We start from the raw sequence: 260,759 nt of genomic DNA on the forward strand, positions 1-260,759 counted from the left end.
AGGAGGACCTGAGGTCAAATCTGGCCTCAGACTCTGAACACTTCCTGGTTGTGTGACCCTGGTCAAGTCATTTAACCCCAATTGCCTCAGAAAAGAAAAAAAGTATATTCAAGTCTCAGGCCACCATCCCTGATTGCAAAAGTCATGCTCTGCCTCCAAGGAGGCATTATATTCTTTGGGGGGAAGATGAACTTCACCCTTGATTACTTCCTGATGTCCTTGTGGGTTTCTGGTTCCTAATTTAAGTTTCATTTCTCCAATTTAATTATCAGAACTTTGGAAATAAATTGAACATCCATCCATTTCTCACAGGGAATGAAAGGATGTTTGAATTATTTGGACCTTTTTACATTTGCGTTCAGTCTCTTTATGCTACTGCTTAATTTTTGCAGAAGTTCCATATGTTGCAAAGAAATGTCCATATTCCTATTGTCCCATTTAGAAGATGGCTGGAAGTCCTTTACCTCCAGTTTCTTTAAACATTTATTCATCTCTTCTGCTTTCATCTCATTCCACATTTCTTCATTCCCCCTTTTTCCTTTTCCTTCTCTTGCAGATTCCCCTTCATCTCTTGCCATTCAACTAGTCATCTTCATTAGTTTTTTTTTAATTTCATCCATTTTTCTTCCCCTTTCCAATGAGCGTTTCTCTCCTTCCCCTCACTGTCCCTCTTCTCCTTCTGTTTAGCCTAGATTTTCTTTCTCTGACCCATTGCCTTTCTCTTTTCCCTGTAAACTTCCTACAGAGAAAGCCCCCAAGGTGACCCTTCAGAGCTCTGCCCTGTAGGCGCTTCCTGCCATTCCCACAGATTAGCCCTCTCAGAATCCCATGGAGAACCGCAGGGGTCAGAGAGAACACTGCTCCACTGCAGGGAACACTGCCTCCTGAGACTGACCCTCTTGTTCTCTTTTCCAATGGGACTAGCTGAAACTTTCTCAAAAAGTCCATGAGACTAGACCTAAGTCACATGGTCCCTATTCCCAGAGGTCTGCAGAGCCAGAAGATCAGGCCTTGAGCCCCAGGTTACAGGAAGTCACATGATCTCTTCGCCTAGAAAACTCAAAGGGTCAGACCCTAAGTGAGTTACAAGAAGGGTTTCAGCACCCCGGTGACCACTGACCAACAGCTAAGTGTGTAGGATTATTCCAAGGCCAGGAGAATTTGAAATCATTGACACTGGGAAAGATAATGCAGAATGTTGGAGGGGATGTGGAAAAAAGGGACACTGATACATGGTTGGTGGAATTGTGAATACATCCAGACATTCTGGAGAGCAATTTGGAACTGTGCTCCAAAAGTTATCAAACTGTGCATACCCTTTGACCCAGCAGTGTTACTACTGGGCTTCTATCCCAAAGAGATCTTAAAGAAGGGAAAGGGACCTGTATGTGCAAGAATGTTTGTGGCAGCCCTTTTTGTAGTGGCCAGAAACTGGAAACTACGTGGATGCCCATCAATTGGAAAATAGCTGAATAAATTGTGGTATATGAATATTATGGAATATTCTTGTTCTGTAAGAAATGACCAACAGGATGATTTCAGAAAGTCCTGGAGAGAATTACATGAACTGATGCTGAGTGAAATGAGCAGTACCAGGAGATTTTTATATACTTCACAAAAACAATACTATATAATGATCAATTCTAATGGACGTGGCCCCTCTTCAACAATGACATGAACCAAATCAGTTTCAATAGAGAAGTAATGAACTGAACCAGCTACACCCAGCTGGTTTTCTATTTTTGTGCCTCACACATAGTAGGCATTTAATAAATGCTTGTTAACTGAGCCTCGTGAATGAAGGTGCCTGGAAATGAACACAATATTTCAGGTGTGGTCTGACCAACTCAGGCAAGGTTCAACTGGATTATCCCTTCTATATTCAAAGAGGGATTATCAGGAATTTCTCATTCCTCTTCTTTGACAATTTGACTTGTCTGCACAAGGGCTGTTGTGTGTCTGAGGGCAGAATATAATTTATACTTTAGTATCTTAAGAGGAAGGGAAAGTAGAATGGCATAAGTTAAGCCCCTAGTTACCTATTATTATCAATTTTTACAGAATAAAAATCTGACTGATTATTGCTTCTTTCTAGATAATGGCATCAAAATTCCTTAAAAGGTAGAATTGGCCAAAAGGATAAGGAGTTAAAAAAAAATCTAACGGAAGAAAATAGATCCAGGGGAGATCATTTAACAATTATTAAACTACCTGAAAACTATTATCCACAAAAAGAACCTAGACTACATCCTTTAAGGAATCATCAAGGAAAACTACCCGGATATCCTAGAACCAACTGAGTGTTCCTCTCAGTTTAAATGAACAATTTCAGTTTTCTTTTCAGCCATTTTTGAAAATTCTGAAACAAGTTTCAATGTGCAGTGCTCTCATAACATGTTTTAATGGAAAATGAATTGCTATCTCAGCACCATCTGCAAATCATTTTAAGTCAAGAAAATTGATTGGGCTCTATAATATTATCTGTCCTAATTCAATTCTAGGACATCTTATAGAATTTCTACCAGCCAGGATGATGCCATTTCTAGATATATTGTCTCCAGGTGTTTTTGTACAATTAAAGCAGATTTGTTTCTATCATTATTTATTTCTGCAAGGTCCAGGGAGAAAGCATCAATATATTCAAGAGGAAAAGAATAATTGTTACCAATTCCCATTTCGGATTTTGAATTGCAATGTTCCTACCCCATGATGCTAACATCCTTAACCATTTATATTGTTTACCCCCATGTACAGACTACCGTTCTTTGTTCTAGGCTTTAAAATAGGGAGGGGGAGGCAGATTGCCTTTCATTCCCAATGGCTTTAAGCTCCATAGGATAAACCAGTGGCTCTCTTTATCAGGAAATTCATGCTTATATAATAGACTACTAGTGTCCAGAGATTTGTACCTCTGTTGATTTGTTTTTACTTGTAAGAAGTAAGCTCAATCGTCTTCACACCACCAATGCAATGTCTCCTGAAGGAAAGTTTTAGCCTCTACAATCTATGTTCTCTAAGTATATAAGTATATATACCATCAGATGATAATCTGCAAAGAGAGATTGGAGTTTGGTTTCCTCATTACCTACTCTAATTCCTTTAATCTCTTTCTCAGCTCTTATTGCTGAGACTAGCATTTCGAATACAACATTGAATAGTAATGGTGATAGAAGGCAACCGTGTTTCACTCCTGATCTTACTGGAAAAGGTTCCAGTTTATCCCCATTACACCTGTGTATCCATTGTTTTTGAACAAAATTACCCAATACTAAAATGTGCCAAAAGCAGCCAAATGTATCCTTTGCTTTCAAAACAAATTAACCAAAACAATATTGTGCCAGAGGCACCCAAAAGTATCTGTTGCACAGGTACCCCAATGTATCCTTTGCTTTTAAACAAAATTACCAAAAAGAAAGCTGTTCCATAGGCAACCAAATATATCCCTTGCTTTTAAATCAAACTGGTGTGTGGAGTAAGATATGGTGAAGAACTGACAGATTAAGCACATATTGATCAGAGACTGCTAGCTAACGTAAACCAGACCTATAGGCCCCAGCCATGTGAAGGCCGAGGCCGCATTCCATTGTCCAAAGAAGAAGAGGCTGTAAATCACTTTGTCAGGTTGCACTCCACTGACCAAATTGGTGGGTGGGGATGGTGCCAATTTGTATGACCACTCACAACCTACGGAGGGTGAGATTTTGGAAGTTCTTTGTCTGAAATGTATAAAAGTTGTGAACATTTTCAAGGGAGTGGTTCTCTCCTACTGTGAATTTGGCTCACAGACCAGGATGGGGTCTGCTTCTCAAGATTCTAATAAATAATTCTGCTTTTCTATGAGTGATCTCTGAGTAGTCATTTTTGAATAGGATTTTTTACCCCTCACACTGGCACCCAAATGTGTCTTTTGTTTTGAAACAAAAATTATCAAAAATCATGTTTTGCCAGAAGCATCAACAAGTATCCTTCACTTTTAAACAAAATTACCCAAAACCAAGTTTTGCCACAGATACCAAAAGGTATCCCTTGCTTTTAATCTGAATTGCCAAATACCAAGTTGTACCACACATACCAAAATACATACATTTCTTTTAAAGCAAAATAAAAATTACCCAAAATGTATCATTAGCTTTAAAATCAAAATTACCTAAAGCCAAGTTTTGCCATGGCCACCAAATATACCCATTGTTTTAAACAACATTACCCAAAGCCAAGTTGTGCCACAGGCACCCAAAAGTATGTGTTAGTTTAAAAAAATACCCAAAATCAAGTTGTGATACAGGCACCCAAATGTATCTTTTGCTTTTAAACAAAATTAATCCAAAACCAAGATGTGCCTCATGCACCCAAATGTATCTGTGGGTTTTAAACAAAATTACTCAAAACCAAGTTGTGCCATAGGCACCCAAATGTATCTTTTGTTTTATACATATATCCCAAAACCAATTTGTGCTAGAGGCACTCAAATATATCTCTTGCTTTTAAACAAATATTATCAAAAGCCAAATTGTCCCCTGCTTTAAAACCACATTAAACAAAAATAAGTGTACCATAGTCACCCAAATGTATTTTTAGCTTTTAAACAAAAGTACCCAAAACCAAGTTGTGCCACAAGCACCCAAACGTATCCCCTGCTTTGAAACCACATTAAACAAAAACAAGTTGTGCCATAGGCACTCATATGTAGCTTTAACTTTACCCAAAATCAAGTTGTGCCACAGGGACCCAAATGTATCTTTAAAAAAAAAAAAAAAAACAAATTACCAAAAACCAAGTTCTGTCACAGGCACCCAAATGTATCCTTTGCTTTAAAACAAAATTACCCTTTAAAAAATTGTGAAGGAGGCACCAAAATGTATCTTTCACTTTAAGACAAAAATCACCTGAACCCAAGTTTTGCCCCAGGCCACCAAATGTATTTATTGCTTTTAAACAAAATTACCCAATACCAAATTGTACCACAGGTACCCAAATGTATCCCTCGCTTTTAAACAATAGTAACCAAAACCAACTTGTGCCATAGGCACCCAAATGATTCTGTTGCTTTTAAACAAAATTATCCAAAACCAAATTATGCTACAGGCACTCAAATGTTTCCCTGGCTATGAAATAAAAATTATCCAAACAAAGTTTTGCCTCAGGCACCCAAATGTATCTTTTGACTTTAAACCAAATTACTCAAATGTAAGGGCCCTTTAAATGGGCGGACACAGTGCATCGGGAGATTGAGGCCCAGAAGTAATTTCTGTGGATATTAGGACTGCCCTTGGGCGGGATCCTGGCCATATTGAGATAGTTTCGTAATGGGTGACTCTCTCGCTGATTGGCTGTGTGTGTGACCTCACAGGCCCTATGTAAGCCCACTGCAGGCAGCAACCGCCCTCTTTAACCTCGTGCTCTTGACCCTGGCTCCCCAGCCTGGGTGGCCAAGCCAAGATGGGTAGCCAAAAGAGGTAAGGGTTTTGGTAGTGAACACATGGGTCTTCTGACCAGGTGTTCACCAGGAAACCAACAAGTCAGGGCATCAGCTAGGGCATTATGTGAGTAGGTATAATAAAGGCTTTTAAGATTACACGTGGTTGTTCTTGAGTGCGCTACCGGTTATTAAGCTATAGATTCAAGAGATTGTGGCCAGAGACCTTAGAAGGCCTCAGAGGAGGCGAGCCGGGTAGAGCTCACACTGCAAAGGACAGTGGTCAAAGGTACTCTGGTGGGTCTAGGACAGACTTGTAATTGTAACTGCCAGGAGAGCACGCTACAAATGGCGCCCAACGTGGGGCATCAGGAATTATCAGGTTTTGAAAATATTTAATATTCAGAATTAAGATTCTGAAAGATCCGGTAGAAACGCCACTTAAGAGGGAAGACAGAGAAGCAATATGGACCCAGGTAACTCTGGGATCAGACTCAAGGACACAGCTGAACATAATGCTTATATCAAGAGGTTAAAGAGCCAGATGGAAGATCTTTTAACAAAGATCACCACTGAAGAACAGCAGGAAGCTTGTAATCAAGCTCCACAAAGGCTATCCCCATACCCAGTAAATATAGCTCGGAGAGGGAGCAACCTAGAGCTAATGCGTATGTATGACAGTATAGAGTACGAAATGCCACAGCAAGAGTTGCTGGAATTGCAGGTTAAACTACAGATTGAGCTAGAGAAAGAAGAAAAAGCTAGGTTACTACAGATAGAACAGGAAGAGTTCAAACCAGTGGCAGAAACTAAGGAAGGAAATAAACGAATCACATGGACTTCAGTTGTAGAAATTCTTCTTAGCGTTTTGTTGGTTTACCTTGTGCATTGTTGTTTTAAGGAATTTATCCATTACTCTTCCATTGAGAAGAAGTTTAGTTCTTTTTATGTGCAAAGCTCAGGTTGGATTTTAAATCAGCCTTTGGGGGATTTTCCAATTCTTCTTCCCTCTGCCTCACCTTCGTGGGCCAAGGGAGAAGGGGGAGGAGGAAAAGGAAGGGCGATAATATCATCAGCACTGCCCATTAATCCATTTAAAACTCCTGTGTCTTCATTTCAAAGGACAGGAGTAGGCTTTATGCCCCAAGGCAAAAAGGAATTGTGGGGTATTGAGTATAATCAGAAAAGTTTTAAAAATACAGTTCAGTTAATTTCTAAGAAACCTTACAGGGATAAGATCTTGCAGTTAGAGAGAGTGGAATTTTATACTTGTAAAACTGCTAGGATCGTCTTTGGAGAGTTGGAACTCCTCTTTTCTTACCTCGTGGATTTTCCACTTCCACAGGTGAGCTTGATTTCCCAACCCCCTACGGGTACTTATAAAACAGTGTTTATGTCTAGAATGGGTTGGAAAATTGCTGTTTTAATCACTAGAATAAATAGACAGTGTGTGATCTTTGACCCAGGAGGAAAAGTAATATCAGATTTATTGATTCACACTCCTGGAGTACAATTTGGTATCAGAAATTCAAACTTTGATTTTTAGGCAAAAGAATTCAGGGATATAGCCGAGTGTTCTAGTAAAGTCATTACTGCACAGACTATCCCCAAGATCTTCTCTTCTAAACAAGAGAAGGGAATTTTGGGATATGGGATTGCTTACAATTTTTAAATTTTGATTTTACATTTTTAAACATTTTTGATTTTACATTTTAAAGTTATTTTGGTTTTACACTTTTGAATTCTTTGCCTTTTACCTTAGCAATGCACTTCGGGCATACATAGAAAGTGCAGCTAAGTGACAAACTGACTGACTTTTGTCTGACTTTTGATCTTTTTGACAACAACTTTGTTTCCACTGTGATGTGGAAAGGCCTGGATGGCATTTGGAAAGGCCCAAGTTGGGCCCTGGGTACATTCCTTCCTAGGTGCAGATCCAGCAGTAGAGTTCATCCCCACCAGAGACATTTGTAACCTGGGGATCCAAGAGAAGGACCAGACAACAGTCCAGAGAGACCAGCCAGATGTCCGCAGCCCTTCAGACGCTGATGGCAGCAATGCCCCTCCTGACCGTGACACCAGAGACACCAGACACAGTTCCAGTGTTGCAGCTGAAATGGACTGTTTTGGGTGATACGCGATATAAAGACTGTAAATGGACAATGGGCCTGCTTGCTTCTCCCGTGGCCACTTGCCATATGGTGGCCTGGGAAGAGGCTTTGCCCTATGCTTTTAAATTAGTGGGTGAAAAACCAACACACCCACCTGCCATTGTTATTGAGACAATGTTACTGGACATGATTTTGCTTATGTGCACCTGTGAAACTAGAATTGTTCTAGACTTGTGAAAAGTGCAATAGAGAATTGTGATAAGCTAGAATTGCTCTAGAATTGTGAAAAGTGCAATAGAGAATTGTGATAAGCTAGAATTGTTCTAGAATTGTGAAAAATGCAATAGAGAATTGTGATAAACTAGAATTGTTCTAGGATTGTGACAAGTGCAATTGAGAATTGTGATAAGCTAGAATTGTTCTAAGAGTGTGAAAAGTGCAACAGAAAATTGTAAGAAACTAGAATTGGTCTAGAACTGTGATAAATGTAACTAGAATTGTGACAACCTACCTACTGATATTTGTTAACTAGAATTGTGATGTTTTACCTTGTTGACTTCCCACCTCAGTGTTGACATCCTACCTCATTGGCATCCAATCTCTTTGGCCTATTATCTCGAGTATGACTTTGATGAATGGGTTGAACATTTGGGCCACTGTTGAGCCTGGTTCTCATTGTCATACTTCTGTTTACTGATTTGCTGCTTTGTACCTCCTTGGGCATAACACTCTGTCATCTCATGGATCAAGTGAACTATAGCTGGTGCTAAAAGTTTAGCTTGATGAGATGTGCGGTTCCCGCAAAACAAGAGAAAGGGAATTGTAAGGGCCCTTTAAATGGGCGGACACAGTGCATCGGGAGATTGAGGCCCAGAAGTAATTTCTGTGGATATTAGGACTGCCCTTGGGCGGGATCCTGGCCATATTGAGATAGTTTCGTAATGGGTGACTCTCTCGCTGATTGGCTGTGTGTGTGACCTCACAGGCCCTATGTAAGCCCACTGCAGGCAGCAACCGCCCTCTTTAACCTCGTGCTCTTGACCCTGGCTCCCCAGCCTGGGTGGCCAAGCCAAGATGGGTAGCCAAAAGAGGTAAGGGTTTTGGTAGTGAACACATGGGTCTTCTGACCAGGTGTTCACCAGGAAACCAACAAGTCAGGGCATCAGCTAGGGCATTATGTGAGTAGGTATAATAAAGGCTTTTAAGATTACACGTGGTTGTTCTTGAGTGCACTACCGGTTATTAAGCTATAGATTCAAGAGATTGTGGCCAGAGACCTTAGAAGGCCTCAGAGGAGGCGAGCCGGGTAGAGCTCACACTGCAAAGGACAGTGGTCAAAGGTACTCTGGTGGGTCTAGGACAGACTTGTAATTGTAACTGCCAGGAGAGCACGCTACACTCAAAACCAAGTTTTCCACAGGCACTCAAATGTATTTTTTCTTTTCAACAAACATTATCAAAAAACAAAACAAAACAAAACAAAACAAAGCAACAACAACAAAAACAAGTTGTGCCAGAAGTACCCAAAAGTATCCTTTACTTTTAAACAAAATTACCCAAAATTAAGCTTTACACAGGCACCCAAATGTATTCTTTGCTTTTAAACCAAATTAACCAAAACCCAGTTTTGCCCTAGGCAACCAAATAGATCCCTTGCTTTTAAACAAAATTACCCAACACCAAGTTGTGCTACAGATACCCAAATTTATCCTTTGCAATTAAACAAGTTTACCCATTACAAAGTTGTGCCACAGGCACCAGAATGTATTCTTAGCTTTAAAACAAAACTTATCTAAAACCAACTTTTGCCACAGTTCAGCAAATGTATTCATTGCTTTTAAACAAAATTACCCAAAACCAATTTGTGCCACAAATACCATAATGTAGCCTTTCCATTTGAACAAAAATTACCCAAAACCAAATCCTACACAAGTACCGAAATGTATCCTTGGCTTTTAAACAAAATTACCCAATACCAAGTTGTGCCCCAGACAACCAAATGTATCCCTTGCTTTTAAACAAAAGTAACCAAAATCAAGTTGTGACATAGGCACCCAAATGTATCATTTGTTTTAAACCAAATTATGCAAAACAAAGTTGTGCCACAGGCACTCAAATGTATCTTTTGCTTTTAAAAAAAATGAGCAAAAACCAAGTTGTGCCAGAAGCACCAAAAAGTATCCTTTACTTTCAAACAAAAATACCCAAAATCAAGTTGTGTTACATGCACCCAAATGTATCCTTTGCTTATTTCAAAAAATGCCCAATATCAAGTTGTACCAAAGGTACCAAAAGTATCCTTTGCTTTTAAATAAATAATTATCAAAACCAAGTTTTGCACAGTCAGCCAAATATGTCCTTTGCTTTTAAACCAAATTAACCAAGACCAAGTTTTGCCACAGGCACCAAAATATATCTTTTTTTTTAAAATACAAATTACCCAACACTCTCTCTTTTTCTATCTGTCTGGTATTTCTCACAGGGTCCCTGTTCCTTTCTCTCTCTTAGTTTCACTGATGATTTCTCTCTCACTCTCTTCTTTCCCTCCCTCTATGCTTGTTTGTCTATATTTCTCTGGTACTTTCTCTCTCTCTCTCTGTCTCTGTCTCTCTCTCTGTCTCTGTCTCTCTCTCTCACACACACACACACACACACACACACACACACACACACACACACACACAGCCAAAGTGAGAGGAGTCAAAAAGGGACAGAGAGAGAAAGTCACAAAGAATGAGAAAGAAAAAGAGAAACAGAATGCTAGAGAAATACAGAGACAGAATGACAGATAGCTCTAGAGAGGGAAAAGAAAAAGTGAGAGAGAAAGAAAAATGGGGCTTGACATAGAGTGAAATATAGAGAGAAAGATGGAGTTATAGCCAGAGAGAATAAGCCAGAATGAGACAATGAGAGAGAGAGACAGAAAAGGCCAGAGGGAAAGAGAAAGAGCCAGAGAGTGAGATAGAAATTGAAAAAGAAAGAAAGAGAGAAAGCCACAGAGAAAGCCACAAAAACAGAGAAAAGGAGAGAGAAACAAAGGGACAGTGAGAAAAAAGCAAGAGAGATAGAAAGAGATACAAAGACAAAAAGACAGACAGATAAAGGGGGGAGAGAGAGAAAGAAAAAGGGTGATTCAGAGAGATAGAATGAAACAGAGACAAAGACAGAGCCATAGTGGAACAGAATGGGAGAGGAAAGAAAATGTCAGAGGAAGAGAGAGAAAGCCAGGGGAAGAGAGAGTAAAAAAGAGAGAAGGGAAGCCAAAGAGTGATAGAGAAAAAAATGAGTTTGAGAGAAACAGGTACACAAAGAGAGAAAGAACAAGAAACAGACAGAGAGAATGAGAGACAGAGAGAAAGAATGAAAGACAGAGACAGAAAAAACAAGAGACAGAGAGAGAAAGAACAAGAGACAGAGAGAGAAAGAACAAAAGACAGATAGAGAAAGAATGAAAGACAGAGAAAGAACAAAAGACACAGAGAGAAAGAACGAAAGACAGAGAAAGAATGAGAGACAGAGAAAAAGAACTAGAAACAGAGAAAGCAAGCCAGAGCAAGAAAGAATAGAAACTAAATGCCAGAGGGAGAAAGAGAAAGCCAAATAATAGGGAAGAGGCAATGCATAAGAAAAAAAGAAACAGGAATAAAGAATGAGAAGAGAAAGGGGGACAAATATTGGAAAAGATAGAGAGAAAGAGAAATAAAAAGAGTAAGAAAGGCAGAAAATGCACACACACACACACACACACACACACACACACACACACTCAGAAAGAGAGGGGGGGGGGAAGGAAAGCCAGAGAGTGAGAGTGAGAAAGAGAAAGAGAAAAGTAGGCATTAAGAGAGAAACTGACACAGAGAGAGCAAGCCAGAACAAGCTAGAGAGGAAAAAGTGAAAAAGAAAGTGTCAGGGGTTGGGGGAAGAGAGACAGACAGACAGACAGGACAGAGTGGGGAAGACAGAGTGAGTGAGTGAGAAAAAGAAGGAAAAAGAGATTAATAGGAACCCAAAGAAAGCCAGAGAGTGAAAGAGGGATGAAAAAGAGTAAAAGAAAGAATCAGAGAGAGACAGAAAAAGACACAAAAGATCCAGAGAGTGCAAGCCAGAGTGAGGCAAAGAGAGAAGTGCCAGGGGAAGAAGTGCCAGAGAATGAGAGAGTGAGAAAGACAGAAAAAAAAATAGTCATAAACAGAGAAAGAAAGAGAGAAAGAGCCAGAAAGAGAACTAAAAAAAGACAGAGACAGTAAGAGAAAATTTTTTAAAAAGTGATTCAGAGACACAGAAACTGAGACAGAGACACAGCTAGAGATAGAAAAGAGAGAACATGACAGGGAGAGAGGAAGAGACAAAACGTGACAGTGATAAAGATAAAACAAGAGAGTGAGAGACAGAAACAATGAAAGAGAAGTCAGAGAGATAGAGGCAGAGACAGTGAGAAAGTTGGAAAGAACGAGAGAGAGAGAGAGAGAGAGAGAGAGAGAGAGAGAGAGAGAGAGAGAGAGAGAGAGAGAGAGAGAGAGAGAGAGAGAGAGAGAGAGAGAGAGAGAGAGAGAGAGAGAGAGAAAGGGAGAAAATGAGACAGACAGACACAAAGACATGGAGCCAGTGAAAGAGAAAGAAAAACAGAGTCAGAGAGAAAGAGACAACTGGCCTCTTCTAGCCTCAGTGTGAGATCTCCATCTCCTCCTACCCACAAGAATCTTTGCCAATGGAGCAACTCTCCCGTCCCAGGTCAGGTCTCCTTTGCTCCACCTTCTCAGTCTTGTCCCCTACATGATCCTCTTTTTCTGAGACCAGGGAGCTCTCCTCAATGCTCATCTTTCTCAACCTTTCCCCAGCCTTTGACACAGATCACCCCTCTCTCCTTTCTGAGATTCTCTTCTCTACGGTTTTAGGACAAGATCCTCTCCAGGCTCTCCTCCACACTTTCTGACCCCTTACCTGTCTTCTGAACTGGCTCTTCCACCAGATCACATCCTCTAATCACAGGTGTCCCTCCTCCTGGCTCTTCCTCTTTTCTCCCTCTATATAATGGATCTCATCAGCTGCCATGCATTTAATCACCATCTCTGGGCTAACAATTTGCAAATTCTTCTTCCCTCTCCTGCCCTAATTTCTCTGCCGACTTTTAGTCCTGCATCCCTACTGACCTGCCTGGATACCTTTAAGTTATGTTTAAAAACTAAAAGCCATCTAAGGAAAGCCTTCTTTAATTCCTCTTCTTGTGCTTTCCCTCTTCTAATTATTTCCTATTTCATCCGTACAAAGTTGCCTATTTACATATTGTCTCCTCATTAGACTGTAAGCTCCTTGAGGGCAGAGATTGTAGTGTGTGTGTGTGTGTGTGTGTGTGTGTGTGTGTGTGTGTGTGTGTGTGTGTAATTGTGTATATGAACCAGTTTGTATCAGAATGCCCAACACATGGTGGGTCTTTTATAGATCTCTATAGAATGGAATTGAAAATTTCAGGCCTTTGATATCATCTTGGTTTATCACTCTCTTCTTCCAAATCCCTGCTTCTGCCTTTTTCATTTATCTTCTCAAGTTGTAATCTAGTTCCACAAAAGCAGCAGCCTTCTGAAGGCTAGATGACACAAGGTTCTGTTCAGAAAACTCCCTATCATTCTCTTCACTGTTACCTCCAGCAGATTTCCTCATTCTTCCCTGTTTATTTTGGTACTTTTAGAAAAAAAAATTTCTTTTCATAGTCTTTCTGTTGTTTCTCTCTTGCTATTGTTGTCTATGTTTATTCACTCTTCCTACATTTCTGTTGTGTGAGGCATTTAAGAAACAAATAACCCCTTTCTAGTGGTACTTCTAGAAATATTTACTATTTTACTATTTACTATTAGCTTTTTGTCCCCATATTATTGTTCCCATCTGCAGGATAAGTCACCCTGGAGTACATCCTCAGCTCTAACACTCCATCCCTTCCCGGTATCTACTTGGTTTGCATTAGTCTTGCCTTATTCCAGTCAATCAGGTCCATTGTATGTGAAGGCTTGTAGAATTTTGTGCTTCTGAACTGAAATGTTCAATGTACCTACTACCAGCCTTGGAGTTTGTGACCATGTTTTATTTTGTTTCTCTGCAGGTGAATTCTTTCCATTGGAATTTTATTTTCTCTGTTCAGAACTTCTGGCCAGTTCTCTTTGAATTTTTTCCTTCATAATTATGTCTATTCCGCCCCCCTCCAGATTCTTCTGTGATCCATAGACTGTCTGTGTGTTTGCTGTCTTGGAATTATGCACAATTTCCTTTGGCAAGAGGCAGATATTCTTTGAATTTGCTTATTTTTTTTTTAACTTCACTTCTAGGCTGTCCTTCCCTTTTTGAGTATTTGCATTCCCTATTCTCTCTTTTGGTTTCTTTGGGGTGAGTTGTCATGGAAAATTCTAGGATTTCTATTCCTTTATCTTGGCAGTTAACAAAAGAAAGAAAGAAACAAAGAAGGGTAAAAAGAGGTCAGGGTGGGAAGGAGGTACCCAGAATCATGGTGGACAACTCAGTCAGCTGGTCCCAAAAAAGGAGCACCAGATAAGAAATGAAGAGATGTGTAAAGTGAGCATTTTCCTAAAAAAAAGGATTTGGAATTGATATCCTCATCGTCCTCCTCCCCTGCCCTTCCATATTTGTAATGTTCTGTTGTCTCCAGAAACTGCCCATGGCTCTCTGGGAGGAGAACTGCTGTCTCAATTCAATCCCAGACTAGACTCTTCTTCCTCCAGAGAGCAGACCCAGCTCTGTCCTAGAGTAGACTAACTTCTTGCTCAATGTTGTCTTCTTTTATCCTCCCAGAGAATGGGCGTGTAAGCACTCAAGGGCTTGTGGGAAAATTACTTCAACAAATGAACTTGCTCCTTTTAAAGGTTGTGTAAACTACTTTTCATATGTAAACTCCTCCTCAGAAATTCAAAGGGGTGAACTCCCCTTAAAGGCTGGGACCAAAGGTGTGGACTAGAGAATTGTTAAGTACCACCTTAGCACTTAGTAAGAACTTAACAGTGTGTCTATTGTGTGCATACATTATTGTGTGTATTTGCATGCATACATGTAGGTTTGTGTAGAAATATACAATGTACATGTGTGTGGATACATTTTGTGCATGCTTGTCTACATGGATTCTGTGTATATGCGCATATTATGCATATGCATGTGTATGTAAATAAACCTGTGTCCACCTGCACATGCATGTATATGTGTGTAAGTACATGTGTGTATATAAGTGTGTGTATCATAGAGGTACAAGGTGTCCCAAAAGTCTCTGTGTAGTTTGAGTTGCAGAGGGTTTACAAAGCTATAATAATGATGATGATGATGATGATGATATTTACTGTAGCGAGCTGTCGTCTCCAGAAGCTGCTGGATCGCTCTCTGGGAAGAGATCTGCTGTGTCTCCTGAAATCTCTCAGACAGATTCTTCTTCCTCTAGTGAACCGTTGTCTCCAGGTAGTTGCTGTTAACTCTTGTCCAGAAAAGTGACTTCCCTTCCTTCAGAGAGCCGACTTCCCTTCCTGCAGAGAGCTGCGTCAAGCAAGATGTAATGCAGAGTCCTCTTCTTGAATCCTGGCTCTGAATCTCCTCCAGCTCTTATCCTTCTCCAGGCCGATCTGCTCTCTGAGCCCAGTGCTATCTCTTTTATCCTCCCAGAGAATGGGCGTGGGATAATGCAAGGGCTTCTGGGAAGAACCACCCCAGCCAATGAGCTTGCCCCCTCTATCAAGTCAACCTGAGTTCTCACCTTGTAATTGTCCAACCTGAATTCTCACCTCGTCACTATCCAGACAACCCGAGTTCTCACTTAGTAATCCTAACATCTCCCCCTTTCTTTTGATTTAGAACATAGGACAGTCATGACCTTGAAACATAAATCCATCAATATGGGAAGTATTACAGATAATTACATAAATGACCTTGAAACATAAATCCATCAATATGGGAAGTATTACAGATAATTACATAAATGACCTTGAAACATAAATCCATCAATATGGGAAGTATTACAGATAATTACATAAATTACATAAGCACATAGTAACATAGTAACGTAACACATGCTAGAAGTATATAACATAATCATAAATTGAAAATTTATAAATGTCCATAAGTCCATTGTCCATTAGTCTCATCTTGTGTGAGGAAGTCCAATGATTCCTGCTGGTTTTTAAAGTTCTTTAACAGTCTTCTTATTATCCATGCTCTTTCAGTGTCAGATGTTTCTTAGATCTTCTCCTTTATTTTGAGATCTTTCTCTTTTTCTGTCCCTCTCTGATGGACAAGGCGAATATGACTCGTTGGCACCCATCTGATTCCTTCTCCTGCTGAAGAAATACAAGCAAACCCTCTCCCCCAGGCAGTTAACCTATCTGGTCCCTTCCATTCACCACTTTCTGGATCTCTCCACATCACCTGGCGATTATCTAAGGACAGTGGAGATGCTCTCACTGGACACTGCCCTTCTGGTGGGTTATAAAACCTGTCTGCTGGAGCCAGTGCATCTTTGTCAAAAATTAGAAAATTAATGGTATAGAGAACTAAATTTAGAAGTTCCCTAGGGCTACCTGTGGCTCCCCCTTTCTTTTGTTTTTGGAGGAGTGTCTTAATATCTCTGTTTCTTCTCTCTACTATTGCCTGCCCTTGAGGATTAAAGGGTATGCCCGTGGTATGTAAAATCTTATACTGTGCACAAAAGTGTGTAAAATGTTTGGACGTATATGCAGGTCCATTGTCTGTTTTTATTGCTTGTGGCACACCCATAATTGCAAAAGCTTGTATAAGGAATTCAGTGACCACTCGGGCTGTCTCTTTTGCTGCTGGCATTGCAAATGTGAATCCTGAAAAGGTGTCTACCACGACATGAATAAAAGATAGACGACCAAAAGATTTATAATGGGTCACATCCATTTGCCAGATTTCATTGGGTCTCAAACCACGAGGATTCTTCCCTGGAGGGAGTGTAGGAGCATGGAAAGGAAGACAAGCTGTACAGCTTTTTACTATGCTCCTAGCTTCCTCTCTTGTGATTCCAAATTGTAAACGTAAAGCTCGAGCAGCCTGATGATATTTAGAATGAGATTCTTGTGCTTCCTGAAATAAAGGACTACTGGCTAACATGGTTAGAAGGCTATCTGCCTTTGAATTTCCATCAAAAATAGGACCTGGAAGTCCACTATGTGAGTGGACATGCAAGATATAAATCTTGCCTGGATGTTTTCTCACTTACTCTTGAAGTTCCTTAAAGAGCTGATAAATATTAGAGGCTGCAAATTTTATTTGGGCTGTGGCAATTCTTTGTACTACACCTACTGAATAGGCTGAATCTGTAATAATATTTACGTCTCCTGGATAATAAGTAAGAGCTAGCATGATAGCAAATAATTCATTCTGTTGAGTGGATTGAAAAGGAGTCCTGATTACTCTCTTTATGGTTAAATCATGAGAGTATATGGCACAAATATTTTCTTTGGAGGCATCTGTAAAGATTGTTGGTCCTTTAAGAGGAACCTTAGAAACCTTTTCTTCAAAAATCCATCGCCAATTATGTAGTAGCCGGGTAATCTTTAATGGAGATCCATGTGCAAAATTTGGAGCGGTGGCCAATAAAATTTGCCATTCTGGGATGGTCTCACAGCATACATTAATCTGTGCGTTAGTATAGAATATGTATATTTTTTCAGGACTTATCCCAGATAATTGTGTTACTCTCTTAATAGCCTTTAATAAAATCCTAGCCACAAGCACTGGGTAAGGTGTAAGGCTTTGTTCTGGTTGTGCTGGGAGGTTCACCCACTCAATCACTCTGTCTCCTTGATGAATGACTACTGTGGGTGCCTCTTTTGTAGCAAAAACTGATATTTCCAAGGGTTTTTGAGTGACTCTTTCAACCACATTGGATAAAGCCAGTTCAACTTCTCTCAAAGCCTTTTGTGCTTCTTTCGTAAGCTGGCGTGGTGAATTTAAAGCACTGTCTCCCCTTAAAATGTCATATAGAGGTTGTAGTTGATTGGTAGTTAAGCCTAACACTGGACGCATCCATTGGATATCTCCTATTAATTTTTGAAAGTCATTTAAGGTGTTCAACTTCTCTGTTCTTAAAGAAAGCTTTTGTACTGTGAGTGTCTTAGGATATACTTCATATCCTAAATATTGAAAAGGAGCATGTCTTTGAATTTTTTCTGTAGCTATATGCAGTTTGTAGTACTTTAATGTTTCCATGGTCCTTTGTAGACATGCCTCTAACATTTGTTCCTCAGGTGCACATCCCAAAATATCATCCATATAATGTAACAATATTACTTTTGGAAAGGCTTTTCTTACTGGAGCAAGAGCAGCTGCAACATACATTTGGCACATAGTAGGGCTGTTTTTCATTCCCTGTGGCAAAACTGTCCATTCATATCTTTTATAAGGCTCAGCCAAATTAACACTAGGCACTGAAAAAGCAAATCTTTTCATATCCTCCTTATCTAGAGGAATAGAATAGAAACAATCCTTAATGTCTATAACCCATAGAGGCCATTCTCTTGGCAACTGAGTAGGTCCCTGTTCGGGCGCCAAATTGCGAAGGTCTGGTCTAGCTCCTCTTGTCAGGATAAGCAAAAGTCCTTGCCCCACGTGTGGACGCCAAATGTAACGAGCTGTCGTCTCCAGAAGCTGCCGGATCGCTCTCTGGGAAGAGATCTGCTGTGTCTACTCAAATCTTTCAGACAGATTCTTCTTCCTGTAGTGAACCGTTGTCTCCAGGCAGTTGCTGTTAACTCTTGTCCTTAGAAGTGACTTCCCTTCCTGCAGAGAGCTGCGTCAAGCAAGATGTAATGCAGAGTCCTCTTCTTGAATCCTGGCTCTGAATCTCCTCCAGCTCTTATCCTTCTCCAGGCCGATCTGCTCTCTGAGCCCAGTGCTATCTCTTTTATCCTCCCAGAGAATGGGGGTGGGATAATGCAAGGGCTTCTGGGAAGAACCACCCCAGCCAATGAGCTTGCCCCCTCTATCAAGTCAACCTGAGTTCTCACCTTGTAATTGTCCAACCTGAATTCTCACCTCGTCACTATCCAGACAACCTCAGTTCTCACTTAGTAATCCTAACAATATTTACATTTGATTCTAGAGTCAATAAGGAGACATGAGCCTTGGGTGAGTGGGAAGCAACACAGTCAGATCCATGTCTGAGGAAGCTCTCCTTGACCCACCTGGAAGACAAACTGGTCTTATGAGGAGGGAGGAGTCTCTTGCTATAAAAGTGGCGGGATAGTATAAGCCCTGAACTCAGATACAGCTGGAGGTGTGGAGGAAAGGGCCAGACCCAAGAAATGTGCTGAGATTTGGTCATTGCTTCTTGGCCCTGCATGGGATAGATTTTCCCCTCACATTCCCTCTGGAACGTGTCTTGCCTTCTTTTTTCCAGAAAGTCATAATCACAAGGATTTTTGTTATGTTTTGTTTTTTGTTTTTAAGGAGTCAATTCAGCCAACCCATTCAAACATGCCCGATGTTCTATGCAACATTTACCACTCATAGGCCCTGAATTCTATGGAGAAGGGAAAATGGTGGGTTTTCTCAAGTCCTTTTCTAGGACCAAAATGGATCATTTTAATCACACAGATTTCAGATTTTGGTCCCTAAATGTACATTTCATTCCCCTCCTAGCTCCACTCCTGGCTTTTCAGACTTTGCCACGCAGCTTTCTCACTCTGGATATTCACTCAGCACTTGAAGCCTTTTTGGTCTTGGACTGTCCATTGTTCCCTGGGACCTTCTTAGCCTGGGACTTCCTTCCCCCAGGGTTAGGGTTTTCTAATTTGTTGCAAGGTTTGTTAGGTTTTTCTAATTTGTTGCAAGGTTCAGGCCATTCACCCATTCACTCTCTTCATGGCTGGTTCCAATATTTTGTACCTTATTATCAGCCCAACATGGGCCCTTCACCCTCTGCTTTTTGGGTAACATCTCCCCCACTAGAGTTTACTTTCTTTCTGCTTGTATCTGTATATTTCCTGCTTAGCACAGTGACAGTCACAAAACAAGTATGTGATAAGAGCTTGTTGTCTTATTATTGTCTTCTTCAGAGAACCATTTATCCTTTGAGAATTGATCCATTGGGTAACATTATTGAGTACCCTACCTGATAATGACTCATACACTTTGGATGCTACACCACTCTCAAATATTATTGATATCATTTTTCCCAATCAAGACCTTCACTTTTCACCCTCACTCCATTAATTTTGTCTATTCAGTGTTTCAATGGACTGAAACCAAAGTTCTGTTTCATTTTTTGCCTTTTCTCTGCCCCCTATTTTATTTTCAATAGTACTTTATTTTCTAAATACATGTAAAGAGAGTTTTCCATGTTCATTTTTGTAAGATTTTGTTGTCTGGATTTGTTTTCTCTTTCCTTCCCTTATACTCCTTCCCCAAACACCAAGCAATCTTACAAAAATTAATTATGAATAATTCTTTTAAACATATTTTCATATTTGTCATGTTGTACAAGAAAAATCAGACAATATAGAAAAACAATGAGGAAGAAAAGCAAACAAAGGTGAAAATACTAACCTTTGTTCCACATTCAGTTCTTTCTCTCTGGATGCAGATTAAACCCCATATTTTGAATAAAAGAATAATAGCCTTTCCAGACCTCAAATTAGAAAGCACAAAATTCTAAACTCTTTGCTACATTGTCTCAATTCCCTCCCTACCTAAATACATGTGCCTTCCTGATACTGTGGTTTCTGCCTCATGAAGAACTCCTATTAAGGAAAATGAGTGCCAGTAACGGTTTAAATTTTTAAAAAAATTAAAAGCAGAGCAATAAAAACTGAAATACTTAAAATCATTAATGGAATATTTGAGAAAACTGAGAATATCATATTAAATAATTAGAAAAAACACATTATATAATAAAAAAAATGCTGAAAATGGAAGAAAATGTTTGCTAAAAATTAGATTCTGATCAACATATTATACTATGTACCAATCCCAATTTGTATGGAAGTTGAATACATAAGTCCATACTATTGAAAGAAAAAAAAAAGAAAGGAAAGAAGGAAGGAAGGAAGGAAGGAAGGAAGGAAGGAAGGAAGGAAGGAAGGAAGGAAGGAAGGAAGGAAGGAAGGAGAGAGGGAGGGATGGAGGAGAGAGAGAGGGAGGCAGAGAGGAAAAAAAGAAAGAAGAAATTTAGGAGAATCATGTCCATTATTTTCCTCAAATATGGGTGAGAGGAAAATCATTAATAAATAAAGGATATAGAAGATAATAAAAGAAAAATTAATTTTTATTACATTATATTAAAAGCTTTCTTGGCCAAAACACACATACACGAGGGCAGATAGAAATGTACAAAATGTATATCTTTGAAAAACTTGCCCAACTCTTGTGAAAGAGAGAAATGTAAAATTACATGAAAATAGAAAACAACACCAGCAATATTTATACTTTATAAAATAATTAAAATAGCTCGTAGTGCAGGCAAGATGGAAAGAAAAGAGGCTTGGAAACTTAATGGTAGACTGAATAATTAGTGGGTTAAAGAATAAATTACATAAAGAATTAATGGCTAGGAAAGAGAAGGAAAACAACAAAGTAACATATCAAAATGTCTAGGATTCAGTTACAACGTGTATTAGAAGGGGAAAAAAATCTCTCTCTAAAAATACACATCTTTGGAGAAAGCAAAAAAATAAAGAATTAATGAACTGGTTATATAATCAAAAATAAACATGAAAATCAAGAAATAAACCCCAAGTGAGACAGGAGAAAAAAATAATCTCTCAATGTGGATAAATTAGAAAATACAAAGACATGGGCAGCTTTGTGGGTTAGTAGATGATTGCTAGGTCCTGAGTCAGGAAAATCTGAATACAAATATAGCCAGGAACACTGGCTATGTGTGCCCCTAGGCAAGTCACCTAAACAGTCTGCTTCCCTTTCTCTAGCTGTTAAATAAAGTTCATAATTACACCATCTTCCTACTTGTCTTGAGAGGGTCAAATGGGAAAGTGTAAAGCAGCACAATACCTTGTAGGCAGTAGGTCCTAAATCAATACTTGTTTCCTTCCTTCCCTAAAATGATAAATAATATCAAAGGTCTTCTTTGTAAAGACTTAAATGAATAGACCTTTAGAATATAAGACTTTTTAAAAGAGAAAAAAATCGATTTCTACTTCTAGTTCTAATCTTGCTCCAATTTCTTAGCGGGGTGACTCTAGGCAAGTCATTCTTTCAACCATCCTTTCCTTACCTGCAAAAATTAACAGGGATGGAGTATCACTAGATTTCTGGAAGGATGTAACAAATTAATTTACAACAAGTGTTTTGTAAACCTTTGGGGTTCATATGAATGTTAGTCATTATTATTTCATAGTTTTCTCCTTTCAATATTTTCTTCTGAAATAACGAAGGAACTATCCATTCAAAATTATATGATAACAAAACTAAAGATTCAAACAAATTGAACATAACTTACAAAAAGAATAAATTTTACATATGTAATTTAGATATTCTCTTTTTGTCTCAGAATTATATATAGTATAACTGTAGAATTTCCCTCGAGATTCTGGGAGTTTTGTTCTTATAAATGAATGTTGTTATTATTTGACTTAGTTTCATGAGTTATGCCCCTTTAGTTTCATTAGATAAAGAGTTCTTTTGTCAGTTAACTTATATGGAATCTATTTATATTACCTTGTTGTATCTTCAAAGCATATATAATTTTATAGTATTTAATTTAAAATGGTTTTCTTATTCAATTTCTTTAAGTGTTTAATATACCTTGTGTAAAGTCTGGCCTAGCTCCCCAGAGGCCTCAGGATCAGCCAGAGTCAGGATCAGTTAAAGTCCTTGGTCTTTAGTGGGGGGGAAGTGAAGCAAAAAGACAAACTGCCATGAGGATCCTGGATTCTCGATTTCAAAGTCACCAACTTCCTTCCTCCTAGTCAGGCAGCAAAGTGAGTCTCTGGCTTGTCCCTCTAATCCTTGCCTACAATTATCTTGCCATCATCTTCTTGAGGCAGAGTGACTCTGACCTCTCTCCCTCAGCCCTCCAATCCTTGTCTACCATTATCTCACCACCACACATCCAGCAAGCACCTATGGTGAGGAAAAGCATCACATCACCATCTCATCCAAATATATGTATATAGCACTATTATCTCACATCAAATGGGTAATTAGCCTTAAGTGCTCTGCTGTCTGATTCAAGTACACCTTTTCACAGTTTCACCCCTCTACACCTAATGGACATCATGATGGTAGGAAGAGGAAACCAAGCAGAGCAGTTACTGGCAAATGAAGAGAGGAAAGGAATTTGGAGCCCTCTAAAGAGGCAGGCTCTTGGAAGAGATTTTTGCTCTTCCAATCAGAAGTATTGAAATGAGCCCATCAAGATAAAACTGGTAACTCTGATTGTTTTAATTGAATTGGAATATTTCAGCACAGACAACATTCATGCAGGTAGCGTAAGAAGAGAAGTGCTTGAATGAGAGAAAACAATGAGTCAATTTCTATGATAAAGGCTTCGTACCAAAGATATGACATATATACTCATATATGTTTTGTCACTTATATGTATGGTTATCAATATTCACTCACATATAGGTTTATAGATTTATCTACATATAAATATAGGATTGATGACCATGCCCACTAAATAATTAGCCAAAAATATGAGCAAAGGGTTCTCCAAAGAACAGCAAAGAATTCATCATCATGTGAAAAAAAATTTCAAATCACAAATAAAAGACAAAATGAAGTTTTGCAAGAAAAAAGAAGGAAAAGGAAGGAGGAGGAGGAGATAGAGGGGGAAAGGAAATAGGAGAATGAGAAGGAAGAAAAAGTGCAAGAAGAAGAAAGAAGAGGAGGAGGAGAAAGAAGAGAAGTAAAAGGGGAAGAGCAGGAAGAGCGAAAGAAGAAGACAAAGAATAAAGTGTAGAGGGAGAGGAAAAGGAGAAGAAGGATAAAGAAGAAAACAAGGAGGAGGAGGAGGAAATGGAGGAAGAGGGGGAGAAGAAGGAGAGGAAGAGGAAGAAGAAGGAAGAAAAGGAGAACAAGAAGCAGGAGATGAAGAGGAAGGAGGAGGAGGAAGAAGTAGATGAGGAGGAGGAAAAGAAGGAATAGAAGGAGAAGGAAGAGGAGAAGAAGGAAGAAGGAGAAGGAGGAAGAGGAGAAGAAGAGGAAGAACAAGGAGAAGGAGGAGATTGAAGAAGAGAAGAAAAAAAGAAGAATTGCATTAAGAAGAAAAAGGAGAAGGAGAAAAAAAGTAGAAGGAGTGGATGCAGAATGAGAAGAAGGAGAAATAGGAGAAAGAGAAGAAGAATGTCAGGAAGAAGTAAAAGAAAAAGAATTGGAAGAAGGAGAAGGAAGAGCAGGAGGAAGGAGAGGAGAAGGTGAAAGAAGAGAAGGAGAGGAATGACAGGAAAAAGAATTGCAAGAAAAAGGAGGAGGAGAAAGACAAGGAAAAGGGAGGAGGACAAGAGATGTAGAAGGAGGAGAAGGAAGAGGAAGTGGAGGAGAAGGAGGAGGAACAAGAGAAGAAAAAGGAGAAGAAGAACTGCAAGAAGAATTGTTTCTATTCTTACAAGATGATACATGTAACTTATAATAACATGCTCATTATTATGGCAGTAAAAAGTAATACACAGAGAGAGAGAGACAGAGAGAGAGATACAGAGAGAGAAAGAGACAGAGAGAGAGAAAGAGAGAGAGAGAGAGAGATGACACAGTGTGAATTGATTATGAGAGGATGAAATCTAAAATATAAAATAAAATTGAGAAGTGGTTGAGGAAAGGACTGGGAGAAAGGGAAAGGGAGAGGTGGAATGGAGTAAATTATCTGCCACAAAAGAGACAAGAAAAAACCTCTACAATGTAGGGAAAGAGGAGAGGGGAATAGGAGTAGGGAACTTTAGTCTCATCGAAATTGGCTCAAAAGAGGAGAAGAAAGAGGCAGAGGAAAAGGAAGAGGATGAGGACCAAAGAAGGAGATGAAGAATAAAGAGGAGGAGGATAAAAAGGAGGAGGAAAAAGAGGAGGAGGAAGTAGAAAAAGAGGAGAAGAAGAAAGAGAGGAACAGAAAGAAGAAGTGGAATAAGAAGCAGAAAAGGAAGAGAAAGGAGGAGGAAGAGGAAAGGAACAAGGAATAGGAGGAGGAGGAAGAGAAAGAGGAGAAGGAGAAGAAAGAGAAGGAACAAGGAAAAGGAGGAGGAGGAGAAAGAAGGAGAAGAAGAAGAGAAAGAGGAAGAAGGAGGAGAAGGAAGAGGAAGTGGAGGAGAAGGAGGAGGAACAAGAGAAGAAAAAGAAGAAGAAGAACTGCAAGAAGAATTGGAGGAAGGAGGAGAAAGAGAAACAAGTAGAAAGAGAAGGAGATGCAGGAGGAGGAGGATGAGAAGGAGAAAGAATAGAAGGAGAAATAGAAGTAGAAAGAATAGAAGTAGACATAAGAAAAGAAAAGAAGAACTTCAAGAAGAAGAAAAAAGAAAAAGAATTACAAGAAGAAGGAGAAGGAGAAAGAAGAGAAGAAGAATTGCAAGAAGAACTGCAAGAAAAATAAGGAGAAAGAGAAGGAAAAAGAAGGAGGAGGAGGAGGAGATGGAGAAGGAAGAAAACAGAAATCATGAGGGACTTAACAAGGGTTATCTGTTTGCATTCCTACAAGATGGTACTTGTAACTTATAATAACGTGCTCATTATTATGGCAGTTAAAATTATATATATATATATATATATATATATATATATATATATATATATATATATATATATATATATATATATATATATATATATATATATATATATATATATATACATATATATATATATACATGTATATATGTGTGTATATATATATATATGTATATATATATATATGTATATATATATGAGAGAGAGGGAGGGAGGGAGATGGCAATGTGTGGATTGAATATGAGAGGATAAAATCTAAAATCCAGGGGTGATTAAGGAAAGAAGTGGGAGAAAGGGAAAGGGAGAGGTGGAAAGGAGTAGATTATCTGCCATAAAGATACAAGAAAAAGCTGCTCCAATGTAGAGAAAGAGGAGAGGGGAGAAGGAGACTAGTCAAAATTGACTCAAAAGGAAATAACTTACATCAATATGGCTACACAATTCTATCAGCAAGCAGGAAGAGACAAAGATATGAGAAGGGGAGTGTGATAAAAGAGAGGGCATATTAGGTAGCAAAACACATTTGAGAGGGACAGGATGAAGGGAAAGACAACAGAATAAACGGAGAGGTATAGAGTTAGCAAGAGTATTTATGAAAAGAATTGTGAAGCAAGTTTCTCGGATGAAAGCTTTACTTGGCAAATGAATAGGGAAGTGAGTCAAACTTGTTTAAAAAAAAATACGAGAGAGCCATTCCCCAATTAACTCATGGTGAAAAGACATGATCTATGCTCAAAGGGTCATAAGATCCTTTGACCTATAGAAATATTATTAGCAGCTCTTTTTTCAGGACAAAAAGTTGGAAATCGAGGGGATGATTTTTCATTGGGGAAAGACTGAATAAATTGTGGTATAGGATTATGAAGGAATATTCTTATTCTACAAGAGAAGAGAAAAATGCGGAAAGTCCTCCCTGAGTTCCAGCCCTGGGAAAGGTACTGTGTACCTAGTTAGAGCAAATTTCAAAGCTGTGGGATGATCAGTTGTGAAACACTTTGCTGTTCTCAGCAACAAAGTTATCCCAGACCGGTCTGAAGGACTGAAGACAAATGCTCTCTGTCCTAAGAGAAACTCCGATTGGGTCTGAACACAGACTGAAGACTTTTTCTTAAACTTCCTTTTTTCCTTGAGTGGATTGGGGTGGGGGGTGGGGAAGAGAAACACACGACATTTATACTATCTTTGGCAGCATCAATATTACCGAAATGTGTTGCCTCAATTCCCAGCAGCCTTCTAAAAAAAGGGTGGAGATGGGGAGAATGGGAGAGAATCTAGAAGTCAAAGTTTTAAAAATAAATGTAAAACATTGTTTTACACATATCGAAGTAAATAAGAATATTGCCCGCCCCTTCCCCAAATGGCAAACATTTGTGGAGTTTCTCTCCCTCCCTTCCTCTCCTTCCCACCCCAGCCCACCCCCCCCCAAGACAAGAAATTCTATACAGAACACACATGTCCATTCATGTATGTCCATACATCTACAGTCATACAAACATATTCATATCGCAGGGACTTGGCTTGGATGATCCTTAAAATGGAGCCTTAATGGCCCCCCTGCCCTGGATCGCTCCAACTGGGAGGGGACAAAGGACTGGCCCATCCTTTCAGAATGAAACCATCCTGCTGCCCCCCTGCAGGTGGTATGACCCTTCTCTGAAGATGTGGATTCCCTGACATCGCAGGTGCCTCATGGGAGTATCTATAAGGAGCTGGTGAGCCACTGAGGCTCACTCATTCTTGCTGGAGCTCTCCTGGTGGCGGCAGCAGCAGGAGCAGTAGAGGCAGCAGCAAGAGCAAAAGCAGGATCAAGAGCAGCAGCAGCAAGAGCAGCAGCAGCAGCAGCAGCAGCAGCAGCAGCAGCAGCAGCAGCAGCAGCAGCAGCAGCAGCAGCAGCGATTAGGAGATGAAGGCCAGACAGTCTCACTTGAAGATGTCTCTGGGGGGCACCCGCAAAGGCCCCGAAAAAAGGGACGGCGAAAACAGCGTCCAGAAGCAGGCAGAGGGCGGGAGCCGTGGCCAAGGCCAGGCGAGACAGGCAGCCAGGGCTGGGACAGTCCGGGAGTCAGAGCAGTCAGAGCTCAGGACACCCGGTTCCTGGTCCGAGTCCGCGAGGGAGTCGGAGTCGGAGTCAGAGTCGGGGACCCGGACCAGGTTGGAGTCCGGGTCGGCGAGGGAGTCCGAGTCCCGGGCCGAAACAGACTCTGGGTCCCAGTCGGAGTCCGAAGTAGAATCAGGGGGAAGAAATGAACCCCGGGAGAAAGAGGAGAACGGAAAGGAAAACGAGGAAGAAGAAGAGGAGGCGGAGGAGGCGGAGGAGGAGGCAGACGACGAGGAGGAGGAAGAAGATGAGGAGGAGGCAGAAGACGAGGAGGAGGAAGAAGACGAGGAAGAGGAAGAGCGGCCCAGGAAGAAGCCCAGACACCAGGGCTTCATTTTAGATGAGGCTGAGGAGGACGATGACGAAGGAGAAGAGGAGGAGGAGGAAGCCGAGTGGGAGGTGGGTGCGGAGGACCTCGCGGCCAGAGCGGGGCTCCCCGGCCCCGGCAGCCCTGAAGCCACCCCCCAGGAGGACTGCTCCGGGGCGCGGCGTCTCCAGAACGCCTGGAGGGCTGAGCGGGAGGAGGAGCTGGCCCAGTATTTCCTGCAGAAATACGCCAGGCCTGTGTGCAGGGAGGCCGGGCGCGGAGCCCCGCGGCAGCCGCCCGACCCCATCTGCCAGCAGCGGCTGCTCCCGGGCCTGCGGGACCCCAGGCTGTGGATGGTCAAGTGCAAGTCCGGGCAGGAAAAGGCCGCGGCCCTGACGCTCCTGCGCAAGTTCGCGGCCTCCCGCGGCAGCGCCAGCCCCCTGCAGATCCAGTCCGTGGTGGCTCCCCACTACCTCAAGGGCTACGTCTATGTGGAGGCCCACAAGCTGGGCCACGTACTGGACGCCATCCGGGGCGTGGCCAGCCTGCGCCAGGGCTCCCGGGCCCCGAAGCCGGTGCCCCTGGAGGAGATGCCCGACGTGCTGAGGGTGCTGCGCCGCCAGGCCCCCAGCCTGCAGCCCGGGAGCTGGGTGCGCGTCAGGGCGGGCCTCTACAAGGATGACCTCGCTCAGGTGACCCGCTCCGAGCCCGGCAACGCCTCGGTCTTCCTCAAGATGATCCCTCGCCTCGACTACAGCCTGCTCCCGGCCCGCGGGGCCCCGACCCCCGGCTCGGGCAAGAGGAAGAGGCGCCCCAGGCCGCCCCCGAAGCTCCTGGACGCCCAGAAGATCCGAGCCCTGGGAGGAAAGCTGGGCAGGGACGGAGACTTCCTCCTCTTCCGGGGGGACCGCTACAGCCCCGAGGGCTTCCTCTTCAAGACCTTCCCCCCTTCGGCCCTGGTGTGGGAGGGCGTCAGGCCGGCGCTGTCCGAGCTGCAGCACTTCCAGGAGCGCCCCGAAGCCCTGCAGGAGCTCGACCTGCGCGTGGACGACGAAGACGGGGCGGCGGAGCGCCGCTTCGGGGCCGGAGACAGGGTGCGGGTGAGCGCGGGCGAGCTCATCCAGCTGCGGGGCCGGGTGCTGGGCGTGAGCGGCTCCCGGGTCACCATCATGCCCGAGCACGAGCTGCTCCGGGAGCCGCTGCAGCTGGCCGCCGGGGAGCTGAGCAAGCACTTCGAGGAGGGGGAGCACGTCCAGGTGCTGGCGGGCCGCTACCGGGGCACCACCGGCTTCGTCCTCAGAGTGGAGCCCGACTTTGTCCTGCTCCTGTCCGACCTGGGCCGCGAGGAGCTCCACGTGCTGCCCGGGGACCTGCGGCTGTGCCCGGACACGGCGGCCCCGGAGGACGTGTGGGGCCGGCACCGCTGGGGGGAGCTGGTGCAGCTGAGCCCCAGCACGGTGGGCGTCATCGTGGGCCTGGACGCCTGCGCTCTGCGGGTCCTGGACATGCACGACCGGGTGGTCACCGTGAGCCGCCAAGCCGTCACCGCCAGGAGGGACACCCGCATGGCCGTGGCCCTGGACGCCCAGCACCACAGCGTGCGCGTCCGGGACTCGGTCAGGGTGGTGGAGGGCCCGCGCTCGGGGCTCGAGGCCACGGTCCTCCACCTCTTTCGGGGAATCGCCTTCCTCCGCTCCAGGACGCTCCCGGAGCACGGGGGCCTGTTCGCCTGCAAGTGCCGCCACCTCCTGCTGGCCGGCGCGGTCCGGTCCAGCCGGGGCCGCGGATTCCCGGCAGGGGGCCCGGCTGCCGGCCCGAGCCCTCCCCCCGCCAGTCCCAGACAGCCTGGCCCCGCGGGGCGGGGGCGCCCGGCCTTGGAGACAGCGGCCGCCCGGGGGCCGGACAGGGGCTGGCGGGGTCGGGGCTCCTGGGGCCGTGGGGAATATCAGCAATCTAAAAAGAAAACCTTCTATTTGCATTCTGCATATTCTCACAAAGTAACTATTAGTTGGAATCTTTTTGAAATAGAAATGTATGGACACATTGAGTAGGATGTCTCTTCTACCTGTTTAGCTATAGTTTTCTAATTAACATCTGTGCGGTTTTTTCCCTCACTGGAGTCACCAAAGTTAGAAAACAACAATCCTGTGCAAAGTAAAAGAAAAAAAAAACACAACTAAACAGAACATGGCACTCCAAAATCCTCTCATAACTAGTAGAGGCAAAAGTTCCTTGATAATATGGATAATAGAGAAGGGAAAAAAAAAACAAAAAACATGAGCTGATAGTTTTAGTATTCCCAAAGGAGTTCATCCTTTTTTTCTTCACCATGACACCCTGTAATGTGCTGTTGTCTCCAGAAGCTGCCAATCGCCCTCTGGGAGGAGATCTGCTGTGTCAACTCAAATCTCTGGGAGAGATTCTTCTTCCTATAGAGAGCCCTTGTCTCCAGACAGTTGCTGCCAATTCTGGTTCAAAGTAGTGACTTCTTCTTCCTCTGGAGAGCAGCCTCAGGTCTGGCCCAGACAAGACTCTCTCTCCTCCAGATAGACACTCCAACTCTGACCTAGAGCAGAGACTCTTTTCTATCTCTCCAGTGCCGCCCTCTTTTATCCTCCCAGAGAATGGGAGTTGGATAACACAAGGGCTTCTGGGAAAAATTACTTCAACCAATGAACTTGCTCCTCCTAAACATGTAAGCTCCTCCCCAGGAATTCACAGAAGTAAAACTCCCAGTAAAGGCCAGAACTAGAGAATCATTAAGTACTGACTTAGCACTTAGTAACAACTTAATATCTCATCTCATTAGCACTTAGTAAGAACCTAATAACATTCAACATATATTACAGTTTGTAGCTTCAGTTTTCATTGATGGAAAATTTGCTGCCAATGTTTAAAGCTAATTTTTACTCAATTTTGAATGAAGAGTCTGTCACTAAATTGCTTAAGGACATGAAGTTTAAGTGATCTAATTTACACATCTCATTCTGACAGAGCTATATATTATCATCCTATCTTTGGGGATTATGCTGGTGACACTTTTCTCACTTGAGTACACAAAATGGTATAATTGCATTTAGCATTTAGGTACGTGTTCCTGTACCACATGGGTAGATGAACACATAGATATGTAGATAAATGCCCATGAGACAAATACTAGCCATTAGCAAGTTCACAAGAATATTTCTATGTCTTTGTTCTCGTGCTCTTTCCCCTCCCCCTTATTGTTAAGAATAATGGAATATAAAAGTAATTCAAGTCATCATTCACCAACTCAGCTCCCAAGGGATCTTTCTAATGCTGTGTGGAGACAATAATCATTACTCTCTGACAAGGAGTGCAGATGAAGAGCTTCATATGAACAGAAAGTGAGCTAGACATCCTTGACCTCTATTGCAAACCTTGTTTGTTCCTATACTCCAGCCTGTATCGTCCACTTTTAGTGTATACAGAGCACATGTTCTGATTCTCTGTCATGAAGTTACTTGACTCCCACCACTGAGGATTTTTCCTTAAAATCATCTCTAAGATTTTGTAATATATCTATAAAATTGTTTACCAGTCAATCCATGTGTGAACATGGAGTTTTATAATATACATTCCAATTTGATTTTACTGAACAGACGTTTATTTGTTCTCCAGTGTGTGCAAGGTAGAGTATTAGGGGCAAATAATTTGAAGTGATACATAGACAAAAAAAAAAAAGAGAGAGAGAATGCCTCATCTTTTTTCACAGCAGTATTTTATTTTTCCAATTACATGTAAAATAGTTTTCAGCATTCATTTTTATAAGATTATGAGCTCCAAATTTTTTCTCCCTCTCTTCTTCTCCCCTCCTACAAAAATAAGATGCAATCTGATATGCTATATATGTGCAATTACTTTAAATATATTTCCATATTAGTCATGATATGAAAGAAAACTCAGAACAAAAGGGAAAACCCATGAGAAAAAAGCTCATCAAAATGTGAAAATAATATGCTTTGATCCACATTTAGTCTCCATAGTTCTCCCTGGTCTCTTGGAACTGTCATCACTGTATTGATGAAAAGAGCTAAATCTCTGGTAGTTGATCATCACATGATCTTGCTGCTATTGTAATGTTCTATAGGTTGGGCTTACTTCACTCAATATCAATTCATCTCAGTTTTTCCAGGCTTTTTCTGAAATCAGCCTGCTCTTCATTTGTTATAGAACAAATCATATTGCATTGCATTCATATACTGTAATTTAAGGAATCCTTCATCTTAAAAAGCTTAAATTCCATTGGAGGAAGAGCAGGGATGACATATATACAAAAACCTATTAGAAAATATACACAAGGCAATTTAGAAGGGGAGAGATAGAAATTGGTGACCACAATGGGCAGGGCCTGCAGCACTTAATCCCATTACTTAACTTCTCTTGGAAAGGTCATATTTGAAAGAATGCAGATTTTTAAATGTACAACTTTTGCCTTTTGAAGGACTGAATTTCTTCTTTCTATTTACCTCAAAACAGAGCTTTCTGCCTAGTTTTATCAGCCTAAATTATTAACAAGTAGTATTTCAGGGAGAGCACTAGACTAAGTGTCACCAAAGAGCTGAATTCAAATCAGTCTCTGACACTTATCAGCTGTGAGTCTGGGCAGTTCACTCACCTCCCTTAGAGATGGTCTATTTAAAATAGAGACAATTACACCTTTAGTATTTATCTTTTGGAGTGTTTTTAGGCTGAAGAGAGGCACTATATGGAAAGGTCTTTAAAAACACTGAAGTCAGCACTGTACATTGTATCCCAAAAGTCTTAGTGCAATTTTAATCTTCCATTAAAGCTTAAACCTTTACCAAGACTTTTGGATCACTCTATACAATCGTCTCATTTGGTCATTTCGTTTTTGGTAGATTTTGGAAAGAAACAATTCAGGTCCAGTCACTACCCTGCTATTGTTTATTATACTTAATGTTCTATTGATTACTGTACAGGTAGGTGAAATGGATTTAAACTTTTTAAAATAATTTTCTTAGAAACATATAGAATTCCTCTGTTTCATTGAATGACCATCTTCTTCCATGGAAAACGATGCTAAACTAGCTGGGTAGTTCATTCTTGGTTGCAGTCCTTGATCTTTTGCCTTACAGAATATCAGGTTCCAGGCCCTTCTATCTTTTAATGTGGAGGCATCCAGATCTTGAGTGACCCTTATTGTGGCCCCTTGGTATTTAAATTTTTTTTTTTCTAGCTGATTGCAGGATTTTCTCCTTTGTGTGGTAATTCTGCAGCTTAGCCACAATATTCCGTGGTGTTCTTTTTTTAGGGTCTATTTCAGAAGGAATTCGATGAATTCTTTCCACATCTACTTTCCCTTCTGTTTCTATTATCTCTGGACTGTTCTCTTTGATAATTTCCTGTAAAATAGAATCTAGGCTCTTTTTTTGGTCATAGTTTTTCTGGAAGTCCAATGATCCGCAGATTATCTCTCCTAGATCTATTTTCCAGGTCTATAGATTTTCCCAGTAAGTATTTGACGTTGTTCTCCAGCTTCTCATTTTTTTTTGTTTTGTTTGACTGATTCTTGGGTTCTCTGTGAGTCATTCATTTCTATTTGTTCCATCATGACTTTTAAGGAGTTATTTTCTTCTTTCACAGTTTTTAGTTCTTTTTGTAAATGCCCAATTTCGTTTTTAAATGAATTATTTTGCTCTATTGAATTTTTTTCCATTTCCCTAATTTTTTTTTGAGAATTATTTTCTTTTTCCAATTCAGAAATTCTATTTTCTTGAGACTTTTTTTATCTTTTCCAATTCAGAAATCCTACTTTCCTGTGATTTTTTAACATTTTCTAATTCATAAATTTTGTTTCCCTGTATCTCCTGTGAATTCTTTATTTTTTCCAACTCCAATTTCAGGACGTTGTTATTCTCTATCATAGCTTCCCTTTCCTTTCCCCATTTTTCTTCAAATTTTTCTTCAAACTCCCTTAATTTTTTAATAGTCTCTTCAAGGAGAGAGTTATGTGATGGGGGGCAGGAATCATTCCCCTTTAGGTTGTTATCTGCTGTCTCTCTGCTGTTAACTTCCTCGGGGTTGGATACCCGCTCTTTCTCTGTGTAGAAGGAATCTATGGTTTTTCTGGCTTTTTTGTTCATATTTTAAAAATCTTTTGGGGTCTGTCCCTGGGGTAGGAAATTATTTATTTATTTCTTTACCAGCTTCCTCCCAGACCTGGATGGATGCAGCGGCTCCTGCGCCTGAGCTAAGAGAGAGCTCTGGGAGAGAGTTCCCCACCCCCTCCCTGGAAGTGCCTCAGAGGTGACCAGCACTGCTGTGCCCCGAGGGCGCTGTGTTTTAGCGGCTTCCCTGAGATTGAGACTGAATAGCAAAGGCAGCACAAAGCCCAGCCTATGCTTCCCGGTGGGGCGTGGATGTCTGCAGCAGGTGACGTGAAAAGCCCCTGCGCTCAAACTGGAAGTGTCTGCCAGAAACCGAGGTCCCTAGTTCAAAGGTTCCGCTTCTCTGGGACTTCCTGGAGCTGAGTTCCACTCCCTCCAGCTAAACTAGGCAGTGTGTGTTGCCCTGGGCCGTATCCACCCGCTTGTCAATCTCTTAACTATTCTCAGGAGGTAGCTGAGGCCACACCCCCTGGTGCCAAGAGATCTGCTGAGTCACCCCCAGGATCCGGGGAAAATCTAATCTATCTGAATTTTTAAGGTATTTTAGCTTTCTCTTCTGAACTGCTATATAATAAGCAGAGAAGAGCTAACAGCCTCTGCCAAATTCCTTTATCTCAGTGGCTTCTCTGATCCCAGAGCCCTCCCCAGCGCGATCGGCAGAGTATGCTAGCACCCAGCCGTCTGTGCTGGCCTGTCTTCTTCCTCCCCTGGGGACTGACCTTTTCTGTTGAAACTCCAGATTCTCTTCAGCTGGTAAGTCGTGCTTCCAGTCCTTGTGGTATCTATCAGGCCTGGGCTTATTCTGAGGCTTAATTTATCTAATTGGTTGTGAGGGAGTGAGGACGTTCACAGAGTCGTGTGTTTCTTCTCCGCCATCTTGGCTCCGCCCCCTTTTTAAAATAATTTAATGAGCACTGAAATGCTCACTAATGAATGAATAAAAATTGAATTAATGTAATTAATGAAAATTAAAAGCTCATTTTCTGATGCATCTCCAAAGGCATCTTTGGGATAATTTCAGTTAGAGATAGACTAGCAGTTATGATATACACTGTGACTTCTTCCCAGGCTGTACTTTCTTCTCTTACGTCTCTATATTTGGGTGACATTTTCATTCCATGTTGTTTGGAGATTATAATTATTCAGTAAGGTGACAAATCTTAGATTCTTACGTTTTTTTGTTTGTTTGTTTTTTTGTTTGTTTTTTTCTGATTCAGTGTCTAAGCTGTTGTGGATAACATTTTGGTCTGCAGTGGTACAGACCCCAGTTGACTTCCTGAATTCTTAAGGGTTTGGGGGATCTGTATTTGCAGTGTACAGCTTTGTTATCTGGGAGATGATAAAGGACAGCAAGTTTCTGCTATAGATTTCTAGTCAGCTGATTCTGTCTTTCTACATACTTGGAAGGTATTATATTTTGCAGCCTGTGGCAATATTGTGCATAGTTCTAACCACTATGATGTAAATATGCATTTATCAATAAGCCTGGGATCCTTAAGGCTAAACTCTCTATAATTACTGGTGAAAATTAACTTATCAAGTCAAACCATTCTCCAATTGATAAATGGTCAAAGGATATGAACAGACAATACTCAGATGATGAAAGTGAAACTATATTCACTCATATGAAAGAGTGTTCCAAATCACTACTGATCAGAAATGCAAATTAAGACAACTCTGAGATACCACTACACACCTGTCAGATTGGCTAAGATGACAAGAACAAATAAAGATGAATGTTGGAGGGGATGTGGGAAAACTGGGACACTAATGCATTGTTGGTGGAGTTGGCCCAAAAGAATCCGGCCATTCTGGAGAGCAATTTGGAACTATGCCCAAAAAGTTACCAAACTGTCCATACCCTTTGATCCAACAGTGCTACTGGGCTTATATACCAAAGAAATACTAAAGAAGTGAAAGGGACCTGTATGTGCCAAAATGTTTGTGGCAGCCCTTTTTGTAGTGGCTAGAAACTGGAAAATGAATGGATGTGCATCAATTGGACAATGGTTGGGTAAATTATGGTATATGAAGGTTATGAAATATTACTGCTCTGTAAGAAGTGACCAGCAGGATGAATACAGAGAGGTTTGGAGAGACTTACATGAACTGATGCTGAGTGAAATGAGCAGAATCAGGAGATCATTATACACTTCAACAACAATGCTGTATGAAGATGTATTCTGATGGAAGTGGATATCTTCAACATAAAGAAGATCTAACTCACTTCCAGTTGATCAATGATGGACAGAAACAACTACACCCAGAGAAGGAACACGGGAATTGAATGTAAACTGTTAGCATTACTGTCTTTCTACCCAGCTTATTTATACCTTCGGAATCCAATTCTTAACGTGCAAAAAGAAAATTGGATTTATACACATATATTGTATCTAGGTTATACTATAACACATGTAACATGTATGGGATTGCCTGTCATCTAGGGGAGGGAGTAGAGGGAGGGAGGGGAAAATTTGGAAAAATGAATACAAGGGATAATGTTATAAAAAAAATTACTCATACATATGTACTGTCAAAAATATAACTATAAAATTAATAATAAAAAAAGAAAAAAACAAAATTAATACCCTGAATTTCTAGCAAAGACCCTTTTTGGATTGCACCCATAGATCACCTTTTTTTTTTCCCTGAGGCTGGGGTTAAAGTGACTTGCCCACAGTTACACAGCTAGGAAGTGTTAAGTGTCTGAGACCAAATTTGAACTCAGGTCCTCCTGAATTCAGGGCTGGTGCTCTATCCACTGAGCCACCTAGCTGCCCCCTATAGATCACCTTTCAAATCTAGTTACCTATTTCATAGACTTCATTCAAAGATAAGCCATATTAAGTTACATCTGTTGATTACATGGGTGGATACAAGCCCTGAGTAGTGAGGCTTCTCGGATCCAAAAGTATTTATGTAAAATTTTAATAAATATCACATGCTCTGAATACATCTAAGAATATTCTTCCTTCATTTTGATGAGGAAGTGCTTTTCTTCCAAAGCTGCCTTAGGGGTGATAAATCCTGAATGTAATTAACATTGGATGGATTTTTGTTTGGCTATCTTCCCAACTATTGTCCATTTTTACCATATCGAAAATATATATTCAAATTGGTATTTCATAGGTTTGATTTTCTCTAAATGTGGTTTTCTCATTTCAATTTTAGGATGCTAGTATATTATTCTAAACATAATCACGCTAAGCTTCATCTTTGTTGGCCTCATACTTGCTTTATCCATCGCAGAAAAGACTAAGATTTCTGTAAGTATTTCACCTACTGGTTTAATTTGAGGTCTAGATTCAAACTCTAAGTTTTTATTATTTCTTTAGTATATATTAAGAATTTATCAACATTTCATCTTCAGTTAATCTTAAGCCCCTCTTACGTGCAAAATTAGAAAAATAAATCTAGGCAATGAGTAAGCAAATGGGGGATACAGTCAGCAAGTGACATGTTATTAGAAATGATAAACTGGCAGGAAGGGCATCTAATGCACTGAGCCCACAGTTTGGGAAATATGGTTAGTCTGACGGGTGGCAAATCATTATCTATGGATCTGTTCTTTATAGTCCCAGAAAATCATGCTAAGAGTGATTTTCTCAGCAGCATTTACAATCTCAGGACTAGGAGCTTCAGGGAAATAAGTATTTGATGTTACTAGATAGTTAGCCATGGAGCTAAGGCTACCAATATACTTACCTTTCACTTGTAATGTTATGGACTGAAAAGTCCCTCTAGGTGTCATATATTGTTCTATCTATCATTTGTACACTGCTTTGTGGAAAATTGTTTTCAACCCACAAAGGGGCCTATCCCATAACTACAATGGCTACATAGTATCCAATCAATTGGGGGATTAGTTATCTCCATCCTAACTTCCAAAATGCCAAGAAGTTTCATAGAAAATTTAGTGTTCTGTACCTGTCCCACAATTTAGGAAAACTTCAAATAAAGCAAACCAAACTTACAAAGTCTATAAAATAGGTGAGGAGAATCATTGATCTGATGCTAGATGGAACTTGAGAGGTCATCTAGCATACCATTCTCATTTGACAGATGTGGAAACAGAGGCCAGAAAGAAGAGATTATTCCCAAAAGTAGGTGCTTTTAAATATATATATATACATACAAATACATAAAACAGAATTTATTTCATAGTTTCTACAGCTTCTATAATGAATTAAAAAGAATGGGAAAAGAATCTATATCCAAAGCAAAATTTTAAATAATTATTTATAAAAATAAACAAATCTTAAAATGAATGCTGTTACACAAAAGGCATAGTGGGAGCCTATGTGTAATGAAAAATAAGAATTAAGTATCATCCTTTCTTTGGTTCTTAGAACCATGACAGAGGCATATAGAGAACATTTATTATTCTATTACATTCATTACTATTAGGAAAAGCAACAGACAACCTTTAGGCAGAAAAGATTAGACTATTTAGAAGAAAGATCACTAAAAACATCTAGAACAAGGAGACTGTTATGATGTAAAAGGGGTTTGGTAATTCCATGTTTTAAAAAGCCCTTGGATCGAAAGTCCCTTTATAATTCTGCTTATTTCATGAAAGTTTTAGAATTTCATGGAAGTGTTTCATTCATTAAGTTGGCCAAACAAAATAGTTTCATGCTATGGAAAGGAAATTCAATTCAGATAATTCTTACAAGGCAAATCTCTATATGAACCTGATAGGTATGAAGGCCCATCTATACAAAAAAGCACACACACAAGAATCAGGTGATATCTAGTATACCTTAAAGGTAAATGATTCTTGCATTTTGAATATCTTCCCCAGCTAGTAAATGCTGGATATAAAATGATAAAAGCATATATTCCCTGACCTAAATGAGCTTTAAATTTATAAGAGGAGACAACATCAATAGAAGTAATTAAAAACAAAATAAATATGGGGAATGTGGGAGGAGTGAAAACACAATAAGTTGGAGAATTAAAAGAGTCCTTACACAGATGGTGACTCAAGAAAGTTTTCAAGGAAATCAGGGACTCCTTGAAGTACAGATGATGAAAAACTACATTACAGAAATGAGTGTGCAAAGACAAAAAAATCAAACATGAGGAGCCCTAGTTAAGTGTTTGCAGGCAGGAGGAGCCACAAAATAGAAAGAATTCAAAAGTTAAAGGGATAAGAAAGATGTGACAAAAGATTATTCTTCATATCTGCCAATAAGAATCTGTTAATAACTTAGAAAGTCATTTATTTTCTCTACCTATTGCTTATATAAGGCTACAATTACTCCATCCCTTTAATACTGATAATTTATCAGGCAAGAACAAATCTTGAGCCACTAAGTGTGATTTCCCAAATAAATCTACTTTATCCTTTGGCTGAAAATGAAATTTGAAACTTTCAGAGTGTTAGAAAGATTTATGATATTCTATCTTCCATCAGCATCTTAGTGGTTTCCATACAACAGCAGATAGTAATGATATATTAGTAACCAAGAATAGACTGGTCACAGATTTAAAGGTCTACAAACAGCCCAAGATAAAATCAAATTAACTTAAAAAATAAAAACAAATACTTAATATTAAAAAAAATACTTAATGAAAAAAACAAACAAAGAAACAAAAAAACTTTTGTATCTTGAGGATGCAAAAAAAGAACTTCCAGGGATGTAATCTCTTCACCAAATATACTCTCTATGTTTGAGGTCACAGTCCCCAGGAATCTGAATAGAGTAACAGGAAAGTACTACACAAAAAATATCTCACTATGCCATCTTGGAATATAGCCACCTTTCTAAATATTAATGAAGTCCACTAAATATCAACTGATAATCATGGTAGACAAAAATTACAACATTAGAAAAACAACTTTTCTAGCAGCAGCAGCAGCGACCAAGGCCAAACAAAGCCAGGCCACAGAATAGTTGATCTGAATCTCCTGAAGACTCACCAACTTTCCACTGCAGGGGATGAGGAAGAGGGGGAGGGTGCTAGGTTTGCTGACAATGACTATTTCTTAGTTGTGAATCAGTTCTAGCTTTCTTGGTGACAGACTTGGATGCTATTTAAGTCGAAGAATCTCTTCTTCCTGGGCCTGAAGAGGAGACCAAAGCATGGAGCTAAGTGTGAATGCATATAGATAAAAAGAAAAATATGATCAAGACAATACAGAGAAAATTATAACATCACCCACCAAAAGTCTATTTATACATAGCAAGATAGGTGTTCAGATGGTAATCTCATTAGAATGCAACTTTAATGCCTGCCTTAGCTCCAAACATTAGCCCAGGAGCCCTGGGCTAGCTCTGTTCATTAAATCAAATTGCATATCTGAAAATATTTATAATCACTATTGAATGAACTCTAAATCTCTCTCTCTCTCTCTCTCTCTCTCTCTCTCTCTCTCTTCTCTCTCTCTTCTCTCTCTCTTCTCTCTTCTCTCTCTCTCTCTCTCTCTCTCTCTCTCTCTCTCTCTCTCTCTCTCTCTCTCTCTCTCTCTCTTTCTCTCTCTCTCTGAACATAGCAAGTGTTGATTTACTATCAATCTCCATAGTTCTTTTTCTGGATGCAGATGGTGTTTTCTATCCAAGTTTATTGGGATTGCTTTGAATCATTGAATCACTGAGAAGAACCAAGTCTTTCATAGTTGATCATCACACAACCTTGCTGTTACTATGTACAATGTACTCCTGATACTGCTTGTGTTATTCAGCATTAGTTCCAGTAAATCTTTCCAGGCCTTTCTAAAATCAGCTTGTTAATAATTTTTAGGAGTTTACATTCTATCAAGGTCTATATTATAGTCTGTTCCGATCCTGCTGGTTCTTCCTATATCTCTCTTGCATGAAGTCACTCATCTAAATAACTTTTAAAGCATTCTCCAAACTCTTTTATATAAAAGTTCCTTTGGTCCACCGGAGGATGTTTTCATCCCAAGATAGAGGCCAGCTGCAAAAGTAGAGATTGGAAGCTCATGGAATTGTGGAGCTTCTGAGCACAAACAGAGACTCAGGAACTAGAGCGGGGCTCCTACAAATGTAGTAAGAACAGCAGTGACAAAGAAGGGAGAAGTAGCCCCAGTGAGAATGCAGGATCCTTTATGATCTAAGTCTCACACTTACAAAGGATGGAAGATCTTGGCTTTGTAAAAGATTCACTGAGAAACCTTTTCCTGTGTAGTACTATATGTAGTTTTCTGACTTACCACAGGATATGAACTCAAGCTCTAGAGAATCTGCAAATTAAAAAAAATGAATTTATTCATGCAGTTTGGGAGTCATTCAAACATGTAAAAAAGGCTACTCACTAACCTGAGATCTGGAAGACACTGTTCTTAGTACATACATATCTATTCTACCTTGAAAACGTAAAGGCAAATGCAAAAAAAGGGAGTTACTTTTTTAGAAGGAGAAAAAGCGTTGGATTCCTTTATTTTATCAAAAACAAAACCAATCCCCAAGTCCTTTTAAAGTCAGTACTTAACCATATCCTTTGACTGGACAGCTATGAATTATCGAAAAAAGGCAACCCACTGGTCACTGTAAAATCCATGTTGATCTATTCCAGGGAAAAAGATGAGCTCTATATCTCAGAGTAAAACAGAGAGAGAGTGCAAAATAGCATTTCCCAACACTTATCCAGAAGCCCGAGAAAATATAATGGCCAGGTCCTGGGACGTTGCTAGTCAGTGTGAGTGGTGATTAAAAGTTACTCTAAAGCATTTCTTTCCTTTGAATGAATGAGCCTCAGCTTTCTCCTTTATAAAAAGTATAAGTGAGACTTGGTGATTGTTAAGGTTTTCAGGTATGTAATTTCACATATAATATCTTCATTGTAGTTATTTGGAGGGCATTCTTCTAGTAAAGGGACAGCTGAATATTTGAACCTATGTAATGTGACAAAGGAGATTAGAAAGGAGGATGAGAGAGTTAAAGAACAAGCAAAACTATTTGATATTGGGGAAATTATTTCCTCTTCAAATATCATATCATCTACAAAATAGAGCAAGGAAAATAGAATTCAATGAGTTGAAGTATCCTAAATAATTTGTAAACACAAAGTGCCGTATGAACATAAACAATTATGAAGCAGATAAAAAAGACAAGTAAAAAGCAAATAAATTTCAAATAATACCAGCCCTAATTTTTTTTACTAAAATCATGGTATTCAGTTGTGCTTATGAAGGCCTCAATTTTAAGTAATTTTAACACATTTGCTTTCATAGACATAGACAACACAACTGACAATGGAGCATATATTCTTATATTTTTCCACATAGTAGTTATGAGTTGGTTCTAAGTTCTCTACTATTAGTACTTGAACTGGATTTTCTAATTCTTAAAAAAAAAAAAAAAAAAAAAAAGTTTGTCTAGTCAAACCATGTGACAGTGTCAGCTGATTCTTTTAAAAGTTTATCTAAGGCAATCCCAATAGACTTTGAACAGAAAATGCCATCTACACTCAGAAAAAGAACTAAGGAAACTGAAAGTAAATCAACACATGCTATGTTTACTTTTTTTCTGATTTTTTTCTCTCATGTTTTTTTTCCCTTTTGCTCTGATTTTTCTTTCTCAACCTGATTCATAAAGCAATGTATATCAAAATAAATAAATTTACAAGAAAAAAATGAAAGGTTTAGAAAGAAAAACTGAAAATATTAATTTATGACCAAAATGATAGCACACCAGGGAATTAATCCTCTCATGCATAAACTTTTATACAACATGGGTCAATTTCAGGTCTTACATCAGGGAGTTTTGTTACTAGACTACTAGAAGATCTTATTATAATAGAATTTTATAACAAGGGCCTGATGGTAGGTAAAATGGGATTTACTGGCACAAATATTATGGTTTACATTTTTTGCTGACCTCAAATGTGTCTAAGGAATATTGACACTGTAAAAGATGTGTGCAGGAACACAGATGGTGGCTAGAAAATCAAACTGGACAAAAATTGATGAAAATAATTCATCGTAATTGATATTTGACTTTAGGAGGAATATTTAATTTGATTTTCTGGGAAAACAAAGTACTACTATAGTTTTATAAAGAACAAGTCAGGTAAAGCTGATCTCATTTTATTTTTGTATAGGAAAATTGATTTTGACCATCAGGAAAATAATGTCTACAAAATCCAGATTTTACCATACATCTTACAAATTATTATTGTGAGAGGGGAATGGAGATATATATATATATATATATATATATATATATATATATATATATATATATATATATATATATATATATATATATATATATATATATATAGATTTATATAGGGAATATAACCTGAGTTGAGAGAAATGTTTCACAATTCATTGGGATATCAAATAATTATAATTTGAGGGACAGAGATAATCCTAAGCAGAAAATAAATGTGATGCAAAAGAAACAAGAAACTTTGAAACAAGAAGAAATAAGGACTCTTTTTCTGGCTATTATAAAGAATAAATAAGAATCAGATCCAATTCTTATTGCCATATGTTGCTGCTGAAAGAATCATAGCCTTAACTTTACAAAACTTTATCAGTAAAACAATGCCTCTGCTTTTCACTATGCTGTCCAGATTTGCTTCCTTCCAAGGAAAAGAATCTTTTAATTTCATGGCTGCAGTGGCTATCTGCAGTGATGTTTGAACTCAAAAATATAAAATCCAAAATTGCTTCCATGGCTTCCATTTCCTCTATTTGTCAGTAGGCAATGGGATTTCTTCCAAGATCTTAATGTTTTTATGTTAAGCTTCAAGCCAGATTTCATATTCTTCTCGTTTACCTAAATCAAGAAGCTTCGTGATTTCTCTTCACTTTCTGCCAACAGATTGTATGATCTGAAGTTGTTATTTCTTCCAACAACTTTAATTCCAGCTTTTGATTTATCCAGTCTGCATTTTCAGGATACACTATGCATTTAAGGTAAATGAATATGGTGATAATATTCAGCCTCCTTTTCCCATCTTAAACCAATCAATTGTTCTAACTGTTGCTTCTAGTCCTACATACAGGTTCCTCAGAAGACTAGTAAGATCATTTGATAGTACCATCTCTTGGAAGGACTTGCCACTTTTTGTTGTAATCCACATAGTCAAAGGCTTTAATGTGGTAATCAATGAAGATAAAGTCAATCTTCTGCCCCTTCAAAACTTGCTTTTGTGGTAATTCTCGGTTTGCATATTGCAGAAGCCTAGGGGGCAGAATCCTCAGCATGATCTTGCTGGGGTGTGAAATAAGTGGAATTGTTCAGTAATGTGAACATTCCTTGCCATTGACTTTCTTTAGGATTGGGATGTAAACTGATGTTTTCCAATCCAGTGTTCACTGTTGTGTTTTCCAAATTTGCTGCCATGTCGAATATAGAAACTTGAACATCATCATCTTTTAGATTAGTTATAAGTAACTCATCTGGAATTCCATCTCCTTTGCTAGCCTTATTGTTAGCATTGCTTCACTTGACTTCATGGCTGGCTATAGATTTTTATTCATTATCCAGTTTTTATTTCAGATTATAATATATTTTCTGGGTAAATTATTCTTAATTGTAAACCTTTTTTGTTTTAGATTTTAGAATATCTCATTCCTTAGAAAGACTGTCTGATGAAAAACCATGATTAACTCAGTTTTTCTCAGAAGCACAATGATCCAAGAAAAGGTCATAGGACTTACAAAAAGGAAAATGCTACACATAGCCAGATAAAGAGTTGAGTTGTGTTTTTTTTCCTTTTGATCTATTTTTTCTTTCACAATAATGATTACTATGAAAATATGTTTTACATAATAGCATATGTATAAACTATATCATACTGCCTAACAGCTTTGGAAGAAGGGAGAGGAGGTAAGAAAATTTAGAAAAACGAATGCTAAATTTTTTCTTAATGTGAAAGTGGGAAAAATACTATTTAAAAAGAATCTCATTTCATATCATTCACTGTTTTAAGTCGATAGTACAATCCTAATTGCTGTTCCTCATTATTTGATTTGCTTCTCATTTGCTGTTAGTATTATTTTTCTTTACTCTCAAATCTGTATTTTGTCAATGCTGTTACTGTGAGTTTATATTTTGAGACTTTTTTTTTAAAATAAAATGATTGGTGGATTCTTATTTTTATGTCTCTCTTAAACTAATTGTTCTGGACAATTTTACTTAATGATTTGTTGAAATGATATCCAGGACGGCCATCAGGGAATGCCTGAAAAATATTATGACAAATGAATGTAGTCAATCCATCAATTAACAAGTATTTATAGGTAGCCGTCTCGGTCTGACCCAGTCTCCTTCAGCTGTCTGACAATCTGACAGTCTCCACCAGCCTCAGTCTGAATCTAACTTTGTCCCCAGTTCTATAAGCCTTTAAATACCCTATTACAATTACATCATTACAGTATACTGAGTATAAGCCAATCTAGAATGATTACATCATTATATCAAACTACAGTGATTCTATCTATATCATAGTAGATATATGTGAACTAGAGAACCACTATCTCATCAATTCCATGTTTCAAGTATACTCCAGAATTCTGGCCCTCTACAACATTGTGTTGACACAATTTCCCCTAGTATTTTTAGAACATTTCTTTTTATTTTAGAGTCAACCAAAAAGGGGCTATGTTTCAATTCTATATTAGTCCCAAGAAGAAGAAAAAAAATTGTGGCCAAAGAATAAAGACAAGGGGAAGCTAGGTGGTGCAGGATAGAGCATGGGCTCTGGAGTCAGGAGGACCTGAGTTCAACTTTGGCCTCAGACACTTAATACTTTGTAGCTGTGTGACCCTGGGCAAATCACAACTCCCATTGTCTCACAAAACAAGCAAGAATAAAAAAATTGAGACATGAAAATGCCAGGAGATGTTTCCAGGATATGTCTCCCCAGACTTCAAAGATTTCTAAGAATCAATACCCACATCTTGGAATTCATATGAAGATATTAATGTAAGGAAATCAAATAAGTATCACTAGATATTTAAGAAATCCAGGGAAAGGAAATGGAGACTTTAGGGGAACAAATAGTGTTTCTGCCATTGCTCCTGATTGAAAGTGTTTTAGAAAAGAAAGACAAAGAAAATAACTTAATAAGATAGTTTAGATAAATGGAAATGTTTAACATGCAAACTCTTGGCAAAGGATAGAGTCTAAAAAGGAAATCTATTTGAAGATTTGCATATCTGGTCAACCAAGATTTAAATTTAAAAGTAGAGGGAAAGGAGAAAACAATCTATTGGAACTATAGCTAATATAGTCTACCATGTAATTTGCCATGCAAAACAATATAAGATACATTTTAATATAATCTTACCTTACATTGTATCGATCTCATTCTTACAGATTTCACATCCACAGATTAGTAAATTAGCCAAAGGCCTGTATCTACATGTTGTATATAGCACAGTGAATCATCTTACTTCATTTCTGATGTTGCCATACCATATATTTCTTTTTTTATCCCTGTATCTAATTTTTCCTGCAAGAAAAAAAGAAAAGTGATACATTCGCAATTATAATAGTATTAAATTGAAGTTAAAGAAAAGGTATAAAAATGTCAAGATATTCCTTTCCCTAAATCCCATTCCATTACTTAGTTTTAGTGTACAAATCAGAAATCTTGTAAAGCAGTGCCTTAAATTTATTTTTATTCATTTTAACTTTTGGTGAAAAGTACAAGTGCTGAAATGTTTAAAGAGCCACCCAAAAAATAAACAAAAGTAAAAATTATTGTGATTATATAAGTCTTCATGAAAATTTTATGTTTTACACAAAAATTATTTTATTTTACTCTTTTGTAACTTCCATAGCAATCTCAGAATTTCTTCTTTCCTACACCCAGTCAATATTCTGATCTATATCATACAAATTTCTGTTCTCACAATGCAATTCTCTATTAGGATTAAAACAATTCTTATTCAGAATCCTACTGCATCACATATTGATTCTAAAATAATCATACATATCACAGTACTTAGAAATGAGAACACAGAAATTACCAAAAACAAACAAACAAACAAACAAAACAAATCCCAAACACAAAATCAAAAGTATTCTTTCTCTAGACTTTTTCATACTCGTCTAGTTATTACATTTATTTTTGTACATGTTTAATTTCTTCCATTAAATTAGAGGAATTTTAAGGACAATGAATATAATATTTTTTCAGCTCTGGATTCCCAGAAATTAGTAGAATATTTCACACAGAATGAGTTTTCAATAAATATTAATGTTATATATAACAAGAAGTATATAAAAATAAGTATACATACCAAATATTTACTAATAATAAATCATAAATAAATCATGTTTACTATGAGTACTTAACAGTTTCCCCCATTTCTGAAGTTTACAGGATCAAAATTTTGTCTACCAATTCATATCATAGTAGCTGTTGAATACTAGGTCACCCTTCTTTCTTTCTCAAGAAGTACAGCACTTGACTCATTATCTTCGTCAAAAATTCTTATCCTAATATTATTGCTCTGTAAGAAATGACCAGCAGGATGAATCAAGAGAGGCTTGGAGAGGCTTACATGAACTAAAGTTAAGTGAAATGAGCAAAACCAGGAGATCATTATACACTTCAACAACAATACTATAGGAGGGTCAATTTTTTTTTACATTCTTTTTCTTTTTAATTTTATAATTATAACTTTTTTTTTTACTATGAGGGTTAATTCTGGTGGAAGTGGCTATCTGCAACAATGAGAGAATCCAAATCAGTTCCAACTGATCAGTGATGAACAGAACCAGCTACACCCAATGAAAGAACATTAGGAAATAAGTGTGGACCACAACATAGCATTTGTATTCTTTCTGTTGTTGTTTGATTGCATTTTTGTGTTTCTTCCCAGATTATTTTTACCTTTCTAAATGTGATTTTTCTTATGCAAGAAAACTGTATAAATATGTATGCATATATTGTATTTAACATATTCTTTAACATGTTTAACATATACAGCACTACCTGCCATCTAGGGGAGGGAGTGGAGGGAAGGAGGAGAAAAGTTGGAATAGAAGTGTTTGCAAGGGTCTATGTTGAAAAATTTCCCAGGCATATGTTTTCTCAATAAAAAACTATACTAATAAAAAATAATAAAATAAAAATTTTATCCTAGTTAGAGATCATTCAACATTCATAATAACGCTTTCTTAAATCACAAAAACCTAATTCTTTAGCTTTCTTTTCTAAAGTTAAAAATATTTTCATTATGAACATAACAAAAATAAATAAGATTTTCCAAATACAGAGAATAGAAAAAAAGACTTAATGAAACTTTAAGTCTCTACAATGTATAGATTGCTTTTCTTTCTTCCTTCCTTCTTTCCTTCCTTCCTTTCTCCCTCCTTCTCTCTCTCTCTCTCTCTCTCTCTCTCTCTCTCTCTCTCTCTCTCTCTCTCTCTCTCTCTCTCTCTCTCTCTCTCTCTCTCCCCTCCTTTCTTTCTTTCTTCCTTCCTTCCTTCCTTCCTTCCTTCCTTCATTTCCTCCTTCCTTCCTTCCTTCCTTCCTTCCTTCCTTCCTTCCTTCCTTCCTTCCTTCCTTCCTTCCTTCTTTTCTTTCCTTTCCTTCCTTTCTTTTTCCTTTTTCTTTTTCTTTCTTTTTTTTTTATTGCTAAGACAGTTGGGATTAAGTGACTTGCCTAAGGTCACACAACTAGGAAGAGTTAAGGTCTTCCTGATTTCATGGCAGGTGCTCTATCCACTGTGCCACCTAGCTGCCCTGATTGCTTTTCTTTTTAAAAATAACAAATTTAATATGAAACTTTCAAAGTTGCTTTGCTTCCATGTAATTATTGCTGGCTTTTATACTCTATTTTCTTTTATACATTAAAAAACTTTCAAAAAAATTTTCTTTGGAGAAAGCAAAAAAATAAAGAATTAATGAACTGGTTATATAATCAAAAATAAACATGAAAATCAAGAAATAAACCCCAAGTGAGACAGGAGAAAAAAAATAATCTATCAATGTGGATAAATTAGAAAATACAAAGACATGGGCAGCTTTGTGGGTTAGTAGATGATTGCTAGGTCCTGAGTCAGGAAAATCTGAATCCAAATATAGCCAGGAACACTGGCTATGTGTGCCCCTAGGCAAGTGACCTAAACAGTCTGCTTCCCTTTCTCTAGCTGTTAAATAAAGTTCATAATTACACCATCTTCCTACTTGTCTTGAGAGGGTCAAATGGGAAAGTGTAAAGCAGCACAATACCTTGCAGGCAGTAGGTCCTAAATCAATACTTGTTTCCTTCCTTCCCTAAAATGATAAATAATATCAAAGGTCTTCTTTGTAAAGACTTAAATGAATAGACCTTTAGAATATAAGACATTTTAAAGAGAAAAAAAATCGATTTCTACTTCTAGTTCTAATCTTGCTCCAATTTCTTAGCTGGGTGACTCTAGGCAAGTCATTCTTTCAACCATCCTTTCCTTACCTGCAAAAATTAACAGGGATGGAGTATCACTAGATTTCTGGAAGGATGTAACAAATTAATTTACAACAAGTGTTTTGTAAACCTTTGGGGTTCATATGAATGTTAGTCATTATTATTTTATAGTTTTCTCCTTTCAATATTTTCTTCTGAAATAACGAAGGAACTATCCATTCAAAATTATATGATAACAAAACTAAAGATTCAAACAAATTGAACATAACTTAAAAAAAGAATAAATTTTACATATGTAATTTAGATATTCTCTTTTTGTCTCAGAATTATATATAGTATAACTGTAGAATTTCCCTCGAGATTCTGGGAGTTTTGTTCTTATAAATGAATGTTGTTATTATTTGACTTAGTTTCATGAGTTATGCCCCTGTAGTTTCATTAGATAAAGAGTTCTTTTGTCAGTTAACTTATATGGAATCTATTTATATTACCTTGTTGTATCTTCAAAGCATATATAATTTTATAGTATTTAATTTAAAATGGTTTTCTTATTCAATTTCTTTAAGTGTTTAATATACCTTGTGTAAAGTCTGGCCTAGCTCCCCGGAGGCCTCGGGATCAGCCAGAGTCAGGATCAGTTAAAGTCCTTGGTCTTTAGTGGGGGGGAAGTGAAGCAAAAAGACAAACTGCCATGAGGATCCTGGATTCTCGATTTCAAAGTCACCAACTTCCTTCCTCCTAGTCAGGCAGCAAAGTGAGTCTCTGGCTTGTCCCTCTAATCCTTGCCTACAATTATCTTGCCATCATCCTCCTGAGGCAGAGTGACTCTGACCTCTCTCCCTCAGCCCTCCAATCCTTGTCTACCATTATGTCACCACCACACATCCAGCAAGCACCTATGGTGAGGAAAAGCATCACATCACCATCTCATCCAAATATATGTCTATAGCACTATTATCTCACATCAAATGGGGAATTAGCCTTAAGTGCTCTGCTGTCTGATTCAAGTACACCTTTTCACAGTTTCACCCCTCTACACCTAATGGACATCATGATGGTAGAGAAGAGGAAACCAAGCAGAGCAGCTAGTGGCAAATGAAGAGAGGAAAGGAATTTGGAGCCCTCTAAAGAGGCAGGCTCTTGAAAGAGATTTTTGCTCTTCCAATCAGAAGTATTGAAATAAGCCCATCAAGATAAAACTGGTAACTCTGATTGTTTTAATTGAATTGGAATATTTCAGCACAGACAACATTCATGCAGGTAGCGTAAGAAGAGAAGTGCTTGAATGAGAGAAAACAATGAGTCAATTTCTATGATAAAGGCTTCGTACCAAAGATATGACATATATACTCATATATGTTTTGTCACTTATATGTATGGTTATCAATATTCACTCACATATTGGTTTATAGATTTATCTACATATAAATATAGGATTGATGACCATGCCCACTAAATAATTAGCCAAAAATATGAGCAAAGGGTTCTCCAAAGAACAGCAAAGAATTCATCATCATGTGAAAAAAAATTTCAAATCACAAATAAAAGACAAAATGAAGTTTTGCAAGAAAAAAGAAGGAAAAGGAAAAAGGAGGAGGAGATAGAGGGGGAAAGGAAATAGGAGAATGAGAAGGAAGAAAAAGTGCAAGAAGAAGAAAGAAGAGGAGGAGGAGAAAGAAGAGAAGTAAAAGGGGAAGAGCAGGAAGAGCGAAAGAAGAAGACAAAGAATAAAGTGTAGAGGGAGAGGAAAAGGAGAAGAAGGATAAAGAAGAAAAGAAGGAGGAGGAGGAGGAAATGGAGGAAGAGGGGGAGAAGAAGGAGAGGAAGAGGAAGAAGAAGGAAGAAAAGGAGAACAAGAAGCAGGAGATGAAGAGGAAGGAGGAGGAAGAAGTAGATGAGGAGGAGGAAAAGAAGGAATAGAAGGAGAAGGAAGAGGAGAAGAAGGAAGAAGGAGGAGGAGGAAGAGGAGAAGAAGAGGAAGAACAAGGAGAAGGAGGAGATTGAAGAAGAGAAGAAAAAAAGAAGAATTCCATTAAGAAGAAAAAGGAGAAGGAGAAAAAAAGTAGAAGGAGTGGATGCAGAATGAGAAGAAGGAGAAATAGGAGAAAGAGAAGAAGAATGTCAGGAAGAAGTAAAAGAAAAAGAATTGGAAGAAGGAGAAGGAAGAGCAGGAGGAAGGAGAGGAGAAGGTGAAAGAAGAGAAGGAGAGGAATGACAGGAAAAAGAATTGCAAGAAAAAGGAGGAGGAGAAAGACAAGGAAAAGGGAGGAGGACAAGAGATGTAGAAGGAGGAGAAGGAAGAGGAAGTGGAGGAGAAGGAGGAGGAATAAGAGAAGAAAAAGGAGAAGAAGAACTGCAAGAAGAATTGTTTCTATTCTTACAAGATGATACATGTAACTTACAATAACATGCTCATTATTATGGCAGTAAAAAGTAATACACAGAGAGAGAGAGACAGAGAGAGAGACACAGAGAGAGAAAGAGACAGAGAGAGAGAAAGAGAGAGAGAGAGAGAGAGAGAGAGAGAGAGAGAGAGAGAGAGAGAGAGAGAGATGACACAGTGTGAATTGATTATGAGAGGATGAAATCTAAAATATAAAATACAATTGAGAAGTGGTTGAGGAAAGGACTGGGAGAAAGGGAAAGGGAGAGGTGGAATGGAGTAAATTATCTGCCACAAAAGACACAAGAAAAAGCCTCTACAATGTAGGGAAAGAGGAGAGGGGAATAGGAGTAGGGAACTTTAGTCTCATCAAAATTGGCTCAAAAGAGGAGAACAAAGAGGCAGAGGAAAAGGAAGAGGATGAGGAGCAAAGAAGGAGATGAAGAATAAAGAGGAGGAGGATAAAAAGGAGGAGGAAAAGGGGGAGGAGGAAGTAGAAAAAGAGGAGAAGAAGGAAGAGAGGAACAGAAAGAAGAAGTGGAATAAGAAGCAGAAAAGGAAGAGAAAGGAGGAGGAAGAGGAAAGGAACAAGGAATAGGAGGAGGAGGAAGAGAAAGAGGAGAAGGAGAAGAAAGAGAAGGAACAAGGAAAAGGAGGAGGAGGAGAAAGAAGGAGAAGAAGAAGAGAAAGAGGAAGAAGGAGGAGAAGGAAGAGGAAGTGGAGGAGAAGGAGGAGGAACAAGAGAAGAAAAAGAAAAAGAAGAACTGCAAGAAGAATTGGAGGAAGGAGGAGAAAGAGAAACAAGTAGAAAGAGAAGGAGATGCAGGAGGAGGAGGAGGAGAAGGTGAAAGAATAGAAGGAGAAATAGAAGTAGAAAGAATAGAAGGAGACATAAGAGAAGGGAAGAAGAACTTCAAAAAGAAGAAAAAAAGAAAAAGAATTACAAGAAGAAGGAGAAAGAAGAGAAGAAGAATTGCAAGAAGAATTGCAAGAAAAAGAAGGAGAAAGAGAAGGAAAAAGAAGGAGGCGGAGGAGGAGGAGATGGAGAAGGAAGAAAACAGAAATCATGAGGGACTTAACAAGGGTTATCTGTTTGCATTCCTACAAGATGGTACTTGTAACTTATAATAACGTGCTCATTATTATGGCAGTTAAAATTATATTTATATATATATATATACATATATATGTATATATATATGAGAGAGGGGGGGAAGATGGCAATGTGCGGATTGAATATGAGAGGATAAAATCTAAAATCCAGGGGTGATTGAGGAAAGAAGTGGGAGAAAGGGAAAGGGAGAGGTGGAAAGGAGTAGATTATCTGCCATAAAGATACAAGAAAAAGCTGCTCCAATGTAGAGAAAGAGGAGAGGGGAGAAGCGTCAAAATTGACTCAAAAGGAAATATCTTACATCAATATGGCTACACAATTCTATCAGCAAGCAGGAAGAGACAAAGATATGAGACGGGGAGTGTGATAAAAGAGAGGGCATATTAGGTAGCAAAACACTTTTGAGAGGGACAGGATGAAGGGAAAGACAACAGAATAAACGGAGAGGTATAGAGTTAGCAAGAGTAATTATGAAAAGAATTGTGAAGCAAGTTTCTCGGATGAAAGCTTTACTTGGCAAATGAATAGGGAAGTGAGTCAAACTTGTTTAAAAAAAATACGAGAGAGCCATTCCCCAATTAACTCATGGTGAAAAGACATGATCTATGCTCAAAGGGTCATAAGATCCTTTGACCTATAGAAATATTATTAGCAGCTCTTTCTTCAGGACAAAAAGTTGGAAATCGAGGGGATGACTTTTCTTTGGGGAAAGACTGAATAAATTGTGGTATAGGATTATGAAGGAATATTCTTATTCTACAAGAGAAGAGAAAAATGCGGAAAGTCCTCCCTGAGTTCCAGCCCTGGGAAAGGTACTGTGTACCTAGTTAGAGCAAATTTCAAAGCTGTGGGATGATCAGTTGTGAAACACTTTGCTGTTCTCAGCAACAAAGTTATCCCAGACCGGTCTGAAGGACTGAAGACAAATGCTCTCTGTCCTAAGAGAAACTCCGATTGGGTCTGAACGCAGACTGAAGACTTTTTCTTAAACTTCCTTTTTCCCTTGAGTGGAGGGGGGGGGGGGGCACACGACATTTATACCATCTTTGGCAGCATCAATATTACCGAAATGTGTTGAATCAATTCCCAGCAGCCTTCTAAAAAAAGGGTGGAGATGGGGAGAATGGGAGAGAATCTAGAAGTCAAAGTTTTAAAAATAAATGTAAACCATTGTTTTACACATATCTAATAAGAATATTGCCCGCCCCTCCCCCACAAGGCAAACATTTGTGGAGTTTCTCTCCCTCCCTTCCTCTCCTTCCCCCCCCAAGACAAGAAATTCTATACAGAACACACATGTCCATTCATGTATGTCCATACATCTACAGTCCTACAAACATATTCCTATCGCAGGGACTTGGCTTGGATGATCCTTAAAATGGAGCCTTAATGGTCCCCCTGCCCTGGATCGCTCCAACTGGGAGGGGACAAAGGACTGGCCAATCCTTTCAGAATGAATCCATCCTGCTGCCCCCTGCAGGTGGTATGACCCTTCTCTGAAAATGTGGATTCCCTGACATCGCAGGTGCCTCATGGGAGTATCTATAAGGAGCTGGTGAGCCACTGAGGCTCACTCATTCTTGCTGGAGCTCTCCTGGTGGCGGCAGCAGCAGGAGCAGTAGAGGCAGCAGCAGAGGCAGCAGCAGCAGCAGCAAGAGCAGCGGCAGCAGCAGCAAGAGCAGCGGCAGCAAGAGCAGCAGCAGCAAGAGCAGCAGCAGCAGCAAGATCAGCGGCAGCAGCAAGAGCAGCGGCAGCAAGAGCAGCAGCAGCAAGAGCAGCAGCAGCAGCAGCAGCAGCAGCAGCGATTAGGAGATGAAGGCCAGTCTCACTTAAAGATGTCTCCGGGGGGCACCCGCAAGGGTCCCGAAAAAAGGGACGGCGAAAACAGCGTCCAGAAGCAGGCAGAGGGAGGGAGCCGTGGCCAAGGCCAGGCGAGACAGGCAGCCAGGGCTGGGACAGTCCGGGAGTCGGAGCAGTCAGAGCTCAGGACACCCGGTTCCTGGTCCGAGTCCGCGAGGGAGTCGGAGTCGGAGTCAGAGTCGGGGACCCGGACCAGGTTGGAGTCCGGGTCGGCGAGGGAGTCCGAGTCCCGGGCCGAAAGAGACTCTGGGTCCCAGTCGGAGTCCGAAGTAGAATCAGGGGGAAGAAATGAACCCAAGGAGAAAGAGGAGAACGGAAAGGAAAACGAGGAAGAAGAAGAGGAGGCGGAGGAGGAGGCGGAGGAGGAGGAGGAGGAGGAGGAGGAGGAGGAGGAGGAGGAGGAGGCAGACGACGAGGAGGAGGAAGAAGACGAAGAGGAGGAAGAAGATGAGGAGGAGGCAGAAGACGAGGAGGAGGAAGAAGACGAGGAAGAGGAAGAGCGGCCCAGGAAGAAGCCCAGACACCAGGGCTTCATTTTAGATGAGGCTGAGGAGGACGATGACGAAGGAGAAGAGGAGGAGGAGGAAGCCGAGTGGGAGGTGGGCGCGGAGGACCTCGCGGCCAGAGCGGGGCTCCCCGGCCCCGGCAGCCCTGAAGCCACCCCCCAGGAGGACTGCTCCGGGGCGCGGCGCCTCCAGAACGCCTGGAGGGCTGAGCGGGAGGAGGAGCTGGCCCAGTATTTCCTGCAGAAATACGCCAGGCCTGCGTGCAGGGAGGCCGGGCGCGGAGCCCCGCGGCAGCCGCCCGACCCCATCTGCCAGCAGCGGCTGCTCCCGGGCCTGCGGGAGGCCAGGCTGTGGATGGTCAAGTGCAAGTCCGGGCAGGAAAAGGCCGCGGCCCTGACGCTCCTGCGCAAGTTCGCGGCCTCCCGCGGCAGCGCCAGCCCCCTGCAGATCCAGTCCGTGGTGGCTCCCCACTACCTCAAGGGCTACGTCTATGTGGAGGCCCACAAGCTCGGCCACGTACTGGACGCCATCCGGGGCGTGGCCAGCCTGCGCCAGGGCTCCCGGGCCCCGAAGCCGGTGCCCCTGGAGGAGATGCCCGACGTGCTGAGGGTGCTGCGCCGCCAGGCCCCCAGCCTGCAGCCCGGGAGCTGGGTGCGCGTCAGGGCGGGCCTCTACAAGGATGACCTCGCTCAGGTGACCCGCTCCGAGCCCGGCAACGCCTCGGTCTTCCTCAAGATGATCCCTCGCCTCGACTACAGCCTGCTCCCGGCCCGCGGGGCCCCGACCCCCGGCTCGGGCAAGAGGAAGAGGCGCCCCAGGCCGCCCCTGAAGCTCCTGGACGCCCAGAAGATCCGAGCCCTGGGAGGAAAGCTGGGCAGGGACGGAGACTTCCTCCTCTTCCGGGGGGACCGCTACAGCCCCGAGGGCTTCCTCTTCAAGACCTTCCCCCCTTCGGCCCTGGTCTGGGAGGGCGTCAGGCCGGCGCTGTCCGAGCTGCAGCACTTCCAGGAGCGCCCCGAAGCCCTGCAGGAGCTCGAGCTGCGCGTGGACGACGAAGACGGGGCGGCGGAGCGCCGCTTCGGGGCCGGAGACAGGGTGCGGGTGAGCGCGGGCGAGCTCATCCAGCTGCGGGGCCGGGTGCTGGGCGTGAGCGGCTCCCGGGTCACCATCATGCCCGAGCACGAGCTGCTCCGGGAGCCGCTGCAGCTGGCCGCCGGGGAGCTGAGCAAGCACTTCGAGGAGGGGGAGCACGTCCAGGTGCTGGCGGGCCGCTACCGGGGCACCACCGGCTTCGTCCTCAGAGTGGAGCCCGACTTTGTCCTGCTCCTGTCCGACCTGGGCCGCGAGGAGCTCCACGTGCTCCCCGGGGACCTGCGGCTGTGCCCGGACACGGCGGCCCCGGAGGACGTGTGGGGCCGGCACCGCTGGGGGGAGCTGGTGCAGCTGAGCCCCAGCACGGTGGGCGTCATCGTGGGCCTGGACGCCTGCGCTCTGCGGCTCCTGGACATGCACGACCGGTTGGTCACCGTGAGCCGCCAAGCCGTCACCGCCAGGAGGGACACCCGCATGGCCGTGGCCCTGGACGCCCAGCACCACAGCGTGCGCGTCCGGGACTCGGTCAGGGTGGTGGAGGGCCCGCGCTCGGGGCTCGAGGCCACGGTCCTCCACCTCTTTCGGGGAATCGCCTTCCTCCGCTCCAGGACGCTCCCGGAGCACGGGGGCCTGTTCGCCTGCAAGTGCCGCCACCTCCTGCTGACCGGCGCGGTCCGGTCCAGCCGGGGCCGCGGATTCCCGGCAGGGGGCCCGGCTGCCGGCCCGAGCCCTCCCCCCCGCCAGTCCCAGACAGCCTGGCCCCGCGGGGCGGGGGCGCCCGGCCTTGGAGACAGCGGCCGCCCGGGGGCCGGACAGGGGCTGGCGGGGTCGGGGCTCCCGGGGCCGTGGGGGTCGCCGTGGGCCTCCCCCACACAGGGGCCTCGTGGGCCAGTCGGTGCGCATCTGCCAGGGGGCCTACAAGGGCTACATCGGGCGCGTGAAGGACGTGAGGGAAAACTTGGCCCGCGTGGAGCTGCACTCCACCTGTCAGACCATTTCCGTGCATCCCCAGAGACTCGTCCCACTGGGCTCTGGGCGCCCCCCACTCTGGCCTGCCGCCTCGGACACTCCCCCCAGCTCCAGCTCCCAGACGCCCACCTACGACTCAGACTCCTCTGGCAGCTACAGTCCCATCCAGGCGGGGGGAGCTTGGGACCCCAGCATCGGGAACACCCCCTCCCGCCCATAGAACGAGCATCATCCATGATGGGGGTGGTGGAGGAGGAGGTGGTGATTGGGGGGTGAGGGTGCTGGTGGTAGTGGTGGTGGTGAGGGGGGAGGAAGAAGAGAAGAGGGGGAGGAGGAGGAAGAAGAAGAAGAAGAAGGTGGAAGAGGAGGAGGAAGGGGAGGAGGAGATGGAGCAGGAAGAGGAGGAGGAGGTGGAGGTGGTGGTGGTGGTAGTAGTGGTACTGGTAGTGGTGAAGGAGGAGGAAGAGGAGAAGAGGGGGAGGAGAAGGAAGAGGAGAAGAGGGGGAGGAGGAGGAAGAAGAAGAAAAAAAGGTGCAAGAGGAGGAGGAAAAAGAAGAAGAGAAGGTGGAAGAGGAGGAGGAGGAAAAAGAAGAAGAGAAGATGGAAGAGGAGGAGGAGAAGGAAGAGGAGGAGGAGGAAGAGGAGGAGCAGGAGGGGTAGTCCGAGGAGGAGGAGGAGGAGATAGAGCAGGAGGAGGAGAAGGAGGAAGAAAAAGAGAAGGAGGTGGAGGAAGTGTAGGTGGAAGAGGAGGAGGAGAACGAAGAAGAAGGAGGAGAAGGAGATGGAGAAGGAGAAGGAGAAGGGAAGGTGGAAGAGGAGGAGGAGAAAGAAGAAGAAGAGAAGGTGGAAGATGAAGATGAAGGGGAGGAGGAAAAGGAAGAGAAGGAGGAAGAAGAAGAAGAAGAGAAGATGGAAGAACAGTAGGAGGAGGAAGAAGAAGAGAAGGAGGAAGAGGAGGATGAGAAGGAAGATGAGGAGGAGCAGGAGGAGGAGGTGGTGGAGGTAGAGGAGGAGGAAGAGAAGGTGGGATATAAAGAGGAGGTGGGGAAGGTAGAGGTGGAGGTGGAAGAGGAGAAGATGGAAGAAGAGGAAGAGGAGGAGGAGGTGGAAGAGGAGGAGGATGAGGAGGAGGAGGAGGTGGAGGAGGAGGTGGAGGTGGAAGAGGAAGAGGAGAAGATGGAAGAACAGGAAGAGGAAGAAGAAGAGAAGATGGAAGAGGAGGAGGAGCAGGAGGAGGTGGAGGCAGACTAGGAGGAATAGTAAGAAGGACAGAAGGTGGTAGAGGAGGAGGAGGAGCAAAAAGAGAAGGAGGAAAAGGAGGAGGAGGAGTAAGTGGTGGAAGAGGAGAAGATGGAAGAACAGGAGGAGGAGGAGGAGGAGGAGGAGGAGGAGGAATTGGTGGAAGAAGATGAGGAGGAGGTGGTGGAGGTGATGATGGTGGTGCTGGAGGAGGAGGAGAAGGAAGAAGAGAAGGTGGAAAAAGAGGAGGAGGAGGTGGAGCAAGTAATAGTGATGGCGATGGTGGTGGTGGTGTTGGAGGAGGTGGAAGAAGAAAATGTGGAAGAGGAGGAGGAGGTGGAGGTGGATAAATATGAGGAGGAGAAGATGGAAGAGGAAGAGGAGGAGGAAGAGCAGGAGGAGGAGGTGAAGGAGAAAGTGTAGGTGGAGGAGTTGGAGGGAGACTAGGAGTAGGAAGAAGAATAGAAGGTGGTGGAGGAGGAGAAGGAGGTGGAGGTGGAGGTGGAAGTTCAGGTGGAAGAGGAGGAGGATGGGGAGGAGGAGGAGGTAGAAGAGGAGAAGATGGAAGAACCGGAGGAGGGGGAAGAAAAGAAGGTGGAAGAGGAGGAGGTGGTGGTGGTAAAAGATGAGGAGGAGAAGATGGAAGAAGAGGAAAAGTAGGAGGAGAAGAAGAAGGAGGTGGATATGGAGCTGCAAGAGGAGAAGATGGAAGAAGAGGAAGAGGAGGAGGAGGTGGAGGAGGAGGAGGAGGAAGAAGAAGAAGAGAAGGTGGATGAGGAGGAGGAGAAGGAAGAGAAGAAGGAGGTGGAGATGGAGCTGCAAGAGGAGAAGACAGAAGAACAGTAGGAGGAGGAAGAAGAAGAAGAGAAGGTGGAAGAGGAGGTGGAGGTAGAGGAGGAGGAGGAAGAAGGGAAGGTGGAATAAAAAGAGGAGGTGGGGAAGGTAGAGGTGGAGGGGGAAGAAGAGAAGATGGAAGAAGAGGAAGAGGAGGAGGAGGCGGAGGTGAAAGAGGAGGAGGATGGGGAGGAGGAGGTGGAGGTGGAAGAGGAGAAGATGAAAGAACAGGAGGAGGAGGAAGAAGAAGAAGAAGAGAAGGTGGCAGAAGAGGAGGAGGAGGTGGATGTGGAGGTGAAAGAGGAGGAGGATGGGGAGGAGGAGGAGGAGGTGAAGATAGACTAGGAGGAGTAGGAAGAAGAAGAAAAGAAGGTGGCAGAGGAGGAGTAGGACGAGGAAGAGGAGGAGGACGTAGAGGAGTAGGAAGAAGAGAAAGTGGAATAAAAAGAGAAGGTGGGGAAGGTAGAGGAGGTAGAAGAGGAGAAGATGGAAGAAGAGAACGTCGCAGAAAAGGACGATGTGGAGGTGGGAAAAATGAGGAGGAGGAGATGGAAGAAGAGAGGAGGAAGAAGAAGAGAAGGTGGAAGAGGAGGAGGAGGAATAGGAGGAGGAGGAGGTGGAGGTGGAAGAGGAGAAGGTGGCAGAGGAAGAGGAGAAGGAGGAACTGGAGGAGGAAGATGGAGGAGGTGGAGGTTGAGGAGTGTGAGGAGGTGGAGGTTGAGTGTGAGGAGGTGGAGGTTGAGGAGTCGGTGGAGGTGGAAGTAGTATTGGAGGAGGAGGAAGAGAAGGAGGAGGAGGTGGTGGTGGTGGAGGAAGAGGAGGAAAAGGAGAAGTAGGAGGAGGTAATGGTGATCATGGAAAAGGAGGAGGAGGAGGAGGTTGTTGGGGTGGAGGTGGAAGAAGAAAAGAAGGATGAGGGAGTGGAGGAGTATATGGTGGTGGTGGTGGTGGTAACAAGAGGAGGAGGAGGTGATTATGGTGGTGGTGGTAGAGGAAGAGAAGGAAGAGGAGGCAGCAGCACCAGGCACGGGGGCTCCTAGCATCCTGGGAGTGAACTGTGTTCCCTTTATTGAAACTTTTGTTCTTGCTTCTTTGTTCTATTGCTGGAGGGAATGTAGGAGCGAGGAAAGGAAGTCTTTTACCATGCTCCTAGCTTCCTCTTTTGTTATCCCAAATTGTAAACATAAATCTTGAGCAATCTGATGATATATAGAATGAAATTCTTGGGCTGGCTGAATTAGAAGAGTCTGGGCTAACATGCTTAGAATGTTATCTGCTTTTGAATTACCATCAAAAATACGACCTGGAAGTCCAGTAAGAGAGTGGATATGCAAGATATAAATCTTACCTAGATGCTTTCTCACTTGCTCTTCAAGTTCCTTAGAGAGCTGATATATATTAGAGGCTACAAATTTTATTTGGCTGTGGCAATTCTTTGCACCACACCTACTAGATAAGCGGAATCAGATAGTATATTTATATCTCCTGGATAATAAGTGAGAGCTAGAAGGATTGCATACAATTCAGTCTGCTGAGTGGACTTCTGAAAGGAAGTTCTGACTCCTGATTTAAAATTGTCAGTAGAGTATACAGAACAAATGATATGTTTGGATGCATCTGTAAAGATGTACAGATATAGAATATCATATGAAATAATTAGAAAAAATGCATCATTTAATAATAATTGCTGAAAAACTGAAAAAAGAGTTTGGCAAAAATTAGATTCTGATCAACACATTATATACTATGTACCACTCCAAATTTGTATGGAAGTCGAATATGTCAAGTCATACCATTAAAGAAAGAGAGAAATAAAATTAGGAAAGCTAAGTCAGTTATATTCCTCAAATATGTTGCTGGGTAAACATTTGATTCTGATAAACATATACTACATAACACTCCCCATTTTCTTCAAGAATCTATCGCCAATTAGGGAATAGCCAGATTATCTTTAATGGAAACCCGTGTGTAAAATTTGGAGCTGTGGCCAATAAAATTGGCCACTCTGGGATGGTTTCACAGCATACAGTCATTGGTGCATTTGTATGAAAGGTGTATATCTAATTAGGTCTTATCCCAGATAATTGTACTGCTCACTTAAAAGCCTTTAACAAAATTCTAAAGACAAGCACTGGGTAAGGAGTAAGGCTTTGTTCTGGTTGTGCTGGGAAGTTCACCCACTTTATCGCACTGTCTGCCTGATGAAGGACTGCTGTGGGTGCCTCTTTTGTAGCAAAAAGACTGATTTTCTAAGGGTTTTTAAATGACTCTTTGTCATTTGTCCATTCATATCTTTTATAAGGCTCAGCTAAGTTAACACTGGGCATTGAAAAGGCAAATCTTTTTTATATCCTCTTTATCTAGAGGGATAGAATAGAAACAAGTCTTAATGTCTATAACCCAAAGAGGCCATTCCCTAGGCAACTGAGTAGGAGATGGAAGTCCATACTGAAGAGTTCCCATAGTTTCCATTGTTGATTTACTTTTCTTAAATCATTCAACGTCCTCCATTTTCCAGATTTCTTTCTTACAAAAATACAGGGGAATTTCAAGGACTTAGAGAAGGTTATGTGTCCTTGGTCAAGTTGCTCCTGTACTGTATCTAATAAGGACTGAATTTAATTGCTAACTAAGGGCCACTGTTCTATCAGTTTTCCAATGAATGAATGAATAGCTTTTCTTTTTATATTATTTGCTCCAGATTTTATTTTTTCAAAGGGAATATTGGTGATTTTTGTGGCTATATTTCCTATCCTGCTATTTTTATGAAAATATTACTTATATTATTCACTAGCTTCTTTTCTAAATCTCTAAGATATTCTAAGTAAAATATCATCCTTTTATTCTATAGGGATAATTTTTCTTTTCTTTACCTTTCATTTCTTTCTCTTGTCATTGCTATTGCCAATATTTCTAGAACAACAAAGATTAACATTTGGGAGAAGAAGCTTCCTTGCTTTACCCCTGAAATCCTTGGAAATCCTTCTAGCATTTCCCTCTTGAATAAAAATAATCTTGGGATTTAGAGATGTCCTTTCATTTCAACTATGTTCAAATGGCCTATGACTTTGACCAATATAGGTTTAAGCATAAATAAGTGTTATATTTTTGTTATAAGATGATTTAGGGAATAAAATATCATTGGACTTGGAGATAGAAATTCTGGAGTTAACATCCTGCATGAGATCTTTAGTAGCTATGTGATTTTGAGCAAGCCATTTAATTTATCTTAACCTAGATTTTCTCATTTGTAAGATGAGAATAATGATAAACTTGTTTGCTCAGAGGAATACTTTTTGCACAGAAATCACTATTTCCATACAGGTATAATGATCGGCAAAGAGGTAGTTATTTGTAAAGAGGTACACATCTTTACACAGAAGTAGTTATAACCATACAGGTATGATTATTTGCACAGAGGTGCAAGTATTTGTACAGAGGTACTTATATTTACACAGAGATACTGTTATTTACACAGAGGTACAGTTATTTGTCCTGAAGTACAATTATTTACACAGAGGGACACCTATGTCCACAGAGGTACATGTATTTTAGCACAGATACACTTATTTGTGCAGAGTTATATTTTTTTCCACAGGTGTTACACAGTGGAAGTACTTTCAACAGAGGTACCCTTATTTGAAAAGAGATACCCTTATTTGCAGGAAGATGACCTTATTTGCAGAGAGATACACTTATGTGCAGGGAGATGCCCTTGTTTGCAGGGAAGATGCCCTTATTTGCAGGGAGATACCCTTATTTGCAGGGAGATGTCCTTATTTGCAGGGAGATGCCCTTATTTGCAGGGAGATGCCCTTATTTGCAGGGAGATGCCCTTATTTGCAGGGAGATGCCCTTATTTGCAGGGAGATGCCCTTATTTGCAGGGAGATGCCCTTATTTGCAGGGAGATACACTTATATGCAGAGAAGGACACTTATTTGCAACAAAGAACACATTTTAGCAGAGCGATGGTTATTTCCAGGCAGGTAAAATTATCTGAACAGAGGTAATTATTTGCACAGAGGTAGTTATTTCCATAGAGGCAGAGTTACTTTCACAGAGGAACACGTTTTTCCGCAGAAGTACACTTATTTGTACAGAATTAAATTTATGTCCACAGAGGTAGTTCTTTACATACATATGTGATTGTTTGCAGAGTAGTAATTTGTACAAGTGTACATTTATTTCAACAGAGGTAACCTTATTTGCACAGATGTAGTTTCTTTTGTTTTTTTTTTTGTTTTTGTTTTTGTTTTTGCACAGAGGTACACTTATTTGGCAAGAGATAAGCTTATTTGCACAGAGGTATACTTTTTGAACGGAGACGTTATTTCCATTCAGGTATAATTATCTGCACAGAGGTGCACTTATTTACACAGATGTGCAAGTATTTCCACAGAGGCACTGTTACTTACACAGAGGTACAGTTACTACACAGAGGTATATGAATTTTAGCACAGATACACTTATTTGTTCAGAGGTATACTTTTTCCACAGGTGTTACACAGTGGAAATAATTTGAACACAGGTACCCTTTTTGAACAGAGGTACCCTTATTTGCAGAGACATGCCCTTATTTGCAGGGAGAAGCCCTTATTTGCAGAGAGATATGCTTATTTGCATATAGTTACACTTATATGCAGAGAGGTACACTTATTTACACAGAGGTACACATATTTGCAAAGAGGAACACTTTTTTGCAGAGGGATCGTTATTTCCATGCAGGTATAATCATCTACACAGAGGTAATTATTTGCACAGATGTACACTTATTTCCTCAGGAGTATAATTACTTGCAGAGAGGCAGTTATTTCCATAGAGATATAGTAATTTGCACAGAGGTACACTTTGTTACACAAAGGTACACTTACTTGCAGGGAGATGCCCTTATTTGCAGGGAGATACACTTATATGAAGAGAAGGACACTTATTTGCAATAAGGAACACTTTTTAGCAGAGTGATGGTTATTTCCAAGCAGGTAAAATTATCTGAACAGAGATAATTATTTACACAGAGGTAGTTATTTCCAAAGAGGCAGAGTTCTGTAACAGAGGAACACGTTTTTCCGCAGAGGTACACTTATTTGTACAGAACTATATTTATGTCCACAGAGGTAGTTCTTTACATACATATGTAATTGTTTGCAGAGTGGTAATTTGTACAAGTGTACATTTATTACAACAGAGGTAACCTTATTTGCACAGATGTAGTTTTTTGTTGTTGTTGTTTTGGGGTTTTTTTTTGTTATTTTTTTGTTGTTGTTGTTGTTTTGCACAGAGGTACACTTATTTGCCGAGACATAAACTCATTTCCACAGAGCTATACTTTTTGCCCAGAGACGTTATTTCCATTCCGGTATAATATGCACAGAGATATTTATTTGTAAAGAGGTACAAATCTTTACACAGAAGTAGTTATATCCATACAAGTATAATTATTGGCACAGAGTTGCACTTATTTACACAGATGTGCAAATATTTCCACAGAGGTACAGTTATTACACAGAGGTATATGTATTTTAGCACAGATACATTTATTTGTTCAGAGCTATACCTTTTTCCACAGGTGTTACACAGTGGAAATAATTTGAACACAGGTACCCTTTTTGAGCAGAGTTATCCTTATTTGCAGAGACATGCCCTTATTTGTAGGGAGATGCACTTATTTGCAGAGAGATGCGCTTATTTGCATATAGTTACACTTATATACAGAGAGGTACACTTATTTACACAGAGGTACACTTATTTGCAAAGAGGAACACTTTTTTGCAGAGGGATCGTTATTTCCATGCAGGTATAATCATCTACACAGAGGTAATTATTTGCACAGATGTACACTTATTTCCTCAGGAGTATAATTACTTGCAGAGAGGCAGTTATTTCCATAGAGGTATAGTAATTGGCACAGAGGTACACTTTTTAAAACAGGGGTACACTTACTTGCAGGGAGATGCCCTTATTTGCAGGGAGATACACTTATAGGCAGAGAAGGACACATATTTGCAACAAGGAACACATTTTAGCAGAGCGATGGTTATTTCCATGCAGGTAAAATTATCTGAACAGAGGTGATTATTTGCACTGAGGTAGTTATTTCCATAGAGGCAGAGTTACTTTCACAGAGCAACACGTTTTTCCACGCAGATACACTTATTTGTACAGAACTATATTTATGTCCACAGAGGTAGTTCTTTACATACATATGCAATTGTTTACAGAGTGGTAATTTGTACAAGTGTACATTTATTTCAACAGAGGTAACCTTATTTGCACAGATGTAGTTTTTTTGTTTGGTTTTTGGTTTTTGGTTTTTTGTTGGCACAGAAGTACACTTATTTGCCGAGAAATAAACTTATTTGCACAGATGTATACTTTTTGCACAGAGACGTTATTTCCATGCAGATATAATTGTCTGCACAGATATAGTTATTTGTAAAGAGGTACAAATCTTTACACAGAAGAAGTTATATCCATACAGGTATAATTATTTGTACAGAGGTGCACTTATTTACACAGATGTGCAAGTATTTTTTTTTTTTTTAAGAAAGAAAAAGAACTTCCTATACAAAAATAGTGACAGCAGCTCATTTTGTGGTGGGAAAAAGCTGCAAACTGAGTGGAAGATTTGTGGAAGATAAATGCAAGGGAATATCACTGTGCTTTAAAAAATAATAAACAAGTTGATTTTTAAAATTAAGGGAAACATACAGGAACTAATGCTGAGGGAAGAGCAGAGCCAGGAGAATATTGGGGTACAGCAAAATTAGTGGAAGAGTAAACCTGAATGACTAAGCTCTTCTGAGTTACAGGAAATTTCAAATTAACTCTGAGGGACTTCTGAAAGAAAATGCTAACTACCTGCAGAGGGAAAATTGATATATGGAAGTATCTATTGTATGGTTTCACACATATATCTATAATAAATGTTGACCTTTTCTAATGTGGGTTGACAGGGAGAGGGAATGACAACTGGGAACTGAATATGCAAGCAAAAAATAATATTTAATTTTCACATTTAATGGAAATGGACCTGGAGCCTGGAAAGGGAATTGAAGGATCTTTTGTTCAAATGCCAGTCATACCTCTAACCCCATGGAAGCCCTTGGGAAAACCACACAATTTCTCAAGATTGCAACTTCCATCTATAAAATAGAATGGTAGACTAAATCAAAGCTGCTTGAACTTTTCCCTCTCACAGCCCTTTTTCTGAGAGATTTTTACATGACCCATTGTATATATTATCTAAAATAGAGATCCAAATGAAATATTTGCTGATAGTAAAGCATTAATAAATTTATTTAAAAACATATTTATATAACATATATATATAATATAAATAAATATCTATTTATATAATCATATAAATGTATATGTTTTCGATATTTATAATTTATCATTTATGTAAAAGAAATTATACATACAAATGTGCTGGATTTATTTTTACCTACAGAATTAAATATTAGTGAAATGTTAAATTTTCATGAGTTTATATTTAATTACCTTACCCCATTAGGATTTACAACCCACAGTTTAAGAAGCTTCAAAAGCTCTAATATCATCATCTGTCAAAGCATCAAAAGCCCTTCAAAGCTCTGATATGATCATCTGTCATAGAAAAGAGATGCTGGTGGCCCATTATCTCTGAAATACCTTTGAAATATGAATATGTGAAGTCAACTCAGTATTCATATTGGGGAGAATATTATCATTTCATTGTAACAGCAATGAGCTTTTCCTTCCCAATATGCACATGTCTAATATTTGTATTGCACTGATGCCCTGATGCACTGATGCACAATTTCAAAAGTAATTAAGGCTTCTTAGTTCCTCTTGTTTCTCTAGTATTGTGTTAGTGATCAGGCTGGGTGCAGAATTAAAGCTATTAGAAAAATGTCTTCATCATTAATCCTAAATTACATCCTTAGGGCCAAGGTGAGGGGGGAAAAGGAAGCCATGTCAAGTTTTCCCAAGATATTACAATTAATTTGGCATCAAGATTTCAGAATTCCAAGTTCACTCAGAACCCAAAACTTCTTTTCTTTTCTTTTATGTTGATAATGGATTTCAACAAGATTAACTGGGGGAAAAAGAGAAATTATACCCTCAAGTAGGTAATTTCTCACAGTGAGTGCCTTAGTATTACCTCTATTGGGAGTAACAGAGGACAGATAAGGAAGATAAGGAATATATGGTAGTCAGCTAAGGGCTGTAAGAAGATCACAGGCACCTCCCTTAGGTTCCCATTTGGGAATTAGATTCATTAATGTGGACATTAACCTGAATGGACAATGGATGCAGTCATTAATGTCAAGGTTCAGGTGTTTAAGAGATGCAAGTGTGAGATCAAAGCACAACATCCAAATGGAAATGGCAACACAATTACTTCTGGAACATGTCCTACTATTAAATGAGGGTGGGTTTTGAAGAAGGCCCAAAGAGTTAGCCCATGCTTTCTATCAAAATCAATCTGACAGTGGCTAGATATTATTGCTCTATTATGTTTTTGGGAGGAATTTTCATGTCCGCATAAGTTGACAAAGGAGATTTGTTTTCAAAATATTCTGAACAATTCAAAGTTCTAAAGAAGGAAAAATGAGCTAAGTTTTTGTACAAGGGGCTAAAATCCATGGGGGGCTTCCCCTCTAACATGATCCTGTCAGTTATCATCCTTGGGTACTTTGAGTCTCTGGTGATATTCTACCACATGCCTTGGGAATATGTGGAGGTTCCATCTTTCACCTCAAAGAAACTGCCAATTTTTGCCTTACCATATTGGAGGGCAAGAAAAGAGAAGAATGGTATGGTGCCTATTATGTACCATGTACTGTGCAAAGTGCTTTTTAAAAATTTCATCTCATTTGCTCTTCCCAACAATTTTTTGAGATAGGTAATATTATTTATTCCCATTTTACAGTTGAAAACTGAGGTAAACTGAGGTGGAATGAGTTGTCCAAGATCACATAGCCAGTAATTATTCTGATCTTCACTCTTCTTGCCTCCAGGTCACTTCAGTATGCTATCCAGCCACCTCTAGGAGAACAAGAGAGATCAGGAAGGACCACTTCAAGAAGCAGATACTTGTAATGAGCCTTGGAGGAAATCACTGATTCCAAGAAAAGAGGTGAGAATGCAAAGCACTCCTGGGATAGCAATTAACTTGTGAAGAGGCAGGAGATAGAGTGTAAATGGAACAGTTACAAGACGTGGAGACAGTGAAACAAGATGAAATCAATATGGAAAAGTAGGTCAGAGATGTATTGTGCTAAAGTTCAAATGACACAGCACCCTATATAGTGTGTCCCAGAGGCAAAAGGGAAACACTTGAAGCTTCCTGAGCATGAGGCTGATGATCTAACCTCTTATTCAAGGGTATCACTTTGGGAGCTGTGTGGAAGATAGTTTAGAGTTTGGGACAGAAAGGAGAGAGAGTTGATGATTATGGGGTCTTACAATAAATAGTAAAATAACTCTTCTTAACAATAAAGTGATCCAAGACAATGATGAAACATGCTGTCCATTCAAAGAAAGAACTGACAGTCTGAATGCAGACTGAAGTATACTATTTTTAAAACTTTCTTCATTTTTCTTGAACTTTTTCTGGGCGGGGGGTTTCTGTTACAACATGACTATTATGGAAATGTTTTACATAACTATATAGGTATACCTTCTATTAAAATGCTTCCATTCTCAATGCAGGGGAGGCTTTAGTCAGAGAGAAAGGAGAGAATCTGAAGCTCAGATTTAAAAAAAAAATGAATGCTAAAAATGTTTGTATATGTGACAATTGAAAATTTTAATCCTACATTTAAAATGATACTTAACAATACATAATATGGCTGAGACTATGTCCCTAGTACCTTAGAAGTTACTACTAATGTTTTCCCAAATGGGTCTTTGCTTCCCTTAGGGAAGTGTATATGTCCTGGGCCTCTCTGTCCCTTGGAAAAGTCCATTACCTAACTCAGCCCTTTTGATCTCTTCTACCACAGTTGGAAATATTCGTCCTCCCCCAACAAAAAAAAAAAAAAAGAAGAAGACCTTGTCCCAATTTTTCAATCCATGTGTGAACGTGGACTTTTGTAACACACATGCCAATTTGATTATATTGAACAGACATTTATTTGTTCTGCAATATGTGCAACACAGAGGATTAGGTGACTTTGTTACTTTTTACTCCAGGGTTAAGTTTTATCAGCCCAGATTATTACCATATAAGTCTGTCTCCCACTTTAGATTTCCTTCAGTTATATCATATCTTTTATAAGGCTCAGCTAAGTTAACACTAGGCATTGAAAAGTCAAATCTTTTTTTATATACTCATTATGTAACGGGATAGGATAGAAATAATCCTCAATGTCTATAAGCCCAAAGGCAATTGAGTAGGAGATGGAAATCCAAGCTGAAAAGTTCCCATAGTTTCCATCTGTTGATTTACTTTTCTTAAATCAGTCAACATCCTCCATTTTCCAGATTTCTTTCCTACAACAAATAGAGGGGAATTTCAAGGACTTGTAAGTGTCCTTGGTCAAGATGCTCCTGTACTATATCTAATAAGGCCTTAATTTTATCAGTAACTGAGAGCCACTGTTCTATCTACACTGGTATATCAGTTTTCCAATGAATGAATGAATAGCTTTTCTTTTATATTATTTGCTCCAGATTTTATTTTTTTCAAAGGGAATATTGATGATTTTTGTGGCTATATTTCCTATCCTGCTATTTTTATGAAAATATTACTTATATTATTCACTAGTTTCTTTTCTAATTCTCTAAGATTTTCTCAGGAAACTATCATGTTTTTATTCTATAAGGATAATTTTTCTTTTCTTTGCCTTTTCTTTCTTTCTCTCATCATTGCTATTCCTAACATTTCTATGACAAAGATTAACATTTGGGAGAAGAAGCTTCCTTGCTTTACTCCTGAAATCCTTGGAAAAGCTTCTAGCATTTCCCACTTGTATATAAAAATAATATTGGGATTTAGAGATGTCCTTTCATTTCAACCATGTTTAATTGGACTATGACTTTGACCAATATAGGTTTAAGCATAAATGAGTGTTATATTTGTGTTATAAGATGATTTGGGGAATAAAATATCATTTGACTTGGAGATAGAAATTCCTGAGTTAACATCCTGCATGAGATATTTAGTAGCTGTTTGACTGGGCAAGCCATTTAATCAATTGTAACCTAGATTTTCTCATTTATAAAATGAGAATAATGATAATATTTACCTTTCCGAGCTGTTCTGAGGACTAAATGACATAACCTCTGAACAGTATTTGGCAAATGTGCAAAGTGTTACATAAATGCATGTGATCTTACTTTTGTTATTTTAGTCTGATTATGTGTCACAGTCTTTTAGGACTTTATTTTTTAATATGATTATTGATGTAAACTTTTTGCTAGGATTTCATTTAAAATGCATGCATCAAAATCTCATAATGATATTGGTCATACTTAAAGGGTTTTTTCATAGTTATGGATTTAAGTTTTAGTAGTGTTTTAGATAATAAGTTTTAGATAATTTAGGAAGCCTAGGAATATATTTTCTAGAATTTGTACATGAAACCATCTAGAACAGTTTTTTTAATATATATGTGTAGATATATGTGTTTGTGTGTGTGTGTGTGTGTGTGTGTGTGTATGTCAGTCCCTTCCATAATTCCATTTTGTCACCTTCAACTTTCTTTTCCACAATTGGGCTTTGTAAAACTTCTATTGAATGCATTCACATTTAAAATTAGAATTAATTGGTGCCTGGTTTTGCTCCATTTATTATTTCTGTGTTGAATTTTAGCCTCTGACTTACGTCCCTAATTTGTCCATGTGATTACATTGGTAGGTACTGCTTAATACCACTGATCCATCTCTCCCTGATCTCCTGCTGTTTCTTTCTAGCCACCCTCTCTGAAAAGCCAGCCAATGCAGTCTAGGGGATGGATCATGAAGACCAGATTTCAGCCTCTGTCTCTCGTGTGAATGGTCCTCAAGAACCTGGGCAAGTACAATGCCTGGCACACAGAGAGCAATTCATAAATGCTTGGTAATTAAAGGACTGGAAGTTTCAATCTCTTACTGCACTGGGTTGTGGGTTGTGGGAAGATACTGACTTAAAACGGAAAGAATGCTGCTTTATCCCGCAGGTTCATTAAACCACAGAAATCCCAGGGCCAACCTTCATCCCAATTTGGTTGTTTCTCTCCTTTTTTTTTTTTGTTCTTTCCCAGCTCACAATGTGCTGCCTAAAACTTTTTTTTTTTATTTCCTACAGGAAATTTGTGCCATATATTTTGCTAAGCTGTTTTCCCTTCTTTGTTTTCAATTTGCTTGTTTCTGGTTTATTCTGATTTCTATTCTCTGAATCTTGAACTCTATTCTTGCTGATCCCTTCTGATTTCTCTCTCATATACACATAAAGGAGTAGGGGTTTTTAATAACCAAATCGGAACTCCTTTCTGCATCCCATTTATGTACTCCTGAATTTAGAGGCCTTGCCCATTCTCCCTATTTTCTTCTTTCCTTCACAATTAGAGACATCAATTCATGAGGAAACACAAATGGAATGGAAAGCTATGCTAAGGGATGGATGAGTGGCCACAGGAGGCCTTCAAAATTGAGGCCCTTCCCTATGCTTTGCCTTTACTTATGAACAGTGGTTCATCCTGAAACTAGCTCACCCTGCATCCCTTTCTAGGAACCTCTCATCACTGTGTACCCCCTCAGTTTCAGGACCTAGGAACCTCTACATCTTGGGTGGGAGACGTTCTCCCTGGCACAATCTTTCTCAGAGAAGGCAGTCTCACTATTTTTCTAATTTTGTGCAAGAAATATTTTTTAAAGAAATAAAAACCTCCAACCAAAAATTAAACTTGAAATACAAAATTTAAACGGAGAAATCAATAAAATTGAAAGTAAAAAAACTATTGAATTAATAAATAAAACCAAGAGTTGGTTTTATGAAAAAGCCAATAAAATAGATAAAACTTTGGTAAATCTGATCAGAAAAAAAAGAGGAAAATCAAATTGTTAGTCTTACAAATGAAAAGGGGGATCTTTCCACCAATGAAGAGGGAATTAGAGAAATAATAAGGAGTTACTTTGTCCAACTTTATGCCAATAAATTTGATAATTTAAGTGAAATGGATGACTTCCTCCAAAAATATAGGCTTCCTAGATTAACAGAGGAGGAAATAAATTGCTTAAATAGTCCCATTTCAGAAAAAGAAATAGAACAAGCTATTAATCAACTCCCCAGGAAAAAATCCCCAGGACCAGATGGATTTACATGTGAATTCTACCAAACATTTAAAGAACAATTAGCCCCAATGCTATATAAACTATTTGAAAAAATAGGGGATGAAGGAGTCCTACCAAACTCCTTTTATGACACAGACATGGTACTGATATCTAAACCAGGTCGATCGAAAACTGAGAAAGAAAATTATAGACCAATTTCCTTAATGAATATTGATGCTAAAATCTTAAATAAGATATTAGCAAAAAGACTTCAGAAAATCATCCCCAGGATAATACACTATGATCAAGTAGGATTCATACCAGGAATGCAGGGCTGGTTTAATATTAGGAAAACTATTAGTATAATTGACCATATTAATAATCAAATTAATAAAAACCATATGATCATCTCAATAGATGCAGAAAAAGCATTTGACAAAATCCAACATCCATTCCTACTAAAAATTCTTGAGAGTATAGGAATAAATGGACTATTCCTTAGAATAATCAGGAGCATATATTTAAGACCGTCAGTAAGCATAATATGCAATAGAAATAAACTGCAACCTTTCCCAGTAAGATCAGGAGTGAAACAAGGTTGCCCACTATCACCACTACTATTCAATATAGTACTAGAAACGCTAGCCTCGGCAATAAGAGCCGAGAAAGAGATTCAAAGAATTAGAGTAGGAAATGAGGAAATCAAACTATCACTCTTTGCAGATGACATGATGGTATACTTAGAGAACCCCAAAGACTCTGCTAAAAAGCTATTAGAAATAATTCAGAATTTTAGCAAAGTGGCAGGATACAAAATAAATCCACATAAATCCTCAGCATTCTTATATATCACCAACAAAATGCAACAGCAAGAGATACAAAGAGAAATTCCATTCCAAACAAATATTGAGAGTATAAAGTATTTGGGAATCCATCTACCAAAGAACAGTCAGGAATTATATGAAAAAAATTACAAAACACTTGCCACAAAAATAAAATCAGATTTAAATAATTGGAAAGACATTCAGTGCTCTTGGATAGGCCGAGCGAATATAATAAAGATGACAATACTCCCCAAACTAATCTATTTATTTAGTGCTATACCAATCAGACTCCCAAGAAACTATTTTAATGACCTAGAAAAAATAACAACAAAATTCATATGGAAGAATAAAAGGTCGAGAATTGCAAGGGAACTAATGAAAAAAAAGTCAGAGGAAGGTGGTCTAAGTGTACCTGATCTAAAGCTATATTATATAGTAGCAGTCACCAAAACCATTTGGTACTGGCTAAGAAATAGAACGGTAGATCAGTGAAACAGATTAGATACAAAGGACAAAAAAGGGTGCATCTATAGCAATCTAATCTTTGACAAACCCAAAGATAGCAACATTAGGGACAAAAATTCATTATTCGGAAAAAACTGTTGGGAAAACTGGAAATTAGTATGGCAGAAATTAGATATGGATCCACACTTAACACCATATACCAAGATAAGATCAAAATGGGTCCATGATTTAGGCATAAAGAATGAGATCATAAATAGATTAGAAGAACAGAGAATAGTCTACCTCTCAGACCTGTGGAGGAGGAAGGAATTTATGACCAGAGGAGAACTAGAGATCATTATTGATCACAAAATAGAAGATTTTGATTACATCAAACTAAAAAGTTTCTGTACAAACAATACTAATGCAAACAAGATTAGAAGGGAAGTAACAAATTGGGAAAATATTTTTAAAAGGAAAGGTTCTGACAAAGGTCTCATTTCCAAAATATATAGAGAACTGACCCTAATTAATAGGAAACCAAACCATTCTCCAATTGATAAATGGTCAAGGGATATGAACAGACAATTCTCAGATGATGAAATTGAAACTATTTCCACTCATATGAAAGAGTGTTCCAAATCAGTACTGATCAGAGAAATGCAAATTAAGACCACTCTGAGATACCACTACACACCTGTCAGATTGGCTAAAATGACAGGAACAAATAATGATGAATGTTGGAGGGGATGTGGGAAAACTGGGACACTGATGCATTGTTGGTGGAGTTGTGAAAGAATCCTGCCATTCTGGAGAGCAATTTGGAACTATGCCCAAAAAGTTATCAAACTGTGCATACCCTTTGACCCAGCATTGCTGTTATTAGGATTATACCCCAAAGAAATACTAAAGAGCGGAAAGGGACCTGTATGTGCCAAAATGTTTGTGGCAGCTCTTTTTGTTGTAGCTAGAAACTGGAAGTGAATGGATGTCCATCAATTGGAGAATGGTTGGGTAAATTATGGTATATGAAGGTTATGGAATATTATTGTTCTGTAAGAAATGACCAGCAGGAGGAATACAGAGAGGCTTGGAGAGACTTACATCAACTGTTGCTGAGTGCAATGAGCAGAACCAGAAGATCACTATACACTTCAACAACAATACTGTATGAGGATGTATTCTGATGGAAGTGGAAATCTTCAACATAAAGAAAAGCCAACTCACTTCCAGTTGATCAGTGATGGACAGAAACAACTACACCCAGAGAAGGAACACTGGGAAGTGAATGTAAATTGTTAGCACTACTGTCTATCTACCCAGGTTACTTATACCTTCGGAAGCTAATAATTAATGTGCAACAAGAAAATGGTATTTACACACATATATTGTATCTAGGTTATATTGTAACACCTGTAAAATGTATGGGATTACCTGTCATCGGGGGAAGGGAGTAGAGGGAGGGAAGGGATAATTTGGAAAAATGAATTAAAAAAAAAGAAAGAAAAAGACCTATATATACAGCAATAGTTGCAGGAACTCATTTCCTGGTGGCAAAGAGCTGCCACCTGAGGGGATGCCCATCCATTGGGCTAGGGGTGATTAAGTTGTGGAATATGAATGAAATGGAATATCATTGTGCCTGAACAAATAATGAACAAGTTAAAAATTTAATATGTGGAAAACTTAGAGGAATTCGTGCTGACTGAAGAGCAGAAGCAAGGGAATATATACGATTACAGCAAAATTAGTGGAAGATTAAACACGAATGGCTAAGTTCTTTGGAGTTACAGGAAATTTCAATTAACTGTGAAGGTCTTCTGAAGGAAAATGCTATCTACCTGCAGAGAAAAAAAATGATATATGGAAGTTTATATTGTATGGTTTCACATATATTTAACAAATGTTGACATTTTCTAATGTGGGTTTGAGAGAGACAAGGGGAGACAACTGGGAACTGAAAATGAAAAGAAATAATTAATATTCTTTAACGTTGTAACTTCCACATTATACTGGAAATGGAACTTGAGACTGGAATGTGAAGTGAAGGCTTTTTCCTTCAAAGGCCAGTCATATCACGAACCCCATGTAAGCCCTTGGGAAAACCACCCAAATTCTCAAGATCACAATTTCCATCTATAAAACAGAATAGTAGACTAAATCAAGTCTTCTTAAACTTTGCCCCCAGATATCCCTTTTTTGCTGAGGAATTTTTCCATGACCCAAGGTATAGAAAGATCTAAAATAGATATACAAATCAAGTATTGGGTGATAGTAAATTATAAAGTAAAGTATTTTTTTAAAAAGTGTATATTTTTATCACATATATATCCTATAAATATATATATATGTATATATATACAGCATGTAAATATATGTGTGTATATATATATATATATATATATATATAGTTGTTATATGTATCATTTTATCATTTATGGAAAAAGAAAATGTTCATACATATGAGATGAATTCCTTTTTATCTACAGAATTAAATACTAGTAGAATATTAATTTTAATGAATCATATATTCAGTTACCTGACCCCATGAGAGGTCAACCAGCAGTTTAAGAAGCTTTGTACTAGATGATACCCAGGGTCGCTTTCTGTTCAGTGAACTGCAAACTCAATGTAACGCTGCACAGAACAAACCCAGTTCTTACAGACAACATTAAGAATTCCTACAAGGAGAGGGTTGGAAGTTGTGTTCACTCATCTCTACCACATGGGGGTTGATTTTATAAAGCTACAATATGTGGTCTACTAAGAATCAAAGACTTACCCACTTTTCAGCAGATTCTTTACTGCTGCTGTAGAAAAGTTCTCCAGGGTTGCGTGCCCCAGCACTGCTGCTAATTAGCTGTGAGATCTCAGGAAAAAATTCACATTTCTTTGCATTAATATCCTCACTGAAATGAAGGGCTCACTCCAGGCTATTGGTAAAGACACTTCTGGTTTTAGCATTCCTGCTTCTGGGATTTTCATGGTTCATTAAACAAACCCAGAATCTGAGGGGAAAAAGAAAAGGGGGAGAAGGCAGGTGACACCCTCCCAAGACCTGCCGCAAAATTCCCTCCAAGCAATGAAAAAATTCTCTCCCAAAATGAATTGGGGAGGGGAAACCCAATAAAAGTAAAGAATGAAACAACATTGACCCCCCAGATAATTTAGAAAATCCTCAGGTAAAGTCTGCTTCATTGGCATGAGGGACCAGAAGAATCCTGAACAATCCAGGCTCCCGAAACTGAAATCCCGCCCTCCCTAACCAAGGCAGCCCATAGGTGACCACATCCAGCACAAACCTGCAGCCATCCTTTGGGTAATAGGAGCAGGAGGAGGGGGGCTTCAGGATCTCTCAGCCTTCCCTCAATGGGAGTGTCCAAACACCAGGGAGATTTTTTTAAAGAGAGAAATAGACCTATATATACAACAATAGTTGCAGCAACTTATTTCCTCATGGCAAAGAGCTGCCACCTGGAGGGGGATCCCCATCCATTGGGCTAGGGGTGAGTAAGGTGTGGAATATGAATGTAATGGAATATCATTGTGCCTGAACAAATAATGAACAAGTTAATTTTTTACAATGTGGAAAACATACATGAACTCATGCAGACTGAAGAGCAGAACCAAGGGAATATATACGGCTACAGCAAAATTAGTGGAAAAGTAAACATGAATGAGTAAGTTCTTTGGAGTTACACGAAATTTCAATTAACTTTGAAGGTCTTCTGAATGAAAATGCTAAATACCTGCAGAGCAAAAATTGATATATGGAAGAATATATTGTGTGGTTTCACATGTTTAACAAATGTTGCCATTTTCTAATGTGGGGTTGGGAGAGACGGGGGGAGACAACTGGGAACTGAAAATGCAAGGAAATAATTAATATCCTTTAATGTTGTAACTTCCACATTATACTGGAAATGGAACTTGAGACTGGGATGTGAAGGGAAAGATTTTTCCTTCAAAGGCCAATCATACCACGGACCCCATGTAAGGCCTTGGGAAAACCACCCAATTTCTCAAGATCACAACTTCCATCTATAAAACAGAATGGTAGACTAAATCGAAGCTTCTTAAAGGTTTCCCTCTCACAACCCTTTTTGCTAAGGAATTTTTCCACGACCCAAGGTATAAAAGGATCTAATATAGATATCCAAATCAAGTATTTGTTGATAGTAAATCATAAAGTAATGTATTTGAAAACATATTTATATATTTTATCCCATATATATCCTATAAATACACACATATATATGTTTATACATTATATAAACATGTATATATACATATATATACATATTTGCTATATTTATAATTTTATCATTTATGGAAAAGAAAATATTCATACACAGGAGATAGATTTATTTTTAATTCCAGAATTAAATGCTGGTGGAATATTAATTTTCCTGAACCCCATATTCAGTTACCTGACCCCATGAGGAGTTACAAGCTACAGTTTAAGATGCTTTGGACTAGATGATACCCAGGGTCCCTTTCTGCTAAGGGGTTTCAGCAAATAACTAACTCAATGTAGAGCTGCACAGAACAAACCAAGTTCTTACATCTAACACTAAGAATTACTAGAAGGAGAGTTTGGGAAGTTATATTCAGACATTAGAAAGTTGCAATATCTGGTCTACTGGGGATAAAAGACTTACCCTCTTTTCAGCAAATTCTTTACTGCTGGAGTAGAAGAATTCTCCAGGGTTGCCTGCCCCAGCACTGCTGCTCATTAGCTGGGAGACTTCAGGAAACAAATTCACGTTTCTTTGCATTAATATCCTCACTGAAATAAAGGGCTCACTCCAGGACATTGGTAAAGATACCTTTGTTTTAGCATTTGTGCTTCTGGGATTTTCTTTCTTTCTTTTTTTGAAGCTGGGGTTAGGTGACTTGCCCAGGGTCACACAGCTAAAAAGTTTTAAGTGTCTGAGGCCAAATTTGAACTCAGGGCCTCCTGAATTCAAAGCTGGTGCTCTATCCACTGCACCACCTAGCTGCCCCCTCATGCTTCTGGGATTTTAATGAACCATTAATGAACCAAACAAAGCCAGAATCTGAGGGGAAAATGGGGAGGGGGGAAGGCAGGTGACACCCTCCCAAGACCAGCAGCAAATTTCCCTCCAAGCAATGAAAAAATTATCTCCCAAAATGAATTGGAGAGGGGAAAGCCAATAAAAGTAAGGAGTGAAACAACATTGACCTCCAAGATAATTTAGAAAATCCTCATGGAAAGTCTGCTTCACTGGAATGAGGGACCAGAACAATCCTGAACAATCTAGACTCCCGGAACAGAAACCCCACCCTCCTTCACCAAAGCAGCCAATACATGAACACATCCAGCACAAACCTGCAGCAGCCCTGTTGGTAACAGAAGCAGGAGGAGGGGGGCTTCAGGATCTCTCAGCCTTCTCTTGATGGGAGTGTCCAAACAGCAGAGAGATTTTTTTTAAAGAAAGAAAAAGACCTATATATATACAAGAACATTTGCATTAACTCATTTTGTGGGTTTAGAGTTGGCGTTTAAGGTTAATGTGTTTGGACACCTTTGTGCAAACACGTGTACCAGTGTGTAAATAAGTGTACCTCTGTGCAAATAATTATACCAGTATGGAAATAACTACCTCTGTGTAAAGATGTGTACCTCTTTAAAAATAAGTACTTCTGTGCAGATAATAATACCTGCGTGGAAATAATCTCTGTGCAAAAAAAGTGTACCTCCGTGCAAATAAGTGTATCTCTCTGCAAATAAGTGTACCTCTGGGGAAATAACTACATCTGTACATAGAAGAGTACCTTAACAACTAACTCTAATCCATCCATTTTCTCAAGATTACAACTTCCAGCCGTTTTTGCTGAAGAATTTTTCCATGAACCAAGGTATAAAAGGATCTAAAATAGATATCCAAATCTAGTATTTGCTGATAGTTAATCATAATAAAATACATTTAAAACATATATGTTTATATCACCTATATATCCTATAGATAATTAATGTGTATACATCACATAAATATACATTATTTCCACAGAGGTATAGTTAATTGCACACAGGTAGTTATTTGCATAAAGTTGTAATTATTTGGACAGGGGTAGTTAATTGCTCGAGGTACACTTATTTAAATAGAGGTACATTTATTTGCAAAGAGGTACAACTATTTACACAGAGGTACACTTATTTGCATAGACGTGGTTATTTCCATAGAGGTGTAGTTATTTGCACAGAGGTACACTTTTTTACACAGAGGTACACTTATTTGCACAGACATAGTTATTTTCCATGCAAGTATAATAATTTGCACAGAGGTATCCTTATTTGCCTTGAGGTACAATTATTTAGACAGAGGCACACTTATTTCCACAGAGATACACGTATTTGTGCACAGACACACTCATCTGTACAGAGCTATATTTATTTCTACAGATGTTATTTACATGCATGTATAATTATTTTCACAGTGGTAGTTATTTGTACAAGGAACAGAGATACCCTTATTTGCACAGAGGTAATTATTTGCACACAGGTACACTTATTTGCAGAGAGACAGACTTATTTGCACAAAGGTACACACCTTTACACACAGATCATTACTTCCATTCATGTATAATTATCTGCACAGAGGTAGTTATTTGCACACAGGTACACTTATTTGCAGAGAGATAGACTTATTTGCACAAAGGTACACACCTTTACACACAGATCATTACTTCCATTCATGTATGATTATCTGCACAGAGGTAGTTATTTGCACAGAGGTACAATTATTTGCCATAGGTAATTATTTGCACAGAGGTACATTCATTTTCTAAAGGTAATTATATGCACAAAAGTACACTTATTTAAACAGAGGTACACTTATTTACACAGATGTGCAATTATTTGCATAGAGGTCTACTTATTTACATACATCTACATGTATTTGCCCAAAGGTACACGTATTTGCACAGAGTAAGTTGTTTCCATACAAGTATAATTATTTGCACAGAGGTAGTTATTTGCACAGAGGTACAGTTATTTACACAGAGGTACAGTTATTTGCAGGGAGGTACAGTTATTTGCCCTGAGGTACAATTATATACACAGAGGGACACTTATTTCCACAGAGCCACATGTATTTTCACACAAATACATTTATTTGTACCGAGCTATATTTATTTGCACAGATTTTGTTATTTACATACATGTATAATTATTTGCACAGTGGTAGTTATTTGTACAGGAGTACATATATTTGAACAGAGGTACCCTTATTTGCAAAGAAGTAGTTATTTGCACAGAGGTACACGTATTTGGAAACATACACTTATTTTCACAGAGGTACACTTATTTGCTGCATTATTTCTATTCAGGTGTAATTATCTGCACAGATATAGTAATTTGCCCAAACGTACAATTATTTTCACAGAGGCAGTTATTTCAATAGAGGTATAGTTTTGCACTGAGGTACACTTATTTACACACAGTTAGATGTATTTGCACAAAGGTACACTTATTTGCACAGAGATAGTTATTGCCATACAGGTATATTTATTTGCACAGTTGGAGTTATTTGCAGAGGTACACTTATTTGTACAGATACATATGTATATATATATATATATGTATATATATATATATATATATATTTCCACAGATGTTGTTCTTTACATACATGTATAATTATTTGCACAGAGGTACACTTAGGAAATGCAGGCAACACCATCCCCCGACTTGCAGCAAATTTTCCTCCAAGCAATTTAAAAACTTTTTCAAATTAAATTGAAGAGTGGAAAACCCAATAAAAGTAAAAGAGGAGAGTGAAACAACATTGCCCCCCAAGATAATTTAGAAAGCCCTCAGGTACAGTCTGCTTCATTGCAATGAGGGACCAGAACAATCCAGACTCCTACACCAGATGTTCCCCTCTCCCTGAACAAGGCGGCCAACAGTTGACCACATCCAGCACAGACCCACACCAGGCCTTAGGGTAAAAAAAGCAGAGGGAGGGGGGCTTCAGGAGTTCTCAGCCTACCCTGGATGGGAGTGTCCAAACCCCAGAGATTTTTTTAAAAGAAAGAAAAAGACCTATACATCATATATATAATTTTATCATTTATGAAAAAGGAAATGTTCATACACATGAGATGGATTTATTTTACCTACAGAATTAAATACTAGTGGAATATTAATTTTTCTTGACCCCTTTATTCAGTTACCTGACCCCATTAGGAATTACAAACCGCAGTTTAAGAAGCTTTGTACTAGATGATATCCAGTGTCCCTTTCTGCTAAGGGTTTCAATGAACTGCAAATTCATTGTAACGCTGCACAGAATAAACCAAGTTGTTACATCCAACATTGAGAATTTCTAGAACGAAGGGGTTGAAAGTAGGGTTCAGTCATCTCTGCCACATGGAGGTTCATTTGATAAAGTAGCCATATATGGTCTACTGAGAACAAAAGACTTATCCATTTTTCAGCAAATTCTTTGGGAGTTGGGGTTGGGAGAGACAACTGGGAATTGAAAATGCAAGGAAACAAAATTCTTTAACGTTGTAACTTCCACATTAAACTGGAAATGGAACTGGAGATTCAAATGGGAAGTGAAAGATTTTTCTTTCAAAGGCCAGTCATACCACGAACCCCATGTAAGCCCCTGGGAAAAACCACCCAATTTCTCAAGATGACAACTTCCATCTATAAAATAATATAGAAGACTAAATCAAAGATTCTTAAACTTTTCCTTCTTACAGTCCTTTCTCCTGAGGAATTTGTCCATGCCCCGAGGTATAAAAGAATCTAAAATAGATATCCAAATCAAGTATTTGTTGATAGCAAATCATAAAATAATGTATTTGAAAACATTTATACATTTTTGTCCCATATATATCCTATCAATGAATAAATATATACATAGATATATTTACACATCATATAAACATGTATATATATATATTTGCTATATTTATAATTATATCATTTATGGAAAAGAAAATATTCATACATGGGAGATGGATTTATTTTTCCTTACAAAATTAGATACTGGTGGAATATTAATTTTCCTGACCCCTATATTCAGTTACCTGACCCCATGAGAGGTTACAGCCCACAGTTTAAGATGCTTTGGACTAGATGATACCCAGGGTCCCTTTCTGCTAAGGGGTTTCAGTGAATAAAAAACTAATATAGAGCTGCACAGAACAGACCAAGTTGCTACATCTAACATTAAGAATTCTAGAAGGAGAGTTTTGGAAGTTGGGTTCAGACATTATAAAGTTGCAAGATGTGGTCTACTGGGGATCAAAACTTACCCACTTTTCAGCACATTCTTTACTGCTGCTGTAGAAGAGTTCTCCAGGGTTGCCTGCCACAGCACTGCTGCTCATTAGCTGTGAGACTGCAGGAAATAAATTTACAATTTTTTCCATTAATGTTCTCACTGAAATAAAGGGCTCACTCTAGGATACTGGTAAAGACACTTCTGGTTTTAGCATTCCTGCTTCTGGGATTTTAATGGTTCATTTAACAAACCCAGAATCTGAGGGGAAAATTGGGGGGGGGTGAGGAAGGAAGGTGACACCCTCCAAAGACCTGCAGTAAAATTCCCTCCAAGGAATGAAAAAATTCTCTCCCAAAATGCATTGGGGAGGGGAAAACCAAGAAAATTAAAGAGTAAAACAACAATTACACCCTAGATAATTGAGAAAATCCTCATGTACAGTCTGCTTCATTGGAATGAGGGACCAGAACAATCCTGAACGAACCAGACTCCCACAACAGAAATCCCACCCTCCCTAACCAAGGCAGGCATTAAGTGAACACATCCAGCACAAACCTGCAGCAGTCCTGTTGCTAACAGAAGCAGAAGGAGGGGGTTTCAGGATAAAACGGCCTTCCCATGAAAGGAGTGTCCAAACACCAGCCAGATTTTTTTTTAAATAAAGAAAAAGACCTATATAAACAACAACATTTGCATTAACTCATTTTGTGCGTTTAAGTTTAGGGTTAATATTGTGTTTGGACACCTTTGTGCAAATACGTGTACCTGTGTCTAAATAAGTATACCTCTGTGCAAATACTTGCACATCTGTGTAAATAAGTGTACCTCTGTTCAAATAAGTGAACTTCTGTGCAAATATCTACCTCTGGCATCTACGTGTACCTCTTTGCAAATAATTATACCTGAATGGAAATAATGATATCTGTGCAAAAAAAGTGTACCTCCGTGCAAATAAGTATCTCTCTGCAAATAAATGTACCTCAGTGCAAATAGCTACATCTGTGCAAATAAGGGTACCTTAACAACTAAAAGTAAACCACCCATTTTCTCAAGATTACAACTTCCAGCTATAAAATAGAATGTTAGACTAAATCAAAGCTTTTTAAACTTTTCCCTCTCACAGCCCTTTTTGCTGAGGTATGTTTCCATGAACTAAGGTATAAAACTGTCTAAAATAGATATCCAAATCAAGTATTTGCTGATAGTTAATCAAAAAATAATGTTTTTAAAACATATTTATATATTTATATCACATATATATTCTATAAATAAATAAATTTATTTATTTATATTTATCTATATCTATATCTAAATTTATTTATACATCATATAAATATACATTATTTCCACAGAGGTACAGTTAATTACACACAGGTAGTTATTTGCCCAGAGGTATATTTATGTCCACAGAGGTAGTTATTTGCATACATATATAATTGTTTACACAGTGCTAATTTCCACAAGTGTACATTTATTTTAACAGAGGTACCCTCCTTTGCACAGATGTAATTATTTGCACAGAGGTACACTTATTTACAGAGAAATGCACTTATTTGCACACAGGACAGAAATCGTTATTTCCATGCAGGTATAATTATCTGTACAGAGGTAGTTATTTGTAAAGAGGTACACATCTTTTCAAAGAAGTAGTTATATCCATACAGGTATAATTATTTGCACAGAGGTACACTTATTTACACAAAGGAATACTTATTTGCCAGAGGTAGTTATTTGCACAGAGATACACTTATTTGAACAGAGGTACACTTATTTACACAGATGTGCAAGTATTTGCAGAGAGGTATACTTATTTACTCACAGGTATATGCATTTGCAGAGAGTTAGTTATTTCCAGACAAGAATAATTATTTGCACAGAGGTAGTTTTTTTACACAGAGGTACTGTTCTTAATCAGAGGTCCTGTTATTTACACAGAGCTACAGTTATTACACAGAGGTACAGTTATTTGCAGAGAGGTACAGTTATTTGCCCTGATGTACAATTATTTACACACAGGGACACTTATTTCCACAGAGGTACATGTATTTTAGCGCAGATATACTTATTTGTACGGAGCTATAATTTTTTCCACAGATATTGTTATTTACATACATGTATTAATATTTACACAGTGGTAGTTATTTCTACAAGGGTAAATTTTTTGAACAGAGGTACACTGATTTGCACGCAGGTACACTTATTTGCAGAGAGATACACTTATTTGCAAAAAGATACACTTATTTGCACAGAGGTACAGTTATTTTGAACAGAGGTACACTTTTTTGCAGAGGGATCGTTATTTCCATGCAGGTATAATTACTTGCACAGAGGTACACTTATTTACACAGAGGTAAACGTATTTGCACAAAGCTACACTTATTGGCACAGAGATAGTTATTTCCATAAAGGTATAATTATTTGCACAGAGAGAGTTATTTGCACAAAGATACAGTTATTTCCACAGAGACACAGTTAATTCCACAGAGGGACACGTATTTGTACCAAACTATATATGTTTCAACAGATGTGGTTATTTTCATACATATATGATTATTTGCACAGGGGTACATTTATTTAAACAGAGGTACCCTTATTGCACAGATGTAATTATTGGCACAGAGGTACACTTAGGAAAGGCAGGCAACACCATCCCCCGACTTGCAGCAAATTTTCCGCCAAGCAATTTTAAAACTTCTCAAAATGAATTGAAGAGTGAAAAACACAATAAAAGGGAAAAGTGAAACAACATTGCCCCCAAGACAATTAAGAAAGCCCTCAGGTAAAGTCTACTTTATGACAATGAGGGACCAGAACAGTCCAGACTCCTACACCAGTTCTGCCCTCCCTGAACAAGGCGGCCAACAGTTGACCACATCCAGCACAGACCCACACCACACCTTAGGGTAAAAAAAAAGCAGGAGGAGGGGGGCTTCAAGAGCTCTCAGCCTACCCTGGATGGGAGTGTCCAAACCCCAGAGAGATTTTATTAAATGAAACAAAAAGACTGATACATCATATATATATATGTATGTATAATTTTGTCATTTATGAAAAAGGAAATATTCATATATATGAAACTGATCTTTTTTACCTGCAGAATTAAATACTGGTGGAATATTAATTTTTCCTGACCCCTATATTCAGTTACCTGAAACATTAGGGGTTACAACCCGCTGTTTAAGAAGCGTTGGACTAGATGATACTCAGTGTCCCTTTTTGCTAAGGGGTTTCAGTGAACAGCAAACTCAATGTAACGCTGCACAAAACAAGCCAAAAGTTGCAACATGTGGTCAGCTGAAGATAAAAGACTTACCCACTTTTCAGCAGATTCTTTACTGCTGCTGTAGAAGAGTTCTCCATGTTTGCCCGCCACAGCACTCCTGTTAATTAGCTGTGAGACTTCAGGAAACAAATTCACGTTTCTTTGCAATAATGTCTTCACCAAAATGTAGGGCTCACTCCAGGCTATTGGTAAAGAAACTTCTGGTTTTGGCATTCCTGCTTCTGGGATTTTCATGGTTCATTAAACAAAAGCAGAGTCTTAGAGGAAAAGGCAGATGGCACCCTCCCTAGACCTGCAGCAAAATTCCTTCCAAGCAAATTTAAAATTCTCTCCCAAAATGAATTGGGGAGTGGAAAGTCAATAAAAGCAAAGCGTGGAACAACATTGACCCCCAAGATAATTTAGAAATCCCTCAGATAAAGTCTGCTTCATTGGAATGAGGGACCAGAAAAATTCTGAACAATCCAGGCTCCCGAAACTGAAATCCCGCCCTCCCTAACCAAGGCAGCCAACAGGTGACCACATCCAGCACAAACCTGCAGCCGTCCTGTTGGTAACAGAAGCAGGAAGACAGGGGCTTCAGGATCTCTCAGCCTTCCCTTGATGGGAGTGTCCAGGCAACAGGGAGCTTTTTATTAAAAGAAAGAAAAAGACCTATATATACAACAATAGTTGCAGCAACTCATTTCCTGGTGGCAAACAGCTGCCACCTGGGGGGATCTCCTTCCATTGGGCTAGGGGTGATTAAGTTCTGGAATATAAAGGTAATGGAATATCATTGTGCCTGAACAAATAATGAATAATTTTTAATATGTGGAAAACTGACATGAACTCATGCTGACTGAAGAGCAGAACCAAGGGAATATATACGGCTACAGCAAAATTACTGGAAGAGTAAACATGAATGGCAAAGTTCTTTGGAGTTACAGGAAAGTCTTCTGAAGGAAAATGGTATCTACCTGCAGGGAAAAAAACTGATATATGGAAGTATGTATTGTATTGTTGCACCTATGTTTAACAAATGTTGACATTTTCTAATGTGGGGTTGGGAGAGACAGGGGCAGACCACTGGGAACTGAAAATGCAAGGAAATAATTAATATTTTTTTAACATTGTAACTTCCACATTATACTGCAAATGGAACTGGAGACTGGAATGTGAAGTGAAAGATTTTTCCTTCAAAGGCCAGTCATACCACGGACCCCATGTAAGCCCTCGGGAAAACCACCCATTTTCTCAAGATTACAATTTCCATCTATAAAATAGAATGGTAGAATAAATCAAGGCTTCTTAAACGTTTCCGTTTCACAGCCCTTTTTGCTGAAGAATTTTTCCATGTCCCGAGGTATAAAAGGATCTAAAATAGAAATCCAAATCATGTATTTGTTGATAGTAAAGCATAAAGTAATGTATTTAAAAAGCATATTTATATATTTTATCATATATATCCTATAAATATACATACATATATATGCTTGCCTTATTTGTAATTTTATCATTTATGCAGAAGAAAATATTCATACCTGGGAAATAGTTTTATTTTTACTTACAGAATTAAATGCTGGTGGAATATTAATTTTCTTGAACTCTATATTCAGTTACCTGACCCCATGAGGAGTTACAAGCTGCAGTTTAAGATGCTTTGAAATAGATGATACGCAGGGTCCCTTTCTGGTAAGTGCTTTCAGTGAACTTCAAACTGAATGTAACTCTGCACAGAACAAACCCAGTTGATACAGCCAACATTAAGAATTCCTACAAGGAGAGGGTTGGAAGCTGGGTTCAGTCTTCTCTACCACATGGGGGTTGATTTTATAAAGCTACAATGTGTGGTCTACTGAGGATGAAACACTTACCCACTTTTCAGCACATTCTTTACTGCTGCTGTAGAAGAGTTCTCCAGGGTCGCCTGCCCCAGCACTGCTTCTCATTAGCTGGGAGACTTCAGGAAACAAATTCACGTTTCTTTGCATTCATGTCCTCAGTGAAATGAAGGGTTCACTCTAGGTTATTGGTAAAGACACTTCTGGTTTTAGCATTCCTGCTTCTGGGATTTTAATGGTTCATTGAACAAACCCAGAATCTGAGGGGAAAATTGGGGGGGTGGGGGGAAGGAAGGTGACACCCTCACTAGACCTGCAGCAAAATTCCCTGTAAGCAATAAAAAAATTCTCTCCCAAAATGAATTGGGGAAGGGAAACCCATGAAAATCAAAGAGTAAAACAACAAAGACCTCCAAGATAATTGAGAAAATCCCCAGGTAAAGTCTGCATCATTGGAATGAGGGACCAGAACAATCATGATCAATCCAGGCCTCCCACAACAGAAATCCCACCCTCCTTCACCAAAGCAGCCAATCACATGAACACATCCAGCACAAACCTGCAGCAGTCCTGTTGCTAACAGAAGCAGGAGGAGGGGGTTTCAGGATCTCACAGCCTTCCCTTGATGGGAGTGTCCTAACAGCAGAGAGATTTTTTTTAAATAAAGAAACACACACACACACACACACACACACACACACACACACACACACACACACACACACACACACATATATATATATATATATATATATATATATATATATATATATATATATATATATATATATATATATATATATATATATACATATATATACATATATACAACACACAAGAACACTTGCATTAACTCATTTTGTGCATTTACGATTTAAGGTTAATGTTGTGTTTGGACACCTTTGTGCAAATACGTGTACCTGTGTCTAAATAAGTATACCTCTGTGCAAATACTTGCACATCTGTGTAAATAAGTGTACCTCTGTTCAAATAAATGTACTTCTGTGCAAATATCTACCTCTTGCATCTAAGTGAACCTCTTTGTAAATAAGTGTGCCTCTGTGCAAATAATTACACCTATATGGAAATAACTACTTCTGTCTAAAGATGTATACCTCTTTAAAAATAAGTACTTCTGTGCAGATAATTATACCTGCAAGTAAATAATCTCTGTGCAAAAAATGTACCTCCGTGAAAATAAGTATATCTCTCTGCAGAAAAACGTGTACCTCTGTGCAAATAACTATATCCGTGCAAATAAGGGTACCTTAACAACTAAAAGTAAACCACCCATTTTCTCAAGATTACAACTTCCAGCTATAAAACAGAATGGAAGACTAAGTCAAAGCTTTTTAAAATTTTCCTTCTCACAGCCCTTTTTGCTGAGGTATGTTTCCATGAACTAAGGTATAAAAGTGTCTAAAATAGATATCCAAATCAACTATTTGCTGATACTTAGTCATAAAATAATATATTTAAAACATATTTATATATTTATATTTCAAAGAGGTAAACTGATCTGTACAGAGGTAGGGTTATTTGCAGGGAGGTAGAGTTATTTGTCCTGAGGTACAAATATTTGCACAGAGATAGTTATTTTCATAGAGGTATAGTTACTTTCACAGAGGTACACTTATTTGCACAGAGCTATATTTATGTCCACAGAGGTAGTTTTTTACATACATATAGAATTGTTTGCACAGGGGTAATCTGTATAAGTGTACATTTATTTCAACAGAGGTACCCTTATTTGCACAGATGTAGTTATTTGCACAGAGGTACACTTATTTACAGAGAGATACATTATTTGCCCAGAGGTACACTTTTTCTCAGAGATCATCATTTCCATGCAGGTATAATTATCACGTCTCACAGGTATATGTATTTGCACAGAGTTAGTTATTTCCAGACAAGAATAATTATTGACACCAAGGTACTGTTATTAATCAGAGGTACTGTTATTTAAACAGAGGTACTGTTATTTACAGGGAGGTACAGTTATTTGCCCTGATGTACAATTATTTACACAGAGGGACATGTATTTTAGCACAAATACACTTATTTACACAGAGCTATACTTTTTTTCCACATGTATAAATATTTACACAGTGGTAGTTATTTGTACAGAAGTACATTTATTTAAACAGAGGTATCCTTATTTGCACATAGATACACTTATTTGCAGAGAGATACACTTATTTGCAGAGAGATACACTTTTTTGCAGAGAGATACACTTTTTTGCAGAGAGATACAGTTATTCGCACAGATATACCCTTTTTTGCAGAGGGATCATTATTTCCATGCAGGTATAATCATCTACACAGAGGTAAATATTTGCACAGAGGTACACTTATTTCCCCAGTGGTACACTTACTTGCACAGAGGCAGTTATTTCCATAGAGGTATACTTACTTGCATAAAGGTACTCTTATTTACACACAGGTAAACATATTTGCACAAAGCTCTACTTATTGGCACAGAGATAGTTATTTCCATGCAGTTATAGTTATTTGCACAGAGCGAGTTATTTGCAGAGAGATACAGTTAGTTCCACAGAGGTATACGTATTACTGCAGAGATACATGTCTTTGTACAGAGCTATATATGTTTCAACAGATGTTGTTATTTTCATACATATATAATTATTTGCACAGGGGTAAACTGTATAAGTGTACATTTATTTCAACAGAGGTACCCTTATTTGCACAGATGTAGTTATTTGCACAGAGGTACACTTATTTACAGAGAGATACATTTATTTGCACAGAGGTACACTTTTTTCTCAGAGATCATCATTTCCATGCAGGTATAATTATCACATATCACAGGTATATGTATTTGCACAGAGTTAGTTATTTCCAGACAAGAATAATTATTGACACCAAGGTACTGTTATTAATCAGAGGTACTGTTATTTAAACAGAGGTACTGTTATTTACAGGGAGGTACAGTTATTTGCCCTGATGTACAATTATTTACACAGAGGGACATGTATTTTAGCACAAATACACTTATTTACACAGAGCTATACTTTTTTCCCACATGTATAAATATTTACACAGTGGTACTTATTTGTACAGAAGTACATTTATTTAAACAGAGGTATCCTTATTTGCACATAGGTACACTTATTTGCAGAGAGATACACTTATTTGCAGAGAGATACACTTTTTTGCAGAGAGATACAGTTATTCGCACAGATATACACTTTTTTGCAGAGGGATCATTATTTCCATGCAGGTATAATTATCTACACAGAGGTAAATATTTGCACAGAGGTACACTTATTTCCCCAGTGGTACACTTACTTGCACAGAGGCAGTTATTTCCATAGACGTATACTTACTTGCATAAAGGTACTCTTATTTACACACAGGTAAACATTTTTGCACAAAGCTCTACTTATTGGCACAGAGATAGTTATTTCCATGCAGTTATAGTTATTTGCACAGAGCGAGTTATTTGCAGAGAGATACAGTTAGTTCCACAGAGGTATATGTATTACTGCAGAGATACATGTCTTTGTACAGAGCTATATATGTTTCAACAGATGTTGTTATTTTCATACATATATAACTATTTGCACAGTGGTAGTTATTTGTACAGGGGTACATTTACTTGAACAGAGGTACCCTTATTGCACAGATGTAGTTATTTGCACAGAGGTACATTTAGGAAAGGCAGGCAATACCATCCCCCGACTTGCAGCAAATTTTCCTCCAAGAAATTTTAAAACTTTCTCAAAATGAATTGAAGAGTGAAAAACCCAATAAAAGGGAAGAGTGAAACAACATTGCCCCCCAAAACAATTTAGAAAGCCTTCAGGTACATACTGCTTCACTGCAATGAGGGACCAGAACAATCCAGACTCCTACACCAGAAGTTCTGCCCTCCCTAAACAAGTTGGCCAATAGTTGACCACATCCAGCACAGACCCACACCAGGCCTTAGGGTAAAAAAAGCAGGAGAAGGGGCGCTTCAGGAAATCTCAGCCTACCCTGGATGGGAGTGTCCAAACACCAGAGAGATTTTTTTAAAAGAAAGAAAAAGACCTATACATCATATAAACATACATACATACATACATATATATATATAATTTTGTCATTTATGAAAATGGAAATGTTCATACACATGAGACAGATATTTTTACCTACAGAATTAAATACTGTTGGAATATTAATTTTTCATGACCCCTATATTCAGTTACCTGACGCCATTAGAGGTTACAACCCGCAGTTTAAGAAGCTTTGGACTAGAAGATACACAAGGACCCTTTCTGCGAAGGAGTTTCATTGAACTGCAAACTCAATGTAACGCTGTACAGGACAAACCAAGTTGTTACATCTAACATTAAGAATTTCTAGGAGAATTTTGGAAGTTGGGTTCAGACATTAGAAAGTTACAATATGTGGTCTACTGGGGATAAAAGACTTACCCACTTTTCAGTAGATTCTTTACTGCTGGAGTAGAAGACTTCTCCAGGGTTGCCTGCCCCAGCACTGCTGCTCATTAGCTGGGAGACTTCAGGAAACAAATTCACATTTCTTTGCATTCATGTCCTCACTGAAATGAAGGGTTCACTCTAGGCTATGGGTAAAGACACTTCTGGTTTTAGCATTCCTGCTTCTGGGATTTTAATTGCTCATTAAACAAAAAGGCAGGGGACACCCTCCCAAGACCTGCAGCAAAATTCCCACCAAGCAATTTAAAAATTCTCTCCCAAAATGAATTGGGGAGGGGAAAACCCGAAAAAAGTAAAGAGTGAAACAACATTGACCCCCCAGATAATTTAGAAAATCCTCAGGTGAAGTCTGCTTCATTGGAGTGAGGGACCAGAACAACCCAGAACAATGCAGACTCCCACACCGAAAATTCCCTCCTCCCTAACCAAGGCCCCCAATATGTGGCCATATCAAGCACAAGCCAGGAGCACGCCTAGGGGCAACAAAAGCAGAGGGAGGGCCTTCAGGAACTTTCAGCCTACACTTGATGGGATCGTCCAAATCCCAGAGAGTTGTTGTTTTTTGTTTTTTTTTTTAAAGAAATAACAAGACTTTTTATATACACAAAAATAGTTATACAAGCTCATTTTGTGGTGGCAAAGAGCAACAAACTGAAGAGTGCCAATCCATAGGGCTACAGATGATTAATTTATAAAATATGAATATAATGGAATATCATTTTGCTTTAAAAAATAATGAACAAGTTGATTTTTTTAAAATATGCCAAATTTACATGAACTAATGCTGAGGGAAGAGCAGAACCAAGAGAATATTAGGGTACAGCAGAATTAGTGGAAGAGTAACCATGAACGGCTAAGCTCTTTAAAGTTACAGGAAATTTCAATTAACTGTGAAGGTCTTCTGAAGGAAAATGCTATCCACCTGCAGAGAATAAATAGATATATGGAAATATCTATTATATAGTGTGATGTATACATATATATATAGGGGTGTGTGTGTGTGTGTGTGTGTGTGTGTGTGTGTGTGTGTGTGTGTGTATGTATATATATAAAATGTTGACCTTTTCTAATGTGGGCTTGGGAGAGAGAGGGAAAGGCAGCTGGGAACTGAAGATGCAAAAAAGTTAATATTTCTAATGGTAGAACTTTCATCTTTCATGGAAATGGAACGGGAGGCTGGAATGTGAGTTTAAAAAATCTTTTGTTCCAATGCCACTCATACCATTAACCCCATGTGAGCCCGTGGGAAAACCTCCCAATTCCTCAAGATTTCAGTTTCCCATCTGTAAAAGAGAATGGTACATTCAATCAAAGCTTCTTAAACTTTTCCCACTCACAGCTCTTTTTCTGAGGAACTTTGACAGCATATAAGTTTCTAAAATTGATACCGAGATCAAGTATTTGCTGATAGTAAATAATAAAGTAAAATATGTAAAAACATATGTATATATTTATAAACATATATATTATATAAACATAAATATTTATATGTCATCTAAATATATATTTGCTATATTTATAAGTTTATCCTTTATGGAAAAGAAAATGTGTCTACAAATGAGATGGACTGCTTTTACCTACAGAATTAAATACTGGTGGAATATTAATTTTTCCTGACCCCTATATTCAGTGACCTGACCCATGAGGGGTTACACCCACACTTTAAGAAGCTTTGGGCTAGATGATACCCAGGTCCCTTTCTGCTGTGGGGTTTCAGGGACCTGCTAATTCCATGTAATGATTCACAGCAGAAACCAAGTTGTCACAGCCAACATTACCACTTTCTAGAAGGAGCGGGTTGGATGAAGCATTCAGACCTCTCTACCACATGGGACTTCGTTTATAAAGGAGGAATGAGAGGTGTGTGGAGGATAAAAGGCTTCCCCACTTTTCAGCAGATTCTATGGAGCTGGTGCAGAGGACTTCTCCAAACGTGTGGGCCACAACCCTCCTGCTATTTACCTGTGTGAACTCAATCCAAACTCCTTCTTCTCTACCTTAATCTCCTCACTGAAATAAAAGGCTCCCTCTAGGCTATTGGGGGAAAAAAACAAACCTTCTGGTTTGACCATTTGTGCTTCCCGGATTTTAATGGCTCCTTCAACAAAGCCCGGATCCGAGGGGAAAATGGCGGGAAAACCACAGACTTCCCAGACCTGCAGCAAATTCCTCTCCGAGCAATTTAAAAACTCTCTCTAAAGTGAATTGGAAAGAGGAAAGCCAGAAAAAAGGAAAGAGGGAAACTACAGGGCAGCCAACGCAGTTTAGAAAGTCCTAGGCTTTTAATGGTTCATTCCACATAGCCAGAACCTGAGGGGAAAGAGGCGGGAAAACGGCAGGAGACACGCTCCCAGACCCGCAGCAGTTTCCTCCAAGCTATTTAAAAATTCCCTCACCAAATGAATTGGGGAGGGGAAAACCCGAAAAAAGTAAAGAGTGGAACAAAATCCCCCCCCCAGACAATTTAGAAAGCCCTCAGCATTTAATGGTTCATTCCACATAGCCAGCACCTGAGGTAAAAATGGCGGGAAAACGGCAGGAGACACCCTTCCCAGACAGGCAGCAAACTTCTCTCCAAGCAATTTAAAAATTCCCTCAACAAATGAGTTGGGCAGGGGAAAACCCAAAAAAAGTAAAGAGTGAATTAACATTACCTCTCCAGTACAATTTAGAAAGCTCTCAGCATTTAAAGCTTCATTCCACATAGCCAGCACCTGAGGTAAAAATGGCAGGAAAACGGCAGGAGACCCCCTTCCCAGACCAGCAGCAAACTTCTCTCCAAGCAATTTAAAAATTCTCTCACAAAATGAATGGGGAGGGGAAAACCCGAAAAAAGTAAAGAGTGAAGCTCCATTCCCCCTCCAGGACAATTTAGACAGCCCTCAGGTAAAGTCTTCTTCATTGCGGAGAAGGAGCAGAACAATCCAGACTCCTACCACAGAAACCCCGCCTTCCTTGAGGAAGACAGCCAATCGTTGACCACGTCCCCTACAAGCCCCGAGCAGACCTTGGCAACAAAAGCAGGGGGAGGGGGACTTCGGGAGCTTTCAGGCTGCCCTTGATGGGAGTGTCCAAACCTCAGAGTGATTTTTTTTTTTTTAATAGAAAGAAAAAGTACGACCTACACAAAAATAGTGACAGCAGCTCATTTTGTGGTGGGAAAAAGCTGCAAACTGAGGGGATGCCCATCCACTGGGCTAGGGGTGATTAATTTGTGGAAGATAAATGCAAGGGAATATCACTGTGCTTTAAAAAATAATAAACAAGTTGATTTTTAAAATTAAGGGAAACATACAGGAACTAATGCTGAGGGAAGAGCAGAGCTAGGAGAATATTGGGGTACAGCAAAATTAGTGGAAGAGTAAATCTGAATGACTAAGCTCTTCTGAGTTACAGGAAATTTCAAATTAACTCTGAGGGACTTCTGAAAGAAAATGCTAACTACCTGCAGAGGGAAAATTGATATATGGAAGTATCTATTGTATGGTTTCACACATATATCTATAATAAATGTTGACCTTTTCTAATGTGGGGTTGACAGGGAGAGGGAATGACAACTGGGAACTGAATATGCAAGCAAAAAATAATATTTAATTTTCCCATTTAATGGAAATGGATCTGGAGCCTGGAAAGGGAATTGAAGGATCTTTTGTTCAAATGCCAATCATCCCTCTAACCGCATGCAAGCCCTTGGGAAAACCACACAATTTCTCAAGATTGCAACTTCCATCTATAAAATAGAATGGTAGACTAAATCAAAGCTGCTTGAACTTTGCCCTCTCACAGCCCTTTTTCTGAGAGATTTTTACATGACCCATTGTATATATTATCTAAAATAGAGATCCAAATGAAATATTTGCTGATAGTAAATCATTAAGAAATTTATTTAAAAACATATTTATATAACATATATATAATATAAATAAATATCTATTTATATAATCATATAAATGTATATGTTTTCGATATTTATAATTTATCATTTATGTAAAAGAAATTATACATACAAATGTGCTGGATTTATTTTTACCTACAGAATTAAATATTAGTGAAATGTTAAATTTTCATGAGTTTATATTTAATTACCTTACCCCATTAGGATTTACAACCCACAGTTTAAGAAGCTTCAAAAGCTCTGATATCATCATCTGTCAAAGCATCAAAAGCCCTTCAAAGCTCTGATATGATCATCTGTCATAGAAAAGAGATGCTGGTGGCCCATTATCTCTGAAATACCTTTGAAATATGAATATGTGAAGTCAACTCAGTATTCATATTGGGGAGAATATTATCATTTCATTGTAACAGCAATGAGCTTTTCCTTCCCAATATGCACATGTCTAATATTTGTATTGCACTGATGCCCTGATGCCCTGATGCACAATTTCAAAAGTAATTAAGGCTTCTTAGTCCCTCTTGTTTCTCTAGTATTGTGTTAGTGATCAGGCTGGATGCAGAATTAAAGCTATTAGAAAAATGTCTTCATCATGAATCCTAAATTACATCCTTAGGGCAAGGTGAGGGGGGAAAAGGAAGCCATGTCAAGTTTTCCCAAGATATTACAATTAATTTGGCATCAAGATTTCAGAATTCCAAGTTCACTCAGAACCCAAAACTTCTTTTCTTTTCTTTTCTGTTGCTAATGGATTTCAACCAGATTAATTGGGGGAAAAAGAGACATTATACCCTCAAGTAGGTAATTTCTCATAGTGAGTGCCTTAGTATTACCTCTATTGGGAGTAACAGAGGACAGAGAAGGAAGATAAGGAATATATGGTAGTCAGCTAAGGGCTGTAAGAAGATCACAGGCACCTCCCTTAGGTTCCCATTTGGGAATTAGATTCATTAATGTGGACATTAACATGAATGCACAATGGATGCAGTCATTAATGTCAAGGTTCAGGTGTTTAAGAGATGCAAGTGTAAGAACAAAGCACAACATCCAAATGGAAATGGCAACACAATTACTTCTGGAACATGTCCTACTATTAAATGAGGGTGGGTTTTGAAGAAGGCCCAAAATGTTAGCCCATGCTTTCTATCAAAATCAATCTGACAGTGACTAGATATTATTGCTCTATTATGTTTTTGGGAGGAATTTTCATGTCCGCATAAGTTGACAAAGGAGATTTGTTTTCAAAATATTCTGAACAATTCAAAGTTCTAAAGAAGGAAAAATGAGCTAAGTTTTTGTACAAGGGGCTAAAATCCATGGGGGGCTTCCCCTCTAGCATGATCCTGTCAGTTATCATCCTTGGGTACTTTGAGTCTCTGGTGATATTCTACCACATGCCTTGGGAATATGTGGAGGTTCCATCTTTCACCTCAAAGGAACTGCCAATTTTTTGCCTTACCATATTGGAGGGCAAGAAAAGAGAAGGATGGTATGGTGCCTATTATGTACCATGTACTGTGCAAAGTGCTTTTTTAAAATTTCGTCTCATTTGCTCTTCCCAACAATTTTTTGAGATAGGTAATATTATTTATTCCCATTTTACAGTTGAAAAGTGAGGTAAACTGAGGTGGAATTAGTTGTCCAAGATCACATAGCCAGTAATTATTCTGATCTTCACTCTTCTTGCCTCCAGGTCACTTCAGTATGCTATCCAGCCACCTCTAGGAGAACAAGAGAGATCAGGAAGGACCACTTCAAGAAGCAGATACTTGTAATGAGCCTTGGAGGAAATCACTGATTCCAAGAAAAGAGGTGAGAATGCAAAGCACTCCTGGGATAGCAATTAACTTGTGAAGAGGCAGGAGATAGAGTGTAAATGGAACAGTTACAAGAAGTGGAGACAGTGAAACAAGATGAAATCAATATGGAAAAGTAGGTCAGAGATACATTGTGCTAAAGTTCAAATGACACAGCTCCCAATATAGTGTATCCCAGAGGCAAAAGGGAAACACTTGAAGCTTCCTGAGCATGAGGCTGACAATCTAACCTCTTATTCAAGGGTATCACTTTGGGAGCTGTGTGGAAGATAGTTTAGAGTTTGGGACAGAAAGGAGAGAGAGTGAATGATTAGGGGACTCTTAAAATAAATAGTAAAATAACTCTTCTTAGCAATATCGAGATCCAAGACAATGATGAAACATGCTGTCCATTCAAAGAAAGAACTGACAGTCTGAATGCAGACTGAAGTATACTGTTTTTAAAACTTTCTTCATTTTTCTTGAGCTTTTTCTGGGCAAGGGGAGCTGTGTTTTCTGTTACAACATGACTATTATGGAAATGTTTTACATAACTATATAGGTATACCTTGTATTAAAATGCTTCCATTCCCAATGCAGGGGAGGTTTTAGGCAAAGAGAAAGGAGAGAATCTGAAGCTCAGATTTAAAAAAAAAATGAATATTAAAAATGTTTGTATATGTGACAATTGAAAATTTTAATCCTACATTTAAAAAGATACTTAACAATACATAATATGGCTGAGACTATGTCCCTAGTACTTTAGAAGTTACTACTAATGTTTTCCCAAATGGGTCTTTGCTTCCCTTAGGGAAGTGTATATGTCCTGGGCCTCTCTGTCCCTTGGAAAAGTCCATTACCTAACTCAGCCCCTTTGATCTCTTCTACCACAGTTGGAAATATTCGTCCTCCCCCAGCAAAAAAAAAAGACCTTGTCCCAGTTTGTCAATCCATGCGTGATCGTGGACTTTTGTAACATACATGCCAATTTGATTATATTGAACAGACATTTATTTGTTCTGCAGTGTGTGCAACATAGAGGATTAGGTGACTTTGTTACTTTTTACTCCAGGGTTAAGTTTTATCAGCCCAGATTATTACCATATAAGTCTGTCTCCCACTTTAGATTTCCTTCAGTTACATCAGCAATCTAAAAAGAAAACCTTCTATTTGCATTCTGCATATTCTCACAAAGTAACTATTAGTTGGAATCTTTTTGAAATAGAAATATATGGACACATTGAGTAGGATGTCTCTTCTACCTATTTAGCTATCGTTTTCTAATTAACATCTGTGAGGTTTTTTCCCTCACTGGGGTCACCAGAGTTAGAAAACAACAATCCTGTGCAAAGTAAAAGAAAAAAAAAACACAACTAAACAGAACATGGCACTCCAAAATCCTCTCATAACTAGTAGAGGCAAAAGTTCCTTGATAATATGGATATCAGAGGAAAAAAAACAAAAAACAAAAAACAAAAAACAAAAAACAAAAAAAAAAAAAAAAAAAAAAAAAAAAAAAAAAACATGAGCTGATAGTTTTAGTACTCCCAAAAGATTTTCACAGGACTTGATCCTTTTATCTTCACCATAACACCCTGTAATGTGCTGTTGTCTCCAGAAACTGCTGATAGCTCTCTGGGAGGAGATCTGCTGTGTCAACTCAAATCTCTCAGACAGATTCTTCTTCCTATAGAGACCCCTTGTCTTCAGACATTTGCTGCCAACTCTGGTTCAAAGTAGTGACTTCTTCTTCCTCTGGAGAGCCGCCTCAGGTCTGACCCAGACAAGACTCTCTCTCCTCCAGAGAGCCACTCCAACTCTGACCTAGATCAGAGACTCTTCTCTATGTGTGGGATAATGCAAAGGTTTCTGGGAAAAATTACTTCAACCAGGAGTTCACAGAAGTAAAACTCCCAGTAAAGGCCCAAACTAGAGAAGTGTTAAGTACCGACTTAGCACTTAGTAACAACTTAATATCTCATTATCTCATTAGCTTAGTAAGAACCTAACAACACCCAACATATATTACAGTTTGTAGCTTCAGTTTTCATTGATGGAAAATTTGCTGCCAATGTTTAAAGCTAAGTTTTACTCAATTTCATATGAAGACTCTGTCACTAAATTGCTTAAGGACATGAAGTTTAAGTGATCTAATTTACACATCTCATTCTGACAGTTACATATTATCATCCTATCTTTCGGGATTATGCTGGTGACACTTTTCTCACTTGAGTACACAAAATGGCATAATTGCATTTAGCAGGTAGGTAAGTGTTCCTGTACCACACGGGTGGATGAACACATGGATATGTAAATAAATGCCCACGAGAGAGAAATACCAGCCATTAGCAAGTTGACAAGAATACTAAGTATTTCTATGTCTCTGTTCTCGTGTTCTTTCCCCTCCCCCTTATTGTTAAGAATAATGGAATATAAAAGTAATTCAAGTCATCATTCACCAACAGTACTCAGCTCCCAAGGGATCTTTCTAATGCTGTGTGAAGAGACAATTTAATAATCATTACTCTCTGACAAGGAGTGCAAATGAAGAGCTTCATATGAACAGAAAGTGAGCTAGACATCCTTGGCCTCTATTGCAAACCTTGTTTGTTCCTGTACTCCAGCCTGTATCGTCCACTTTTAGTGTATACAGAGCACATGTTCTGATTCTCTGTCATGAAGTCACTTGACTCCCACCACTGAGGATTTTTCCTTAAAATCATCTCTAAGATTTTGTAATTTATCTATAAAATTGTTTACCAGTCAATCCATGTGTGAACATGGAGTTTTATAACATACATGCCAATTTGATTTTACTGAACAGACATTTATTTGTTCTCCAGTGTGTGCAAGGTAGAGTATTAGGTGCAAAGGATTTGAAGTGATACATAGACAAAAAAGAGAGAGAGAGAGAGAGAGAGAGAGAGAGAGAGAGAGAGAATCCCTCACCTTTTTTCTCAGCAGTATTTTATTTTTCCAATTACATGTAAAATAGTTTTCAGCATTCATTTTTGTAAGATTATGAGCTCCAAATTTTTTCTCCCTCTCTTCTTCTCCCCTCCTACAAAAGTAAGATGCAATCTGATATGCTATATATGTGCAATTACTTTAAACATATTTCCATATTAGTCATGATAGGAAAGAAAACTCAGAACAAAAGGGAAAACCCATGAAAAAAAAGCTCACCAAAATGTGAAAATAATATGCTTTGATCCACATTCAATCTCCATAGTTCTCCCTGGTCTCTTGGAACTGTCATCACTGTATTGATGAAAAGAGCTAAATCTCTGGTAGTTGATCATCACATGATCTTGCTGCTATTGTAATGTTCTATTGGTTGGGCTTACTTCACTCAATATCAATTCATCTCAGTTTTTCCAGACTTTTTCTGAAATCAGCCTGCTCGTCATTTCTTATAGAACAGATCATACTGCTTCACGTACCATAATTTAAGGAATCCTTCATCTTAAAAAGCTTATATTCCATTGGAGGAAGAGCAGGGATGACATATATACAAAAACCTATTAGAAAATATACACAAGGCAATTTAGAAGGGGAGAGATAGAAATTGGTGACCACAATGGGCAGGGCCTGCAGCACTTAATCCCATTACTTAACATCTCTTAGAAAGGTCATATTTGAAAGAATGAAGATTTTTAAATGTAGAACTTTTGCCTTTTGAAGGACTGAATGTCTTCCTCCTATTTACCTCAAAACAGAGCTTTCTGCCTAGTTTTATCAGGCTAAATTATTAACAAGTAGCATTTCAGGGAGAACACTAGACTAAGTGTCACCAGAGAGCTGAATTCAAATCAGTCTCTGACACTTATCAACTGTGAGTCTGGGCAGTTCACTCACCTATCTTTTGGGGTGTTTTGAGGCTGAGAAGAGGCACCTTATGGAAAGGTCTTTAAAAACACTGAAGTCAGAACTGTACATTGTATCCCAAAAGTCTTAGTGCAATTTTAATCTTCCATTAAAGCTTAAACCTTTACCAAGACTTTTGGATCACTCTATACAGTTGTCTCATTTGGTCATTTGGTTTTTTTCCCCTACTCTCTTCGTAGATTTTGAAAAGAAACAATTCAGGTCCAGTCACTAGCCTGCTATTATACTTAATCTTCTATTGCTTACTGTCCAGGTAGATGAAATGGATTTAAACTTTTTAAATTAATTTAATGAGCACTGAAATGCTCACTAATGAATGAATAAAAATTGAATTAATGAAATTAATGAAAATTAAAAGCTCATTTTCCGATGCATCTCCAAAGGCATCTTTGGGATAATTTTAGTTAGAGACAGTCTAGCAATTATGACACACACTGTGATTTCTTCCCAGGCTGTACTTTCTTCCCTTATGTCTCTATATTTGGGTGACATTTTCATCCCATGTGGTTTGGAGATTATAATTATTCAGTAAGGTGACATATCTTACATTCCTACGTTTTTTTTCTGATTCAGTGTCTAGGCTGTTGTGGATAACAGTTTGGTCTGCAGTGGTACAGCCCCCAGTTGACTTCCTGAATTCTTAAGGATTTGGGGGATTTGTATTTGCAGTGTACAGCTTTGTTATCTGGGAGTTGATAAAGGACAGCAAGTTTCTGGTATAGAATTCTAGTCACCTGATTCTGTCTTTTTACATCTTGGAAGAATAGACTGGTCACAGATTTAAAGTTCTACAAACAGCCCAAGATAAAATCAAATTAACGTTAAAAAATACTTAATGAAAAAACAAAACAAACAAAAAAAAAAATGAAGAACATAAAAAATTTTAAGAAATTTTAAGAAAAATATACTAAGGAAATTTAGGTACTTTGCTAGCTAAACCTTATTCATATAGCACTACTTGACTAAAGTTCTAAAATCTCAATACTTCTTTTGGAATCAGGAGCCAGTGTTAGCACATGAATTACTGCTCGGTAGTAATATGTCCCTATAATATGTCTATTAAATGTTTGTGTGACTCACTGAGGGCAGGTTAATTTCTTAAATATTTGGTTTATTCACAACAAAGACATAGTAGCCTCAGCAAAAGTTTCCCAGGACTTATGTTTACTTGTGTAACATTAGGCACTGCTGCTTTTAATTACTCTGAGGGTATTCTCACCTTACTCTTCCTTAGATATATCACTTGTGGAGTACTGATGGTTTATCACATTTCCAAAAGGAAAAAAATATACTGGAAAGCACAAAGAAAGGGTAATCAGGATGGTGAGATGGTCACGTAGTGCAATATCATTTCAAAGAATTAGGGGAATTTAACTTGGAAAAGACAGAGGTAAAAGGAAAAGATGATAGCTATCTTCAAGTATTTGAGGGACTGTTACATGGAGGAGAATAGTCTTATTCTGCTTAAGCTCAGAAAGCAGAACTACTATGAAAGGATAGAAGGTTACAGAGAGGCAAATTGAAATTTGGTGTAAGGAAGAGATCCAGACAATTAAAACTACTCCAAGGTAGAATGGGCAGCCATGGGAGGAGATGAGTTCAGCCTCCCTGAAGATGCTAACAATAATAGGACTTTAAAGTGTACAAAGCTGTTTACATATTTTGTCTCATTTAATCTTCTTAACAACTTTGTGCGATTAGCCCTGTTTGGCATATGAGAAACCTGAAGCTGCGAAAAGATTCAATGATTTGACCAGAGTCACAAAGCTAACATCTGAGACAACATTTGAACTTAGATCTTTCTGATTCTAATGCCAGATTTTTTTTTCATATGCTGGGTCTAATAAACACACATTCATCCATATGTAGAGAGATAGCAAGACACTGTAGACAGAATAGTGGCCTCAGAGTTAGGAAAAACAGGTTCAATTTTCTCTTTAAAAATAAAGGTTTGTTGTCTTGTTTTTACATTGCAAACATTTACAGATTACAACCATCTCCTTAGAAATCTCTTGTAATAAAGTAAAACATTTAAGCTAAACAATACTATAATGTCCTCATTTGAAAGTATACACAACATTTCACATCTATCACATTTCTCACCTCTCCATTATTCAAAATTGAAAACCAATTATTTTTTCTCCCTCCCCATTGAAAAGAAAAATAAATTTCTCCCAACAAATATGCATAGTCAAGCGACTTCTTTCAATGGCTATTTGTCTTTGTGTATTGTTAGGATTACTAGGTGAGAACTCAGGTTGTCTGGACAATGACAAGGTGAGAACTCAGGTTGTCTGGACAATGACAAGGTGAGAACTCAGGTTGACTTGATAAGGGGAGCAAGCTCATTGGTTGGAGTACTTCTTCCCAGAAGCCCTTGCATTATCCCACGCCCATTCTCTGGGAGGATAAAAGAGGACACCACTCCAGAGATAGAAGAAGTCTCTGCATTACATCAGGCCTGACGGGGCTCTCTGCAGGAAGGGAAGTCACTTCTCTAGACAAGAGTTAACGGCAACTGCCTGGAGACAATGGTTCTCTACAGGAAGAAGAATCTGTCTGAGAGATTTGAGTAGACACAACAGATCTCTTCCCAGAGAGCGATCTGGCAGCTTCTGGAGACGACAGCTCGCTACAGTGTACATATATTAACATACACACAAACACATCCACGTTGGGTTATATGTTTGTGGGGCACACACATTCTTCATCCTACTCTATTGCTGCTCTTTACTGGAAAGCATGATTTGCTATCAATTCTCTGGGATCATGAATGGTCACTATTCTTAAATGTTGATCATCCTTACAATTTTGTTATAGAAATTGTTCTCTTAGTTCTACTCCTTTCATTCTTCGTCAGTTAGGGACAGTCTTCAAATGTTTTGTAATATTGATGTTATGGTATAACTTGTTCTAGTTCTTCCTTGTTTCACTATGTATCAGTTCACATAAATTTTTATGACATTTTGAAATCACATCTTAAAGCACCAATAATCATATAATATTAGAATATAATATTAACAATACTATAGTAATAGCTCAAAGCTCACTTCAAACACTACATTTCTCTTTGATTTGGGGACAAAGTCTCTAAACTCCTATTTTCTCCTCTATAATAAGAATATATCCGGCATCAGTTGTGTTTTCAGTATAAGTAATTCCCTGTGTCAAGACAAATTGGAGCACTTAATAACTAAGTGCAAGAAGATTTCCCATGTCACACAGAAAGTCACTTCTAAGATTTGGCCTGGACTACAAACTTAGTATGGGATTCTTTTTTATTCCTTCTCAGATAAACTTCTTGATTGAGACAACTGCAACTCAGAACATTTAAGGGACTTACATCATGTAGGAAGTTAAACAGCAGCATCTTAATGAAAGATTCCTCAAACCCAATTATAATATTATTTTACTAAATCAAATCAAGATCCCTTGTAAATAATTGATATGAGTTAATTGTTATCTAAACTTAGGAAGAGAATTTTGTTAATCACTATGTAGCCCATTGCAACATTATTTTATATATAAAATCACCGTACTATTTTGTACTTCCCAAGTATCTGACTAAAATTAGGTCATCTCCAACTCGTACTTTTTCTCCTTCTGACTGCTGTTTGGTAGCACGATATATGGTCCAGCAAAAGGCTTCAACTACAAGAATATTCCATTCAACTAAAAACATTTAGTGAAATAGACCTTGCCTATAAGAAAATAATTAATTGAGGAAGATATATACTTGTATAGATATTTTGCATCAGATACAAAATAGATACAGGATTATTTGTAGAAAAAAAGAGAAAAGAGCCACTAGCAGCTGCTGAAATCAGAAAAGGTTCCATTCAGAATTTAACAATTAAGATTAAACTAAAGAACTCTAAGAATTCTAAGAAGTAGAGAAGAGGAAAAATGAATTCTGTTTATGAGCAACATCTAGTGTGATGTCAAGGAGAAAGGAAATGGACTGCTATATGGGAATAGCAAAGAAGGACTATTTCCCCTGTTCATAACAGGGTCATAAAAGGTCATAAATGGGAATAAAGCTACTGTAGCTAACTAATTATAGGGGAATGACAGAGTCGGACCTTTTAAGGAAAATCAATGGTTGGAGATGGGAGTGATAAGAGAGGAACTAAAGCAAGAGAAAAAAAAAACAAGGAGGCTATCGTAGTGATAGGCATATGTGACAAAGGCCTGAAGTGAGAAGGGAGTCATTTAAGCTAAAGAAAGGGATGATGTAAGAGATATTGAAGAGGTAAAAATGATAAGATTTTGTAAATGAATGGACACATGGGTTAAGAGTAAATGATATGCGTTAGGTGATATTAATGTCACAAATCTGGGCAACTGGAAGACTGGTGGTACTACCCTTAAGAGAAATAGAAAAAGTCTAAAGAGAAACACTGAGAATTAGCTCTTTTTAAGTTTTTGCAAATTTCATTAATTTAAGACATAAAATGTATTTATTGTTTGTTTGAGGCAATTGGGTTAAGTGACTTGCCCAGGTTCACATAGCTAGGAAATGTTAAGTGTCTGAGGTCAAATTTGAACTGAGGTCCTCTTGATTTCAGGGCTGGTGCTCTATCCAGTGCACCACCTAACTACCCCACATATAAATTTTCAAACTCAATCCAATAATGCTTCCTCACTAACATATTTAAGAGAGTACAAAGTAACATTTCATGTAAAAAAATAACATTTACTTTAATCAGCATAATTAAAATAATTTTTGCAAATGAGTTGTGTATGAGGACTGGACGAAATGCTATTTTCCCCGTAAGCTCTTTTTTAGACAAGCCACAATATCCATTAAGTTTTACCTATTAAAATTCTCTGTCATTGAGCCAAATGGAAATGAAATTTTAAAAATACAAGAAATATAGAGGTAAATATAGTTCTTTATACTTCTTTAAGCAATGCAAATAAATCAGTTGGATAGCAGAATTTTTTTGTTTTAAATAATCTATGCTTTTATATTAATCTCTCTCATCAGCTTTTATACTAATATATTTATATTAAACTGAAATAAGAATTTGGGGATGTAATGAGAGGTAGAAATAAACCTGAGATTCAATAAAATAAATGAGAATTCTCATATTTTTTCCTTAAATCATCATAAATCATTGGATATTCTGGATACCTCAAAAATGAAGAATATCAATACCTAGTTCTTTATTGCATTAGTGAAATGAATGGTGAAATGATGCAGCTTTCTCAATTTTCCAAAATATTTTTACATTGCCTATTTAATCTATGTTCACATTTTATAATCTATAGAAAAGAAGCCAGAAATAGAACACAGGAGTTTTCCTTTTACAATCTTCATGCATTCCTTTTCCTAAGAGCCTGCCAAATTATGCAATTCAGAGAACTTTCTTATCAGACATTAGTGTACATCAGGATCACTAACTGTGCAGCCAATATGTATTCTTTAAAGAGTAATTAAAAAAAAATTCTTGATAGCGACTGAACAGATAAAACATGATTGTTTTTACTCATCAGAGAAGATAAATTAAAGGGCCAAAATAAAAGAAATTCTGGATACCATATAATTAAAGTCTCCTGAACAAAAATGAAAAATGTGGTAAGACAGGCTGATGGTCTCATCATTTAGAGAGGACTAGAAAATGGGAAAACAAAGCCATAAAGTCACCATGTATTCAATGGATCCACAGTTTCATTATATTTAGGGATGATGGGACCAAATAGATGACTGAGTGGATGAATAATTGAATGAATTTTAAAAAGGAAAGGTAATAGAAGGAGAAGAAAAAGCATTTATGAAGTACCTACTATTTGTCTTAAGTGTTTTACAAATATTATCTTATTTGAATGGCAGTAAAAATAAATGAAAGACTAAATGTAATTTCACACGCTATTATAAAAATTGACTATGATCAGTCCTTTGGGGAAGCAATGCAGAATGATATTTCATTCTCAGACATAAGAAAAAGCAGGTTTGAATACATAAAAGGGAAAGGAATGATGATAGCTGTGAATTAATTCTAAATCCTCTACTTTTGCTAAAAGCAATCCATGACTAAAAGGACTATCACATATAAATGACACATATTCATCTAATGTATCATATCATGTCCCATAATTTATTCTAATCTAATCCCAGAAAGCATCTTGTTAAAAATTGACCCAATACACAGCTCACCTGTTGTGTCTTCTTGTAACCTAACATCAAACGCCAGTTTATCTTTTGAAGATCAGGAGGTGAAAAGACAGCAGAGATACTAGCAATAAAGAAGTAGGTCTTTGTTCATCATTACATGTTCTTCTTCATGACCAATTTCTATGATGAAAAGGAATATGCCATTGAACTGCCTCCGTTATACCATACAATAGACTTTTTCCATAAACAGGCTCTTTCTTTTCTAACCATGGGGTTTCAATTGCCTATAGTTTAGAACTGTGTTTAAGTTGCACTGGTCAAATTTAATGTCCCAAAGTGAATGGTCAGTCCCTATTTGTTTCAATTTCCTACAAAAGATGGGAGACATATTGGCAATCAAAGAATTGCTCCTTGGGAAATAAATAAGTGAGGACCAAATTAGATCCTCAGACATGTTGTATACATCTTGTTCAGGAATTCCATGAAGATAAACAGAGTAGACTATGATTCTGAAGAATACAATTCAGATGAGGTTAGAAAGAATATGGCCTTTAACAGAGAGCAGGGAATATTCTTTGGCTAAAAGGAGAATAAACACAGAGAAAATGAAAATCCTCATAAAGGAGGAAAAAAAGCATCAAGGCAGCATTGACAAGTGCACATCAGCTGGGACATGGCTTTTTAAAACTCTGGGTTAGCACACATTGGACTCATTACTCCTTTGAACTGATTTTTAAAAACAATGCAAGAACAATAATACTACTTGACATTTTGAACAGTGGTTGAAATTGCAAATCATTTTCTAGTTCAGATTAACTAAGTACTCACTACCAAAGAAAAAGCAGACATTTTGAAAAAGAAAAACCTAGCAACATCCCTATAAGTTGCTATACTTTCCAAACATTCTATTACAATTTAAAATATCAGAGAGCTTTACTATAAAATATATTTTCTGATCCTTCCAGATACTTTCTAAATATTATATTATTTACATGTTAGGCTCATGAAAGATCTCCAAAAACTAGAATTACATATTTTAAGAAATTTGAATTATACATAACAGTGGAAATAAAGATTGATAGAAAGGGGTTAATTTAATTTTAAAAATCCTGTATTCCTATATAAGCAAAATTGTCTATAAGAATGCTATATTCTAGAAAACATTGACTACAATAGAAAAGTTATTAACTACAACATAAAACATTTCACCAATTTTTATTTCTTAAATATCAATCCAAGTAATAACTTTTCCTTGACTTATTTAGATCTGTTAACTTCAATGGATCATTATACTTTAACATCAGACTTAAAATTTACAAGAAACTAAAACTAAGATTAACTTAACTGATAGTTGTTTGACTCCCAGAAATCTAAACACATGATTAAAAAGCAAAGAGGAAAAGTTCTGAACCATTAATACCTCTAACTAGAAAGATACTATTTATTTAAAATGTTTGAAATTTTCTTCTCAATTTTCTGAAGTGTGCTCAATCTCCTTTCTGAATTTCCTTTGATTGATACATTCATATTTTTCTAACTATTTAAATATTGGATTTTGTTTTTCATTGTTTCAAATGTAAATTTTTGGCAGTCTGAATTAAGCTAACAGAATTCACAATTCTGCAAATAAATCTCATTTGAGTCAATTTAAAATAAATTGTTAAAATTAAAAATAAATTGTTAAATATGTAATAGTATTGCAAGGTATATAATACTCTTTGAATCAGGCACTATGAAAACCTTATAATTAGACTTCCAGGTTTGAGGCAGTGAGAGGGGCTCAGTTTAGATTTTTGACAGATTACTTAATCTCTAATTTCTCCTCACCTTTGAAAAAGAAATCCGTTAATCCTGGTGTCCTTTTAGCTTCTCCAAACATTTATAATTCAATATTCTAATATATATTTGAACACAGAGACATGCGTTAAAATTCTATCTCAGATAATGCCTATTGATGCAACCTTGAGGAATTCTCTGTAGTTTTCTGGAGTTTTGTAATCAACCTGATTTTACTTACAAACAGGAAATAGTTACTCATATCAACCTCAACCAAAAAATAAGAATCTGTCCATAAAAACTATTATGATGACAGGGAAGATCAATTCACAAATTGAGAAAAGAACAATGTTAAAACACCCATGAACAAAACCCCAAAGGAAAATAGGAAGTGGTCTTGAAGCCAGAAAGATTTCATGGAAGAACTCAAAAAGAAGCTTAAAAAAAATCATACAAGAGAAATAGGAGTAAAATTCGGTAAAGAAATGAGAAGGATGCAAGAGAATTATGAAAAAAAAAAGAGTAAACATCTTAGAAAGAAACAATTGCTTGAAAAGCAGAATTGGTCAAATGGAAAGAGAGTCTCAAGAATTGATGGAAAAAACATCCTTAAAAATGAAAAAGGAGCTACAAAAGGTCATTGAAGTTAGAATTTAACAAGTGAAGACTAATGACTCTCTGAGAGAGATATCGAGAAAAAAGAAAGAAGGATGTTCACATATTTTCTAAACCTATGCAGCAAATGTATGGGAAGACATGGACAGTAATTACATAAGCATAACAACAAGCAACGATTGGGGCCATATCCTCATGAATGAAAGAACAAGTCTATCTGAATTTGTCAGTAAAAATGTTTGTCTATCTCATATATATATATAATTTTCAATTTCACAACTAGAATAACTATACTTTTTTGCTTAAGCCATGTGCTACAACATTTATTTCAAAACCTGTTTAACTGTGAGTTTAATGAATAGTCACAAATAGGTAATTTTGTGATAATAATAATAATTACATAACATCAAATGAAAATTTTACCCTGTTCACAGCAAACAGCATCACCTATAATATCTCACTTGAGTCTTACAATAACCCTATTGGATAAGTCTTATTATCTCATTTACAGATGAAAAAACTCAGTCTGAGAATGATGACATGACAGGTTCTCAAAGTCAATGTTTAAGGCAGTATTTGAACACAGATCTTCCTGATTCTAAATTTCATATTCAGTCTCCTCTACCATTTACATAATTAGGAAAAAATCTAGAAAAAGTTAAGGGAAGATATGATCGTTGTCACTAAACAGCCCAGTTTTAAGAAGAATAATTAAAGGAATATCTGCTTGCAAAACTACAACAGAGCTTCGGCTTTTATATTATCTCCACTACCTGTACATTCCAAATAATATATATGATTGTACTATGCAATTTTATTACAAAACTAAAAATAACTCGGAATAAAATAAATGATAATGAAATGTGATCACAGAGCAGTTAGCAACACATATAAACTGTTGCTAACAGTGTGGTTTTTTTTTAAACACTAAAAATATGTATAACGTTAAATCACAATAAAAATGCTGGTATCAATCATTAGAATATATTTCAATGACAAAGAATTTCCCAATGAATCAATGTAATATTGAAGTTTTTATAGCTCTGAAATATATCACAGAAATAATTTAGCTAAAGAATATTTAAAATACATTTGAAGAAATGACCAAAGACATTGCCTTAATATATTAAAAGAAAATTCTTGAATGTGGTTATACCTGTAAAATAAATAGATTAGTTGATTATAGGGTGGCTAAGTTCATTTTATGTTAAAATTTTACATGGATTTGAGTACTTGCCCCTTCTGCTTTCTCCATCGTGTTGGACAGAATTTCCTGGAGATCTCGGACATATAAGGATTGTTCCAACAAAGTACATATTGATAGGACTGGAGAGGCATTCTGTTTAAAAAAGGGAAAAATGAAATTATTAATTTTGTCATTGTCAATTAACCAGGAATAACCCCATTTTTTTTTTTTTGGATAGACTTTACAGACAAAGTAAACACTTTATCATTGTCTGATTATTTCAGGCTATGCCAGATGCAAACTAAGATTGAAAAGCATAAAGCACATAAACATATAGCTTTTGATAATTTAAAAAAATTATTAATAATCATAATGTGGCTTGTCCTCCTCCAGGTATAAGCCAAAATTCCTTACAAAATATTTTTCTTATATTAACCAAAATATCCTTAATTTAGATTTTTCATTGATTCCTTTTATATTCTTGACTTTTTTCTTCTAAATAAATTTTCTTATTTTTTTCTAATTCAGAAAAATATTTTTGATAGTTTAATTCATATGGTTTGACTATGTATACATACATGTATATATATATGTGTGTATATATATATATATATATGTATGTGTGTACATATATATGATCAGTGCTTTGTTTAGTCAGACACTGTAGTGCTTCTAGAAATTTTGCTGATAACCATGGAAGTTACTTTGGTGTAAATACTAACTAACGGTGGTGGAAACTTCACCAGTGGTTTTGATAGCAGTCATGATGTTGGAGGATATGAATGGATTTGCAATGATAATGATAGGAAGGAAATGGCTCTGGTTACTATGAAAGAAACAGAGACTTTGGACATGGTGAACAAGGTGACATAAAACAGGACAGAGTTTTTGGTAGCAAGTATGATAACTAGGCAATGGAGGATGTAGCAGCAACTTTAGACGTAGGAAAAGCTACAGCACTTTGCCAACTGTAGTGATTGGTCCTCCATCTTTGGTACCAACAAAGGAAGAAACTTTGGAAGCAAGAATTCCTGCCCTTGTGGTAGGGACCAATGTTTTGCCAAACCACATCACCAAAAGGGCTAAAGTGATTCACATATTAAAAGCACTAGCAGAAAAATTAATTACTGTTAGGAAACAAAGTTCAGCAGAAGAAAGTTAGAAAAGTGACAAGGACAAATCACTATTGATCAGAGAAATGCAAATTAAGACAACTCTGAGATATCATTACACACCTGTCAGATTGACTAAGATGACACGAACAAACAATGATGAATGTTGGAGGGGCTGTGGGAAAACTGGGACACTGATGGTGGAGTTGTGAAAGAATCCAACCATTCTGGAGAGCAATCTGGAATTATGCCCAAAAAGTTATCAAAACGTACATGCCCTTTGACCCAGCAGTGCTACTACTGGGCTTATATCCCAAAGAAATACTAAAGAGTGGAAAGGGACCTGTATGTGCCAAAATGTTTGTGGCAGCCCTTTTCATAGTGGCTAGAAACTGGAAAATGAATGGATGTCCATGAATTGGAGAATGGTTGGATAAATTATGGTATATGAATGGTTTGGAATATTATTGTTCTGTAAGAAATGACCAACAGGAGAAATACAGAGAGGCTTGGAGGGACTTAAATCAACTGATGCTGAGTGAAACGAGCAGAACTAGGGGATGATTATACACTTCAACAATGATACTGTATGAGGATGTATTCTGATGGAAGTGGATATCTTCAACATAGAGAAGAGCTAATCCAATTCCAATTGATCAATGATGGACAGAATCAGCTACATCCAAAAAAGGAACACTGGGAAATGAGTGTAAACTGTGAGCATTGTTTTTTTGTTTGTTTGTTTTGTTTTTGTTTCTCTTCCCAGATTATTTTTATCTTCCCAATACAATCCTTCCTTTGCAACAACAACAACAACAAAATTCGGTTCTGCACATATATATTGTACCTAGGATATACTATCAGATATTTAATATGTATGGGAATGCCTGCCATCCAGGGAAGGGGGTGGAAGGAAGGAGGAGAAAAATTCAGAACAGAAGAGAATACAAGGGATAATGTTGTAAAAAAAAATATATATATATACCTATGCTCATGTTCTGTCAAAGAAAATGTTATAATTTAAAAATTTTTTTTAAAATAATAATAAATTTAAAAAAAAAGAAAAGTGACAAGGAACTATAGGTTACAACACATTGGTGAACTCAGCCAAGTACAGTGACCAGGAATTCTAGCATTTCAAGAAGACATATTCTAGTCAGAATGTTTTTTTTTTTTTGGGGGGGGGGAAACACAGTTATTTTCATTTCAGTTCTGTGATAGTTTTAAAACATCACAACAAAAAAGTACTAAACTTCTGTTTGTCTCAAATGCCTCAACTGGTATGGACTGAACTCTATGACCTTTAAGACTTCCCAACTCTGTAATTTTAAGAGATTGCAAATGCTTCAATAACAACTGGATCTCAAGTCCTATTATACTGAAATTATCCCACAGGTGAGCGGTATCCAGGATTTTCACTAATTAAGTAACTAAAAAAGTAACTTAAAAGTAAGAAAAAAGTCTAACTAAAGAAATACATCTTATTGAATAGGCCGACTTCAGGAAACTGGGTAGTGGCATTAACAAGATGAAAGTCAGGAAAACAAATATTACAGCAAACATTTACAAATGCAATAAAATTCACAAAGGCCTTGCTACTTCATCCGATCCTTAAAACAACCTTAGAAGGTAGGAGCTATTATCCTTATTTTACAGATGAGGAAACTGAGGGCAGAGATTAAGTAACTTGAGTCACAGAACTAAATGGAAAGCGGTATTTGAACTCAATGATGTCTTCTTGGCATAAGATCTAAGCTGACATCTTTCCCCACCCTGGAAATCCTTCTCTGCTCATGCTCCAGTTTCCTAAATTATTAATACTTAAAAAAAAAAAAAAAAAAAAAAAAAAAAGGAACTAAGATTTGTGGGACGAAAAGCCCAGCATTTTAAGATTTGCAAAGGGCTTGACATCTATTATCCCACTGTCCTCACAAAAACCGGGCCAGGTGGACGCTAGGACTATGCCCATTTTACAAATGAACAAAAAACAAACAAACAAACAAACAAACAAAGACAAAGACACCGATGGAGGCCGGAGAGAGGGAGCTGTCCAGCATCACCGGATTATCAGAAGCACGATTAGAAAATGGCCCTTCCGAAGTCCGAGCACAGACCTCCACCCATTCAGGCCCGCCCTTGGAGGCAAAGGCCTTTCAGAACAATTCAAGGACCCTTCATTGGGAGGCTCCCCCGCGGCGGCCCCGGGGATGAGCCTCCGCCCGGCCACAGTCTGGGATCCGAGGAGGCGGACGCGGTCCGATGTTCAATCACCAACATCCTCGTTTTCTGGCCACTTTTGAAAGTTGCCGCGCACTTTGGAGACACGGGAGCGGGGGGAGGGGCGGGTCCCCGGGCTCATTGCTCCAGGCCCGAGAGAGAGCGAGGAAGCCCCGGAGCTGAGGCCGCGGGAGATGCCCGGGCTCCGCGCGGGGAGGCGCCATTTCTCCCAGGCTGCAGTGAGGGAACGGGGGGGGGAGGGGAGGGGAAGGTCCTGAGGAGGAGCCTCATTTATCTTCCATCTCAGAGGCGGCGCCCCCCACCCTGCTCCCAGCTTTGCGGCCCGAGCCCCCAGCAGCGGTCGGCAGGAGGGGGCCTGAGCTAGAACCCAGGAAAAGTACTCCCGAGGAAGACCCCCCCACTCCTGCCGATAAAGGAATGGGGACCGGAGGGATGCGCTGCAGCGGCCTGAGCTCTGGGCATGCGCAAAGTGCTGCCTGGGCATTTGACGGGCCTTTCCTCCTGTTCCCCCCCCCCCGCCCCCCCATCTCCCGTCCCTGCTCGGAGCAACCGCGCCCTGCGCTAAAATCGGGAAGGGCAAAAAGCCTCCAGCCAAGCCCGGCCTCCGACCCTTCCCCCCCGGGACACAGCCAGGCTCCAAATGGCGCGGGGAGGCTGCAGATCAGGAAGAAAGAGAAGGAATAACGAGAAAAGGGGGGCTTCTTCCTCTGAAGTCAATGAATAGAGAGAAAGTAAGGAGTGACAGAGACAGAGAGACAGAGAGAGAGAAAGACATAGAGAGATACACAGAGAGAGAGACAGAGACACACACAGAGAGAGAGAGAGAGAGAGAGAGAGAGAGAGAGAGAGAGAGAGAGAGAGAATGAGAATCAGAGAGGTTAAGAAAGGCTAGAGAGTAAAAATAGAGTCTGAGAAAAAGTGAAAAAAAAAAAGAAACAGAAATGGACAGAAAGAGAGAAAAAGAGAGAGAAGCATAGAAATAAAGCAAGCCAGAGAATGAAAAGGAGATTGAGAAAAAGGAGTAAGTCAGAGAGGCAGCATGGAGAAAAGAAGATAAGGGAGTTCGAGAGAGACAGACATACAGACAGGAGGACCTGAGGTCAAATCTGGCCTCAGACTCTGAACACTTCCTGGTTGTGTGACCCTGGTCAAGTCACTTAACCCCAATTGCCTCAGGGGAAAAAAGAGAGATAGTAAAGGAAATTAGATGAACAGTGATAGTTTCCCTCTCAGATCTGTAGAAACGGAAGCCCCTGTGAGGACTAGATGTAACTGCACAAAAGGGCAGGGGGCGCAGGTCCATTAGGGGACACTGGGAGATCCCTGGATTCTGATTCCAAAGTCCCCCCTGGTTCCCTGAGGAAGGCTGCCATAACTGTGAGAGTGGGATGGGCTTCAGTCACAGCTCACCCATGACCATGAGCAATGCCCAGGAGAAATACAAACAAGCCATTTTACTGTCTATAACCTCATTAAACCAAGCCTGAAACCAGAACCAGAAGAAGAGGTCAGGGAGTTTACATTGAGGGCAAACAGGCCCATCTCTGAGCAGCAGAGGCCCCTCTCCTGAGCCAGAGGAGGAAATGCTGAACGGCCTCGCCCTCCCCCCCTCCCCCACCCCTGCCCTGTGAGGCTCTTGTGGGGGCTCTCCCAACACAAAGCCCAAACAAAATGAAAGAAGAAATGAGGAAATGCGGAATTTGAAACCCAAAACACAGACAAGGGCGACATCTAGCGGAAGAAAAGCGAAAGGCACCAATGATACTCCCTCTTCCCTTCACAAAGTTGTGCTCCCGGCTAGAGATCAAGGAGACAGGGAGGGAGGGAAGGAGGGTGTCCTGTTAGAGAGGAGGATGAGACCCTTTGACCCCGGGCAGAGAAGAGGCAGGCAGGACGGCTCCCATTGGCCACTTACTCTGATCACAGAAATTTGCTTGAAGAGGAGAAAGCAGGGGCCTGACTGGGACACTAACAATCCCCCCTTCAGCCTGCTGGGAAACCTGTGCCAGGAAGTTCTGGGGATTTCTCTCCAATGGCGGGTAACTAACGTCGTTCAGAGAACCATTCCCAAAGTCAGAACCCAGAACAGGCAGGGAGGATCCCGAGGGATTTCACCTCCATAGCAAGTTTCACTAAGCAGAGTTTTTACATCCCAAACTCTGTCCCCCGGGCCTGCAGAGCACAGCCCACGGCACAGGCAGGCTTGTCAGGCTGAAATCCTGCTCTGGGGACTTCTAAAAGGTACAGATCCCATTTACTGTCATACTCCTTACCCATGAGACCCTGAGGCACTTCTTAAATACAGGATAACAGACAGTTTTCAGAGAATTTACAATTACCCAGAAATCAAGTTTCCTAGGAGTTCCTTGCATTGCTCAACAGTAGAACCTCAGATACAGAGTCCCAAGAAGAAGAAAGAGAAGGAACAAGGAAAAGGAGGAGGAGGAGAAAGAAGGAGAAGAAGAAAAGAAAAAGGAAGAAGGAAAAGAAGGAAGAGTAGGTGGAGAAGGAAGAAAATGGAAATCATGAGGGACTTAACAAGGGTTATCTGTTTGCATTCCTACAAGATGGTACGTGTAACTTCTAATAACATGCTCATTATTATGGCAGTTAAAATTATATATATATATATATATATCTCATATATATATATATATATATATATATGAGAGAGAGAGACAGAGAGACAGAGAGACAGAGATGGCAATGTGTGGATTGAATATGAGAGGATAAAATCTAAAAAATAAAATGAAATCCAGGGGTGATTGAGGAAAGAACTAGGAGAAAGGGAAAGGGAAAGGTGGAAAGGAGATGATTATCTGCCATAAAGATACAAGAAAAAGCTCCTACAATGTAGAGAAAGAGGAGAGGGGAGAAGGAGTAATGAACTTTAGACTCGCCAAAATTGACTCAAAAGGAAATAACTGACACCAATATGGCTACACAATTCTATCAGAGAGCAGGAAGAGGCAAAGATATGGGAAGGGGAGTGTGATAAAAGAGAGGGAATATTAGGTAGTAAAACACTTTTGAGAGGGACAGGATGAAGGGAAAGACAACAGAATATAGGGGGAGGGATAGAATTAGCAAGAGTAATTATGAAGAGAATTGTGAAGCAAGTTTCTCTGATGAAAATTTACTTGGCAAATGAATAGGGAAGTGAGTCAAACTTGTTAAAAAAAAAAAGCCATTCCACAATTGACTAATGATGAAAATGTATGATCTGTGCTCAAAGGGTCATAAGATCCTTTGACCTATGGAAATATTTATAGCAGCTCTTTTTTCAGGGCCAGAAGTTGGAAATCGAGGGGATGACTTTTCATTGGGGAAAGACTGAATAAATTATGGTACAGAATGATGAAGGAATATTCTTATTCTACAAGAGAAGAGAAAAATGCGGAAAGTCCTGCCTGAGTTCCAGCCCTGGGAAAGGTACTGTGTACCTAGTTAGAGCAAATTTCAAAGCTGTGGGATGATCAGTTGTGAAACACTTTGCTGTTCTCAGCAACAAAGTTATCCCAGACCGGTCTGAAGGACTGAAGACAAATGCTCTCTGTCCTAAGAGAAACTCCGATTGGGTCTGAACGCAGACTGAAGACTTTTTCTTAAACTTCCTTTTTCCCTTGAGTGGAGGGGGGGGGCACACGACATTTATACCATCTTTGGCAGCATCAATATTACCGAAATGTGTTGCATCAATTCCCAGCAGCCTTCTGAAAAGAGGGCGGAGATGGGGAGAATGGGAGAGAATCTGGAACTCAAAATTTTAAAAATACATGTAAACCATTGTTTTACACATATCTAATAAGAATATTGCCCGCCCCTCCCCCACAAGGCAAACATTTGTGGAGTTTCTCTCCCTCCCTTCCTCTCCTTCCCTCCCCCAACCGTGAGAAGACAAGAAATTCTATACAGAACACACATGTCCATTCATGTATGTCCATACATCTACAGTCCTACAAACATATTCCTATCGCAGGGACTTGGCTTGGATGATCCTTAAAATGGAGCCTTAATGGTCCCCCTGCCCTGGATCGCTCCAACTGGGAGGGGACAAAGGACTGGCCCATCCTTTCAGAATGAATCCATCCTGCTGCCCCCCTGCAGGTGGTATGACCCTTCTCTGAAGATGTGGATTCCCTGACATCGCAGGTGCCTCATGGGAGTATCTATAAGGAGCTGGTGAGCCACTGAGGCTCACTCATTCTTGCTGGAGCTCTCCTGGTGGCGGCAGCAGCAGGAGCAGTAGAGGCAGCAGCAGCAGCAGCAGCAGCAAGAGCAGCGGCAGGAAGAGCAGCAGCAACAAAAGCAGGATCAAGAGCAGCAGCAGCAGCAAAAGCAGGATCAAGAGCAGCAGCAGCAGCAAGAGCAGCAGCAGCAGCAGCAGCGATTAGGAGATGAAGGCCAGACAGTCTCACTTGAAGATGTCTCCGGGGGGCACCCGCAAGGGCCCCGAAAAAAGGCACGGCGAAAACAGCGTCCAGAAGCAGGCAGAGGGCGGGAGCCGTGGCCAAGGCCAGGCGAGACAGGCAGCCAGGGCTGGGACAGTCCGGGAGTCGGAGCAGTCAGAGCTCAGGACACCCGGTTCCTGGTCCGAGTCCGCGAGGGAGTCGGAGTCGGAGTCAGAGTCGGGGACCCGGACCAGGTTGGAGTCCGGGTCGGCGAGGGAGTCCGAGTCCCGGGCCGAAACAGACTCTGGGTCCCAGTCGGAGTCCGAAGTAGAATCAGGGGGAAGAAATGAACCCAAGGAGAAAGAGGAGAACGGAAAGGAAAACGAGGAAGAAGAGGAGGAGGCAGAGGAAGCGGAGGAGGCAGAGGAGGCGGAGGAGGAGGAGGAGGAGGAGGAGGAGGAGGCAGACGACGAGGAGGAGGAAGAAGACGAAGAGGAGGCAGAAGACGAGGAGGAGGCAGAAGACGAGGAGGAGGAAGAAGACGAGGAAGAGGAAGAGCGGCCCAGGAAGAAGCCCAGACACCAGGGCTTCATTTTAGATGAGGCTGAGGAGGACGATGACGAAGGAGAAGAGGAGGAGGAGGAAGCCGAGTGGGAGGTGGGCGCGGAGGACCTCGCGGCCAGAGCGGGGCTCTCCGGCCCCGGCAGCCCTGAAGCCACCCCCCAGGAGGACTGCTCCGGGGCGCGGCGCCTCCAGAACGCCTGGAGGGCTGAGCGGGAGGAGGAGCTGGCCCAGTATTTCCTGCAGAAATACGCCAGGCCTGCGTGCAGGGAGGCCGGGCGCGGAGCCCCGCGGCAGCCGCCCGACCCCATCTGCCAGCAGCGGCTGCTCCCGGGCCTGCGGGAGCCCAGGCTGTGGATGGTCAAGTGCAAGTCCGGGCAGGAAAAGGCCGCGGCCCTGACGCTCCTGCGCAAGTTCGCGGCCTCCCGCGGCAGCGCCAGCCCCCTGCAGATCCAGTCCGTGGTGGCTCCCCACTACCTCAAGGGCTACGTCTATGTGGAGGCCCACAAGCTCGGCCACGTACTGGACGCCATCCGGGGCGTGGCCAGCCTGCGCCAGGGCTCCCGGGCCCCGAAGCCGGTGCCCCTGGAGGAGATGCCCGACGTGCTGAGGGTGCTGCGCCGCCAGGCCCCCAGCCTGCAGCCCGGGAGCTGGGTGCGCGTCAGGGCGGGCCTCTACAAGGATGACCTCGCTCAGGTGACCCGCTCCGAGCCCGGCAACGCCTCGGTCTTCCTCAAGATGATCCCTCGCCTCGACTACAGCCTGCTCCCGGCCCGCGGGGCCCCGACCCCCGGCTCGGGCAAGAGGAAGAGGCGCCCCAGGCCGCCCCCAAAGCTCCTGGACGCCCAGAAGATCCGAGCCCTGGGAGGAAAGCTGGGCAGGGACGGAGACTTCCTCCTCTTCCGGGGGGACCGCTACAGCCCCGAGGGCTTCCTCTTCAAGACCTTCCCCCCTTCGGCCCTGGTCTGGGAGGGCGTCAGGCCGGCGCTGTCCGAGCTGCAGCACTTCCAGGAGCGCCCCGAGGCCCTGCAGGAGCTCGAGCTGCGCGTGGACGACGAAGACGGGGCGGCGGAGCGCCGCTTCGGCGCCGGAGACAGGGTGCGGGTGAGCGCGGGCGAGCTCATCCAGCTGCGGGGCCGGGTGCTGGGCGTGAGCGGCTCCCGGGTCACCATCATGCCCGAGCACGAGCTGCTCCGGGAGCCGCTGCAGCTGGCCGCCGGGGAGCTGAGCAAGCACTTCGAGGCGGGGGAGCACGTCCAGGTGCTGGCGGGCCGCTACCGGGGCACCACCGGCTTCGTCCTCAGAGTGGAGCCCGACTTTGTCCTGCTCCTGTCCGACCTGGGCCGCGAGGAGCTCCACGTGCTCCCCGAGGACCTGCGGCTGTGCCCGGACACGGCGGCCCCGGAGGACGTGTGGGGCCGGCACCGCTGGGGGGAGCTGGTGCAGCTGAGCCCCAGCACGGTGGGCGTCATCGTGGACCTGGACGCCTGCGCTCTGCGGGTCCTGGACATGCACGACCGGGTGGTCACCATGAGCCGCCAAGCCGTCACCGCCAGGAGGGACACCCGCATGGCCGTGGCCCTGGACGCCCAGCACCACAGCGTGCGCGTCCGGGACTCGGTCAGGGTGGTGGAGGGCCCGCGCTCGGGGCTCGAGGCCACGGTCCTCCACCTCTTTCGGGGAATCGCCTTCCTCCGCTCCAGGACGCTCCAGGAGCACGGGGGCCTGTTCGCCTGCAAGTGCCGCCACCTCCTGCTGGCCGGCGCGGTCCGGTCCAGCCGGGGCCGCGGATTCCCGGCAGGGGGCCCGGCTGCCGGCCCGAGCCCTCCCCCCGCCAGTCCCAGACAGCCTGGCCCCGCGGGCCGGGGGCGCCCGGCCTTGGAGACAGCGGCCGCCCGGGGGCCGGACAGGGGCTGGCGGGGTCGGGGCTCCCGGGGCCGTGGGGGTCGCCGTGGACGTCCCCCACACAGGGGCCTCGTGGGCCAGTCGGTGCGCATCTGCCAGGGGGCCTACAAGGGCTACATCGGGCGCGTGAAGGACGTGAGGGAAAACTTGGCCCGCGTGGAGCTGCACTCCACCTGTCAGACCATTTCCGTGCATCCCCAGAGACTCGTCCCACTGGGCTCCGGGCACCCCCCACTCTGGCCTGCCGCCTCGGACACTCCCCCCAGCTCCAGCTCCCAGACGCCCACCTACGACTCAGACTCCTCTGGCAGCTACAGTCCCATCCAGGCTGGGGGAGCTTGGGACCCCAGCATCGGGAACACCCCCTCCCGCCCATAGAACGAGCATCATCCATGATGGGGGTGGTGGAGGAGGAGGTGGTGATTGGGGGGTGAGGGTGCTGGTGGTGGTGGTGGTAGTGGTGGTGGTGGTGAGGGAGGAGGAAGAAGAGAAGAGGGGGAGGAGGAGGAAGAAGAAGAAGAAGAAAAGGTGGAAGAGGAGGAGGAACAGGAGGGAGGAGGAGGGAGGAGGGAGGAGGAGGAGGAGAAGAAGAAGAAGAAGAAGAATTAGAAGAAGAATTAGAATTAGAATTAGAAGAAGAATTAGAATTAGAATTAGAAGAAGATTTAGAATTAGAATTAGAAGAAGAAGAAGAATTAGAATTAGAAGAAGAATTAGAATTAGAAGAAGAAGAGGAGGAGGAGGAGGAGGAGGAGATGGAAGAACAGGAAGAGGAAGAAGAAGAGAAGGTGAAGAGGAGGAGGAGCAGGAGGAGGAAGAGGAAGAGGAAGAGGAAGAGGAAAAAGAAGAAGAAGAAGAAGAAGAAGAAGAAGAAGAAGAAGAAGAAGAAGAAGAAGAAAAGAAGAAGAAGAAGAAGAAGAAGAAGAAGAATTAGAATTAGAAGAAGAATTAGAATTAGAAGAAGAATTAGAAGAAGAAGAGAAGAAGAATTAGAAGAGGAAGAAGAATTAGAAGAAGAAGAAGAAGAAGAATTAGAATTAGAAGAAGAATTAGAAGAAGAAGAAGAAGAAGAAGAAGAGGAGGAGCAGGAGGAGGAAGAGGAGATGGAAGAACAGGAAGAGGAAGAAGAAGAGAAGGTGGAAGAGGAGGAGGAGCAGGAGGAGGTGGAGGTAGACTAGGAGGAATAGTAAGAAGAACAGAAGGTGGTAGAGGAGGAGGAGGAGCAAAAAGAGGAGGAAAAGGAGGAGGAGGAGTAAGTGGTGGAAGAAGAGAAGATGGAAGAACAGGAGGAGGAGGAATTGGTGGAAGAAGATGAGGAGGAGGTGGTGGAGGTGATGGTGGTGGTGCTGGAGGAGGAGGAGAAGGAAGAAGAGAAGGTGGAAAAAGAGGGGGAGGAGGTGGAGCAAGTAATAGTGATGGCGATGGTGGTGGTGGTGTTGGAGGAGGTGGAAGAAGAAAATGTGGAAGAGGAGGAGGAGGTGGAGGTGGATAAAGATGAGGAGGACAAGATGGAAGAGGAAGAGGAGGAGGAGGAAGAGCAGGAGGAGGAGGTGGAGGAGAAAGTGTAGGTGGAGGAGTTGGAGGGAGACTAGGAGTAGGAAGAAGAATAGAAGGTGGCGGAGGAGGAGAAGGAGGTGGAGGAGGTGGAGGTAGAGGAGGAGGAGGAAGAAGGGAAGGTGGAATAAAAAGAGGAGGTGGGGAAGGTAGAGGTGGAGGTGGAAGAAGAGAAGATGGAAGAAGAGGAAGAGGAGGAGGAGGTGGAGGTGAAAGAGGAGGAGGATGGGGAGGAGGAGGTGGAGGTGGAAGAGGAGAAGATGAAAGAACAGGAGGAGGAGGAGGAAGAAGAAGAAGAAGAAGAGAAGGTGGAAGAAGAGGAGGAGGAGGTGGATGTGGAGGTGAAAGAGGAGGAGGATGGGGAGGAGGAGGAGGAGTTGAAGATAGACTAGGAGGAGTAGGAAGAAGAAGAAAAGAAGGTGGCAGAGGAGGAGTAGGACGAGGAAGAGGAGGAGGACGTAGAAGAGTAGGAAGAAGAGAAAGTGGAATAAAAAGAGAAGGTGGGGAAGGTCGAGGAGGTAGAAGAGGAGAAGATGGAAGAAGAGAACGTCGCAGAGGAGGACGATGTGGAGGTGGGGAAAATGAGGAGGAGGAGATGGAAGAAGAGAGGAGGAAGAAGAAGAGAAGGTGGAAGAGGAGGAGGAGGAATAGGAGGAGGAGGAGGAGGAGGTGGAGGTGGAAGAGGAGAAGGTGGCAGAGGAAGAGGAGAAGGAGGAACTGGAGGAGGAGGATGGAGGAGGTGGAGGAGGTGGAGGTTGAGGAGTTGGAGGAGGTGGAGGTGGAGGTGGAAGTAGTATTGGAGGAGGGGGAAGAGAAGGAGGAGGAGGTGGTGGTGGAGGAGGAAGAGGAAGAAAAGGAGAAGTAGGAGGAGGTAATGGTGATCATGGAAAAGGAGGAGGAGGAGGAGGTTGTTGGGGTGGAGGTGGAAGAAGAAAAGAAGGATGAGGGATTGGAGGAGTTTATGGTGGTGGTAACAAGAGAAGGAGGTGATTATGGTGGTGGTGGTAGAGGAAGAGAAGGAAGAGGAGGCAGCAGCACCAGGCACTGGGGCTCCTAGCATCCTGGGAGTGAACTGTGTTCCCTTTGTTGAAACTTTTGTTCTTGCTTCTTTGTTCTATTGCTGGAGGGAATGTAGGAGCGAGGAAAGGAAGTCTTTTACCATGCTCCTAGCTTCCTCTTTTGTTATCCCAAATTGTAAACATAAATCTTGAGCAATCTGATGATATATAGAATGAAATTCTTGGGCTGGCTGAATTAGAAGAGTCTTGGCTAACATGCTTAGAATGTTATCTGCTTTTGAATTACCATCAAAAATACGACCTGGAAGTCCAGTAAGAGAGTGGATATGCAAGATATAAATCTTACCTAGATGCTTTCTCACTTGCTCTTCAAGTTCCTTAGAGGGCTGATATATATTAGAGGCTACAAATTTTATTTGGCTGTGGCAATTCTTTGCACCACACCTACTAGATAAGCGGAATCAGATAGTATATTTATATCTCCTGGATAATGAGTGAGAGCTAGAAGGATTGCATACAATTCAGTCTGCTGAGTGGACTTCTGAAAGGAAGTTCTGACTCCTGATTTAAAATTGTCAGTAGAGTATACAGAACAAATGATATGTTTGGATGCATCTGTAAAGATGTACAGATATAGAATATCATATGAAATAATTAGAAAAAATGCATCATTTAATAATAATTGCTGAAAAACTGAAAAAAGAGTTTGGCAAAAATTAGATTCTGATCAACACATTATATACTATGTACCACTCCAAATTTGTATGGAAGTCGAATATGTCAAGTCATACCATTAAAGAAAGAGAGAAATAAAATTAGGAAAGCTAAGTCAGTTATATTCCTCAAATATGTTGCTGGGTAAACATTTGATTCTGATAAACATATACTACATAACACTCCCCATTTTCTTCAAGAATCTATCGCCAATTAGGGAATAGCCAGATTATCTTTAATGGAAACCCGTGTGTAAAATTTGGAGCTGTGGCCAATAAAATTGGCCACTCTGGGATGGTTTCACAGCATACAGTCATTGGTGCATTTGTATGAAAGGTGTATATCTAGTTAGGTCTTATCCCAGATAATTGTACTGCTCACTTAAAAGCCTTTAACAAAATTCTAAAGACAAGCACTGGGTAAGGAGTAAGGCTTTGTTCTGGTTGTGCTGGGAAGTTCACCCACTTTATCGCACTGTCTGCCTGATGAAGGACTGCTGTGGGTGCCTCTTTTGTAGCAAAAAGACTGATTTTCTAAGGGTTTTTAAATGACTCTTTGTCATTTGTCCATTCATATCTTTTATAAGGCTCAGCTAAGTTAACACTGGGCATTGAAAAGGCAAATCTTTTTTATATCCTCTTTATCTAGAGGGATAGAATAGAAACAAGTCTTAATGTCTATAACCCAAAGAGGCCATTCCCTAGGCAACTGAGTAGGAGATGGAAGTCCATACTGAAGAGTTCCCATAGTTTCCATTGTTGATTTACTTTTCTTAAATCATTCAACGTCCTCCATTTTCCAGATTTCTTTCTTACAACAAATACAGGGGAATTTCAAGGACTTAGAGAAGGTTATAAGTGTCCTTGGTCAAGTTGCTCCTGTACTGTATCTAATAAGGACTGAATTTAATTGCTAACTAAGGGCCACTGTTCTATCAGTTTTCCAATGAATGAATGAATAGCTTTTCTTTTTATATTATTTGCTCCAGATTTTATTTTTTCAAAGGGAAAATTGGTGATTTTTGTGGCTATATTTCCTATCCTGCTATTTTTATGAAAATATTACTTATATTATTCACTAGCTTCTTTTCTAATTCTCTAAGATATTCTAAGTAAAGTATCATGCTTTTATTCTATAGGGATAATTTTTTCTTTTCGTTACCTTTCATTTCTTTCTCTTGTCATTGCTATTGCCAATATTTCTAGAACAACAAAGATTAACATTTGGGAGAAGAAGCTTCCTTGCTTTACCCCTGAAATCCTTGGAAATCCTTCTAGCATTTCCCTCTTGAATAAAAATAATCTTGGGATTTAGAGATGTCCTTTCATTTCAACCATGTTCAAATGGTCTATGACTTTGACCAATATAGGTTTAAGCATAAATAAGTGTTATATTTTTGTTATAAGATGATTTAGGGAATACAATATAATTGGACTTGGAGATAGAAATTCTGGAGTTAACATCCTGCATGAGATCTTTAGTAGCTGTGTGATTTTGAGCAAGCCATTTAATTTATCTTAACCTAGATTTTCTCATTTGTAAGATGAGAATAATGATAAACTTGTTTGCTCAGAGGAATACTTTTTGCACAGAAATCACTATTTCCATACAGGTATAATGATCTGCAAAGAGGTAGTTATTTGTGAAGAGGTACACATCTTTACACAGAAGTAGTTATAACCATACAGGTATGATTATTTGCACAGAGGTGCAAGTATTTGTACAGAGGTACTTATATTTACACAGAGGTACTGTTATTTACACAGAGGTACAGTTATTTGTCCTGAAGTACAATTATTTACACAGAGGGACACCTATGTCCACAGAGGTACATGTATTTTAGCACAGATACACTTATTTGTGCAGAGCTATACTTTTTTCCACAGGTGTTACACAGTGGAAGTACTTTCAACAGAGGTACCCTTATTTGAAAAGAGATGCCCTTATTTGCAGGAAGATGACCTTATTTGCAGAGAGATACACTTATGTGCAGGGAGATGCCCTTGTTTGCAGGGAGATACCCTTATTTGCAGGGAGATGCCCTTATTTGCAGGGAGATGCCCTTATTTGCAGGGAGATACACTTATATGCAGAGAAGGACACTTATTTGCAACAAAGAACACTTTTTAGCAGAGCGATGGTTATTTCCAGGCAGGTAAAATTATCTGAACAGAGGTAATTATTTGCACAGAGGTAGTTATTTCCATAGAGGCAGAGTTACTTTCACAGAGGAACACGTTTTTCCGCAGAGGTACACTTATTTGTACAGAATTAAATTTATGTCCACAGAGGTAGTTCTTTACATACATATGTGATTGTTTTCAGAGTAGTAATTTGTACAAGTGTACATTTATTTCAACAGAGGTAACCTTATTTGCACAGATGTAGTTTCTTTTGTTTGTTTTTTTTGTTTTTTTTTTTTTTTGTTTTTGCACAGAGGTACACTTATTTGGCAAGAGATAAGCTTATTTGCATAGAGGTATACTTTTTGAACGGAGACGTTATTTCCATTCAGGTATAATTATCTGCACAGAGGTGCACTTATTTACACAGATGTGCAAGTATTTCCACAGAGGTACTGTTACTTACACAGAGGTACAGTTACTACACAGAGGTATATGAATTTTAGCACAGATACACTTATTTGTTCAGAGGTATACTTTTTCCACAGGTGTTACACAGTGGAAATAATTTGAACACAGGTACCCTTTTTGAACAGAGGTACCCTTATTTGCAGAGACATGTCCTTATTTGCAGGGAGAAGCCCTTATTTGCAGAGAGATATGCTTATTTGCATATAGTTACACTTATATGCAGAGAGGTACACTTATTTACACAGAGGTACACATATTTGCAAAGAGGAACACTTTTTTGCAGAGGGATCGTTATTTCCATGCAGGTATAATCATCTACACAGAGGTAATTATTTCCACAGATGTACACTTATTTCCTCAGGAGTATAATTACTTGCAGAGAGGCAGTTATTTCCATAGAGATATAGTAATTTGCACAGAGGTACACTTTGTTACACAAAGGTACACTTACTTGCAGGGAGATGCCCTTATTTGCAGGGAGATACACTTATATGAAGAGAAGGACACTTATTTGCAATAAGGAACACTTTTTAGCAGAGTGATGGTTATTTCCAAGCAGGTAAAATTATCTGAACAGAGATAATTATTTACACAGAGGTAGTTATTTCCAAAGAGGCAGAGTTCTGTAACAGAGGAACACGTTTTTCCGCAGAGGTACACTTATTTGTACAGAACTATATTTATGTCAACAGAGGTAGTTCTTTACATACATATGTAATTGTTTGCAGAGTGGTAATTTGTACAAGTGTACATTTATTACAACAGAGGTAACCTTATTTGCACAGATGTAGTTTTTTGTTGTTGTTGTTTTGGGGTTTTTTTTTGTTATTTTTTTGTTGTTGTTGTTGTTTTGCACAGAGGTACACTTATTTGCTGAGACATAAACTCATTTCCACAGAGCTATACTTTTTGCTCAGAGACGTTATTTCCATTCCGGTATAATATGCACAGAGATATTTATTTGTAAAGAGGTACAAATCTTTACACAGAAGTAGTTATATCCATACAAGTATAATTATTGGCACAGAGTTGCACTTATTTACACAGATGTGCAAATATTTCCACAGAGGTACAGTTATTACACAGAGGTATATGTATTTTAGCACAGATACATTTATTTGTTCAGAGCTATACCTTTTTCCACAGGTGTTACACAATGGAAATAATGTGAACACAGGTACCCTTTTTGAGCAGAGTTATCCTTATTTGCAGAGACATGCCCTTATTTGTAGGGACATGCACTTATTTGCAGAGAGATGCGCTTATTTGCATATAGTTACACTTATATACAGAGAGGTACACTTATTTACACAGAGGTACACTTATTTGCAAAGAGGAACACTTTTTTGCAGAGGGATCGTGATTTCCATGCAGGTATAATCATCTACACAGAGGTAATTATTTGCACAGATGTACACTTATTTCCTCAGGAGTATAATTACTTGCAGAGAGGCAGTTATTTCCATAGAGGTATAGTAATTGGCACAGAGGTACACTTTTTAAAACAGGGGTACACTTACTTGCAGGGAGATGCCCTTATTTGCAGGGAGATACACATATAGGCAGAGAAGGACACATATTTGCAACAAGGAACACATTTTAGCAGAGCGATGGTTATTTCCATGCAGGTAAAATTATCTGAACAGAGGTGATTATTTGCACTGAGGTAGTTATTTCCATAGAGGCAGAGTTACTTTCACAGAGCAACACGTTTTTCCACGCAGATACACTTATTTGTACAGAACTATATTTATGTCCACAGAGGTAGTTCTTTACATACATATGTAATTGTTTACAGAGTGGTAATTTGTACAAGTGTACATTTATTTCAACAGAGGTAACTTTATTTGCACAGATGTAGTTTTTTTGTTTGGTTTTTGGTTTTTTGTTGGCACAGAAGTACACTTATTTGCCGAGAAATAAACTTATTTGCACAGATGTATACTTTTTGCACAGAGACATTATTTCCATTCAGGTATAATTGTCTGCACAGAGATAGTTATTTGTAAAGAGGTACAAATCTTTACACAGAAGAAATTATATCCATAGAGGTATAATTATTTGCACAGAAGTGCACTTATTTACACAGATGTCCAAGTATTTCCATAGAGGTACTGTTACTTACACAGAGGTACAGTTACTACACAGAGGTATATGGATTTTAGCACAGATACACTTTTTTGTTCAGAGGTATGCTTTTTTCCGCAGGTGTTACACAGTGGAAATAATTTGAACACAGGTACCCTTTTTGAACAGAGGTACCCTTATTTGCAGAGACATGTCCTTATTTGCAGGGAGAAGCCCTTATTTGCAGGGAGATGCACTTATTTGCAGGGAAATAAACTTATTTGCAGATAGGTACAATTATATACAGAGGGGTACACATATTTACACAAAGGTACACTTATTTGCAAAGTGGAACAATGTTTTGCAGAGGGAACGTTATTTCCCTGCAGGTATAATCATCTACACATCGGTAAATATTTGCAAAGATGTACACTTATTTTCACAGGAATATACTTACTTGCACAGAGGCAGTTGTTTCCATACAGGTATAGTAATTTGCACAGAGGTTCACTTTGTTACACAGAGGTACACTTACTTGCAGGGAGATGCCCTTATTTGCAGGGAGATGCCCTTAATTGGAGGGAGATACCCTTATTTGCAGGGAGATGCCCTTAATTGGAGGGAGATGCCCTTATTTGCAGGGAGATGCCCTTATTTGTAGGGAGATAGCCTTATTTGGAGAGAGGTACACTTATATGCAGAGAAGGACACTTATTTGCAAAGAGGTACACTTATTCACAACAAGGAACACTTTTTAGCAGAGGGATCATTAATTCCTTACAGGCAAAATTATCTGAACAGAGGTAATTGTTTGCACACAGGTAGTTATTTCCAAAGAGGCAGAGTTACTTTAACAGAGGAACACATTTTTCCGCAGTGGTACACTTATTTGTACAGAACTAAATTTATGTCCACAGAGGTAGTTCTTTGCATACATATGTAATTGTTTGCAGAGTGGTAATTTGTACAAGTGTACATTTATTTCAACAGAAGTAACCTTATTTGCACGGATGTCTTTTTTTCGGCTTTTTTTGTTGTGTTTTTGCACATAAGTATACTTATTTGCCGAGAGATAAACTTATTTGCACAGAGGTATACTTTTGATTCAGAGACGTTATTTCCATTCAGGTATAATTATCTGCACATTGATATTTATTTGTAAAGAGGAACAAATCTTTACAAAGAAGAAGTTATATCCATTCAGGTATAATTATTGGCACAGAGGTGCACTTATTTACACAGAGGTGTAAGTATTTGCACAGACGTACTGTTATTTACACAGAGGTACAGTTATGACACAGAAGTATATGTATTTTAGCACAGATACATTTATTTGTTCAGAGCTATACTTTTTTCCACAAATGTTACACAGTGGAAATAATTTGAACACAGGTACCCTTTTTGAACAGAGGTACCCTTATTTGCAGAGACATGCCCTTATTTGCAGGGAGATGAACTTATTTGCAGGGAGATATCCTTATTTGCAGGGAGATAAACTTATTTGCAGATAGGTACAATTATATACAGAGGGGTACACTATGTAACACAGAGGTACACTTCCATGCAGGGAGATGCCCTTATTTGCAGGGAGATGCCCTTATTTGTAGGGAGATACCCTTATTGGGAGATAGGCACATTTATATGCAGAGAAGGACAGTTATTTGCACAGAGGTACACTTATTTGCAACAAGGAACACTTTTTAGGAGAGAAATCATAAATTCCTTACAGGTAAAATTATCTGAACAGAGGTAATTATTTGCACAGAGGTAGTTATTTCCATAGAGGCAGAGTTTCTTTCACAGAGGAACACGTTTTTCCGCAGAGGTACACTTATTTGTACAGAACTAAATTTATGTCCACAGATGTAGTTATTTACGTATATATGTAATTGTTTGCAGAGTGGTAATTTGTACAAGTGAACATTTATTTCAACAGAGGTAACCTTATTTTCACAGATGTAGTTTTTTTTTCGTTGTTTTGGGTTTTTTTTTTTTTGGTTGTTTTTTTGCACAGAGGTACACTTATTTACCGAGAGATAAACTTATTTGCACAGAGGTATACTTTTTGTTCAGAGACGTTATTTCCATTCAGGTATAATTATGTGCACATCTATATTCATTTGTAAAGAGGTGCAAATCTTTACACAGAAGTAGTTATATCCATACAGGTATAATTATTGGCACAAAAGAGCACTTATATACACAGATGGGCAAGTATTTGCACAGAGGTACTATTTATACAGAGGTACAGTTATTACACTGTATTATATGTATTTTAGCACAGATGCATTTATTTGTTCAGAGCTATACTTTTTTCCACAGGTGTTACACAGTGGAAATAATTTGAACACAGGTACCCTTTTTGAACAGAGGTACCCTTATTTGCAGAGACATGCCCTTATTTGTAGGGAGATGCACTTATTTGCAGGGAGATACACTTACTTGCAGGGAGATAAACTTATTTGCAGATATGTACAATTATATACAGAGGGGTACCCATATTTACACAGAGGTACACTTATTTGCAAAGTGGAACGATTTTTTGCAAAGGGATCGTTATTTCCATGCAGGTATAATTATCTACACAGATGTAAATATTTGCAAAGATGTACACTTATTTCCACAGGAATATACTTACTTGCACAGAAGCAGTTATTTCCATACAGGTATAGTAATTTGCCCAGAGGTACACTTTGTAACACAGAGGTACACTTCCATGCAGGGAGATGCCCCTGTTTTCAGGGAGATGCCCCTAATTGGCGGGAGATGCCCCTAATTGGCGGGAGATGCCCCTAATTGGCGGGAGATACCCTTATTTGGAGATAGGTACACTTATATGCAGAGAAGGACACTTATTTGCACAGAGGTACACTTATTTGCAACAAGGAACAATTTTTAGGAGAGGGATCATGAATTCCTTACAGGTAAAATTATCTGAACAGAGGTAATTATTTGCACAGAGGTAATTATTTCCATAGAGGGAGAGTTACTTTAACAGAGGAACACGTTTTTCCGCAGAGGTACACTTATTTGTACAGAACTAAATTTATGTCCACAGAGGTATTTCTTTACATACATATGTAATTGTTTGCAGAGTGGTAATTTGTACAAGTGAACATTTATTTCAACAGAGGTAACCTTATTTGCCAAGATGTAGTTTTTTTTTTCGTTGTTTGGGGTTTGTTTTTTTTTTTTTTTTGGTTGTTTTTTTGCACAAAGGTACACTTATTTGACGAGAGATAAACTTATTTGCATAGAGGTACACTTTTTGCCCAGAGACGTTATTTCCATTCAGGTATAATTATCTGCACAGAGATATTTATTTGGAAAGAGGTACAAATCTTTACACAGAAGTAGTTATATACATACAGGTATAATTATTGGCACAGAGCTGCACTTATTTACACAGAGGTGCAAGTATTTGTACAGAGGTATTGTTATTTACATAGAGGTACAGTTATTACACAGAAGTATATGTATTTTAGCACAGATACATTTATTTGTTCAGAGCTATACTTTTTTCCACAGATGTTACACAGTGGAAATAATTTGAACACAGGTACCCTTTTTGAACAGAGGTACCCTTATTTGCAGAGACATGCCCTTATTTGCAGGGAGAAGCCCTTATTTGCAGGGAGATGCACTTGTTTCCAAGGAGATATACTTATTTGCAGGGAGATAAACTTATTTGCAGATTGGTACAATTATATATAGAGGGGTACACATATTTACACAGAGGTACACTTATTTGCAACAAGGAACACTTTTTAGCAGAGGGATCATTAATTCCTTATAGGTAAAATTATCTGAACAGAGGTCATTATTTGCACAGAGGTAGTTATTTCCATAGAGGCAGAGGTACTTTAACAGAAGAACACGTTTTTCCGTAGAGGTACACTTATTTGTACACAACTAAATTTATGTCCACAGAGGTAGTTCTTTACATACATATGTAATTGTTTGCAGGGTGGTAATTTGTACAATTGAACATATATTTCAACAGAGGTAACCTTATTTGCAAAGATGTAGTTTGTTTTTTTGTTTGTTTGTTTTGGGTTTTTGTTATATTTTTTGGTTGATTTTTTGCACAGAGGTACACTTATTTACCAAGAGATAAACTTATTTGCACAGAGGTATACTTTTTCTTCAAAGAGGTTATTTCCATTCAGGTATAATTATCTGCACATTGATATTTATTTGTAAAGAGCTACAAATCTTTACATAGAAGTAGTTATATCCATACAGGTATAATTATTGGCACAGAAGTGCACTTATATACACAGATGGGCAAGTATTTGCACAGAGGTACTGTTATTTATACAGAGGTACAGTTATTACACTGTATTATATGTATTTTAGCACAGATACATTTATTTGTTCAGAGCTATACTTTTTTCCACAGGTGTTACACAGTGGAAATAATTTGAACACAGGTACCCTTTTTGAACAGAGGTACCCTTATTTGCAGAGACATGCCCTTATTTGCAGGGAGAAGCCCTTATTTACAGGGAGATGCACTTATTTGCAGGGAGATATACTTATTTGCAGGGAGAAAAACTTATATGCAGATAGGTACAATTATATACAGAGGGGTACACATATTTACACAGAGGTCCACTTATTTGCAAAGTGGAACGATTTTTTGCAAAGGGATCATTATTTCCATGCACGTATAATTATCTACACAGAGGTAAATATTTGCAAAGATGTATACTTATTTTCACAGGAATATACTTGCTTGCACAGAGGCAGTTATTTCCATACAGGTATAGTAATTTGCACGGAGGTACACTTTGTTACATAGAGGTACACTTACTTGCAGGGAGATGCCCTTAATTGGAGGGAGATGCCCTTATTTGCAGGGAGATGCCCTTATTTGTAGGGAGATACCCTTATTTGGAGATAGGCACACTTATATGCACAGAAGGACACTTATTTGCACAGAGGTACATTTATTCGCAACAAGGAACACTTTTTAGCAGAGGGATCATTAATTCCTTACAGGTAAAATTATCTGAACAGAGGTAATTGTTTGCACACAGGTAGTTATTTCCATAGAGGCAGAGTTACTTTAACAGAGGAACACGTTTTTCCGAAGAGGTACACTTATTTGTATAGAACTAAATTTATATCTACAGAGGTAGTTCTTTACATACATATGTAATTGTTTGCAGAGTGGTAATTTGTACAAGTGTACATTTATTTCAACAGAGGTAACCTTATTTGCACGGATGTAGTTTTTTTTTGGCTTTTTTTTTTGGTTGTTTTTTTTGCACAGAGGTACACTTATTTGCCGAGAGATAAACTTATTTGCACAAAGGTATACTTTTTGTTCAGAGACGTTATTTCCATTCAGGTATAATTATCTGTACAAAGATATTTATTTGTAAAGAGGTACAAATCTTTACAAAGAAGAAGTTATATCCATACAGGTATAATTATTGGCACAGAAGTGCACTTATATACACAGATGGGCAAGTATTTGCACAGAGGTACTGTTATTTATACAGAGGTACAGTTATTACACTGTATTATATGTATTTTAGCACAGATACATTTATTTGTTCAGAGCTATACTTTTTTCCACAGGTGTTACACAGTGGAAATAATTTGAACACAGGTACCCTTTTTGAACAGAGGTACCCTTATTTGCAGAGACATGCCCTTATTTGCAGGGAGAAGCCCTTATTTGTAGGGAGATGCCCTTATTTGGAGGGAGATGCCCTTATTTGGAGGGAGATACACTTATATGCAGAGAAGGACACTTATTTGGAGATAGGTAAACTTATATGCAGAGAAGGACACTTATTTGCACAGAGGTACACTTATTTGTAACAAGGAACACTTTTTAGCACAGGCATCATTAATTCCTTACAGGTAAAATTATCTGAACAGAGGTAATTATTTGCACAGACGTAGTTATTTCCATAGAGGCAGAGTTACTTTTACAGCGGAACACGTTTTGTGCAGAGGTACACTTATTTGTGCAGAACTAAATTTATGTCCACAAAGGTAGTTCTTTACATACATATATAAGTGTTTGCACAGTGGTACTTTGTACAAGTGTACAATCATTTCAAAACAGGTAACCTTATTTCCACAGAGGTACTTATTGGCATAGAGGTACAATTATTTGGGAGAGATACTCTTGTTTGCTCAGAGGCATACTTTTTGCACAAAAATCACTATTTCCATGCAGGTATAATTATCTGCAAAGAGGTAGTTATTTTTAAAGAGGTACGCATCTTTACAAAGAAGTAGTTATAACCATACAGGTATAATTATTTGCACAGAGGTGCACTTATTTACACAGATGTGCAAGTATTTGTACAGAGGTACTTTTATTTTCACAGAGGTACTGTTATTTACACAGAGGTACAGTTATTTGTCCTGATGTACAATTATTTACACAGAGGGACACTTATGTCAACAGAGGTACTTGGATTTTAGCACAGATACACTTATTTGTATATAGCTTTACTTTTTTCCAGGATCTCTAACCCTTACATTGATAGGACTGTACAAACACCAGATAGACTTTTTTTTTAAAGAAAGAAAAACATCTATATATACAACAATAGTTGCAGCAAGTCATTTTGTGGTGGCAAAGGTGCCACCTGGGAAGAGCCCCATCCATTGGGCTAGGGGCTATTAAGTTGTGGAATATGAATATAATGGAATATCATTGTGCCTGAACAAGTCATGACAGGTTAATTTTTTAAAATGTGGAAAATTACTGGAACTCATGCTGACTGAAGAGCAGAACCAAGGGAATACATACGGCTACACCAAAATTAGTGGAAAAGTAAATAGGAATGGCTAAGTTCTTTGCACTTACAGGAAATTTCAATTGACTGTGAAGGTCTTCTGAAGGAAAATGCTATCTACCTGCTGAGGAAAAAATTGATATGGAAGTATATATTTATACATCACATAAACATGTATCTATATACATATATATTTGCTCTATTTATAATTCAATCATTTATGGAAGAGAAAATGTTCACAGACAGGAGAGGGATTTATTTTTACTTACATATTTAAATACAGGTGGAATATTAATTTTCCTAAGACATATATTCAGTTACCTGACGCATTCAGTTACCTGACGCCATGAGGAGTTACAAGCCACAGTTTAAGATGCTTTGGACTGGATGATACCCAGGGTCCCTTTCTGCTAAGGGGTTTCAGTGAATAACAAAATCCATATCGCGCTGCCCAGAACAAACCAAGTTGTTACCTCTAACATTAAGAATTACTAGAAGGAAAGTTCTGGAAGTTGGGTTCAGACACTATAATGTGGCAATATGTGGTCTACTGAGGATAAAAGACTCACCCACTTTTCAGCACATTCTTTACTGCTGCTGTAGAAGAGTTCTCCAGGGTTGCCTGCCCCAGCACTGCTGCTCATTAGCTGAGAGACTTCAGGAAACAATTTCACATTTCTTTGCATTCCTGCCTCACTGAAATGAAGAGCTCACTCTAGGCTATGGGTAAAGACACCTCTGGTTTTAGCATTTGTGCTTCTGGGATTTTAATGGTTCATTAAAGAAACCCAGAGTCTGAGGGAAAAATGGCAGGGGAAAAAGGCAAGTGACATCCTCCCTAGACCTGCAGCAAAATGCCCTCCAAGCAATTTAATAATTCTCTCCCAAAATGAATTGGGGAGGGGAAACCCAATAAAAGTAAAGCATGAAACAACCTTGACCCCCAAGATTATAAGGTTCTAATCGTCTCTCACATGTAATCCTTCTCTGGGAGGAGGTTTCTTTTCTGTATAATCTTTTCCTCTATGAGCAGGTTTCTTGGGAGGCTTCTGGAGCCTCCAGCCAGCCTCTTCTTCTTCCTGAATCCTGGCTCTGAGTCTCCTCCAGCTTTTGTCCTTCCCCAGTACAGAATGCTCTCCAGGCTCAATGTTGCCTCTTTTTATCCTCCCAGAGAATGGGCGTGGGATAATGCAAGAGTTTCTGGGAAGAAGTACTCCAACCAAGGGACTTGCTCCTCTTAGAATTCCTAAGGTGTAAACTCCCTTTAAAGGCACAAACCAAAGGTCTGAGCCAGAGAACTGTCAAGACAACCTGAGTTCTCACCTTGCAATTGTCCAGACAACCTGAATTCTCACCTTGTCACCGTCCAGACAACCTGAGTTCTCACCTGGTAATCCGAACACAAGATAATTTAGAAAATCCTCAGGTAAAGTCTGCTTCATTGGAATATAGAACCAGAAGAACCCTGAACAATCCAGGCTCCTGCAACGGAAATCCTGCCCTCCCTAACCAAGGCAGCCAATAGGTAACCACATCCAGCACAAACCTGCAGCCGTCCTTTGGGTAACAGAAACAGGAGGACAGGGGCTTCAGGATCTCTAAACCTTCCCTTGATGGGACTGTCCAAAAACCAGATAGCCTTTTTTTAAAGAAAGGAAAAGATCTATATATGCAACAATAGTTGCAGCAAGTCATTTTGTGGTGACCAAGGTGCCACCTGGGAAGAGCCCCATCCATTGGGCCAGGGGTTATTAAGTTGTGGAATATGAATATAATGGAATATCATTGTGCCTGAACAAGTCATGACAGGTTAATTTTTTTAAATGTAGAAAATTACTGGAACTCATGCTGACTGAAGAGCAGAACCAAGGGAATATATACGGCTCCACCAAAATTAGTGGAAGAGTAAATAGGAATGGCTAAGTTCTTTGCACTTACAGGAAATTTCAATTGACTGTGAATGTCTTCTGAAGGAAAATGCTATCTACCTGCTGAGAAAAAAATTGATATGGAAATATATATTTATACATCACATAAACATGTATCTATATACATATATATTTGCTATATTTATAATTCAATCATTTATGGAAGAGAAAATGTTCACAGACAGGAGAGGGATTTGTTTTTGCTTACAAAATTGAATACAGGTGGAATATTAATTTTCCTAAGCCATATATTCTGTTACCTGACGCATTCAGTTACCTGACGCCATGAGGAGTTACAAGCCACAGTTTAAGATGCTTTGGACTGGATGATACCCAGGGTCCCTTTCTGCTAAGGGGTTTCAGTGAATAACAAACTCAATATCGCGCTGCCCAGAACAAACCAAGTTGTTACCTCTAACATTAAGAATTACTAGAAGGAAAGCTCTGGAAGTTGGGTTCAGACACTATAAAGTGGCAATATGTGGTCTACTGAGGATAAAAGACTCACCCACTTTTCAGCACATTCTTTACTGCTGCTGTAGAAGAGTTCTCCAGGGTTGCCTGCCCCAGCACTGCTGCTCATTAGCTGAGAGACTTCAGGAAACAAATTCACATTTCTTTGCATTCATGTCCTCACTGAAATGAAGAGCTCACTCTAGGCTATGGGTAAAGACACCTCTGGCTTTAGCATTTGTGCTTCTGGGATTTTAATGGTTCATTAAAGAAACCCAGAGTCTGAGGGGAAAAAGGCAAGTGACATCCTCCCTAGACCTGCAGCAAAATGCCCTCCAAGCAATTTAAAAATTCTCTCCCAAAATGAATTGGGGAGGGGAAACCCAGTAAAAGTAAAGCAAGAAACAACCTTGACCCCCAAGATTATAAGGTTCTTATTGCCTCTCAGTTGTAATCCTTCTCTGGGAGGAGGCTTCTTTTCTGCATAATCTTTTCCTCTATGAGCAGGTTTCTTGGGAGGCTTCTGGAGCCTCCAGCCAGCCTCTTCTTCTTCCTGAATCCTGGCTCTGAGTCTCCTCCAGCTCTTGTCCTTCCCCAGTACATGCTCTCCAGGCTCAATGTTGCCTCTTTTTATCCTCCCAGAAAAGGGGCGTGGGATAATGCAAGGGCTTCTGGGAAGAAGGACTCCAACCAAGGAACTTGCTCCTCTTAGAATTCCTAAGGTGTAAACTCCCTTTAAAGGCCCAAGCCAAAGGTCTGAGAACTGTCAAGTCAACCTGAGTTCTCACCTTGTAATTGTCCAGACATCCTGAATTCTCCCTTTGTCACCTTCCGGACAACCTGAGTTCTCACCTGGTAATCCGAACACAAGATAATTTAGAAAATCCTCAGGTAAAGTCTGCTTCATTGGAATATAGAACCAGAAGAACCCTGAACAATCCAGGCTCCTGCAACAGAAATCCTGCCCTCCCTAACCAAGGCAGCCTATAGGTGACCACATCCACCACAAACCTGCAGCAGTCCCTTGGGTAACAGAAACAGGAGGACAGGGGCTTCATGATCTCTAACCCTTACCTTGAGGGGACTGTCCAAACACCAGATAGATTTTTAAAAGAAAGAAAAAGACCTATATATACAACAATAGTTGCAGCAAGTCATTTTGTGGTGACCAAGGTGCCACCTGGGAAGAGCCCCATCCATTGGGCTAGGGGCTATTAAGTTGTGGAATATGAATATAATGGAATATCATTGTGCCTGAACAAGTAATGACAGGTTAATTTTTTAAAATGTGGAAAATTCCTGGAACTCATGCTGACTGAAGAGCAGAACCAAGGGAATACATACGGCTACACCAAAATTAAGAGTAAATAGGAATGGCTAAGTTCTTTTGACTTACAGGAAATTTCAATTAACTGTGAAGGTCTTCTGAAGGAAAATGCTATCTACCTGCTGAGAAAAAAATTGATATATGGAAGTTTATATTGTATGGTTTCACATATATTTAACCAATGTTGACATTTTCTATTGTGGGTTTGGGAGAGACAGGGGCAGACAACTTGGAAGTGTAAATGAAAGGAAATAATGAATATTCTTTAAAGTTGTAACTTCCACATCTACTACAAATGGAACTGCAGACTGGAATGTGAAGTGAAAGATTTTTCCTCCAAAGGCAAGTCCACTAACCCCATGTCAGCCCTTTGGAAAACCACCCCATTTCTCAAGATCACCACTTCCATCTATAAAGTAGAATGGTAGACTAAATCAAAGCTTCTTGAACTTTTCCCTCTCACAGCCCTTTTTACTGAGGAATTTTTCCATGACCCAAGGTATAAAAGGATCTAAAACAGATATCCAAATCAAATATTGGATCATTGTAAATCTTAAAATAAAGTATTAAAAACAAATTTATATATTTTTGATCACATATTTATCCTATATTTATAATCTTACCATTATTGAAAAAGAAAATGTTCATACAGATGAGATGAATTTCTTTTTATCTACACAATTAAATACAGGTAGAATATTAATTTTACTGACCCCTATGTTCAGTTACCTGACCCCATGAGGGGTTACAACCTGCCGTTTAAGAAGTTTTGTACTAGATGACACCCAGGGTCCCTTTCTGCTAAGTGCTTTCAGTGAACTGCAAACTCAATGTAATGCTGCACAGAACAAACGAAGTTGTTACAGCCAACATTAAGAATTCCTACAAGGAGAGTGTTGGAAGCTGGGTTCAGTCTTCTCTACCACATGGGGGCTTATTTTATAAAGCTACAACATGTGGTCTACTGACGATAAAAGACTTACCCACTTTTAAGCAAATACTGCTGCTGTAGAAAAGTTCTTCAGGCTTGCCTGCCCCAGCACTGCTGCTAAATAGCTGTGAGATCTCAGGCAAAAAATTCACATTTCTTTGCATTAATGTCCTCACTGAAATAAAGGGCTCATTCCAGGCTATTGGGAAAGATACCTTTGATTTTAGCATTCTTGCTTCTGGGATTTTAATGGTTCATTAAACAAACCCAGAATCTGAGGGGAAAATGGGGGGGGGTAAAGGGGAAGGAAAGTGACACCCTCCCAAGACCTACAGCAAAATTCCCTCCAAGAAATGAAAAAATTCTCTCCGAAAATAAATTGGAGAGGGGAAACCCAATAAAAGTAAAGAATGAAACAACATTGACCCCCAAATTAATTTAGAAAATCCTCATGTAAAGTCTGCTTCACTGCAATGAGGGACCAGAACAATCCTGGACAATCCAGACTCCCACACTAGAAATCCTGCCCTCCTTAACCAAGGCAGCCAATACTTGAACACATCCAGCACAAATCTATAGCAGTCCTATTGGTAACAGAAGCAGGAGCAGGGAGGCTTCAGGATCTCATAGCCTTCCCTTGATCAAAGTGTCCAAACACCAGACCGATTTTTTAAGAAAAAGAACTATATATACAACATTTGCATTAACTCGTTTTGTGTGTTTAGGGTTGTGGTTTATGGTTAATATTGTGTTTGGACACCTTTGTGCAAATACATGTGCCTGTGTTTAAATCGGTATACCTCTGTGCAAATACTTGCACATCTGTGCAAATAAGTGTACCTCTGTTCAAATAAGTGTACTTATGGGCAAATCTCTACCTCTGGCAACTAAGTGTACTTCTGTGTAAATAAGTGTACTTCTGTGCAAATAATTACACCAGTATGGGAATAACTACCTCTGTGTAAAGATGTGTACCTCTTCACAAATAACTACCTCTGTGCAGATAATAATACCTGCATGGAAATAACAATCTCTGTGCAAAAAAAGTGTATCTCTCTGCAAATAAGTGTACCTCTCTGCAATAACTACATCTGTGCAAATAAGGGTACCTTAACAACTAACCCTAAACCACCCATTTTCTCAAGATTACAACTTCCAGCTATAAAATGGAATGGTAGACTAAATCAAAGCTTCTTAAACTTTTGCCCCTCACAACCCTTTTTGCTGAAGAATTTTTTCATGAACCAAGGTATAAAATTGTCTAAAATACATATCTAAATCAAGTATTTACTGATAATTAATAATAAAATAATGTATTTAAAATATATTTATATATTTATATCACATATGTGTTAGGATTACTAGGTGAGAACTCAGGTTGTCTGGACAGTGACAAGGTGAGAATTCAGGTTGTCTGGACAATTACAAGGTGAGAACTCAGGTTGACTTGATAGAAGGAGCAAGCTCATTGGCTGAAGTTAATTTATCCCGCTGAATTTAAGCATATTAGTCAGCGGAGGAAAAGAAACTAACCAGGATTCCCTCAGTAACGGAGTGAACAGGGAAGAGCCCAGCGCCGAATCCCCGCCCCGCGGTGGGGCGCGGGCCATGTGGCGTACGGAAGACCCACTCCCTGGTGCCGCTCTCGGTGGGGGCCCAAGTCCTTCTGATTGAGGCACAGCCCGTGGACGGTGTGAGGCCGGTAGCGGCGGCGCACCGGGACCAGGGCTTCTCGGAGTCGGGTTGCTTGGGAATGCAGCCCAAAGCGGGTGGTAAACTCCATCTAAGGCTAAATACCGGCACAAGACCGATAGTCAACCTGAGTTCTCACCTTGTAATTGTCCAGACAACCTGAATTCTCACCTTGTCACTGTCCAGACAACCTGAGTTCTCACCTAGTAATCCTAACACATATGTCCTATAAATAAACTTATATACATATACATATATGTATATATATATATACATATAAACATATGTATTTATATTTATAGATCATATAAGTATACATTATTTCCACAACATTACAATTAAGTGCACACAGGTAGTTACATAAAGTTATGATTATTTGCAAAGAGGTACAACTATTTACACTGAGGTACACTTATTTGCACAAACGTAGTTAGTGCCATATAGGTATAGTTATCCACAGAGCTACACTTTTATACACAGATGTACACAGATGTACAAAAGTAGTTATCGTCATACAGTAACAATTATTTGCACAGCAGTATAATTATTGACACAGAGGAACATTTATTTGCAAAGAGGTCCAACTCTTTACACAGAGGTAAATTGATCTCTACAGAAGTAGGGTTATTTGCAGGGAGGTAGAGTTATTTGTCCTGAGGTACAATTATTTGCACAGAGGTAGTTATATCCATAGAGGTATAGTTACTTTCACAGAGGTACACGTTTTTCCACAGAGGTACACTTATTTGTACAGAGCTATATTTATGTCCACAAAGATAGTTATTTACATGCATGTATAATTGTTTGCACAGTGGTAATTTGTACAAGTGTACATTTATTTCAACAGAGGTACCCTTATTTGCACAGATGTAGTTATTTACAAAGAGGTACACTTATTTGCACAGAGATCAATATTTTCATGCAGGTTAATTATCTACACAGAGGTAGTTATTTGTAAAGAGGATCTTTACACAGAGGTAGATATTTCCATACAGGTATAATTATTTGCAAAGAGGTACCCTTATTTGCCAGAGGTAGATATTTGCACAGAAGTACATTTATTTGAACAGAGGTATACTTATTTACACAGATGTGCAAGTATTTGCAGAGAGGTGTACTTATTTACTCACAGGTACACGTCTTTGCACAGAGTTAGTTATTTCCATACAAGTATAATTATTTACATTGAGGTAGTTATTTGCACAGAGATACTGTTATTTACGCAGAGGTACAGTTATTTACACTGAGGGACATGTATTATATAGAGGTACAATTATTGCACAGAGGTAGAATTATTACACAGAGGTACAGTTATTTGCAGGGAGGTACAGTAATTTGCACTGAGGTACAATCATTTACACAGAGAGACACTTATTTCCACAGAGGTACATGTATTTTAGTACAGATACACTTATTTTTACAGAGCTATATTTATTTCCACAAATGTTTTTATTTACATACATGTATAATTATTTACACAATGTTAGTTATATGTACAGAGGTACATTTATTTGAACAGAGTTACCATGATTTTCACAGAGGTAGTTATTTGCACACAGGTACACTTATTTTCAGAGAGATACACTGATTTGCAGAGAGATACACTTTTTTGCACAGGGATCATTATTTTGATTCAGGTATAATTATCTGCACAAAGGTGGTTATTTGATCAGAGGTACACTTATTTCCATAGCGGTAAACTTACTTGCACAGAGGCAGTTATTTCCATAGAGGTATAGTTACTGTCACACAAAAACAAACACACACCAGGCCTTAGGGTAAAAAATGCAGAAGGAGGGTGGCTTCAGGAGCTTTTAGCCTAACTTGGATGGGAGTGTCCAAAAACCAGAGAGATTTTTTTAAAGAAAGAAAAAGACCTATACATTTTATATATATACATAAAATTTTGTCATTTATGAAAAAGGAAATGTTCATACACATGAGACGGATTTTTTATTACCTACAGAATTAAATACTGGTGGAATATTAATTTTTCATGACTCCTACATCCAGTTACCTGACCCCATTAGGTGTTACAACCTGCAGTTTAAGAAGCTTTGGACTGGATGACACCCAGGGTCCCTTTCTGCTAAGTGCTTTCAGTGAATTGCAAACTCAATGTAATGCTGCACAGAACAAACCAAGCTGTTACATCTAACATTAAGAATTTCCAGAAGGAGAGAGTTGGAACTTGGGTTTAGACATTATAATGTTACAATATGTGGTCTACTGAGGATAAAAGACTTACCCACTTTTCAGCCAATTCTTTACTGCTGCTATAGAAGAGCTCTCCAGTGTTGCCTGCCCCAGTACTGCTGCTAATTAACTGTGAGACCTCAGGCAACAAATTCACCTTTCTTTGCATTCATGTCCTCACTGAAATGAAGGGCTCATTCTAGGCTATTGGTAAAGACACTGCTGGTTTTAGCAGTTGTGCATCTGGGATTTTAATGGTTCATTAAACAAACCCAGAGTCTGAGGGGAAAATGGCATGGGCAGGGGGAAGCCAGGTGACACCCTCAAAAGACCTGCAGAAAAATTCCCTTCAAGCAATGAAAAAATTCTCTCCCAAAATGAATTGGAGAGGGGAAACCCAATAAAAGTAAAGAGTGAAAAAACATTGACCCCCAAGATAATTTAGAAAATCCTCAGGTAAAGTCTGTTTCATTGGAATGAGGGAACAGAACAATCCTGAACACTCCAGACTCCTGCAACAGAAATCCTGCCCTCCCGAACCAAGGCAGCCATTACTTGAACACATCCAGCACAAACCTGCAGCACTCCTGTTGGTAACAGAAGCAGGAGGAGGGGGGCATCAGGATCTCACAGCCTTCCCTTGGTGGGAATGTCCAAACACCAGAGAGATTTTTTTAAAGAAAGAAAAAGATGTATATATACAACAATAGTTGCAGCAATTCATTTTGTGAGTTTAGGGTTTGGGTTTAGGGTTAATGTTGTGCAAATACGTGTACCTGTGTGTAAACAAGTATAACTCTGTGCAAATACTTGCAAATCTGTGTAAATAAGTGTACCTCTGTGCAAATAATTATGCCTGTATGGAAATAACTACCTCTGTGCAAAAAAAGTGTACCTCTGTGCAAATAAGGGTACCTTAACAACTAACCCTATACCACCCATTTTCTCAAGATTGCAATTTCAAGCTATAAAATAGAATGGTAGACTAAATCAAAGCTTCTTAAACTTTTCCCTCTCAGCCCTTTTTGCTGAGGAATTTTTCCATGAACCAAAGTATAAAAGTATCTAAATTAGATATACAAATCAAGTATTTGAGGATAGTTAATCATAAAATAATATATTTAAAACATATTTATATTTTATATCACATATATATCATATAAATCAATAAATAAATGAATAAATAAATATATATATATATATTTCTACATCATATAAATAGACATTATTTCCACAGAGGTACACTTAATTGCACACAGGTAGGTATTTCCATAAAGTTATAATTATTTGAACAGGAGAAATTATTTGCATAGAGGTGCAGTTATTTACACAGAGGTACACTTATTTGTAGAGAGGTAGTTACTTGAAGAGAGGTACACTTATGAAAGGCAGGCAACACCATCCCCAACTTGCAGCAAATTTTCCTCCAAGCAATTTAAAAACTTTCTCAAAATGAATTGAAGAGTAAAAAACCAAATAAAAGGAAGAGTGAAACAACATTGCCCCCCAAGACAATTTAGAAAGCCCTCAGGTAAAGTCTGTTTCATTGGAATGAGGGACCAAAACAATCTAGACTCCTACACCAGAAATTCTGCCCTCCCTGAACAAGGCTGCCAATAGTTAACCACATCCACCACAAACCCACACCAGACCTTAGGGTAGAAAAAGCAGGAGGAGGTGGACTTCATGAGCTCTCAGCCTACTTTGGATGGGAGTGTGCAAACATCAGAGAGATTGTTTTTTGAAATAAAGAAAAAGACCTATATATCATATAATTAAATATATATATATATTTTTTTTTTATTTATGTGTGTGTATGTGTATAATTTTGTCATTTATAAAAAAGGAAATGTTCATACGCATGAGATTGATTTTTTTTTACTTACAAAATTAAATACTGGTGGAATATTAATATTTCATGATCCCTGTATTCATTTACCTGACCCTATTAGGGGTTACAACCTGCAGTTTAAGATGCTTTGGACTAGATGATATCCAGGGTCCCTTTCTTCTAAGGAGTTTCAGTGAACTGCAAACTCAATGTAATGCTGCACAGAACAAACCAAGTTGTTACAGCCAACATTAAAAATTTCTAGAAGGAAAGTGTGGGAAGTTGGGTTCAGGCATCATTAAGTTACATTATGTGGTCTACTGAGGATAAAAGACTTACCCCATTTTCAGCAAATTTTTTACTGCTGCAGTAAAAGAGTTCTCCAGGGTTGCCTGCCCCAGCACTGCTACTAATTAGCTGTGAGACCTCAGGCAAAAAATTCACATTTCTTTGTATTAGTGTCCTCACTGAAATGAAGGGCTCACTCTAGGCTATTGGTAAAGACACTTTAGCATTTGTGCTTCTGGAATTTTAATTGTTCATTAAACAAACCCTGAATATGAGGGGAAAATGGGGGGAGGAAGGCAGGTGACATCCTCCCAATACCTGCATCAAAATTCCCTCCAAGCAATTTAAAAATTCTCTCCCAAAATTAATTGGAGAGGGGAAACCCAATAAAAGTAAAGAGTGAAACAACATTAACTCCCAAGATAATTTAGAAAATCCTCGGGTGAAGTCTGCTTCATTGGAGTGAGGGACCAGAACAATCCAGGGCAATGCAGACTCCTACACCAGAAATTCCCTCCTCCCTAACCAAGGCAAACAATAGTTGACCACATCAAGCACAAGCCAGGAGCAGGACAGGGGGCAACAAAAGCAAAGGGAGGGGCTTCAGGAGCTTTCAGCCTACCCTTGAAGGAAGTGTCCAAAACCCAGAGAGATGTTTTTTTTTTTTTTTTTTTTTAAGAAAGAAAAAGACTTTTTATATACACAAAAATAGTTACAGAAGCTCATTTTGTGGTGGCAAAGAGTGACAAACTGAAGAGTACCAATCCATACGGCTATAGGTGATTAATTTATAAAATATGAATATAATGGAATATCATTTTGCTTTAAAAAAATAATGAACACATTGATTTTTTAAAATATGGAAAACTTACATGAAATAATGCTGAGGGAAGAGCTGAACCAAGAGAATATTAGGGTACAGCAGAATTAGTGGAAGAGTAAAGATGAATGGCTAAGCTCTTCAGAGTTGCAGGAAATTTCAATTAACTGTGAAGGTCTTCTGAAGGAAAATGCTATCTACCTGCAGAGAAAAAAAATCGATATATGGAAATATCTATTATATGGTTTGGTATATACATACATATATATACATATATATATACATACACATATATGTATAATATTTGTATATATATATTCATATATATGTGTGTATATATATATATAAAATGTTGACCTTTTCTAATGTGGGGTTGAGAGGGAAAGACAACTGGGAACTGAATATGCAAGGAAAATAATTAATATTTTTTAATGTAACCTTCATATTATACATTGAAATGGAACTGGAGATTAGAATGTCAAATTAAAGATATTTTCTTCAAATGCCAGTCATATCACTAATCAAATGTAAGCCCCTGGGAAAACCACCCAATTTCTCAAGATTGCAACTTCCCATCTATAAAAGAGAATGGGAGACTAAATCAGAACTTCTTAAACTTTCCCCCATCACAGCCCTTTTTCTGAGGAATTTTTACATGGCCAATGGTTTTTAAGTATCTAAAATAGATATCCAAATCAAATAGTTGATAATAGTAAATCATAAAGTAATGTATTAAAAACATTTATATAACTGAGGTATTATGTAAATAATTATATATTTGTATAAATTATAAATATGCATATTTGCTTTATTTATAATTTTATCATTTATGGAAAAGAAAATGTGCATACAAAAGGAATGGATTTGATTTTACCTATACAATTAAAAACTGGTGAAATATAAATTTTTCATAACCCTCACATTCAGTTACCTGACCCCATTAGGAGTTACAAAACACAATTTAAAAAGTTTTTAACTAGAAGGTGCCCAGGGTCCCTTTCTGCTGTAAGGTTTCAGTGAACAACTAACTCAATGTAAAAATGCACAGAAGAAACCACGTTGTTATAGCCAACATTAGAAGTCCCTAATAAGACTGGGTTGGAAGTTGGGTTCAGTAATCTCTACCACATGTGACTGAATTTTATAAAGGTGGATTATGAGGTCTGCAGAAGATAAAAGACTTACGCACTTTTCAGCAGATTCTGTAGGGCTGGTATAGAGAAATTCTCTATGAATTGGAATGAAATGGAAAGGGGAAAGCCTGAAAAAAATTAAAGAGTGAAACTACATTGCCCCCCAAGAAAATTTAGGAAGTTTCGCCTTTTAATTGTTCATTCAACAAAGACAGAACCGGAGGGGAAAAAGGCAGGAAAACAGGAGGAGACACGCTCCCGAACCTGCAGCAAACTTCTCTCCAAGCAATTTAAAAATTCTCCCTCAAAATGAATTGGACAGGGGAAAACCTGAAAGAAGTAAAGAGTAAAACAACATTCCCCCCCTCCCCCAGACAATTTAGAAAGCCCTCAGCTTTTAATGGTTCATTCCACTTAGCCAGCACCTGAGGTAAAAATGGCGGGAAAAGGGCAGGAGACACGCTCCTGAAGCTGCAGCAAACTTCTCTCCAAGCAATTTAAAAATTCCCTCACCAAATGAATTGGGAAGGGGAAAACCCAAAAAAAGTAAAGAGTGAAACAACATTACCTCTCCAATACAATTTAGAAAGCCCTCAGCATTTAATGGTTCATTCCACATATCCAGCACCTAAGGTAAAAATGGCAGGAAAACAGCAGGAGACACCCTTCCCGGACCTACAGCAAACTTCTCTCCAAGCAATTTAAAAATTTTCTCTCAAAATGAATTGGGGAGGGGAAAACCCAAAATAAAGTAAAGAGTAAAACAACATTGCCCACCAAGTACAATTGAGAAAGGCCTCAGCATTTAATGGTTCATTCCACATAGCCAGCACCTGAGGTAAAAATGGCGGGAAAACGGCAGGAGACACACTTCCCAGACTGGCACTAAACTCTTCTCTACAAGCAATTTAAAAATTCTCTCTCAAAATGAATTGGGAAGGGGAAAACCCGAAAAAAGAAAAGTAAAATTACATTACCTCCCAGGACAATTTAGACAGCCCTCAGGCAAAGTCTTCTTCAAAGCGGTGAAGGGGCAGGACAATCCAGACTCCTACAACAGAAACCACGCCTTCCTTGAGGAAGACAGCCAATCGTTGACCACGTCCCCTGCAAGCCCCGAGCAGGCCTTGGCAACAAAAGCAAGGGCAGGGGACTTCAGGAGCTTTCAGGTTACTGTAGATGGGAGTGTCCAAACCCTAGAGTGATATATATATATATATATATATATTTTTTTTTTAAGAAATAAAAAGTACTACCTACACAAAAATAGTTACAGCAGCTCATTTTGTGGTTGCAAAGAACTGGAAATTGAGGAGATGCCCATCCACTGGGCTAGGGGTGATTTATTTGTGGAGTATTAATGCAAGGGAATATCATTGTGCTTTAAAAAATAATGAACAAGTTAATTTTTTAAAAAACTATGGAAAGCATACAGGAAATAATGGTGAGGGAAGAGCAGAACCAAAAGAATATTGGGGTACAGCAAAATTAGTGGAAGAGTAAACATGAATGACTAAGCTCTTCTGAGTTACAGGAAATTTCAAATTAACTCAAGGACTTCTGAAGGAAAATGCTAACTACCTGCAGAGGGAAAAAATGATATATGGAAGTATCTATTGTTCACATATATATCTATAATAAATGTTGACCTTTCTAATGTGGGGTTGGGAGAGAGAGGGAAAGACAACTGGGAACTGAATATGCAAACAAAAATATTAATATTTTAATGATGTAACTTTCATATTTAATGGAAATGGACTTGGAGACTGGAAAGGGAATTTAAAGATCTTTTGCTCAAATGGCAATCATACCTCTAACCACATGTAAGCCCTTCCCAGACCGGCAGCAAACTTCTCTGCAATCTCAAGATTGCAACTTCCATATATAAAATAGAATGGTAGACTAAATCAGAGCTTCTTAAACTTTTCCCACTCACAGCCCTTTTTCTGAGGGATTTTTACATGACCCATTGTATGCAATCATCTAAAATAGAGATCCAAATCAAATATTTGCTGATAGTAAATCATTAAGAAAGTTATTTAAAAACATATTTATATATTTATATAACATACATATCATATAAATAAATATCTATTTATAATAATCATATAAATGTATATGTTTTCTATATTTATAGTTTATCATTTATGTAAAACTAATTATACATACAAATGAGATGGATTTATTTTTACCTACAGAATTAAATATTAGTGAAATGTTAAATTTTCATGAGTTTATATTTAATTACCTTACCCCATTAGGATTTACAACCCACAGTTTAAGGAGCTTTGCCCTTCAAAGCTCTGATGTGATCATCTGTCATAGAAAAGAGATGCTGGTGGCCCATCATCTCTGAATACATGTTTGAAATATGAATATGTGAAGTCAACTCAATATTCATATTGGGAAGAATATTATCATTTCATTGTAACAGCAATGAGCTTTTCCTTCCCAATATGCACATGTCTAATATTTCTATTTCACTGATGCACTGATGCACTGATTGCACAATTTTAAAAGTAATTAAGGCTTCTTAGTTCCTCTTGTTTCTCTAGTATTGTGTTAGTGATCAGGCTGGGTGCAGAATTAAAGCTATTAGAAAAAATGTCTTCATCATGAATCCTAAATTACATCCTTAGGGCAAGGTGAGGGGGGAAAACGAAGCCACGTCAATTTTTCCCAAGATGTTACAATTAATTTGACATCAAGATTTCAGAATTCCAAGTTCACTCAGAAGCCAAAACTTCTTTTCTTTTCTTTTATGTTGATAATGGATTTCAACAAGATTAACTGGGGGAAAAAAGAGAAATTATACCCTCAAGTAGGTAATTTCTCACAGTGAGTGCCTTAGTATTACCTCTATTGGGAGTAACAGAGGACAGATAAGGAAGATAAGGAATATATGGTAGTCACCTAAGGTCTGTAAGGAGATCACAGGCACCTCCCTTAGGTTCCCATTTGGGAATTAGATTCATTAATATGGACATTAACATTAATGGACAATGAATGCAGTCATTAATGTCAAAGCTCAAGTGTTTAAGAGATACAAGTGTAAGAACAAAGCACAACATCCAAATGGAAATGGCAACACAATTACTTCTGGAACATGTCCTACTATTAAATGAGGGTGGGTTTTGAAGAAGGCCCAAAATGTTAGCCCATGCTTTCTATCAAAATCAATCTGTCAGTGATTAGATATTATTGCTCTATTATGTTTTGGGGAGGAATTTTCATGTCCACATAAGTTGACAAAGGAGATTTGTTTTCAAAATGTTCTGAACAATTCAAAGTCCTAAAGAAGGAAAAATGAGCTAAGCTTTTGTACAAGGGGCTAAAATCCATGGGGGGCTTCCCCTCTAGCATGATCCTGTCAGTTATCATCCTTGGGTACTTTGGGTCTCTGGTGATATTCTACCACATGCCTTGGGAATATGTGGAGGTTCCATCTTTTACCTCAAAGGAACTGCCAATTTTTTGCCTTACCATATTGGAGGGCAAGAAAAGAGAAGAATGGTATGGTGCCTATTATGTGCCATGTACCGTGCAAAGTGCTTTTTAAAAATTTTATCTCATTTGTGCTTCCCAACAATTTTTTGAGATAGGTAATATTATTTATTCCCATTTTACAGTTGAAAACTGAGGTAAACTGAGGTGGAATGAGTTGTCCAAGATCACATAGCCAGTAATTATTCTGATCTTCACTCTTCTTGCCTCCAGGTCACTTCAGTATGCTATCCAGCCACCTCTAGGAGAACAAGAGAGATCAGGAAGGACCACTTCAAGAAGCAGATACTTGTAATGAGCCTTGGAGGAAATCACTGATTCCAAGAAAAGAGGTGAGAATGCAAAGCACTCCTGGGATAGCAATTAACTTGTGAAGAGGCAGGAGATAGAGTGTAAATGGAACAGTTACAAGAAGTGGAGACAGTGAAACAAGATGAAATCAATATGGAAAAGTAGGTCAGAGATACATTGTGCTAAAGTTCAAATGACACAGCTCCCAATATAGTGTATCCCAGAGGCAAAAGGGAAACACTTGAAGCTTCCTGAGCATGAGGCTGACAATCTAACCTCTTATTCAAGGGTATCACTTTGGGAGCTGTGTGGAAGATAGTTTAGAGTTTGGGACAGAAAGGAGAGAGAGTTGATGATTAGGGGACTCTTAAAATAAATAGTAAAATAACTCTTCTTAGCAATATCGAGATCCAAGACAATGATGAAACATGCTGTCCATTCAAAGAAAGAACTGACAGTCTGAATGCAGACTGAAGTATACTGTTTTTAAAACTTTCTTCATTTTTCTTGAGCTTTTTCTGGGCAAGGGGAACTGTGTTTTCTGTTACAACATGACTATTATGGAAATGTTTTACATAACTATATAGGTATACCTTATATTAAAATGCTTCCATTCTCAATGCAGGGGAAGCTTTAGGCAGAGAGAAAGGAGAGAATCTGAAGCTCAGATTAAAAAAAATGAATGCTAAAAATGTTTGTATATGTGACAATTGAAAATTTTAATCCTACATTAAAAGAGATACTTAACCATACATAGTATGGCTGAGACTATGTCCCTAGTACCTTAGAAGTTACTAATAATGTTTTCCCAAGTGGGTCTTTGCTTCCCTTAGGGAAGTGTATATGTCCTGGGCCTCTCTGTCCCTTGGAAAAGTCCATTACCTAACTCAGCCCCTTTGATCTCTTCTACCACAGTTGGAAATATTCGTCATCACCCAGCAAAAAATAAATAAATAAATAAATAAATAAATAAATAAGAAGACCTTGTCCCAATTTGTCAATCCATGTGTGAACGTGGACTTTTGTAACATACATGCCAATTTGATTATATTGAACAGACATTTATTTGTTCTGCAGTATGTGCAACACAGAGGATTAGGTGACTTTGTTACTTTTTACTCCAGGGTTAAGTTTTATCAGCCCAGATTATTACCATATAAGTCTGTCTCCCACTTTAGATTTCCTTCAGTTATATCAGCAATCTAAAAAGAAAACCTTCTATTTGCATTCTGCATATTCTCACAAAGTAACTATTAGTTGGAATCTTTTTGAAATAGAAATGTATGGACCCATTGAGTAGGATGTCTCTTCTACCTGTTTAGCTATAGTTTTCTAATTAACATCTGTGCGGTTTTTTCCCTCACTGGAGTCACCAAAGTTAGAAAACAACAATCCTGTGCAAAGTAAAAGAAAAAAAAACACAACTAAACAGAACATGGCACTCCAAAATCCTCTCATAACTAGTAGAGGCAAAAGTTCCTTGATAATATGGATAATAGAGAAGGAAAAAAAAACAAAAAACATGAGCTGATAGTTTTAGTATTCCCAAAGGACTTCATCCTTTTTTTCTTCACCATGACACCCTGTAATGTGCTGTTGTCTCCAGAAGCTGCCAATCGCCCTCTGGGAGGAGATCTGCTGTGTTAACTCAAATCTCTGGGAGAGATTCTTCTTCCTATAGAGAGCCCTTGTCTCCAGACAGTTGCTGCCAATTCTGGTTCAAAGTAGTGACTTCTTCTTCCTCTGGAGAGCAGCCTCAGGTCTGGCCCAGACAAGACTCTCTCTCCTCCAGATAGACACTGCAACTCTGACCTAGAGCAGAGACTCTTTTCTATCTCTCCAGTGCCGCCCTCTTTTATCCTCCCAGAGAATGGGAGTTGGATAACACAAGGGCTTCTGGGAAAAATTACTTCAACCAATGAACTTGCTCCTCCTAAACATGTAAGCTCCTCCCCAGGAATTCACAGAAGTAAAACTCCCAGTAAAGGCCAGAACTAGAGAATCATTAAGTACTGACTTAGCACTTAGTAACAACTTAATATCTCATCTCATTAGCATTAGTAAGAACCTAATAACATTCAACATATATTACAGTTTGTAGCTTCAGTTTTCATTGATGGAAAATTTGCTGCCAATGTTTAAAGCTAAGTTTTACTCAATTTCATATGAAGACTCTGTCACTAAATTGCTTAAGGACATGAAGTTTAAGTGATCTAATTTACACATCTCATTCTGACAGAGCTATATATTATCATCCTATCTTTGGGGATTATGCTAGTGATACTTTTCTCACTTGAGTACACAAAATGGTATAATTGCATTTAGCATTTAGGTACGTGTTCCTGTACCACATGGGTAGATGAACACATGGATATGTAGATAAATGCCCATGAGACAAATACTAGCCATTAGCAAGTTCACAAGAATATTTCTATGTCTTTGTTCTCGTGCTCTTTCCCCTCCCCCTTATTGTTAAGAATAATGGAATATAAAAGTAATTCAAGTCATCATTCACCAACTCAGCTCCCAAGGGATCTTTCTAATGCTGTGTGAAGAGACAATAATCATTACTCTCTGACAAGGAGTGCAGATGAAGAGCTTCATATGAACAGAAAGTGAGCTAGACATCCTTGACCTCTATTGCAAACCTTGTTTGTTCCTATACTCCAGCCTGTATCGTCCACTTTTAGTGTATACAGAGCACATGTTCTGATTCTCTGTCATGAAGTTACTTGACTCCCACCACTGAGGATTTTTCCTTAAAATCATCTCTAAGATTTTGTAATATATCTATAAAATTGTTTACCAGTCAATCCATGTGTGAACATGGAGTTTTATAATATACATTCCAATTTGATTTTACTGAACAGACGTTTATTTGTTCTCCAGTGTGTGCAAGGTAGAGTATTAGGGGCAAATAATTTGAAGTGATACATAGACAAAAAAAAAAAAAGAGAGAGCGAGAATGCCTCATCTTTTTTCTCAGCAGTATTTTATTTTTCCAATTACATGTAAAATAGTTTTCAGCATTCATTTTTATAAGATTATGAGCTCCAAATTTTTTTCTCCCTCTCTTCTTCTCCCCTCCTACAAAAGTAAGATGCAATCTGATATACTATATATGTGCAATTACTTTAAACATATTTCCATATTAGTCATGATAGGAAAGAAAACTCAGAACAAAAGGGAAAACCCATGAGAAAAAAGCTCATCAAAATGTGAAAATAATATGCTTTGATCCACATTTAGTCTCCATAGTTCTCCCTGGTCTCTTGGAACTGTCATCACTGTATTGATGAAAAGAGCTAAATCTCTGGTAGTTGATCATCACATGATCTTGTTGCTATTGTAATGTTCTATAGATTGGGCTTACTTCACTCAATATCAATTCATCTCAGTTTTTCCAGGCTTTTTCTGAAATCAGCCTGCTCTTCATTTGTTATAGAACAAATCATATTGCATTGCATTCATATACTGTAATTTAAGGAATCCTTCATCTTAAAAAGCTTAAATTCCATTGGAGGAAGAGCAGGGATGACATATATACAAAAACCTATTAGAAAATATACACAAAGCAATTTAGAAGGGGAGAGATAGAAATTGGTGACCACAATGGGCAGGGCCTGCAGCACTTAATCCCATTACTTAACTTCTCTTGGAAAGGTCATATTTGAAAGAATGCAGATTTTTAAATGTAGAACTTTTGCCTTTTGAAGGACTGAATTTCTTCTTTCTATTTACCTCAAAACAGAGCTTTCTGCCTAGTTTTATCTGCCTAAATTATTAACAAGTAGTATTTCAGGGAGAGCACTAGACTAAGTGTCACCAAAGAGCTGAATTCAAATCAGTCTCTGACACTTATCAGCTGTGAGTCTGGGCAGTTCACTCACCTCCCTTAGAGATGGTCTATTTAAAATAGAGACAATTACACCTTTAGTATTTATCTTTTGGAGTGTTTTTAGGCTGAAGAGAGGCACTATATGGAAAGGTCTTTAAAAACACTGAAGTCAGCACTATACATTGTATCCCAAAAGTCTTAGTGCAATTTTAATCTTCCATTAAAGCTTAAACCTTTACCAAGACTTTTGGATCACTCTATACAATCGTCTCATTTGGTCATTTCGTTTTTGGTAGATTTTGGAAAGAAACAATTCAGGTCCAGTCACTACCCTGCTATTGTTTATTATACTTAATGATTACTGTACAGGTAGGTGAAATGGATTTAAACTTTTTAAAATAATTTTCTTAGAAACATATAGAATTCCTCTGTTTCATTGAATGACCATCTTCTTCCATGGAAAACGATGCTAAACTAGCTGGGTAGTTCATTCTTGGTTGCAGTCCTTGATCTTTTGCCTTACAGAATATCAGGTTCCAGGCCCTTCTATCTTTTAATGTGGAGGCAGCCAGATCTTGAGTGACCCTTATTGTGGCCCCTTGGTATTTAAATTGTTGTTTTTTTTCTAGCTGATTGCAGGATTTTCTCCTTTGTGTGGTAATTCTGCAGCTTAGCCACAATATTCCGTGGTGTTCTTTTTTTAGGGTCTATTTCAGAAGGAATTCGATGAATTCTTTCCACATCTACTTTCCCTTCTGTTTCTATTATCTCTGGACAGTTCTCTTTGATAATTTCCTGTAAAATAGAATCTAGGCTCTTTTTTTGGTCATAGTTTTTTGGAAGTCCAATGATCCGCAGATTATCTCTCCTAGATCTATTTTCCAGGTCTATAGATTTTCCCAGTAAGTATTTGACGTTGTTCTCCAGCTTCTCATTTTTTTTGTTTTGTTTGACTGATTCTTGGGTTCTCTGTGAGTCATTCATTTCTATTTGTTCCATCATGACTTTTAAGGAGTTATTTTCTTCTTTCACAGTTTTTAGTTCTTTTTGTAAATGCCCAATTTCGTTTTTAAATGAATTATTTTGCTCTATTGAATTTTTTTCCATTTCCCTAATTTTTTTTTTGAGAATTATTTTCTTTTTCCAATTCAGAAATTCTATTTTCTTGAGACTTTTTTTATCTTTTCCAATTCAGAAATCCTACTTTCCTGTGATTTTTTAACATTTTCTAATTCATAAATTTTGTTTCCCTGTATCTCCTGTGAATTCTTTATTTTTTTCCAACTCCAATTTCAGGACGTTGTTATTCTCTATCATAGCTTCCCTTTCCTTTCCCCATTTTTCTTCAAATTTTTCTTCAAACTCCCTTAATTTTTTAATAGTCTCTTCAAGGAGAGAGTTATGTGATGGGGGGCAGGAATCATTCCCCTTTAGGTTGTTATCTGCTGTCTCTCTGCTGTTAACTTCCTCGGGGTTGGATACCCGCTCTTTCTCTGTGTAGAAGGAATCTATGGTTTTTCTGGCTTTTTTGTTCATATTTTAAAAATCTTTGGGGGTCTGTCCCTGGGGTAGGAAATTATTTATTTATTTCTTTACCAGCTTCCTCCCAGACCTGGATGGATGCAGCGGCTCCTGCGCCTGAGCTAAGAGAGAGCTCTGGGAGAGAGTTCCCCACCCCCTCCCTGGAAGTGCCTCAGAGGTGACCAGCACTGCTGTGCCCCGAGGGCGCTGTGTTTTAGCGGCTTCCCTGAGGTTGAGACTGAATAGCAAAGGCAGCACAAAGCCCAGCCTATGCTTCCCGGTGGGGCGTGGATGTCTGCAGCAGGTGACGTGAAAAGCCCCTGCGCTCAAACTGGAAGTGTCTGCCAGAAACCGCGGTCCCTAGTTCAAAGGTTCCGCTTCTCTGGGACTTCCTGGAGCTGAGTTCCACTCCCTCCAGCTAAACTAGGCAGTGTGTGTTGCCTTGGGCCGTATCCACCCACTTGTCAATCTCTTAACTATTCTCAGGAGGTAGCTGAGGCCATGCCCCCTGATGCCGAGATCTGCTGAGTCACCCCCAGGATCCGGGGGAAAATCTAATCTATCTGAATTTTTAAGGTATTTTAGCTTTCTCTTCTGAACTGCTATATAATAAGCAGAGAAGAGCTAACAGCCTCTGCCAAATTCCTTTATCTCAGTGGCTTCTCTGATCCCAGAGCCCTCCCCAGCGCGATCGGCAGAGTATGCTAGCACCCAGCCGTCTGTGCTGGCCTGTCTTCTTCCTCCCCTGGGGACTGACCTTTTCTGTTGAAACTCCAGATTCTCTTCAGCTGGTAAGTCGTGCTTCCAGTCCTTGTGGTATCTATCAGGCCTGGGCTTATTCTGAGGCTTAATTTATCTAATTGGTTGTGAGGGAGTGAGGACGTTCACAGAGTCGTGTGTTTCTTCTCCGCCATCTTGGCTCCGCCCCCTTTTTAAAATAATTTAATGAGCACTGAAATGCTCACTAATGAATGAATAAAAATTGAATTAATGCAATTAATGAAAATTAAAAGCTCATTTTCTGATGCATCTCCAAAGGCATCTTTGGGATAATTTCAGTTAGAGACAGACTAGCAGTTATGATATACACTGTGACTTCTTCCCAGGCTGTACTTTCTTCTCTTACGTCTCTATATTTGGGTGACATTTTCATTCCATGTTGTTTGGAGATTATAATTATTCAGTAAGGTGACAAATCTTAGATTCTTACGTTTTTTTGTTTCTTTGTTTTTTTGTTTGTTTTTTTCTGATTCAGTGTCTAGGCTGTTGTGGATAACATTTTGGTCTGCAGTGGTACAGACCCCAGTTGACTTCCTGAATTCTTAAGGGTTTGGGGGATCTGTATTTGCAGTGTACAGCTTTGTTATCTGGGAGATGATAAAGGACAGCAAGTTTCTGCTATAGATTTCTAGTCAGCTGATTCTGTCTTTCTACATACTTGGAAGGTATTATATTTTGCAGCCTGTGGCAATATTGTGCATAGTTCTAACCACTATGATGTAAATATGCATTTATCAATAAGCCTGGGATCCTTAAGGCTAAACTCTCTATAATTACTGGTGAAAATTAACTTATCAAGTCAAACCATTCTCCAATTGATAAATGGTCAAAGGATATGAACAGACAATACTCAGATGATGAAAGTGAAACTATATTCACTCATATGAAAGAGTGTTCCAAATCACTACTGATCAGAAATGCAAATTAAGACAACTCTGAGATACCACTACACACCTGTCAGATTGGCTAAGATGACAAGAACAAATAAAGATGAATGTTGGAGGGGATGTGGGAAAACTGGGACACTAATGCATTGTTGGTGGAGTTGGCCCAAAAGAATCCGGCCATTCTGGAGAGCAATTTGGAACTATGCCCAAAAAGTTACCAAACTGTCCATACCCTTTGATCCAACAGTGCTACTGGGCTTATATACCAAAGAAATACTAAAGAAGTGAAAGGGACCTGTATGTGCCAAAATGTTTGTGGCAGCCCTTTTTGTAGTGGCTAGAAACTGGAAGATGAATGGATGTCCATCAATTGGACAATGGTTGGGTAAATTATGGTATATGAAGGTTATGAAATATTACTGCTCTGTAAGAAGTGACCAGCAGGATGAATACAGAGAGGTTTGGAGAGACTTACATGAACTGATGCTGAGTGAAATGAGCAGAATCAGGAGATCATTATACACTTCAACAACAATGCTGTATGAAGATGTATTCTGATGGAAGTGGATATCTTCAACATAAAGAAGATCTAACTCACTTCCAGTTGATCAATGATGGACAGAAACAACTACACCCAGAGAAGGAACACAGGAATTGAATGTAAACTGTTAGCATTACTGTCTTTCTACCCAGCTTATTTATACCTTCGGAATCCAATTCTTAACGTGCAAAAAGAAAATTGGATTTATACACATATATTGTATCTAGGTTATACTATAACACATGTAACATGTATGGGATTGCCTGTCATCTAGGGGAGGGAGTAGAGGGAGGGAGGGGAAAATTTGGAAAAATGAATACAAGGGATAATGTTATAAAAAAAATTACTCATACATATGTACTGTCAAAAATATAACTATAAAATTAATAATAAAAAAAGAAAAAAACAAAATTAATACCCTGAATTTCTAGCAAAGACCCTTTTTGGATTGCACCCATAGATCACCTTTTTTTTTTTCCCTGAGGCTGGGGTTAAAGTGACTTGCCCACAGTTACACAGCTAGGAAGTGTTAAGTATCTGAGACCAAATTTGAACTCAGGTCCTCCTGAATTCAGGGCTGGTGCTCTATCCACTGAGCCACCTAGCTGCCCCCTATAGATCACCTTTCAAATCTAGTTACCTATTTCATAGACTTCATTCAAAGATAAGCCATATTAAGTTACATCTGTTGATTACATGGGTGGATACAAGCCCTGAGTAGTGAGGCTTCTCGGATCCAAAAGTATTTATGTAAAATTTTAATAAATATCACATGCTCTGAATACATCTAAGAATATTCTTCCTTCATTTTGATGAGGAAGTGCTTTTCTTCCAAAGCTGCCTTAGGGGTGATAAATCCTGAATGTAATTAACATTGGATGGATTTTTGTTTGGCTATCTTCCCAACTATTGTCCATTTTTACCATATCGAAAATATATATTCAAATTGGTATTTCATAGGTTTGATTTTCTCTAAATGTGGTTTTCTCATTTCAATTTTAGGATGCGAGATATTATTCTAAACATAATCACGCTAAGCTTCATCTTTGTTGGCCTCATACTTGCTTTATCCATCGCAGAAAAGACTAAGATTTCTGTAAGTATTTCACCTACTGGTTTAATTTGAGGTCTCGATTCAAACTCTAAGTTTTTATTCTTTCTTTAGTATATATTAAGAATTTATCAACATTTCATCTTCAGTTAATCTTAAGCCCCTCTTACGTGCAAAATTAGAAAAATAAATCTAGGCAATGAGTAAGCAAATGGGGGATACAGTCAGCAAGTGACATGTTATTAGAAATGATAAACTGGCAGGAAGGGCATCTAATGCACTGAGCCCACAGTTTGGGAAATATGGTTAGTCTGATGGGTGGCAAGTCATTATCTATGGATCTGTTCTTTATAGTCCCAGAAAATCATGCTAAGAGTGATTTTCTCAGCAGCATTTACAATCTCAGGACTAGGAGCTTCAGGGAAATAAGTATTTGATGTTACTAGATAGTTAGCCATGGAGCTAAGGCTACCAATATACTTACCTTTCACTTGTAATGTTATGGACTGAAAAGTCCCTCTAGGTGTCGTATATTGTTCTATCTATCATTTGTACACAGCTTTGTGGAAAATTGTTTTCAACCCACAAAGGGGCCTATCCCATAACTACAATGGCTACATAGTATCCAATCAATTGGGGGATTAGTTATCTCCATCCTAACTTCCAAAATGCCAAGAAGTTTCATAGAAAATTTAGTGTTCTGTACCTGTCCCACAATTTAGGACAACTTCAAATAAAGCAAACCAAACTTACAAAGTCTATAAAATAGGTGAGGAGAATCATTGATCTGATGCTAGATGGAACTTGAGAGGTCATCTAGCATACCATTCTCATTTGACAGATGTGGAAACAGAGGCCAGAAAGAAGAGATTATTCCCAAAAGTAGGGGCTTTTAAATATATGTATATATACAAATACATAAAACAGAATTTATTTCATAGTTTCTGCAGCTTCTATAATGAATTAAAAAGAATGGGAAAAGAATCTATATCCAAAGCAAAATTTTAAATAATTATTTATAAAAATAAACAAATCTTAAAATGAATGCTGTTACACAAAAGGCATAGTGGGAGCCTATGTGTAATGAAAAATAAGAATTAAGTATCATCCTTTCTTTGGTTCTTAGAACCATGACAGAGGCATATAGAGAACATTTATTATTCTATTACATTCATTACTATTAGGAAAAGCAACAGACAACCTTTAGGCAGAAAAGATTAGACTATTTAGAAGAAAGATCACTAAAAACATCTAGAACAAGGAGACTGTTATGATGTAAAAGGGGTTTGGTAATTCCATGTTTTAAAAAGCCCTTGGATCGAAAGTCCCTTTATAATTCTGCTTATTTCATGAAAGTTTTAGAATTTCATGGAAGTGTTTCATTCATTAAGTTGGCCAAACAAAATAGTTTCATGCTATGGAAAGGAAATTCAATTCAGAGAATTCTTACAAGGCAAATCTCTATATGAACCTGATAGGTATGAAGGCCCATCTATACAAAAAAGCACACACACAAGAATCAGGTGATATCTAGTATACCTTAAAGGTAAATGATTCTTGCATTTTGAATATCTTCCCCAGCTAGTAAATGCTGGATATAAAATGATAAAAGCATATATTCCCTGACCTAAATGAGCTTTAAATTTATAAGAGGAGACAACATCAATAGAAGTAATTAAAAACAAAATAAATATGGGGAATGTGGGAGGAGTGAAAACACAATAAGTTGGAGAATCAAAAGAGTCCTTACACAGATGGTGACTCAAGAAAGTTTTCAAGGAAATCAGGGACTCCTTGAAGTACAGATGATGAAAAACTGCATTACAGAAATGAGTGTGCAAAGACAAAAAAATCAAACATGAGGAGCCCTAGTTAAGTGTTTGCAGGCAGGAGGAGCCACAAAATAGAAAGAATTCAAAAGTTAAAGGGATAAGAAAGATGTGACAAAAGATTATTCTTCATATCTGCCAATAAGAATCTGTTAATAACTTAGAAAGTCATTTATTTTCTCTACCTATTGCTTATATAAGGCTACAATTACTCCATCCCTTTAATAATGATAATTTATCAGGCAAGAACAAATCTTGAGCCACTAAGTGTGATTTCCCAAATAAATCTACTTTATCCTTTGGCTGAAAATGAAATTTGAAACTTTTGGAGTGTTAGAAAAATTTATGATATTCTATCTTCCATCAGCATCTTAGTGGTTTCCATACAACAGCAGATAGTAATGATATATTAGTAACCAAGAATAGACTGGTCACAGATTTAAAGGTCTACAAACAGCCCAAGATAAAATCAAATTAACTTAAAAAATAAAAACAAATACTTAATATTAAAAAAAATACTTAATGAAAAAAACAAACAAAGAAACAAAAAAACTTTTGTATCTTGAGGATGCAAAAAAAGAACTTCCAGGGATGTAATCTCTTCACCAAATATACTCTCTATGTTTGAGGTCACAGTCCCCAGGAATCTGAATAGAGTAACAGGAAAGTACTACACAAAAAATATCTCACTATGCCATCTTGGAATATAGCCACCTTTCTAAATATTAATGAAGTCCACTAAATATCAACTGATAATCATGGTAGACAAAAATTACAACATTAGAAAAACAACTTTTCTAGCAGCAGCAGCAGCGACCAAGGCCAAACAAAGCCAGGCCACAGAATAGTTGATCTGAATCTCCTGAAGACTCACCAACTTTCCACTGCAGGGGATGAGGAAGAGGGGGAGGGTGCTAGGTTTGCTGACAATGACTATTTCTTAGTTGTGAATCAGTTCTAGCTTTCTTGGTGACAGACTTGAATGCTATTTAAGTGGAAGAATCTCTTCTTCCTGGGCCTGAAGAGGAGACCAAAGCATGGAGCTAAGTGTAAATGCATATAGATACAAATAAAAATGTGATCAAGACAATACAGAGAAAATTATAACATCACCCACCAAAAGTCTATTTATACATAGAAAGATAGGTGTTCAGATGGTAATCTCATTAGAATGCAACTTTAATGCCTGCCTTAGCTCCAAACATTAGCCCAGGAGCCCTGGGCTAGCTCTGTTCATTAAATCAAATTGCATATCTGAAAATATTTATAATCACTATTGAATGAGCTCTAAATCTCTCTCTCTCTCTCTCTCTCTCTCTCTCTCTCTCTCTCTCTCTCTCTCTCTCTCTCTCTCTCTTTCTCTCTTTCTCTCTCTCTTTTAACATAGCAAGTGTTGATTTACTATCAATCTCCATAGTTCTTTTTCTGGATGCAGATGGTGTTTTCTATCCAAGTTTATTGGGATTTGCTTTGAATCATTGAATCACTGAGAAGAACCAAGTCTTTCATAGTTGATCATCACACAACCTTGCTGTTACTATGTACAATGTACTCCTGATACTGCTTGTGTTATTCAGCATTAGTTCCAGTAAATCTTTCCAGGCCTTTCTAAAATCAGCTTGTTAATAATTTTTAGGAGTTTACATTCTATCAAGGTCTATATTATAGTCTGTTCCGATCCTGCTGGTTCTTCCTATATCTCTCTTGCATGAAGTCACTCATCTAAATAACTTTTAAAGCATTCTCCAAACTCTTTTATATAAAAGTTCCTTTGGTCCACCGGAGGATGTTTTCATCCCAAGACAGAGGCCAGCTGCAAAAGTAGAGATTGGAAGCTCATGGAATTGTGGAGCTTCTGAGCACAAACAGAGACTCAGGAACTAGAGCGGGGCTCCTACAAATGTAGTAAGAACAGCAGTGACAAAGAAGGGAGAAGTAGCCCCAGTGAGAATGCAGGATCCTTTATGATCTAAGTCTCACACTTACAAAGGATGGAAGATCTTGGCTTTGTAAAAGATTCACTGAGAAACCTTTTCCTATGTAGTACTATATGTAGTTTTCTGACTTACCACAGGATATGAACTCAAGCTCTAGAGAATCTGCAAATTAAAAAAAATGCATTTATTCATGCAGTTTGGGAGTCATTCAAACATGTAAAAAAGGCTACTCACTAACCTGAGATCTGGAAGACACTGTTCTTAGTACATACATATCTATTCTACCTTGAAAACGTAAAGGCAAATGCAAAAAAAGGGAGTTACTTTTTTAGAAGGAGAAAAAGCGTTGGATTCCTTTATTTTATCAAAAACAAAACCAATCCCCAAGTCCTTTTAAAGTCAGTACTTAACCATATCCTTTGACTGGACAGCTATGAATTATCGAAAAAAGGCAACCCACTGGTCACTGTAAAATCCATGTTGATCTATTCCAGGGAAAAAGATAAGCTCTATATCTCAAAGAAAAACAGAGAGAGAGTGCAAAATAGCATTTCCCAACACTTATCCAGAAGCCCGAGGAAATATAATGGCCAGGTCCTGGGACATTGCCAGTCAGTGTGAGTGGTGATTAAAAGTTACTCTAAAGCATTTCTTTCCTTTGAATGAATGAGCCTCAGCTTTCTCCTTTATAAAAAGTATAAGTGAGACTTGGTGATTGTTAAGGTTTTCAGGTATGTAATTTCACATATAATATCTTCATTGTAGTCATTTGGAGGGCATTCTTCTAGTAAAGGGACAGCTGAATATTTGAACCTATGTAATGTGACAAAAAGGAGATTAGAAAGGAGGATGAGAGAGTTAAAGAACAAGCAAAACTGTTTGATATTGGGGAAATTATTTCCTCTTTAAATATCATATCATCTACAAAATAGAGCAAGGAAAATAGAATTAAATGAGTTGAAGTATCCTAAATAATTTGTAAACACAAAGTGCCGTATGAACATAAACAATTATGAAGCAGATAAAAAAGACAAGTAAAAAGCAAATAAATTTCAAATAATACCAGCCCTAATTTTTTTTACTAAAATCATGGTATTCAGTTGTGCTTATGAAGGCCTCAATTTTAAGTAATTTTAACACATTTGCTTTCATAGACATAGACAACACAACTGACAATGGAGCATATATTCTTATATTTTTCCACATAGTAGTTATGAGTTGGTTCTAAGTTCTCTACTATTAGTACTTGAACTGGATTTTCTAATTCTTAAAAAAAAAAAAAAAAAAGTTTGTCTAGTCAAACCATGTGACAGTGTCAGCTAATTCTTTTAAAAGTTTATCTAAGGCAATCCCAATAGACTTTGAACAGAAAATGCCATCTACACTCAGAAAAAGAACTAAGGAAACTGAAAGTAAATCAACACATGCTATGTTTACTTTTTTTCTGATTCTTTTTTCTCATGGTTTTTCCCTTTTGCTCCGATTTTTCTTTCTCAACATGATTCATAAAGCAATGTACATCAAAATAAATAAATTCACAAGAAAAAAATTGTAAGGTTTAGAAAGAAAAACTGAAAATATTAATTTATGACCAAAATGATAGCACACCCGGGACATAATCCTCTCATGCATAAACTTTTATACAACATGGGTCAATTTCAGGTCTTACATCAGGGAGTTTTGTTACTAGACTACTAGAAGATCTTATTATAATAGAATTTTATAACAAGGGCCTGATGGTAGGTAAAATGGGATTTACTGGCACAAATATTATGGTTTACATTTTTTGCTGACCTCAAATGTGTCTAAGGAATATTGACACTGTAAAAGATGTGTGCAGGAACACAGATGGTGGCTAGAAAATCAAACTGGACAAAAATTGATGAAAATAATTCATCGTAATTGATATTTGACTTTAGGAGGAATATTTAATTTGATTTTCTGGGAAAACAAAGTACTACTATAGTTTTATAAAGAACAAGTCAGGTAAAGCTGATCTCATTTTATTTTTGTATAGGAAAATGTATTTTGACCATCAGGAAAATAATGTCTACAAAATCCAGATTTTACCATACATCTTACAAATTATTATTGTGAGAGGGGAATGGATATATATATATATATATATATATATATATATATATATATATATATATATATATATATATATATATATGTATATATATATATATATATATATATATAGATTTATATAGGGAATATAACCTGAGTTGAGAGAAATGTTTCACAATTCATTGGGATATCAAATAATTATAATTTGAGGGACAGAGATAATCCTAAGCAGAAAATAAATGTGATGCAAAAGAAACAAGAAACTTTGAAACAAGAAGAAATAAGGACTCTTTTTCTGGCTTATAAAGACTAAATAAGAATCAGATCCAATTCTTATTGCCATATGTTGCTGCTGAAAGAATCATAGCCTTAACTTTACAAAACTTTATCAGTAAAACAATGCCTCTGCTTTTCACTATGCTGTCCAGATTTGCTTCCTTCCAAGGAAAAGAATCTTTTAATTTCATGGCTGCAGTGGCTATCTGCAGTGATGTTTGAACTCAAAAATATAAAATCCAAAATTGCTTCCATGGCTTCCATTTCCTCTATTTGTCAGTAGGCAATGGGATTTCTTCCCAAGATCTTAATGTTTTTATGTTAAGCTTCAAGCCAGATTTCATATTCTTCTCGTTTACCTAAATCAAGAAGCTTCGTGATTTCTCTTCACTTTCTGCCAACAGATTGTATGATCTGAAGTTGTTATTTCTTCCAACAACTTTAATTCCAGCTTTTGATTCATCCAGCCTGCATTTTCAGGATACACTATGCATTTAAGTTAAATGAATATGGTGATAATATTCAGCCTCCTTTTCCCATCTTAAACCAATCAATTGTTCTAACTGTTGCTTCTAGTCCTACATACAGGTTCCTCAGAAGACTAGTAAGATCATTTGATAGTACCATCTCTTGGAAGGACTTGCCACTTTTTGTTGTAATCCACATAGTCAAAGGCTTTAATGTGGTAATCAATGAAGATAAAGTCAATCTTCTGCCCCTTCAAAACTTGCTTTTGTGGTAATTCTCGGTTTGCATATTGCAGAAGCCTAGGGGGCAGAATCCTCAGCATGATCTTGCTGGGGTGTGAAATAAGTGGAATTGTTCAGTAATGTGAACATTCCTTGCCATTGACTTTCTTTAGGATTGGGATGTAAACTGATGTTTTCCAATCCAGTGTTCACTGTTGTGTTTTCCAAATTTGCTGCCATGTCGAATATAGAAACTTGAACATCATCATCTTTTAGATTAGTTATAAGTAACTCATCTGGAATTCCATCTCCTTTGCTAGCCTTATTGTTAGCATTGCTTCACTTGACTTCATGGCTGGCTATAGATTTTTATTCATTATCCAGTTTTTATTTCAGATTATAATATATTTTCTGGGTAAATTATTCTTAATTGTAAACCTTTTTTGTTTTAGATTTTAGAATATCTCATTCCTTAGAAAGACTGTCTGATGAAAAACCATGATTAACTCAGTTTTTCTCAGAAGCACAATGATCCAAGAAAAGGTCATAGGACTTACAAAAAGGAAAATGCTACACATAGCCAGATAAAGAATTGATTTGTGTTTTTTTTCCTTTTGATCTATTTTTTCTTTCACAATAATGATTACTATGAAAATATGTTTTATATCATAGCATATGTATAAACTATATCATACTGCCTAACAGCTTTGGAAGAAGGGAGAGGAGGTAAGAAAATTTAGAAAAACGAATGCTAAATTTTTTCTTAATGTGAAAGTGGGAAAAATACTATTTAAAAAGAATCTCATTTCATATCATTCACTGTTTTAAGTCGATAGTACAATCCTAATTGCTGTTCCTCATTATTTGATTTGCTTCTCATTTGCTGTTAGTATTATTTTTCTTTACTCTCAAATCTGTATTTTGTCAATGCTGTTACTGTGAGTTTATATTTTGAGACTTTTTTTTTAAAGAAAATGATTGGTGGATTCTTATTTTTATGTCTCTCTTAAACTAATTGTTCTGGACAATTTTACTTAATGATTTGTTGAAATGATATCCAGGACGGCCATCAGGGAATGCCTGAAAAATATTATGACAAATGAATGTAGTCAATCCATCAATTAACAAGTATTTATAGGTAGCCGTCTCGGTCTGACCCAGTCTCCTTCAGCTGTCTGACAGTCTGACAGTCTCCACCAGCCTCAGTCTGAGTCTGACTTTGTCCCCAGTTCTATAAGCCTTTAAATACCCTATTACAATTACATCATTACAGTATACTGAGTATAAGCCAATCTAGAATGATTACATCATTATATCAAACTACAGTGATTCTATCTATATCATAGTAGCTATATGTGAACTAGAGAACCACTATCTCATCAATTCCATGTTTCAAGTATACTCCAGAATTCTGGCCCTCTACAACATTGTGTTGACACAATTTCCCCTAGTATTTTTAGAACATTTCTTTTTATTTTAGAGTCAACCAAAAAGGGGCTATGTTTCAATTCTATATTAGTCCCAAGAAGAAGAAAAAAAGTTTGTGGCCAAAGAATAAAGACAAGGGGAAGCTAGGTGGTGCAGGATAGAGCATGGGCCCTGGAGTCAGGAGGACCTGAGTTCAACTTTGGCCTCAGACACTTAATACTTTGTAGCTGTGTGACCCTGGGCAAATCACAACTCCCATTGTCTCACAAGACAAACAAGAATAAAAAAATTGAGACATGAAAATGCCAGGAGATGTTTCCAGGATATGTCTCCCCAGACTTCAAAGATTTCTAAGAATCAATACCCACATCTTGGAATTCATATGAAGATATTAATGTAAGGAAATCAAATAAGTATCACTAGATATTTAAGAAATCCAGGGAAAGGAAATGGAGACTTTAGGGGAACAAATAGTGTTTCTGCCATTGCTCCTGATTGAAAGTGTTTTAGAAAAGAAAGACAAAGAAAATAACTTAATAAGATAGTTTAGATAAATGGAAATGTTTAACATGCAAACTCTTGGCAAAGGATAGAGTCTAAAAAGGAAATCTATTTGAAGATTTGCATATCTGGTCAACCAAGATTTAAATTTAAAAGTAGAGGGAAAGGAGAAAACAATCTACTAGAACTATAGCTAATATAGTCTACCATGTAATTTGCCATGCAAAACAATATAAGATACATTTTAATATAATCTTACCTTACATTGTATCGATCTCATTCTTACAGATTTCACATCCACAGATTAGTAAATTAGCCAAAGGCCTGTATCTACATGTTGTATATAGCACAGTGAATCATCTTACTTCATTTCTGATGTTGCCATATCATATATTTCTTTTTTTATCCCTGTATCTAATTTTTCCTGCAAGAAAAAAAGAAAAGTGATACATTCGCAATTATAATAGTATTAAATTGAAGTTAAAGAAAAGGTATAAAAATGTCAAGATATTCCTTTCCCTAAATCCCATTCCATTATTTAGTTTTAGTGTACAAATCAGAAATCTTGTAAAGCAGTGCCTTAAATTTATTTTTATTCATTTTAACTTTTGGTGAAAAGTACAAGTGCTGAAATGTTTAAAGAGCCACCCAAAAAATAAACAAAAGTAAAAATTATTGTGATTATATAAGTCTTCATGAAAATTTTATGTTTTACACAAAAATTATTTTATTTTACTCTTTTGTAACTTCCATAGCAATCTCAGAATTTCTTCTTTCCTACACTCAGTCAATATTCTGATCTATATCATACAAATTTCTGTTCTCACAATGCAATTCTCTATTAGGATTAAAACAATTCTTATTCAGAATCCTACTGCATCACATATTGATTCTAAAATAATCATACATATCACAGTACTTAGAAATGAGAACACAGAAATTACCAAAAACAAACAAACAAACAAAAAAAACAAATCCCAAACACAAAATCAAAAGTATTCTTTCTCTAGACTTTTTCATACTCGTCTAGTTATTACATTTATTTTTGTACATGTTTAATTTCTTCCATTAAATTAGAGGAATTTTAAGGACAATGAATATAATATTTTTTCAGCTCTGGATTCCCAGAAATTAGTAGAATATTTCACACAGAATGAGTTTTCAATAAATATTAATGTTATATATAACAAGAAGCATATAAAAATAAGTATACATACCAAATATTTACTAATAATAAATCATAAATAAATCATGTTTACTATGAGTACTTAACAGTTTCCCCCATTTCTGAAGTTTACAGGATCAAAATTTTGTCTACCAATTCATATCATAGTAGCTGTTGAATACTAGGTCACCCTTCTTTCTTTCTCAAGAAGTACAGCACTTGACTCATTATCTTCGTCAAAAATTCTTATCCTAATATTATTGCTCTGTAAGAAATGACCAGCAGGATGAATCAAGAGAGGCTTGGAGAGGCTTACATGAACTGAAGTTAAGTGAAATGAGCAAAACCAGGAGATCATTATACACTTCAACAACAATACTATAGGAGGGTCAATTTTTTTTTACATTCTTTTTTTTTTAATTTTATAATTATAACTTTTTTTTTTTTACTATGAGGGTTAATTCTGGTGGAAGTGGCTATCTGCAACAATGAGAGAATCCAAATCAGTTCCAATTGATCAGTGATGAACAGAACCAGCTACACCCAATGAAAGAACATTAGGAAATAAGTGTGGACCACAACATAGCATTTGTATTCTTTCTGTTGTTGTTTGATTGCATTTTTGTGTTTCTTCCAGATTATTTTTACCTTTCTAAATGTGATTTTTCTTATGCAAGAAAACTGTATAAATATGTATGCATATATTGTATTTAACATATTCTTTAACATGTTTAACATATACAGCACTACCTGCCATCTAGGGGAGGGAGTGGAGGGAAGGAGGAGAAAAGTTGGAATAGAAGTGTTTGCAAGGGTCTATGTTGAAAAATTTCCCAGGCATATGTTTTCTCAATAAAAAACTATACTAATAAAAAATAATAAAATAAAAATTTTATCCTAGTTAGAGATCATTCAACATTCATAATAACGCTTTCTTAAATCGCAAAACCCTAATTCTTTAGCTTTCTTTTCTAAAGTTAAAAATATTTTCATTATGAACATAACAAAAATAAATAAGATTTTCCAAATACAGAGAATAGAAAAAAAGACTTAATGAAACTTTAAGTCTCTGCAATGTATAGATTGCTTTTCTTTCTTCCTTCCTTCTTTCCTTCCTTCCTTTCTCCCTCCTTCTCCCTCCTTCTCTCTCTCTCTCTCTCTCTCTCTCTCTCTCTCTCTCTCTCTCTCTCTCTCTCTCTCTCTCTCTCTCTCCCCTCCTTTCTTCCTTCCTTCCTTCATTTCCTCCTTCCTTCCTTCCTTCCTTCCTTCCTTCCTTCCTTCCTTCCTTCTTTTCTTTCCTTTCCTTCCTTTCTTTTTCCTTTTTCTTTTTCTTTTCTTTTTCTTTCTTTTTTTTTTTATTGCTAAGACAGTTGGGATTAAGTGACTTGCCTAAGGTCACACAGCTAGGAAGAGTTAAGGTCTTCCTGATTTCATGGCAGGTGCTCTATCCACTGTGCCACCTAGCTGCCCTGATTGCTTTTCTTTTTAAAAATAACAAATTTAATATGAAACTTTCAAAGTTGCTTTGCTTCCATGTAATTATTGCTGGCTTTTATACTCTATTTTCTTTTATACATTAAAAAACTTTCAAAAAAATTTTCTTTGGAGAAAGCAAAAAAATAAAGAATTAATGAACTGGTTATATAATCAAAAATAAACATGAAAATCAAGAAATAAACCCCAAGTGAGACAGGAGAAAAAAATAATCTATCAATGTGGATAAATTAGAAAATACAAAGACATGGGCAGCTTTGTGGGTTAGTAGATGATTGCTAGGTCCTGAGTCAGGAAAATCTGAATCCAAATATAGCCAGGAACACTGGCTATGTGTGCCCCTAGGCAAGTCACCTAAACAGTCTGCTTCCCTTTCTCTATCTGTTAAATAAGGTTCATAATTACACCATCTTCCTACTTGTCTTGAGAGGGTCAAATGGGAAAGTGTAAAGCACTTAGCACAATACCTTGTAGGCAGTAGGTCCTAAATCAATACTTGTTTCCGTCCTTCCCTAAAATGATAAATAATATCAAAGGTCTTCTTTGTAAAGACTTAAATGAATAGACCTTTAGAATATAAGACATTTTAAAGAGAAAAAAAAATCGATTTCTACTTCTAGTTCTAATCTTGCTCCAATTTCTTAGCGGGGTGACTCTAGGCAAGTCATTCTTTCAACCATCCTTTCCTTACCTGCAAAAATTAACAGGGATGGGAGTATCACTAGATTTCTGGAAGGATGTAACAAATTAATTTACAACAAGTGTTTTGTAAACCTTTGGGGTTCATATGAATGTTAGTCATTATTATTTCATAGTTTTCTCCTTTCAATATTTTCTTCTGAAATAACGAAGGAACTATCCATTCAAAATTATATGATAACAAAACTAAAGATTCAAACAAATTGAACATAACTTACAAAAAGAATAAATTTTACATATGTAATTTAGATATTCTCTTTTTGTCTCAGAATTATATATTGTATAACTGTAGAATTTCCCTCGAGATTCTGGGAGTTTTGTTCTTATAAATGAATGTTGTTATTATTTGACTTAGTTTCATGAGTTATGCCCCTGTAGTTTCATTAGATAAAGAGTTCTTTTGTCAGTTAACTTATATGGAATCTATTTATATTACCTTGTTGTATCTTCAAGGCATATATAATTTTATAGTATTTAATTTAAAATGGTTTTCTTATTCAATTTCTTTAAGTGTTTAATATACCTTGTGTAAAGTCTGGCCTAGCTCCCCGGAGGCCTCAGGATCAGCTAGAGTCAGGATCAGTTAAAGTCCTTGGTCTTTAGTGGGGGGGAAGTGAAGCAAAAAGACAAACTGCCATGAGGATCCTGGATTCTCGATTTCAAAGTCACCAACTTCCTTCCTCCTAGTCAGGCAGCAAAGTGAGTCTCTGGCTTGTCCCTCTAATCCTTGCCTACAATTATCTTGCCATCATCCTCTTGAGGCAGAGTGACTCTGACCTCTCTCCCTCAGCCCTCCAATCCTTGTCTACCATAATCTCACCACCACACATCCAGCAAGCACCTATGGTGAGGAAAAGCATCACATCACCATCTCATCCAAATATATGTCTATAGCATTATTATCTCACATCAAATGGGAAATTAGCCTTAAGTGCTCTGCTGTCTGATTCAAGTACACCTTTTCACAGTTTCACCCCTCTACACCTAATGGACATCATGATGGTAGAGAAGAGGAAACCAAGCAGAGCAGCTAGTGGCAAATGAAGAGAGGAAAGGAATTTGGAGCCCTCTAAAGAGGCAGGCTCTTGGAAGAGATTTTTGCTCTTCCAATCAGAAGTATTGAAATGAGCCCATCAAGATAAAACTGGTAACTCTGATTGTTTTAGTTGAATTGGAATATTTCAGCACAGACAACATTCATGCAGGTAGCGTAAGAAGAGAAATGCTTGAATGAGAGAAAACAACGAGTCAATTTCTATGATAAAGGCTTCGTACCAAAGATATGACATATATACTCATATATGTTTTGTCACTTATATGTATGGTTATCAATATTCACTCACATATAGGTTTATAGATTTATCTACATATAAATATAGGATTGATGACCATGCCCACTAAATAATTAGCCAAAAATATGAGCAAAGGGTTCTCCAAAGAACAGCAAAGAATTCATCATCATGTGAAAAAAAATTTCAAATCACAAATAAAAGACAAAATGAAGTTTTGCAAGAAAAAAGAAGGAAAAGGAAGGAGGAGGAGGAGATAGAGGGGGAAAGGAAATAGGAGAATGAGAAGGAAGAAAAAGTGCAAGAAGAAGAAAGAAGAGGAGGAGGAGAAAGAAGAGAAGTAAAAGGGGAAGAGCAGGAAGAGCGAAAGAAGAAGACAAAGAATAAAGTGTAGAGGGAGAGGAAAAGGAGAAGAAGGATAAAGAGGAAAAGAAGGAGGAGGAGGAGGAAATGGAGGAAGAGGGGGAGAAGAAGGAGAGGAAGAGGAAGAAGAAGGAAGAAAAGGAGAACAAGAAGCAGGAGATGAAGAGGAAGGAGGAGGAGGAAGAAGTAGACGAGGAGGAGGAAAAGAAGGAATAGAAGGAGAAGGAAGAGGAGAAGAAGGAAGAAGGAGAAGGAGGAAGAGGAGAAGAAGAAGAAGAAGGAGAAGGATGAGATTGAAGAAGAGAAGAAAAAAAGAAGAATTGCATTAAGAAGAAAAAGGAGAAGGAGAAAAAAAGTAGAAGCAGTGGATGCAGAATGAGAAGGAGAAATAGGAGAAAGAGAAGAAGAATGTCAGGAAGAAGTAAAAGAAAAAGAATTGGAAGAAGGAGAAGGAAGAGCAGGAGGAAGGAGAGGAGAAGGTGAAAGAAGAGAAGGAGAGGAATGACAGGAAAAAGAATTGCAAGAAAAAGGAGAAGGAGAAAGACAAAGAAAAGGGAGGAGGAGAAGAGATGTAGAAGGAGGAGAATTTTATCGGTTTCTATTCTTACAAGATGATACATGTAACTTACAATAACATGCTCATTATTATGGCAGAAAAAAGTAATACACAGAGAGAGAGAGAGACAGAGAGAGAGACACAGAGAGAGAAAGAGACAGAGAGAGAGAAAGAGAGAGAGAGAGAGAGAGAGAGAGAGAGAGAGAGAGAGAGAGAGAGAGAGAGATGACACAGTGTGAATTGATTATGAGAGGATGAAATCTAAAATATAAAATACAATTGAGAAGTGGTTGAGGAAAGGACTGGAAGAAAGGGAAAGGGAGAGGTGGAATGGAGTAAATTATCTGCCACAAAAGACACAAGAAAAAGCCTCTACAATGTAGGGAAAGAGGAGAGGGGAATAGGAGTAGGGAACTTTAGTCTCATCAAAATTGGCTCAAAAGAGGAGAAGAAAGAGGCAGAGGAAAAGGAAGAGGATGAGGAGCAAAGAAGGAGATGAAGAATAAAGAGGAGGAGGATAAAAAGGAGGAGGAAAAGGCGGAGGAGGAAGTAGAAAAAGAGGAGAAGAAGGAAGAGAGGAACAGAAAGAAGAAGTGGAATAAGAAGCAGAAAAGGAAGAGAAAGGAGGAGGAAGAGGAAAGGAACAACGAATAGGAGGAGGAGGAAGAGAAAGAGGAGAAGGAGAAGAAAGAGAAGGAACAAGGAAAAGGAGGAGGAGGAGAAAGAAGGAGAAGAAGAGAAAGAGGAAGAAGGAGGAGAAGGAAGAGGAAGTGGAGGAGAAGGAGGAGGAACAAGAGAAGAAAAAGAAAAAGAAGAACTGCAAGAAGAATTGGAGGAAGGAGGAGAAAGAGAAACAAGTAGAAAGAGAAGGAGATGCAGGAGGAGGAGGAGGAGAAAGTGAAAGAATAGAAGGAGAAATAGAAGTAGAAAGAATAGAAGGAGACATAAGAGAAGGGAAGAAGAACTTCAAAAAGAAGAAAAAAAGGAAAAGAATTACAAGAAGAAGGAGAAGGAGAAAGAAGAGAAGAAGAATTGCAAGAAGAATTGCAAGAAAAATAAGGAGAAAGAGAAGGAAAAAGAAGGAGGAGGAGGAGGAGATGGAGAAGGAAGAAAACAGAAATCATGAGGGACTTAACAAGGGTTATCTGTTTGCATTCCTACAAGATGGTACTTGTAACTTATAATAACGTGCTCATTATTATGGCAGTTAAAATTATATATATATATGTATATATATATATATATGTATATATATATGAGAGAGAGGGAGGGAGGGAGATGGCAATGTGTGGATTGAATATGAGAGGATAAAATCTAAAATCCAGGGGTGATTGAGGAAAGAAGTGGGAGAAAGGGAAAGGGAGAGGTGGAAAGGAGTAGATTATCTGCCATAAAGATACAAGAAAAAGCTGCTCCAATGTAGAGAAAGAGGAGAGGGGAGAAGCGTCAAAATTGACTCAAAAGGAAATAACTTACATCAATATGGCTACACAATTCTATCAGCAAGCAGGAAGAGACAAAGATATGAGAAGGGGAGTGTGATAAAAGAGAGGGCATATTAGGTAGCAAAACACTTTTGAGAGGGACAGGATGAAGGGAAAGACAACAGAATAAACGGAGAGGTATAGAGTTAGCAAGAGTAATTATGAAAAGAATTGTGAAGCAAGTTTCTCGGATGAAAGCTTTACTTGGCAAATGAATAGGGAAGTGAGTCAAACTTGTTTAAAAAAAATACGAGAGAGCCATTCCCCAATTAACTCATGGTGAAAAGACATGATCTATGCTCAAAGGGTCATAAGATCCTTTGACCTATAGAAATATTATTAGCAGCTCTTTTTTCAGGACAAAACGTTGGAAATCCAGGGGATGACTTTTCATTGGGGAAAGACTGAATAAATTGTGGTATAGGATTATGAAGGAATATTCTTATTCTACAAGAGAAGAGAAAAATGCGGAAAGTCCTCCCTGAGTTCCAGCCCTGGGAAAGGTACTGTGTACCTAGTTAGAGCAAATTTCAAAGCTGCGGGATGATCAGTTGTGAAACACTTTGCTGTTCTCAGCAACAAAGTTACCCCAGACCGGTCTGAAGGACTGAAGACAAATGCTCTCTGTCCTAAGAGAACCTCCGACTGGGTCTGAACGCAGACTGAAGACTTTTTCTTAAACTTCCTTTTTTCCTTGAGTGGATTGGGGTGGGGGGTGGGGAAGAGAAACACACGACATTTATACTATCTTTGGCAGCATCAATATTACCGAAATGTGTTGCATCAATTCCCAGCAGCCTTCTTAAAAAAGGGTGGAGATGGGGAGAATGGGAGAGAATCTAGAAGTCAAAGTTTTAAAAATAAATGTAAAGCATTGTTTTACACATATCGAAGTAAATAAGAATATTGCCCGCCCCTTCCCCAAATGGCAAACATTTGTGGAGTTTCTCTCCCTCCCTTCCTCTCCTTCCCACCCCAGCCCACCCACCCCCCCCAGGACAAGAAATTCGATACAGAACACACATGTCCATTCATGTATGTCCATACATCTACAGTCCTACAAACATATTCATATCGCAGGGACTTGGCTTGGATGATCCTTAAAATGGAGCCTTAATGGTCCCCCTGCCCTGGATCGCTCCAACTGGGAGGGGACAAAGGACTGGCCCATCCTTTCAGAATGAATCCATCCTGCTGCCCCCTGCAGGTGGTATGACCCTTCTCTGAAGATGTGGATTCCCTGACATCACAGGTGCCTCATGGGAGTATATATAAGGAGCTGGTGAGCCACTGAGGCTCACTCATTCTTGCTGGAGCTCTCCTGGTGGCGGCAGCAGCAGGAGCAGTAGAGGCAGCAGCAGCCAGAGCAGCAGCAGCAGCAAGAGCAGCAGCAGCAGCAGCAAGAGCAGCAGCAGCAGCAGCAGCAGCGATTAGGAGATGAAGGCCAGACAGTCTCACTTGAAGATGTCTCCGGGGGGCACCCGCAAGGGCCCCGAAAAAAGGGACGGCGAAAACAGCGTCCAGAAGCAGGCAAAGGGCGGGAGCCGTGGCCAAGGCCAGGCGAGACAGGCAGCCAGGGCTGGGACAGTCCGGGAGTCAGAGCAGTCAGAGCTCAGGACACCCGGTTCCTGGTCCGAGTCCGCGAGGGAGTCAGAGTCGGAGTCAGAGTCGGGGACCCGGACCAGGTTGGAGTCCGGGTCGGCGAGGGAGTCCGAGTCCCGGGCCGAAACAGACTCTGGGTCCCAGTCGGAGTCCGAAGTAGAATCAGGGGGAAGAAATGAACCCAGGGAGAAAGAGGAGAACGGAAAGGAAAACGAGGAAGAAGAAGAGGAGGGGGAGGAGGAGGAGGAGGAGGAGGAGGAGGAGGAGGAGGAGGCAGACGACGAGGAGGAGGAAGAAGACGAGGAGGAGGCAGAAGATGAGGAGGAGGCAGAAGACGAGGAGGAGGAAGAAGACGAGGAGGAGGAAGAAGACGAGGAAGAGGAAGAGCGGCCCAGGAAGAAGCCCAGACACCAGGGCTTCATTTTAGATGAGGCTGAGGAGGACGATGACGAAGGAGAAGAGGAGGAGGAGGAAGCCGAGTGGGAGGTGGGCGCGGAGGACCTCGCGGCCAGAGCGGGGCTCTCCGGCCCCGGCAGCCCTGAAGCCACCCCCCAGGAGGACTGCTCCGGGGCGCGGCGCCTCCAGAACGCCTGGAGGGCTGAGCGGGAGGAGGAGCTGGCCCAGTATTTCCTGCAGAAATACGCCAGGCCTGCGTGCAGGGAGGCCGGGCGCGGAGCCCCGCGGCAGCCGCCCGACCCCATCTGCCAGCAGCGGCTGCTCCCGGGCCTGCGGGAGCCCAGGCTGTGGATGGTCAAGTGCAAGTCCGGGCAGGAAAAGGCCGCGGCCCTGACGCTCCTGCGCAAGTTCGCGGCCTCCCGCGGCAGCGCCAGCCCCCTGCAGATCCAGTCCGTGGTGGCTCCCCACTACCTCAAGGGCTACGTCTATGTGGAGGCCCACAAGCTCGGCCACGTACTGGACGCCATCCGGGGCGTGGCCAGCCTGCGCCAGGGCTCCCGGGCCCCGAAGCCGGTGCCCCTGGAGGAGATGCCCGACGTGCTGAGGGTGCTGCGCCGCCAGGCCCCCAGCCTGCAGCCCGGGAGCTGGGTGCGCGTCAGGGCGGGCCTCTACAAGGATGACCTCGCTCAGGTGACCCGCTCCGAGCCCGGCAACGCCTCGGTCTTCCTCAAGATGATCCCTCGCCTCGACTACAGCCTGCTCCCGGCCCGCGGGGCCCCGACCCCCGGCTCGGGCAAGAGGAAGAGGCGCCCCAGGCCGCCCCCGAAGCTCCTGGACGCCCAGAAGATCCGAGCCCTGGGAGGAAAGCTGGGCAGGGACGGAGACTTCCTCCTCTTCCGGGGGGACCGCTACAGCCCCGAGGGCTTCCTCTTCAAGACCTTCCCCCCTTCGGCCCTGGTGTGGGAGGGCGTCAGGCCGGCGCTGTCCGAACTGCAGCACTTCCAGGAGCGCCCCGAAGCCCTGCAGGAGCTCGAGCTGCGCGTGGACGACGAAGACGGGGCGGCGGAGCGCCGCTTCGGGGCCGGAGACAGGGTGCGGGTGAGCGCGGGCGAGCTCATCCAGCTGCGGGGCCGGGTGCTGGGCGTGAGCGGCTCCCGGATAACCATCATGCCCGAGCACGAGCTGCTCCGGGAGCCGCTGCAGCTGGCCGCCGGGGAGCTGAGCAAGCACTTCGAGGCGGGGGAGCACGTCCAGGTGCTGGCGGGCCGCTACCGGGGCACCACCGGCTTCGTCCTCAGAGTGGAGCCCGACTTTGTCCTGCTCCTGTCCGACCTGGGCCGCGAGGAGCTCCACGTGCTCCCCGGGGACCTGCGGCTGTGCCCGGACACGGCGGCCCCGGAGGACGTGTGGGGCCGGCACCGCTGGGGGGAGCTGGTGCAGCTGAGCCCCAGCACGGTGGGCGTCATCGTGGGCCTGGACGCCTGCGCTCTGCGGCTCCTGGACATGCACGACCGGGTGGTCACCGTGAGCCGCCAAGCCGTCACCGCCAGGAGGGACACCCGCATGGCCGTGGCCCTGGACGCCCAGCACCACAGCGTGCGCGTCCGGGACTCGGTCAGGGTGGTGGAGGGCCCGCGCTCGGGGCTCGAGGCCACGGTCCTCCACCTCTTTCGGGGAATCGCCTTCCTCCGCTCCAGGACGCTCCAGGAGCACGGGGGCCTGTTCGCCTGCAAGTGCCGCCACCTCCTGCTGGCCGGCGCGGTCCGGTCCAGCCGGGGCCGCGGATTCCCGGCAGGGGGCCCGGCTGCCGGCCCGAGCCCTCCCCCCGCCAGTCCCAGACAGCCTGGCCCCGCGGGGCGGGGGCGCCCGGCCTTGGAGACAGCGGCCGCCCGGGGGCCGGACAGGGGCTGGCGGGGTCGGGGCTCCTGGGGCCGTGGGGGTCGCCGTGGGCCTCCCCCACACAGGGGCCTCGTGGGCCAGTCGGTGCGCATCTGCCAGGGGGCCTACAAGGGCTACATCGGGCGCGTGAAGGACATGAGGGAAAACTTGGCCCGCGTGGAGCTGCACTCCACCTGTCAGACCATTTCCGTGCATCCCCAGAGACTCGTCCCACTGGGCTCCGGGCGCCCCCCACTCTGGCCTGCCGCCTCGGACACTCCCCCCAGCTCCAGCTCCCAGACGCCCACCTACGACTCAGACTCCTCTGGCAGCTACAGTCCCATCCAGGCTGGGGGAGCTTGGGACCCCAGCATCGGGAACACCCCCTCCCGCCCATAGAACGAGCATCATCCACGCTGGTGGTGGTGGAGGAGGAGGTGGTGATTGGGGGGTGAGGGTGCTGGTGCTGGTGGTAGTGGTGGTGGTGAGGGAGGAGGAAGAAGAGAAGGGGGGGAGGAGGAGGAAGAAGAAGAAGAAGAAAAGGTGGAAGAGGAGGAGGAGGAAGAAGAAGAAAACGTGGAAGAGGAGGAGGAAGAGGGGTAGGCCGAGGAGGAAGAGCAAGAGGAGCATGAGGAGGAAGAAGAAAGAAGAAAGAAGGAAGGAGAAGGAGGAGGAGGAGGAGGAGGAGGAAGAGGAGGAGGAGGAGGAGGAGGAAGAGGGGTAGGCCGAGGAGGAGGAGGGGTAGGCCGAGGAGGAAGAGCAAGAGGAGGATGAGGAGGAAGAAGAAAGAAGAAAGAAGGAAGGAGGAGGAGGAGGAGGAGGGGGAGGAGAAGGAGAAGGAGAAAAAGAAGGTGGAAGAGGAGGAGGAAGGGGAGGAGGAGATGGAGCAGGAAGAGGAGGAGGAGGTGGAGGTGGTGGTGGTGGTAGTAGTGGTACTGGTAGTGGTGAAGGAGGAGGAAGAGGAGAAGAGGGGGAGGAGAAGGAAGAGGAGAAGAGGGGGAAGAGGAGGAAGAAGAAGAAAAAAGGTGTAAAAGGAGGAGGAAAAAGAAGAAGAGAAGATGGAAGAGGAGGAGGAGGAGAAGAAGGAAGAGGAGGAGGAGGAGGAAGAGGAGGAGGAGGAGGAGGGGTAGTCCGAGGAGGAGGATGAGGAGGAGGAAGACGGGGAGGAGGTGATGATGGAAGAGGAGAAGATGGAAGAACAGGAGGAGGAGGAAGAAGAAGAGGAGAAGGTGGAAGAAGAAGAGGAGGAAGAGGTGGAGGAAGTGGAGGAAGTGGACGTGGTGGAGGAGGTGGACGTGGTGGAGGAGGTGGACGTGGTGGAGGTGGAGGTAGAGATAGAGGTGGAAGAGGAGAGGATGGAAGAACAGGAGGAGGAAGAAGAAGAAGAGAAGGTGGAAGAGATGGAGGAGGAAGAGGAGGTAGAGGTAGAGGAGGAAGAGGTGGAGGTAGAGACAGAAGAGGAGGTAGAGACAGAAGAGGAGAAGATGGAGGAACAGGAGGAGGAGGAAGAAGAAAAGGTGGAATAAAAAGAGGAGGTGGGGAAGGTAGAGGTGGAGGTGGAAGAGGAGAAGATGGAAGAAGAGGAAGAGAAGGTGGAAGAGGAGGAGGAGGAGGAAGGAGAAGAAGGAGGAGCAGGAGGAGGAGGTGGTGGTGGAGAAGGAGGAGGTGGAGGAGGAGGAGGAGGAGGAGGAGAAGAAGGAGGAGGAGGAGGAGATAGAGGAGATAGAGGTGGAGGAGGTGGAAGAAGAGAAGGTAGTGTTGGAGGAGGAGGAAGAATAAAAAGAGGAAGTGGAGGTGGAAGAGGAGGAGGTGATGGTGGTGGTGGTAGAACAAGAGGAGGAGAAGGAAGAGGTGATTATGGTGGTGGTAGTGATGGAGGAAGAGGAGAAAGAGGAGGAGCAGGTGGAGGAGGAAGAAGAGAAGGTGGAGGAAGTGGAAAAGGAGGAGGTGATGGTGATGGGGAAGAGGAGGAGGTGGAGGAGGTGATGGTGGTGGTGGTAGAGGAGGCAGCAGGACCAGGCACTGGGGCTCCCAGTATCCTGGGAGTGAACTGTGTTCCCTTTTTTGAAACTTTTTTTTCTTTCCTGGAGGGAATGTAGGAGCGTGGAAAAGAAGGCAAACTGGACAGGCTTTGCCCATGCTCCTAGCTTCCTCTTTTGTGATCCCAAATAGCAAATGTAGAGCTTGAGCATCCTGGGCTGCCTAAATTAGAGGAGTCTTGGCTAACGTGGTTAGAAGGCTATTTGCCTTTGAATTATCATCAAAAATAGAACCTGGAAGTCCACTAGAAGGGTGGGGATGCAAGATATAAATCTTACCTGGATGCTTTCTCACTTCTTCTTGAAGTTGCTTAGAGAGCCGATATATTTTTTATTTGGGCTGGGGCAATTCTTTGCACCACACCTACTAAATAGGCAGAATCAGATAGTATATTTATATCTCCTGGACAATAAGTAAGAGCTAGAAGGCTGCATACAATTCATTCTGCTGAGTGGACTTCTGAAAGGAAGTTCTGATTACTCTCTTTAAAGTTAAGTCAAAGACAGTATACAGCACAAATGATATGTTTAGATGCATCTGTAAATATGTACAGATACAGAATATCATGTTAAATAATTAGAAAAAAATTATTATTTAATAAAAAATTGCTGAAAAAGTGAAAAAAGAGTTTGGCAAAAATTAGATTCTGATCAACATAGTATATACCACTCCAAATTTGTATGGAAGTCGAATATATAAAGTCATACCATCAAAGAAAGATAGAAATAAAATTAGGAAAGCTAATCAGTTATCTTCCTCAAATATGTTGCTGGGTAAAAATTTGATTCTGATCAACATAGACTACATAACACTCCCCATTTTCTTCAAGAATCCATCACCAATTATGCAATAGCCAGGTTATCTTTAATGGAAACCCGTGTGTAAAGTTTGGAGCCGTGGCCAATAAAATTGGCCACTCTGGGATGGTTTCACAGCATACAGTCATTAGTGCATTAGTATAAAAGGTGTATATCTTGTCAGGTCTTATCCCAGATAAGTGCACTGCTTGCTTAATGTCCTTTAACAAAATTCTAGCCACAAGCACTGGCTAAGGAGTAAGGCTTTGTTCTGGTTGTGCTGGGAAGTTCAAACACTCTATCACACTTCCTGCTTGATGTGGGTGCCTCTTTTGCAGAGAGAAAAAAAAAAACAACTGATTTTCCAAGGGTTTTTAAGTGACTCTTTCAACCACAGTGGAAAAAGCTAGTTCAAGTTCCCTCAAAGCCTCTTGATCTTCTTTTCTATGCTGGCATGATGAGTTTAAAGCACTGTCTCCCCAAAAATGTCATATACTGGTTATAATTGATATCTCCTATCAATATCTTTTTTATATTAATTTTTATAATTATAACATTTTTGACAGTACATATGCATAGGTAATTTTTTTTTACAACATTATCCCTTGTACTCCCTTCTGTTCCAAATTTTTCCCCTCCTTCCCTCCACCCCCTCCCCTAGATGGCAGGCATTCCCATACACATTAAATATCCTTCCTATTAATTTCTCAAACATATTTAAGGTATTTAGCTTCTCTGTTTTTAAGGAAAATTTTTGTACTGTAAGCACATTAGGGTATACTTCCTATCCTAAATATTGAAAAGGAGCATGGCTTTGAATTTTTTCTGGAGCTATTGTGCAATTTATAATTCCTTAGTATTTCTATGATCTTTTGTAGATATTGCTCCTAACATTTGCTCCTCAGATGCACATCCTGATATAGCATCCACATCATGTCTCTTGACTTTGTCAATGTCATGGCTATGACTTTTGGAAATGCTTTCCTTAGTGGAATAAGAGCAGCAATAACACATTTCACACATAGTAGGGCTATTTTTTCATTTACTGTGGTAAAACTGTCCATTCATATCTTTTATAAGGCTCAGCTAAGTTAACACTAGGCATTGAAAAGTCAAATCTTTTTTTATATACTCATTATGTAGCGGGATAGGATAGAAATAATCCTCAATGTCTATAAGCCCAAAGGCAATTGAGTAGGAGATGGAAATCCAAGCTGAAGAGTTCCCATAGTTTCCATCTCTTGATTGACTTTTATTAAATCAGTCAACATCCTCCATTTTCCAGATTTCTCTCCTACAACAAATAGAGGGGAATTTCAAGGACTTGTAAGTGTCCTTGGTCAAGATGTTCCTGTACTATATCTAATAAGGCCTTAATTTTATCAGTAACTGAGAGCCACTGTTCTATCTACACTGGTATATCAGTTTTCCAATGAATGAATGAATAGCTTTTCTTTTATATTATTTGCTCCAGATTTTATTTTTTTCAAAGGGAATATTGATGATTTTTGTGGCTATATTTCCTATCCTGCTATTTTTATGAAAATATTACTTATATTATTCACTAGTTTCTTTTCTAATTCTCTAAGATTTTCTCAGGAAACTATCATGTTTTTATTCTATAAGGATAATTTTTCTTTTCTTTGCCTTTTCTTTCTTTCTCTCGTCATTGCTATTCCTAACATTTCTACGACAAAGATTGACATTTGGGAGAAGAAGCTTCCTTGCTTTACTCCTGAAATCCTTGGAAAAGCTTCTAGCATTTCCCTCTTGTATATAAAAATAATATTGGGATTTAGAGATGTCCTTTCATTTCAACCATGTTTAATTGGACTATGACTTTGACCAATATAGGTTTAAGCATAAATGAGTGTTGTATTTGTGTTATAAGATGATTTGGGGAATAAAATATCATTTGACTTGGAGATAGAAATTCCTGAGTTAACATCCTGCATGAGATATTTAGTAGCTGTTTGACTGGGCAAGCCATTTAATCAATTGTAACCTAGATTTTCTCATTTATAAAATGAGAATAATGATAATATTTACCTTTCCAAGCTGTTCTGAGGACTAAATGACATAACCTCTGAACAGTATTTGGCAAATGTGCAAAGTGTTACATAAATGCATGTGATCTTACTTTTGTTATTTTAGTCTGATTATGTGTCACAGTCTTTTAGGACTTTATTTTTTAATATGATTATTGATGTAAACTTTTTGCTAGGATTTCATTTAAAATGCATGCATCAAAATCTCATAATGATATTGGTCATACTTAAAGGGTTTTTTCATAGTTATGGATTTAAGTTTTAGTAGTGTTTTAGATAATAAGTTTTAGATAATTTAGGAAGCCTAGGAATATATTTTCTAGAATTTGTACATGAAACCATCTAGAACAGTTTTTTAATATATATGTGTAGATATATGTGTTTGTGTGTGTGTGTGTGTGTGTGTGTGTGTATGTCAGTCCCTTCCATAATTCCATTTTGTCACCTTCAACTTTCTTTGCCACAATTGGGCTTTGTAAAACTTCTATTGAATGCATTCACATTTAAAATTAGAATTAATTGGTGCCTGGTTTTGCTCCATTTATTATTTCTGTGTTGAATTTTAGCCTCTGACTTACGTCCCTAATTTGTCCATGTGATTACATTGGTAGGTACTGCTTAATATCACTGATCCATCTCTCCCTGATCTCCTGCTGTTTCTTTCTAGCCACCCTCTCTGAAAAGCCAGCCAATGCAGTCTAGGGGATGCATCATGAAGACCAGATTTCAGCCTCTGTCTCTCGTGTGAATTGTCCTCAAGAACCTGGGCAAGTACAATGCCTGGCACACAGAGAGCAATTCATAAATGCTTGGTAATTAAAGGACTGGAAGTTTCAATCTCTTACTGCACTGGGTTGTGGGTTGTGGGAAGATACTGACTTAAAACGGAAAGAATGCTGCTTTATCCCGCAGGTTCATCAAACCACAGAAATCCCAGGACCAACCCTCATCCCAATTTGGTTGTTTCTCTCCTTATTTTTTGTTCTTTCCCAGCTCACAATGTGCTGCCTAAAACTTTTTTTTTTATTTCCTACAGGAAATTTGTGCCATATATTTTGCTAAGCTGTTTTCCCTTCTTTGTTTTCAGTTTGCTTGTTTCTGGTTTATTCTGATTTCTATTCTCTGAATCTTGAACTCTATTCTTGCTGATCCCTTCTGATTTCTCTCTCAGATACACATAAAGGAGTAGGGGTTTTTAATAACCAAATCGGAACTCCTTTCTGCATCCCATTTATGTACTCCTGAATTTAGAGGCCTTGCCCATTCTCCCTATTTTCTTCTTTGCTTCACAATTAGAGACATCAATTCATGAGGAAACACAAATGGAATGGAAAGCTATGCTAAGGGATGGATGAGTGGCCACAGGATGCCTTCAAAATTGAGGCCCTTCCCTATGCTTTGCCTTTACTTATGAAGAGTGGTTCATCCTGAAGCTAGCTCACCCTGCATCCCTTTCTAGGAACCTCTTATCACTGTGTACCCCTTCAGTTTCAGGACCTAGGAACCTCTACATCTTGGGTGGGAGACGTTCTCCCTGGCACAATCTTTCTTAGAGAAGGGAGTCTCACTATTTTTCTAATTTTGTGCAAGAAATATTTTTTAAAGAAATAAAAACCCCCAACCAAAAATTAAACTTGAAATACAAAAATTAAACGGAGAAATCAATAATATTGAAAGTAAAAAAACTATTGAATTAATAAATAAAACCAAGAGTTGGTTTTATGAAAAAGCCAATAAAATAGATAAACCTTTGGTAAATCTGATCAGAAAAAAAAGAGGAAAATCAAATTATTAGTCTTACAAATGAAAAGGGGGATCTTTCCACCAATGAAGAGGAAATTAGAGAAATAATAAGGAGTTACTTTGCCCAACTTTATGCCAATAAATTTGATAACTTAAGTGAAATGGATGACTTCCTCCAAAAATATAGGCTTCCTAGATTAACAGAGGAGGAAATAAATTGCTTAAATAGTCCCATTTCAGAAAAAGAAATAGAACAAGCTATTAATCAACTCCCCAGGAAAAAATCCCCAGGACCAGATGGATTTACATGTGAATTCTACCAAACATTTAAAGAACAATTAGCCCCAATGCTATATAAACTATTTGAAAAAATAGGGGATGAAGGAGTCCTACCAAACTCCTTTTATGACACAGACATGGTACTGATATCTAAACCAGGTCAATCGAAAACTGAGAAAGAAAATTATAGACCAATTTCCTTAATGAATATTGATGCTAAAATCTTAAATAAGATATTAGCAAAAAGACTTCAGAAAATCATCCCCAGGATAATAGACTATGATCAAGTAGGATTCATACCAGGAATGCAGGGCTGGTTTAATATTAGGAAAACTATTAGTATAATTGACCATATTAATAATCAAATTAATAAAAACTATATGATCATCTCAATAGATGCAGAAAAAGCATTTGACAAAATCCAACATCCATTCCTACTAAAAACTCTTGAGAGTATAGGAATAAATGGACTATTCCTTAGAATAATCAGGAGCATATATTTAAGATTGTCAGTAAGCATAATATGCAATAGAAATAAACTGCAACCTTTCCCAGTAAGATCAGGAGTGAAACAAGGTTGCCCACTATCACCATTACTATTCAATATAGTACTAGAAACGCTAGCCTCGGCAATAAGAGCCGAGAAAGAGATTCAAGGAATTAGAGTAGGAAATGAGGAAATCAAACTATCACTTTTTGCAGATGACATGATGGTATACTTAGAGAACCCCAAAGGCTAAAAAGCTACTAGAAATAATTCAAAATTTCAGCAAAGTGGCAGGATACAAAATAAATCCACATAAATCCTCAGCATTTTTATATATCACTAACAAAATGCAACAGCAAGAGATACAAAGAGAAATTCCATTCCAAACAAATATTGAGAGTATAAAGTATTTGGGAATCCATCTACCAAAGAAAAGTCAGGAATTATATGAGAAAAATTACAAAACACTTGCCACAAAAATAAAATCAGATTTAAATAATTGGAAAGACATTCAGTGCTCTTGGATAGGCCGAGCGAATATAATAAAGATGACAATACTCCCCAAACTAATCTATTTATTTAGTGCTATACCAATCAGACTCCCAAGAAACTATTTGAAGGACCTAGAAAAAATAACAACAAAATTCATATGGAAGAATAATAGGTCGAGAATTGCAAGGGAACTAATGAAAAAAAAGTCAGAGGAAGGTGGTCTAAGTGTACCTGATCTAAAGCTATATTATATAGCAGCAATCACCAAAACCATTTGGTACTGGCTAAGAAATAAACCGGTAGATCAGTGAAACAGATTAGATACAAAGGACAAAAAAGGGTGCATCTATAGCAATCTAATCTTTGACAAACCCAAAGATACCAACATTAGGGATAAAAATTCATTATTTGGAAAAAAAAAACTGTTGGGAAAACTGGAAATTAATATGGCAGAAATTAGATATGGATCCACACTTAACACCATATACCAAGATAAGATCAAAATGGGTCCATGATTTAGGCATGAAGAGGGAGACAATAAATAGATTAGAGGAACAGAGGATAATCTACCTCTCAGACTTGTGGAGGAGGAAGGAATTTATGACCAGAGGAGAACTAGAGATCATTATTGATCACAAAATAGAAGATTTTGATTACATCAAACTAAAAAGTTTTTGTACAAATAATACTAATGCAAACAAGATTAGAAGGGAAGTAACAAATTGGGAAAATATTTTTTAAAGTAAAGGTTCTGACAAAGGTCTCATTTCCAAAATATATAGAGAACTGACGCTAATTTATAGGAAACCGAACCATTCTCCAATTGATAAATGGTCAAGGGATATGAACAGACAATTCTCAGATGATGAAATTGAAACTATTTCCACTCATATGAAAGAGTGTTCCAAATCACTACTGATCAGAGAAATGCAAATTAAGACAACTCTGAGATACCACTACACACCTGTCAGATTGGTTAAAATGACAGGAACAAATAATGATGAATGTTGGAGGGGATGTGGGAAAACTGGGACACTAATACATTGCTGGTGGAGTTGCGAAAGAATCCAGCCATTCTGGAGAGCAATTTGGAACTATGCCCAAAAAGTTATCAAACTGTGCATACCCTTTAACCCAGCAGCGCTACTACTGGGCTTATATCCCAAAGAAATACTAAAGAGCGGAAAGAGACATATATGTGCCAAAATGTTTGTGGCAGCTCTTTTTGTTGTAGCTAGAAACTGGAAGATGAATGGATGTCCATCAGTTGGAGAATGGTTGGGTAAATTATGGTATATGAAGGGTATGGAATATTATTGCTCTGTAAGAAATGACCAGCAGGATGAATTCAGAAAGACTTGGCAAGACTTGCATGAACTGATGCTGAGTGAAATGAGCAGAACCAGAAGATCACTATACACTTCAACAACAATACTGTATGAGGATGTATTCTGATGGAAGTGGAAATCTTCAACATAAAGAAGATCCAACTCACTTCCAGTTGATCAATGATGGACAGAGGTAGCTGCACCCAGAGAAGAAACACTGGGAAGTGAATGTAAATTGTTAGCACTAATATATGTCTGCCCAGGTTGCATGTACCTTCGGAATCTAATGTTTATTGTGCAACAAGAAAATGATATTCACACACATGTATTGTATCTAGACTATATTGTAACACATGTAAAATGTATGGGATTGCCTGTCATCGGGGGGAGGGAATAGAGGGAGGGGGGGATAATTTGGAAAAATGGATACAAGGGATAATATTATAAATATATATATATATATAATAAAAATTATTAATTAACAAAAAAAGAAATAATTCAGAATTTTAGCAAAGTGGCAGGATACAAAATAAATCCACATAAATCCTCAGCATTCTTATATATCACCAACAAAATGCAACAGCAAGAGATACAAAGAGAAATTCCATTCCAAACAAATATTGAGAGTATAAAGTATTTGGGAATCCATCTATCAAAGAACAGTCAGGACTTATATGAGAAAAATTACAAAACACTTGCCACAAAAATAAAGTCAGATTTAAATAATTGGAAAGACATTCAGTGCTCTTGGATAGGCCGAGCGAATATAATAAAGATGACAATACTCCCCAAACTAATCTATTTATTTAGTGCTATACCAATCAGACTCCCAAGAAACTATTTGAAGGACCTAGAAAAAATAACAACAAAATTCATATGGAAGAATAAAAGGTCGAGAATTGCAAGGGAACTAATGAAAAGTCAGAGGAAGGTGGTCTAAGTGTACCTGATCTAAAGCTATGTTATATAGCAGCAGTCACCAAAACCATTTGGTATTGGCTAAGAAATAGACCGGTAGATCAGTGAAACAGATTAGATACAAAGGACAAAAAAGGGTGCATCTATAGCAATCTAATCTTTGACAAACCCAAAGATAGCAACATTAGGGACAAAAATTCATTATTTGGAAAAAACTGTTGGGAAAACTGGAAATTAGTATGGCAGAAATTGGATATGGATCCACACTTAACATCATATACCAAGATAAGATCAAAATGGGTCCATGATTTAGGCATAAAGAATGAGATCATAAATAGATTAGAAGAACAGAGAATAGTCTACCTCTCAGACTTGTGGAGGAGGAAGGAATTTATGACCAGAGGAGAACTAGAGATCATTATTGATCACAAAATAGAAGATTTTGATTACATCAAACTAAAAAGTTTCTGTACAAATAATACTAATGCAAACAAGATTAGAAGGGAAGTAACAAATTGGGAAAATATTTTTTAAAGTAAAGGTTCTGACAAAGGTCTCATTTCCAAAATATATAGAGAACTGACCCTAATTTATAGGAAACCGAACCATTCTCCAATTGATAAATGGTCAAGGGATATGAACAGACAATTCTCAGATGATGAAATTGAAACTATTTCCACTCATATGAAAGAGTGTTCCAAATCACCACTGATCAGAGGAATGCAAATTAAGACAACTCTAAGATACCACTACACACCTGTCAGATTGGCTAAGATGACAGGAACAAATAATGATGAATGTTGGAGGGGATGTGGGAAAACTGGGACACTGATACATTGTTGGTGGAGTTGTGAAAGAATCCAGCCATTCTGGAGAGCAATTTGGAACTATGCCCAAAAAGTTATCAAACTGTGCATACCCTTTGACCCAGCATTGCTGTTATTAGGATTATACCCCAAAGAAATACTAAAGAGCGGAAAGGGACCTGTATGTGCCAAAATGTTTGTGGCAGCTCTTTTTGTTGTAGCTAGAAACTGGAAGTTGAATGGATGTCCATCAATTGGAGAATGGTTGGGTAAATTATGGTATATGAAGGTTATGGAATATTATTGCTCTGTAAGAAATGACCAGCAGGAGGAATACAAAGAGGCTTGGAGAGACTGACATCAACTGATGCTGAGTGAAATGAGCAGAACCAGAAGATCACTATATACACTTCAACAACAATACTGTATGAGGATGTATTCTGATGGAAGTGGAAATCTTCAACATAAAGAAGATCCAACTCACTTCCAGTTGATCAGTGATGGACAGAAACAACTACACCCAGAGAAGGAACACTGGGAAGTGAATGTAAATTGTTAGCACTACTGTCTATCTACCCAGGTTACTTATACCTTCGGAAGCTAATAATTAATGTGCAACAAGAAAATGGTATTTACACACATATATTGTATCTAGACTATATTGTAACACATGTAAAATGTATGGGATTACCTGTCATCGGGGGAAGGGAGTGGAGGGAGGGAGGGGATAATTTGGAAAAATGAATTAAAAAAAAAAAGAAATAAAAAGACCTATATATACAGCAATAGTTGCAGGAACTCATTTCCTGGTGGCAAAGAGCTGCCACCTGGGGGGATGCCCATCCATTGAGCTAGGGGTGATTCAGTTGTGGAATATGAATGAAATGGAATATCATTGTGCCTGAACAAATAATGAACAAGTTAAAATTTTAATATGTGGAAAACTTAGAGGAATTCGTGCTGACTGAAGAGCAGAAGCAAGGGAATATATAAGATTACAGCAAAATTAGTGGAAGATTAAACACAAATGGCTAAGTTCTTTGGAGTTACAGGAAATTTCAATTAACTGTGAAGGTCTTCTGAAGGAAAATGCTATCTACCTGCAGAGAAAAAAAATGATATATGGAAGTTTATATTGTATGGTTTCACATATATTTAACAAATCTTGACATTTTCTAATGTGGGTTTGAGAGAGACAAGGGGAGACAACTGGGAACTGAAAATGAAAAGAAATAATTAATATTCTTTAACGTTGTAACTTCCACATTATACTGGAAATGGAACTTGAGACTGGAATGTGAAGTGAAGGCTTTTTCCTTCAAAGGCCAGTCATACCACGAACCCCATGTAAGCCCTTGGGAAAACCACCCAAATTCTCAAGATCACAACTTCCATCTATAAAACAGAATAGTAGACTAAATCAAGTCTTCTTAAACTTTGCCCCCAGATATCCCTTTTTTGCTGAGGAATTTTTCCATGACCCAAGGTATAGAAAGATCTAAAATAGATATACAAATCAAGTATTGGGTGATAGTAAATTATAAAGTAAAGTATTTTTTTAAAAATTGTATATTTTTATCACATATATATCCTATAAATATATATATATGTATATATATACAGCATGTAAATATATGTGTGTATATATATATAGTTGTTATATGTATAATTTTATCATTTATGGAAAAAGAAAATGTTCATACATATGAGATGAATTTCTTTTTATCTACAGAATTAAATACTAGTAGAATATTAATTTTAATGAATCATATATTCAGTTACCTGACCCCATGAGAGGTCAACCAGCAGTTTAAGAAGCTTTGTACTAGATGATACCCAGGGTCGCTTTCTGTTCAGTGAACTGCAAACTCAATGTAACGCTGCACAGAACAAACCAAGTTTTACAGCCAACATTAAGAATTCCTACAAGGAGAGGGTTGGAAGTTGTGTTCACTCATCTCTACCACGTGGGGGTTGATTTATAAAGCTACAATATGTGGTCTACTAAGAATCAAAGACTTACCCACTTTTCAGCAGATTCTTTACTGCTGCTGTAGAAAAGTTCTCCAGGGTTGCGTGCCCCAGCACTGCTGCTCATTAGCTGTGAGATCTCAGGAAAAAATTCACATTTCTTTGCATTAATATCCTCACTGAAATGAAGGGCTCACTCCAGGCTATTGGTAAAGACACTTCTGGTTTTAGCATTCCTGCTTCTGGGATTTTCATGGTTCATTAAACAAACCCAGAATCTGAGGGGAAAAAGAAAAGGGGGAGAAGGCAGGTGACACCCTCCCAAGACCTGCAGCAAAATTCCCTCCAAGCAATGAAAAAATTCTCTCCCAAAATGAATTGGGGAGGGGAAACCCAATAAAATTAAAGAGTGAAACAACATTGACCCCCCAGATAATTTAGAAAATCCTCAGGTAAAGTCTGCTTCATTGGCATGAGGGACCAGAAGAATCCTGAACAATCCAGGCTCCCGAAACTGAAATCCCGCCCTCCCTAACCAAGGCAGCCCATAGGTGACCACATCCAGCACAAACCTGCAGCAGTCCTTTGGGTAATAGGAGCAGGAGGAGGGGGGCTTCAGGATCTCTCAGCCTTCCCTCAATGGGAGTGTCCAAACACCAGGGAGATTTTTTTTAAAGAAAGAAAGAGACCTATATATACAACAATAGTTGCAGCAACTTATTTCCTGGTGTCAAAGAGCTGCCCCCTGGGGGGGGGGGGAATCCCCATCCATTGGGCTAGGGGTGAGTAAGGTGTGGAATATGAATGTAATGGAATATCATTGTGCCTGAACAAATAATGAACAAGTTAATTTTTTACAATGTGGAAAACATACATGAACTCATGCAGACTGAAGAGCAGAACCAAGGGAATATATACGGCTACAGCAAAATTAGTGGAAGAGTAAATAGGAATGGATAAGTTCTTTGGAGTTACGCGAAATTTCAATTAACTTTGAAGGTCTTCTGAATGAAAATGCTAAATACCTGCAGAGAAAAAATTGATATATAGAAGAATATATTGTGTGGTTTCACATGTTTAACAAATGTTGCCATTTTCTAATGTGGGGTTGGGAGAGACGGGGGGAGACAACTGGGAACTGAAAATGCAAGGAAATAATTAATATCCTTTAATGTTGCAACTTCCACATTATACTGGAAATGGAACTTGAGACTGGGATGTGAAGGGAAAGATTTTTCCTTCAAAGGCCAATCATACCACGGACCCCATGTAAGGCCTTGGGAAAACCACCCAATTTCTCAAGATCACAACTTCCATCTATAAAACAGAATGGTAGACTAAATCGAAGCTTCTTAAAGGTTTCCCTCTCACAACCCTTTTTGCTAAGGAATTTTTCCACGACCCAAGGTATAAAAGGATCTAATATAGATATCCAAATCAAGTATTTGTTGATAGTAAATCATAAAGTAATGTATTTGAAAACATATTTATATATTTTATCCCATATATATCCTATAAATACATACATATATATGTTTATACATTATATAAACATGTATATATACATATATATACATATTTGCTATATTTATAATTTTATCATTTATGGAAAAGAAAATATTCATACACAGGAGATAGATTTATTTTTAATTCCAGAATTAAATACTGGTGGAATATTAATTTTCCTGAACCCCATATTCAGTTACCTGACCCCATGAGGAGTTACAAGCTACAGTTTAAGATGCTTTGGACTAGATGATACCCAGGGTCCCTTTCTGCTAAGGGGTTTCAGCAAATAACTAACTCAATGTAGAGCTGCACAGAACAAACCAAGTTCTTACATCTAACACTAAGAATTACTAGAAGGAGAGTTTGGGAAGTTGGGTTCAGACATTATAAAGTTGCAAGATGTGGTCTACTGGGGATCAAAACTTACCCACTTTTCAGCAAATTCTGTACTGCTGCTGTAGAAAAGTTCTCCAGGGTTGCCTGCCCCAGCACTGCTGCTCATTAGCTGTGAGACTTCAGGAAACAAATTCACGTTTCTTTGCATTAATATCCTCACTGAAATAAAGGGCTCACTCCAGGACATTGGTAAAGATACCTTTGTTTTAGCATTCGTGCTTCTGGGATTTTCTTTCTTTCTTTTTTCTTTTTTTGAAGCTGGGGTTAGGTGACTTGCCCAGGGTCACACAGCTAAAAAGTTTTAAGTGTCTGAGGCCAAATTTGAACTCAGGCCCTCCTGAATTCAAAGCTGGTGCTCTATCCACTGCACCACCTAGCTGCCCCCTCATGCTTCTGGGATTTTAATGAACCATTAATGAACCAAACAAAGCCAGAATCTGAGGGGAAAATGGGGAGGGGGGAAGGCAGGTGACACCCTCCCAAGACCAGCAGCAAATTTCCCTCCAAGCAATGAAAAAATTATCTCCCAAAATGAATTGGAGAGGGGAAAGCCAATAAAAGTAAGGAGTGAAACAACATTGACCTCCAAGATAATTTAGAAAATCCTCATGGAAAGTCTGCTTCACTGGAATGAGGGACCAGAACAATCCTGAACAATCCAGACTCCCGGAACAGAAACCCCACCCTCCTTCACCAAGGCAGCCAATACATGAACACATCCAGCACAAACCTGCAGCAGCCCTGTTGGTAACAGAAGCAGGAGGAGGGGGTTTCAGGATCTCACAACCTTCTCTTGATGGGAGTGTCCAAACAGCAGAGAGATTTTTTTTTAAAGAAAGAAAAAGACCTATATATATACAAGAACATTTGCATTAACTCATTTTGTGGGTTTAGGGTTGGGGTTTAAGGTTAATGTGTTTGGACACCTTTGTGCAAACACGTGTACCTGTGTGTAAATAAGTGTACCTCTGTGCAAATAATTATACCAGTATGGAAATAACTACCTCTGTGTAAAGATGTGTACCTCTTTAAAAATAAGTACTTCTGTGCAGTTAATAATACCTGCGTGGAAATAATCTCTGTGCAAAAAAAGTGTACCTCCATGCAAATAAGTGTATCTCTCTGCAAATAAGTGTACCTCTGGGGAAATAACTACAACTGTACATAGAAGAGTACCTTAACAACTAACTCTAATCCATCCATTTTCTCAAGATTACAACTTCCAGCCGTTTTTGCTGAAGAATTTTTCCATGAACCAAGGTATAAAAGGATCTAAAATAGATATCCAAATCTAGTATTTGCTGATAGTTAATCATAATATAATACATTTAAAACATATTTATATGTTTATATCACCTATATATCCTATAGATAATTAATATGTATACATCACATAAATATACATTATTTCCACAGAGGTATAGTTAATTGCACACAGGTAGTTATTTGCATAAAGTTGTAATTATTTGGACAGGGGTAGTTAATTGCTCGAGGTACACTTATTTAAATAGAGGTACATTTATTTGCAAAGAGGTACAACTATTTACACAGAGGTACACTTATTTGCATAGACGTGGTTATTTCCATAGAGGTGTAGTTATTTGCACAGAGGTACACTTTTTTACACAGAGGTACACTTTTTTGCACAGACATAGTTATTTTCCATGCAAGTATAATAATTTGCACAGAGGTATCCTTATTTGCCTTGAGGTACAATTATTTAGACAGAGGCACACTTATTTCCACAGAGATACACGTATTTGTGCACAGACACACTCATCTGCACAGAGCTATATTTATTTCTACAGATGTTATTTACATGCATGTATAATTATTTTCACAGTGGTAGTTATTTGTACAAGGAACAGAGATACCCTTATTTGCACAGAGGTAGTTATTTGCACACAGGTACACTTATTTGCAGAGAGACAGACTTATTTGCACAAAGGTACACACCTTTACACACAGATCATTACTTCCATTCATGTATGATTATCTGCACAGAGGTAGTTATTTGCACAGAGGTACACATGTTTGCACAGATGTAGTTATTTCCACAGAGATACACGTATTTGTGCACAGACACACTCATCTGCACAGAGCTATATTTATTTCTACAGATGTTATTTACATGCATGTATAATTATTTTCACAGTGGTAGTTATTTGTACAAGGAACAGAGATACCCTTATCTGCACAGAGGTAGTTATTTGCACACAGGTACACTTATTTGCAGAGAGATAGACTTATTTGCACAAAGGTACACACCTTTACACACAGATCATTACTTCCATTCATGTATGATTATCTGCAAGGAGGTAGTTATTTGCACAGAGGTACACATGTTTGCACAGATGTAGTTATTTCCACAGAGATACACGTATTTGTGCACAGACACACTCATCTGTACAGAGCTATATTTATTTCTACAGATGTTATTTACATGCATGTATAATTATTTTCACAGTGTTAGTTATTTGTACAAGGAACAGAGATACCCTTATTTGCACAGAGGTAGTTATTTGCACACAGGTACACTTATTTGCAGAGAGATAGACTTATTTGCACAAAGGTACACACCTTTACACACAGATCATTACTTCCATTCATGTATGATTATCGGCACAGAGGTAGTTATTTGCACAGAGGTACACATGTTTGCACAGATGTAGTTATTTCCACAGAGATACACGTATTTGTGCACAGACACACTCATCTGTACAGAGCTATATTTATTTCTACAGATGTTATTTACATGCATGTATAATTATTTTCACAGTGGTAGTTATTTGTACAAGGAACAGAGATACCCTTATTTGCACAGAAGTAGTTATTTGCACACAGGTACACTTATTTGCAGAGAGATAGACTTATTTGCACAAAGGTACACACCTTTACACACAGATCATTACTTCCATTCATGTATGATTATCTGCACAGAGGTAGTTATTTGCACAGAGGTACACATGTTTGCACAGATGTAGTTATTTCCATACAGGTATAATTATTTCCACAGAGGTACAATTATTTGCCAGAGGTAATTATTTGCACAGAGGTACATTCATTTTCTAAAGGTAATTATATGCACAAAAGTACACTTATTTAAACAGAGGTACACTTATTTACACAGATGTGCAATTATTTGCATAGAGGTCTACTTATTTACATACACCTACATGTATTTGCCCAAAGGTACACGTATTTGCACAGAGTAAGTTGTTTCCATACAAGTATAATTATTTGCACAGAGGTAGTTATTTACACAGAGGTACAGTTATTTGCAGGGAGGTACAGTTATTTGCCCTGAGGTACAATTATATACACAGAGGGACACTTATTTCCACAGAGCTACATGTATTTTCACACAAATACATTTATTTGTACCGAGCTATATTTATTTGCACAGACTTTGTTATTTACATACATGTATAATTATTTGCACGGTGGTAGTTATTTGTACAGGAGTACATATATTTGAACAGAGGTACCCTTATTTGCAAAGAAATAGTTATTTGCACAGAGGTACACGTATTTGGAGACATACACTTATTTTCACAGAGGTACCCTTATTTGCAAAGAAATAGTTATTTGCACAGAGGTACACGTATTTGGAGACATACACTTATTTTCACAGAGGTACACTTATTTGCTGCGAGGTACACTTCTTTGCACAAAGTTCGTTATTTCCATTCAGGTGTAATTATCTGCACAGATATAGTTATTTGCCCAAAGGTACAATTATTTTCACAGAGGCAGTTATTTCAATAGAGGTATAGTTTTGCACTGAGGTACACTTATTTACACACAGGTAGACGTATTTGCACAAAGGTACACTTATTTGCACAGAGATAGTTATTGCCATACAGGTATAATTATTTGCACAGTTGGAGTTATTTGCAGAGGTACACTTATTTGTACAGATACATATGTATATATGTATATATATATATATACATATATATATATATTTCCACAGATGTTGTTCTTTACATACATGTATAATTATTTGCACAGAGGTACACTTAGGAAAGGCAGGCAACACCATCCCCCAACTTGCAGCAAATTTTCCTCCAAGCAATTTAAAAACTTTTTCAAATTAAATTGAAGAGTGGAAAACCCAATAAAAGTAAAAGAGGAGAGTGAAACAACATTGCCCCCCAAGATAATTTAGAAAGCCCTCAGGTACAGTCTGCTTCATTGGAATGAGGGACCAAAACAATTCAGACTCCTACAGGAGAAATTCTGCCCTCCCTGAACAAGGCGGCCAACAGTTGACCACATCCAGCACAGACCCACACCAGACCTTAGGGTAAAAAAAGCAGAGGGAGGGGGGCTTCAGGAGTTCTCAGCCTACCCTGGATGGGAGTGTCCAAACCCCAGAGATTTTTTTAAAAGAAAGAAAAAGACCTATACATCATATATATAATTTTATCATTTATGAAAAAGGAAATGTTCATACACATGAGATGGATTTATTTTACCTACAGAATTAAATACTAGTGGAATATTAATTTTTCTTGACCCCTTTATTCAGTTACCTGACCCCATTAGGAATTACAAACCGCAGTTTAAGAAGCTTTATACTAGATGATATCCAGTGTCCCTTTCTGCTAAGGGTTTCAATGAACTGCAAACTCATTGTAACGCTGCACAGAATAAACCAAGTTGTTACATCCAACATTGAGAATTTCTAGAACGAAGGGGTTGAAAGTAGGGTTCAGTCATCTCTGCCACATGGAGGTTCATTTGATAAAGTAGCTATATATGGTCTACTGAGAACAAAAGACTTATCCATTTTTCAGCAAATTCTTTGGGAGTTGGGGTTGGGAGAGACAACTGGGAATTGAAAATGCAAGGAAACAAAATTCTTTAACGTTGTAACTTCCACATTAAACTGGAAATGGAACTGGAGATTCAAATGGGAAGTGAAAGATTTTTCTTTCAAAGGCCAGTCATACCATGAACCCCATGTAAGCCCCTGGGAAAAACCACCCAATTTCTCAAGATGACAACTTCCATCTATAAAATAATATAGAAGACTAAATCAAAGATTCTTAAACTTTTCCCTCTTACAGTCCTTTCTCCTGAGGAATTTGTCCATGCCCCGAGGTATAAAAGAATCTAAAATAGATATCCAAATCAAGTATTTGTTGATAGTAAATCATAAAATAATGTATTTGAAAACATATTTATACATTTTTGTCCCATATATATCCTATCAATGAATAAATACATACGTAGATATATTTACACATCATATAAACATGTATATATATATATATATATATATATGCTATATTTATAATTATATAATTTATGGAAAAGAAAATATTCATACATGGGAGATGGATTTATTTTTCCTTACAAAATTAGATACTGGTGTAATATTAATTTTCCTGACCCCTATATTCAGTTACCTGACCCCATGAGAGGTTACAGCCCACAGTTTAAGATGCTTTGGACTAGATGATACCCAGGGTCCCTTTCTGCTAAGGGGTTTCAGTGAATAAAAAACTCAATATCGCGCTGCACAGAACAGACCAAGTTGTTACATCTAACATTAAGAATTCTAGAAGGAGAGTTTGGGAAGTTGGGTTCAGACATTATAAAGTTGCAAGATGTGGTCTACTGGGGATCAAAACTTACCCACTTTTCAGCAAATTCTGTACTGCTGCTGTAGAAAAGTTCTCCAGGGTTGCCTGCCCCAGCACTGCTGCTCATTAGCTGTGAGACTTCAGGAAACAAATTTACAATTTTTTCCATTAATGTTCTCACTGAAATGAAGGGCTCACTCTAGGATACTGGTAAAGACACTTCTGGTTTTAGCATTCCTGCTTCTGGGATTTTAATGGTTCATTGAACAAACCCAGAATCTGAGGGGAAAATTGGGGGGGGGAGGTGAGGAAGGAAGGTGACATCCTCCAAAGACCTGCAGCAAAATTCCCTGTAAACAATAAAAAAATTCTCTCCCAAAATGCATTGGGGAGGGGAAACCCAAGAAAATTAAAGAGTAAAACAACAATTACACCCTAGATAATTGAGAAAATCCTCATGTACAGTCTGCTTCATTGGAATGAGGGACCAGAACAATCCTGAACGAACCAGACTCCCACAACAGAAATCCCACCCTCCCTAACCAAGGCAGGCATTAAGTGAACACATCCAGCACAAACCTGCAGCAGTCCTGTTGCTAACAGAAGCAGAAGGAGGGGGTTTCAGGATAAAACGGCCTTCCCATGATAGGAGTGTCCAAACACCAGCCAGATTTTTTTTTTTAAATAAAGAAAAAGACCTATATAAACAACAACATTTGCATTAACTCATTTTGTGTGTTTAGGTTTAGGGTTAATATTGTGTTTGGACACCTTTGTGCAAATACGTGTACCTGTGTCTAAATAAGTATACCTGTGTGCAAATACTTGCACATCTGTGTAAATAAGTGTACCTCTGTTCAAATAAGTGAACTTCTGTGCAAATATCTACCTCTGGCATCTAAGTGTACCTCTGTGTAAATAAGTGTACCTCTGTGCAAATAATTATACCTGAATGGAAATAATGATATCTGTGCAAAAAAAGTGTACCTCCGTGCAAATAAGTATCTCTCTGCAAATAAGTGTACCTCAGTGCAAATAGCTACATCTGTGCAAATAAGGGTACCTTAACAACTAAAAGTAAACCACCCATTTTCTCAAGATTACAACTTCCAGCTATAAAATAGAATGTTAGACTAAATCAAAGCTTTTTAAACTTTTCCCTCTCACAGCCCTTTTTGCTGAGGTATGTTTCCATGAACTAAGGTATAAAACTGTCTAAAATAGATATCCAAATCAAGTATTTGCTGATAGTTAATCAAAAAATAATGTTTTTAAAACATATGTATAGATTTATATCACATATATATTCTATAAATAAATAAATTTAGATATAGATATGTCTATATCTATATCTAAATTTATTTATACATCATATAAATATACATTATTTCCACAGAGGTAGTTAATTACACACAGGTAGTTATTTGCCCAGAGCTATATTTATGTCCACAGAGGTAGTTATTTACATACATATATAATTGCTTGCACAGTGCTAATTTCCACAAGTGTACATTTATTTTAACAGAGGTACCCTTCTTTACACAGATGTAATTATTTGCACAGAGGTACACTTATTTACAGAGAAATGCACTTATTTGCACACAGGACAGAAATCGTTATTTCCATGCAGGTATAATTATCTGCACAGAGGTAGTTATTTGTAAAGAGGTACACATCTTTTCAAAGAAGTAGTTATATCCATACAGGTAAAATTATTTGCACAGAGGTACACTTATTTACACAAAGGAATACTTATTTGCCAGAGGTAGTTATTTGCACAGAGATACACTTATTTGAACAGAGGTACACTTATTTACACAGATGTGCAAGTATTTGCAGAGAGGTATACTTATTTACTCACAGGTATATGCATTTGCAGAGAGTTAGTTATTTCCAGACAAGAATAATTATTTGCACAGAGGTAGTTTTTTTACACAGAGGTACTGTTATTAATCAGAGGTCCTGTTATTTACACAGAGATACAGTTATTTGCAGGGAGGTACATTTATTTGCCCTGATGTACAATTATTTACACACAGGGACACTTATATCCACAAAGGTACATGTATTTTAGCGCAGATATACTTATTTGTACGGAGCTATAATTTTTTCCACAGATATTGTTATTTACATACATGTATTAATATTTACACAGTGGTAGTTATTTCTACAAGGGTAAATTTTTTAAACAGAGGTACACTGATTTGCACGCAGGTACACTTATTTGCAGAGAGATACACTTATTTGCAAAAAGATACACTTATTTGCACAGAGGTACAGTTATTTTGAACAGAGGTACACTTTTTTGCAGAGGGATCGTTATTTCCATGCAGGTATAATTACTTGCACAGAGGTACACTTATTTACACAGAGGTAAACGTATTTGCACAAAGCTACACTTATTGGCACAGAGATAGTTATTTCCGTAAAGGTATAATTATTTGCACAGAGAGAGTTATTTGCTCAAAGATACAGTTATTTCCACAGAGACACAGTTAATTCCACAGAGGGACACGTATTTGTACCAAACTATATATGTTTCAACAGATGTGGTTATTTTCATACATATATGATTATTTGCACAGGGGTACATTTATTTAAACAGAGGTACCCTTATTGCACAGATGTAATTATTGGCACAGGAAAGGCAGGCAACACCATCCCCCGACTTGCAGCAAATTTTCCGCCAAGCAATTTTAAAACTTCTCAAAATGAATTGAAGAGTGAAAAACCCAATAAAAGAGAAGAATGAAACAACATTGCCCCCCAGACAATTAAGAAAGCCCTCAGGTAAAGTCTGTTTCATGGCAATGAGGGACCAGAACAATCCAGACTCCTACACCAGTTCTGCCCTCCCTGAACAAGGCGGCCAACAGTTGACCACATCCAGCACAGACCCACACCACACCTTAGGGTAAAAAAAAGCAGGAGGAGGGGGGCTTCAAGAGCTCTCAACCTACCCTGGATGGGAGTGTCCAAACCCCAGAGAGATTTTATTAAATGAAACAAAAAGACTGATACATCATATATATATATATATGTATATATGTATAATTTTATCATTTATGAAAAAGGAAATATTCATATATATGAAACTGATTTTTTTTACCTGCAGAATTAAATACTGGTGGAATATTAATTTTTCCTGACCCCTATATTCAGTTACCTGAAACATTAGGGGTTACAACCCGCTGTTTAAGAAGCGTTGGACTAGATGATACTCAGTGTCCCTTTTTGCTAAGGGGTTTCAGTGAACAGCAAACTCAATGTAACGCTGCACAGAACAAACCAAAAGTTGCAACATGTGGTCAGCTGAAGATAAAAGACTTACCCACTTTTCAGCAGATTCTTTACTGCTGCTGTAGAAGAGTTCTCCATGCTTGCCCGCCACAGCACTCCTGTTAATTAGCTGTGAGACTTCAGGAAACAAATTCACGTTTTTTGCATTAATGTCTTCACCAAAATGAAGGGCTCACTCCAGGCTATTGGTAAAGACACTTCTGGTTTTGGCATTCCTGCTTCTGGGATTTTCATGGTTCATTAAACAAAAGCAGAGTCTTAGAGGAAAAGGCAGGTGGCACCCTCCCTAGACCTGCAGCAAAATTCCCTCCAAGCAAATTTAAAATTCTCTCCCAAAATGAATTGGGGAGCGGAAAGTCAATAAAAGCAAAGGGTGGAACAACATTGACCCCCAAGATAATTTAGAAATCCCTCAGATAAAGTCTGCTTCATTGGAATGAGGGACCAGAAGAATTCTGAACAATCCAGGCTCCCGAAACTGAAATCCCGCCCTCCCTAACCAAGGCAGCCAACAGGTAACCACATCCAGCACAAACCTGCAGCCGTCCTGTTGGTAACAGAAGCAGGAAGAAGGGGGCTTATGGATCTCTCAGCCTTTCCTCCATGGGAGCGTCCAAATACCAGGGAGATTTTTATTAAAAGAAAGAAAAAGACCTATATATACAACAATAGTTGCAGCAACTCATTTCCTGGTGGCAAACAGCTGCCACCTGGGGGGATCTCCTTCCATTGGGCTAGGGTGTGGAATATAAAGGTAATGGAATATCATTGTGCCTGAACAAATAATGAATAATTTTTAATATGTGGAAAACTGACATGAACTTATGCTGACTGAAGAGCAGAACCAAGGGAATATATACGGCTACAGCAAAATTACTGGAAGAGTAAACATGAATGGCAAAGTTCTTTGGAGTTACAGGAAATTTCAATTAACTGTGAAAGTCTTCTGAAGGAAAATGGTATCTACCTGCAGGGAAAAAAACTGATATATGGAAGTATGTATTGTATTGTTGCACATATGTTTAACAAATGTTGACATTTTCTAATGTGGGGTTGGGAGAAACAGGGGCAGACAACTGGGAACTGAAAATGCAAGGAAATAATTAATATTTTTTTAACGTTGTAACTTCCACATTATACTGCAAATGGAACTGGAGACTGGAATGTGAAGTGAAGGCTTTTTCCTTCAAAGGCCAGTCATACCACGAACTCCATGTAAGCCCTCGGGAAAACCACCCATTTTCTCAAGATTGCAATTTCCATCTATAAAATAGAATGGTAGAATAAATCAAGGCTTCTTAAACGTTTCTGTTTCACAGCCCTTTTTGCTGAAGAATTTTTCCATGCCCCGAGGTATAAAAGGATCTAAAATAGAAATCCAAATCATGTATTTGTTGATAGTAAAGCATAAAGTAATGTATTTTAAAAACATATTTATATATTTTATCATATATATCCTATAAATATACATATATACATATATGCTTGCCTTATTTGTAATTTTATAATTTATGCAGAAGAAAATATTCATACCTGGGAAATAGTTTTATTTTTACTTACAGAATTAAATGCTGGTGGAATATTAATTTTCCTGAACTCTATATTCAGTTACCTGACCCCATGAGGAGTTACAAGCTGCAGTTTAAGATGCTTTGAAATAGATGATACGCAGGGTCCCTTTCTGGTAAGTGCTTTCAGTGAACTTCAAACTGAATGTAACTCTGCACAGAACAAACCCAGTTGATACAGCCAACATTAAGAATTCCTACAAGGAGAGGGTTGGAAGCTGGGTTCAGTCTTCTCTACCACATGGGGGTTGATTTTATAAAGCTACAATGTGTGGTCTACTGAGGATGAAACACTTACCCACTTTTCAGCACATTCTTTACTGCTGCTGTAGAAGAGTTCTCCAGGGTCGCCTGCCCCAGCACTGCTGCTCATTAGCTGGGAGACTTCAGGAAACAAATTCACGTTTCTTTGCATTCATGTCCTCAGTGAAATGAAGAGCTCACTCGAGGCTATTGGTAAAGACACTTCTGGTTTTAGCATTCCTGCTTCTGGGATTTTAATGGTTCATTGAACAAACCCAGAATCTGAGGGGAAAATTGGGGGGTGGGGGGAAGGAAGGTGACACCCTCACTAGACCTGCAGCAAAATTCCCTGTAAGCAATAAAAAAATTCTCTCCCAAAGTCAATTGGGGAAGGGAAACCCATGAAAATCAAAGAGTAAAACAACAAAGACCTCCAAGATAGTTGAGAAAATCCCCAGGTAACGTCTGCATCATTGGAATGAGGGACCAGAACAATCATGATCAATCCAGGCTCCCACAACAGAAATCCCACCCTCCCTAACCAAGGCAGGCATTAAGTGAACACATCCAGCACAAACCTGCAGCAGTCCTGTTGCTAACAGAAGCAGGAGGAGGGGGTTTCAGGATCTCACAGCCTTCCCTTGATGGGAGTGTCCTAACAGCAGAGAGATTTTTTTTAAATAAAGCAACACACACACACACACACACACACACACACACACACACACATATATACATATATACACACACAAGAACACTTGCATTAACTCATTTTGTGCATTGACGATTTAGGGTTAATGTTGTGTTTGGACACCTTTGTGCAAATACGTGTACCTGTGTCTAAATAAGTACACCTCTGTGCAAATACTTGCACATCTGTGTAAATAAGTGTACCTCTGTTCAAATAAGTTAACTTCTGTGCAAATATCTACCTCTGGCATCTAAGTGTACCTCTGTGTAAATAAGTGTACCTCTGTGCAAATAATTATACCTGAATGGAAATAATGATATCTGTGCAAAAAAAGTGTACCTCCGTGCAAATAAGTATCTCTCTGCAAATAAGTGTACCTCAGTGCAAATAGCTACATCTGTGCAAATAAGGGTACCTTAACAACTAAAAGTAAACCACCCATTTTCTCAAGATTACAACTTCCAGCTATAAAACAGAATGGAAGACTAAGTCAAAGCTTTTTAAAATTTTCCTTCTCACAGCCCTTTTTGCTGAGGTATGTTTCCATGAACTAAGGTATAAAAGTGTCTAAAATAGATATCCAAATCAACTATTTGCTGATAGTTAATCATAAAATAATATATTTAAAACATATTTATATATTTATATTCCAAAGAGGTAAACTGATCTGTACAGAGGTAGGGTTATTTGCAGGGAGGTAGAGTTATTTGTCCTGAGGTACAAATATTTGCACAGAGATAGTTATTTTCATAGAGGTATAGTTACTTTCACAGAGGTACACTTATTTGCATGATGGGGGTGGTGGAGGAGGAGGTGGTGATTGGGGGGTGAGGGTGCTGGTGGTAGTGGTGGTGGTGAGGGGGGAGGAAGAAGAGAAGAGGGGGAGGAGGAGGAAGAAGAAGAAGAAGAAAAGGTGGAAGAGGAGGAGGAACAGGAGGAAGAGGAGGAAGAGGAAGAAGAGGAGCAGGAGGAGGATGAAGAGGAAGAGCAGGAGGAGGATGAGGAGGAAGAGGAGGAGGATGAGGAGGAAGAGGAGGAGGATGAGGAGGAAGAAGAAGAAGAAGAAGAAGAAGAAGAAGAAGAAGAAGAAGAAGAAGAAGAAGAAGAAGAAGAAGAAGAAGAAGAAGAAGAAGAAGGAAGAAGAAGAAGAAGAAGAAAAGGTGGAAGAGGAGGAGGAAGAGGAAGAAGAGGAGCAGGAGGAGGAGGAGGAGGGGTAGGCTGAGGAGGAGGAGGAAGACGGGGAGGAGGTGATGGTGGAAGAGGAGAAGATGGAAGAACAGGAGGAGGAGGAAGAAGAAGAAGAGAAGGTGGAAGAAGAGGAGGAGGAAGAAGAGGAGGAGGTGGAGGAGGTGGACGTGGTGGAGGTAGAGATAGAGGTGGAAGAGGAGAGGATGGAAGAACAGGAGGAGGAAGAAGAAGAAAAGATGGAAGAGGAGAAGGAGGAAGAGGAGAAGGTGGAGGTGGAAGAGGAGAAGATGGAAAAACAGGAGGAGAAGGAAGAAGAAGAGATGGTGGAAGAGATGGAGGAGGAAGAGGAGGTGGAGGTAGAGGAGGAAGAGGTGGAGGTGGAAGTGGAGGTAGAGACAGAAGAGGAGAAGATGGAGGAACAGGAGGAGGAGGAAGAAAAGGTGGAATAAAAAGAGGTGGGGAAGGTAGAGGCGGAGGTGGAAGAGGAGAAGATGGAAGAAGAGGAAGAGAAGGTGGAAGAGGAGGAGGAGGTGGAAGAAGAAGGAGAAGAAGGAGGAGAAGGAGGAGGACAAGGAGGAGGAGGAGGTGGTGGAGGAGGAGGAGGAAGAGAAAGTGGAGGTGGAGGAGGAGGAGGAGATAGAGGAGATAGAGAGGATGAGGTGGAGGAGGAGGAAGAGAAAGTGGAGGTGGAGGAGGAGGAGGTGGAAGAAGAGAAGGTAGTGTTGGAGGAGGAGGAAGAATAAAAAGAGGAAGTGGAGGTGGAAGAGGAGGAGGAGGAGGTGATGGTGGTGGTAGAAGAGGTAATGGTGGTTGAGGAGGAGGAGGAGGAGGAGGTGGTCGGGGTGGAGGTGGAACAAGAGGAGGAGGAGGAAGAGGTGATTATGATGGTGGTAGTGATGGAGGAAGAGGAGAAAGAGGAGGAGCAGGAGGAGGAGGAAGAAGAGAAGGTGGAGGAAGTGGAAAAGGAGGAGGTGATGGTGATGGGGAAGAGGAGGAGGTGGAGGAGGTGATGGTGGTGGTGGTAGAGGAGGCAGCAGGACCAGGCACTGGGGCTCCCAGCATCCTGGGAGTGAACTGTGTTCCCTTTTTTGAAACTTTTTTTTCTTTCCTGGAGGGAATGTAGGAGCGTGGAAAAGAAGGCAAACTGGACAGGCTTTGCCCATGCTCCTAGCTTCCTCTTTTGTGATCCCAAATAGCAAATGTAGAGCTTGAGCATCCTGGGCTGCCTAAATTAGAGGAGTCTTGGCTAACGTGGTTAGAAGGCTATTTGCCTTTGAATTATCATCAAAAATAGAACCTGGAAGTCCACTAGAAGGGTGGGGATGCAAGATATAAATCTTACCTGGATGCTTTCTCACTTCTTCTTGAAGTTGCTTAGAGAGCCGATATATGTTAGAGGCTACAAATTGTATTTGGGCTGGGGCAATTCTTTGCACCACACCTACTAAATAGGCAGAATCAGATAGTATATTTATATCTCCTGGACAATAAGTAAGAGCTAGAAGGCTGCATACAATTCATTCTGCTGAGTGGACTTCTGAAAGGAAGTTCTGATTACTCTCTTTAAAGTTAAGTCAAAGACAGTATACAGCACAAATGATATGTTTAGATGCATCTGTAAATATGTACAGATACAGAATATCATGTTAAATAATTAGAAAAAAATTATTATTTAATAAAAAATTGCTGAAAAACTGAAAAAAAGAGTTTGGCAAAAATTAGATTCTGATCAACATAGTATATACCACTCCAAATTTGTATGGAAGTCGAATATATAAAGTCATACCATCAAAGAAAGATAGAAATAAAATTAGGAAAGCTAATCAGTTATCTTCCTCAAATATGTTGCTGGGTAAAAATTTGATTCTGATCAACATAGACTACATAACACTCCCCATTTTCTTCAAGAATCCATCGCCAATTATGCAATAGCCAGGTTATCTTTAATGGAAACCCGTGTGTAAAATTTGGAACCATGGCCAATAAAATTTGAGTATATGAAGTACACTTCTTTGCACAAAGTTCATTATTTCCATACAGGTGTAATTATCTGCACAGATGTAATTATTTGCACAAAGGTACATTTATTTTCACAGTGGCAGTTATTTCCAAAGAGGTATAGTTTTACATTGAAGTACACTTATTTGTACAGATACATATATATGTATATATATATATATATATACATATATATCTATATCTATATCTATATATATTTCCACAGATGTTTTTTACATACATGTGTAATTATTTGTACAGTGGTAGTTATTTGTACAGGGGTACATTTATTTGAACAGAGGTACCCTTTTTGCACAGATGTAGTTATTTGCACAGAGGTACACTTTTGAAAGGCAGGCAACACCATCCCCCAACTTGCAGTCAATTTTCCTCCAAGCTATTTAAAAATTTTCTCAAAGTGAATTGAAGAGTGGAAAACCGAATGAAAGAGGAGAGTGAAACAACATTGCCCCAAGACAATTTAGAAAGCCCTCAGGTACAGTCTGCTTCATTGGAATGAGGGACCAAAACAATCCAGACTCCTGCACCAGGATTTCTGCCCTCCCTGAACAAGCTGGCCAACAGTTGGCCACATCCAGCACAAACCCACACCAGGTTTTAGGGTAAAAAAAGCAGGAGGAGGGGGGCTTAAGGAGCTCTCAGCCTACCTACCCTGGATATTAGTGTCCAAACCCCAGAGAGATTTTTTTAAAAGAAAGAAGAAGACCTATACATCATATATATAATTTTATCGTTATTGAAAAAGGAAATGGACATACACATGAGATGGATTTATTTTACCTACAGAATTAAATACTGGTGGAATATTAATTTTTCATGACCCCTGTATTCAGTTACCTGACCCCATTAGGAATTACAAAACCACAGTTTAAGAAGCTTTGGATTAGATGATATCCACGGTCCCTTTCTGCAAACGGGTTTCAGTGAAATGCAAAAATAATGTAACAATGCGACAGAACAAACCAAGTTGTTACAGCCTACATTTAGAATTTTCTATAACAAGAGGGTTGAAAGTAGGGTTCAGTCATCTTTACCACATGGAGGTTCATTTTATAAAGTTGCCATATGTGGTCTACTGAAAATAAAAGAGTTACCCATTTTTCAGCAAATTCTTTGGGAATTGGGTTGGGAGAGACAACTGGGAACTGAAAATGCAAGGAAATAAAATTCTTTAATGTTGTAACTTCCACATTATACTGGAAATGGAACTGGACACTCAAATGTGAAGTGAAAGATTTTTCTTTCAAAGGCCAGTCATACCACTAACCCCATGTAAGGCCTTGGGAAAACCACCCAATTTCTCAAGATGACAACTTCCATCTATAAAATAAAATGGTAGACTAAATCAAAGCTTCTTAAACTTTTCCCTCTCACATCTGTGGAATTTGTCCATGACACAAGGTATAAACGTCTCTAAAATAGATATCCAAATCAAGTATTTGCTGATAGTTAATCATAAAGCAATATATTTTAAACATATTTATATATTTATATCACATATATATCCTATAAATAATATATATATATAATATAAATATACATTATTTCCACAGAGGTACAGTTAATTGCACCCAGGTTGTTATTTGCATAAAGTTATAATTATTTGGACAGGGGTAGTTATTTGCACGAGGTACACTTATTTACATACAGGTACATTTATTTGCACAGAGGTACACTTATTTGCACAGATGTAGTTATTTCCATAGAGGTATAGTTATTTACACAGAGGTACACTTTTTTACACAGAGGTACACTTATTTGCACAAAAGTACTTATTTTCATACAGTAACAATTATTTGCACAAAGGTATAATGATTGACACAGAGGCGTATTTATTTGCAAAGTGGTACTACTGTTACACAGAGGGACACTTATTTACACAGAGGTACATTTATTTGCAAAGAGGTAAACTGTTCTGTACAGAGGTACGGTTATTTGCAGGGAGGTACAGTTATTTGTCCTAAGGTAAAAATATTTGCACAGAGATAGTTATTTCTATAGAGGCATAGTTACTTTCACAGAGGTACACGGTTTACCACAGAGGTATGCTTATTTGTAGAGACATATATATATATATATATATATATATATATATATATATATATATATATATATATATATATATATATATATATATATATGTCCACAGAGGTAGTTATTTACATACATATATAATTGTTTGCACAGTGGTAATTTGTACAAGTGTACATTTATTTCAACAGAGGTAACCTTATTTGCACAGATGTAGTTATTTGCACAGAGGTACACTTATTTGCAGAGAGATACACTTATTTGCACACAGGTACACTTTTTGCACAGAGATCGTTATTTCCATGGAGGTATAATTATTTGTACAGAGGGAGTTATTTGCAGAGACATACAGTTAGTTCCACAGAGGTACACGTATTTCCATTCAGGTACACTTATTTGTACCAAGCTGAGTGTATCACTCTGTAAATAAGTGTACCTATGTGCAAATAACTACATCTCTGCAAATAAGGGTACCTTAACAACTAAAAGTAAACCACCCATTTTCTCAAGATCACAACTTCCAGCTATAAAATAGAATGGTAGACTAAATCAAAGCTTTTTAAACTTTTCCTTCTCACAGCCCTTTTTGCTGAGGTATGTTTCCATGAACTAAGGTATAAAAGTGTCTAATAGTTAATCATAAAATAATGTATTTAAAACATATTTATATCACATATATATCTTATGAATAAATAAATTCATATATATACACACATCATATAAATATACATTATTTCCACAGAGGTACAGTTAATTGCACACAGGTAGTTATTTGCACAGAGGTACACTTATTTACATAGAGGTACATTTATTTGCAAAGAGGAACAATTATTTACACAGAGGTACACATATTTGCACAGAGGTACATGTATTTTCGCACAAATGCACTTATTTGTACAGAGCTATATTTATTTCCACAGATGTTATTTACAAACATGTATAATTATTTGCACAGTGGTAGTGATTTGTACAGGGGTACCATTATTTGAACAGAGGTACCCTTATTTGCAGAGAGATAGATACACTTATTTGCAGAGAGAGAGATACACTTATTTGCAGAGAGATAGGAACATTTATTTGCAGAGAGGTACATGTATTTTCGCACAAATGCACTTATTTGTACATTGCTATATTTATTTCCACAGATGTTATTTACATACATGTGTAGTTATTTGCACAGTGGTAGTTATTAGTACGGGGGTAAATTTATTTGAACAGAGGTATCCTTATTTACAAAGAAGTAGCTATTTGCACAAAGGTACACTTTTTGTACAGAGATCTTTATTTCCATGCAGGTAAAATTATCTGCACAGAGGTATACTTATTTACACAGATGTGCAAGTATTATTTACTCACAGGTATATGTATTTGCACAGAGTTAGTTTTTTCCATACAAGTATAATTATTTGCACAACAATAGTTATTTACACAGAGGTACTGTTATTGAAATAGAGGAACAGTTATTTAAATAGAGTAACTGTTATTTACACAGAGGTGCAGTTATTTGCAGAGAGGTAAAGTTATTTGCCCTGAGGTACAATTATTTACAGAGAGGGACACTTATTTCCACAGAGGTACACGTATTTTAGCACAGATGCACTTATTTGTACAGAGCTACATTTATTTCCACAGATGTTATTTACATACATGTGTAATTATTTGCACAGTGGTAATTATTAGTACAGGGGTAAATTTATTTGAACAGAGGTATCCTTATTTGCAAAGAAGTAGTTATTTGCACAAAGGTAAACTTTTTGTACAGAGATCTTTATTTCCATGCAGGTATAATTATCTGCACAGAGGTACACTTATTTGCACAGATGTGCAAGTATTTGCTCAGAGGTATACTTATTTACTAACAGGTATATGTATTTGCACAGAGTTACTTTTTTCCATACAAGTATAATTATTTGCACAGAGATAGTTATTTACACAGAGGTAGAGTTATTTGCAGAGAGGTAAAGTTATTTGCCCTGAGGTACAATTACTAATACACAGGGACACTTATTTCCACAGAGGTACATGTATTTTAGCACAGATGCACTTATTTGCACAGAGCTCTACTTTTTCCCACAGATGTTGTTATTTATATACATTTATAATTATTTACACAGCGGCAGTTATTTGTACAGGGGTACACTTATTTGCAGAGAGATAGATACCCTTATTTGCAAAGAGATAGATACACTTATTTCCACAGTGGTACACTTACTTGCACAGAGGTACACTTATTTACACACAGGTAAATGTATTTGCACAAAGCTACACTTATTGGCACAGAGAGAGTTATTTCCATAAAGGTATAATTATTTGCACAGAGAGAGTTATTTGCACAAAGATACAGTTATTTCCACAGAGATATAGTTAGTTCCACAGAGGTACATGTATTTCCATAGAGGTACACTTATTTTTACCAAGCTACATATGTTTCAACAAATGTTGTTATTTATATACATATATAATTATTTGCACAGTGGTTATTTGTACAGGGGTACCCTTATTAAAACAGAGGTACACTTATTTGCTGAGAGATAGATACATTTATTTGCACAGAGGTACACTTATTTGCACAGATGTGCAAATATTTGCAGAGAGGTATACTTATTTACTCACAGGTATATGTATTTGCACAGAGTTAGTTATTTCCATACAAGTATAATTATTTGCACAGAGGTAGTTTTTTTACACACAGGTACTGTTATTTAATCAGAGGTACTTTTATTTAAACAGCGATACTGTTATTTACACAGAAATAGTTATTTGCAGGCAGGTACAGTTATTTGCCCTGATGTACACTTATTTACACAGAGGGACACTTATTTCCACAGAGGTACATGTATTTTAGCGCAGATACACTTATTTGTACAGAGCTATACTTTTTTCCATGGATGTTGTTATTTACATACATGTATGATTATTTACACAGTGATAGTTATTTGTACAGGAGTACATTTATTTGAACAGAGGTACACTTATTTGCACAGAGGTGCACTTTTTTGCAGAGGGATCGCTATTTCCATGCCAGTATAATTATCTGCACAGAGGTAGTTATTTGCACAGAGGGACACTTATTTCCACATTGGTACACTTACTTGCACAGAGGAAGTTATTTCCATAGAGGTATACTTAACTTGCACAGAGGTACTCTTACTTGCACAGAGGTACACTTATTTACACACAGGTAAACGTATTTGCACAAAGCTACACTTCTTGGCACAGAGATAGTTATTTCCATAAAGGTATAATTATTTGCACAGGGAGAGTAATTTGCACAAAGATACAGTTATTTCCAGAGAGACACAGTTAGTTCCACAGAGGTGCACGTATTTCCGCAGAGGTACACTTATTTGTAGAGAGCTATAAATGTTTCAACAGATGTTGTTATTTTCATACATATATAATTATTTGCATAGAGATAGATATTTGTACAAGGATACATTTATTTGAACAGAGGTACCCTTTATGCACAGATGTAGTTACTTGAACAGAGGTACACTAATGAAAGGCAGGCAACACCATCCCCCAACTTGCAGCAAATTTTCCTCCAAGCTATTTAAAAACTTTCTCAAAATGAATTGAAGAGTGGAAAACCCAATAAAAGGGAAGAGTGAAACAACATTGCCCCCCAAAACAATTTAGAAAACCCTGAGGTACAGTCTGCTTCATTGCAATGAGGGACCAGAACAATCCAGACTCCTACACCAGAAGTTCTGCCCTCCCTAAACAAGTTGGCCAAGAGTTGACCACATCCAGCACAGACCCACACCAGGCCTTAGGGTAAAAAAAGCAGGAGAAGGGGCGCTTCAGGAAATCTCAGCCTACCCTGGATGGGAGTGTCCAAACACCAGAGACGTTTTTTTTAAAAGAAAGGAAAAGACATATACATCATATATACATATATATGTATATAATTTTGTCATTTATGAAAACTGAAATGTTCATACACATGAGATGGATTTTTTTTACCTGCAGAATTAAATACTGTTGGAACATTAATTTTTCATGACGCCTATATTCCGTTACCTGACGCCATTAGAGGTTACAACCCGCAGTTTAAGAAGCTTTGGACTAGAAGATACACAAGGACCCTTTCTGCGAAGGAGTTTCATTGAACTCAATGTAACAATGTACAGAACAAACCAAGTTGTTACCTCTAACATTAAGAATTACTAGAAGGAGAGTTCTGGAAGTTGGGTTCAGACACTATAAAGTGGCAATATGTGGTCTACTGAGGATAAAAGACTCACCCACTTTTCAGCACATTCTTTACTGCTGCTGTAGAAGCGTTCTCCAGGGTTGCCTGCCCCAGCACTGCTGCTCATTAGCTGGGAGACTTCAGGAAACAAATTCACATTTCTTTGCATTCATGTCCTCACTGAAATGAAGGGTTCACTCTAGGCTATGGGTAAAGACACTTCTGGTTTTAGCATTTGTGCTTCTGGGATTTTAATGGTTCATTAAAGAAACCCAGAGTCTGAGGGGAAAAAGGCAAGTGACATCCTCCCTAGACCTGCAGCAAAATGCCCTCCAAGCAATTTAAAAATTCTCCCCCAAAATGAATTGGGGAGGGGAAACCCAATAAAAGTAAAGCAAGAAACAACCTTGACCCCCAAAAGAATTTAGAATATCCTCAGGTAAAGTTTGCTTCATTGGAGTGAGGGACCAGAACAATGCAGACTTCTGTACCACAAATCTCCTCCTCCCTAACCAAGGCCACCAATACTTGGCCACATTAAGCACACCTAGGAGCAGGCCTGGGGGCAACAAAAGCAAAGGGAGGGGATTCAGGAGCTTTCAGCCTACCCTTGAAGGAAGTGTCCAAAACCCAGAGATGTTTTTTTTTTTTTTAAAGAAATAAAAAGACTTTTTATATACACAAAAATAGTTATAGAAGCACATTTTGTGGTAGCAAAGAGCTACAAACTGAGGAGTGCCAATCCATAGGGCTACAGATGATTAATTTATAAAATATGAATATAATAGAATATAATTTTGTTTTTAAAAATAATGAAGAAGAAGATGGCGGAGAAGAAACACACGACTCAGTGAACGTCCTCACTCCCTCACAACCAATTAGATAAATTAAGTCTCAAAATTAGCTCAGGACTGATAGATACCACAAGGACTGGAAGCACGACTTACCAGCTGAAGAGAATCTGGAGTTTCAACAGGAAAGGTCAGTTCTCAGGGGAGGAATAAGAAAGACCAGCACAGACGGTGGGGTAGGGGCACACTGCGCCCATTGCGCTGGGAAGGGCTCTGGGATCAGAGAAGCCACTGAGGTAAAGGAATCTGGCACAGGCTGTTAGCTCTTCTCTGCTAATTATTTAGCAGTTCAGAAGAGAAAGCCAAAATATTTTAAAACTCAGATTAGATTTTCCCCGGACCCTGGGGGTGACTCAACAGACTCGGCACCAGGGGGTGTGGCCTCAGCTACCACCTGAGAATAGTTAAGAGACTGACAAGTGGGTGGATACGGCCCAAGGCAACACACACTGCCTAGCTTAGCTGGAGGGAGTGGAACTCAGCTCCAGGAAGTCCCAGAGAAGCGGAACCTTTGAACTAGGGACTGCGGTTTCTGGCAGACACTTCCAGTTTGAGCGCAGGGGCTTCTCACGTCACCTGCTGCAGACATCCACGCCCCACCGGGAAGCATAGGCTGGGCTTCGTGCTGTCTTCACTATTCTACGCCCTCGAAGCACAGCAGTGCTGGTCACCTCTGAGGCACTTCCAGGGAGGGGGTGGGGAACTCTCTCCCAGAGCTCTCTCTTAGCTCAGGCGCAGGGGCCGCTGCATCCATCCAGGTCTGGGAGGAAGCTGGTAAAGAAGTAAATAATTTCCTACCCCAGAGACAGACCCCAAAAGATTTTTTTAAGTATGAGCAAAAAAGCTAGAAAAACTATAGATTCCTTCTATACAGAGAAAGAGCGGGTATCCAACCCCGAGGAAGTTGACAGCAGAGAATCAACAGACAACAACCTAAAGGGGAACGATTCCTGCCCCCCATCACATAACTCTCTCCTAGAAGAAGCTCTTAAAAAATTGAGGGAGATCGAAGAAAAATGGGGAAAAGAAAGGGAAGTTATGATAGAGAATAACAACGTCCTGAAATTGGAGTTGGAAAAAATAAAGAATTCACAGGAGATGCAGGGAAACAAAATTAGTGAATTAGAAAAGGTTAAAAAAACACAGGAAAGTAGGATTTCTGAATTGGAAAAAGAAAATAATTCTCAAAAAAAAAAAATTAGGGAAATGGAAAAAAACTCAATAGAGCAAAATAATTCATTTAAAAACGAAATTGGGCATTTACAAAAAGAACTAAAAACTGTGAAAGAAGAAAATAACTCCTTAAAAGTCAGGATGGAACAAATAGAAATGAATGATTCACAGAGAACCCAAGAATCAGTCAAACAAAACAAAAAAAATGAGAAGCTGGAGAACAACGTCAAATACTTACTGGGAAAATCTATAGACCTGGAAAATAGATCTAGGAGAGATAATCTGCGGATTATTGGACTTCCAGAAAACTATGACCAAAAAAAGAGCCTAGATTCTATTTTACAGGAAATTATCAAAGAGAACTGTCCAGAGATAATAGAAACAGAAGGGAAAGTAGATGTGGAAAGAATTCATCGAACTCCTTCTGAAATAGACCCTAAAAAAAGAACACCACGGAATATTGTGGCTAAGCTGCAGAATTACCACACAAAGGAGAAAATCCTGCAAGCAGCTAGAAAAAAACAATTTAAATACCAAGGTGCCACAATAAGGGTCACCCAAGATCTGGCTGCCTCCACATTAAAAGATAGAAGGGCCTGGAACCTGATATTCCGAAAGGCAAAAGATCAAGGACTGCAACCAAGAATGAACTACCCAGCTAAGTTTAGCATCTTTTTCCATGAAAGAAGATGGTCATTCAATGAAACAGAGGAATTCTATATGTTTCTAAGAAAAAAGCCAGACTTAAACAAAAAATTTGATCTACATCCACAAGACTGAAGAGAAACAGAAAAAGATGACATGATGGTATACTTAGAGAACCCCAAAGACTCTGCTAAAAAGCTACTAGAAATAATTCAAAATTTCAGCAAAGTGGCAGGATACAAAATAAATCCACATAAATCCTCGGCATTTTTATATATCACTAACAAAATGCAACAGCAAGAGATACAAAGAGAAATTCCATTCCAAACAAATGTTGAGAGTATAAAATATTTGGGAATATATCTACCAAAGAAAAGTCAGGAATTATATGAGAAAAATTACAAAACACTTGCCACAAAAATAAAATCAGATTTAAATAATTGGAAAGACATTCAGTGCTCTTGGATAGGCCGAGCGAATATAATAAAGATGACGATACTCCCCAAACTAATCTATTTATTTAGTGCTATACCAATCAGACTCCCAAGAAACTATTTTAATGACCTAGAAAAAATAACAACAAAATTCATATGGAAGAATAAAAGGTCGAGAATTGCAAGGGAACTAATGAAAAAAAACTCAGAGGAAGGTGGTCTAAGTGTACCTGATCTAAAGCTATATTATATAGCAGCAGTCACCAAAACCATTTGGTACTGGCTAAGAAATAGACCGGTAGATCAGTGGAACAGATTAGATACAAAGGACAAAAAAGGGTACATCTATAGCAATCTAATCTTTGACAAACCCAAAGATTCCAACATTAGGGATAAAAATTCATTATTCGGAAAAAACTGTTGGGAAAACTGGAAATTAGTATGGCAGAAATTAGATATGGATCCACACTTAACACCATATACCAAGATAAGATCAAAATGGGTCCATGATTTAGGCATAAAGAGGGAGATAATAAATAGATTAGAGGAACAGAGGATAATCTACCTCTCAGACTTGTGGAGGAGGAAGGAATTTATGACCAGAGGAGAACTAGAGATCATTATTGATCACAAAATAGAAGATTTTGATTACATCAAACTAAAAAGTTTCTGTACAAATAATACTAATGCAAACAAGATTAGAAGGGAAGTAACAAATTGGGAAAATATTTTTAAAAACAAAGGTTCTGACAAAGGTCTCATTTCCAAAATATATAGAGAACTGACCATAATTTATAAGAAACCGAACCATTCTCCAATTGATAAATGGTCAAAGGATATGAACAGACAATTCTCAGAGGAAGAAATTGAAACTATATCCACTCACATGAAAGAGTGTTCCAAATCACTACTGATCAGAGAAATGCAAATTAAGACCACTCTGAGATACCACTACACACCTGTCAGATTGGCTAAGATGACAGGAACAAATAATGACAAATGTTGGAGGGGATGTGGGGAAATTGGGACACTAATACATTGCTGGTGGAGTTGTGAAAGAATCCAGCCATTCTGGAGAGCAATCTGGAATTATGCCCAAAAAGTTATCAAACTGTGCATACCCTTTGACCCAGCAGCGCTACTACTGGGATTATATCCCAAAGAAATACTAAAGAGCGGAAAGAGACATATATGTGCCAAAATGTTTGTGGCAGCTCTTTTTGTTGTAGCTAGAAACTGGAAGATGAATGGATGTCCATCAGTTGGAGAATGGTTGGGTAAATTGTGGTATATGAAGGTTATGGAATATTATTGCTCGGTAAGAAATGACCAGCAGGAGGAATATAGAGAGGCCTGGAGAGACTTAAATCAACTGATGCTGAGTGAAATGAGCAGAACCAGAATATCACTGTACACTTCAACAACAATACTGTATGGGGATGTATTCTGATGGAAGTGGAAATCTTCAACATAAAGAAGATCCAACTCACTTCCAGTTGATCAATGATGGACAGGGGTAGCTGCACCCAGAGAAGAAACACTGGGAGGGGAATGTAAATTGTTAGCACTAATATCTGTCTGCCCAGGTTGCATGTACCTTCGGATTCTAATGTTTATTGTGCAACAAGAAAATGATATTCGCACACATGTATTGTACCTAGACTATATTGTAACACATGTAAAATGTATGGTATTGCCTGTCGTCGGGGGGAGGGAATAGAGAGAGGGGGGGTAATTTGGAAAAATGAATACAAGGGATAATATTATAAAATATATATATATATATATATAATTTAAAAAATAAAAAAATAATGAAGAAGTTGGTTTTTTTAAATATGCCAAACTTTTATGAACTAGTGCTTAGGGAAGAGCAGAACCAAGAGAATATTAGGGTACAGCAGAATTAGTGGAAGAGTAAAGATGAATGGCTAAGCTCTTCTGAGTTACAAGAAAAAAGACTTCTGAAGGAAAATGCTAACTACCTGCAGAGAAAAAATGATATATGGAAGTATCTATTGTATGGTTTCACATATACATTTGTAACAAATGTTGACTTTTTCTACTGTGGGACTGACAGGGAGAAGGAAAGACAACTGGGAACTGAATATGCAAGCAAAAAATTAATATTTTTAACAATGTAATTTTCATATTTAATGAAAATGGACCTGGAGACTGGAAAGGGAAGTTGAAGATCTTTTGTTCAAATGCCAGTCATCCCTCTAACCCCATGGAAGCCCTTGGGAAAACCACCCAATTTGTCAAGGTTGCAACTTCCATCTATAAAATAGAATGGTACACCAAATCAGAGCTTCTTATACTGTTCCCACTCACAGCCCTTTTTCTGAGGGATTTTTACATGACCCATTGTATATATTAACATAAATAGAGATCCAATTCAAATATTTGCTGATAGTAAATCATTAAGAAAGTTATTTAAAAATATATTTATATAAGATATATATTATATAAAAATTATCTATTTATATATCATATAAATATATGTTTTCTATTTTTATAATTTATCATTTATGTAAAAGAAATTATGCATACAAATAGATGGATTTATTTTTACCTACAGAATCAAATTAGTGAAACATTATATTTTCATGAGCTTATATTTAATTACCTTGCCCCATTAGGATTTACAACCCACAGTTTAAGAAGCTTTGCCCTTCAAAGCTCTGATGTGTCATCTGTCATAGAAGAGAGATTGGCCAGTCATCTCTGAATACATGTTTGAAATATGAATATGTGAAGTCAACTCAGTATTCATATTGGGGAGAATATTATCATTTCATTGTAACAGCAATGAGCTTTTCCTTCCCAATATGCACATGTCTAATATTTGTATTGCACTGATGCCCTGATGCACTGATGCACAATTTCAAAAGTAATTAAGGCTTCTTAGTCCCTCTTGTTTCTCTAGTATTGTGTTAGTGATCAGGCTGGGTGCAGAATTAAAGCTATTAGAAAAATGTCTTCATCATGAATCCTAAATTACATCCTTAGGGCAAGGTGAGGGGGAAAAGGAAGCCATGTCAAGTTTTCCCAAGATATTACAATTAATTTGGCATCAAGATTTCAGAATTCCAAGTTCACTCAGAACCCAAAACTTCTTTTCTTTTCTTTTATGTTGATAATGGATTTCAACCAGATTAACTGGGGGAAAAAGAGACATTATACCCTCAAGTAGGTAATTTCTCACAGTGAGTGCCTTAGTATTACCTCTATTGGGAGTAACAGAGGACAGATAAGGAAGATAAGGAATATATGGTAGTCAGCTAAGGTCTGTAAGGAGATCACAGGCACCTCCCTTAGGTTCCCATTTGGGAATTAGATTCATTAATGTGGACATTAACCTGAATGCACAATGGATGCAGTCATTAATGTCAAGGTTCAGGTGTTTAAGAGATGCAAGTGTGAGATCAAAGCACAACATCCAAATGGAAATGGCAACACAATTACTTCTGGAACATGTCCTACTATTAAATGAGGGTGGGTTTTGAAGAAGGCCCAAAATGTTAGCCCATGCTTTCTATCAAAATCAATCTGACAGTGGCTGGATATTATTGCTCTATTATGTTTTGGGGAGGAATTTTCATGTCCGCATAAGTTGACAAAGGAGATTTGTTTTCAAAATGTTCTGAACAATTCAAAGTCCTAAAGAAGGAAAAATGAGTTAAGCTTTTGTACAAGGGGCTAAAATCCATGGGGGGCTTCCCCTCTAACATGATCCTGTCAGTTATCATCCTTGGGTACTTTGGGTCTCTGCTGATATTCTACCACAGGCCTTGGGAACATGTGGAGGCTCCATCTTTCACCTCAAAGGAACTGCCAATTTTTGCCTTACCATATTGGAGGGCAAGAAAAGAGAAGCATGGTATGGTGCCTATTATGTGCCATGTACCGTGCAAAGTGCTTTTTAAAAATTTCATCTCATTTGCTCTTCCCAACAACTCTTTGAGATAGGTAATATTATTTATTCCCATTTTACAGTTGAAAACTGAGGTAAATTGAGGCAGGAGATAGAGTGTAAATGGAACCGTTACAAGAAGTGGAGACAGTGAAACTAGATGAAATCAATATGGAAAAGTAGGTCAGAGATACATTGTGCCGGAATTCAAATGACTCAGCACTTTTATAGTGTATCCCAGAAGCAAAAGGGAAACACTCGAAGCTTCCTGAGCATGAGGCTGACAACCTAGCCTGTTATTCCAGGGTATCCATTTGGGAGCTGTGTGGAAGATAGTTTAGAGTTTGGGACAGAATTAAAAAAGATACTCAACACTACATAGTATGGCTGAGACTATGTCCCTAGTACCTTAGAAGTTACTACTAATGCTTTCCCAAGTGGGCCTGTGCTTCCCTTAGGGAAGTGTATATGTCCTGGGCCTCTCTGTCCCTTGGAAAAGTCCATTACCTAACTCAGCCCCTTTGATCTCTTCTACCACAGTTGGAAATGTTTGTCATCCCCCAGCAAAAAAATTAAGAATTGTCCCAATTATTCAATCCATGTGTTTTATAACACACATGCCAGTTTGATTATATCGAACAGACATTTATTTGTTCTCCAGTGTGTGCAACACAGAGCATGAGGCGCAAAGGATTTGAAGTGATACATAGACATAGTCCTGCTGTGACAGCTAAGTCATCTATAATACCTTTTAAATGCCTATCTGTGGAGAAAAGGACATCGTTTGCACTCCAGTACCTACTTCCTTCCACTGACTCTACTAAACAAACTGAGAATAGTAGAGTTTGTGTTAACTATAAAGTAGTCTGGACTTTGACATTAAACATCAACTTCCTATTCATTAATGACCAGTGGTAATTTGCTAAATCTGATTTCAAATTACTAAAAGCAGCCATGTTCCCTTCTCACTATAAGTCAAGAGCAGGCACTATTTACTAGGGAATTCTACTAAATCATATTCTCTCGAATTAATAAATGTATTTGCATGTGACAAGGTGTTGCATTACAATTTGTGTGCTAAAGGTCCACCACAGAGGGGGACCATGATCTATGTACTTTGAGTTGATGAATTCCATTTCTTGAAATCCTTTAGAATAGTCACTGGGGAGAGAGGGTTGTTTTTGAGCAGGGTTTAATGGAAGTTTTTTTTTTAATTGACTTTTATTTTTACTCCAGGGTTACGTTTTATCAGTCCTGATTATTACCATATAAGTCTGTCTCCCACTTTAGATTTCCTTTAGTTACATCAGCAATCTAAAAAGAAAACCTTCTATTTGCATTCTGCATATTATCACAAAGTAACTATTACTTGGAATCTTTTTGAAATAGAAATATATGGACACACTGAGTAGGATGTCTCTTCTACCTACTTAGCCATCTTTTTCTAATTAACATATGTGCATTTTTTTCCTCACTGGGGTCACCAGTGTTTGAAAACAACAATCCTGTGCAAAGTAAAAAAAAAAAAAAAAAAGAAAATAATAAACAGAACATGGCACTCCAAAATCCTCTCATAACTAGTGGAGGCAAAAGTTCCTTGATAATATGGATATCAGAGAAAAAAAACACAGGCTGATTGTTTTCGTACCCCCAAAAGATTTTCACAGGAGTTGATCCTTTTTTTCTTCACCATGACACCCAACGTATATTGCAGTTTGTAGCTTCAGTTTTCATTGATGGAAAATTTGCTGCCAATGTTTAAAGCTAATTTTTACTCAATTTCATATGAAGACTCTGTCACTGAATGGCTTAAGGACATGAAGTTTAAGTGATCTAATTTACACATCTCATTCTGACAGAGTTACATATTATCATCCTATCTTGTGGGATTATGCTGGTGACACTTTTCTCACTTGAGTACACAAAATGGTATACTTGCATTTAGCATGCAGGGACATGTTCCTGTACCATAAGGGTGGATGAACACATGGATACGTAAATAAATGCCCACGAGAGAGAAATACCAGCCATTAGCAAGTTGACAAGAATACTAAAGTATTTCTATGTCTCTGTTCTCGTGCTCTTTCCCCTCCCCCTTATTGTTAAGAATAATGGAATATAAAAGTAATTCAAGTCATCATTCACCAACAGTACTCAGCTCCCAAGGGATCTTTCTAATGCTGTGTGAAGAGACAATTTAATAATCATTACTCTCTGACAAGGAGTGCAAATGAAGAGCTTCGTGTGAACAGAAAGTGAGCTAGACATCCTTGGCCTCTGTTGCAAACCTTATTTGTTCCTGTACTCCAGCCTGTATCGTCCACTTTTAGTGTATACAGAGCACATGTTCTGATTCTCTGTCATGAAGTCACTTGACTCCCACCACTGAGGATTTTCCCCCAAAATCGTCTCTAAGATTTTGTAATTTATCTATAAAATTGTTTACCAGTCAATCCATGTGTGAACGTGGAGTTTTATAACATACATGCCAATTTGATTTTATTTCTTAAATATTTGGTTTATTCACAACAAAGACATAGTAGCCTCAGCAAAACTTTCCCAGGACTTATGTTTACTTGTGTAACATTAGGCACTGCTGCTTTTAATTACTCTGAGGGTATTCTCACCTCACTCTTTCCCAGATGTATCACTCGTGGAGTACTGATGGTTAGTGCCCTAGTTATCACATTTCCAAAAGGAAAAAATATACTGGAAAGCACAAAGAAAGGGTAATCAGGATGGTGAGATGGTCACGTAGTGCAATATCATTTCAAAGAATTAGGGGAATTTAACTTGGAAAAGACAGAGGTAAAAGGAAAAGATGATAGCTATCTTCAAGTATTTGAGGGACTGTTACATGAAGGAGAATAGTCTTATTCTGCCTAAGCTCAGAAAGCAGAACTACTATGAAAGGATAGAAAGTTACAGAGAGGCAAATTGAAATTTGGTGTAAGGAAGAGATCCAGACAATTAAAACTACTCCAAGGTGGAATGGGCAGCCATGGGAGGAGATGAGTTCAGCCTCCCTGAAGATGCTAACAATATTAGGACGATAATAATAGGACAGCGTCTAATAAACAGACATTCATCCATATGTAGAGGGATAACAAGACAGTGTAGACAGAATAGTGGCCTCAGAGTTAGGAAAAACAGGTTCAATTTTCTCTTTAAAAATAAAGGTTTGTTGTCTTGTTTTCACATTGCAAACATTTACAGATTATAACCATCTCCTTAGAAGTCTCTTGTAATAAAGTAAAACATTTAAGCTAAACAATACTATAATGTCCTCATTTGAAAGTATACACAACATTTCACATCTATCACATTTCTCGCCTCTCTATTTTTAAAAATTGAAAAACAATTATTTTTTCTCCCTCCCCATTGAAAAGAAAAATAAATTTCTCGCAACAAATATGCATAGCCAAGCGACATCTTTCAATGGCTATATGTCTTTGTGTATATATATTAACATACACACAAACACATCCATATAAATATATACACGTTGGGTTATATGTGTGTGGGGCACACACATTCTTCATCCTACTCTATTGCTGCTCTTTACTGGAAAGCATGATTTGCTATCAATTCTCTGGTTTCATGAATGGTCACTACTCTTAAATGCTGATCATCCTTACAATTTTTTGTTATAGAAATTGTTCTCTTAGTTCTACTCCTTTCATTCTTCATCAGTTAGGGACAGTCTTCAAATGTTTTGTAATATTGATGTTTTAGTATAACTTGTTCTAGTTCTTCCTTGTTTCACTATGTATCAGTTCATATAAATTTTTATGACATTTTGAAATCACATCTTAAAGCACCAATAATCATATAATATTAGAATATAATATTAACAATACTATAGTAATAGCTCAAAGCTCACTTCAAACACTACATTTCTCTTTGATTTGGGGACAAAGTCTCTAAACTCCTGTTTTCTCCACTACAATAAGAATATATCCAGCATCAGTTGCGTTTTCAGTATGAGTAATTCCCTGTGTCAAGACAAATTGGAGCACTTAATAACTAAGTGCTAGAAGATTTCCCATGTCACACAGAAAGTCACTTCTAAGATTTGGCCTGGATTACAAACTTAGTATGGGATTCTTTTTTATTCCTTCTCAAATAGAATTCTTGATTCACTATTTACTTATAAACTGAGTAAAATAATACCAATAATAATAATAATAATAATAATAACAATAATAATAATACCAATGCTCCATACACTTATGGAGCCACATGAGGAAAGGACTGTGTTAACTTTAAAATATCTTATAAATGTGAATTATTACACAATAGCTAACTTATGGATAGTGCGATAAGGTTTACACAACACTTCACACGTATTATCTCATTTGATAGAAAGGACAAGGACTACATATGTGATCCCATTGGTAAAAGAAACTGACAGATGAAGTAACTCCCTCTACCAATGCTGGTTGAAAAGTTCTCTAAATCTTATAGTATTAGGAAGTTGCCTAGAACCATGAGAGGTTGTCCTTAGCAGTGTTACCTTGTTTTTTCACACAAGCTATTGCTCCAGAAAAAGGATTCAGCTAATTAAATAAGGAAAAGCAAAATGATGAAGAAGGGAAAGGAAGAAATGACAAATCAGAACTGGAATTGATCATCTTGTTTAATCCCTTCATTTTGCAGATGAGACAACTGCAACTCAGAACATTTAAGGGACTTGCATCATGTAGGAGGTTAAACAGCAGCATCTGTAATGAAAGATTCCTCAAACCCAATTATAATATTATTTTACTAAATCAAATCAAGATCCCTTGTAAATAATAGAAATGAGTAATTTGTTATCTAAACTTAGGAAGATAATTTTATGAATCACTATGTAGTTCATTGCAACATTATTTTATATATAAAATCACCGTACTATTTTGTACTTCCCAAGTAGCTGACTAAAATTAGGTCATCTCCAACTCGTACTATTTCTCCTCCTGAATGCTGTTTGGAAGCATCCACCAAAATGTTTCAACTACAATAATATTCTATTCAACTACAAACATTTACTGAAATAAGACTTGCTTATAAGAAAATAATTAATTGAGGATGAGATATACTTGTATAGATATTTTGCATCAGGTACAACATAGATACAGGATTATTTGTAGAAAAAAAGAGAAAAAGAAACACTAGCAGCTGCTGAAATCAGAAAAGGTTCCTTTCAGAATTTAACAATTAAGATTAAACTAAAGAACTCTAAGAATTCTAAGAAGTAGAGAAGAGGAAAAATGAATTCTAATTATGAGCAACATCTAGTGTGATGTCAAGGAGAAAGGAAATGGACTGCTATATGGGAATAGCAAAGAAGGACTGTTTCCCCTGTTCATAACAGGGTCATAAAAGGTCATAAATGGGAATAAAGCTACTGTAGCTTACTAATTATGGGGGAATGACACAGTCGAACCTTTTAAGGAAAATCAATGGTTGGAGATGGGAGTGATAAGAGAGGAACTGAAGCAAGAGAAGAAAAAAAAACAAGGAGGCTATCGTAGTGATAGCCGTATGTGACAAACACCTGAAGTGAGGAGGGAGTCATTTGAGCCTAAAGAAAGGGATGATGTAAGAGATGTTGAAGAGGTAAAAATGATAAGATTTTGTAAATGAATGGACACATGGGTTAAGAGTAAATGATATGTGTTAGGTGATATTAATGTCACAAATCTGGGCAACTGGAAGACTGGTGGTACTACCCTTAAGAGAAATAGAAAAAGTCTAAAGAGAAACACTGAGAATTAGCTCTTTTTAAGTTTTTGCAAATTTCATTAATTTAAGACATAAAATTTATTTATTGTTTGTTTGAGGCAATTGGGGTTAAGTGACTTGCCCAGGTTCACATAGCTAGGAAATGTTAAATGTCTGAGTCAAATTTGAACTGAGGTCCTCTTGATTTCAGGGCTGGTGCTCTATCCACTGCACCACCTAGCTACCTCATATATAAATTTTCAAGCTCAATCCGATAATGCTTTCTCACTAACATATTTAAGAAAGTACAAAGTAACATTTCATGTAAAAAAATAATATTTCCTTTAATCATCGTAATTAAAATAATTTTTGCAAATGAGCTGTGTATGAGGACTGGACGAAATGCTATTTTCCCCTTAAGATTTTTTTAGACAAAGCACAATATCCATTAAGTTTTACCTATTCAAATTCTCTGTCATTGAGCCAAATGGCAATGAAATTTTAAAAGCACAAGAAATATTGTTTTTATTAGGATCAATTTTTGTTATATACATAGAGGTAACTATAGTTCTTTATACTTCTTTAAGCAATGCAAAGAAATCAGTTGGATAGCCGAATATTTCTTTGTTTTAAATAATCTCTCTCATCAGCTGTTATACTAATATATTTATATTAAACTGAAATAAGAATTTTGGATTGGAAGATGTAGAAATAAACCTGAGATTCAATAAAATAAGTGAGAATTCTCATATTTTTTCCTTAAATCATCATAAATCATTGGATATTCTAGATACCTCAAAACTGAGGAATTTCAATATCTAGTTCTTTACATTATTTAATTAGTGAAATGAATGGTGAAATGATGCAGCTTTCTCATTTTTCCAAAATATTTTTACATTAACTATTTAATCTATGCTCACATTTTATAATTTGTAGAAAATAAGCCAGAAATAGAACACAGGAGTTTTCCTTTTATAACCTTCATGCTTTCCTTTACCTAAGAGCCTGCCAAATCATGCAGTTCAGAGAACTTTCTTATCAGACATTAGTGTACATCAGGATCACTAACTGTGGAGCCAACATTTATTCTTTGAAGAGTAACTTTTAAAAATTTTCTTAATAGAGACTGAACAGATAAAACTTGATTGTTTTTACTCATCAGAGAATATAAATTAAAGGGCCAGAATAAAAGAAATTCTGGATACCATATAATTAAACTCTCCTGAACAAAAATGAAAAATGTGGTAAGACAGGCTGATGGTCTCATCATTTAGGTAGGAATAGAAAATGGGAAAACAAAGCCATAAATTCACCATGTATTCAATGGATTTACAGTCTCATTATATTTAGGGATCAAGTATCTACTATTTGTCCCAAAGTGTTTTACAAATATTATCTTATTTGAATGGAAGTAAAAGTCAAGGAAAGACTAAATGTAATTTCACATACCATTATAAAAATTGACTATGATTAATCCTTTTGGGAAGCAATGCAGAACAATATTTCATTCTCAAACATAAGAAAAAGCAGGTTTGAATACATAAAAGGGAAAGGAATGATGATACCTGTGAATTAATTCTAAATCCTCTACTTTTCATCAGCTGGGACATGGCTTTTTACAACTCTGGGTTAGCACACATTGCAATCATTACTCCTTTGATCTTATTTTAAAAAAAAACAATGCAATAACAATAATACTACTTGACATTTTGAACAGTGATTGAAACTGCAAATCATTAGAAAGGATGCTTTTCTCATTCAGATAAACTAAGTACTCACTACAAAATGAATCTGTCTAAAATAAACTTTTAAAATATTATGAGCTAATATACCCTTTAAAAGTGTGTAAAAAACATCTGTTTGGTGCTAGAATTTAATTGTTAGTATCTTTAATTCTGTGTACAGAAGGGAGGTCTCCTTGGACCACATGGCCAATGAGTTTGACATGTTTACTTACCATACTACTGGTCATGGTAATATGGCATGTCCATCCAGGAGCGTCCGATGGCCACCACTTTGTGCAATCTGAGCAGACAGAAGAAAAAGCAGAGACGTTTTGAAAAAGAAAAACCTAGCAACATTCCTATAAGTTGCTGTACTTTCCAAACATTCTATTACAAGTTAAAATATCAGAGAGCTTTTCTATAAAATATCTTTTCTGATCCTTCCAGATACTTTCTAAATATCATATTGTTTACACGTTAGGTTCATGAAAGATCTCCAAAAATTAGAATGACATATTTTAGGAAAATTGAATTATACATAACAGTGGAAATAAAGATTAATAGAAAGGGGTTAATTTAAATTAAAAAATCCTATATAAACAAAATTATCTCTAGGAATGCTATATTCCAGAAAACATTGACTAAAATAGAAAAGTTATTAACTACAACATAAAACATTTCATCAATTTTTGTTTCTTAAATATCAATCCAAGTAATAACTTTTCCTTGACCTATTTAGATTTGTTAACTTCAACGGATCATTATACTTTAACATCAGACTTAAAATTTACAAGTAACCAAAACTAAGATTAACCTAACTGATAGTTATTTGACTCACAGAAATCTAAACACGTAAAGAAAAAGCAAAAAGGAAAAGTTCTGAAGCATTAATACCTCTAACTAGAAAGATACTATCTATTTAAAATGTTTGAGCATACTTGGGAAAGTTGAGAAGAAAATTTCAGTCTCCTTTCTGAATTTCCTTTGATTGATACATTCATATTTTTCTAACTATTTAAAAATTGGATTTTGGTTTTCATTGTTTCAAATGTAAATTTTTGGCAGTCTGAATTAAGTTAACAGAATTCACAATTCTGCAAATAAACCTCATTTGAGTCAATTTAAAATAAATTGTTAAAATTAAAAATAAATTGTTAAAAATGTAATAGTATTGCAAGGTATACAATACTCTTTAATCAGGCACTTATAATCTTATAATTAGCACTCCCAGGTTTGAGGCAGTTTAGGATCTTTGAGAGATTACTTAATCTCTAATTGCTGCTCACCTTTGAAAAAGAAATCTGTTAATCATGGCATCCTTTTAGCTTCTCCAAACATTTAAAATTCAATATTCTAATATATATTAGAACACAGAGACATGTGTTAAAATTCTATCCCAGATAATGCCTATTGATGCAACCTTGAGGAATTCTCTGCAGTTTTCTGGAGTTTTTGTAATCCACCCGATTTTACTTACAAATAGGAAATAGTTACTCATATCAACATGAACCAAAAAATAATAATCTGTCCATAAAAACTTATTATGATGACAGGGAAGATCAATTCACAAATTGAGAAAAGAACAATGTTAAAACACCCATGAACAAAACCCCAAAGGAAAATAGGAAGTGGTCTTGAAGCCAGAAAGATTTCATGGAAGAACTCAAAAAGAAGCTTAAAAATCATATAAGAGAAATAGAAGTGAAATTGGGTAAAGAAATGACAAGAATGCAAGAGAATTATGAAAAAAAAGAGTAAACATCTTAGAAAAAAACAATTGCTTGAAAAGCAGAATTGGTCAAATGGAAAGAGAGTTTCAAGAATTAATGGGAAAAAACATTCTTAAAAATGGAAAAGGAGCTACAAAAGGTCATTGAAGTTAGAATTCAACAAGTGGAGACTAATGACTCTCTGAGAGAGATATCAAGAAAAAAGAAAGAAGGGTTTTCACATATTTTCTAAACCTATGCAGCAAATGTATGGGAAGACATGTACAGTAATTACATAAGCATAGCAACAAGCAAAGATCGGGGCATATCCTCGTGATGAAAGCACAAGTCTATCTGAATTTGTCAGTAAAAATGTTTGTCTCTCTCATACATATAATTTTCAATTTCATAACTAGAATAACTATACTTTTTTGCTTAAGCCATGTGCTACAACATTTATTTCAAAATATGTTTAACTGTGAGTTTTAATGAATAGTCACAAATAGGTAATTTTGTGATAATAATAATAATTACATAACATCAATTGAAAATTTTACCCTGTTCACAGCAAACAGCATCACCTATAATATCTCACTTGAGTCTTACAATAACCCTATTGGATAAGTCTTATTATCTCATTTACAGATGAAAAAACTCAGTCTGAAAATGATGACTTGACAAGTTCTCAAAGTCAGTGTTTAAGGCAGTATTTGAACTCAGATCTTCCTGATTCTAAATTTCACATTCAGTCTCCTCTAACATTTACATAATTAGGGGAAAATGTAGAAAAAGTTAAGGGAAGATATGATCATTGTCACTAAGCAGCCCAGTTTTAAGAAGAATAATTAAAGGAATATCTGTTTGCAAAACTACAGCAGAGCTTAACTTTTATATTGTCTCCAATACTTCTGCATTCCATGTAATATATATGATTGTACTATGCAATTTTATTACAAAACTAAAAATGACTCAGAATAAAATAAATGATAATGAAATGTGATCACACAGAGCAGTTAGCAACACATATAAACTGTTGCTGTTTTTTTTTTTAAACACTAAAAATATGTATAACGTTAAATCACAATAAAAATGCTGGTATCAATCATTAGAATATATTTCAATGACAAAGAATTTCCCGATGAATCAATGCAATATTGAAGTTTTTATAGCTCTGAAATCTATCACAGAAACTGTTTAGCTAAAGAATAAAATACATTTGAAGAAATGACCAAAGACATTGCCTTAATATATTAAAAGAAAATTCTAGAATGTGGTCATACCTGTACGAGAAATAGATTAGTTGATTATGTGGTGGCTAAGTTCATTTTATGTTGAAATTTTACATGGACTTGAGAACTTGCCCCTTCTGCTTTCTCCATCGTGTTGGACAGCATCTCCTGGAGATCTCGGACATATAAGGATTGTTCCAACACAAAGGTACATATTGATAGGACTGGAGAGGCATTCTGTTTAAAAAAAGGAAAGAAATAAATTATTAATTTTGTTATTGTCAATTAACCAGGAATAACCCCATTTTTTTTTAATTTTGGATAGACTTTACAGACAAAGTAAACACTTTATCACTGTCTGATTATTTCAGGCTATGCCAGATGCAAACTAAGATTGAAAAGCATAAAGCACATAAACATATAGCTTTTGATAATTAAAAAAATTAATAGTCATAACTTGGATTGTTCTCCTCCTGGTATAAGGTAAAATTCCTTGCAAAATGTTTTTCTTATATTAATTGAAATATCCTTTCTTTAGATTTTTCATTGATTCCTTTTATATTCTTGACTTTTTATTCCAAATAAATTTTGTTATTATTTTTTCTAATTCAGAAAAATATTTTTGATAGTTTAATTCATATGGTTTGACTATGTATACATACATGTATATATATGTGTGTGTGTATATATATGTATGTGTGTACATATATATGATCAGTGCTTTGTTTAGTCAGATACTGTAATGCTTCTAGAAATTTTGCTGATAACCATGGAAGTTACTTTGGTGTAAATACTAACAAGCGGCGGTGGAAACTTCACCAGTGGTTTTGATAGCAGTCATGATGTTGGAGGATATGGCTGGATTTGCAATGATAATGATAGGAAGGAAGTGGCTCTGGTTACTATGAAAGAAACAGAGACTTTGGACACGGTGAACAAGGTGACATAAAACAGGACAGAGTTTTTGGTAGCAAGTATGATAACTAGGCAATGGAGGATGTAGCAGCAACTTTAGACATAGGAAAAGCGACAGCACTTTGCCAGTGGCAGTGATTGGTCCTCCATCTTTGGTCCAGCAAAGGAAGAAACTTCGGAAGCAAGAATTCCTGCCCTTGTGGTAGGGACCAATATTTTGCCAAACCCCATCACCAAAAGGGCTAAAACGATTCACGTGTTAAAGGCACTGGCAGAAAAATGAATTACCGCTAGGAAACAAAGTTCAGTGGGAGAACAAAGTTAGAAAAGTGACAGGGGATGACATGATGGTATACTTAGAGAACCCCAAAGACTCTGCTAAAAAGCTATTAGAAATAATTCAGAATTTTAGCAAAGTCGCAGGATACAAAATAAATCCACATAAATCCTCAGGATTTTTATACATTACCAACACAATCCAACAGCAAGAGATACAAAGAGAAATTCCATTCAAAATAAGTCGATAGTATCAAATATTTGGGAATATATCTACCAAAGGAGAGTCAGGAATTATATGAGCAAAATTACAAAACACTTGCCACAAAAATAAAGTCAGATTTAAATAATTGGAAAGACATTCAGTGTTCTTGGATAGGCCGAGCGAATATAATAAAGATGACAATACTCCCCAAACTAATCTATTTATTTAGTGCTATACCAATCAGACTCCCAAGAAACTATTTTAATGACCTAGAAAAAAATAACAACAAAATTCATATGGAAGAATAAAAGGTCGAGAATTGCAAGGGAACTAATGAAAAAAAAGTCAGAGGAAGGTGGTCTAAGTGTACCTGATTTAAAGCTATATTATAAAGCAACAGTCACCAAAACCATTTGGTATTGGCTAAGAAATAGACTAGTTGATCAGTGGCATAGGTTAGGTTCACAGGGCAAGATAATGAATAAAAAATAAAAATAGCAATCTAATCTTTGACAAACCCAAAGATCCCAAATTTTGGGATAAGAATTCATTATTTGACAAAAACTGCTGGGAAAACTGGAAATTAGTATGGCAGAAACTAGGCATGGACCCACATTTAACACCACATACTAAGATTAGATCAAAATGGGTCCAAGATTTAGGCATAAAGAACAAAATCATAAATAAATTGGAGGAACATGGGATGGTTTACCTCTCAGACTTGTGGAGGAGGAAGGAGTTTGTGTCCAAGGGAGAACTAGAGACCATTATTGATCACAAAATAGAACATTTTGATTACACCAAATTAAAAAGTTTCTGCACAAACAAAACTAATGCAAACAAGATTAGAAGGGAAGTAACAAATTGGGAAAACATTTTTACAGTTAAAGGTTCTGATAAAGGCCTCATCTCCAAAATATACAGAGAATTGACTTTAATTTATAAGAAATCAAGCCATTCTCCAATTGATAAATGGTCAAAGGATATGAACAGACAATTTTCAGATGATGAAATTAAAACTATTTCCACTCATATGAAAGAGTGTTCCAAATCACTATTGATCAGAGAAATGCAAATTAAGACAACTCTGAGGTATCATTACACACCTGTCAGATTGGCTAAGATGGCAGGAACAAATAACGATGAATGTTGGAGGGGCTGTGGGAAAACTGGGACACTGATGCATTGTTGGTGGAGTTGTGAAAGAATCCAACCATTCTGGAGAGCAATCTGGAATTAAGCCCCAAAAGTTATCAAAATGTTTATACCCTTTGACCTAGCAGTGCTACTACTGGGCTTATACCCCAAGGAACTACTAAAGAAGGGAAAGGGACCTGTATGTGCCAAAATGTTTGTGGCAACCCTTTTCATAGTGGCTAGAAGCTGGAAGATGAATGGATGTCCACCAATTGGAGAATGGTTGGGTAAACTATGGTATATGAATGTTATGGAATATTATTGTTCTATAAGAAATGACCAACAGGAGAAATACAGAGAGGCTTGGAGAGACTTACATCAACTGATGCTGAGTGAAACGAGCAGAACCAGAAGATCATTATACTCTTCAACAATGATACTGTATGAGGATGTATGCTGATGGAAGTGGATTTCTTCAACATAGAGAAGAACTAATCCAATTCCAATTGATCAATGATGGACAGAATCAGCTACACCCAGAAAAGGAACACTGGGAAATGAATGTAAACTGTTATTTTTACCTTCTGAATCCAATTCTTCCTGAGCAACAAAAAATTCGGTTCTACACACATATATTGTATCTAAATTATACTGTAATATATTTAACATATATAAGACTGCCTGCCATCTGGGGGAGGGGGTTGGGGGAGGAAGGGAAAAAATCTGAATAGAAGTAAGTGCAAGGGATAATGTTGTAAAAAATTACCCATGCATATGTACTGTCAAAAAATGTTATAATTATAAAATAAAATAAAAATTAAATAAACAAAAAAAAAAAAAAAAAAGAAAAGTGACAGGGAACTGTGGGTTACAACACATTGGCGAACTCGGCCGAGTACAAGGACCAGGAATTCTAGCATTTCAAGAAGACATATTCTAGCAGAATGTTTTGGGGGGGAGGGGGGACAGAGGTTGTTTTCAGTTCAGTTCTGTGGGCATTTTAAAACATCACAACAAAAATGTACTAAACTTCTGCTTGTCTCAGTTGCCTCCACTGGTGTGGACTGAACTCCATGACCTCTGAGACTTCCCAGCTCTTCATTTTAAGAGATTGCAAATGGTTCAAGTCCTGTTGTACTGAAATTGTCCCACGGTGAGCGGTACCCAGGACTTTCACTTTTGTCCTCGTTTTCTGGCCACGTTTGAAAGTTGCTGCGCTTTGGAGACTTCCGGGAGCGGGGGGAGGGGCCATTTCTCCCAGGCTGCAGAGAGGGGAACGAGGGGGGGAGGGGAGAGTGGGGGAGGGGAAGGTCCTGAGGAAGAGGTTCTTAAATCTCAAAGGTGCCCCCCCCACACGCCCACTTCACAGCTTTGCGCCCCGAGCCCCCAGCAGCGGCCGCCAGGAGCGGGCCTGAGCTAGAACCCAGGAGAAGTTCTCCCGAGGAAGCCCCCCCCCCCCACCTGCCCATAACGGAACGGGGACGGGAGGCGCGGCAGCGGCGTCACAGCCTGAGCTCTGGGCATGCGCAAAGTACTGGCGGGGCATGTGTCGGGCCGTTCCTCCTGTTCCCCCCCCGCCCCCATCTCCCGTCCCTGCTCCGAGCAACCGCGCCCTGCGCTAAAATCGGGAAGGGCAAAAAGCCTCCAGCCAAGCCCGGCCTCCGACCCTTCCCCCCCGGGTCACAGCCAGGCTCCAAATGGCGCAGGGAGGCTGCAGATCAGGAAGAAAGAGAAGGGGTAACGAGAAAAGGGGGGCTTCTTCCTCCGAAGTCCATGAACAGAGAGAAAGGAGAGAGAGACAGAGAGAGAGAGAGAGAGAGAGAGAGAGAGAGAGAGAGAGAGAGAGAGAGAGAGAGAGAGAGAGAGAGAGAGGAGAGACAGAGAGAGACAGAGAGAGAGAGAGAGAGAGAGAGAGAGAGAGAGAGAGAGAGAGAGAGAGAGAGAGAGAGAGAGAGAGAGAGAGAGACAGACAGAGACAGAGAGAGACAGAGAGAGAGAGAGAGAGAGAGACAGAGAGAGAGACAGAGAGAGACAGAGACAGAGAGAGAGAGAGAGAGAGAGAGAGAGAGAGAGAAAGTAGGTCAGAAAGAGCTAGAGATTGAAAAACATTCTGAGTGAAAAAATAGTCAAAAAGAGGCAGAAAAAAAAGAGAAAGAGAAGAAGGAGCAGGAGGAAGAGGAGATGGTGGAGGAAGAGAAGGAGGAAAAACAGGAGAGAGAAGAGAGAGAGAGAGAGAGAGAGAGAGAGAGAGAGAGAGAGAGAGAGAGAGAGAGAGAGAGACAAAGAGAGAGGGAGAAAGAAATACAGAAAGAGAGAGAGAGAGAAGGAGAGACAGAGAGCGAGAGAACAAGAGAGAGACAGAGAGACAGTAAGAGATATAGGCAGAGAGGTAGATTGAGAGAGAGAAAGTGAGAAACAGAGAGACAGATAGAAGAGAGAGAGAGAGAGAATCAGAGATAAAGTAATCCAGAGAGAGCTAGAGATTAAAAAACACACTAAGAAAGAGTGGAAAAAAAATTCAAAAAGAGGCAGAAAAAAAGAGAGAAAAAGAGAGAAAAGCAGTGTAATAAATCCAGCCAGAGACTGAGAAAAAGAAAAAAATAAATAAAAAATGGAAGAGTCAGAGGCCACATGGCTGTAAGGGAAAAGGAAGAGAAGACCAATAAGTCAAATTTCTGAGTTGAAGTAACTACGTCCAACAGAAAATAACATCTAACACTGTTAGAAAAGGCCCCAATACAGTACTCCAGATCAATACTGCTATTAAGATTTTTACATGCGAAACGAGCAGAACTAGGGGACCATTATACACTTCAACAATGATACTGTACAAGGATGTATTCTGATGGAAGTGGATTTCTTCAACGTAGAGAAGAGCTAATCCAATTCCAATTGATCAATGATGGACAGAATCAGCTACATGCCAGAAAAGGAACACTGGGAAATGAGTGTAAACTGTGAGCATTGTTTTTTGTTTTTGTTTTTGTTTCTCTTCCCAGATTATTTTTACCTTCCAAATACAATCCTTCCTTTGCAACAACAATAACAAAATTCGGTTCTGCACATATATATTGTACCTAGGATATACTATCAGATATTTAATATGTATGGGAATGCCTGCCATCTAGGGGAGGGGGTGGAGGGAAGGAGGGGAAAAACTCAGAACAGAAGGGAGTACAAAGGATAATGTTTAAAAAAAAATTGCCTATGCATTATGTACTGTCAAAAAATGTTATAATTATAAAATTAATAAAAAAAATTGGGGAAAAAAAAGGTTTTTACATGCACATTTCATCAGGTCCTTGTTAGCGTTTGCTTTAACTGATCTTCTGGATTCAGCTTCAAAGCCCACACACCCCTGGAGTGTCCACTGGTCCTTTAATTCTGGTCCGGCGAGTCCATCCTCTCTCTGTGGTGCGGACGGCTGTGTCTGATGTTGGGAGGATCTGGAACGGTCCTGTCCAGCTCAGGGTCAGCTTGTCCTCCTTCAATGTCTGAACCAGGACCCAGTTTCCAAGCTACAACTTACGCACCATGAATCCTAAGGGAGGAGTCTGAGCAATAAGCCTGTTTAGTTGTAAAGTTTTCAGATGTTACAGTAAAGACATAACATACTTCCTTAAAAACAAATCCTTGGTTTCAAATATTGGCTCTCAGGAAGAATTCTGAATCCCTTTTGGATAAGATACAGTAACTCATAAGGTGACAATCCCACATCTCTTCAGGGTTTTGTTCTAAGTCTTAATAAGGCAAGGGGAAGGCACTTGGTCCAGGGCAATTGTGTCTCAGCCAATTCAGTGAGTTGCTGTTTAATTTCCTTATCCATCCTTTCCACTTTACCTGATGAGGGCAGATGCTATTGGAGCTTGGGCCCCAGAGAGGAGGATCTTAGCCGTGAAATGGGCGCCTTGACCTGCATCTATCTGCTCCACCAACCCGCACCCCGGAATGATATGCTCAAGGAGCACTTTGACGACTGCTGAGGCCGTCGCCCAGGCAACGGGAAAGGCCTCCATCATCAGGTCAGATGGTCCACTACGATCAACAGGTATTTGAGACGCCCACGGATGACAGCTCAGTAAAGTCCACCTGTGTGCTTTGGAAAGGCCTGATACCAGGGGGCCTTCCTCCTTTTTGGACTTGTCATTGGGCCGCCCTATTCATCCTCTGACAAACAGGACACCCGCTGACCAGTTGCCTGCTACTGTGTACAAACCAGTGCCACAAGCGTAGCACCACGTCACACAGGCCGTGGCCACCCCAACAACTGCCCTGATGTACATGGAGTACACGTCTCATACCCGCTGTGGTCAATGCCTCCCTGCCCTCGGGAGGAGCCAGTGCCCTCTCTTTCCTCCTGAGCGCCAATGCTTTGGATCTCCTGCTTCTCTCCTGGGGTTAGGGAAGGTGGAGACATTTGAAGCAGAAATGCCAGAATTAACCATCATTTCCTCCATACTCACAGATTCCTCTTCTCCAGCCCATTTCGCCTTCTCATCTGCAAAGCAGTTTCCCCTGGTCTCAAATGAATGTCCTCTTTGGTGCCCCTGCACGTGAATCACTGCAACGTTCTTAGGCAATATAAGAATAGTTAAAATTCCAGTGACCAATGCCCTGTGTGCCAGTTCCTTTCCTTTGCTATTTACCATTCCCCTTTCCTACCATATTTTCCCAAATATATGAACAATTCCCCAAGTATATTTTGAATCCGTATATACGGTTCCATTCTTTCCTTCAAGCAATTTTAGGGCTTGATTTACTGCATATAATTCACAAATTTTGAGCTGACCACTCTTTTGGCAAGGATCCAGTTTGAACCAGAGTCAAATCTTCCCCATTAACAATAACATATCCATTTTTCCTTTTCCCATTAACTACTCGTGAGGAGCCATCTATGAACCATCCAGCACCTTTCAACAAAGGGACCTCCTGCAAATCTTTCCTAATCTTAGTTTGGTAATCAATCACATTTGGACTGTCATGTTCAAGGGACACATGTTCCCCAGGGGAAGCAGATAAGAACACGGCTGGATTAAGGTTATGGCCTGGTGAGAGTGCCACATCCTCTCTTTCCAATACAATTGCTTCATATTTTAAAATCCTTGAATCAGTTAGCCGCCTCTCGGCTCTTTGATTCAGAATTGATAGAACTTGGTGCGGGACACTCACTGTTAAACTATCCCCAAAGGTTAATTCCCGACTTTCTTCTACCAAAAGTGCTGTGGCTGCCACCGTCTGAATCCCTTTGCCACTGGGTCCAATATTTTTGATAAAAAGGCCACTGGTTGTTGCCGCCCTCCCCTTAATTGAGCCAATACTTCCAAAGCCACCCCGTTCACTGTATTTATATATAAATAAAAAACCTTTTCAAAGATGGCAAAATTAATACAGGGGCTGACATTAATGCCCATTTAAGCTGTTCAAAACTTTGTTCCCCTTTCGAATACCATTGCCCTATATCAGGCTTCTCTTCCAATAAATGAGTATACAGAGGCTTGGTTAATAATGCATATTCATCAATCCAGGTTCTACAATACCCCACCAATCCTAGAGATCTCCAGAGACTCTTTTTCGTCCTGGGCTTAGTAATTCAAAGAATCCCCTCCACCAGTACGGGGTCTAATTTCTTTTTCCTTTCACTTATAAAATGGCCTAAATATTTTTCCTCACATTTCACAAATTGCTATTTGTCTTGGGAAACTCTTAATCCCTGTGCCCCTAGACAATTTAACAGACTGATAGTAACTTGGGCAAAGTCACTCTTGTTCCTCCCTGCCACAAGAGGATCATCTACATAGTGTGAGACTTTTAACAGTAAGAAATTTATCTCAGAATGTTTACACAATTCTTATAAACCAAGTAGATGTTCCATAAATTAAATATTACATCAATCATTTTGCTTTTAAAATACCCAATACATAGAAAAACCCCAAACTACATATTGTCCGTAACAAAAACATTTTCAAAAGGACAAAGGCAAAAACTATTATCCTTGGAGTCCCTCTAAATAATTGTCATGAATACAGTTAATCAAAACTTCCTATTTTCACATAAAAGAGTCTAAAAAATTCTTTAAAACATCAAGCTTTTCAAAATAACACTTTCAAACTATATATATCACATTTCTGATCATATTATTTAAACAAGAAAACCATTATGTTTCAAAGAAACAAATATTCAGTCAATTAACATCTTGTGAGAGCAGCCTGTCCCTTTAAAAGTTTGCTTTCTTCAGCCAAAAAACGGCTGCAGCTTTCCACTGCTGCTCTCCCCCTGCAAAAACACATCCCGTCTCACAACTGTCTCTCTGACTTTTCAACCTTTCCTTCCAGTTCCTTCTTTTTCCCTCTGAGTTCTTCTTGAAATCATTTGCTCTCACTAATCAATCCTTCTTAAATCACCTTAAAAAAATTTAAACTTCAAGATTCATTATACAGTAAATAGCTATAACTCTGGAAAACCCACATGTCCAGTAAACATGACATAACCCATAATGTTAACAAATTACTCCATGTTTCAGAAGCAAACCAAATAGTTTTTATTTTTTCCTTCCGCCTGAGTGTTTCAAGGCCACTAGCAGAAACTTCTTTTTCCCAGGTGGCATTAAGCAGATAAGGTTTTATTGGCGTTACTCCTCTTTAGCAGGCTTTGAAAACCTGCTTTTCAAGGAAAACTTCTCCACCAGTTTAAAATAGTCAAGTGTTTTTTTTTTCTTTTACTCACAAATTTTTACAACATGTTTAAAAGTTTAAAATCACAAGCAAATTTAATATTAAGTAACATTAAAATAACCCATTCCCAAATTTCTTAATCATTTTCTTAAAACTTAACAAAGCTTTTAAATCAACAAAACAGACGAGAGGCTTTTCCCAGGACCCGCCGCCGGAGAGAAGTTTGTTTCACCTTGAACATTCTTCCCTCCCAGAATCCAAAGGGAGCTTCTTTAAGCTTCACAGCCTGTTTAGTGCATCCCTCTGCCTTCCCAGAGAATGCCTAGGCATTCCATGATTTAGGACCAATATATTCTGAGCCACTCTGAAAGAATGATTCCTCGGAATGAATTCCCACTTCCAACTATTCGGCCTGATATTTTTCTAAGCCTGCAACTCAGATCTTATCTTTTACAAAGTTGCTAACTTTTAACACAGAACAAAAACAATACAAATCAGACAAACATACATTCACAGACACACATAGAGCTCTGATTTTCACTTTTTACATTTCTTTTTATACCTAGCTACCGTCCTGACAAATTCTTTAGACTGCTTCTGTCCCATTTTTACAACTTGGTCTCAAACCAAATTGTCAGCGGAGGTCCTTCGTTACCCTCACGCCCCCCAGTCACCGAGACAGAGAACCTCCTTAGAAAGTCCTTTATCGTTAGGGTCAATAGGAGTCCACCAAAGCAACTTTTAGCAGGGCTAACCCCTCAGGTCTCCCTCTACCCAGCCAATAGACGCCCAGACCTTTCCAAGCTCACCTGGAGAACACGTGTTTCTTTTCAGACTGCCGCCGGCCTATTTCTCCTTTTTGTCTTCAATTCTGCTTTTCACTAAGTATCTCTGCCTCGGGAGGCTACACACTCAGAGCCAGAGACCACGGGAAAAACTAGCCGTGGGAGCGCCTACCCCCATTCGGGATGTGCAGCTGTCTCCCCCAAAGACTCAGCCCGGACCGAGCCCTCAACACTGCGAGGGATGGAAAAATCCTATCCCAAAATGACTACTCAGAGACCTCTCAGAAGTAAAAAGCAGAAAAGTTGTTTTATTAAATATATTCTCATGAGAATGAGCAATTCCACCATGAGGAGGGAAAAGGAGAAAGCTCGTGGTAGAAGAGCTAAAGAACTAGGAGAAGATATAGTTTTTATGGGTTTTAATTACAAAGGATTACACCATGGGTTGGGCCACATTAAGGGTTAGGTGCCTCCCCTCCCTAACTGGATGTTATTCATGCCACAAACAGCAGATTCTCCGGTTCAGGGAGGAACCAGACATCAGGCAACTAGTTGTCTAAACGTTGATAACTTAAAGAGCGATAAATGTCATCATTCTGGGTTAAATACATATATCTAAAACCTAAGTAAATGTTGGCTAATACCCAACATACTTATGCAGGTCGCAGAGACCTAGAGAAGATAGAATACAGAAAAGGAATTTCACATTCTTTAAGTTCTTCACCATATCTCACTCCCCACAGCGAAGCTCGACAAAAACTCGTTATGGGTGAAGTGCAAAGTGCTGGGAAACACCAGGCAGGCCTCAGCATTTCAGGAGCCAGCACACAGGCCAGGGAGGTGCTTCTGTCCTATAAGCCCACCGAGGGGGGGGACCCTGACATTTACTCGCTGGAGTTTCAGGGAAGCCTTCTTAACCACACCCACCGAGGCAGGGTCAGCCACGCTGAAAGCCGCAAGAAGCTTCCTGCTTACCTGGACATGTGGCCAGGGGACTTCGTACGTATACAGAGAGCAGTTTTGGAAAAGTGGACTGCTCTTCAGGCAGCTGCCTCGAAGGGTGACTTTTCACCCTCCTTTTCTTCATTTGGGGTATTTTCAGGCAACCATTTCTAACTTGTCTCAGGATCCTTAAATCCAAAAGAACTTCTGACTCTCTGACCCGATTTCTGGGCCAAACACACCCACTCAGCCTGCTACTTTCAGTGTTAATGCAGGTTTGGGGTAAAGAATTATTTTAGGACACGGTTAATCAAAAATGTCTAAGTGATGTCCAGAAGACAGATAAAAATACCAGTCTGAAGCTCAGGAGATCGCAGGGCTGGAGATAAGGATTTCAGATGCTTTCCGTTGAATTTTTGTACGTGTGTAATATGGAAATACAACAATAAAAGATTTTAAAGACTTAAAAAAAAATCCATTTTGTAATAAAGTAATGGATCCCTGGGAGAAGAAAGGCAGGGATTTACAGGGGGACTTTTTGTACACACACACACACACACACACACACACACACACACACACACACGTCCATATTGATGTGGGTGGAGGTCCCTTGAAGATTCCTTTCAGATTCCCAACCCCTCCCTGGCGGAAGAAGCTGGGATCTTTGATTCACAAATATTGGTCAAAAGCACTCTTTTGAATTCCAATGAACATGGGCTTTCCCAGCCCCCCACTATCTGCTCAGGTTTCCCCAACCCCCACAAACAGCTTCTTCCTTATCTAAAAACCCACTGAATTTTATTCAATGCTAAACCCTGCCTGAAACCAGCCAGGAGCCTGGGACTCCACCCACCTTCAAGATCACCAAGAACTCCCATTATAAAAAGGGAACCCTGGAGCCTAGTTTTTTGCAGGAGCCCTAAACATGGTGTCCTTACGCTGACCACGTAAGGGTTCCTGTCCGCCCGGCGACCAGCTCTGGCCCCGGCGTCTTTCTACCTTTACCTTTACTTCCAAATCCCTACAATAAACCTTTTTATCAATCTAGGTTTTCAGGCCAGCAAATTCCTTTACAGGGGACTCTGCGCCTTTAACTATGTATCCTTGTGCTGAACCAAAGGGGGTTACCCCGTACCTAATTCTCATCAATATGGCTCTTGGCAAAGTATTTTAAAATTTTTTTACATTGCCTAAATCCCCCACACCCCCACCCCTAACACCTGCCTCTCCTCTCAGAGCCATTGCTTGTAACAAGTTTTTAAATTTTTTATAATCCTCACATATCCTCCTCGGAAATAAGAACATAAGGCTTGATCTCGTGCTTAAATTTTGGAAAGGGGAAATGCGATAAGGAACTAAAAGGAGATGTGGGGAGAGGGAAGCCAGGTTATGGCTGATGGACAAGCTTCTGAGTAGTAGTAACTGGTACCTGTCTCCATAAAGGTTCCTAGGATGTGGGTAACTGGGTTTAAATCAGGGCTTTGCTAAATTCTGTGAATTTGTTAGGTGTTGTCTGTTAAGACCTGTAGTCAAAGTAACAGCTGCAGCTTCAGATTGCATATAGTTCAGGTCCCAAATTAGCCGGAAGCATAGGTAGAGTCCCCCCACCTCCACTCCTTCCTTCCTCTGGAGTTAACAAACACAGCTCTTTGCAAGGAGACAACAGGGCTTAAAACCCTGACTGCAAAACACACATTTGCACATTTCCATAGGGATTCAGCCATTGCGCCCAGGTAGCGGAAAATTAAAAGCAAGATGAAGGAACATCAAACAGGTCCGCTCTCCATTTCAGAGTAGAGAGGAAAACAAGACAATCTCGTCACAAACTAGCTACTGGTTAACTTCAAGTCGACTTCAAATGATACATACAGCATACAGTTGGAAAAGGGGAGAAACATCTCTTTCCAGAGCAGCTAGGAACTGGCATAAGAGTCAAAAGGATGTAAATGAAAACCTTCCCTCAAACACTGGGCAAGTCAATTCTCCTCAAACACAAGTGTTTAAGGGTTGCAAATCCTACATCACATTGCGACCAGAGGGCTGTGGACTGAGGCCCAGTGACTCTCCTCAAGGTCACACAGGATAAAACATAGCTCTAAGTCCCGGCCTGACTCCAAATGCAGCTCGCTCAAACAAACAGTATTTTTTCCATCAGGGTAAAGGGTTGGATTAACAATGTAAAAATAGCTAAGAACTAAAGTTATGAGCAGGTAGGCGTGCATGAGGGAACAAGAGTCATGGGATCCTTTCATTTGCTCAGCTACTTCTGAGGAAGTTCCGGGAAGGAAGGAAATGGGAGCAGGGTACAAAGTGGAACCTTAGAGATGACTCACACACCTTGAATTTAAATGAAAGATTTATTATTCTCTTTTCAGAAAAAAAACAGCAAGTTAAGAAAACAAACTAGATGTTACAACCATATATTCTGCACTTGGTCCTAACCCTCTCCCTGGCTCACATCATCAATAGCAACATTATACCTAACCTAAGGCAGGGCGTACATCCCCAGATAACAGGATTGATAGGGAATCCTAGACCAGGGATTTCAATCGTTTTCCCTGAGTGAAGCAGAAGACTCCTCTGAGCGTCCTTTCAACAACCCCTTCCCTTTTCATTCCAGAACTGGCCTCAACTAGGTAATAGCAGCCAGCCCTTTAATGCACTGAGGTTCTTTTCTTCTCCCTGTATTTCCTCAGGAGTATTTATCTCTTTCCCTCCCCAGAGCCTAACACTTCCCCCCGTCCCACACAACACCAGATACTTTCCTGATTTGAGTTCTCACTCCATCAATAGAATCCCTTTATGATGATCCAGGAGGCAAGATGCTTCTAATGCACTCCACCTGCCCCTTTTATAGGGATTTTGAAGCTATAGAAACTATATAAAGTGCTTGTAGTGTCTCCAATAAGCATGACACCACCCTTAACCCCTAACCCTAACCCTAGTGGAAAATACAGAAAGGTGACGAAATGATTCCGTCATTCTCCTAAATTATTTCAGAGACACCCTTCTTCTCTCCACCCAAAAGGTCATTTGTAGAAGAAACCACAGCAAGACCTTTTCCCCTTCTATAAAAAGCCCCAACAGCAAGGGGAATTTGAGAGAAAAAAAAAATATTTCAATCAAAACCCGTTTAGCAAAGGGGGACCAGCCCCAAACCTTGCCATCCCTGCTTACTTAAGACACCAAAGTCCACTACCTTTTGAATACTGGGAGACAAGAAGGTTCATAACTGGAGAAGGGGCCGGGCTGCAGGGACCATGGGAGGTCACCCAGGGCCATCTCCTGAAAGAGCACTAGGAATTGGTCCCATAGTTATTTATAGAATGGCTGAAGCAAAAGGTAGCAAATTTCTGAAGAGTAATTTGGTAGGAAAATGGAAAGCAAATCTGTTATTCAGACAGAGGCAAAAGCAGAGTTTGGGAATCATTGCAATACTAAAGTGTGAACAAAATATAAACATTTGTTTTTTTGACCACTGGGCTTCAGCCTGTATTTGACAAGCAAGCAGAATAATAGCACCATGGTTAGATCAATTTGTTTGCCTCGGGTGAATTAAGTCCTACCTATACAATTTTTCAAACTACCTCAAAAAACCAGAGAACTCAAAACTGAATAGAGGGCCATGATCACAAATGACATAAACACATTTACAAAGTTTTGGGGTTTTTTGGGGGGTTTTTTGTTTTTGTTTTGTTTTTTTTGTTTGTTTTTGTTTTTTTGGGTTTTTTTTGTTTTTGGGTTTCTTTTTTTGTTTTTTTTTGTTTTTTTTTGTTTTTTGGGTTTTTTTTTCTTTTTTGGCCTTTTTTGAGAGGAAGGCTTTTAACAAGTTTTTGATGCTACAAGAGCTGATTACTGTAACTCAAGCATTCTTAAGTATTACCAAGAGTAGTAAACTAGAAATCTCTCCGACCACACGCCCTCCCCCTGCCCCAAAGAGATCTGTTCTCATCTGGAAGGTCGCACCTTGAGCGACACCACTTTCACTGAGATGCTGTATAAAGAACACCCCAGTCCGTTACAGGAAACAGAACTCGAGCCCGCGGCATAATTTGTGCTTTTTTTAACCCTGTAAAACTAACGAAAGGAGATTCCTAATACAATTCTATGGCAAGGGAGCCCACTGACCAAAAGAAAGTTCTCGCGCTCAATCTCTTCCTGGTCTTCCCCAAAGACCTGCGGCCGCGAGACAGAATTTTCTCTTCTTTCAGCCGCTGCTGTCAGGGCACAACTCCCACTAGTACTTATTCTTATCCCGGTCCCCTCTTGCCTCTACTCAACAAGTAATCACTTCGCTCTCCTGCCGCACGCCGGGCTCTAGAAGATTCTGGCCCGGGGGGTGCGATGCTCGGCTCCGTGACTCGTCACAAGTCACTCACCGCACTTACAAGGGCTCTCATCAGATACGCCAAACCAGCCGCCACTCCGGCAACCCCCACAAAGGTGAACAGCAGGCTCCTCATGCCCCCTTCCAGGTCTTCCACGTGGAAGAATTCCACAAAGCCCTCCTGGAAGAGAAACGGGGGAAATGAAAGCGCCTTCTGAGGCGGACTCCCGCTGGCTGGGCGCGGTCCTCGGGCGCGTCAAAGGGATACCATCCCCCCACACCGGGGCGCGTTCTGCCCCCCTTCCTCAGCTGCCCCGCCCCCACTCACCCAGCCCTGCTGCTTCACCAGCCAGTCCCTCTTGGACCTGAGCAGGGCGTCCGCTATGCTCCCCGCCAGCGGCTCTATGCAGCTCTCGCGCTGTGTGCGCCTCAGGTGCTTTGCCACGAAGGCGCCGAAAGAAATGAGCGTCACGACCCTGCCCCAATTCGCCACCCCGTCACTGAACACGCGCATCGCCACTCGCGACATGGCCTCCACGTCCTCTTCCTTCTTGATGTCCAGTTTGCGGAGCATCCCTGGGAGAAAAGCGGGGGTCACGGCCCAGGGTGGGGGCTGCCCCCCTGCCGCCCCGCCCACAGGAGGCGCTTCTGAATCGCCACTCATGGATGAGCTTCCGCCTCCTTTCCTCTCCACGGGGCTGGGCGGGGCCGACAGGCGCTTAACAAAGCTCCTCTGATTGACAGCCCCCCTTCGGCTTCCCAGAACCTTCCAGGGGATTAGTCCCCCACCCCACCCCACTCCTGGGCGCTAACCAGCAGCGGCGCCATGTCTGCGCATGCCCAGAACGGCCCGGTGGGGAGACCACGCACCTCGGAAAGCCGTCTGGTGCCTCCTCTGGACGTAGTCTCCCACGCGCCGCAGGGTCTCCAGGGCCTTCCCGCTGCGCAGCGGCTTGGCGTCCTTGGTGCCGGCCGCCTGCTCCAGGAGGTATCTGGTGATCAACTCCAAGGACTGTCTGTACAATTCATCCTCCTCCGCGGCCCGGGGCGGCGTCGAGCCGCTCGGGGGCCGCTCCCCGGGGGGCTCGGAACCATCCCGCTCGTCCCCGGGGGATAGGACGGCGTCCGCGGCCCCGGCGGCCGCCCCGGAAAAGCCCGCTCTCGGCAGGGCGGGGCCGTCCGGAGCCTCCGCGCCGATGGGCGCAGCCTGCGCGCCCCCCCGGACGCCCGGCACCTCGGGGTCGGGGGGCTTCGCGCCTCCGCTTCCCCCGGTTGCCCCTACCGCCTCCGCCGCCGTCATGGTGGCCGCTTCCGCTTCCCCTCCGTCCTGCCGGGGCTGCGAGCTCTCCTCCGCCGTTTCTTTGCCAGAAGGGAGCAGGTGCCCGCCGCCGGCCCCCCCGCAGTGCAGGTTGAGGCCGCCCTTAATAGAATGGAGAGAGGAGAGGAGGAGATATAAGGACAAATGTGAGCTAGAAAACATCAACAAAACATATCTTAGGAAGGAAATAAAACACCAGCTAATCAGAAAAAAACCTACCTCCTTCTTGAAAGGGCCTAACATTCTCGCCAGCTGCCGCCGCCGCCCTGCAGAAGTCGAGAGGCGCGAAGCTCGAAGGAAGCGGAAGTGAGGAGGGGCGGCGGCGTCAGCGTGTGGCGGGAGGGAACAGGAGGAAGGGGAGGAGCGGCGGAAGGAGGCGGAGTCGCGGAGTCCCGGCGCCCCTGCACTTCGCCGGCGGTTTGGCGGGAAGGCCGGACACGCGAGGCGCGCTGGGGGCGGGGCCGGGGGCGGGCCCAGTTCCTCTGGATCACCCCCGAGAGTCTCCTCGGGCTTCTCAGCCCCACCTTGGCCCCTGGGGAATTCATCAATGGGACCCCCGGACTTGGCTGTCCGCACACATACCCCCCCCCCCCGTTATGTAATCGATTGTCCCCGAAGTTTGGACTTGTCTTTTGACTTCGGGCACATTTGAGGGGGTTTTCCGACGGCGAACGGGTGTGGCTCAGGCTTCCCGCCCGGCACGTGATCCCGCTTTTCCCTCGGCGGCCAGGGCAGCTTTGAAGGCCCGGAGGCCGGACTTTTGGCGGGCTCGGATCGGGATCCGAGCCCGGACGCGCGCTGGGACTCCCGGAGACCCGCTAGTGAAACACTTCACAGAAATTAGCACTTGGCGGCCGGACGGCTTCGGCCGGGCCGGGAGGGCTTCCCCGTCCAGGCCTCGCCCCCGCGCAACGAGCAGACACCAGATGAGGCCGTTAGCCGTAGAGGAGACACCCGGTTACTTCATGGGCCCGGGTCTGAGTTCAGGGGGGGCCTCTGCCGCTCCTCAGTTTTTGGCCAGATCCCGAAGCCCCGGGATGGCCCCTGCTGCCCCTCTACCTGTGCTCCCGGGGTGCCTTTTTTAAACTACAGGAAGAGCAGATTCGTTTGCCGGATCTGGTAATGCTGCTTAGCCCCCTTCGTTCCTATTTTTCCCTTATTCCCTTGAAATTCTTTACCTTTTCATTCTTCTACATACATTTTTTATTCTGCCTAGTTCTTTAGAGCAATTTCCGAGTAGTTTAGTGGAATAGCTAATTTCCTAGGAGATGATTTTGTCCGCCTGCGTTTCGGATTTCCTGCACCGGTTAATTGTGCGCTGTTTCAAAGTCCAATTCCTTTCGTCCAGCAGAACAGCCGTTTGACATGGACACAGATCCCGTCTGTAACTTATACTTTAACATGTTTAACACGTCAGCCTGCGGGGGGGGGGGGGGGGGGGGGGGATTAGAACAAAAGGGTTGGCAATTGTCAATGTTGTGAAATTACCCACGCATATGTCTGGTAAATAGAAACTATTGTGAAAAAAATAATAAACTTTAAAAAAGAGAATATAGGGAAAAAATAATAGCAAATTTACAAATTAATGTCGGCATTATCATTTTTATTATATTGGCATGGATTAAGATTGAATCTTTCCACTTAAGTCCTTTAGATGAAAACTGTTTTGTAGTTGCCTTTGTATAAACCATGATTGTGTCGGTTTACATTTATCGCTCTCAGGTATTTTGTGCATTTTATTATTTTAAATGGAATTTCTTTTTCCACTTTTTTGTCAGTGCCATATAGAAAAGATAAATGAACATTTTGTCTTTTGGCAATTAGGTTTTTTTTCTGATTAGCTGGTGTTTTATTTCCTTCCTAAGATATATCTTGTTGATGTTTTCTAGCTCACATTTGTCCTTATATCTCCTCCTCTCCTCTCTCCATTCTATTAAGTATTCCCTATAAAAAAAAAAAAGTTGTTTTAGAAATTTAGGAGGCCAACAAAATCAATTAACATAAATCAGAGAATTCCATACAGGATAATACATCCACAGACTCTCCCGTATTTTCTTGAGGTGAGGTTAGTCAGTCCATAAAGGCTTACTAAGGACCTATTGTCCTATACTTAATACAGTGTTCCTGAACACTGGAAATACCAAAAAAAAAAAAAAGGGCAAAAGACACTTCCTGCTTTTAAGGGAGGTGACAACATGAAAAAAACTACCTTGTGGTGTTCAGTTCCATGCAACTCTTGCACAGCACTCCAGGCCTTTCTTGAAGTTTGTCCAAGTTCATGTTTGTTTTTGTGACACTCTCTCCATCTCATCCTCTTGCCTTCAGCCTTTATTAATCTAATATCAAGGGTTTTTTCAGTGAGTCCCAACTTCTCATTTTCCGGCAAAAATACCCCATTTTCGTCTTTCTTTTACCTCTTCCCATAAATTCTGTACCAATTTGTTTCTAGTCAGATAATGTCATGTGGATAGAAGCTGCTAAGTGGTTCAGCAGATAAGAGGGTTGGACCTGAAACCAGTAAGACATCGAGTTCTATACAGCTTCCGCTTACTAGTTATGTGACCCAGGGCAAGGGAACCATGTTTGTAAACCCCAAATATATTCAATATTTGTAGCAAAGGTATTAGTTACTCTATTTGATGGAATTCATTTGTAAATCCATATGGACCAGAAATTTTTTTTCTTTGACTTAGTTTATAGCTTATTTTATTTAAAAAATAAATAAAATGAGTTGATTTGTTTTTGTCAAATTGTGTTATAATCTATTTCCCTTAAATATTTATTTTTGAAAACATTTTCTATAGCAATATCGATAACTCTCCTGACTTCCTCTTCATTGTGACTTTTTTTGATCTTTCCTTTCTCCTTAAAAAAACCAGATCAGTGGCTGGTTGATTTTATTAGTCTAAAAATCCCCACATTTGTTTAGTCCTAAATTAATTGGTCTGTATGTTTATTGTGTAGTTTAAATGTTCTTTTGGATTTGTTTTGGGATTGTGGGATTTTATGTTATTAAAAATTACTAAATTCATGATCTGCTTTTTCAAATTTGTTTTCAAAGATATCCCATCAGTTCTGCTATGTTGCCTCATTTTCTTTAATATAGTTATCTATTATTTCTATGCTTAGTCCTCTGACATTCATTATTCTATCAGGACTTAGTTTCTTCTATCTGTATTTCAATTATCAAATGTAATAGAGTATCAGTGTGTTGTAACAGTGATGAATACAAAGGAGGGAAAGATTTATCGAAGTGCCGGAGAATGGGATAAGCAGCAAGACCCAGGGACTAGAGCAATGTCCCAGGAGGCCCCGGCGGACACTGAAAAGACTGAAAAAGGGAATTACAAAATGATCACCACGAAGCCCCGTCTGAAAGAAGAGCGTGAGAAGAGAAGCCCGATCCAGCCTGTCCCGGACTCACTCAGCCGGTGCTGATGCCTCCCTCCCTCCCTCCCTCCCACAGGCGGACTGAGATTTATCTAAATGAGGGGGGGGGGCGCCCCTCCCGCCTCCGGGTGCTCCTTCTATAACCTCCTGGCCGCCAGTTGGGGCGGGGGAAGACGGGGTCAGGGGCGTCCAGAGGCGGAGAAGAAAAAGGAGCGGAAGCACTGTAGGATTGTGGGGCCCGCCGCCAGCCTTCCTTTCCTAGTGCGCCCTTTCTCCCTTCTCTCCCCTTGCCCCGCCCCAATAACAATGTAACCGCTTTCGGGGCCAGTCCCAGGCCAACACCCCCTCCCGGCCCGGCTTCTCCTTCCCCCTCATCCCCTCGGATAGAGCCCGCTTGTCCCGGGGCTTGGACAGCCAGCGTCCTGGCCTGGCACCTGCGGCCCGTCCCCCCATTTTCCCTAGGCTGCACATTGCCAGTCTGGACCAGGAGGGTTTATTTAAGTGTGTGGAGGAAAGCGCTCTGGCAAGGGGGGGGTCCTTGTTTTGTGTCTGTGTGCGCTTTACAGATCCCGTAGAGCAGCGAGACCCCCTGGCGGGAGGCCCGGACAGTTGTGAGACGGGAAGGGGGGAGGGGAGGGGGGAACGGAGGGCCCCAGCGCCCAGCATCTCCCCCGTTCGAAGCCGCTCTCCTCCCTGTCTCCACATTGTGATCTGCTGCTCGGAGAAGGGCTGGGTGCACGTGTGCTTGGTGGCTGGGGAAAGCAAATAAAAGGAAACTAAAGCTCCGCTGGCATGATTAGCTCTGGCTGCCGGGGTGTCACAGCCTGCTTCTACGGGTACCTCGGTTCTTGGTTTCAGGGGGGCCTTGTCAGTGGTGAAAAGGTGCGGTCAGGGGCAGCTGGGGGCACAGCGGCTAGGGCAGCAACCCTGAATTCAGGAGGAAGAAAAGATGCGGTCAGATTCCCAGGACAAGAACCTGCTGCCCAAATCATCAAGGCTGGACAGCTTTCTGCTAGGGCTGGGTGCTTTGCGCCAATTTCTTTTCAGTGCTTCTTCACAATTTAAGTGACCTGTTTGGTAAATAAACTTAACCAGGGTTAAAAGTGGCAGAATCATCCCTGCATCTTTTGAAAATAAAACGCTTTATTCTAAAATGAAATAAATGGGCTTTAAAAATTTTATTGGAGTTCAGGTAAGACTTGGTTCTTAAAAGTGGGCTTTTAGGAGAGTTTGGAAATTGCCCTTCTTCCCCAAATCTCCCCCCGCCTGTCTCTCTCCCTCCTGAGACCTTATAAAACTAAACAAACAAAACGAAAGGCACAAGCATACCTGTTTGGTACAAGGTTTCAGCTCTTAAAAGTGGGCTTGAGGTGCAGCAGTGGGGAGGTCGCTTTTCTTTCTCTGACTCATAGGAGTACCTCCTAACTCTCCCCCCCTTCCTGGGACCTTAAAAAAAAAAAAAAAAAAAAAGGAATGGGAATGTGTGTTGGCTACAAGGTTTGAACTCTGATCCTTCCTGATCCAATTTTTCTTCTGTAGCGAGAGAACTGTACAAGTATGTGTGTATACATACATATATACTGGATTTAATATAGATCTTAACAAATATGTATTGTATACTGTATATGTATTATATTGTGTATATATATATATATATATTGTATATACATATTGTATATGTAATATAGATCTCAACAAGCATGTATTGGACTACCTGCCATCTGGAGAATGGGATGGGGGAGGGAAATTTGGAACAGATTTTACCAAGGTTAATGTTGAAAAAATACCCTTGCATATGTTTTGTAAATAAAAAGCTTTAATAAAATTTTTAAAAGATAATTATATAAATATATATGCAAAAAATTAAATGAACAGAACCAATACATACCAACAGCAACATGGTGCAATGATCAACTATGATTAGAATTAACTCTGCTCAGGAACAAAATGACACAAGAAAACATCCAGAGGAAGAATTTTGGAGTCTGAATGCAGATTAAATCTTCTATTTTCAATTTTTTTTTCAAACGAATTGTTTTGCAAGCATTTTCTTCTTTCACACCATGACTAATATGGAAATAGTTTTTACATGACTGCACATATACAATCTATATTGCATACCATCTTGGGGGGGGGTTGGAGAATAGGGAAGAAAGGGAAAATTTGGAACTCGAAATTTCATTAAAAATAAACATAAGGGGACAGGTAGGTGGCACAGTATAGAGCACCACTCCTGAAGTCAGGAGGACCAGAGTTCAAATCTGGCCTCGGACACTTGACACTTCCTGGTTGTGTGACCCTAGGCAAGTCACTTAACCCCAATTGCCTCCGCCAAAAATAAATAAATAAATAAATACAGAGATTAGTGTTTACATGAAATTGGAAAAATAAAATATTATATATGAGAATATAAATTATTGTTATGAGTGTATTGTTTCTGTTCTGAAGCTAAGAATTTAGTACAAAAACACTTCTAAATGATAAGTCCATAGGGCAGGAGCCATAAGAACTGCAATTTGGTGGTAGGAGTTACAATAACTCTGGTTCTCAGTACATTTCAACATTTGTCTAAATGTGAAAAAGCAATTTTAGTTTCCAAATTAGATTAGCTTTGAAGGGACTTTTATATACATAAACAAAGTGATTCTAAGTACATCAGGAGAGTGTTTGGAAATCACCAAGTTAGTTTTCACACCAATAAAATAACAGATCCAGATACTTAATTGAAAAATGGCTACGTACATTCATCAAAGTAAATTTTTCACAGGCCCTATGCCAGTTTTCTACTCACATAAGACAATACCTAAATAAGCAGACCTTAGAAATACCAGTTTATTTGCAAAATTGGAAATTATATGTGTTCATTCTATGCCTGGTACTGAAACTTAACTCATAAATTGCCTTAAAGATTTTAAAGTCTAAAGGATTTTTAAAAAGTGCCATTTGTATAAACTCCTAGAGAAAAAGAACATGTTCAAGTCTGATCTTGATAATCTCCTCTTTTTTTCCATCTTTGCTTTCCCACTCCAGAAGCATTCCTCTTCTCTTTTACACTTTCTCAGTATCAAGCTGGTGTACTGTACAACCACCAGCTGGGTTACTTGAGCCAAGGTGTTTCCTTAAGTACGAAGTGGAATTTTCCCAAGTCCGTGCTTCCACTTTGTGGTTTAAAAAGAGTACTGTTTGTTCAAACACAAGACTCCAAGCAAAAGGAGAAAGAATAGGATAAATGGGATGCAGGGAAATATTATTGAGGAAAAAACAGGAATCATAACTATTTTTTAAAATCTATATAGCAAGTTTCTCTGATAAAGGCTTCATTTTCCCAATAGATAGAGCACCTAGTCCAAATTGTAAAAATGAGAACCATTCCCCAATTTGAACAAAAGATCAGAGGATACAGCAGACGGTTTTCAAATGGAAGGAATCAAAGTTATCTATAATCATATGAAAAAATGCTATAAAATACTACTGATAAGAGAAATGAAGATTACAGCAACTCTGAGGTATCACCCCACACCTAGCCGATTGGCTAATACAACAACAAAGAAGAAGAATAAATGTTGACAAGAATGTGGAAAAATTCAAACACTGATTTGACCACTCTGAAAATTTAGAACCATGCCTAACACCACATAAAATCATGCCTACCTTTAGACTCAACAATACCACGGCTAGATCTGAATCCCAGAGATAAAAAAAACACACACAAATGAAAAGGACCTGTGTGTGTATATATATTTATAGCAGCAAGGACTTGGAAACTGAGGGTGTAACCATCAATGGCAAAATAGCTGTTCGAGTTGTGTTTGCGATTGTGATGGAATAATATTGTACTGTAAGAAATGATGAACAGGATGCTCTCAGAAAAACCTGAAAAGACACGATCTGATACACAGTGTAATGAGAACAGGAGATTGTATCAGCTGTGAATGACTTAGCAGTAGAACCGAAATAAGAGACAGCACAAATCTCAATCCTGCTGAAGAAGCACAGCAGTCAGAAGATTCCTAGTGTAAGTTTCAACCTGGTTTGGAAGCAGCTGTATGGACAAGTTTAATGAGGGAGCTAGGTGGCTTAGGCATATTCGGGTACTTACTAGCTGTGTGATCCTGGGCAAGTCACTGAACCTGTGAGCCACTCCTGGTATCTTTGCCAAGAAATCACCATGGACAGTACTGTTGGGCTAGGGTCCACAGGTCAGACGGAGTCAGACATGACTGAAATGAATGAACAAAAACATGAATGAGTTAACAAAGAAAAAGAGAATGCCACAAAGACAGGTGCAATAGGTCCCTGACAGTATTTAATTCAGCCTTTACCCACATTTTGACAGGCTTGTCAGTTTTGCTGGGAAACTGAATCAAAATGGAGATGGACTTTTAACTTTAGTGTCAGGGAATGGCAGAACCTCTCAATGGATGCATGGAAAAGACCACTGAAAATGTAACAGGACAGAACGAAAAGTTAAGCCTCTTCCTTCAGTAAGCATAGATCTTAAATTTCTTCTGCAACGAATCACAGAAAATCAGTGTAACCCAGAGTTACAGATGAAGCAATCAAGGAGCTTTCAAAGAAAGCAATGTTCATTGTTCCAAATTTAAAATATCAATGTATAAGAAAATGACCAATGTTGGAAAGGCTGTAAGGAGCAGATAAACTAACGTGCCACTGTATAGAACTTTTTTCAGATCCGTCACAATGGAAATTACTTTGAAACTTGAGTACCAAAGGTGACTAAATTATGCATCCTTTTTGGATCTAGCAATCTAACAATCTATAGGCCAATATATACTGCTAAAATAAAGAACCCAGATGTTCAAAAATATAACAATTCCTTTTTTGTAAAATAACAAAACAGAGACACAATTTCTTTGTTGGCAAAGAAATGGGAACTAAGGGAATACTGACCAAATGGGGAATGACTGAACAAACTATGGTATATGAACATATAAAGGAAATTCCATTGAGCTATAAGAAATATAAGAAAGATGATAAGAGAAATGATTTCAAAGACACTTAGAAAGATTTCTATGATCTAATACAAAGTGTTGAGAACCAAGGGGAAAACAACTGTTATTTTTGACATTGTCAAAACAACTCTTTCAAACTTGAACTTAAATGACCAAACACACTTGCAGAAGATTCATGATGAAACTGCAACCTAACTCCAGACAGAAAGCCGAGAGACTCCGGGTGCAGCCTGAGTCCTATTTATTGGACTAGGTCAGTGTAAGAATCAGTTTTGCTTGACTATGCATATAAGTTTCGTTTTACTTTTTTCTCCCCATGAGAGGAAAAATAATTTAAAAATTTCAGAGCAGGCTTTAACTTCAAATCTGTTACAATTCCATTTCCCCATAATTCATTTTGTTTCTAGAGATATGCTGAGGTTTTAACAAAGGACTCAAAAACAAAAAACCAGTGCCCATATTGTGTGTATATACATCTATATGAACTGGTTTCACAGCTATTCAAAGCAGTAATATTTTATGTTCTAAATAGCTTTGTGTCTTCACTTTCCTTTTAGTCACTTTCTATTCCAGTCCTGGTAGAGAACCCCAGCATGCTCTATCTACATTATCCTCCAGTAATGGAAAAAACTCACTACCACCCAAAGCAGTCAGGTCTGAGTTTTACATGATTCTAGTGGTCAAGACATTTTGCTTTATATTAACTGGAACCTGCAGGGTTTGGTTATGTTTTGCTTTGTTTTTGCTGAGGCAATTGGGGTTAAATGACTTGCCCAAGGTCACACAGCCAGGAAGTATTAAGTGTCTGAGGCCAGATTAGAACTCAGGTCCTCCTGACTTCAGGGCTGGGGCTCTAGCCACTGAGCCATCTAGATGCTCCCAAATCTGCAATTCTTTTAAGTCACCCCCAGCCCTGCCCTAATTGTCCTCAATGGCCCTGCCACACCCATCAGGCTGCAGTACACATTCTAGGGAAATGATCTGCATCTTTAGCTCTCAGTTCACTAACAGTTTTAAATTCAAACAGAAGAAACCAACTCTAGTGTATTTTATTTTCTTTATTAACTTTCACAAACACATTTATAATGAACTTTCAATTAGCTACATGAATTTTTATGACAAGTTTCCAAATCTGAATTAGCTTTCCAGTCAGTAAATCAGTTTGTGGCTTAGAGAATTCACAGACTAAGCAACAATAATTATGAAAATAAATCAGCTTCCCAAAACTAAAATCATATTGACATGGCAGGTGCCCATATCCAAAATCGTAAATGTGGATCAAAGTTTACCTTCAATAGCATGGAAAAGTAGAAATTTATATTAATTATCTATTTTAAATAACCAAGATTGACATTCCCTAATATTAACACATTGAAATCAAACATATGGCAAATGATTTCACAATATAAATCTTGTAAATACTTAATTGGCAATTGGGGGGGGGCGGGAAAATTCTATAAGAATGTGCTTTCATGTGTG

At 39.1% G+C, this 260,759-nt stretch overlaps 1 protein-coding gene and 1 long non-coding RNA gene across 2 annotated transcripts; both read right to left on the reverse strand.

Moving 5' to 3' along the window:
- Positions 1 to 111,767: 111,767 nt before the first annotated feature.
- Positions 111,768 to 234,513, reverse strand: LOC141543208 (uncharacterized). Its single transcript, XR_012482380.1, has 3 exons — positions 234,390 to 234,513; positions 231,634 to 231,701; positions 111,768 to 111,871 (listed from the first exon to the last, which is right to left on the reverse strand). It is a non-coding gene; the product is annotated as an uncharacterized LOC141543208 (long non-coding RNA).
- A 13,199-nt stretch (positions 234,514 to 247,712) lies between these two features.
- On the reverse strand, positions 247,713 to 251,205 carry LOC141543209 (induced myeloid leukemia cell differentiation protein Mcl-1-like). Its single transcript, XM_074268143.1, has 4 exons — positions 251,137 to 251,205; positions 250,470 to 251,019; positions 249,928 to 250,175; positions 247,713 to 249,780 (listed from the first exon to the last, which is right to left on the reverse strand). Exons 1-4 carry the CDS (start codon positions 251,158 to 251,160, stop codon positions 249,637 to 249,639), a joined length of 966 nt encoding a protein of 321 aa, XP_074124244.1. The 5' UTR covers positions 251,161 to 251,205; the 3' UTR covers positions 247,713 to 249,636.
- Positions 251,206 to 260,759: the final 9,554 nt, after the last annotated feature.

Source organism: Sminthopsis crassicaudata, chromosome 5 (assembly GCF_048593235.1).
Source record: "Sminthopsis crassicaudata isolate SCR6 chromosome 5, ASM4859323v1, whole genome shotgun sequence".
Lineage (NCBI taxonomy): Eukaryota > Metazoa > Chordata > Mammalia > Dasyuromorphia > Dasyuridae > Sminthopsis > Sminthopsis crassicaudata.

Excerpts from the sequence above, each read along its gene's own strand:
- LOC141543209 (XM_074268143.1), bottom strand. The coding sequence starts at position 251,160 with ATGTTAGGCCCTTTCAAGAAGGAG. Across the intron at positions 250,176-250,469 it reads GCACCAGACGGCTTTCCGAG|GGATGCTCCGCAAACTGGAC; the intron begins GTGCGTGGTCTC and ends CTTTTCTCCCAG. Across the intron at positions 249,781-249,927 it reads TGGTGAAGCAGCAGGGCTGG|GAGGGCTTTGTGGAATTCTT; the intron begins GTGAGTGGGGGC and ends TTTCTCTTCCAG.